The following is a 288,358-nucleotide window of genomic DNA, read 5'->3' as shown; positions in this document are numbered from 1 at the left end:
ATGTTACTACTTACATATATACTTAGCATGTGTATAAAACCTAAATAGTTGTGTTTTACAGCGCGTTTAGGCAGAATAGAGCAATTTAATTGTTAGCTGTCTCTTGCTAACATTTATTTACGATTCAAAATGCATAAAAAAAATAAAAAAGATGTGTTTTTGTCTCACATAAGGACTGTGAATGATCGACAACATTCTCAAAAAAGATGCACTTCCCCTTTCAGAGCCAGTACGATAAATTAGTCATCTTGTACCCTGCATAAACATCACTAATGATTGGTAAATGTCCACGTTTCAGGAAAACGTGCCATCTTTCGAGCCATCGTTGTGGGCAATCCAATGCCCACCGTAACTTGGACCAGGGCAAACGGGGAAATGGTTTTCAACCCGGCCACCTGCAAGCAAAATTACAACGAATCGTCACATGAGCACACCCTGGAGGTACACCAACGTTCTAAATGTATGAATGGTGGCAGATCATGTGACCACTCTAAATGCTCTACGGGGGGCAGGCTTTGCGCGACATCGATGACATACGACAAAAAAAGACAGATCTTTTGAAACTACTTTAAATAACGCATGTTGACGACACGTTCTCGCTGTGTCTGCAAATTTGACAGCAAATGTAGCATTCTATGAATGCAAGTACCGTTATCAGAGGACGAGGAATAGCTAAACATGTTACGCTCTTGGTGGATTGATTGACACTACACACGGTAGGGGGGCGTGCTAATGGACAGTATGACGGGCGAAATAAGAAAGTTTTAACGCAGTATTATCGCAAATGCGGAGGTCGCCAAAACCGCCATCTAAACTGGCAATGTGAGAGCTAAAGTAAACAAAGGTAGGCGGATTGATACAAATATCGACAGTAACGATACCAGATGTAGTATCAGTGTATAGATTGATATGATCAAAAAGTATATTTAGTTCATGTTATTGTTTACAGCCTCAGGAAAAACGTCTTTAGGGGCAAAAACCAAAGGATTTGAATCAGAATTAATAATTGTTTTGATGAAATATGCTGAAGCACAGTACGTCTGACTATGGTAGCCGTAATGCTCCGATAATCCATCAAGCGGTGCGGCTTCATAGTTTACCAAAGTGTGTGGGGGGGGGGGGGGGCGTGGCCTGCGGACCTGCAGCAAAGCCGGGTGTGCCAGGACCGGCTTTGAGATCAGCGACAGGTGCATAGATGGCCCGCCTGGGCCTGCTTACCTAATCACCTGTCGCTCAGTTAAAAAGGCAGCAGCCGGGAAGTAGAGAGGGGTGTGGTATAGCACGGGCGAGAGCGAGACAGACGACACACTGGAGCGAAACCATTCACGTGCTCAATTTGTAGAAAAGACAACTGCTGGAAAGCACCCAAAAGACTGCACGTTTTATGGAAAAATAAAACATTATTATAACCCTGGAAGAGCCTGGCATGTCGGTGATTGGTGGTCCGAAGAACCCGGAATCGCAAGTCTTCCACACCTACTAAAACATGTTGACAGATTTTTGAGCGCCGTGTGTAATGTTCCATATTCTCAATGGAACTTTGAAGTTGTATTGTTGCTTGCAAGCGTCATTTATTGAACAGGCATCAACCTGCAGTCCACATGTATCTCTACTGTGTGACTGCCATCTACTGGTCACACTTATCATTGCACCATGTACCAAATACAATTGATTCACTACACACCGTAGGAGGGTAAAATAGCTCACCGCTAACAAAAGCTAGAACCCCTGAATAAAAACAAAACCACTGTAATGATACCAAGTACAAGAGCGTATCTAGTCGATACTACTATGATTACATTGATATTTTTTAGCATCACAAAATCTTTTTCGTTTAAAAAAAAAATCATATGATGTTTATAAAGTCAGTAAATATGTCCCTGGACACATGAGGACTTTGAATATGACCAATGTATGATCCTGTAACTGTTAAGTTCCACTCTTTTCCTCCAGAAAGGACCCACGGACAACTCACGATTTCCAATTGATCAACTTTTATTTTTTCCAACTTGAAGAATTGTTGGTTTCTTTTCAGTTGATCTTCAAAATCGTCAGTAGGTTGTAAACCTTTAAACCACACAAACAAAGATGTTAATGTGATTACACAGGTATTTTCAAACAACTTTTTACAACTGTTTTTAAGCTTCTGAATAATGTTTTAAACTTTCTATATAATGTTTTAACTTTCAGCAAAACATGACTTTATCCTTTACTTTGCATTAATATGTTGTACTTTTAATCTTTAAACATTTGCCATTTTAGCTTAAGCTTTAAACTTTTACATGTGCTTTAAACAATTTGCTTTTAACTGGTCAAACACAGTATGAAATCAAAGCTGAAAAGGTAAATGCAGTGGTACAATTTGAAGCCAGCAGTTCAAACAAACAAATGAAGAGAGTTCAGTAAGCTAATTAACAAACTTGCAGGTATAAATTAAGCTTAACAAACAAAGCATTTCGATAATCATTAAATGAAAAAGCATATTCACCGACCATTGGTGTGTTTGGAAACTTGAGTGGATCTTGCGGTTGTGGCTGCTTGCCGCTGTTCTTTCCATGGAGGTTGTTTGGCGCATGAGTGACTGAACCTCCTTCCTTTTCAGGTGCCTTCAATTAGTAATTTGGCGGCCATTTTACCTTGGCATTCTGGGAATTGTAGTCTGAACTGATGTTGACCATGATTACTGACACTTCTGAGTTTTTAACTCAACAGTAACTACTTGGTATCGGATCCATACCTAAATGTGTGGTATCATCCAAAACTAATGTAAAGTATGAAAGAAGAGAAGAATAAGTGATTATTACATTTGAACAGAAGTGTAGATAGAACATGTTAAAACAGAAAATAAGCAGATATTAACAGTAAATGAACAAGTAGATGAATAATACATTTTTTACAGTTTGTCCCTCATAATGTGTACAAAATAATAGGTGTATAAATGACACAATATGTTACTGCATACGTCAGCAGACTAATTAGGAGTCTTTGTTTGCAAGTTGTCTAGTATGTTCACTATTTTATTTAAAGGCCTACTGAAATGAAATGTTCTTATTCAAACGGGGATAGCAGATCCATTCTATGTGTCATACTTTATCATTTCGCGATATTGCCATATTTTTGCTGAAAGGATTTAGTAGAGAACATCGACGATAAAGTTCGCAACTTTTGGTCGCTGATAAAAAAAAGCCTTGCCTGTACCGGAAGTAGCGTGACGTCACAAGTTGAAAGGCTCCTCACATTTCCCCATTGTTTACACCAGCAGCGAGAGCGATTCGGACCGAGAAAGCGACGATTACCCCATTAATTTGAGCCAGGATGAAAGATTTGTGGATGAGGAACGTGAGAGTGAAGGACTAGAGTGCAGTGCAGGACGTATCTTTTTTCGCTCTGACCGTAACTTAGGTACAAGCTGGCTCATTGGACTCCACACTTTCTCCTTTTTCTATTGTGGATCACGGATTTGTATTTTAAACCACCTCGGATACTATATCCTCTTGAAAATGAGAGTCGAGAACGCGAAATGGACATTCACCGTGACTTTTATCTCCACGACAATACATCGGCGAAGCACTTTAGCTACGGAGATAACGTGATAGCATTGTGCTTAAATGCAGATAGAAACAAAAGAAATAAGCCCCTGACTGGAAGGATAGACAGAAGATCAACAATACTACCAAACTCTGGACCTGTAACCACACGGTTAATGCTGTACCACCTGGCGAAGCCTATCAATGCTGTTGCAAACAACGCCATTGAAGCTAACATAGCTACGGGACCTCGACAGAGCTATGCTAAAAACATTAGCTCTCCACCTACGCCAGCCCTCATCTGCTCATCAACACCCGTACTCACCTGCGTTCCAGCGATCGACGACGCAACGAAGGACTTCACCCGATCATCGATGCGGTCGGCGGCTAGCCTCGGATAGCGCGTCTGCTATCCAACTCAAAGTCCTCCTGGTTGTGTTGCTGCAGCCATCCGCTAATACACCGATCCCACCGACAACTTTCTTCTTTGCAGTCTTCCTTGTTCATTAAACAAATTGCAAAAGATTCACCAACACAGATGTCCAGAATACTGTGGAATTTTGAGATGAAAACAGAGCTGTTTGTATTGTGATACAATGGTGTCCGAATACTTCCGTTTCAACGATTGACGTCACGCGCATACGTCATCATACATAGACGTTTTCAACCGGAAGTTTCCCGAGAAATTTTAAATTGCACTTTATAAGTTAACCCGGCCGTATTGGCATGTGTTGCAATGTTAAGATTTCATCATTGATATATAAACTATCAGACTGCGTGGTCGGTAGTAGTGGCTTTCAGTAGGCCTTTAAGGACTAAATTACAATAATAAACATATGTTTTATGTAAGATTTTTTGTTCCAATAAAGACCATAATGAATTTTTTTGTGGTCCCCGTTATTTAGAAAAGTATCAAAATATACATTTTGGTACCGGTACCAAAATGTCGGCATCGGGACAACCCTACAATGTGGTAATATTGATAAGAAGCGAATAACTCCGATGTTTGTAAACATCGGTACACCAGGTGTAGCCCACATTTTACTTTAAAATTAGCCTCTGCCATTCCGTGGAGGTAACAACAAAAACCTATAACAGCAGGTTGCCTACAGCCACAGCTGTATGATTTCTGACTGTTGACTAGGCGCTGAGTTAGACAATTAAGACAAGTAGACAATAGGAGACTGAATGGATGAATTGGAGCATTGTTGTTACTTCCAATGGTGACTAAAAGGTGTGATTCAGTTTCCCAAGGTGGCCCCCGAGGATACCGACACCTACAAGTGCTTTGCAACAAACGACTACGGCCGCGCTATCTGCACCGTCCTGCTCAACGTCATCGAAGGTACGTAAGTCCATCGATCACTCTTTGACTGCAGTGCACGACGCCGTCTGAAAGTCTTCATAACAATCCTCTGCTCACAGTTGGATTCTCCAAGACCAAGGAACTGCAGAAGACATACGGGGACGGTGAGACTTCATTTCTTCACTGGCAGTACAAAAAAATGACCGGAAAGTTCTTCCTCTTTAAGACAAATGTGGCAGAAGTGCAAAGATAATTATGTCCGTCTTGCAGACTTCTAAATAAGACCAGGTTTTAGGAGCAGTGATCCACAGCCTTGAAAGTTGTCCAACATGAGACTTTTGATGATATTTTCATACCCGCTTGACTTAAAGGCCTACTGAAATGAATTTTTTTAATTTAAACGGGGATAGCAGATCCATTCTATGTGTCATACTTGATAATTTCACGATATTGCCATATTTTTGCTGAAAGGATTTAGTAGAGAAAATCGACGATAAAGTTCGCAACTTTTGCTCGCTGATAAAAAAAACCTTGCCCCTACAGGAAGTAGCGTGACGTCACAAGCAGTAGTGCTGCTCACAATTCCCCGTTGTTTACAATGGAGCGAGAGATATTAGGAGCGAGAAAGTGACGATTACCCCATTAATTTGAGCGAGGATGAAAGATTTGTGGATGAGGAACTAGAATGCAGTTCAAGAGATATCTTTTTTCGCTCTGACCGTAACTTAGGTACAAGCTGCCTCATTGGATTCCACACTCTCTCCTTTTTTTGTTGTGGATCACGGATTTGTATTTTAAACCACCTCGGATACTATATCCTCTTGAAAATGAGAGTCGAGAAGGCGAAATGGACATTCACAGTGACTTTTATCTCCACGACAATACATCGACGAAGCTCTTTAGCATGAGCTAACGTGATAACATCTGTCTCAAATGCAGATAGAAACAAAATAAATAAATCCCCGACTGGAAGGGTAGACAGAAGATCAACAATACTACTATCAGGAGTAGGGTTGGGTATCGTTTGAATTCGAACGATTCCGATTCCGATTCCGATTCTTTGTATCGATTCCAATTCCTGACGATTCTCGATTCCGATTATTTTAAGAGGCAGGGTCAAAAAATGTTTTTTGGATATTTTAAATGAGCTAGCTAACCTACATACAGTCTTTCTGAATGAAATAGTCTGACATTCTCCATCAATTTTAATTCTATTAACTTTTTATGAACTTTAATATAAATTCCTCACAGGGCTGTTTTCAACTACAATATAAATATCAAATCTATGAACTTGAATATAAATATTATAAATACATTTTCACAGGGGTACACTTTCCTCAAGAGAGCTTTATTTTTGAAAACCTCATGAAAACACATTTACACACACAAGTGTATGATGCTGCAGGTACTTAAAAATGTTACCGTGCTCCCACTGATGGGCTAACCTGGTGCAGAAAAGCAAATAAACAATAAGAAACAACTTGCAAAACCCAGTCCAGATTAGCAGCAGGTACAGTATAAAATCAGAGACAGTTCTTGTTTAGGAAAATGACCATATCCGCCTTCTCAGGCAGGATGCGTGAGCGTTCTGGACAGATAGTGTCTCCTGCTGTGGAAAATACACGTTCGCTGGGTGTGGAAGAAGCTTGAACGCATAAATAGGAGAAAGCGAGATCTGACAGCAGGAGGAGGACGGCCGGCGCAGCGCGTCGAAGACGGGACATGCATATATTTGTACTTCATGAACTCGGAGGGGCTTCATCATGTTCAACGTGCACCCTCCTAAGCACGAAACAGTCCTGTCGCACGTGTTATATTTCGCCGATATTTAATTTTTTTTAGTAAAATAAAGCCACACTTTCGACCGCCGACGCCCGCTATCCATGCTTGACTGACTCGCTCGGCTACATAGGCTCGGCTATGCTAACACTTCCGGCGGTGGGCGCTTCTTCGTTGGTGTTGAGCGGCTTCTTCTTCCGGTCGGCGGACTGGGTATCGAAACTAGGAATCGAAATTTTAACTTTTGAACGATTCCGGGAGAATCGGAAAGTTAGTCCCGGTTCCAATCGATACTCGATACCCAACCCTAATCAGGAGACACCGAACCAAACACCGGACATGTAAATACACGGTTAATGTGTTTTCGACGCCTGTCGAAGCCTAGCAACGCTGTTGCTAACGACGCTAACTTAACAACGGGACCTCGTCAGAGCTATGATAAAAACATTAGCGCTCCACCTACGCCAGCCAGCCCTCCTCTGCTCATCAACACCCGTGCTCACCTGCGTTCCAGCGATCGACGATGCGGTCGGCGGCCCGGAGACGTAGGAAGTCAAGGTGAGTTCGCCGCTAGCGCGTCTTCTATCCAACAAAGTCCTCCTTGTTGTGTTGCTACAGCCAGCCGCATACACCGATCCCACCTACAACGTTCTTCTTTGCAGCCTCCATTGTTCATTAAACAAATTGCAAAAGATTCACCAACACAGATGTCCAGAATACTGTGGAATTTTGTCGAAGAAAACTGAGCTCTGTGTATTGTGTCCAATATGGCCCAAACACTTCCGTGGACCTCGCGACGTCACGCGCATACGTCATCCTCCAAAGGCGTTTTGAACGGGAAGTTCCCCGGGAAATTTAAAATTGCACTTTATAAGTTAACCCGGCCGTATTGGCATGTGTTGCAATGTTAAGATTTCATCATTGATATATAAACTATCAGACTGCGTGGTCGCTAGTAGTGGCTTTCAGTAGGCATTTAAGAAAACTAAAACATGACGCATGAAAGTACCCGGAGAGAGAAATGGCGTAGGACAGAAGAGTCGAGCAGGATGAGAATTAACTTGTAAAATAAACCAAGAAAGTTCCTTTGAAAGCCAACTCTGACTAACTCAGGGGTCGGCAACCCGCGGCTCTAGAGCCGCATGCGGCTCTTTAGCGCCGCCCTAGTGGCTCTCTGGAGATTTTTCAAAAATGTATGAAGAATGGAAAAAGATGAGGGGGAAAAAAATCTATTTTTTTGTTTTAGTATGGTTTCTGTAGGAGGAAAAACGTGACACAAACCTCCCTAATTGTTATAAATCACACTGTTTATATTAAACATGCTTCACTGATTCGAGTATTTGGCGAGCGCCGTTTTGTCCTACTAATTTTGGCGGTCCTTGAACTCACCGTATAGTTTGTTTACATGCAGAACTTTCTCCGACTTGCTAGGACGTGTTTTATGCCACTTCTTTTTCTGTGTCATTTTGTCCACCACACTTTTAACGTTGTGCATGAATGCACAAAGGTGAGTTTTGTTGATGTTATTGACTTGTGTGGAGTGCTAATCAGACATATTTGGTCACTGCATGACTGCAAGCTAATCGATGCTAACATGCTATTTAGGCTAGCGATATGTACAATAATATTGCATCATTATGCCTCATTTGTAGCTATATTTGAGGTCATTTAGTTTCCTTTAAGTCCTCTTAATTCAATTTATATCTCATGACACATGTAATATGGCTTTTAATTTTTTGCGGCTCCAGGCAGATTTGTTTTTGTATTTTTGGTCCAATATGGCTCTTTCAACATTTTGGGTTGCCGACCCCTGGACTAACTCATAACTTTGTCCTCACGCAGAAGTCCCAGACTTTTTAAAGAAGAAACTTAGAAAACGGTGAGTAAACTTTGCCATTGCATTGACTGTGGGGGTGTGACGCTATGTGCCATATTTTTCAATTCAATTCAATGTTTTTTATGGGTTTTAAAAACTGTAAGCCATAACCGTCAAAATGATAGCAACAAATAGAGTGTTGACATATCTCACTTTGCATGTAATAAGGTAATAGTTTCACTTTGGAAGTTAATTTCCTGGCAGGGATGTTTTTTTTTTTGGTTTCACCTGTTTAATGAAATGTGGTTGAAGGAAAGCATGCAACTTTTCTCTGACTAAAATTGAACATTCACCTACCGAAAATCAGGAGCACTATGCAAACTTTTGACCACAAACTTAGTCACTGTCTCTCTTCATCTTTATTTTTAAATGAGAAGACATTCATTTCAACGTAACAAATAATGTTGCTAACATAATAGGTGGTGTTAGTTAGCACCTGTTGTATTTACAGCAGATTTAGTAACATGTGATATTAACTCATTACATGCAAAGTGAGATATTATTTATCTATTATGTGTTTGATGATTATGGCTTACAGCTTATTAAAACTTATGGAAATTGAAAATCTCAGAAAATGTTGGGTTTTAAAAAGTGTAAGCCATACCCGTCAAAATGATAGCAAAAAATAAATTCTTGACATATCTCACTTTGCATGTAATGAGTTAATATCACATGATAGTTTCACTTTTGATGTTAAATTTCTGACGGTTTTTTAAAGGAGATACTATTGTTTTTGTTCCACCTGTTTAAGGTAATGTGGTTGAAGGAAAACATGCACCTTTTCTTTGACTATAATTGAACATTCGCCTACCAAAAATCAGGAGCACTCTGGCAATTTAAAATTTAAAATCTCAGAAAATGTGGAGTTTTAAAAAGTGTCAAAATATTAGCAAAAAAGAAAGTCTCGACATATCTCACTTTGCATGTAACGAGTTATTATCACATGTTAGTTTCACTTTTGATGTTAAATTCCTGACAGGAATGGATTTTTAAACAAGATTCTATTTTTTTGTTCCACCTGTACAATGGTAATGACTGAGTGAAAATGTGGTTGAAGGAAAACATGCAACTTTTCACTGACGGCGATTGAACATTCACCTACCGAAAATCAGGAGCACTGACAGATGGGTGCAAACTTTTAACCACAAACTTAGTCACTATCTCTGGTCATAGTCATCTTTAAATGAGAAGACATGTAACAAATAATGTTGCTAACATGCTAGGTGGTGTTAGTTAGCAATTGTTGTATTCACACCAGATTTAGTAACATGTGATATTAACTCATGACATGCAAAGTGAGACACTTGTATTTATTATGTTTTTGATGAGTATGGCCTACAACTTATTGAAACCTATCAAAATCTCAGAAAATAAGGGATTTTAAAAAGTGTACGCCATAACCCTCAAAATGATAACAAAAAAGAAAGTCTTGACATATCTCACTTTGCATGTCATGAGTTAATAGTTTCACTTTTGAAATTAAATTCCTGACAGGAATGGATTTTTAAATGAGATTCTATTTATTTTGTTCCTCCTGTTTAATGAAATGTGGTTGAAGGAAAACATGCAACTTTTCTCTGACTACAATTGAACGTTCGCCTACCGAAAATCAGGAGCACTGTGGGAAATGAGTGAAAGCTTTTGTCCACAAACCTAGCCACTGTCTCTGCTCATGAACCGTTACACCCCCTACCACCCAACGTGGCAACATGTGGAAAGTCAGCCTAAAAAAATATTCCTGCTTTCCTTGTTGTGAAGTCCTACTGAGGAGGCACGGGAGAACAAGGCAATGACCCCAGAGGAGAAGGTCTGGGAGATCCTCCTCAAGGCAGACAAGAAGGACTACGAGCGCATATGTGCGGAATACGGCTTCACCAACTTCCGCGGCATGCTGAAGAAACTGAAAACCATGAAGAAGGAGCAAAACGATGATATTGCAGAAGGAGTGGACTTTCATGAAGATATTGTCGAGGTGAGTGGACCTTCATGAAGACATCGTGTTATTAAAGTGGTCTCTTCTCCTCTGCCCTGCAGTTCTTCACACCCAGCAACGCTCTGAAGCACCTTGACTCAGACGACGACGACGACGTACCCTTGGACTTGGAGCTGGAACTCAGGGAGAGTAAAGTGTCCCTCTGCAAGGTGAGAATCCCACATCTTTAAAAAATAAGATCTCATGTTGTGACAGTTCTCAGTGGGATGATTGGTGCACAACTTGCAGGACAGTCCCATGGTCGCCTTTGCAAAAGAAGAATGCGATGAACTGACACACTCGCTGAAGCAAGTTGCCAAGGAAAAAACGTTCTCAATGTCGAGTCAAGACACTGACGTGGAGGGCATCGGTTTGTTGGCTACAGACTTTAAAGGTATTTTGTTCATGGTGGCATGTACTCTGTCAGGGCTACTCAGCCAAATTGTTTGAGGGGAAAATGTGACGGTGCAGCGGGAGAAGAAGACGGCATTGAGACAGTGATGTCTTTAGCTGTCAGTGTCTTTATGGACAGCAAGTTATGTGTGTGAGGTGTGTGTGTAATCCAAAGATATGTAGTGTGACTATGTGTGGTAATTATCTGAGCGTGGTTACTAGAGGGTGTTGAGGGTGCGTGTAGGGATCGAGGCGGAAGTCCAAAGAGGGCAAAGCAGGCTCGGAAGTCAGAAGACCGGCGGATGGTCAAGGACAGGAGCGAGGCGTCGTGGTCAGTGGGTAGGCGTAAGGTCGAAGTCGATCTGTTCGATGACGTTGAGTTTAGCGGTGGTAAGGCCTTCAACGTTGAGCTGCAGTAACACTAAACCAACTAGGCTTTTTGCGGTCTGCTGCACCACTGCATCGACGACCCCACAGACGTCTCCGGCCAGGAACTGCCCCGGAAGCAGTGGACAACCCTCAACCGCTTGAGGACCGGCGTCGGACGCTACGGAGCAGCGATGAAGAGGTGGGGACTTGCAGAAGATGCCTCTTGCAAGTGTGGGGACCCAGTCCAGACAGTAGAGCATATAGTAACTAGTTGCCCCAAACACCGGCCACCAAATGGCGAACAAGGTCTGATTGACCCGGACGATGACACGTTGACCTGGCTCGCCTCAACAGAGCTGAAAATCTAGACACACGACAGAAGAAGAAGAAGGTCGAAGTCCAGAGAGGCAAGAGGAAGTCCAAAGGGGGCCAGGAAAACGAGACACACAGCTCGACAACGAGGAAGGGCGACGGGAAGCTGGAGCACAACACGAGAGAGAGTGGACACGACGGGGAGGTAACACAGAGAGAGGAATGGCACATGCGAGAAGGCTGGAGACGTATTGGCTTACTGTACAGGTACGAGAAGCTACGTGGCACTGGATCTCAAGACGTGCTGGCTTAAGAAGGCTGTTTGCTCATCACGGGCAGGTGTATTGATTGCTGATTGCTTGCAGCCGCGCGGAGGCGCACCCGCAGCTGAGAGGGAACGCCCGTGGGCGTGGCCCGCGGTGCTCTCAGCAGAGTTTACAGCAGGAAGAAAGGCAGCAGGAGTGTGACCCATAACAAACCCCCTCGTCCCCTATGCAAGCTTCGGGGTGCCTCAGGGTGAACCTTGTGGAAGTCCTCGATAAGGTAGGGGTCGGCGATGTAAGAGGCCGGCACCCAGGATCTATCTTCTGGTCCATAGCCCTCCCAGTCCACAAGGTAGACCTATCCTCTCCCCTGTCGCCGGACCCTGAGAATCTCTTTGACAGTCCAGACTCGGTCACCACGGTGCGGGGGAAAACCCAGACTGGTCCGCCAAGTGGGCCCCTTTTACCCGACCTCTAGAAGCAGTTGGGGCGTAAGAAGTGGTCCGAGTCTTCCAGGCCGACGGTCTGGTCCTCTGGCGAACTGCTTGTCTTCGTTCCGCTGCCCTCTCCTTGAGTCTCTGGTTCATGAGCAAGACCAGCTTTATGAGGTCGTGGTAGGTGGCAGGACGATCTCGCAATAGTCCGTCCTTGATCTCCGACGGTAGGCTCTCAGCAAGGCCTTGTCCTCCCATCCACTGTCGGCGGCCAGTGTGCGGAACTCGAGGGTGTAGTCGGCGACAGAGCGAGAGCCTTGCTGGATGGAGTGAAGACGTGAGGCGGCGTCTCCTCCATCGGCGGGGTGGTCAAACACCCCCCGATACCCCGAGCGAAAAGAGGCGAAGTCCGTGTCAAGACCATGGTTGCAGTGTGTGTGTGTGTGTGTGTGTGTGTATGCAGACACACCTATACACATATACACACATTTATAAAGTATGTATGTATACACTTTTATTTGTATATATATATATATATATATAAATACACTACCGTTCAAAAGTTTGGGGTCACATTGAAATGTCCTTATTTTTGAAGGAAAAGCACTGTACTTTTCAATGAAGATAACTTTAAACTAGTCTTAACTTTAAAGAAATACACTCTATACATTGCTAATGTGGTAAATGACTATTCTAGCTGCAAATGTCTGGTTTTTGGTGCAATATCTACATAGGTGTATAGAGGCCCATTTCCAGCAACTATCACTCCAGTGTTCTAATGGTACAATGTGTTTGCTCGTTGGCTCAGAAGGCTAATTGATGATTAGAAAACCTTGTGCAATCATGTTCACACATCTGAAAACAGTTTAGCTCGTTACAGAAGCTACAAAACTGACCTTCCTTTGAGCAGATTGAGTTTCTGGAGCATCACATTTGTGGGGTCAATTAAACGCTCAAAATGGCCAGAAAAAGAGAACTTTCATCTGAATCTCGACAGTCTATTCTTGTTCTTAGAAATGAAGGCTATTCCACAAAATTGTTTGGGTGACCCCAAACTTTTGAACGGTAGTGTATATACTTACACACACATTTATATACACTTTTTTCACACATATGTATATATACACAAATATACATATACACACACACATATGTATATATATACATATATAAACACATACACACACATTTACATGTACACATATTATATATACAGAGGTATATATATATATATATATATATATATATATATATATATATATATATATATATGTCTTAATTAGATTATCCAAAAAATAGTGCTCGATACCGTGGTAGAGCGTAATATGTATGTGTGGGAAAAAATCACAAGACTATTTCATCTCTACAGGCCTGTTTCATGAGGGATTTCCTCAATCCTCAGGAGATTTTGTAGAGATGAAATAGTCTTGTGATTTTTTCCCACACATACATATATATATATATATATATATATATATATATATATATATATATAAGTGCTGGGGTGGTATATAATAAAAAAAATGTATTTCAGGTACAGGTTGCATCTTTTAGATGCACTGTTGTATGGTGAGCTAGATGCGTTACTTGTGGCAGCTGACAAACAACCAACTTTTACAACATACAACAACCTACTTGAACAGAACATTACCAAATCTTACAGAAAAGCACTACCCAGCACTATACAAGCAATAAACAACGAGAACAAGAACATTGCCACGAAGCTGAGCATCGCCAACAAAGTGGACACTACGGCCAGCAGAGAGGCGTTCATCACACTGAAAGTGTTGTGTACCGGGCAAAGGGAAGGAGGCGACGCCAAGGCAGAACTGCGGTTTACCAGGTTTATTGAACACCTTGATGAGTGTGTGGGGTGTGTATGCTACCACAAGTGAATGAGTGCAGACGATGTGTAGGATTAACAATGTAAGTTTTACCAGGGGTTGTTGTCGGTGCGTGTTGTGTGAATCTTTCGTCAAATCCAAGGGGCAAGGTGAAGAGGCATTCAGCAGGGAGGCAAGCAGTCGGGGGTTGGAGAGAGGCAACGATGTCCGAGTCCAAGCAGAGGTCAAGGGTCGAGGGAGGCAAGCAGAGATCCAGGTGGAGGTTGTGAGGCAGGACACGATCACAGGCAACAGGGAAGACACTGTGGAAGACACAAGGGACATCAAACACGGGAACGAGGAAGAGCACAAAGAAGGCGAGCAAGGAACGAGGGAGTGGTGCCAGACGTGATGCTTACTCAGGGAGATTGGCTACGTTTTGGCGAAGGTCTCTTGGGTCCGCTGGCTTTTATGCCGCTCCCTCTCATCAGGCCCATGTGTGCTGATGCGCAATTGCCTGCAGCCTTGTCGCTGCGTGGGCGTGCTGTGCCCAGCGTGAGCAGGGGCGTGTCCAAGTGTGCTGCCAGCAGAGGTCCCGGCAGCTCCAACTGCCGAGGAAAAGCGGGTTCGAATCCGCGCCGTGACAGAAAGACCACAAACACAATTTTGCAAACAGACCAACATGTCGGTTCATTAACCAAACCAAATCAGAAATCGGTAAAATAAGCAAAAAAAATCCTTAGCAGAATTAACAACAACATCACCAACACTTCACAGCTCAACCAATGGAAAAACACGACGGCCGTAATAAACTGGTTCAAGAACATAAGTGACAAGGAGCAACACGGATTCATTTGCTTCGACATAGAGGAATTGTACCCCTCAATCAGCAGGGAACTACTGAACCAAGCACTGGACTTTGGCTCAAAAAACGACAACATCACCATGGACGAAAGGAATATCATAAACCATGCAAAGAACTCAATAATCACGCGCCAAAACGGTCCAGTGGTCTTTTGCCAAGGTTGCTTCTGATTCTGATTCTGATTCGAAAGCAACCTTGGCAAAAAACCACTGGGACCATTCGAAGTAACAACGGGAAGTTATGACGAGGCCGACACATGCAAACTAGTAGGAAGCTTCCTACTCTCGCAACTCACAAAATTAGGAGTAAACATTGGACTATACAGAGACTACAGACTGGCTATTTCTAATGCCAGACCGAGAGCTTTGGAAAACATCAAAAAATAAATATGCAGCATTTTCAAAAACAACGGACTAAGGATCCCAATTGAGGCAAACAAACACACTGTAAACTTCCTGGATGTAACACTCAACCTGGACAACAACACATACCAGCCATGTACAAAGCCCGACACCACATTACAATATGTACCCCGCGATAGCAACCACCCGCCTGTCACAACAAGGAACATCCCAGCCGGCATCAACAGGAGACTGTCAGCCCTGTCATTAGACAGGGAATCATTCAACCAAGCAACATCTCCGTACCAGAAAGCACTCAACGAAGTGGATGCCAATTCACCCTCCGATACGACCCACCAGCAACTAAAACAAGAAAAACCAGGAAACGGGACAACATACTTTGGTACAACCCCCCCATTCAGCAAAAACGTCAGCACGAACATCGGACAAAAATTCCTTGCACTCATTGACAGGCACTTCCTCAAAAAACATGTAATATTGAACAGGAACACCTTGAAACTTAGCTACAGCTGTATGATGAATATCAAACAAACCATTGACTCACACAACAAAAAGATCCTGAGCACTCACAGACAAGCAACCGCTGACGACTCTAACTCCACAGATAGCTGCAATTGCAGACAAAGGATTACATGCCCACTCAACGGAAACTGCTTAAAAACATCAGTTGTTTACCAAGCCAGCGTCACCCGCAAGAACAACTCAAACACAGAGACATATATTGGACTCACAAAAAAAACAACAACCTTTAAAACCCGTTTTAACAATCACACAGCCTCATTCCGTAGGTCCCAACTCAAGAACTCTACAGAGCTGAGTAAATACATATGGACTCTTAAAGACAATAAAATTGGGGTCACGCCAATACATGGCAAATTGTCACATCTAGCTCACCATACAACAGTGCAGCTAAAAGATGTAACCCGTGCCTGAAATAAAAAAAAAGTTTTATTATATACCACCCCAGCATGTCCACTTTAAACAAACGCAACCAACTGGTCTCATCATGCCGGCACAGAAGCAAGGCACTACTGGGTAACAATGGCCACACCCCCATGTAACGTACTCAATATATACATGTAACAACCACAGACACTTCAATAAAATCCCCTGAAGAGCAGGGAAACCTGCTAAACTGTCTTGTATGGATGATATAGCCTCTGTGTTTTTTCCTGACCTAATATATACTGTATATATATATATATATATATATATATATATATATATATATATATATATATATATATATATATATATATATATATATATATATATATATATCTTAATTAGATTATCCAAAAAATAGTGCTCGATACCGTGGTAGAGCGTAATATGTATGTGTGGGAAAAAAATCACAAGACTATTTCATCTCTACAGGCCTGTTTCATGAGGGATTTCCTCAATCCTCAGGAGATTTTTAAAATCTCCTGAGGATTGAGGAAATCCCTCATGAAACAGGCCTGTAGAGATGAAATAGTCTTGTGATTTTTTTCCCACACATACATATATATATATATATATATATATATACTACTCAGTGGCCTAGTGGTTAGAGTGTTTGCCCTGAGATCGGTAGGTTGTGAGTTCGAATCACGGCCGAGTCATACCAAAGACTATAAAAATGGAAGCCATTACCTCCCTGCTTGGCACTCAGCATCAAGGGTTGGAATTGGGGGTTAAATCACCAAAAATGATTACCGGGCGCGGCCACCGCTGCTGCTCACTGCTCCCCTCACCTCCCAGGGGGGTGATCAAAGGGTGATGGGTTAAATGCAGGGAATCATTTCGCCACACCTAGTGTGTGTGAGACAATCATTGGTACTTTTTAACTTGATATATATATATATATATATATATATATATATATATATATATATATATATATATATATATATATATATATATATATATATATATATATATATATATACATCCAGGTTGGGGAGGAGATCTTGCCCCAAGTGGAGGAGTTCAAGTACCTGGGAGTCTTGTTCACGAGTGAGGGAAGAGTGGATGGTGAGATCGACAGGCGGATCGGTGCGGCGTCTTCAGTAATGCGGACGCTGTATCGATCCGTTGTGGTGAAGAAGGAGCTGAGCCGGAAGGCAAAGCTCTCAATTTACCAGCCGATCTACGTTCCCATCCTCACCTATGGTCATGAGCTTTGGGTTATGACCGAAAGGACAAAAAGATGACGGGTACAAGCGGCCAAAATGAGTTTCCTCCGCCGGGTGGGGGGTCTCTCCCTCAGAGATAGGGTGAGAAGCTCTGTCATCCGGGAGGAACTCAGGGTAAAGCCGCTGCTCCTCCACATGGAGAGGAGCCAGATGAGGTGGTTCGGGCATCTGCTCAGGATGCCACCCGAATGCCTCCCTAGGTAGGTGTTTGGGGAACGTCCGACCGGCAGAAGGCCAAGGGGAAGACCCAGGACACGTTGGGAAGACTATGTCTCCCGGCTGGAGAGGGAAGTCTGAGCTTATATATACTGAATATCATATATCATGCATATATTATGTTATCTTAAGCACACACAAACATGGTGCCTGTTTCCAGTGGTAAAGCAATGTAATAATTGATGAGTAATAACATCTTCTGTGCGATCCCTCAGCACCCGACGTGGACTTCGAAGTTAAAATCCAGGAGATCAAGGCAGAAGAGCGCCAGGATGCCCTCTTTACTTGTGTTCTAAGCGCACCTCTGCAAGAGATCAGGTGGTTTGGTAAAAACGCTCCGTTGACAAACGGTGAAAAGTTTGATATCAGTGTTTCCGAAGACAAGCTCATCCACAAGTTGATCGTGCGTGACTGCTTGCCTCTGGACGCCGGGATCTACACCGCCGTGGCCGGGATCGAGTCGTGCAACGCCTGGCTGGTGGTTGAAGGTGAGACGTCATGGGGTCAGCTGAGACGATTGAGACTTGAGATCTGTTCTTTCTGCAGCCGATAAAGACGGCAGTAGCAAAGGGAAGAAAGTGGCTCGTAAGAACACGCCAGATGACGAAGACCTGCTGAGAATAGCCAGAGAGCAGCAAGAGAGGTATGAGAAGGAACTGGAGGAGACGGCCAAGAAGAACCAAGCGGAGCGGGACGCCGCGGAGGAAGCTGCCCGGCTGGAGGCGCAGGCGGCCAGGAACGCCAAGGCTGAAAAGAAAAAGGCAGAATCCAAGAAGAGGTCCAGTGCGGGTGCAAGGAAGGCTTCTGTTGCGGCAGCTGTGGAAGATCTGAGTGAAGACAACCAAGAAGTTGGGGAAAAACCCTTATTTGTGGAATGTGTCGAGGTAGAGGTGAAGGAAACTGAGACAGTGGAAGGTAAGTAGTACCTTTTTTAAATGGAATATACAGAAGTGGTTTCTCTTTCTGTTGTCCACCCTTATCGCTTAACACGGTTTGCTTTTTCATGGATGTTTACTTTCCTCTTCAATCCATGACCTAAATATATACACTAGTTATATATTTAACCCCGGAGAACATATCAATCAACTGAATCTAAAACTGATTGGTTGTTTTCCAAAGAAATGCAATGCGATAAAAAAAAGTAACACTGACTTATAAGGTAAGTACTTCCTGTGATGTCAGAGTGCCTTAATAAGAGATATAAGGTAAGTACTTCCTGTGATGTCAGAGTGCATTAATAAGAGATATGAGAGCGACTATGAAGCCGTGCATAATGTGTTGGATGAAGGATGTGTGATATCACCAATAGGACGAGGTCATGCTGAGGAGCCCGCAGAGCACACAGACTCTGGAAATAAAGACAAACATCTCAAAGTGAAAGTGAAAGATGCTTCTGTTGGTAAGGAACATCTGAGGTTGCAGTTTATAGCTTATTTAAACATCTGATGACCATGTTATGATACAGGACACTGTGGTTGTTAGAGGTCCTTGTTCGTTTTTTCAACAACTCTAAATATGAGTCAAAGCCCCCACAATAGTGCATCAGCAGTCTGTTGGCCGAGATCTAGCTCTGGTACTGGAATTTAAACATTTTAAATTTTTGAATTTTATGATACGTAGCGAAGCCTGTTTTTTTTTTTACAAAAGTTGTGGGTAATTATTATGGTAATTAATAATGTAATTAATTATGGTAATTATTGTATAAGAATCAATCAATCAATCAATCAATGTTTATTTATATAGCCCTAAATCAGAATACAAATAAAAGTGCATTTGATTATATGTAATAAAAATGTATTTTATTGTCATTTTTAATAATATTTTTTAATAATAATTTAATAATAATAATTAAATTGTAATTTATTGTAATTTAATTGTGATAAAAAAAAAAATATATATATATATATATATATATATATATATATATATATATATATATATATATATATATATATATATATAATAATTTATAATGTAATATATAATTTTTATTTTATTTATTTTTTCAAAAATCTGTTTGAAATAAATAAAACATATTTTACATATATATATATATATATATATATATATATATATATATATATATATATATATATATATATATATATATATATATATATATATATATATCAATTTTTTTAAATCGATTTTTTAAAATTTAAATTAAAATGTAAAATTAATTTGCTTTAGTATCGGCATGAATAAAAATCGCGATTTGGATTTTAATCGATTTTTGGGGGGCATCCATAAACAATACACTCGGCTTCTGTAAAATAAATTAAACAAAAACAATAACAAAAATAACAGGCTTCGATACACATCCTAAAATTTGGCTGGTCAGTCAGCTACAAATGTAATGTAGAAGCTGCAAATGTTGTCATTTTGCTTTCCTTCATGTGCATAATATATATATATATATATATATATATATATATATATATATATATATATATATATATATATATATATATATATATATATATATATATATATATATATATATATATATATATATATATATATATATATATATATATATACATATATATATATATATATTAGGGGTGTGGGAAAAAATCAATTCGAATTCGAATCGCGATCTCACGTTGTGCGATTCAGAATCGATTGTCATTTAAAAAAAATCTATTTTTTTTATTTATTTTTTTTAAAAGTTGTTTTAATTTTATTTTTTTTAATTAATCAATCCAACAAAACAAGACACAGCAATACCATAACAATGCAATCCAATTCCAAAAGCAAACCCGACCCAGCAACACTCAGAACTGCAATAAACAGAGCAATTGAGAGGAGACACAAACACGACACAGAGCAAACCAAAAGTAGTGAAACAAAAATGAATATTATCAACAACAGTATCAATATTAGTTACAATTTCAACAGAGCAGTGATTAAAAAAACCCTCATTGACATTATCATTAGACATTTATAAAAAATTTAAAAAAAGAACAATAGTGTCACAGTGGCTTACACTTGCATCGCATCTCATAAGCTTGACAACACACTGTGTCCAATATTTTCACAAAGATAAAATAAGTCATGTTTTTGGTTCATTTAATAGTTAAAACAAATGTACATTATTGCAATCAGTATATAAAAGCTTTTTACAAAAATCTACTACTCTGCTTGCATGTCAGCAGACTGGGGTAGATCCTGCTGAAATCTATGTATTGAATGAATAGACAATCCTTTTCAATCGGGAAAATATCGTTTTTGAATCGAGAATCGTGTTGAATTGAAAAAAAATCGATTTTGAATTGAATCAAGACCCCAAGAATCGATATTGAATCGAATCGTGGGACATATATATATATATATATATATATATATATATATATATATATATATATATATATATATATATATATATATATATATATATATATATATATATATATATGTATGTCACGGTTGTAGTTTAGTTGATTAACATCTTAAATACATACAGTAACAACATTATGACCACAGTCAAAGTGCATCTTAATATGAGAGCATCATTTTGTGGATGAACTGTTGCCACCAATAGGAAGTGACCCCAGTCAGGGAGTGCAACATCACCAAAGTGAGGAAAGACCTGGCAGAAGACACAGACCTGCCAAAGAGTCACTAGCAGACCGTGGACACGCTGGAGTTGGTAAGAACTTCCTAACAACACTGAAATTAGACTTTCCTGGCTCACAAAACATGCAACACAGATACTTTTTAAGGGTTGCAGACATTATTTAATCAAATCGATTCCATTAAAAAATCAGCTTTAATTGATATTCTGTTGCTTTGATTAGTCGTTAAAGACTATAAGCAGATACATGTAGATGGAGTTTGCACACGGCCCTGCAGTGGAGCACACATGAGAGCGGTGGTGCTTGTGGGTACCTTGATATGCGGAGCGTTTTTTAAATATATTATTATTATTATTATTATGATTTTTAATGCACGCATGCATTTCAGTGTAGGTAATGTACATTTATTTTAATAAAGAATGAATATTATGTTTTGTTATTGCTATTTCCCCTAAACTATATAGTGTGTTTTATGCGATTATTTGATGAACTGAATAAACTAATCGACAGATTGCTCGATAACTGCGATGGTCAGTGACCCCGCAGAGATGTCGGATATTTTTTCCAACAATCTTTTTTCAAACTTTAGACACGTGCTTGTCAGTCCGCTGAAGAGGCGTGCCAAGTTGTTTCTTAGCAAACATAAGAAGGGACCGAACACAAACTGAATACATTTACAAAAAGCCAAAAGCAGTGAAGTTGTCAGGTTGTGTAAATGGTAAATAAAAAGAGAATGCAACAAATCCTTTTCAACTTATATTCAATTGAATAGACTGCAAAGGCAAGATATTTCATGTTCACACTGAGAAACTTTGTTATTTTTTGCAAATAATCATGAACTTAGAATTTAATGGCAGCAACACATTGCAAAAAAGGCATTTTTACCAGTGTGTTACATGGCCTTTCCTTTTAACAACACTCAGTAAAGGTTTGGGAACTGAGGAGACACATTTTTGAAGTGGAATTCTTTCCTATTCTTGCTTGATGTACAGCTTAAGTTGTTCAACAGTCTCCCTTCTCATATTTTAGCCTTCACACATTTTCAATGTCTGGACTACAGGCAGGCCAGTCTAGTACCCACACTCTTTTACTATGAAGCCACGCTGTTGTAACACCTGGCTTGGCATCATCCTGCTGCAATAAGCAGGGGCGTCCATGATAACAACATATGTTGTTCCAAAAGCTGTATGTACCTTTCAGCATTAATGGTGCCTTCACAGATGTGTAAGTTACCCATGTCTTGGGCACTAATACACCCCCATACCATCACACATGCTGCCTTTTACACTTTCACCCTAGAACAGTCCGGATGGTTCTTTTTGGTCCACAGTTTTCAAAAACAATGTGAAATGTGGACTCGTCAGACCACAGAACACTTTTCCACTTTGCATCAGTCCGTCTTAGATGAGCTCGGGCCCAGCGAAGCCGGCGGCGTTTCTGGGTGTTGTTGATAAATGGCATTGCCTTTGCGTAGTAGAGTTTTAACTTGCACTTAAAGATGTAGCGACCAACTGTAGTTACTGACAGTGGTTTTCTGAAGTGTTCCTGAGCCCATGTGGTGATATCCTTTACACACCGATGTGGCTTTTTGATGCAGTACCGCCTGAGGGATCCAAGGTGTGTAATATCATGGCTTACGTGCAGTGATTTCTCCAGATTCTCTGAACCTTTTGATGATATTACGGAGCGTAGATGGTGAAATCCCTAAATTCCTTGCAATAGCTGGTTGAGAAATGTTGTTCTTAAACAATTTGCTCAGGCATTTGTTGACAAAGTGGTGATCCTCGCCCCGTCCTTGTTTGTGAATGACTGAGCATTTCATGGAAGCTGCTTATATACCCAATCATGGCACCCACCTGTTCCCAATTTGCCTGTTCACCTGTGGGATGTTACAAATAAGTGTTTGACGAGCACTCCTCGACTTTCTCAGTCTTTTTTGCCACTTGTGCTAGCTTTTCTTGAAACATGTTGCAGGCATCAAATCCCAAATGAGCTAATATTTGCAAACAATAACAAAGTTTCTCAGTGTGAACATGAAATATCTTGTCTTTGCAGTCTATTCAATTGAATATAAGTTGAAAAGGATTTGTTGTATTCTCTTTTTTTTTACCATTTACACAACGTGACAACTTCAATGCTTCTGGGGTTTCGTACTATCATTGCGTTTTTCAGTCCTTCCATGTCTTGTTTTCAATACACGACTGCAACTTTTGCTCCGAGTGAGAAGGCGAGCAGAGTTCAAGGCCGAGTGCATCTTGATTATAAATCCCGCACCAGAACGTAAACCTGCTCTTCATTATCACCAATAGGACGTGACGTCAGGGAGGAAACGTGTGCCAAGTCTGGGCCGACTAAAAACGCTCCAAGTGAGAAAATTGTGTCCAGCAAAGATAAAGAAGATGAGGAAGAAATGTCTGACGGCCATGATGGTGATGATGATGGTGGTGATGATGATGATGTTGGTAAGGAACATCTGTTTTGGTATGCGTTGTGGAGAAACTTGCCATGGTCAGTTCAAAATATCAATCAATCAATGTATTAATCACAAGTGCCTCAAAGGGCTTGGCAACCCTATCTGAGCGCACATCTGGGAAAGGAAAAACTCCAACAGCCCGAGTTGGGGAGAAGAATGAAGCACAAAGGCCTCATATCATGTTTGTTTGTGTCCTAATGTGTTGACTAGGGTCCTGCATGGTGTCCACGCACGGAAGGAAGTAGAGTTTCACAATAAAAGTTTTCTTGCACTGCATGGCTTGCGAGCGTCACGGTGACCGCTGATGTAGTGTTTGACGGTCGGTGACAAACCACCGGGCGGTTGAGGGTGGTCACCATGACGACGACTTGGCTCAAAGTGATGGAAATGTAAAGTGTGTGGTGTCGGCACAGCACCAGCAGGGGGTGAGGACGTGTCGGAAAGTGACGAGGACGTGGAGGAGGAGCCAGCGGGGGAGAGGCGTGTCAGAGTGAGGCAGGGGCCCCTGATCCAGGAGACCCTTATTGGTGAGTCTTGTTTGTTCTGAAGATGACTTTCAACTTCTTTTCAGACTCCACATCCACACTGACATGTTTACACTGACACATCCACACTGACACATCCACACTGACACATCCACACTGACATGTTTACACTGACACATCCACACTGACATGTTTACACTGACACATCCACACTGACACATCCACACTGACACATCCACACTGACATGTTTACACTGACACATCCACACTGACACATCCACACTGACACATCCACACTGACATGTTTACACTGACACATCCACACTGACACATCCACACTGACACATCCACACTGACATGTTTACACTGACACATCCACACTGACACATCCACACTGACACATCCACACTGACACATCCACACTGACATGTTTACACTGACACATCCACACTGACACATCCACACTGACACATCCACACTGACATGTTTACACTGACACATCCACACTGACACATCCACACTGACACATCCACACTGACATGTTTACACTGACACATCCACACTGACATGTTTACACTGACACATCCACACTGACACATCCACACTGACATGTTTACACTGACACATCCACACTGACATGTTTACACTGACACATCCACACTGACACATCCACACTGACATGTTTACACTGACACATCCACACTGACATGTTTACACTGACACATCCACACTGACACATCCACACTGACATGTTTACACTGACACATCCACACTGACACATCCACACTGACATGTTTACACTGACACATCCACACTGACATGTTTACACTGACACATCCACACTGAAACATCCACACTGACATGTTTACACTGACACATCCACACTGACATGTTTACACTGACACATCCACACTGACATGTTTACACTGACACATCCACACTGACACATCCACACTGACACATCCACACTGACATGTTTACACTGACACATCCACACTGACATGTTCACACTGACACATCCACACTGACATGTTTACACTGACACATCCACACTGACATGTTTACACTGACACATCCACACTGACACATCCACACTGACATGTTTACACTGACACATCCACACTGACATGTTCACACTGACACATCCACACTGACACATCCACACTGACACATCCACACTGACATGTTTACACTGACACATCCACACTGACATGTTTACACTGACACATCCACACTGACACATCCATACTGACACATCCACACTGACACATCCACACTGACACATCCACACTGAAATTTTTACACTGACACATCCACACTGACATGTTTACACTGACACATCCACACTGACACATCCACACTGACATGTTTACACTGACACATCCACACTGACACATCCACACTGACACATCCACACTGACACATCCACACTGACACATCCACACTGACATGTTTACACTGACACATCCACACTGACACATCCACACTGACACATCCACACTGACATGTTTACACTGACACATCCACACTGACACATCCACACTGACACATCCACACTGACATGTTTACACTGACACATCCACACTGACACATCCACACTGACACATCCACACTGACATGTTTACACTGACACATCCACACTGACATGTTTACACTGACACATCCACACTGACACATCCACACTGACATGTTTACACTGACACATCCACACTGACATGTTTACACTGACACATCCACACTGACACATCCACACTGACATGTTTACACTGACACATCCACACTGACATGTTTACACTGACACATCCACACGGACACATCCACACTGACATGTTTACACTGACACATCCACACTGACACATCCACACTGACATGTTTACACTGACACATCCACACTGACATGTTTACACTGACACATCCACACTGAAACATCCACACTGACATGTTTACACTGACACATCCACACTGACATGTTTACACTGACACATCCACACTGATATGTTTACACTGACACATCCACACTGACACATCCACACTGACACATCCACACTGACATGTTTACACTGACACATCCACACTGACATGTTCACACTGACACATCCACACTGACATGTTTACACTGACACATCCACACTGACATGTTTACACTGACACATCCACACTGACACATCCACACTGACATGTTTACACTGACACATCCACACTGACATGTTCACACTGACACATCCACACTGACACATCCACACTGACACATCCACACTGACATGTTTACACTGACACATCCACACTGACATGTTTACACTGACACATCCACACTGACACATCCATACTGACACATCCACACTGACACATCCACACTGACACATCCACACTGAAATTTTTACACTGACACATCCACACTGACATGTTTACACTGACACATCCACACTGACACATCCATACTGACACATCCACACTGACACATCCACACTGACATGTTTACACTGACACATCCACACTGACATGTTCACATTGACACATCCACACTGACACATCCACACTGACACGTTTACACTGACACATCCACACTGACACGTTTACACTGACACATCCACACTGACACATCCACACTGACACGTCCACACTGACATGTTTACACTGACACATCCACACTGACACATCCACACTGACATGTTTACACTGACACATCCACACTGACATGCTTACACTGACACATCCATACTGACACATCCACACTGACATGTTTACACTGACACATCCACACTGACACATCCACACTGACATGTTTACACTGACACATCCACACTGACACATCCACACTGACATGTTTACACTGACACATCCACACTGACACATCCACACTGACATGTTTACACTGACACATCCACACTGACATGTTTACACTGACACATCCACACTGACATGTTTACACTGACACATCCACACTGACACATCCACACTGACACATCCACACTGACACATCCACACTGACATGTTTACACTGACACATCCACACTGACATGTTTACACTGACACATCCACACTGAAACATCCACACTGACATGTTTACACTGACACATCCACACTGACATGTTTACACTGACACATCCACACTGACATGTTTACACTGACACATCCACACTGACACATCCACACTGACACATCCACACTGACATGTTTACACTGACACATCCACACTGACATGTTCACACTGACACATCCACACTGACATGTTTACACTGACACATCCACACTGACATGTTTACACTGACACATCCACACTGACACATCCACACTGACATGTTTACACTGACACATCCACACTGACATGTTCACACTGACACATCCACACTGACACATCCACACTGACACATCCACACTGACATGTTTACACTGACACATCCACACTGACATGTTTACACTGACACATCCACACTGACACATCCATACTGACACATCCACACTGACACATCCACACTGACACATCCACACTGAAATTTTTACACTGACACATCCACACTGACATGTTTACACTGACACATCCACACTGACACATCCATACTGACACATCCACACTGACACATCCACACTGACATGTTTACACTGACACATCCACACTGACATGTTCACATTGACACATCCACACTGACACATCCACACTGACACGTTTACACTGACACATCCACACTGACACGTTTACACTGACACATCCACACTGACACATCCACACTGACACGTCCACACTGACATGTTTACACTGACACATCCACACTGACACATCCACACTGACACATCCACACTGACATGTTTACACTGACACATCCACACTGACATGCTTACACTGACACATCCATACTGACACATCCACACTGACATGTTTACACTGACACATCCACACTGACACATCCACACTGACATGTTTACACTGACACATCCACACTGACACATCCACACTGACATGTTTACACTGACACATCCACACTGACACATCCACACTGACATGTTTACACTGACACATCCACACTGACATGTTTACACTGACACATCCACACTGACATGTTTACACTGACACATCCACACTGACACATCCACACTGACACATCCACACTGACACATCCACACTGACATGTTTACACTGACACATCCACACTGACACATTCACACTGACATGTTTACACTGACACATCCACACTGACATGTTTACACTGACACATCCACACTGACACATCCACACTGACACATCCACACTGACACATCCACACTGACACATCCACACTGACATGTTTACACTGACACATCCACACTGACACATCCACACTGACACATCCACACTGACATGTTTACACTGACACATCCACACTGACATGTTTACACTGACACATCCACACTGACACATCCACACTGACATGTTTACACTGACACATCCACACTGACATGTTTACACTGACATGTTTACGCTGACAAATCCACACTGACACATCCACACTGACATGTTTACACTGACACATCCACACTGACACATCCACACTGACACATCCACACTGACACATCCACACTGACACATCCACACTGACACATACACACTGACATGTTTACACTGACACATCCACACTGACAAATCCACACTGACATGTTTACACTGACACATCCACACTGACACATCCACACTGACATGTTTACACTGACACATCCACACTGACACATCCACACTGACACATCCACACTGACATGTTTACACTGACACATCCACACTGACACATCCACACTGACATGTTTACACTGACACATCCACACTGACATGTTTACACTGACACATCCACACTGACATGTTTACACTGACACATCCACACTGACATGTTTACACTGACACATCCACACTGACATGTTTACACTGACATGTTTACACTGACACATCCACACTGACACATCCACACTGACATGTTTACACTGACACATCCACACTGACATGTTTACACTGACACATCCACACTGAAACATCCACACTGACATGTTTACACTGACACATCCACACTGACATGTTTACACTGACACATCCACACTGACATGTTTACACTGACACATCCACACTGACACATCCACACTGACACATCCACACTGACATGTTTACACTGACACATCCACACTGACATGTTTACACTGACACATCCACACTGACATGTTCACACTGACACATCCACACTGACATGTTTACACTGACACATCCACACTGACATGTTTACACTGACACATCCACACTGACACATCCACACTGACATGTTTACACTGACACATCCACACTGACATGTTCACACTGACACATCCACACTGACACATCCACACTGACATGTTTACACTGACACATCCACACTGACATGTTTACACTGACACATCCACACTGACACATCCATACTGACACATCCACACTGACACATCCACACTGACACATCCACACTGACACATCCACACTGAAATTTTTACACTGACACATCCACACTGACATGTTTACACTGACACATCCACATTGACACATCCATACTGACACATCCACACGGACACATCCACACTGACATGTTTACACTGACACATCCACACTGACACATCCACACTGACATGTTTACACTGACACATCCACACTGACATGTTTACACTGACACATCCACACTGACACATCCACACTGACATGTTTACACTGACACATCCACACTGACACATCCACACTGACATGTTTACACTGACACATCCACACTGACACATCCACACGGACACATCCACACTGACATGTTTACACTGACACATCCACACTGACATGTTCACACTGACACATCCACACTGACACATCCACACTGACACGTTTACACTGACACATCCACACTGACACGTTTACACTGACATATCCACACTGACACATCCACACTGACACGTCCACACTGACATGTTTACACTGACACATCCACACTGACACATCCACACTGACACATCCACACTGACACATCCACACTGACATGTTTACACTGACACATCCACACTGACATGCTTACACTGACACATCCATACTGACACATCCACACTGACACATCCACACTGACATGTTTACACTGACACATCCACACTGACTCATCCACACTGACACATCCACACTGACACATCCACACTGACATGTTTACACTGACACATCCATACTGACACATCCACACTGACACATCCACACTGACATGTTTACACTGACACATCCACACTGACACATCCACACTGACACGTTTACACTGACACATCCACACTGACACGTTTACACTGACACATCCACACTGACACATCCACACTGACACGTTTACACTGACACATCCACACTGACACGTTTACACTGACACATCCACACTGACACATCCACACTGACACGTTTACACTGACACATCCACACTGACACGTTTACACTGACACATCCACACTGACACATCCACACTGACACGTTTACACTGACACGTTTACACTGACACATCCACACTGACACTTTTACACTGACACATCCACACTGACACGTTTACACTGACACATCCACACTGACACATCCACACTGACACGTTTACACTGACACATCCACACTGACACATCCACACTGACACGTTTACACTGACACGTTTACACTGACACATCCACACTGACACATCCACACTGACACGTTTACACTGACACATCCACATTGACACGTTTACACTGAGACATCCACACTGACACGTTTACACTGACACGTTTACACTGACACATCCACACTAACACGTTTACACTGACACATCCACACTGACACATCCACACTAACACGTTTACACTGACACGTTTACACTGACACATCCACACTGACATGTTTACACTGACACATCCACACTGACACGTTTACATTGACACATCCACACTGACACGTTTACACTGACACATCCACACTGACATGTTTACACTGACACGTTTACACTGACACATCCACACTGACACGTTTACACTGACACATCCACACTGACATGTTTACACTGACATGTTTACACTGACATGCCTCCATTCAACTATATTTTCTTTTCAGCTGACTCTTTAAAATGCAATAATCCTTATCAGACTGCAAACATGCACAGGCCACAATGTGGCCCTGATGTGCTCCTAACATGGCCCCAGTGGAGACCCAACATTGTCCCAATGTGGCCCCAGTGTAGACAAAACATTGTCCCAATGTGGCCCCAGTGTAGACCCAACATTGTCCCAATGTGGCCTCAGTGTAGACCAAACATTGTCCCAATGTGGCCCCATTGTAGACCAAACATTGTCCCAATGTGGCCCCAGTGCAGACCCGACATTTTCCCAATGTGGCCCCAGTGTAGACCCAACATTGTCCCGATGTGGCCCCAGTGTAGACCCAACATTGTCCCAATGTGGATCCAATGTGGCCCCAGTGTAGACCCAACATTGTTCCAATGTGGATCCAATGTGGCCCCAGTGTAGACCCAACATTGTCCCAATGTGGCCGCAATGTAGACCCAACATTGTCCCAATGTGGAACCAATGTGGCCCCAGTGTAGACCCAACATTGTCCCAATGTGGCCCCAGTGTAGACCCAACATTTTCCCAATGTGGATCCAATGTGGCCAGAGTGTAGGACCAACATTGTCCCAATGTGGATCCAATGTGGCCAGAGTGTAGACCCAACATTGTCCCAATGTGGCCCCAGTGTAGACCCAACATTGTCCCAATGTGGCCCCAGTGTAGACCCAACATTGTCCCAATGTGGATGCAATGTGGCCCCAGTGTAGCCCCAACATTGTCCCAATGTGGCTCCAGTGTAGACCCAACATTGTCTCAATGTGGATCCAATGTGGCCCCAGTGTAGACCCAACATTGTCCCAATGTGGATGCAATGTGGCCCCAGTGTAGACCCAACATTGTCCCAATGTGGATCCAATGTGGCCCCAGTGTAGACCCAACATTGTCCCAATGTGGCCCCAGTGTAGACCCAACATTGTCTCTATGTGGATCCAATGTGGCCCCAGTGTAGACCCAACATTGTCCCAATGTGGCCCCAGTGTAGACCCAACATTGTCCCAATGTGGATCCAATGTGGCCCCAGTGTAGACCCAACATTGTCCTAATGTGGATCCAATGTGGCCCCAGTGTAAACCCAACATTGTCTCAATGTGGACCCAATATTTTCCCAAAGATATTTTTTGCCCAAAGGTGACCCTGATGTGTTCCCAAAGTGCCCCTAAACTCACCCTAATGTGTCCCCAATGTGGCTCCAACATGACCCCAAGGTGGCCCCGATGTGTCCCCGTTGTGCCCCTAAACTGGCCTCAATGTGGCGCCAACGTGGCCCGAGCGTTGTCCCAAAGTGGACCCAATGTTCTCCCAACGTGGACCCAATGTTCTCCCAACGTGGCCCCCAATGTTGGCCCCAACGTGTCCCCAATGCGATCCTAATGTGGACCCAATTATGGCCCCCAAAGTTGGACCCAATGTGGATTCAATGTGGCCCCCAATGTTGGCCCCGAATGGGGCCTCCACATCATTTGCTTGCACAAGTGAAAACAAATTGATTTGACCAGATTCCATAAACAAACAAGGAAGTCGCTACTACTACTACTACTACCACTACTACTACTACTAGTACTACTTCTACTACAAAATAAAATAAAAGCCGTCACACCCTTAAATTTTTTTCGGTGAAAATAAAGTAAAGTATTATAAAGTATGAATGGATGTATATAGTGTAATATATTTAATATATATATAGTGTAATATAGTTTATATATATATATACATAGTGTAATATATTTAATATATATAGTATCATATATTTAATATATATATACATAGTGGTATATATTTAATATATATAGTGTAATATATTTAATATATATAGTGTAATATATTTAATATATATATAGTGTAATATATTCAATATATATAGTGTAATATATTTAATATGTATATATCGTGTAATATATTCAATATATATAGTGTAATATATTTAATATATATATAGTGTAATATATTTATATATATATATATATATATATATATATATATATATATATATATATATATATATATATATATATATATATATATATATATATATATATATATATATATATATTCAATATATATAGTGTAATATATTTAATATATATATAGTGTAATATATTTAATATATATATATATAGTGTAATATATTTAATATATATATAGTGTAATATATTCAATATATATAGTGTAATATATTTAATATATATAGTGTAATACATTTGTGTGCTGAGGTCACCAGTTGACTCGCCAGTTGCTTGATTCCCAGACCCAGGTGTCCACTTCCTCATCGGGCTCTCCGACTGCAAGGCCATCATCGGGGAAGAGGCCGAGCTGATGTGCAAACTCAGCAGCGAGGACTGTGAGGGCGTCTGGTACAAAGACGGCGAAGAGGTAGGCATCACACGCCGAGGACGTCTGCGTTGTTTCCCCGACAAGGTTTGACGTGTTCCTACAGATGGTGTGTACAGAGAGTGTGACTTTTACCAAAGAAGGAAGTTTCCATAAACTGACGATTCACAAAGTCACGGATGATGACGCCGGGAAGTACAAGTTTGAAGCAGATGGACGCAAGACTGAGGCCTTGATTGTCGTGGAAGGTAAGAAAAGAGCTGATTTTCTTTCCGATCCGATACCAAGTAAAGTTCAGGCCGGTATAAGAGATACCAGGATGCTTTATTATTGTCCATTCTTTAACATGTACAAGACACATAAGAACTGAAATTACATTTTCGGCACAGTCCCACTAAGAGCAGACATACGTTACAGGGAGACAAGAACAGGACCGCCAACAGATCAGCCACTTACGGCGCTCCTTAAAAAAGGTGGGAAAAAGGTGATTTTGGGAAAGGGGGGACGAGTAAAAAATATCAGTCAAAGGCTGGACCCTCGGCAAGGGGTCCAGACTGAGTCCAAAGGAAAAAACCTCATTTGCCATAGCACACATAAACAAGTTACATATAATCACAACAACTCGCAACAGAGGGGTTGGGGGTGGGGGGATTTGGGGCACTGGAGGCCGGCCTGCTGCTATAAAGCGCTACTCAGCCGTCCATCACCCCGAAGGGGAATAAAGCGGTGGTGAAGGCGTTGGGTGGGGGTGGGGTGTGTGTTTGTGTATATGCCCATTGTCTCTGGGTGTAGTGGTGTTGTGTCCATAGGCCCAGGTCTGTTCTGCATGCAATGCAAGCAAAGTTTGACTTCCAGGTGTCGTTGAGGAGGGAGGGAGGTCAAAAGGTCCATCTTTGAGAGTCCTCTGGGATGTTTTCAGAATAGATTGCTCCTGTTGTTGCAGCGTCAACGCCATTCAAGGGAGTCAAATCGTAGATTAGAGTTTTTGTTTTTCTGCGAGCAGACATTACAATGGCTTGTCTGTTCTATTCGTCCATGTTGGCTCTCATATCCAATTTTGGAAGCAGGTCGGCATGTTTCAACATGCTAAAATATATCTTTGTGTCAATCTTCTATTTTAGATCCACCAAGATTTGACCCAGAGGAGCTAAAAACCTTTATCGAGCCGGTAAGAGTGAAGAAGGGGCACAAAGCCATCTACAAATTACCCTTCCTGGGCCGGGAGCCTATCAAAGTTCAATGGTACCTGGAGGGGGAAGAGCTTTCAGATGAAGCCAACATCAAGATCGAGACCTCGGATGGTTACACCCGCCTGCTGCTCATCAAGCTGCAGCGTAAAGACAGCGGCGAAGTCAAGCTAAAGCTAAAAAATGAGTTTGGCACAGTTGAGGCCTTCAGTGAACTAACGGTTATGGGTATGTATTGCCCAAACGCATGATGGATGTGTATGTGGAGCTTCTAATGAACTGTTCCCGAGCAGATAAACCCACTCCTCCGATGGGACCTTTGGAGATCGTTGAAGCCTCCTCCTCCGCCATCGAGATCAAGTGGAGACCCCCGAAAGATAGCGGCGGCTGCAAGATTGGGAACTACCTCCTGGAACGGCAACAAGTGGGCCGCAACACCTGGAAGAAGGTCGGGCCCATCGGTCCGGAAGCCAAATACAGGGACCTCGACATAGACCACGGCCGCAGGTACTGCTACCGCATCAGAGTGGAGACAGAAATGGGCACCAGTGAGCTGATGGAAACAGAGGATATTCAAGCTGGGACAAAAGGTACCCCGATATTCTTGATGGATCCATGGAGTCAACATTCTTAGTTCTGACAAAAGATAGTTTAAGGGCCAGGTGTGTCCACTGAGGGTCACATACAGAAAGATTTTAGTACTTTGATGTATTTCGTACTGAAGTTGCAGGATGTAAACCGTAAATGAAAGAATTCAATGTGGCCTACAATAGAACGTTTTCACATGTTGTTACGTTACAGCCTGATTCCAAAATGGAATATACTCATTTTGTCCTTATAATACCCCATAATGAGATTTAGAGTTTTTTGTCATTCAGATTATTTCTTCTGTGGAAAGTGGAAGGTGTGTTTGAGGTTAAGCTTGAGAACTTGTGAAGATGCGTTTGCATCACAGTCATTGTATTACTGGCTGGGCTGTATTATATACACACACATGTGTGTATGCACCTATTCAGTCCCCTGGCACACCTATTCCAAAAATTAATGCTTTATTAGTAATCTTAGTCTTGATTTTAATTGTATTCAAAAATTATATCCAACAAGGAATTATGCCACGTCGTCCTAAGTTTTCGTTCGTTTGCGTACACAGCATACCCTGGACCGCCATCACCACCAAAGGTTGTCAGCGCCTTCAAGGACTGTATCAACTTGTCCTGGTCGCCTCCTGCCAACACCGGAGGAACTAGTATCCTCGGATACAACCTTGAGAAACGCAAGCAGGGCAGCAATCTGTGGGGTCAGGTCAACCCGCCAGAGGAGATGATCAGAGGTTACATTACACATCCTTCCATCGAGTTGTCTTGGTAATAATTAAAAGTATGATTCCCACTCTGACAGGTAAAGCATTTGCTGTGAAAGATGTGGTTGAAGGAATGGAATACGAGTTCCGTTTGTCAGCGACCAACAACTCCGGAGCAGGTGAATTCAGTACACCTTCGGACTTTGTATTCGCCAGAGACCCCAAAAGTAGGTGGACATTCATTTTACTCAACACAAAACTAAAAACCGCCTCATTAATTCGAGATGACAATTTTCTTTTAGAGCCTCCTGGAAAGGTCCTTGATTTGAAAGTGACGGATTCTAACTACACAACTTTATCACTGTCTTGGACCAAGCCCAAGGACATTGAGGGGGTACAGGACGAGGCCAAGGGTTACTTTGTGGAGATCCGTCCCGCGGAGAACACAGACTGGAATCGCTGCAGTTCTACCGTGTTGACCACCAATTACTACACGGTGAAAGGCATGAAGTCCATGGCCATGTACTGGGTGAGAGTCATCGCTGTAAACAACGGAGGGGAGGGAGAGCCAAAAGAACTGGACAACTACGTTCTTGCTATGCCTCCTCCTGGTGAGAATGGGAATAATATTTTAATATATTAACTCCTGAATATAAGACAAGGCTGTATTTAAAAGACCAGTTTTAGACATGGATGTTATTCATCAGATATTCACAGTGGAGGGCTGTGCGTTTCCCACCTAGGCCTGATGACCTACTTAGTCCGACTTTAATAAATACCCCTCAAAGTACCATAATTTATGTCACTACATGACCATGGCTGGAGAAATGCTATACAGACACACAGTTGTGCACAAAACAGGCTATATTTCGACACATTTAAAAATTAATGAACCTGCATCATCATTTAAAACATACCTTACGTGGTACTGTCAACATTTAAATAATTGTAAAGAACATATTAAAGGCCTACTGAAATGACTTTTTTTTAGTTAAACGGGGATAGCAGATCCATTCTATGTGTCATACTTGATCATTTCGCGATATTGCCATATTTTTGCTGAAAGGATTTAGTAGAGAACATCAACGATAAAGTTTGCAACTTTTGGTCGCTGTTAAAAAAAAGCCTTGCCTGTACCGGAAGTAGCGTGACGTCACAAGTTGAAAGGCTCCTCACATTTCCCCATTGTTTACACCAGCAGCGAGAGCGATTCGGACCGAGAAAGCGACGATTACCCCATTAATTTGAGCCAGGATGAAAGATTCGTGGACGAGTAACGTGAGAGTGAAGGACTAGAGTGCAGTGCAGGACGCATCTTTTTTCGCTCTGACCGTAACTTAGGTACAAGCTGGCTCATTGGATTCCACACTCTCTCCTTTTTCTATTGTGGATCACGGATTTGTATTTTAAACCACCTCGGATACTATATCCTCTTGAAAATGAGAGTCGAGAACGCGAAATGGACATTCACAGTGACTTTTATCTCCACGATAATACATCGGCGAAGCACTTTAGCTACGGAGCTAACGTGATAGCATCGTGCTTAAATGCAGATAGAAACAAAAGAAATAAGCCCCTGACTTGAAGGATAGACAGAAAATCAACAATACTATTAAACCATGGACATGTAAATACACGGTTAATGCTTTCCAGCCTGGCGAAGCTTAACAATGCTGTTGCTAACGACGCCATTGAAGCTAACTTAGCTTCGGGACCTCACAGAGCTATGATAAAAACATTAGCGCTCCACCTACGCCAGCCAGCCCTCATCTGCTCATCAACACCCGTGCTCACCTGCATTCCAGCGATCGACGGAAGGACGAAGGACTTCACCCGATCATCCGTGCGGTCGGCGGCTAGCGTCGGATAGCGCGTCTGCTATCCAAGTAAGTCCTCCTGTTGTGTTGCTACAGCCAGCCGCTAATACACCGATCCCACCTACAGCTTTCTTCTTTGCAGTCTTCATTGTTCATTAAACAAATTGCAAAAGATTCACCAACACAGATGTCCAGAATACTGTGGAATTTTGAGATGAAAACAGAGCTTTTTTGTATTGGATTCAATGGTGTCCGAATACTTCCGTTTAACTATTGACGTCACGCGCATACGTCATCATCCATAGACGTTTTCAACCGGAAGTTTAGCGGGAAATTTAAAATTGCACTTTATAGGTTAACCCGGCCGTATTGGCATGTGTTGCAATGTTAAGATTTCATCATTGATATATAAACTATCAGACTGCGTGGTCGGTAGAAGTGGCTTTCAGTAGGCCTTTAAATGTGGAAAAATAAATAGATACAATAATTGAACTTTGTCTTTGAGAGTTCAAAAAGTGAGAACCGATGATTTCTCTGTTGGCTCCGGTGCCCCTCCCTGCTTTTTGCAAATTACAACTTGTGATTGGATTCTCACTTGGGAGTGACAAGTGAAAATCCAATCACAGTCACGGTTAGCGTAAGGCTACCTGGATGGGATACTGTCAACAACTCTTGATCGGATTGGCTATCGCAACTGTCTATCGACTGTCTATCCGGCAGAATTCATACAGCGCTGGCAACAAGCTAGCTGAAATATGATTGGATAAAACCTCTAACGTAAAAACAGGCAACACTGGAGTCTAATAAGACATGAAGAGAATATGATGAATACTTTAAGGGAAAGTAGATTAAAATGACCTTTTATTAATCTATGATCATGATTTATGTTAGGCCAGCAGAGAACCTTGCTGGCACACCACTGGATATTCAATATCAGTATTTTATTCATCATATTGCTGCTCAACACTACTCATTGATCACAATGGTCTTAAATGTGTATGGTAACTCCTCTTCTGTTTGCTAAAAGGTGTGTTTACGCTGGTGTAAGCTCTGCATTGGTTAAGACAAACTCTGGTGCATGTGCTCTGCTCGTAGGGTTTGCTTGGGCAAATGCAATTTGTGGAACCTTGGCGTGCGAATAACCAAAGGACTGAAACACATCTCTCAGTCGGGTTGTTTGGTGCGGACGAGGGTTTGGTGGATTGTGTTGCAAATGAACTCTGAATACCAGACGGGCTGTCTCTGTTTTTGTAGGCGAAAATACTGTGTCACCGTATGTCCGGGTCAGATAAAGTAATTGCGATTGTGACTATGGTGTGGAAAAGATTTGTTCACCTCTAAGAAGGCACTTCTATCAAAGTCTTAATGTGGTACAACCAAGTGTTTACTCTACACATTATTTTCCTAGTGAGACCACGCTTCACAGATGCCAAGATCAAGAGCTTCATGGTGGTCAGAGCAGGAAACTCAGCCCGATTTACTATGAACTTTGAAGTGAGTTGTCCGACTCATCAGTGCTTGAGTAGAAATGATTCTTCATATTCTTGGTAATTCACTTCTGCATGTGCTCCACAGGCCTCTCCTTGGCCTGAGGTCACCTGGTTAAAGGACGGTGTGCCGGTCACAAAAAAAGTGACAATAAGTAACGCGGAAGGAACGTCGCAGCTTCTGATTCCTTCTGCCGAGCGCTCTGACTCTGGAATCTACACCGTGATTGTCAAGAACATCGTCGGCCAGGAATCCTTTAGTATTGAAATTAGAGTAACGGGTAAGTATTAATAGTGGAGTTAATATCCCGATTACTAAATGCTGCACTGCTATGTACTTTACAGAGTAGAATGTGAAATAAATATGTCGTAATTCAAACTTTAGACGAGCCAAAACCACCGGGTCCAGTGGAGAATGAAGAAAACGTGTTGGGCACAGTGACCGTTTCATGGACGGCGTCTCCAGACGAGAAACGAGATGATAGGCTGCACTACATGGTGACTAAGCGGGACTCCAGCAAACGGACTTGGCACACCGTGGCAGATCACATCTTCAACAACAAATTCACAGCCTGCAACATAATGCCGGGAAGAGAGTACCAGTTCCGAGTCTATGCTAAGAATGACATGGGCTGCTCCAAACCCTCCGAATCACCAAAGTGGCTGATTGCCACCAAAAAAGGTAAATAAAGTGTCCTTAAAAGGTCCCACAATAGTGCATTGGAAATGTGTTGATGCTGGAATGTAGAGGGTTTAAGAGCACTTTTAGTACGGGAACATGGCCTTTTGTGCATTTGTACTAGGGAAGTACGATATATTGGTATATAGTACCGTGATACTAGTGAATCATATTCGGTACTATACCGCCTCTAAAAAGTAACTGAAAAAAGACAGAGGCTATTTCATCCCTACAAGCCTGTTTCACAGGTTTCCTTGTTCTTCTGAAGGGATGTATATATATATATATATATATATATATATATATATATATATATATATATATATATATGGTAACACTTTAGTATGGGGAACATATTCACCATTAATTAGTTGCTTATTAACATGCAAATTAGTAACATATTCTCTCTTAATTAGTCATTATTAAGTACTTATTAATGTCTTATTAGATTATACAACCAGTAAGCCATTAACTAAGAGTCTTTCCTCAATAACCTCAGAATCATCACTTATTAGTAACCCTAACCCTAAGCCTAAACCCAACCCTAACCCTAACCCTTATATGTTCCCCTAGTGTCCAAATAACTCTAAATTAAGTCTTTGTCACTTTAACAAGCAACTAATTAATGTTCCCCATACTAAAGTGTTACCATTATATATATATATATATATATATATATATATATATATATATATATATATATATATATATATATATATATATATATATATATATATATATATATATATATATATATATATATATATATATATGCATCCCTTCAGAAGAGCAAGGAAACCTGTGAAACAGGCTTGTAGGGATGAAATAGCCTATGTCTTTTTTCAGTTACTTTTTAGAGGCGGTATAGTACCGAATATGATTCACTAGTAGCACGGTACTATATACCAATATATAAATATATAAAATATATAAATAAATTAATATATATATATATATATATATATATATATATATATATATATATATATATATATATATATATATATATATATATATATATATATATATATATATTTGTTTTTGTTTTTTTTTGTTTTTTTCCGTTTTTTTATATGTATTTCCGTTCATTATATATTTTTGTCGTTACCACCATATGTTTTTTCATTTACAGGTTGTTTTTTAAATGTATTATATATATATTTTTGTTTACAGTACTGTAAAGTGTATGTTTTTTCCTTTCTTATATATGTTTAAAGTCTCTAAAACCCCTAACTACACACTTTATAAACTTTTCTCAGACAGGCAATAACATTTTCTCACATTTCTCTTGTTTAAACACTCTCAAAGTTCAAATCTTCTTGGAATTAAAAAAAAAAATTACAGTACATTACTATATTAAGAAATGAAACGAAAGATCAAAACCTGTTTTTTAGGGCTCTAGGATCCTTTACCTATAAATAAAGAGGGTTTTATCATAATTTCCACACACAACCAGAGTTACACCATCTTTTTGGGCCTTAAATCCTGCACTTTTGGCTTGGCCCTGCATTATAAAGGTGCATTCGTTTCCAAAATAAGTCTTGTCTCATCCATATAAAAAACTAGTTCAAGATTATTTCCCCCACCACAGTATACATTCTGCCCTGTACAGGACACATGGCATGAAGAAGATTGATTGACAATGGTAAACAGTCCCTTAGCCAATCAGGACACAGAAACCAATGCACATTCATACGCTGTAAAAAAAAAAAAAAGCATGCAACACTGTAACAAATTACACCCACAATAAAGATCTGTGTAACAGTGAGGCCATGTAAAGTAGCGAGGGAACACTGTATATATATATATATATATATATATATATATATATATATATATATATATATATATATATATATATATATATATATATATATATATTTGGTTGTTATCTTGTCCTCTCTTTCTTCCCGTTTTCCTTATTTTCCACCCACTAAATATTATTTGTATTATTATTATTATTATTATTATATGGGACGTCCCGCAGGCTGGCGGGCCGCATCTGACCTGCGGGACAGAGATTGGTTACGCCTGGTATAATAGGAGGCCCTTAAATCAGCTCTCTGTGTTCATTACAACTAATGTTGTCCCGATACCAATATTTTGGTACCAAAAATGTATTTCGGTACTTTTCTAAATAAAGGGGACCACAAAAAATGTCATTATTGTCTTTATTGTAACAACAAATGTTAGAGTACATGAAACATATGTTTATTATTGTCATTTAGTCCTTAAATAAAATAGTGAACATACTAGACAACTTGTCTTTTAGTCGTAAGTAAACAAACAAAGACTCCTAATTAGTCTGCTGTCGTATGCAGTAACATATTGTGTCATTTATACACCTATTATTTTGTCCACATTATGAGAGACATACTGTAAAAAAATATTATTAATCTACTTGTTCATTTACTGTCAATATCTGCTTATTTTCTGTTTTAACATGTTCTATCTACACTTCTGTTAAAATGTAATAATCACTTATTCTTCTCTTCTTTGATACCTGACATTAGTTTTGGATGATACCACACATTTAGGTATCGATGCGATACCAAGTAGTTACAGGATCATACATTGGTCATATTCAAAGTCCTCATGTGTCCGGGGACATATTTACTGACTTTATAAACATAAAATGAATTATAATATGACTCATTAGTATCGTGGTACTATAGTAGTACCGGTATACCGTACAACCCTAATGACAACACATTGCAATACCAATACTGCAGAAAGATGAGATAATGCATACTGTATCTACACTCTTCCCCAGAGAGGTTCACTGTGAACATCGCGGAATCCAAGGCCTGCAACCTGGAATGTCCCCCAAAGTTCCTGGTCCCGCTGAAAATGCACTCCGCACCGCAAGGCTACGAGTGCTACATGAGCTGCGCTCTGAAGGGCGACCCCACGCCTCACGTCACCTGGCTGCGCGACAACGTCAGTCTGAACACCAACACCAACTACTACATCTCCAACACCTGCGGGGTCTGCTCTCTGCTCATACTGAGGGTCGGGCCCAAAGACACCGGGGAGTACAAGGTCGTCGCGGAGAATCCCATCGGGAGAGCCGAGTGCGCCACCAAATTGACAGTGAAGGGTATGTCTCCGTTGTGAATGTGCGACGCGCTTACCATGGTTGACATTTTTAACAAATCCCTTCCTCTTTGTTTCAGAGTGAGCCCGTGTGATGACGATGAAGGACATGTTGGATGTATGGTGTTTAATTATGATGAACTATTTACCATGTCTTATAGGACGTCATGTGATGTCTCCAATATACATTTTTGAACACTTGTAGTATCCATGTACACACGAATATATAGAGCATACATTAAAACTGCAGCTGCAATCTATTTGTGTATTTATTCATAAGTAAATTAATCCTAAATGTGCTCTAAAGTGAAGTGTATTTCTGGTCTTGTCACCATCTCCCGGGCAGAAGGACGACACGGCAGTGCGGCTGGATCAAAAGAGACGTAAAAGTTGCTTTATTACAAGCGAGTGTCATTATACAGGACTGCAGTACCTGGAGGAGGTCAAGTTTTTTTATTTTATTTTTTTTCATTTATTCATTTATTTCAGGCAATGACATTAAAAAAACAAAAAAGTAAAAGGTAGGCAATACATAATATAAATTAATATAATGCAAAAGGTAATGTATAGTATGTAAGTATAAAAAAAATGAGGCACTCCTAAGTTGGAGAAGCCAAACCATCAGTTTTATATTACTCCTCCCTGTCTGTTTGTCTGTGTGTGTGTGTATGTATGTGTGTGTGTGTGTGTGTGTGTGTGTGTGCTAAGTCAGGACAGCACATCCCACAGTAGTAAATTAATCTTAAATGTGCTTTAAAGTGAAGTGTATTTCTGGTCTTGTCACCCTCTCCCGGGCAGGAGGGCAACACGGCAGTGCAGCCGGATCAAAAGAAACGTAAAAGTTGCTTTATTACAAGCGAGTGTCATTATACAGGACTGCAGTTCCTGGAGGAGGTCAAGTTTTTTTCCCCCGTTTTTTTTTCATTTATTCATTTATTTCAGGCAATGACATTTTAAAAAAAAAGTACAAGGTAGACAATACATAATAATATAAATTAATATAATGCAAAAAGGTAATGTACAGTGTGTAAGTAAAAAAAAAAGATGCACTCCTAACTTGGAGAAGCCAAATCATCAGTTTTATATTCCTCCTTCCTGTATGTCTCTGTGTGTGTGTGTGTGTGTGTGTGTGTGTGTGTGTGTGTGTGTGTGTGTGTGTGTGTGTGTGTGTGTGTGTGTGTGTGTGTGTGTGTGTGTGTGTGTGTGTGTGTGTGTGTGTGTGTGTGTGCTAAGTCAGGACAGCACATCCCACAGTAGTAAATTCATCTTAAATGTGCTTTAAAGTGAAGCTTATTTCTAGTCTTGTCACCCTCTCCCGGGCAGGAGGGCGACACGGCAGTGCGGCTGGATCAAAAGAGACGTCTGAGACGCTTTACTGAACTAAAAGTTGCTTTATTACAAGCGAGTGTCATTATACAGGACTGCAGTACCTGGAGGAGGTCAAGTCAGAAAAAATGATGCACTCCTAACTTGGAGAAGCCAAACCATCAGTTGTATATTCCTCCTTCGTGTGTGTGTGTGTGTGTGTGTGTGTGTGTGTGTGTGTGTGTGTGTGTGTGTGTGTGTGTGTGTGTGTGTGTGTGTGTGTGTGTGTGTGTGTGTGTGTGTGTGTGTGTGTGTGTGTGTGCTAAGTCAGGACCATAAAAGGAGATGTTTGTGTGTAGGTGTCTGGAAAACAACTGCTTTAAGCCATAACTTAAATGCTGGCATTGAGCTGAACATGTCATCTCTTCTCAAGGATAGGGCTAACACTTTTGCATTCCAAATTCTCAATCAGGGCCTCTTTTCCTATGAGAAATGATCCAATCCACCTGCGAATGTCAAACTAAGGGGTCTTATCATATTATGTGCTCAAACTGAAATACCGCTATTTAATTAAACTTGATGGTTGGCTTTCTCCAAGGTGAATACAAACATTCACTATATGTAAAACATAATATGAGTTAATTATTTCACTTTAAAAGCAAGTCAAACATGTGAAGACAGACACTACTTAAAAAAATTGAATTGTTTAGGGGTTCCATGTAAATAAACTTTCGACTGGCATTAAAGTGTGTATTTTATTCAGGCCAATGGCAGTACACCGTAGTAACAGTACTGTGTGTTTCCTCATATGGTGGAAAAAGTCTCTGTTAAAAGGTGCCATATGTAATAATCTGGCCAGAAATGGTACTGCAATCACGGTCACAATTCTGTAGTCCCCCTCACCCTCTCCCTGACTGAGGTTGCCAGATACGCAGCCGAATCCAGCTGGATGGACTGGACTACTCAAAGGACCTTCAAACTTCTACTGCCTCTTACTAGGGGTTGAGGTGCTGGGACCATAAACGCTGAATAGACTGTAATAATCTCTAACCAACACATTTTACACAGGAATGAGGCTATTTTCAGGAAGAAGTAGGTCATGCCTGCATACAATACCACCACAGTCGTATGGTTATTGTCAGTACTATCATAAAACAAAGACTAAAACCAACTACAACCAACGCTAGCAATGGTTATACTGGTGAAAATATGCTTAGCAGCCTAATGTAGGCCCAAAACTAAGGTATGCTTATAGGCTACTGTTTCAACCCTTTCAGATTGCCATATAACTTGGTACATGTAGTCCACAATATGCGAACACCAATGAGGAATTATTTTATCATGTGATTTGGCTCTCCATACGTTTCACATTGCCATGATGACTAATGTTGGAAGCCATTTCCTCAGCATATCAGCATATTGAGAAGGAAATATGCAATGACACTACCCATATCCACATAGCTTTTATTTGTACTAAATATATGTTGTCCTGTCAGTTGGACGACACATGGACATACAGGCTAACTAGCATTTATTTCCCCCTTTAGCCTGTATGTCCGTGTGTCATCGATCGGGCTAGCATGCTAACATTCAATCAATCAATCAATGTTTACTTATATAGCCCTAAATCACGAGTGTCTCAAAGGGCTGCACAAGCCACAACGACATCCTTGGTTCAGATCCCACATCAGGGCAAGGGAAAACTCAACCCATTGGGATGACAATGAGAAACCTTGGGGAGGACCGCAGATGTGGGTGACCGCCCCCCACCCCCCTCCCTCTAGGGCGACCGGTGCAATGGACGTTGAGTGGATCTAGCATAATATTGTAAAGTCCAGTCCATAGTGGATCTAATATAATAGTGAGAGTCCAGTCCATAGTGCATCTAACATAATAGTGTGAGAGTCCAGTCCATAGTGGATCTAACATAATAGTGTGTGAGCCCAGTCCACAGTGGATCTAACATAATAGTGAGAGTCCAGTCCATAGTGGATCTAATATAATAGTGAGAGTCCAGTCCATAGTGGATCTAACATAATAGTGAGAGTCCAGTCCATAGTGGATCTAACATAATAGTGTGAGAGTCCAGTCCATAGTGGATCTAACATAATAGTGTGAGAGTCCAGTGCATAGTGGATCTAACATAATATTGTGAGAGTCCAGTGCATAGTGTATCTAACATAATAGTGTTGAGAGTCCAGTCCATAGTGGATCTAACATAATAGTGCGAGAGTCCAGTCCATAGTGGATCTAACATAATAGTGTGTGAGTCCAGTCCATAGTGGATCGAACATAATAGTGTGAGAGTCCAGTCCATAGTGGATCTAATATAATAGTGAGAGTCCAGTCCATAGTGGATCCAACATAATAGTGAGAGTCCAGTCCATAGTGGATCTAACATAATAGTGTGAGAGTCCAGTCCATAGTGGATCTAACATAATAGTGTGTGAGTCCAGTCCATAGTGGATCGAACATAATTTTGTGAGAGTCCAGTCCATAGTGGATCTAACATAATAGCGAGAGTCCAGTCCATAGTGGATCTAACATAATAGTGTGAGAGTCCAGTGCATAGTGGATCTAACATAATATTGTGAGAGTCCAGTGCATAGTGGATCTAACATAATAGTGTGAGAGTCCAGTCCATAGTGGATCTAACATAATAGTGTGAGAGTCCAGTCCATAGTGGATCTAACATAATAGTGTGAGAGTCCAGTCCATAGTGGATTTAACATAATAGTGTGTGAGTCCAGTCCATAGTGGATCGAACATAATAGTGTGAGAGTCCAGTCCATAGTGGATCTAACATAATATTGTGAGAGTCCAGTCCATAGTGGATCTAACATAATAGTGAGAGTCCAGTCCATAGTGGATCTAACATAATAGTGTGAGAGTCCAGTCCATAGTGGATCTAACATAATTGTGTGAGAGTCCAGTCCATAGTGGATCTAACATAATAATGTGAGAGTCCAGTCCATAGTAGATCTAACATAATAGTGTGCGAGTCCAGTCCATAGTGGATCTAACATAATAGTGAGAGTCCAGTCCATAGTGGATATAACATAATAGTGAGAGTCCAGTCCATAGTGGATCTAACATAATAGTGTGAGAGTCCAGTCCATAGTTGATCTAACATAATAGTGTGTGAGTCCAGTCCATAGTGGATCGAACATAATAGTGTGAGAGTCCAGTCCATAGTGGATCTAACATAATATTGTGAGAGTCCAGTCCATAGTGGATCTAACATAATAGTGAGAGTCCAGTCCATAGTGGATCTAACATAATAGTGTGAGAGTCCAGTCCATAGTGGATCTAACATAATTGTGTGAGAGTCCAGTCCATAGTGGATCTAACATAATAATGTGAGAGTCCAGTCCATAGTAGATCTAACATAATAGTGTGAGAGTCCAGTCCATAGTGGATCTAACATAATAGTGAGAGTCCAGTCCATAGTGGATATAACATAATAGTGAGAGTCCAGTCCATAGTGGATATAACATAATAGTGTGAGAGTCTAGTCCATAGTGGATCTAACATAATAGTGTGAGAATCCAGTCCATACTGGATCTAACATAATAGTGAGAGTCCAGTCCATAGTGGATATAACATAATAGTGTGAGAGTCCAGTCCATAGTGGATCTAACATAATAGTGAGAGTCCAGTCCATAGTGGATCTAACTAATAGTGTGAGAGTCCAGCCCATAGTGTATCTAACATAATAGTGAGAGTCCAGTCCATAGTGGGGCCAGCAGGGGACCATCCCGAGCGGAGACAGGTCAGCAGCGCAGGGATTTCCCAACCGATGCACAGGAGAGCAGTCCACCCCTGGTCCCGAGTCTGGACAGCCAGCACTTCATCCGTGGCCACCGAACCTGTGCCCCCCCTCCACAACATTGGTTGCAGGAACATACTATCTTGGTTAAACAAGATCATAGACTGAATTGGACAATATAGTTTACATACCAAATGTCCATTTATTACAAGTAATAAAAAAAGGTAAATGCCTGACTTACCTATCAATGAGGAAATTAGTAAGTTTGGCGTTGGATGACAAAATCTTCAATGGTCTCCATCTTCCAAAGGCATCCCTGATACAAATCCTGGTTTTGTTCCTGGCTTTGTCATGAATAAGTTGAGAATGGTAACTTTTAGATGGATTAAAGTCTGACATGTTTAGTAACTTTACCAGCTGCAGTAGCTAAACCAAGATGGGAACCTGGGTGTGACACACTCACTGACTTTCTAATTGGTCAAACGGTGGAGGGCGGGGCATCGGAATGAAAACAATAACACGACTTTGGGGCTGTAAATCTAATTTTGAAATGAGCATATCCGGGCTAAACTACTGATATCAGTTATAGAGGTATTGGAAAAGAACATGATTTATTGATGCCTTTTGACATCATTTAATGATTACTTGACATGACATTATTACATATGGCTCCTTTAAGAAGTAAAATAAGTGATTTATCAAGAAGACATGCACATAAACTGCAAAAGTCTTGGAATGCGTCAGACCGGATATAGCATGGACACACACAAGGTTGTGGAGTCACCACCTGTCAAAGTTCTGAAAGACAACACCGTGAAACGTAAGATCATCTTCAATGTTTTACAACACGCGGTGTAAGAGCACTCACTTCATGTCATTTGAGGGATTGTTTACATGCGCTACTGCATCAATGGCGTTTAACAAGCCCGGCAGTTAACACTTCAATGTCGTCTATTTGAGGGAGGCTTTTATTTGTCTGCGGTGGATAACACACACACACACCTAATTGGGGCAAGGTGTCTCTTAGATGGATGGCCACTATTTGAAGAACTGTGGTATATCCAGGTTGGATAGAATACCGTATTTTTCGGACTATAAGGCGCACTTAAAATCCTTTTTTTCCCTCAAAACTCCACAGCGTGCCTTATAACCCGGTGGGCCTAATGTACAGAATAATTCTGGTTGTGCTTACCGACCTTCAAGCTATTTTATTTGGTACATGGTGAAATGATAAGTGTGACCAGTAGATGGCAGTCACACATAAGAGATACGTGTAGACTTCAATATGACTCAAGTAAACAACACCAACATTTGATATGTTCCATTGAAAATATAGAACATTACACAGCGCTGAAAAATCTATCAAAATGTTTTTAGTTGGACTTTGGTAAGCTATGAAGCCACACCGCTTGATGGATTGTACTGTGCTTCAACAAAGGGGTATTATTATGGTGTGTGTATAAGGTAAGACATATTATCTGGCAGGCTGCGGCTTGCAGACGCTCTTGGGAGTGTAGAGCGATTTGGCAAAAATACCCGTCAATTCTGTCTATTTCATGGCTGGCTCAAAGCGTGGACACTCTGTGATCACATACGACCGACAGACAATTTTGGATGTGGATAGATCGGGTCGTTATAGACTGAAAGATGCATGTACGGTGGACCTCCTCGCTAGCTTGGGAATACTTCGCGGGCTACATCGAGCGGCCTTTGAATCAGCGGAGTCAAGTACTAGCGGGGACCGTCAATGGAGGAGACGTAAGCGGTGTGAGCGGAAGCAGAAGCGGGGATGCCGAGCGGGGCTAACAACAAAGCGAAAGGCTAATCCTCAAAGAAGCGTGGAGTGTCCGGGTAAGAAGTCATTTAAACTAGAAGTAGCCGGCGCCAGGCTGGATAATCCCTGCACACATAGCAATTCTCTTAGAATAAAACACAACTCAAATAATGTTTTTTCTTTTGTGACTGTGTCAGAGGCAGACATACAATCTACTGAGGTGGCTAACTATGATACGTTCAGTTTATCGCAGCACCAAGCAAGCAATCTGACAATTCCCGTCGTAGCAATTCCTAGATATGGTCGAAACTATTTAAAGTGCACTACGCATAATAAATGCAACATTATTAATATTGCTACTTCGGATAATTTCAACAAACAATCCTCAAAACAGCCCACTACCTATAATATGGGCTTTTTAAACATAAGATCATTATCTTACAAAACATTATTAGTTAATGAGGTCATTAGAGACAACAAACTTGACGTCATTGGTCTCGCCGAGACCTGGCTCAAACCAGACGATTTTTTTGCGCTAAATGAGGCATCTCCTCCTAACTATACAAATGCACATGTTGCCCGTCCTCTTAAACGGGGAGGGGGTGTCACACTAATATACAATGAAAACTTTAATCTTACACCTATCGTAAATAATAAATATAACTCATTTGAGGTGCTCACTATGAGGTTTGTCACACCGCTGCCTCTCCACCTGGCTGTTATCTACCGCCCCCCTGGGCCCTATTCGGACTTTATTAGTGAATTCTCAGAGTTTGTTGCTGATCTAGTGACGCACGCCGACAATATAATCATAATGGGGGACTTTAATATCCATATGAATACCCCATCGGACCCTCCGTGCGTGGCGCTCCAGACTATAATTGATAGCTGTGGTCTTACACAAATAATAAATGAACCCACGCATCGCAACGGTAATACGATAAATCTAGTGCTTGTCAGGGGTGTCACCACCTCTAAAGTTACGATACTCACGTACACTAAAGTAATGTCCGATCATTACCTTATAAAATTCGAAGTTCTGACTCATTGTCAACAAACTAATAATAATAATAATAACTACTATAGCAGCCGCAACATTAATGCTGCCACAACGACGACTCTTACTGACCTACTGCCTTCGGTAATGGCACCATTCCCAAATTATGTGGGCTCTATTGATAACCTCACTAACAACTTTAACGACGCCCTGCGCGACACCATTGATAGTGTAGCACCGCTAAAGCTAAAGAGGGCCCCTAAAAGGCGTACCCCATGGTTTACAGAAGAAACTAAAGCCCGTAAATTATCATGTAGAAAGCTGGAACGCAAATGGCGTGCGACTAAACTTGAGGTTTTCCATCAAGCATGGAGTGATAGTTTAATAACTTATAAACGCATGCTTACCTCAGCTAAAGCTAAATATTACTCAAATCTCATCCACCTCAACAAAAATGATCCTAAATTTTTGTTTAGTACAGTAGCATCGCTAACCCAACAAGGGACTCCTCCCAGTAGCTCCACCCACTCAGCAGATTACTTTATGAATTTCTTTAATAAGAAAATTGAACTCACTAGAAAAGAGATTAAAGACAACGCATCTCAGCTACAACTGGGTTCTATTAACACAAATACGACTGTATATACGACAGACACTGCCCTCCAAAATAGTTTCTCTCTCTTTGATGAAATAACATTGGAGGAATTGTTAAAATGTGTAAATGGGACAAAACAAACAACATGTTTACTTGACCCAATTCCTGGGATACTTATTAAGGAGCTTTTGGTATTATTAGGTCCATCAGTGTTAAATATTATAAACGTATCACTTTCCTCTGGCACTGTTCCCCTAGCATTCAAAAAAGCGGTTATTCATCCTCTACTCAAAAGACCTAACCTCGATCCCGATCTCTTGGTAAACTACCGGCCGGTGTCCCACCTTCCGTTTATCTCGAAAATCCTCAAAAAAATTGTTGCACAGCAGCTAAATGAACACTTAGCGTCTAACAATCTCTGTGAACCTTTTCAATCAGGTTTCAGGGCAAATCACTCTACGGAGACAGCCCTTGCAAAAATGACTAATGATCTATTGCTAACGATGGATTCTGATGCCTCATCTATGTTGCTGCTTCTTGATCTTAGCGCCGCTTTCGATACTGTTGATCATAATATTTTATTAGAGCGTATCAAAACGCGTATTGGTATGTCAGACTTAGCCTTGTCTTGGTTTAACTCTTATCTTACTGACAGGATGCAGTGTGTCTCCCATAACAATGTGACCTCGGACTATGTTAAGGTAACGTGCGGAGTTCCCCAGGGTTCGGTTCTTGGCCCTGCACTCTTTAGTATTTACATGCTGCCGCTAGGTGACATCATACGTGTTAGCTTTCACTGTTATGCTGATGACACCCAACTCAGAGTGTCTGCCCTGAGATCGGTAGGTTGGAGTTCAAATCCCAACCGAGTCATACCAAAGACTATAAAAATGGGACCCATTACCTCCCTGCTTGGCACTCAGCATCAAGGGTTGGAATTGGGGGTTAAATCACCAAAATGATTCCCGGGCGCGGCGCCGCTGCTGCCCACTGCTCCCCAAGGGGATGGGTCAAATGCAGAGGACACATTTCACCACACCTAGTGTGTGTGTGACAATCATTGGTACTTTAACTTTAACTTTAACTTAACTGCATGTCCCTAAAGCTGACCAACACGCCGGATTGTAGTCAGCTGGAGGCGTGTCTTAATGAAATTAAACAATGGATGTCCGCTAACTTTTTGCAACTCAACGCTAAGAAAACGGAAATGCTGATTATCGGTCCTGCTCAAAACCGACATCCATTTAATAATACCACCTTAACATTTGACAACCAAACAATTAAACAAGGCGACTCGGTAAAGAATCTGGGTATTATCTTCCACCCAACTCTCTTGTTTGAGTCACACATTAAGAGTGTTACTAAAACGGCCTTCTTTCATCTCCGTAATATCGCTAAAATTCGTTCCATTTTGTCCACAAGCGACGCTGAGATCATTATCCATGCGTTCGTTACATCTCGTCTCGATTACTGTAATGTTTTATTTTCGGGCCTCCCTATGTCTAGCATTAAAAGATTACAGTTGGTACAAAATGCGGCTGCTAGACTTTTGACAAAAACAAGAAAGTTTGATCATATTACGCCTATACTGGCTCACTTGCACTGGCTTCCTGTGCACTTAAGATGCGACTTTAAGGTTTTACTACTTACGTATAAAATACTACACGGTCAAGCTCCTGCCTATCTTGCTGATTGTATTGTACCATATGTCCCGACAAGAAATCTGCGTTCAAAGAACTGCGGCTTATTAGTGATTCCCAGAGCCCAAAAAAAGTCTGCGGGCTATAGAGCGTTTTCTATTCGGGCTCCAATACTCTGGAATGCCCTCCCGGTAAAAGTTAGAGATGCTACCTCAGTAGAAGCATTTAAGTCCCATCTTAAAACTCATTTGTATACTCTAGCCTTTAAATAGACTCCCTTTTTAGACCAGTTGATCTGCCGTTTCTTTTATTTTCTTTTCTCCTCTGCTTCCCTCTCCCTTATGGAGGGAGAGTTGCACAGGTCCGATGGCCACGGATGAAGTGCTGGTTGTCCAGAGTCGGGACCCGGGGTGGACCGCTAGCCTGTGCATCGGTTGGGGACATCTCTATGCTGCTGACCCGTCTCCGCTTGGGATGGTTCCTGCTGGGCCCACTATGGACTGGACTTTCGCTGATGTGTTGGATCCACTGTGGACTGGACTTTCACACTATTATGTTAGACCCACTCGACATCCATTGCTTTCGGTCTCCCCTAGAGGAGGGGGGGGGGGGGGGGGTTACCCACATATGCGGTCCTCTCCAAGGTTTCTCATAGTCATTCACATTGACGTCCCACTGGGGTGAGTTTTCCTTGCCTGTATGTGGGCTCTGTACCGAGGATGTCGTTGTGCCTTGTACAGCCCTTTGAGACACTTGTGATTTAGGGCTATATAAATAAACATTGATTGATTGATTGAAAAGCAACTTTTCTTACCTTCTGGTACCTGCTGATCTGTATTTGGGATCTGCATAAGTCCTGAAATTGTGCGCGCATCCACCTTTGTAGTCGGTGACGACACCGTAGTCGATAATCTTCTTCTTTTTCTCTATCTTCTTGTTATGTGACTTTCATCCTCCACTGTTGCCATTTCTAAAATAAAGTTCTTACTTATATCTGTCAGTAAACTCACCATGAAAGCACTAAAACATACTGGTATAGTGAGTTTACATTATTCACCCAAGGAACTTTAGTCATTAGAGAGTTCCGGTCGGAGGGTTTTTCACGGGACACATTTCAGGCGTTGTTGTTGCACTAGTGAGCCACGGATGAGGAGATGCTGCTCCGTTATTGATTTAATTAAAGTGTGAATGTCATTAAAACAGTTAGCGCCATCTTTTGACACTTCTTCCACTCCCGTCCTTGCACGCTACACCGCTACAACAAAGATGACGGGGAGAATACGCTGTCGAAGGTGAGCCACGTAAATAAGATCGCCCACAAAATGGCGCATCCTGAAGCGACTGTCAGAAAGTGGCTTGAAGATGATCTGTAAAACCTCATCTAGGCAACATTTTGACCAAAGTACCACCATTACATTTTATGTAGACCACAAGGAAGTCTTTTACATTTAGAAAATCGTCGTCGGCAATCACTCGAAAGGAGTATGATTGTCCTCCTGTTGGTGGGATTGCCTTCAGGAGAACGCCTGTGCGTGGAATCTTTTAAAGTGGGGAGACTGGTGCACAGACAGCCACCACACTGTCCTTGGCAAAGAGAAGGCCAGGGTCCAATGGCATGGAGACCAAGACAATTGGGGGCCCATCTTTGCTGCAGCCTTCTTCCGCCTTTGTGACCGTTGTGGAGCTTCTACGCAACCATCATCCGCCCACTACGCCGTTGAGGTCTTTTTCGACGAGGGAGACGCGCAGACTCGAACGTCACTTCTTTGCTGTGGGGAGCTGTATCCGGTGGCAAGGGAAACCCAGGACGACCGGCACCTCCTCACAGCTGCAGGAGGACCGCCTATGGTGCGCCTACCAGCACTTGCTTTTCTCTCAGGGTGTGCTCTCTTAACCTTTTGTCTTCCCAGACTAACCCACAAGGCAGTGGGGCAGTGGTTGGGTGATGCCAGGGTATGTCCACAAAGTGGGCCTGTGCATCACGCCTCTGAGGACCACTGCAGCTTCGAGATCCCCTGCCATGTTTGCCTTGGGCCGCGGGGCCCTAGTTACCGTGTGTGGCCACGTGGAGGCCTGAGAGGAGTCTTGGTGGAGGAGAGGCTGTGTACTGGCAGGAGAAGACTGACGCACAATGCTGCTTCTCCGTTCACCACAAGGGCTAGCCAGTGGCAGTGTCTGTAAGCGAGAGGTTAGCAAGCAGGTGGAAAGTAGACATGCAACCTTCCCTCTAACTACTGCACTAGACGCATCACAACACCCTGTAGGCTGGGCCCACCCACACACATTTAGGAAATTGACCTGAATAGACCCGCTCATCTACAGTGCACCTTATAATCCGGTGCACCCTATGGTCCGGAAAATATGGTAGTAGTAGTATTACTGCAAAATACTTGTATGTCTCACTATTATATTCAAAACAATAAACTATCATACTTTTACCCAAACTACTGAAAATAAACAGTTAAAAAAGGTAGCATTGGAAAAAAATGATTAGTCCGGCAAGATTTCAGAAATTGTACACTTGTAAACATCTTTGTTTATTACTGTTTATTACACTTTGCCTTGAAGGGGTCAAATTATGACTTTTTTTTCTAAATTTAAAACACTTGAGCTGAGGTAACTCACCATAGTCTTGATCATCTCCTGAAGACCACCCAAGACAGCAGCAAGCTTGGGTGCTTGACCCCTAAATCGAGATCTCCCGGAGTCGTAACTCTGACTGGACAGGTTTCCCCCAATCCTGGAGCTGCAAAGAAGTCTGCAATAAAGTCTGTCTCCTCATTCACTGGAGGTTTGTGGGAAACACACAAAAGCAGCGGTGCCCAAGGCCCGGAAGCATCTGAACGGTTCTACGGACTGTGATGTCTGTGTTAGGACCCGTGAAGGTTGGCTTGCCTGGTTCTGTTTATTTTGGCACAGGTTCACGCCTGGAAATAGCCATACAGTATGAAGCTTTACGACACTTTGGGGAAGGTTTACCTTTTTAATTTATGCCCAAGTCTTCTTGGATTACCTCCCAGGATGTATTTTTTGAGTTGGGGGTTAGACATTGGTCCAAGTATAGTGACACTGAAGAAGAGAGGGTCAAGTCTCGCCCTCAGCGGGATGCCACTTCTCCGGTGGCAAGTGAAGGATGTATGGAATACTTTATGATTATTATAAGAACAATATACAAAAGCCAAAAGCAGTGAAGTTGTCACGTTGTGTAAATGGTAAATAAAAAGAGAATACAATGATTTGCAAATCCTTTTCAACCTATTGTTTGCAAAAATTATCTCATTTGGAATTTGATGCCTGCAACATGTTTCAATAAAGCTGGCACAAGTTGAGGAGTGCTCATCAAAGACTTATTTGGAACATCCCACAGGTGAACAGGCTAATTGGGAACAGGTGGGTGCCATGATTGGGTATAAAAGCAGCTTCCATGAAATGCTCAGTCATTCACAAACAAGGACGGGGCGAGGGTCACCACTTTGTCAACAAATGCCTGAGCAAATTGTTTAAGAACAACATTTCTCAAGCAGCTATTGCAAGGAATTTAGGGATTTCACCATCTACGCTCCGTAATATCATCAAAAGGTTCAGAGAATCTGGAGAAATCACTGCACGTAAGCCATGATATTACGCACCTTGGATCCCTCAGGCGGTACTACATCAAAAAAGCCACATCAGTGTGTAAAGGATATCACCACATGGGCTCAGGAACACTTCAGAAAACCACTGTCAGTAACTACAGTTGGTCGCTACATCTGTAAGTGCAAGTTAAAACTCTACTATGCAAGGCGAAAACCGTTTATCAACAACACCCAGAAATGCCGTCGGCTTCGCTGGGCCCGAGCTCATCTAAGATGGACTGATGCAAAGTGGAAAAGTGTTCTGTGGTCTGACGAGTCCACATTTCAAATTGTTTTTGGAAACTCTGGACGTCGTGTCCTCCGGACCAAAGAGGAAAAGAACCATCCGGAGTGTTCTAGGGTCAAAGTGTAAAAGGCAGCATGTGTGATGGTATGGGGGTGTATTAGTGCCCAAGACATGGGTAACTTACACATCTGTGAAGGCACCATTAATCCTGAAAAGTACATACAGCTTTTGGAGCAACATATGTTGCCATCCAAGCAACGTTACCATGGACGCCCCTGCTTATTTCAGCAAGACAATGCCAAACCAGGTGTTACTACAGCGTAGTAAAAGAGTGTGGGTACTAGACTGGCCTGCCTGTAGTCCAGACATTGAAAATGTGTGAGGGCTAAAATATGAGAAGGGAGACTGTTGAACAACTTAAGCTGTACATCAAGCAAGAATGGGAAAGAATTCCACTTCAAAAATGTGTCTCCTCTTTACTGAGTGTTGTTAAAAGGAAAGGCCATGTAACACACTGGTAAAAAATGCCTTTTTTGCAATGTGTTGCTGCCATTAAATTCTACGTTCATGATTATTTGCAAAAAAAATAAAGTTTCTCAGTGTGAACATGAAATATATTGTCTTTGCAGTCTATTCAATTGAATATAAGTTGAAAAAGGATTTGTTGTATTCTCTTTTTATTTACCATTTACACAACGTGACAACTTCACTGCTTTTGGGGTGTGTAGTACACATGTTCTTTGATACGTCCAACACAGCCTTGAGTTGAACTCCCGAATTGCATTCCTTGAATTCCCTGGAGTTGAAGCTGAGGTAAATTCTCACAGGACGTTTCCAGCGATTAAAGACGAATGATTTATTATTGCTCGTGTTTGTTTCCAGTAAACATGAGGCAAATACCCAGGTAATGTTTGAACATTGAACACAAAATACAGCCAAGACTGTCCAATCCATCAATACAACTACCAATTCCAAACAAACTTCTGATCTCAGAGTACGTTTAGAAGTAACCAAAGCTGGCATGTAGTTTTGGGGTAGAGTCTAGGATGCTTCATAGCCTCCCTTTTCAAGAACTCCTGGCTTGTTTAGGGTCAAAGATCATGCGAGTAAACTTATCCGCACAGGGGGAAAAAGTACAGGCTTAGGTTCCACTCGAGTGTCTCCGAAAGTCTTTATTGCTTCTCCAAAAAAGCTTGACTCCCATTCGCAGAGTCGGGCTGTGACCTGGCTGGACCACCACAAGTCTTCTTAGAAATAAGTAAGTATATTCACAAGATTCTTACGTTTGATGTGGTTTTGTACAGTTTCCTAACTTGAACTGCACTTTTAAAAACTGCCATGTCAGGGTTAGACAAACATTACTGTACCTACCATGAATTGATTAACGTGGACCCCGACTTAAACAACTTATTGGGGTGTTACCATTTAGTGGTCAATTGTACGGAATATGTACTGTACTGTGCAATCTACTAATAAAAGTGTCAATCAATCAATCCACTTCAGAGTGTGTACTCTAAGCTAATGACACAACAATGTGTAACGATTAATACACAACTAGTGTCCTGACGACACACATTTACACTGAATGTTTCGCTCCATGATCACTAATGTTTACCATTGTGTTTCACTAAATGTACTTTTGTCAGAATCTGTCCACGCAGCAGTTCTTCTAAGTGATACTTTAACATTTCTTAAACAAAATAAGTCCATAAACCCATTATTCATAAATTGCAAGAGCTACTTTGTGACCTGGTCAGGTTAATCACCACACTTGTGCACCAAAATGTACAAAACTTCACCATCAAGTTCATTAAATTATGTCAACAAAAAAGTAAATAAAAAGTCATAATAATGTATAATGTAAGTAATGTATCCAAAAATCACAATTACAGTCATGATACAAGTCAAGTTCATTAAAGTATATTAACAACATTTTTTAAAAAACAATCGTAATATGTGTAACATAAGTAATGTATGTAAACATCTCAATTATAATTATTATACAAGGTAAGGTCATTAAATTATCTTAACAAAAACACATTTTTAAATCTAAATTTGTATCACATAAATAATGTATCTAAAAATCTAAATTGTATTCATGATACAAGGCAAGTTAATGAAATTATATTAACAACAAAAAAATAATAAATACAATCATAATATTGTATAACATAATTGTAGTATCCAAAAATGTCAATTATATTCATGATACGAGGTAAGCTCATTAAATTTCATTAACAAAAAAAATGTATTAAAAAATATCATAATATTGTGTAACGTATGTAATGTATACAAAAAATAAAATAATATTTGTGATACAAAGTAAGCTCAATGAATTATATTAACAAAAAAATAATGAATATAATCATGTTATTGTGTAAATTAAGTAATGTATACAAAAAGTGTAATTATATTCATGATACAAGTCAAGTTCATTAAATTATATTAACACACAAATTAATAAAAACAATCATAATATTGTGTAATGTAAGTAATGTATCCAAAATATCAAATAATATTTGTGATACAAAGGAAGCTCATTGAATTATATTAACAACAAATTTATGAATATAATCATATTATTGTGTAACTTAAGTAATGTATCCAAAAATTGTAATTATATTCATGATACGAGGAAAGCTCATTGAAATACATTAACAAAAATACATTAACAATTACTAATGTATAGTATAAATAATTTATCAAAAAAATCAAAGTAACATTCATGATACAAGGCAAGTTCATTAAATTATTTTAACACAAAAATTAATTAAAAAAACAATCATAGTATTGTGTAACGTAAGTAATGTATCCAAAAATGTAAATAATATTTTTGATAGAAAGGAAGCTCATTAAATTATATTAACACAAATTAATTAATAAAATCATTATATAGTGTAACTTAACTAATGTATCCAAAAATTGTAATTATAGTCATAATACGAGGAAAGCTCATTGAATTATATGAACACAAATACATTAAAAAAGAAAATGTATAATGTAAGTAGTGTAAATAATGTATCAAAAAAATCTATTAAAATGTTGTTGTTTTTTAAATCATAATATTGTGTAACGTAAGTAATGTATCCAAAAAATATAATCATATTTTTGATAAAAAGGAAGCAAATTAAATTATAATAACAAAAAATACATTAAAAAATAATAATGTATAACGTAAGTAATGCATCAAAAATTTGAAGTTACATTCATGATACAAGGCAAGTTCATTAAATTATTATTTACACAAAAATGTATAAAAACAATCATAATATTGTGTAACTTAAGTAATGTATCCAAAACTTAAAATAATATTTGTGATACAAAGGAAGCTCATTGAATTATATTAACAACAAATGAATGAATATAATCATATTATTGTGTAACTTAAGTAATACTTCCAAAAATTGTAATTATATTCATGATAAGAGGAAAGCTCATTGAATTATATTAACAAAAATACATTAAAAAAAAAAAAAAAATGTAAGTAATGTATCAAAAAAAATCTAAATTTCATTCATGATACAAGTCAAGTTCATTAAATTATATTAACAAAAAAATGTATAAAAACAATCATAATATTGTGTAACTTAAGTAATGTATCCAAAATTTCAAATAATATTTGTGATACAAAGGAAGCTCATTGAATTATATTAACAACAACAAAAAGTATCATAGTGTGAATAACATAAGTAATACATCTAAAAATCACAATCAAATCCATTTAATTAAAACAGTGCATCAAAAATAGTAACCCTAAAATGGAATAAAATTAAAATGTACACTTTTTTTTCTTATTTATTCCAGCCATCAATTTCCTACCGCTTGTCCCTATTAATAAAGCCAAATCCTTGGCCAAATACAGCATGGACAAATGAGTCAAAGCCACGAGCTCGATGGTTTTATGAGTTATGTGAGCAACTGGCTGCAAAAAGTGATACTTGCAGGAATGTGCAGAGGGCACGTCGACTATGTGATGACCACGGGACTTTTTTTACACTTCCCGATGGCGCTACTCACACCATTTGAATACAATGTTGTCATTCTAAAACACTGCCAGAGAGTGGCAGGAGTCAGCATCCAATGAATGTTGCACGGTCCACTTTGGTGGGAAGTCCAACAAGAGAAAATATGAAACTGAATATTAAGTCTTAATATGCATGCACTGATGTTGACTACTGTACTTGTAACTGTACGTCTTTGTTTACACGGCAGCTGCTCCAGCTGGGCATCTGAGTCAAAATGTTCAAGATACGCAGAGTTAAAAATGTGGAGCCCACTGCTCCAGGCCAGGGTAAGCATTTGTTTGTTCTTTTTAAAGACGTGATCATTTATTCATTTAAGGGCCTGATTTACCACAGCTTGGTGGCGCGTGCTAAAACATGTGCAAACTTGACAGCACGGGCAAAGTTGAACGTTGAACATAGCCATAGCACACATAAACAAGTTACATAGAATCAACAAAACTTGCAACAGAGGGAAGGGAGTGGGAGGTACGGGGGCCGGCTGCAGCTGAATAAGCGCTAGACAGTCATCCATCGCCTCTAAGGGATTCAAGCGGTAATTGATGTTTTTTGTAAATTATGTTCTGGCGTTTTTAATGTTCGTCGTTCTTTCATTTCTAATTCATATTATTAACATATCTGAACGTGTGCAAAGTGGATTCCGTCCGTTAAGTGAGCGGAATAATCTGTCCTCGTGAAAATGCAAAACATATGCTGATCACCACCTACTCAGTGGCCTCGTGGTTAGAGTGTCCGCCCTGAGATGGGTAGGTTGTGAGTTTTAAACCCCGGCCGAGTCATACCAAAGACTATAAAAATGGGAGCCATTACCTCCCTGCTTGGCACTCAGCATCAAGGGTTGGAATTGGGGGTTAAATCACCAAAAAATGATTCCCGGGCGCGGCCACCGCTACTGCTCACTGCTCCCCTCACCTCCCAGGGGGTGAACAAAGGGGATGGGTCAAATGCAGAGGATAAATTTCACATGTGACAATCATTGGTACTTTAACTTTAATCAAAATTAATATATATCAAACTCACGCAAGGTGATTTATCAAAACTCATCACCGTTTTGCGAGCGATATTTTCCATTTTATTTAGCATGACGAGTACGTGCAAACTGAGTTACACACACGGCTGCGGGCGATTGACAGAGAACCCTCCGCCATACGTGTGTGTGTCAACATATTTGCAACATATTAGACATAATGTCTATTCAGCAACATCCTTTTATAATGTTATAACTGCATGCTGTGTGACTGAAAATGTCAATGTAATTCAGATTCAGATTCAGATTCAGAAGTACTTTATTCATCCCCGAGGGGAAATTAGGTTTTCAGCACAATCCCATTCAAAGATCAAACAAACATTACAGGGAGACAGGAAAAGGATCGCTGACGGGTGGCCCTTACAAAACAAAGGTGAGAAACAGGTAAACGTTGGGAGGGGGGGAATAGAGTAAAAAACATATCCAGTCAAAGACTGGACTCCAAAGAGGGGGTCCAGACTGAGACCAAGGGGAAAAAAAACTTATAGCCATAGTACACATAAACAAGTTATATAGAATCAACAAAACTTGCAACAGACGGAAGGGAGTGGGTGCTACGGGGGCCGGCTGCAGCTGAATAAGCGCTAGACAGTCATCCATCGCCCCTAAGGGATTCAAGTGGTAATTGATGTGTTTTGTAAATGATGTTCTGGCGTTTTTAATGTTCTTCGTTCTTTCATTTATAATTCATATTATTAACATATCTGAACGTGTGCAAAGTGGATTCCGTCTGTTAAGTGAGCGGAATAAGGCGTGCAATCTGTCCTCGTGAAAATGCAAAATATATGCTGATCACCACTTACTCAGTGGCCTAGTGGTTAGAGTGTCCGCCCTGAGATGGGTAGTTCGTGAGTTCAAACCCCGGCCGAGTCATACCAAAGACTATAAAAATGGGAGCCATTACCTCCCTGCTTGGCACTCAGCATCAAGGGTTGGAATCCGGGGTTAAATCACCTAAAAATGATTCCCGGGCGCGGCCACCGCTGCTGCTCACTGCTCCCCTCACCTCCCAGGGGGTGAACCAGGGGGATGGGTCAAATGCAGGGGACAAATTTCACCACACCTAGTATGTGTGTGACTATCATTGGTACTTTAACTTTAATCAAAATTAATATATATTAAACTCACGCAAGGTGATTTATCAAAACTCATCACCGTTTTGCGAGCGCTATTTCACATTTTATTTAGCACGTCTGAAGAGTACGCGCAAACTGAGTTACACACACGGCTGCGGGCGATTGACAGAGAACCTTCCATCATACGTGTGTGTGTCAACATATTTGCAACATATTACACATAATGTCTATTCAGCAACATCCTTTTATAATGTTATAGCTGCATGCCGGGTGACTGAAAATGTCAATGTAATTCAGATTCAGATTCAGATTCAGAAGTACTTTATTCATCCCCGAGGGGAAATTAGGTTTTCAGCACAATCCCATTCAAAGATCAAACAAACATTACAGGGAGACAGGAAAAGGATCGCTGACGGGTGGCCCTTACAAAACAAAGGTGAGAAACAGGTAAACGTTGGGAGGGGGGGAATAGAGTAAAAAAAATATCCAGTCAAAGGCTGGACTCCAAGGAGGGGGTCCAGACTGAGACCAAGGGGGAAAAAAACTTATAGCCATAGTACACATAAACAAGTTATATAGAATCAACAAAACTTGCAACAGAGGGAAGGGAGTGGGTGCTACGGAGGCCGGCTGCAGCTGTATAAGCGCGAGTCAGTCATTCATCACCCCTAAGGGATTCAAGCGGTAATTGATGTGTTTTGTAAATGATGATTTAGTGTCTTCTGGCATTTTCAATGTCCTTCGTTCTTTCATCAATAATTCATATTATTAACATATCTCCTGTACGAAAAAAAAATGCAGCTTTCTGCATCTTGAGTACTGTAAGTAGAGCCTCTCTGCCATGAGAGTCACCTTAAGCGACTTAAAAAGAAAGGGAAAAAAGCGGGTTTGGTTGACGATGCACTTTGGACCGCTTCTAAAAAATGCCCATAAAAAGTGGTAGAGGTCTCCTGCTTCTTTGAAAACAGCAAAAGAATGAGAGTAAATGATGGAGTGTCTCCAGGGTGATGTCCCGTATAGTACATGCACATTGTCACTTAAGAAGGCGGTCTGCACCATTTTTAAATTGTGCACGCAGTCTTACTAGATCACATGCCCACTAATAGTACACACTAGGGTTATACTGTATAGTACCGCGATACTAATGAATCATATTCAGTACTATACCGCCTCTAAAAAGTACCCTTATTTTGTAACAGGCATGACAGCGCGTCGTCACGTGGTGACATTGCTGGTTTTAGGAGCAGAGGAGCATGTTGGGCAGCGCACACACACAGAGTATTTACAAGCAGACACAGTGTGTAGACAGAAAAGGGAGAACAGACGCATTTTGGTGTAAAAAGTCAAGATAAAGGTGAAGTTATAACACTGAAACACCCTCAGGAAGAGCTGCTTTAACACATGGCTGGCTAGCTAGCGGCTAACGTCCATCCGCAGGGTTTTAGCTACTTCTAAATCACTAATCCTGGCCTCCATGGCGACAAATAAAGTGAGTTTCTTACAAGTAGCATTATCACTGGAGGACGAGGAATATCCAAACATGCTTCAGCGTAGGAGGATACAATAGCTCACCGGCGTCACAATGTAAACAAACGCCATGGGTGGATCTACACCTGACATCCACTGTAATGATACCAAGTACAACAGTGTATCTAGTCAATACTACTATGATTACATCAATATTTTTTAGCATCATATTAATTCATATTACGTTTATAAAGTCAGTAAATACGTCCCTGGACACATGAGGATTTTGAATATGACCAATGTATGATCCTGTAACTACTTGGTATCGGATCGATACCTAAATGTGTGGTATCATACAAAACGAATGTAAAGTATCAAAGAAGAGAAGAATAAGTGATTATTACATTTTAATAGAAGTGTAGATAGAACATGTTAAAACAGAAAGTAAGCAGATATTAACAGTAAATGAACCAGTGGATGAATAATCAATTTTTACAGTTTGTCCCTCATAATGTGTACAAAATAATAGGTGTATAAATGACACAATATGTTACTGCATACGTCAGCAGACTAAGTAGGAGTCTTTGTTTGTTTACTTACTACTAAAAGACAAGTTGTCTAGTATGTTCACTATTTTATTTAAGGACTAAACGACAATAATAAACATATGTTTCATGTACACTAACATTTGTCGTTACAATAAAGCCAATAATGCAATTTTTTGTGGTGCCCTTTATTTAGAAAAGTATCAAAAAACATTTTGGTATTGGTGCAAAAATATTGGTATCAGGACAGCACTAAGACACACAATTGTATAGATTGCACATGCTGTTTAGCACGGGGTATTTGGATCTAAGTTAATCAGGCCCTAAGTATTTAAGCCAACATATTACAGAACAAACCCCAAGTAGAAATAGTATTACATTACCTCATGAGGTAATGATAATAATAAACTAAAAAGGCAAATATTCTGTTTTGTGATGCTAGTTAATTTGTTGACATTGCAATACAATGATCAGTTGTGATGTCGTGGAAGAACACGACTTGTACTCGCAATGTTTCCAGTCACTTTCGAACTATCTTGAATGTCAAAGGTGTGTTGGAACCGTTCTGAACTGTACAACTTCTGGAGTTCCACTTCAACAAATACTCATATTTAACCATTTGTTCCTGACATTTGATAAATGCAATGGAAGTCAACATCAAGAAAAGGTCGAGGGTCCCCGGAGTGATGATCACTCAGTTTGTGGAGGAAGTTCCTGCCGGCATGAGCACCCCAGATTTCACCAGGAAACCCATCGCTCTGACCATTCAAGAAGGTACGGCCATGTTACACCTCAAGACGGTGATGCAGTGCAACAGAAACATGTTTGCCATGTGGTCATTGACGCCGCACCTTTGCAGGAAAGCTGGGCATTTTCAAAGCGGTTGTTACTGGAATACCCGAACCGACGGTGACCTGGGTGAGGAACAGTGGGGAACTGGATGAGGACAATTATAGAGTGGTCCGTGACGCCAGTTCTGGGGAGTACCAACTCCAGGTAAGATCATAACAACAACCGTATCTTCTGGACCATAGGGCGCACCGGTTTATAAGGCACATTAAAGGGGTCATATGTAAAAGACTTCCTTGTGGTCTACATAACTTGTAATGGTGGTTCTTTGGTCAAAATGTTGTATAGATGATGTTTTACACATCATCTGAGTCTCTTCAGGATGCAACATTTTGTGGGCGGTCTTAATTACATGCCTCCACTTCGACAGTGTCTTCTCTTTGTTGTAGCGGTGTAGCGTGCAAGGACGGGAGTGGAAGAAGTGTCAAAAGATGGCGCTAACTGTTTTGATGACATTCAGACTTTACTTCAATCAATAACGGAGCAGCATCTCCTCATCCGTGGCTCACTTGTGCAACATCAAAGCCCGAAATGTGTCCCGTGAAAAAACGTCCGACCGGAACTCTCTAATAACTAAAGTTCCTTGGGTGAATAATGTCAACTCACTACACCGGTATGTTTTAGTGCTTTCATGGCGAGTTTACTGACATTTATAAGTAAGAACTTTACACTACTTTATATTAGAAATGGCAACAGCGGAAGATGAATGCCACATAAGAAGGTAGAGAAAAAGAACAGTGGCGGACAATCGCAAATTTTCAGGACTTATGCAGATCCCAAATACACATCAGCAGGTACCAGAAGGTAAGAAAAGTTGTTTTTGCATAATATTGTGAAACAAAACGCCAGATATTATGTCTGCTAATGGGTGCCATTTTGCGGTCCTTATACACACACCATAGTAATACTTGTATCTCTGAATATGGTAGCCGTAATGGGCAAACCATCCATCAGGCGGTGCATGGAACATTTAAAGTTTTGGTGTTGTTTACTGGTGTCATATCGCAGTCTACATGTATCTCTTACGTGTGACTGCCATCATATTGCATCCATCCATCTTCTTCAGCTTATTCGAGGTCGGGTAGCGGGGGCAGCAGCCTAAGCAGGGAAGCCCAGACTTCCCTCTCCCTAGCCTCTTTGTCCAGCTATTCCCGGGGGATCCAGAGGCGTTCCCAGGCCAGCCGGGAGACATAGTCTTCCCAACGTGTCCTGGGTCTTCCCCGTGGCCTACTACCGGTCCAGAGGGAGGCGTTCGGGTGGCATCCTGACCAGATGCCCGAACCACCTCATCTGACTCCTCTCGATGTAGAGGAGTTGCGGCTTTACTTTGAGTTCCTCCCGGATGGCAGATGTTCTCACCCTATCTCTGAGGGAGAGCCCCGCCACCCGGCGGAGGAAACTCATTTGGGCCGCTTGTACCCGTGATTCTGTCCTTTCAGTCATAACCCAAAGCTCATGACCATAGGTGAGGATGGGAACGTAGATCGACCGGTAAATTGAGAGCTTTGCCTTCCGACTCAGCTCCTTCTTCACCACAACGGATCGATACAGCGTCCGCATTACTGTAGACGCCGCACCGATCCGCCTGTCGATGTCACGAAGCACTCTTCCCTCACTCGTGAACAAGGTACTTGAACTCCTCCACTTGGGGCAGGGTCTCCTCCCCAACCCGGATATGGCACTCCACCCTTTTCCGGGATCATATTGCAGTCTACACGTATCGCTTATGTTTGACTGCCATTTACTGGTCACACTTATCATTACACCATGCACCAAATAAAATTGCTTCGAGGTCGGTAAGCAAAACCAGAATTATTCTATACATTAGGTTATAAGGCGCACTGTCGAGTTTTGAGGAAACAAAAAATATTTTAAATGCGCCTTATAGCCTGGAAAATACGGTACTCTGACTCCATTTTTTGTGTTGCCAAGTTGACAAAGTGGATAACTGTAGTCTCATATTGACTACGTATCATTACAGATTCCAGATATATCAGTGGATCATGCTGACACCTACAAGTGTTTCGCTACCAACGTGTATGGAAAAGCCATTGTCACTGCTGCTCTAAATGTCATTGAGGGTGAGTCGGTAAATAGACCAATCAAAGTCGATCACTACATTCTACTCTTATTGTCTTCCTCTGTAGTTGGGTACAAAAAGAGCCGAGCCCTGCAGCAATCAAGAACAGGTACACTGTACATACCGTGTGACTTGAAAAGACAAAAGTAGGATCAGGACTGTTCTAGGTGCAAAAGTCACGTACTAACCGATGTTACACTCCCTTTGCAATGGTAGCTATACGGGAAACACCTGAAGATTTGAGAAAAGCCTTAAACAAGTAGGAGGGCAGAATATCAATGGGCAAAGGTAAAGTTGATGGCATTCAGGTTGACGTATGAACTCCTTCCTGTAGGGTTGACAATGAACCAAAAGCAGAAGTCAAACGAGTTGTCGATGACAGATTTTGGGAACTTTTGATGAGTGCTGATAAAAATTGCTACGAAAACATCTGCCGGGAGTACGGGGTTACGGATTTCCGCTGGATGCTGAAGAAACTGAACGAGAAGAAGCTGGAAAGGGAACATGAGCAAGAAAAGGTGAGTTTTTATGCAGCTTTGACTGGTGAGCAGAGCGCCAATAAGAAAATGTTTCATACAAGAGCATGTTTGTGTCCTGTTTGTGATTCAACAAACAGGTTGTTGAGAGATTGTGTAACCTGAAGCCCATTGAGATGAAAGCCAACGGTGAAGCAGAGTTTGAACTTGAAATGTCACTCAGGGACGCTGCAAGCAGAATCTTCTTGTTTAAGGTCAGATGCTTTATGCTACGTTTTCTAAAGAAAAAATGAGAAAGTGTGGCAAAACACATGTTTTCGTACAGGACGGTGTAATGGTTCCTTTTGACGACGAAACAGAGGACAAGCACGCCTTGAGGCAAGTGGGGAAGAGGTTTGTGTTTAGCATCAATGGCGTTAGCCCAGAAGACGCCGGATTGTACCAAGTGGAGGTTGACGGAGTTAAGATCTTCTCGACTGACTTGAAAGGTGAGATGCTGTCTCAATTAAATCTAGTATTCCAGTTTGAATAATTACCTGTGATGCTCAAACAAGCTGCCATCTTGATTTAGTTCCCAGTGTAGACTTTCTGGTGAAGATTCAGGACGTCAAAGCAGAAGAAAGGGAAGATGCCGTGTTTCAGTGTGTCGTTTCGCAACCCATAAAAAAAATGAACTGGAAGGGAAAGAATATTTCACTGGAGCAAGGAGACAAATATGATATCATTGTGTCAGAGGATATGCTGATTCATACCCTGGTGGTGAAGGACTGCCTGGTATTCGATAAAGGAATTTATGCAGCTGATATTGGACTTAAATCCTGCAGCGCCTGGCTCATAGTGGAAGGTAAATGAAAGAAATATATTCAAAATGCTGGAGGAAGCAGAGCTAACGTCTCTTTTGTGTATCAGCTGACAATGATCCAAACTCTCGCGGAAAGAAGAAAGCACGCAAAACAACGCGAGCAGGCGGTGGTGGAGAAGAGCTGTTGAAGATCGCAGAGGAGCAACAGGCCAAGTTACAAAAGGAGAGAGGCGAGTTGATTGCCAAGGCAAAGGCGGAGGCGGAAGCAGCCGCGGCAGCTGCAACTGAAAGAGCTGAGGCTAAAGCTGAAGGTAAAGCTGTAGCACAGGCTAACTCTAAAGCTAAAACAGAGATTAAAGCTACGGCCCAACAAAAGGCAAGCTCGAAAGCTGAAACAGAGGCTAAAGCCAAAACAAAGACCAAAGCCAAGAAAAAACTAAAGGAGAAAGCAAAGGTAAAGAAGGTGGAAAAAGCTGAGACAAAAGAAAAAGATGAGACAACGGCCACCACAGAATCAGGTGTGATGAAAAATGAACAAGTTGGAGAAGAGAAAGTCGAACTGAAGGAGGAGGCAAAAGTGGAAGAAGACGAGGAGAAGGAGGAGGAAGAAGATGAGGAGGAGGAGGAGGAAGAAGAGGAAGATGACGAGGAGGAGGAGGAAGAAGAGAAGGAGGAGGAGGAGGAGGAGGAAGAAGAGGAGGAGGAAGAAGAGGATTTTAAAGAGGAAGAGGAACAGGAAAACGGTGAGCCTACACAAGTAGCAGCCAAGAAGAAGGTACAAGTAGAGGACCCTGAGACTGCAATTCAAGTCTCTGATGCAGAAGAAGAGGAGATGTTTCAAAAGAAGAAGAAGAGAGTGCGAGCAGGCCCGCTTGTTCCTGATACTGTTATCGGTAAGAAAGAAAAATTACATTTGCTTCATATGTTACTACTTCTTTCTGACGATCTAACAAACTCCTTCAGACCCGGGGGTTTACTTCACCAGTGGTCTCTCAGACATCAGTGCAATTATTGGTACTGAGGCGGAGCTGGTCTGCAGACTGAGCAGCGAAGACTGTGAAGGGGTCTGGTACAAAGATGGAAGACAGGTGAGGAGCACACAAGCTTTGACGGGAACAGAAGAAACTGTTGATGGCTTCAATGTGAGTCTGCTGTATGTTTGTCAGGTGACAGCCACTGAAGAGATGTGCTTTGTTAACGATGGGACTTATCGCAAGCTAGTGTTCAAAAACTGCAAGGAAGAGGACGCTGGGAAATATCGATATGAAGCTGATGGCCGTAAAACAGAAGCAATGCTGGTTGTAGAAGGTACTGACGGATGATTGAAATCAATTGACAGACAGAGTGATGAAAACAGTGTCTCTTCACCAGATCCTCCAAGACTCAACCAGGATGATCTGGCCCACTTCATCAAACCGGTTGTCGTAAAAACTGGTAAAGACGCAGCCTTCAAGCTGACCTTTGTGGGCCGCGAACCCTTGAAGATCCAGTGGTACAACGAAGGCGAAGAGCTGCTGGAGGACCCCCACCTCAGAATTGAAAAGTCTGGCTCGCACAGTCGCCTGCTGCTTCTGAAGTGCAACCGCAAGACCAGGGGAGAAATAAAGATGAAGATTAAGAATGAATTTGGAACAGCAGAGGCAATTACCCAGCTCATTGTATTAGGTTTGTATGAACAATATTCTATGGACAACACTTGACATCTACAACATTTCATGTTCTTTTATTTGTTTACAGACAGGCCAACACCACCCCTGGGCCCTGTAGACATAATTGAAAGCTCGGCATCCTGCATCGATTTCAAATGGAGGCCTCCCAAAGACAATGGAGGCTCCCCGATTACCAACTACATCCTGGAACGCCAGCAAATTGGTCGGAACAGTTGGAAGAAATTGGGAAAAATGGGACCCGAAGCAAAATACAGGGACACAGATGTGGATCACGGGCGAAAGTACTGCTATCACATCAGGGCTGAAAATGATCAAGGCATTAGTGAAATGATGGAAACTGATGATATTCAGGCAGGGACCAAAGGTACATTATTTCATGTTAAATATTGACTTAAACAAGGTATGTTATTTTAAAAAGATAACATGTTTGTAGCATACCCTGGACCACCCACTGGCCTGAAAGTTATAAGTGCTTTCAAAGACTGCATCAACCTTGCATGGTCTGCGCCTTCAAATACCGGTCGAACCAACATTTTGGGATACAATGTGGAGAAACGAAAGAACGGCAGCAATCTTTGGGGCCTTGTCAACCCACCAGAGGAACCCATTAAAGGTAACATCCTAGAATGATTAACATAGACATTCATAATTTGCTAGTTTTGATAGATGCCTAACACCAACAGAGAAAAAGTATGCTGTTAAAGACGTTGTTGAGGGCATCGAGTACGAGTTCCGCGTTTCAGCTATCAACATTTCTGGTGTTGGCGAGCCAAGTGCACCTTCCGAGTTTGTTGTTGCACGAGATCCAAAGAGTGAGAAGTATTTCAAAATTAATTAGAATGAGAAAGATGACTGCACCATTCTCCGATTAACTATTTGATGATGCCATTTAGAGCCCCCGGGAAAAGTCACAGACTTGAAGGTGACCGATTCGACATACACCACCTTATCTTTAAGCTGGACCAAACCTAAGGAAAAAGAAGGGGTCCAGGATGAGGCCAAAGGGTATTTTGTGGAGCTCAGGACAGTGGACAACCCAGAATGGGGTCGCTGTAACTCCAGTGCAATAATCGTGAACTCTTTCACCATCATGGGCCTCAAGTCTATGGCCATGTACTGGGTGAGAGTTGTCGCCACCAACGAAGGTGGTGACAGTGAACCTCAAGAGTTGGACAACCACATAATTGCAATGCCTCCCCCAGGTGAGTGCGTGAAATTTAACAAGATTTTTTTGTAACCCGGACTTATGTTGTCTGAAACTTCTCAAACAGTGAGACCTCATTTTACTGACAAAAAAATTAAGAACTTTGTTGTTACAAGAACTGGGAACTCCGTAAGGCTCAACTACAACTTTAAGGTTCAGTATGCGTCCCCAATGAATAAATGAAGTCACAAACTATCATTTTAAGTAAAACATGTCTCGGTGTTCTCAGGGCTCTCCAAAACCGACCGTTACATGGCTGAAGGACGGTCTTCCTGTTCCCAAGCATGTGACAGTGAGCAATTCAGACACATCATCACAGTTAATGATCGCTTCGTCCGAGCGTCAAGACACCGGAATCTACACCCTTATCTTGAAGAATATGGTTGGACAGGTGACCTCCAGTGTTGAGATAAGAGTGACAGGTACGCTGATTGGTAAGAGGACTACCAACATTTATAGCCATGGCTACCTAAACCGCAAAGAGGACGTGGTAATCATATAACAAATTGTTTGATTTTAAAAATGAATTGCATGAGAAAGTGGAAAAGAAAACAAGCTCTCTCTGACCACCTGGCCATGGTTTAACAAGTATGTTGCAGCATGGAACCAATGAGGCACAAGCTGCTGAGTCAGCATTCATACCGCAGATGTGCTCTTTGTAAACAAGTGTAACATGCATGAGTTTTGACACCATGACCTCAAAAGCACAAGCAACATCTTAAAGCACATGCAGATGTACGAGATGGAACCGTAGGATGCTGGCCACTCATGATATTTCAATTGCAGTAAGCGCCGTCTTGTGGAGTTAATGCATATTACACCAGGAGGTTACCAAGAGCCACAACGGTTAAAGCCACTCTTTTTGACCGGGCACTATTCCGAGAACTACAAACCCCAAAAGCTGTGAAGTTGTCACATTGTGTAAATGGTAAATAAAAACAGAATACAATGATTTGCAAATCATTTTCAACCTAAATTCAGTTGAATAGACTGCAAAGATAACATACGTAACGTTCAAACTGGAAAATGTTGTTATTTTTTGCAAATATTAGCTAACTTGGAATTTGATGCCTGCAACATGTTTCAAAAAGCTGGCACAAGAGGCAAAAAATAGTGGGAAAGTTGAGGAATGCTCATCAAAGACTTATTTGGAACATCCCACAGGTGAACAGGCTAATTGGGAACAGGTGGGTGCCATGATTGGGTATAAAAGCAGCTTCCATGAAATGCTCAGTCATTCACAAACAAGGACGGGGCGAGGGTCACCACTCAGTCAACAAATGCCTGAGCAAATTGTTCAAGAACAACATTTCTCAAGCAGCTATTGCAAGGAATTTAGGGATTTCACCATCTACGCTCCGTAATATCATTAAAAGGTTCAGAGAATCTGGAGAAATCACTGCACGTAAGCCATGATATTATGCACCTTGGATCCCTCAGGTGGTACTGCATCGAAAAGTGACATCAGTGTGTAAAGGATATCACCACATGGGCTTGGGAACACTTCAGAAACCCACTGTCAGTAACTACAGTTGGTCGCTACATCTGTTAGTGCAAGTTAAAACCCTGCTATGCAAAGCCAAAGCCATTTATCAACAACACCCAGAAAAGCCACCGGCTTCGCTGGGCCCGAGCTCATCTAAGATGGACTGATGCAAAGTGGAAAAGTGTTCTGTGGTCTGACGAGTTAACATTACAAATTGGTTTTGGAAACTGTGGACATTGTCTCCTCCGGACCAAAGAGGATGAGAACCATCCGGACTGTTCTAGGTGCAAAGTGTAAAAGGCAGCATGTGTGATGGTATGGGGGTGTATTAGTACCGAAGACATGGGTAACTTACACATTTGTGATGGCACCATTAATGCTGAAAGGTACATACAGCTTTTGGAGCAACATATGTTGCCATCCATGCAATGTTATCATGGACGCCCCTGCTTATTTCAGCAAGACAATGCCAAGCCAGGTGTTACAACAGCGTGGCTTCATAGTAAAAGAGTGTGGGTACTAGACTGGCCTGCCTGTAGTCCAGACATTGAAAATGTGTGAAGGCTAAAATATGAGAAGGGAGACTGTTGAACAACTTAAGCTGTACATCAAGCAAGAATGGGAAATAATTCCGCTTCAAAAATGTGTCTCCTCAGTTCCCAAACCTTTACTGAGTGACGTTAAAAGGAAAGGCCATGTAACACACTGGTAAAAATGCCTTTTTTGCAATGTGTTGTTGTCATTCAATTCTAAGTTCATGATTATTTGCAAAAAATAACAGTTTCTCAGTGTGAACATGAAATATCTTGTCTTTGCAGTCTATTCAATTGAATATAAGTTGAAAAGGATTTGTTGTATTCTCTTTTTATTTACCATTTACACAACCTGACAACTTCACTGCTTTTGGCTTTTGTATTTGCTTCTAACTTTGTTCATTGAATAGGACATAATTAGAGCATTTACATTGATTTCGTATGTATAAAAACAATTATTATTCCCTGGTGTATTTGTACTGCAGATGACCCCAAGCCTCCAGGCCCGGTGGAGTTGGAAGAGAACGTGTCTGGCACCATCACAATCGCGTGGACGGCCTCTCCGGACGAGAAGAAAGATGACAGGCTCCACTACACCATCAGCAAGCGTGACTCTGTCAAGCGGACATGGCAAACCGTCGCTGACCATCTCTTCAACAACAAGTTCACTGCGGTCAACATCATGTCTGGAAGGCAGTACAAGTTCCGGGTCTACGCTAAGAACGACATGGGCACTTCCCAGCCCTCGGAGTCGCCCACCTGGGAGGTGAAGAGAGAGAAAGGTGGGAATGTTTGATTGGCGTTTTGTTACAGTATTGCAGCGGTAGTCAACTACATTTACAGAAACTTAAGGACCAGGGGGCCAGACCTCTACCTTCATTATTAGTCTTATTTTGATGTTTGTCTATTCATTTCTTTAAAGGTACGGAATTCAGAGAAAAATAGCCTTCCGACAGGAGTACTCTGCCTGTTAAAGATTGTCCATATGTGTGATCAGGGTCAGAGCCTGGTCCACATTGCCGGCAGTAAGTCAGACCCGTTTCCTGCCCTTAGTCACTGATTCTGTTCATAACTTTTATGGACAGAATTTCTAGGCGTTGAAGTGATCCGGTTTGGTGGCTGCAGGATTAGGTCTCTGCTTTTTGCAGATGATGTGGTCCTGATGGCTTCATCTGGCCAGGATCTTCAGCTCTCACTGGATCGGTTCACAGCCGAGTGTGAAGCGACTGGGATGGGAATCAGCACCTCCAAGTCCGAGTCCATGGTTCTCGCCCGGAAAAGAAGAGATCTTACCCCAAGTGGAGGAGTTCAAGTACCTAGAAGTATTGTTCACGAGTGAGGGAAGAGTGGATGGTGAGATCGACAGGCGGATCGGTGCGGCGTCTTCAGTAATGCGGGCGCTGTATCGATCCGTTGTGGTGAAGAAGGAGCTGAGCCGGAAGGCAAAGCTCTCAATTTACCGGTCGATCTACGTTCCCATCCTCACCTATGGTCATGAGCTTTGGGTTATGACCGAAAGGACAAGCGGCCCAAATGAGTTTCCTCCGCCGGGTGGCGGGTCTCTCCCTTAGAGATAGGGTGAGAAGCTCTGTCATCCGGGAGGAGCGCAAAGTAAAGCCGCTGCTCCTCCACATGTAGAGGAGCCAGATGAGGTGGTTCGGGCATCTGGTCAGGATGCCACCCGAACGCCTCAAAAGGGAGGTGTTTAGGGCACGTCCGACCGGTAGGAGGCCACGGGGAAGACCCAGGACATGTTGGGAAACCTGGGAAAGCCTCGGGATCCCCCGGGAGGAGCTGGACGAAGTGGCTGGGGAGAGGGAAGTCTGGGCTTCTCTTTTTATGCTCCTGCACCCGCGACCCCACTTCAGATAAGCAGAATAAGATGGATGGATGGATGGATGGTATATGACTACTTTAGAGTTTTCAGGAATCTGCTACAAAACTGTTGGGTCTCTTTCAATATTTTTTAAACTGAACCCCAGGATTTGGCCCATGTGCCACTAGTTAAATACCCCTACTCACCAGAAAACTTTGTAAATAGTATCTCGCAAAAGTGAGTACAATTCTCACGTTTTAGCAACCATTTTTATTACAGTTTATATTCTGTAGAAGCAGTACTTTTCAAAGCAAACATAAATGATAAATGGGTTATACTTGTATAGCGCTTTTCTACCTTCAAGGTACTCAAAGCGCTTTGACAGTATTTCCACATTCACCCATTCACACACACATTCACACACTGATGGCGGGAGCTGCCATGCAAGGCGCTAACCAGCAGCCATCAGGAGCAAGGATGAAGTGTCTTGCCCAAGGACACAACAGACGTGACTAGGATGGTAGAAGGTAGGGATTGAACCCCAGTAACCAGCAACACTCCGATTGTTGACACGGCCACTCTACCAACTTCGCCACACTATACACATTTTTTATATGGGCCTGCTGCATTGCAAAAGCTAAGCAGCAGTGGATGGGCACTTGCAATGCAGCAGGCCCATATTATTATTCCTCATACTTCAACTTGTATTATTATAGTTCCGCACGTTTCTCTTGCAACATTTGTTTTGCTAGCGTCTCTTATATTAGCATGCTAGCGTTTTATGCTAGCTTTTTTGCTACTTTCTATGTCTACACCAACAAATACTGCACTTTGGTATTTCTTCTTACCCAGTCATGTGCTAGCTTCTTAAAATTAGCATGCTAATATGCTAATATTAGCATGGTATCTTTTCCAGCTAATATTTCTCTTTTTTTCGCTAATTCCGCAGCCATACACCTTAGAGTCATATAACTTTGAATGTGACACTTGTAAAATGTTAGCGTGCTAACGTTAACATGCTAGCACGCTAACATTAAGGTGTTTTCAAAAATTGTACACTTTTTTTCCTGTAATTCTGCTGCCATACACCTCAAGGTCATATAACTTGTATGTGGAACATGCTAACAGTTAGCATGTTTATGTTAGCATGCTAACAGTAAATTGCTAGGTTTTTGAGCTATTTTTGCTGCTGTTTACCCTAGAGTCATACAACTTGGTATGTGACACTTGTTAACTGCTAGCATGCTAGTGTTAGCATGCTAGCGTACTTACATTAACATGCTAACTTTTTAGCTAGCTTTACATGTTTTTCTCTAATTTCACAGCCATACACCTTACAGTCATATATCTTGGTATGTGACACATGCTAACTGATAGCATGCTAACGTTAGCTTGCTAGCGTGCTAACATAAGCATGATATTTTTTTTAGCTAAATTTGCATCCGTTTACCCCAGAGTCAAATAACTAGGTACGTGACACCTGTTAAATGTTAGCAGGCTAGCAAGCTAATATTAGCATGCTAACTTTTTTTTGCTGTTTTTTTCACTTTTTTCTCCACTTCCGCAGCCATACACCTTACAGCCGTGTTACTTGATAGGTGAGACATGCTAACTGTTAGCATGCTGTCGTTAGTACACATGCTAAGTGTTAGAAATGTAATGTGCGCATGCTAACGTTTTAGGCTTGCTCTGTAGGTTATTTTGTACAGTTACACCTAAAACTCACGGATTTGGACACTCAGCACATCTTACAAGAACGGTGGCTTCTGAGGAACCCGGCCAAAGGTCCATGGCACAGATAGCTTGCCCATCAAAATTTCCAAAATTTTCTAGTTTTTAATTATTGTTTTATTATATTAGACTGTCAAAATTAACTGTACTTGTATTACTGTAATTGTATCCATTTTGAACAACTCTCACCCAACATGCATTCCAGAGTCATTTTCTTTGAACCTTCCGGACTCCAAGGACTGCCGCTTTGATGCACCACCCGCCTTCTCCGTCCCACTTAAAATGCATAACGCTCCTGAGAGCTACGAGTGCTACATGAGCTGCGCTGTGACGGGAAACCCCAAACCTTACATCACTTGGTACAGAAACAACGTCAGCCTCAACACCAATGCCAACTACTACATCACCAACACGTGCGGGGTGTGCTCCATGGCCATACTCAAGGTGGGGCCCAGGGACCGCGGGGACTACACGGTTGTTGCAGAGAACTCACTGGGAAGAGTGGAGTGTTCAACCAAACTCGTTGTCAAAGGTGAATATACATAAAACCTACATTTGCTTTGACATATTTGAACCCTTTTTTGGTTTTCTTTGCCATTTTCAGAGTCGGTGGCGGGCTCGTGAACAACCGACGACTCCTGCTGCTTTAAGAACGACGACAAACAATAAATTAAGTGACAAAGTTTTGCCGTGCTTTTTGCTCATTGAAATTATTTTTAATGAGTAAATAATTACAGTACCCAAAAGCAGTGACGTTGTCAGGTTGTGTAAATGGTAAATAAAAAGAGAATACAACAAATCCTTTTCAACTTATATTCAATTGAATAGACTGCAAAGACAAGATATTTCATGTTCACACTGAGAAACTTAGAATTTACTGGAAACACATTGCAAAAACGTTGTCAGAGGGGCATTTTTACCAGTGTGTTCCATGGCCTTTCCTTTTAACAACACTCAGTAAAGGTTTGGGAACTGAGGAGACACATTTTTGAAGTGGAATTCGTTCCCATTCTTGTTTGATGTACAGCTTAAGTTGTTCAACAGTCTCCCTTCTCAAATTTTAGCCTTCACACATTTTCAATGTTTGGACTACAGTCTAGTACCCGCACTCTTTTATTATGAAGCCCAGTGTTGTAACACCTGGCTTGGCATCATCTTGCTGAAATAAGCAGGGGCGTCCATGATAACGTTGCTCGGATGGCAACATATGTTGCTCCAAAACCTGTATGTACCTTTCAGCATTAATGGTGCCTTCACAGATGTGTAAGTTACCCATGTCTTGGGCACTAATACACCCCCATACCATTACACATGCTGCCTTTTACACTTTCCCCAGAGAACAATCCGGATGGTTCTTTTCCTCTTCGTCCGCAGTTTCCAAAAACAATTTGAAATGTGGACTCGTCAGACCACAGAACACTTTTCCACTTTGCATCAGTCCATCTTAGATGAGCTCGGGCCCAGCGAAGCGTTTCTGGGTGTTGTTGATAAATGGCTTTGGCTTTGCAGAGGTGATTGTTTTAACTTCCATTTACAGATGTGGTTACTGACAGTGGTTTCCTGAAGTGTTCCTGAACCCATGTGGTGATATCCTTTACACACCAATGTGGCTTTTTGATGCAGTAGCGCCTGAGGGAACCAAGGTGCGTAATATCATGGCTTACGTGCAGTGATATGTCCAGATTCTCTGAACCTTTTGATGATATTACGGAGCGTAGATGGTGAAATCCCTAAATTCCTTGCAATAGCTGCTTGAGAAATGTTGTTCTTAAACAATTTGCTCAGGCATTTGTTGACAAAGTGGTGACCCTTGCCCCGTCCTTGTTTGTGAATGACTGAGCATTTCATGGAAGCTACTTTTATACCCAATCATGGCACCCACCTGTTCCCAATTAGCCTGTTCACCTGTGGGATGTTCCAAATAAGTATTTGACGAGCATTCCTCAACTTTCCCACTCTTTTTTGCCACTTGTGCCAGCTTTTTTGAAACATGTTGCAGGCATCAAATTCCAAATGAGCTAATATTTGCAAAATAACAACAGAGTTTCTCAGTGTGAACATGAAATATCTTGTCTTTGCAGTCTATTCAATTGAATATAAGTTGAAAAGGATTTGTTGTATTCTCTTTTTATTTATTATTTACACAACGTGACAACTTCACTGCTTTTGTATAATTGAAGATTTCCACTTAATGTATCCATGTTACATCTACTTGTATTTGGGTAATAACAAACATGTCAGAATAGTTCTTAACATATACAGTATGTGTATTGCAATGACGCGGTTTCACAATATGTATTCTAGTTGGGTGAAGTGTGTATGAGGAAATGTAAATACATTATTTGTTTTTATTGAGCTATCTTTACATTTATTCTGAACCTTATATGTAACTGCCATGCTAACACCGCAACACTATGGGCTGGATGCTAATTCAAAAAATGAATGTTTATTTGAACTGTGTGATTACCAGCATTGTAGAGTAAAAACACACAATAAAATAAAACAAGTCATACATACATATTTTACATTTTCAAATGTTATCACAAATATATACCAAATAATATTTATTTAACACACAAATTTATGCCAATTTATGGATATTTCACTGAAAAGGTGTGTGATTGTTTATGCTATGGCGTCATCTTTTGGACGAGTTTGCTCACTGCGTGTGAACGTCTACAGTGTATCTTTCTATGTTGTGCTTTCAACCGGAAGTACAAGTGCCGTTCCATCTTCCAGTCGTCCATAGCGTTACTACTCGTATGGATTCTTCATTCATCACTCCAAGCCACGTTTGTAAGTTTTACAATATAACTAAAACTATTCTTACTTACTAAAGCGTCACATGTACTTCCTGTTTTAATGCCTTCAACTGAAAAGTATAACCGTCCATAGCGTTTCTACTTGTATGTATTCTTTATTCATCACTCCAAGCCACATTTGTAAGTTTTACAATATAACTAAAACTGTTTATACTTACTAAAGTGTCCCATGTACTTCCTGTTTTAATGCCTTGTACTGAAAAGTATAACCGTCCATAGCGTTTCTACTTATATGTATTCTTAATTCATCACTTCAAGCCACGTTTGTAAGTTTTACAATATAACTAAAACTATTCTTACTTACTAAAGTGTCCCATGTGTGATGTCTGTAGGAGTGTTTTCATGTATATTTGTACCTGCTCTCATTATGCAATCAAGCTAGCGTTGTTAGCATTAGCTAGTATGCTAACACGTTTACAAGTGTCTGTGTTAGTATTATTAACTTACATTATTTTTGTATTGTTTCACTTTCACAAATTCCTCAGTAAATTCGCCAAAAAGTCACCGTGGAGTTATTGAGTCTGTTTAGCTGATCAGAGAGCTAGCTAGCACAGCTTGTGGGTCCATGACCATGACTTCTGTTTTGTTTGATCATCCGTTTTACTGCCCTGTTACAGACACTATTTGGAAACAATTAAGGTATGTAAATAAACATTTACAGAATATATATGTGTAAATAACTAATTTCACAACGTATATATCTGAGGCTTATATATGGATACTATTTGTTTTTATTTTTAAATGTAGTGGGTGTGGCTTATATACAAGTGCGCTCTATAGTCCGGAAAATACAGTAAATTGTTCTTGGGGCCACAATTCTAGGGATCTAGAAAGCTATTGAGCTTGGACTTCTTCGCTCATTATTATTTTAAATTTGAGAACCACAATTCTCTGTCGTACATTTACTGACACATTTCAGAATAAAACAGCCCTGTTATACAAATTGATGTGGTCTCTGCAGTAGACGTTGGCCATAGGAGGTTCAAGGATCGGCCAATTATTTTAAAACATTAAATTTGCTGCTAAAATGTTAGTCTCCCCAAAGTCTTGAACTGAACTAGGAGGCCGGTCTGGTGTCACTCCCGGGTCAGATTTGACCCCCGGGCCACCAGTTGAAAAGTCCTGAGCACAACGACCTGTGAAGTCACTTCTAAGTCACCAATCTTCTCCTCCGTGGTGGCAAATAAAGTGTAAGTGAACTATGAACTATGAACAAAGCTGGGCGGATCGATACGTATATCGACAGTATCGACACCGGGTAAATCATCATTATATGTTTGATATCAATCAATGTTTATTTATATAGCCCTAAATCACAAGTGTCTCAAAGGGCTGTACAAGCCACAACGACATCCTCGGTACAGAGCCCACTTACTAATGATACTACATTGGTTAGAACGATTTATTTTATTATCAACAAAATATTTTTGATGTTTTTGTTATTGTTCACAAACTTGGGAAATAAGTCCCTAGGCACATGAGGACTGTAATTAAAGAACTAATTGATACTGTTACACTGCCAAAATTTAATCTTTGAAGGATTTAAAAAAAATGTAAGTAAAATACCTGTTATTGGTATAATACCTGTACTTTTTACAATACCTGTACAGTAACTACTTGATATTTGATCGATAACCACACATTTTAGTATCGCCTAAAACTAACAAAAAGGTACCCAAACAACAGAAAATAAGTTTTAATTACATTTTAAAGGGGACTTACTATGGAAGAGAGACATTTCTTACCTATTGGTACCTGTTTTTACTTATTTGGGATCTGAAAATCCATCCATCCATCCATCCATCTTCTTCCGCTTATCCGAGGTCAGGTCGCGGGTGCAGCAGCCTAAGCAGAGATGCCCAGACTTTCCTCTCCCCAGTCACTTCGTCCAGCTCCTCCCGGGGGATCCCGAGGCATTCCCAGGCCAGCCGGGAGACAAAGTCTACCCAACGTGTCCTGGGTCTTCCCCGTGGCCTCCTACCGGTCGGACGTGCCCTAAACACCTCCCTTGGGAGGCGTTCGGGTGGCATCCTGACCAGATGCCCGAACCACCTCATCTGGTTCCTCTCCATGTGGAGGAGCAGCGGCTTTACCCTGAGTTCCTTCCGGATGACAGAGCTTCTCACCCTATCTCTAAAGGGAGAGCCCCGCCACCCGGCGGAGGAAACTCATTTGGGCCGCTTGTACCCGTGATCTTGTCCTTTCAGTCATAACCCAAAGCTCATGACCATAGGTGAGGATGGGAACGTAGATCGACCGGTAAATTTTGGATGGTAAGAGGCGGGGAGCTAACCGGCAACCCTCAGGTTTCTGGCACGGTTGCTCTACCCACTACGCCATGCCGCCCCAATGCCCTATGCACCCTATCTGAAAATGTGAACTAAAACCATGGAGGAATATGGAGACATCTATTTAACAATCGTGTCTTTATTCCTTCTACACACAAGCTGTTTGGAGTTTGCCCAATTTGTGACGTCAGCGGAAAATATCCATATATGGTCGAGATTCACCCAAAGAGCTTTGTGCGAGTCTGCCATTTTAGTCAACAAAAGCCTCCTTTTTCTCTGTCCTCTTGTTGCGAGGCTGCCTGGCTCGTACATGCACGTGCATCCTCCGCTTATTGTCAGTCGACTCGCTATGGGAGAAGACGCTGTCTGAGTGGAGGCACGTTAATAAAACCGCTCACAAAACGGCGCAACCTGAAGAAAGTGACTTGAAGATGATGTGTAAAACATCATCTATGCAACATTTTGAGCAAACAACCACCATTACATGTTATGTAGACCACAAGGAAGTCTTTTACATTTGGAAATATAATCATAATATGACCCCTTCAACAGAACTGTAGGTAGAAGCATTTGACAGCAGAAAATAACCAACTATTAAAGGCCTACTGAAATGAATTGTTTTTTTTCAAACGGGGATAGCAGATCCATTCTATGTGTCATACTTGATCATTTTGCGATATTGCCATATTTTTGCTGAAAGGATTTAGTAGAGAACATCGATGATAAAGTTTGCAACTTTGGGTCGCTGATAAATTAAGCCTTGCCTGTACCGGAAGTAGCGTGACGTCGCAGGTTGAAAGGCTCCTCACATTTCCCCATTGTTTACACCAGCAGCGAGAGAGATTCGGACGGAGAAAGCGACGATTACCCCATTAATTTGAGCCAGGATGAAAGATTCGTGGATGAGGAACCTGAGAGTGAAGGACTAGAGTGCAGTGCAGGACGCATCTTTTTTCGCTCTGACCGTAACTTAGGTACAAGCTGGTTCATTGGATTCCACACTTTCTCCTTTTTCTATTGTGGATCACAGATTTGTATTTTAAACCACCTCGGATACTATATCCTCACACTTTAGCACTTTAGCTACTGAGCTAACGTGATAGCATCGGGCTTGAATGCAGATAGAAACAAAAGAAATAAACCCTTGACTGGAAGGATGGACAGAAGATCAACAATACTATTAAACCATGGACCTGTAACTACACGGTTAATGCTTTCCAGCCAGGCGAAGGTTAACAATGCTGTTACTAACGACGCCATTGAAGCTAACTTAGCAACGTGACCTCACAGAGCTATGCTAAAAATATTAGCTATCCACCTACGCCAGCCAGCCCTCATCTGCTCATCAACACCCGTGCTCACCTGCGTTCCAGCGATCGATGGCGCGGCGAAGGACTTCACCCGATCATCCGTGCGGTCGACGGCTAGCATCGGATAGCGCGTCTGCTATCCAAGTCAAAGTCCTCCTGGTTGTGTTGCTGTAGTCCTCCGCTAATACACCGATCCCACCTACAACTTTCTTCTTTGCAGTCTTCATTGTTCATTAAACAAATTGCAAAAGATTCACCAACACAGATGTCCAGAATACTGTGGAATTTTGAGATGAAAACAGAGCTTTTTGTATTGGATTCAATGGTATACCAATACTTCCGTTTCAACCATCGACGTCACGCGCATACGTCATCATACATAGACGTTTTCAACCGGAAGTTTAGCGGGAAATTTAAAATTGCACTTTATAAGTTAACCCGGCCGTATTGGCATGTGTTGCAATGTTAAGATTTCATCATTGATGTATAAACTATCAGACTGCGTGGTCGGTAGTAGTGGCTTTCAGTAGGCCTTTAACAGGAAATTAGCAAGGAGATTAATAATATTTTAGACAAAATAATACAACTGGAAATGACACAATACTTACTGCATAGCCAACAGCTAAATTAGGAGCCTTTGTATACCATCTTGAAAAGTATGTATTATCATTTATATGCCAAATAATATATAATTTTGGTAATTGCCAGTATATATCACGCTATATATCTTCGGCCGTATCGCCCATCTCTACTATCAATGTGTTAAAGGCAGCTATCAGCAAATCTACAAAAGCCAAAAGCAGTAAAGTTGTCACGTTGTGTAAATGGTAAATACAAAGACAATACAATGATTTGCAAATCCTTTTCAACTTATATTCAATTGAATAGACTGCAAAGAGGTGGAATGTCCGAATCTTAAACAGCAACAAAAGTGAATTTAGTACAAAAGTTTTATTTACCCATAATCAAATGGTACAAGGTTGGATTGAATTGCCATGCAAACAGACAACGTCTCCAGAGACGTTGGATGAATCGAGAATCAATGGAATCGCACTTAGACTTGGTCTACTTGGCCATTTATTTGTTTCCCTCGTGTGTCAAAGTCCAGTTGTTTTGAACCTGTTTATTCTGCAACCTCCTTAAATCCCTTAGCCATAACAAACAATCAAAACATTTTGTAAAATGGTCAGGCCGACCATACGTTCAACTCTAACCCACATATGCTCTTCCAATGGTACAGAATAGAAAAAAAAGAAACGACTGTCATGTCCTGCTTAATGCTTTTCGACCTCGCTCTCTTTCTGGACTTTGACAGAAACAAAATATGGTATAAAGGTCAGAAATTCCACCACACCTTCACAGATGTGTAAGTTACCCATGCCTTGGGCACTAATACACCCCCCATACCATCACAAATGTTGGATTTTGAACTTTGGGTCCAGCGAAGCCAACTGCGTTTCTGGGTGTTGTTGATAAATGGCTTTGGCTTTGCATAGTAGAGTTTTAACTTGCACTTACAGATGTAGCGACCAACTGTAGTTACTGACAGTGGGTTTCTGAAGTTTTCCTGAGCCCATGTGGTGATATCCCTTACACACTGATGTGGCTTTTTGATGCAGTACCGCTTGAGGGATCCAAGGTGCGTAATATCATGGCTTGCGTGCAGTGATTTCCAGAGGTGTGGACTCGAGTCACATGACTTGGACTCGAGTCAGACTCGAGTCATGAATTTGATGACTTTGGACTCGACTTGACAAAATGTAAAGAGACTTGCAACTCGACTTAGACTTTAACATCAATGACTTGTGACTTCACTTGGACTTGAGCCTTTTGACTTGACATGACTTGCTACTTTCCCCAAAACCCAAAGATTAAAAAGTTATTTGGGAGCGCGCCGCTCCGTATTTTTCATTTTCTTCGTCTGTGTCTATCAGCGTGTTGTTCCTGTCAGCTGGTGTGCTCTCAGTACAACAGCCAATCAAATTAGATCTACGTTGTTTTCATCACACAGCATTCATCCAATCAAATTGCAGGACAACCACCGAACAAGAGTTGTCAAACAATGCGGCAGTGAGAAACAATTATGCCAAAGTTAATTTCGTTCGGGTATTAAAACTACGACTTGGTCAACAAAAAACGAATTGCCGTATGCAAATCACGCAGTTCGAATATTACAGACGGAGACGCAACAACTTCCAACTTCGTTCGACATTTGAAGTTGCACAAAGGGTAAGTTTTGAATGTAAGATAACGTTTATTGGCTAAGTAACGTAACTTTTATTTGCTGTGTAGTTAAATCAGTGAGGCTGTAAACTCACTGCTAACAATATAACCATAGACATCTTATAAGGGTACGCAGCATCGAGCGCTACTGCCTACAGGCGCAGACGAGACGCGGGGCCACCATCTTGGAGTGGTGATCCGCTCCACTCAGCGCAATTCATTTGGCAGGAGCAATGAACTGTCAGCGCATTTAATTCATCTTACCTCACTGAATACCACTGATTTTCACGCGCTTTTTTGTCATACGTGTAGCTATGATAAAGGAAACATGTTTTGGCGTGTTTTATTATTCATAGTTTGCTTAACAGTAATATAATATTCTTATACGCTATAAGTGACCAGACGTCCGAGATCAAAACTGGGAATATAATCCCAGAGAAAGGGGAAAAAACGGTCAGCTATTTTTAAATTGAAGAAACAATATGATTAGGTTATGTATACATGCGTATATCCTACATAAACAATGTATGAATACATTATATATATATATATATATATATATATATATATATATATATATATATATATATATATATATATATATATATATATATATATATATATATATATCTTATAGACCGTATCTCTGTTGCTGCAGCAGCAGAGAGTCTGTCTTGGCACTTTGTATTGATATTTTGTATTACATTCTTCCCTTAAATGATCATGTTTACAGTCATTGTTTTATATGTATTTTTTTATGTATGTCGCTTTGGATAAAAGCGTCTGCCAAAGACTTCAACATAAACATATATAAACACCTGAAAGTCTTTATCAGCTAAAACCACCAATCTGTTTCACTGGATTCAGAATAAAACCAAATTCTGTCTTACCCAACAATGTTAGTATTTGAATATTGTTACTTGAAGACATATTCCTGGTTACAATTATACTGTTAAGAAAGTATTGTCTTATATTTTGCCTAAAATGAGAATGCATCATAATCAGTGGCGGCTGGTGAATTTTGTTTTAGGTGGGGCTGAAAGTTTGTAAACCAAACCCCTGTAGGGCAGTCATCCTCCCCCAGAAGATTTCTTTGTGATTTTCACATACAAATATTGAAGATATTTGCTCCTTCTCAACTCTGTGGTAATATTATTTTCATAAAATACAACCAATAGTACATTAATGTTAAATCTTACTTGTGAAAAGTAATCCCCCGATTCCTATTTTCAACAGTCCGCTCATTTGAGTAGGAAAACGCTGAACACCGTCTTTATTTTCTACCTGTCAACTGTCACTACTTCAAGATGGCGGCCAAATGGCTCGCGTCACAGCAACCAATGCTGCTTCTACTTATAAGATGTCTATGGTTATAACGTCATTGCAAACACGGCAATCTGTTGCGTCCACTGCAGTTCGCTACCTGATTCATACTTTTTGCCAAGTGATTTTTTTAAGCAGGGTTGCATGAGGTACCTAGACAAAACGTTACGTTAGTCAATGTATCACACACAGTAACGTAACGTTAAAATGTATACTATATTAACAATATGTGTACATATTGCATAGGGCCCTGACATCTAAAAAGTACAACTCGGTTCATTGTTTTGTTCATGTTTTTGTTATGTTTTTCATATGTACGCACACATAAACACACAGACAGTACGAGATGAGATCAATGAGATAAGGTAAGAACAGGATAGAAACTGCTGTGGAACTAGTTACAATGCAATATGCCATGGAAATACAATGTTAACACTTTTGTACAAATAAGTACAGTTGCACTTGTTTTTTCAAATGGGTTTATTCTGTAAAGGAATGAGTTAAATGTTTAAAATAACTGGTTAATAGTGCTATTATGAAGTGCAATGTCAGCACTATTTTTTTTCCTGCAATTTCAAATGCACTTGTTTTAATAAATAAATACAGCGTTTTAAAAGCATACACAATCTGTGTAAAAATATTAGTCTGTGGTCAAAAGGACTTGAAAGGACTCGAAATTCAAAATGCAGGACTTGGGACTTGACTTGAGACTTTCCAGTCTTGACTTTGGACTTGACTCGGGACTTGCCTGTCTTGACTCGGGACTTGACTCGAGACTTGAGGGCAAAGACTTGAGACTTACTTGTGACTTGCAAAGCAATGACTTGGTCCCACCTCTGGTGATTTCTCCAGATTCTCTGAACCTTTTGATGATATTACTGAGCGTAGATGGTGAAATCCCTCAATTCCTTGCAATAGCTGCTTGAGAAATGTTGTCCTTAAACAATTTGCTCAGGCATTTGTTGACAAAGTGGTGACCCTCGCCCCGTCCTTGTTTGTGAACGACTGAGCATTTCATGGAAGCTGCTTTTATACCCAATCATGGCACCCACCTGTTCCCAATTAGCCTGTCCACCTGTGGGATGTTCCAAATAAGTCTTTGGCGAGCATTCCTCATCTTTCTCAGTCTTTTTTGCCACTTGTGCCAGCTTTTTTGAAACCTGTTGCAGGCATCAAATTCCAAATGAGCTAACATTTGCAAAAAATAACAACGTTTACCAGTTCAACCATTAAGTATCTCGTCTTTGCAGTCTATTCAATTGAATATTAGTTGAAAAGGATTTGTTGTATTCTCTTTTTATTTACCATTTACACAACGTGACAACTTCACTGCTTTTGGGGTTCGTATTTAATTTCTGTATTTTAAATGTATTCATCCTTCATCTGTGTTTTGTCCCAGTGAGATCTCTAGCAAAGGGGACAAGACTGCCGGGGGTAGGGACGCTAACATACCAATGTTGACATGTTTAATGACAATAAAAAAGGCTCTCATACAAACAGTGCCATGGTTTTCTAGGCCACACTGCGTTGGGTTACACAACATGTCGTCATAGATCCCAAGTACCAGACTCCCGTGAACCCTCGGTCACAATGGATGCCTTCTATGACCCGGCCTCTTGGATGGGGTACTCGTGCCTGACAACAGTCACGTCTTCTGTTCACGGCTTTTATTACACGGCTTGAAATACACCAGTGTGCTCACAGTGGGCGTAGCTGCCACCACAATAACCAGGTTTTGGCTCGGCCTCCGTGAGGAACGGGAGTGCGACTCGTGACTGTGAGAAAATACCCCCAGCAGACACATCATCGTGGGAAGGTGTCGCACTTGTTTACTTTCTCTCCGGTGCGAGCTATGATCAGTCACGTTGGACAAACACACCTGTTCCACTCTCAAGTCTCTGGCAGGACGTGTCATTGTGGAGATATTTACGAGCCGGTGAAGAGTCATACCCAGGAGTCGGTCATGTGCAAAACAGTCCTTACTTTCCTCTTCGGTCATCTTCTTGTTGCTCCCGCCCATGAAGGGCCTAGAGCATTTGACCTAATTAGGCCGTGCTTCCTACTTTAGCATAATCTTTCTTAACCAGTCACCACAAGTATATGCTGTGGTCCGTATGGGCCAGGGGTCGGCAACCCCAAATGTCGAAAGAGCCATATTGGACCAAAAATACAAAAAACAAATCTGACTGGAGCCGCAAAAAACAAAAAGCCATATATAAATGTTATATTGAAGGCAACACATGATGTAAGTGTCTATATTAGCCTACTATCAAAATGACTTTATAAGTCTTATATAAGTGTTATAATGAAGGCAACACATGATGTAAGTGTCTATATTAGCCTACTATCAAAATTACTTTATAAGTCTTATATAAGTGTTGTATTGAAGGCAACACATGATGTAAGTGTCTATATTAGCCACTATCAAAATTACGTTAAAAGTCTTATATGTTTTATGTCGCACGATTGCACCAAGAAAAATTCCTAGTTTGTGAACCCGTTCTCAAACAATGGCAATAAAACTATTCTGATGCTGATTCTGATATAAGTGTTATATTGAAGGCAACACATGATGTAAGTGTCTATATTAGCCTACTATCAAAATGACTTTAAAAGTCTTATATAAGTGTTATAATGAAGGCAACACATGATGTAAGTGTTTATATTAGCCTACTATCAAAATGACTTTAAAAGTCTTATATAAGTGTTATAATGAAGGCAACACATGATGTAAGTGTCTATATTAGTTATATTAGCCTACAATCAAAATGACGTTAAAAGTCTTATATAAGTGTTATAATGAAGGCAACACATGATGTAAGTGTCTTAGCCTACTATCAAAATGACTTTAAAAGTCGTATATAAGTGTTATAATGAAGGCAACACATTATGGAAGTGTCTGTATTAGCCTACTATCAAAATGACTGTAAAAGTCTTATGTACGTGTTACAATGAGCCATATTGGACCAAAAATACAAAAAACAAATCTGACTGGAGCCGCAAAAAACAAAAAGCCATATATAAGTGTTATATTGAAGGCAACACATGATGTAAGTGTCTATATTAGCCTACTATCAAAATGACTTTAAAAGTCTTATATAAGTGTTATAATGAAGGCAACACATGATGTAAGTGTCTATATTAGCCTACTATCAAAATGACTGTAAAAGTCTTATATAAGTGTTATAATGAAGGCAACACATGATGTAAGTGTCTATATTAGCCTACTATCAAAATGACTGTAAAAGTCTTATATACGTGTTACAATGAAGGCAACACATGATGTAAGGGTCTATATTAGCTATATTAGCCTACTATCAAAATGACTTTTAAAGTCTTATATAAGTGTTATAATATAAAGGCAACACATGATGTAAGTGTCTATATTAGTTATATTAGCCTACTATCAAAATTACGTTAAAAGTCTTATATAAGTGTTATAATGAAGGCAACACATGATGTAAGTGTCTATATTAGCCTACTATCAAAATGACTTTAAAAGTCTTATATACGTGTTATAATGAAGGCAACACATGATGTAAGTGTCTATATTAGCCTACTATCAAAATGTATTTAAAAGTCTTATATATGTGTTATAATGAAGGCAACACATGATGTAAGTGTCTATATTAGCCTACTATCAAAATGACTTTAAAAGTCTTATAAACGTGTTATAATGAAGACAACACATGATGTAAGTGTCTATATTAGCTATATTAGCCTACTATCAAAATGACTTTAAAAGTCTTATATAAGTGTTATAATGTCTGTGTGATCATGTTTTGTTTTGTTTATGTTCGGTTTGGTTTTTGGACTCTTTGTACACTCTTGTTTGTTTTGTTTCCATGACAACCCATTAGTTTTCACCTGTCCTCATATCACGCACCTGTCTCACGTTTTGCACTGGCGCACCTGTTACTAATCATGTCGGTATTATTTAAGCTTTGAGTTGCCAGGCAGTCTGTCTGGCGACATTGACTTCTATGACTTCTGCTACCCATGTTACCCATGCTACCATAGTTCCATGCCAAGTGACTTTTGTCTATTTTCATGTTCCAAGTAAGTTTTTGTTTCTTGTCTATAGCAGGGGTGCGTGCTCATTACGTCGATCGCGATCTACCGGTCGATCACAGAGGGTGTGTCAGTCGTTCGCCAGCCAGGCATTAAAAATATAGTCCTAAAAATGAGCGATCATAAATCTTCACTATGACGTCACTTTCGTCACTTGATTGACTTTCACGGCACCCGAGGGTCTTGTGAGATGACGCTGGCTGCTGCCAGCTCATTATTAAGATAAAATTACAGACAGGAAGGCGAGAAACACTTTTTATTTCAACAGACTCTGGCGCCGTACCTGTCGTCAAAACTCCGAAGACCGACTGCACAGTTCCTGCCTTCACAATAAAAGCTCTGCTTCATCCTGCCTGCGCTAAGAGTCTCAGAAAGCTGGCGTGCACAAGCTAGCAAGCCATGGAGTTTGCCGCCAATGTATTTCTTGTAAAGTGTATACAAAGGAGTACGGAAGCTGGACAAATAAGATGACAAAAACCAACCACATTCATGTGGTATTGGACAGAAAGGAGGACTTTTTTTCTCCTCCATTTGAAAATGTGGACGTTATCAGCACCACTGTCTGATTCCTATCAAAGCAAGTCCTCAGAATCAGGTAATACACCAACGTATATTCTTGTCTTCATGAAAGAAAGGAATCTATATGTGTTAAACATGCTTGTATTATCATTAAACACCTTTAACTTGTTAACAATATTAACTATGTGTTAAACATGCTTGTATTATCATTAAACACCTTTAACTTGTTAATAATATTAACTAGATGTGTTATACATGCTTGTAATATCATTAAACACCTTTAACTTGTTAACAATATTAACTATATGTGTTAAACATGCTTGTATTATCATTAAACACCTTTAACTTGTTAATATTAACTATATGTGTTAAACATGCTTGTATTATCATTAAACACCTTTAACTTGTTAACAATATTAACTATATGTGTTAAACATGCTTGTATTATCATTAAACACCTTTAACTTGTTAACAATATTAACTATATGTGATAAACATGCTTGTATTATCATTAAACACCTTTAACTTGTTAACAATATTAACTATATGTGTTAAACATGCTTGTATTATCATTAAACACCTTTAACTTGTTAACAATATTAACTATATGTGTTAAACATGCTTGTATTATCATTAAACACCTTTAACTTGTTAATAATATTAACTATATGTGTTAAACATGCTTGTATTATCATTAAACACCTTTAACTTGTTAACAATATTAACTATATGTGTTAAATATGCTTGTATTATCATTAAACACCTTTAACTTGTTAACAATATTAACTATATGTGATAAACATGCTTGTATTATCATTAAACACCTTTAACTTGTTAACAATATTAACTATATGTGTTAAACATGCTTGTATTATCATTAAACACCTTTAACTTGTTAACAATATTAACTATATGTGTTAAACATGCTTGCACTATCATTAAACACCTTTAACTTGTTAACAATATTAACTATGTGTTAAACATGCTTGTACTATCATTAAACACCTTTAACTTGTTAACAATATTAACTATGTGTTAAACATGCTTGTATTATCATTAAACACCTTTAACTTGTTAACAATATTAACTATATGTGATAAACATGCTTGTATTATCTTTAAACACCTTTAACTTGTTAACAATATTAACTATATGTGTTAAACATGCTTGTATTATCATAAAGCACCTTTAACTTGTTAACAATATTAATTATATGTGTTAAACATGCTTGCATTATCTTTAAACACCTTTAACATGTTAACTATATTAACTATATGTATTAAACATTCTTGTATTATCATTAAACACCTTTAATTTATTAACAATATTAACTATATGTGTTAAACATGCTTGCATTATCATTAAACACCTTTAACTTGTTAACAAAACATATATTTCATAAATAAGTAAATATAAATTATGTATATGAATGAGGTAGATCCCCACGACTTGATCAATTGAAAAGTAGCTCGCCTGCAGAAAAAGTGTGAGCACCCCTGGTCCATAGTTTTGCCTTTGTGGTAGTTTTTGTTTATCTCCGCCTTGAGCGCGCCTTTTGTTTGTACCCTTTTTGTAGTTAGTGTTCAAATAAAATGATGTCCTTTCCTTCACGCCATGTCCACTTCTATTCTTGCATCTCGGGAAAACAAACACCCCATAGTCCACGTCTTGACATAATGAAGGCGACACATGATGTAAGTGTCTATATTAGCCTACTATCAAAATGACTTTAAAAGTCTTATAAAAGTGTTATAATGAAGACAACACATGATGTAAGTGTCCATATTAGCTAAATTAGCCTACTATCAAAATGACTTTAAAAGTTTTATATAAGTGTTATGAATGTTATCAAAATGACTGTGTCGCAGGCTGAAGCAAATCTTCGTTTACAGAAATGTTGAAATGTAATATTTATTCTACACATTTTTACAACATTGTAAAACATTAGTAAACCAGAGGTTACTCACAGGATGAGATAACTCCTGGAAAAGACAGTCGTCGAATGGCCAAATGGTATAAATGTGTGTGTCCAAGTCAAAGGAAACGGCAGGCTATTCTTTTAATATGTTTATTACAATCTTTGGCAAGCTGGGTAACGTTTGCTGTGGTCTGGAACAACATGGCACACTAACAACAATGAGAAATGCAGCCAACATTACAAACCCCAAAAAGCAGTGAAGTTGTCAGGTTGTGTAAATGATAAATAAAAAGAGAATACAACAAATCCTTTTCAACTTATATTCAATTGAATAGACTGCAAAGACAAGATATTTCATGTTCACACTAAAAAACTTTGTTGTTTTTGGCAAATATTAGCTCATTTGGAATTTGATGCCTGCAACATGTTTCAAAAAAGCTGGCACGAGTGGCAAAAAAGACTGAGAAAGTTGAGGAATGCTCGTCAAAGACTTATTTAGTGATTCCCAGAGCCAAAAAAAAGTCTGCGGGCTATAGAGCGTTTTCTATTCGGGCTCCAGTACTCTGGAATGCCCTCCCGGTAACAGTTAGAGATGCTACCTCAGTAGAAGCATTTAAGTCCCATCTTAAAACTCATTTGTATAATCTAGCCTTTAAATAGACCCCCCTTTTTTAGACCAGTTGATCTGCCGTTTCTTTTCTTCTCTCCTCTTCTCCCCTGTCCCTTGCGAGGGGGAGTTGCATAGGTCCGGTGGCCATGGATGAAGTGCTGGCTGTCCAGAGCCGGGACCCCGGGTGGACCACTAGCCTGTGCATCGGCTGGGGACATCTCTGCGCTGCTGACCCGTCTCCGCTCGGGATGGTTTCCTGTTGGCCCCGCTGTGGACTGGACTCCCGCTGATGTGTTGGATCCACTGTGGACTGGACTTTCACAATGTTATGTCAGACCCACTCGACATCCGTTGCTTTCGGTCTCCCCTAGAGGGGGGGGTTACCCACATATGCGGTCCTCTCCAAGGTTTCTCATAGTCATTCACCGACGTCCCACTGGGGTGAGTTTTTCCTTGCCCGTATGTGGGCTCTGTACCGAGGATGTCGTTGTGGCTTGTACAGCCCTTTGAGACACTTGTGATTTAGGGCTATATAAATAAACATTGATTGATTGATTGATTGATATTTGGAACATCCCACAGGTGAACAGGCAAATTGGGAACAGGTGGGTGCCATGATTGGGTATATAAGCAGCTTCCATGAAATGCTCAGTCATTCACAAACAAGGACGGGGCGAGGGTCACCACTTTGTCAACAAATGCCTGAGCCAATTGTTTAAGAACAACATTTCTCAACCAGCTATTGCAAGGAATTTAGGGATTTCACCATCTACCCTCTGTAATATCATCAAAAGGTTCAGAAAATCTGGAGAAATCGCTGTACGTAAGCCATGATATTACGCACCTTGGATCCCTCAGGCGGTACTGCATCAAAAAGCCACATCAGTGTGTAAAGGATATCACTACATTGGCTCAGAAACACTTCAGAAAACCACTGTCAGTAACTACAGTTGGTCGCTACATCTGTAAGTGCAAGTTAAAAGTCTACTATGCAAAGCCAAAGCTATTTATCAACAACACCCAGAAACACCGCCGGCTTCCCTGGGCCAGAGCTCATCTAAGATAGACTGATGCAAAGTGGAAAAGTGTTCTGTGGTCTGACGAGTCCACATTTCAAATTGTTTTTGGAAACTGTGGACGTCGTGTCCTCTGGACCAAAGAGAAAAAAAAAGGACCATCCGGACTGTTCTAGGGTCAAAGTGTAAAAGGCAGCATGTGTGATGGTATAGGGGTGTATTAGTGGCCAAGACATGGGTAACTTACACATCTGTGAAGGCACCATTAAGGCTGAAAGGTACATACAGCTTTTGGAGCAACATATGTCGTTATCATGGACGCCCCTGCTTATTTCAGCAAGACAATGCCAAGCCACGTGTTACAACAGCGTATCCAATAACTTCACCTTTATCTTTACTTTTTACACCAAAATGCGTCCATTCTCCCTTTTCTGTCTACACACTGTGTCTGCTTGTAAGTACTCTGTGTGTGTGCGCTGCCCAACATGCTCCTCTGCTCCTAAAAACAAGCAATGTCACGAGGCGAGGCGGTTTAGTACCGAATGTGATTCATTAGCATAGCGGTACTTTACTGGTATACCGTACAACCCTAGTTGGGAGCGTGTCAGCCACAAGTCTTGCTCTCCGCCCACCGAAACAAAGATTGTGAATGACTGAAAAGAGGGCTCACTGCGTTCAGTGAATTTTACTGCTAAATAAAAGGTGCTGAGACCTTTCTCCCTGTTTAAAATTATTGATGCCGGCAAAGTATTGCAACTTTAATTGATCATTTTTAGTTATTGACTACCGGCCCAGGCCTCGTTGCCATCAAAACCTGTTCCAAGGTCCAAGAGTATTGTTTGTTTTGTTGCATTGTTGTTTCTTTCAAGACTTTTGATTTGAGGAAAAAAAAAACTTGCCTGGTGTAGTTTGGTGATCGCACAAATTAAAACTTCAATGTCGATGAATCGAACCGAATTTAAAACCTTGACCGTCCTCAGGCGCAAAACACTACCATGTTGGACCATACCTCCTCACAGACACGTCAGGTGACCGACTCGGTCTTGGTCACCGCGGCCTTCTCTCCTCCCCCTTTTGGCCAGAGGTGGCGATTTAGGTCCAAAAAGCGAGGGCCTTTCTTGGCAGCGAGGGTGTGAGAAAAGGTGGGCGCTTACCGCAGAGTCGTTACAGGCTTATAGGGGAGGGAGGCAAAGACTCGGACCGAGGAGCACACAGGAGGACCACCACAGACCTGAGGTAAGATCAGTCATTCTCATCCTCATACGGGAATATGGTATTTATCAACATCAACCCGATGCATCTTTTCTAGGAAAGAAGTCGTTGCAAAGTTGTCATCCTGTTCTGCACCGCTAGATGCCGTTAAGTGCATGGTCATTATTTATGAATACCTTCATTATGTGTTGGAAAAGTGCCTTAGTTTTGTTATCTTTTTATTCCAACACTAGCTTTAATGACAAATGTCAAAGTTTGCCAAGAATGTAAAAGATGCATCATAAACCCCCTGCAGCATCTCCACAATAAACCAAAATAATCTACAGTGCCAGCTGGTGCGTCCACATGGCCACGTGCTTTTTAAACATGACCTTAACAAAGTCTTTTTAAGCACTTTTACGACACGCTCGGACCCTCTCTGTCTACGCGCGCAGGTGGCGTTAACTGCGGTGTGCGCCCGCGTGGAGCGCGGCAGGAATGTGCTTGGTTTTTGTGGCCCAAAAACACCTACATGCAAGTAGTGAAGTATGAGAACTTTCAAAGTAAATGTCGGAAAAAAAACTAATCTATTCATTTGATGTTGTTCATGTCATTTCACTGAAAAATAACCATTTTAGAAATAGTCTAACAAATGTCTTTTTAATTGCAAGTTCAATTTAACACAAACATATAGTTTTCCATTAAAAACATTTTTTTTACAGGAAAATTAAATTTGGTTTAAATTTAGTCAAACATAATAATAATAATAATAATAATAATAGATTTTATTTGTAAAAAGCAATTTACATTGAGCAAACAACCTCAAAGTGCTACAGTGTATTAAAAAAAAATTAAAAGATAATACAATAAATAAATATAAATAAAATCTAGAACAGCCTAATAGCCAGAACTAGCCCGCATACAAATCTAAAAATATGGGAAGGGAAGGGTTGGTGTCATTTTTTAATTTGTTTATTTCTTTTTTATTTTACGGCGACTTTACAAATCTGTTCGAATGCTGGCAATGTGAGAAGTTTTATTTTGACATGTGACCGACCATGTGACCGTCAGTTATATCACTTTTAAAACACACATTTCCTTAGTAAATATTTATTTCAACAGTTTTGTATGGTTAACAGCCCACTGGTTTTGTGTCAGGTTTGTTTGGAGACGGTAACTAAAAAAAAAAAAAGATTCCGCAATGCAGTCTGCTGAAAATGATGGAAAGTGCCATTCTACATAGCAACTGACGCTGTGGTCAAAGTTGGAATTGCTACAAAACACATTTTAAAAGATACTCAACACTCTACTGCCATCCGGCTGAAGTATGGTGCATCCCCCCTAATTTGTCACGTTTCATGTGTCTGGTAAACCACGACGAATTAATCCCCTTCCTACGTAGTAAGAAAAGATCAAGTACTTTACTGGCGCATATTTTCTCCAGGTGTTCGCGGGGCCCTCTAGTTCAATACATGTGACCTACCCAGGGTCTGGATTTGACTGATATAGCACAAATCTGTAAAGGTGTTAATATTTGAGTGGGTCCCGGGCCCCTCTGTAGTGGAAAAGGTGGGTGAAAAAGGTGAAGAAGCCCTGTATTTAACCATTACAATGAACGGATTCATGTCCAGTGTGTAGGAGTTATTTGTGTCTAACTAATTATGTAAGTAATTATATAACCATAGGGCCGGGGGCCCATTGTTGGGCTGCCAAAAAATATATTTCTCAACTATGGTCCGTATGGGCCACAGCGGTACTCAGTTGTAATGCACTTCTCCACCACTTGTGGCAGTAACGACAACACCAAACAACCAGAAGAAGTCTGGTGCTCAATCATTTTCTTAAGTGCAAAAATTATGACTAAACTGGTGAAGCTGTATTTTTATTTGCACGTTAATTTTATTTAAAACACTTATATATTATTATTCATTATTAATTTGAATACACATGTATTCATTTCAGCATTGGTAATATAATGTAAATGTATTTATTGTCAGTTGTTATGAGTCACTTCCTTTGCAGGATATTTCATTAGTATTGATTGAGACTTGTATTAGTAGGTTGCACAGTGAAGTACATATTCCGTACAATTGACCACTAAATGGTAACACCCGAATAAGTTTTTCAACTTGTTTAAGTCGGGGTCCACTTAAATTGATTCATGATACAGATATATACTATCATATATACTATCATCATAATACAGTCATCACACAAGTTAATCACATTGAATTATTTACAATCAAGGGTGTGGAGGGGGTGGGGGGTAGGATATGGACAGCAAGTAGTGGACATATAGAGAGAGAGAGAGAGAAAGAGAGCGAGAGAGAGAGAGAGAGAGAGAGAGAGAGAGAGAGAGAGAGAGAGAGAGAGAGAGAGAGAGAGAGAGAGAGAGATCAGAAGGCATAAGAAAAAGTATCTGCATTTGATTGTTTACATTTGATTATTAGCAATCCGGGGAGGGTGTTAGTTTAGGGTTGTAGCTGCCTGGAGGTGAACTTTTAGTGCGGTTTTGAAGGAGGATAGAGATGCCCTTTCTTTTATACCTGTTGGGAGCGCATTCCACATTGATGTGGCATAGAAAGAGAATGAGTTAAGACCTTTGTTAGTTCGGAATCTGGGTTTAACGTGGTTAGTGGAGCTCCCCCTGGTGTTGTGGTTATGGCGGTCATTTACGTTAAGGAAGTAGTTTGACATGTACTTCGGTATCAGGGAGGTGTAGCGGATTTTATAGACTAGGCTCAGTGCAAGTTGTTTAACTCTGTCCTCCACCTTGAGCCAGCCCACTTTGGAGAAGTGGGTAGGAGTGAGGTGGGGGATCTTGGGTGGAGGTCTAGAAGTAACCTGACTAGCTTGTTCTGAGATGTTTGGAGTTTAGATTTGAGGGTTCTTTTTAGGTTTTAGATTTTAAGTGTATCATTTTCTTTCTTTCTTTCTTTAGTTTATTTGGAACATGAACACACTTACAGCATAATACATCACACAATTTCATATCATTTCACTTTACATCATGTCCGAAAAGGAGTAGGAAGAAGCAAATATTTTAAACCGTAAGTAGGTTAGATATAATTATTAAATACAATTCGGTGTTAATATTTGAGTGGGCCCCCGGCCCCTCTGTAGTGCAAAAGGTGGGTGGAAAAGGGGAAGAAGCCCTGTATTTAACCATTAAAATGAACTGATTCATGTCCAGTGTGTAGGAGTTATTTGTGTCTGACTCATTATGTCACTAATTATATAACCATAGGGCCGGGAGCCCCATTGTTGGGCTGCCAATACACTTTTCCACCACTTGTGGCAGTAACAACAACACCAAACAAACAGAAGAAGTCTGGTGCTCAATCATTTTCTTAAGCGCCAAAAATAGGACTAAAGTGGTGAAGCTGTAATTTCGTTTGCATGTTAATTTTATTCAAGAAACTTATATATTATTATTCATTATTGATTTAGATCAAATGTATTCATTTTAGCAATGGTAATAGTATGTACATTTATTTTTTGTCAGTTTTTATGAGTCACTTCTTTTGCAGGATATTTGATTAGTAATTTTTTTTTAGGTTTTAGATTTATCCTTTTAAACCGTAAGTAGGTTAGATATAAATATTGACTACAATTCGGTGTTAATATTTGAGTGGGCCCCGGGCCCCTCTGTAGTGGAAGAGGTGGGTGAAAAAGGTGAAGAAGTCTAGAGCTCAAGTCATTTTCTTAAGCGCAAAAAAATATGACTAAAGTGGCGAAGCTGTATTTTCGTTTGCATGTTAATTTTATTTAAGAAACTTATATACTATTATTCATTATTGATTTAGATAAAATGTATTCATTTTAGCAATGTTAATCGTATGTAAATTAATTTTTTGTCAGTTTTTATGAATCACTTCTTTTGCAGTATATTTCATTAGTATTTATTTTTAGGTTTTAGATTTTTAGTCTTTAGGTTTATCCTTTTAAACTGTAAGTAGGTTAGATATCATTGTTGAATACAATTCAGTGTTAATATTTGAGTGGGCCCCGGGCCACTCTGTAGTGGAAAAAGTGTGCAAAAAGGTGAAAAAGTCTGGAGCTCAAGTCATTTTCATCAGCGCAAAAATTATGACTAAAGTGGTGAAGCTGTATTTTCATTTGCATGTTAATTTTATTTAAGACACTTATATATTATTATTCATTATTGATTTAGATCAAATGTTAGCAATGTTAATCGTATGTAAACTTATTTTTTGTCAGTTTATATGAGTCACTTATTTTGCAATATTTTTAATTACTAATTATTTTTAGGTTTGAGGTTTATCCTTTTAAACCGTAAGTAGGTTAGATATAAATATTGACTACAATTCGGTGTTAATATTTGAGTGGGCCCCGGGCCCCTCTGTAGTGGAAAAGGTGGGTGAAAAAGGTGAAGAAGTCTGGAGCTCAAGTCATTTTCTTAAGCGCAAAAAAATATGACTAAAGTGGCGAAGCTGTATTTTCGTTTGCATGTTAATTTTATTTAAGAAACTTATATACTATTATTCATTATTGATTTAGAGAAAATGTATTCATTTTAGCAATGTTAATCGTATGTAAATTAATTTTTTGTCAGTTTTTATGAATCACTTCTTTTGCAGTATATTTCATTAGTATTTATTTTTAGGTTTTAGATTTTTAGTCTTTAGGTTTATCCTTTTAAACTGTAAGTAGGTTAGATATCATTGTTGAATACAATTCAGTGTTAATATTTGAGTGGGCCCCGGGCCACTCTGTAGTGGAAAAAGTGTGCAAAAAGGTGAAAAAGTCTGGAGCTCAAGTCATTTTCTTAAGCGCAAAAATTATGACTAAAGTGGTGAAGCTGTATTTTCATTTGCATGTTAATTTTATTTAAGACACTTATATATTATTATTCATTATTGATTTAGATCAAATGTTAGCAATGTTAATCGTATGTAAACTTATTTTTTGTCAGTTTTTATGAGTCACTTATTTTGCAATATTTTTAATTAGTAATTATTTTTAGGTTTGAGGTTTATCCTTTTAAACCGTAAGTAGGTTAGATATAAATATTGACTACAATTCGGTGTTAATATTTGAGTGGGCCCCGGGCCCCTCTGTAGTGGAAAAGGTGGGTGAAAAAGGTGAAGAAGTCTGGAGCTCAAGTCATTTTCTTAAGCGCAAAAAAATATGACTAAAGTGGCGAAGCTGTATTTTTGTTTGCATGTTAATTTTATTTAAGAATCTTATATACTATTCTTCATTATTGATTTAGATCAAATGTATTCATTTTAGCAATGTTAATCATATGTAAATTAATTTTGTGTCAGTTTTTATGAATCACTTCTTTTGCAGTATATTTCATTAGTATTTATTTTTAGGTTTTAGATTTTTAGTCTTTAGGTTTATCCTTTTAAACTGTAAGTAGGTTAGATATCATTGTTGAATACAATTCAGTGTTAATATTTGATTGGGCCCCGGGCCACTCTGTAGTGGAAAAAGTGCGCAAAAAGGTGAGAAAGTCTGGAGCTCAAGTCATTTTCTTAAGCGCAAAAATTATGACTAAAGTGGTGAAGCTGTATTTTCATTTGCATGTTAATTTGATTTAAGACACTTATATATTATTATTCATTATTGATTTAGATCAAATGTTAGCAATGTTAATCGTATGTAAACTTCTTTTTTGTCAGTTTTCATGAGTCACTTATTTTGCAATATTTTAATTAGTAATTATTTTTAGGTTTGAGGTTTATCCTTTTAAACTAAGTAGGTTAGATATAACTGTTGAATACAATTCAGTGTTAATATTTGAGTGGGCCCCGGGCCCCTCTGTAGTGGAAAAAGTGGGCCCGAAGTCAAAAAGGTGAAGAAGTCTGGAGCTCAAGTCATTTTCTTAAGCGCAAAAAAATATGACTAAAGTGGCGAAGCTGTATTTTTGTTTGCATGTTAATTTTATTTAAGAATCTTCTATATACTATTCTTCATTATTGATTTAGATAAAATGTATTCATTTTAGCAACGTTAATCATATGTAAATTAATTTTGTGTCAGTTTTTATGAATCACTTCTTTTGCAGTATATTTGATCTGTATTTATTTTTAGTTTTTAGATTTGTAGACTTTAGGTTTATCCTTTTAAACTGTAAGTAGGTTAGATATCATTGTTGAATACAATTCAGTGTTAATATTTGATTGGGCCCCAGGCCACTCTGTAGTGGAAAAAGTGCGCAAAAAGGTGAGAAAGTCTGGAGCTCAAGTCATTTTCTTAAGCGCAAAAATTATGACTAAAGTGGTGAAGCTGTATTTTCATTTGCATGTTAATTTTATTTAAGACACTTATATATTATTATTCATTATTTATTTAGATCAAATGTTAGCAATGTTAATCGTATGTAAACTTCTTTTTTGTCAGTTTTTATGAGTCTCTTATTTTGCAATATTTTAATTAGTAATTATTTTTAGGTTTGAAGTTTATCCTTTTAAACTAAGTAGGTTAGATATAACTGTTGAATACAATTCAGTGTTAATATTTGAGTGGGCCCCGGGCTCCTCTGTAGTGGAAAAAGTGGGCCCGAAGTCAAAAAGGTGAAGAAGTCTGGAGCTCAAGTCATTTTCTTAAGCGCAAAAAAATATGACTAAAGTGGCGAAGCTGTATTTTTGTTTGCATGTTAATTTTATTTAAGAATCTTATATACTATTCTTCATTATTGATTTAGATAAAATGTATTCATTTTAGCAACGTTAATCATATGTAAATTAATTTTGTGTCAGTTTTTATGAATCACTTCTTTTGCAGTATATTTGATCTGTATTTATTTTTAGTTTTTAGATTTGTAGACTTTAGGTTTATCCTTTTAAACTGTAAGTAGGTTAGATATCATTGTTGAATACAATTCAGTGTTAATATTTGATTGGGCCCCAGGCCACTCTGTAGTGGAAAAAGTGCGCAAAAAGGTGAGAAAGTCTGGAGCTCAAGTCATTTTCTTAAGCGCAAAAATTATGACTAAAGTGGTGAAGCTGTATTTTCATTTGCATGTTAATTTTATTTAAGACACTTATGTATTATTATTCATTATTGATTTAGATCAAATGTATTCATTTTAGCAATGTTAATCGTATGTAAACTTCTTTTTTGTCAGTTTTTATGAGTCACTTATTTTGCAATATTTTAATTAGTAAATATTTTTAGGTTTGAGGTTTATCCTTTTAAACTAAGTAGGTTAGATATAACTGTTGAATACAATTCAGTGTTAATATTTGAGTGGGCCCCGGGCCCCTCTGTAGTGGAAAAAGTGGGCCCGAAGTCAAAAAGGTGAAGAAGTCTGGAGCTCAAGTCATTTTCTTAAGCGCAAAAAAATATGACTAAAGTGGCGAAGCTGTATTTTTGTTTGCATGTTAATTTTATTTAAGAATCTTATATACTATTCTTCATTATTGATTTAGATAAAATGTATTCATTTTAGCAACGTTAATCATATGTAAATTAATTTTGTGTCAGTTTTTATGAATCACTTATTTTGCAGTATATTTGATCTGTATTTATTTTTAGTTTTTACATTTGTAGACTTTAGGTTTATCCTTTTAAACTGTAAGTAGGTTAGATATCATTGTTGAATACAATTCAGTGTTAATATTTGATTGGGCCCCAGGCCACTCTGTAGTGGAAAAAGTGCGCAAAAAGGTGAGAAAGTCTGGAGCTCAAGTCATTTTCTTAAGCGCAAAAATTATGACTAAAGTGGTGAAGCTGTATTTTCATTTGCATGTTAATTTTATTTAAGACACTTATATATTATTATTCATTATTGATTTAGATCAAATGTTAGCAATGTTAATCGTATGTAAACTTCTTTTTTGTCAGTTTTTATGAGTCACTTATTTTGCAATATTTTAATTAGTAATTATTTTTAGGTTTGAGGTTTATCCTTTTAAACTAAGTAGGTTAGATATAACTGTTGAATACAATTCAGTGTTAATATTTGAGTGGGCCCCGGGCTCCTCTGTAGTGGAAAAAGTGGGCCCGAAGTCAAAAAGGTGAAGAAGTCTGGAGCTCAAGTCATTTTCTTAAGCGCAAAAAAATATGACTAAAGTGGCGAAGCTGTATTTTTGTTTGCATGTTAATTTTATTCAAGAATCTTATATACTATTCTTCATTATTGATTTAGATAAAATGTATTCATTTTAGCAATGTTAATCATATGTAAATTAATTTTTTGTCAGTTTTTATTAATCACTTCTTTTGCAGTATATTTCATTAGTATTTATTTTTAGTTTTTAGATTTGTAGACTTTAGGTTTATCCTTGTAAACTGTAAGTAGGTTAGATATCATTGTTGAATACAATTCAGTGTTAATATTTGAGTGGGCCCCGGGCCCCTCTGTAGTGGAAAAGGTGGGTGAAAACGGTGAAGAAGCCCTGTATTTAACCATTAAAATGAACTGATTGATGTCCAGTGTGTAGGAGTTATTTGTGTCCGACTCATTATGTCAGAAGGGTGTTTTGATGCACATCATATGTCACTGAGTTAATAATAGCGGCTGATAGTTTATGGTTGTTCTAAAGATGGACCAAGCTGTGAGTCAGCGTGCCAAACTGACCTTTCACCTTCAACGCCAAGGGAAAGCCTCCAACGCGGTGTAACCGCACTGTAACGTTCGTGATGACACGCCGGCCGGACTCGAACACGCGGATGGAATGGAGAGGTCGGCCGAGGTCGGTCACACTCGCGGTGCTTCTCCTGACAAGTGACATTTCTGCAAACATGCCCCGTGGGCGCCCTCAATCCTTGACATAAAAAACAAACCTCCATCCGGTTATTCCTGTCAACTGACATTTGTCCTTCTCGCTGAAGCCATCATCGGTGTAATTAAATATTATTGTATGGACCGCTGCCGCAAATGGCGCAAACAGATCATAAAAACAACGCTGGCTGGCCGAGTTGACTGCTGTATCAAAGTCAGTTTAAAAAACAACACGTGTCATGTGTTGCAAAGCCAGCTGAAATTGATATGAACTGAAAAAAGGATTTGAATCACCATGAAAAGGTGACGTAAAAGTCTTTCTTCAGCCATGCTTTTATTTTGGGTGCGAGAAACTGCAAGTCACTGCATAGCACGCAGCCATAACTCCTCATCATCACACTTTGTTTTTGCTCTACTCTAATAGCCTGTTGATACCCTATTTTTTGGACTATGAGGCGCACATAAAATCCTTTAATTTTCTCCTAAAATCGACAGTGCGCCTTATAACCCGTAATGTACGGAATAATTCTGGTTGTGCTTACCGACCTTAAAGCAATTTCATTTTTACATGGTGAAATGATAAGTGTGACCGGTAGATGGCAGTCACACATAAGAGATACGTGCAGACTGCAATACGATGGCCGTAAACAACACCGAAACTTTAAATGTACCTTTGAGAATGTAGAACATTACACACGGCGCTCAAAAATCTGTCGAAATGTTTTTAGTAGGACTTTGGTAAGCTATGAAGCCACACCGCTTGATTGTTGGCGCATTAAACACACAAGATTTATCATTGTGTGTGTATATATATATATATATATATATATATATATATATATATATATATATACATATATATATATATATATATATATATATATATATATATATATATATATATATATATATATATATATATATATATATATATATATATACATATATAAAGATTATTTGAATTTGGGACCGATACAGAAACATAGATATCTGAAACAGTTATCCAATGTATAAATCATAGTGTTTGTAGCCAAAGCTAATTTACAACACTTGTCCCCAACAACAACAACAACAACACAGATCTAACATCATTAAAAATAGGAAAATAAAAAGAATAAGACAAAGAGGAGTTGATGATAATGATAATAGTATAAGGACTGCAAAATTGGCACCTATTAGCAGACATTATCTGGCGTTTTATTTCACAATATTATGCAAAAACAACTTTGCTTACCTTTTGGTACCTGCTGATCTGTATTTGGGATCTGCATAAGTCCTGAAAGTGTGCGCGCGACCGCCTTTGTATTCCATGCCGACGCAGTAATCATAAGCTTATTTTTCTCTACCTTCTTATGTGCCAATTATCTATCGCTGTTGCCATTTCTAATATAAAGTAAAGTTCTTACTTATATCTGTCAGTAAACTCGCCATGAAAGTACTAAAACATACGATAGTGAGTTTTCATTATTCACCCAAGGTACAATCCCCGTTTCCATATAAGTTGGGAAATTGTGTTAGATGTAAATATAAACTGAATACAATGATTTGCAAATCCTTTCAACCCATATTCAGTTTAATATGCTACAAAGACAACATATTTGATGTTCAAACTGATAAACTTTTTTTTTTTGCAAATAATCATTAACTTTAGAATTTGATGCCAGCAACACGTGACAAAGAAGTTGGGAAAGGTGGCAATAAATACTGATAAAGTTGAGGAATGCTCATCAAACTCTTATTTGGAACATCCCACAGGTGAACAGGCAAATTGGGAACAGGTGGGTGCCATGATTGGGTATAAAAGTAGATTCCATGAAATGCTCAGTCATTCACAAACAAGGATGGGGCGAGGGTCACCACTTTGTCAACAAATGCCTGAGCAAATTGTTGAACAGTTTAAGAAAAACCTTTCTCGACCAGCTATTGCAAGGAATTTAGGGATTTCACCATCTACGCTCCGTAATATCATCAAAGGGTTCAGAGAATCTGGAGAAATCACTGCACGTAAGCAGCTAAGCCCGTGACCTTCAATCCCTCAGGCTGTACTGCATCAACAAGCGACATCAGTGTGTAAAGGATATCACCACATGGGCTCAGGAACACTTCAGAAACCCACTGTCAGTAACTACAGTTGGTCGCTACATCTGTAAGTGCAAGTTAAAACTCTCCTATGCAAGGCGAAAACCGTTTATCAACAACACCCATAAACGGCGTCGGCTTCGCTGGGCCTGAGATCATCTAAGATGGACCGATACAAAGTGGAAAAGTGTTCTGTGGTCTGACGAGTCCACATTTCAAATTGTTTTTGGAAACTGTGGACGTCGTGTCCTCCGGACCAAAGAGGAAAAGAACCATCCGGATTGTTATAGGCGCAAAGTGTAAAAGGCAGCATGTGTGATGGTATGGGGGTGTATTAGTGCCCAAGACATGGGTAACTTACGCATCTGTGAAGGCACCATTAATGCTGAAAGGTACATACAGCTTTTGGAACAACATATGTTGCCATCCAAGCAACGTTACCATGGACGCCCCTGCTTATTTCAGCAAGACAATGCCAAGCCACGTGTTACATCAACATGGCTTCTTAGTAAAAGAGTCCGGGTACTAGACTGGCCTGCCTGTAGTCCAGACCTGTCTCCCATTGAAAATGTGTGGTGCATTATGAAGCCTAAAATAGCACAACGGAGACCCCGGACTGTTGAACAACTTAAGCTGTACATCAAGCAAGAATGGGAAAGAATTCCACCTGAGAAGCTTCAAAAATGTGTCTCCTCAGTTCCCAAACGTTTATTGAGTGTTGTTAAAAGGAAAGGCCATGTAACACAGTGGTGAACATGCCTTTTCCCAAATACTTTGGCACATGTTGCAGCCATGAAATTCTAAATTAATTATTATTTACAAAAAAAAAATAATGTTTATGAGTTTGAACATCAAATATCTTGTCTTTGTAGTGCATTCAACTGAATATGGGTTGAAAATGATTTGCAAATCCTTGTATTCCGTTTATATTTACATCTAACACTCTCCCAATTCATATGGAAACGGGATTTGTACTTTAGTTATTATAACAACCATTGTTGTTAAAAGTTAAGTACCAATGATTGTCTCACACACACACTAGGTGTAGTGGGGATTATCCTCTGCATTCGACCTATCACCCTCACCCCCTGGGAGGTGAGGGGAGCAGTGAGCAGCAGCGGTGGCTGCGCCCGGGAATCATTTTTGGTGATCCAACCCCCAATTCCAACCCTTGATGCTGAGTGCTAAGCAGGGAGGTAACGGCTCCCATTTTTTATAGTCTTTGGTGTGACTCGGACAGGGGTTTGAACTCACGACCTACCCATCTCAGGCCACTGAGCAGGTTGCACTAGTGAGCCACGGATGAGGAGATGCTGCTCCGGCATTGATTGACAAAACGGCGCATCCTGAAGAGACTGTCAGAAAGTGGCTTGAAGATGATGTGTAAAACATCATCTATGCAACATTTTGAGCAAAGAACCACCATTACATGTTACGTAGACCAGTGGTCCTCAACCTTTTTGTAACTGCGGACCGGTCAACGCTTGAAAATTTGTCCCACGGGGGGGGGGGGGGGGGGGGGTTATATATATATATATTTTTTTTCCATAAAAAAAAACAATCATGTGTGCTTACGGACTGTATCCCTGCAGACTGTATTAATCTATATTGATATATAATGTAGGAACCAGAAATATTAATAACAGAAAGAAACAACCCTTTTGTGTGAATGAGTGTAAATGGGGGAGGGAGGTTTTTTGGGTTGGTGCACTAATTGTAAGTGTATCTTGTGTTTTTTATGTTGATTTAATTTTAAAAAAAAATATATAAATAAATAAAAAAAATCGGTCCACGGACCGGTGGTTGGGGACCACTGCACAAGGAAGTCTTTTACATAAGACCCCTTTAATGCGCCTTGTAATCCGGTGCGCCTTTTGTATGAAAAAAGACCTGAATAGACCCGCTCATCGGCAGTGCGCCTTATAATTCGGTGCGCCCTATGGTCCAGAAAATACGGACTATACATTTGAGACCTTTTTTAAATAATTCTGCAGATTACGACTCAATTAATGACTTATTCAACTAACTCATAGACACTGTTAATTCCGTTGACCAAAAATGTTTGTTTTAGTTACCGTCAACGACCCATTCTCCATCCATCCATTTTCTACCGCTTGTCCCTTTCGGGGTCGCGGGGGGTTGCTGGAGCCTAACTCAGCTGCATTCGGGCGGACGGCGGGGTACACCCTGGACAAGCCCACCCATTCTCCCGGGGCGGTATAGCTCGGTTGGTAGAGTGGTCGTGCCAGCAACTTCAGGGTTCCAGGTTTGATCTAAGGCTGAAACGACGCGTCGACGTAGTCGACGTCATCGGTTACGTAAATACGTCGACGCCGTTTTTGTGCGTCGACGCGTCGCATAATGACGTCACACTACCGTCATGGCGAAGCGCAAAGCAGACGATCAAAGAAGACGATGCGAGCGGTGCGAGCGAGGGGGGGAAAGCATGCCAATAGTGTGGGAGTATTTCAATAAACGGCCTAATAATGTTGTTGTATGCACACTGTGTCGAGCGGAAATGGCCTATCATAGCAGCACAACGGCTATAAACGAACATTTGAAAAGAAAACCATCAACTAGTCAATCGTCCGCGCGAGCATACGTTGTCATCATTACACAAAAACATGAATGTGTCATTTGTATCTGCTAGGGGTGTAACCGTACGTGTTTTGTATTGAACCGTTTCGGTGCGGGGCTTTCGGTTCGGTACGGGGGTGTACCGAACGAGTTTCTAAGCTAAAGTCTTAACAAGCTGCTTTGCTCCGTCTGCCTCTGTCTCAGCACGCAGCATTGTCCCACCCACACAACCATCTGATTGGTACACACGCAGCATTGTCCCACCCACACAACCATCTGATTGGTACACACGCAGCATTGTCCCACCCACACAACCATCTGATTGGTACACACGCAGCATTACCAGCCAATCAGCAGTGCGTATTCAGAGCGCATGTAGTCATCGCTTCAGCGTGGAGCAGATAGGTGTTTAGCAGGTGAGCATCAGGCAGCAGACTCTCCCCAAATGATAATAAACACCTCCCAGTCAACTACTAGTAACATCACTATGAGCCCGTTGACCTTCTAGAAACTTAAACTGCAGCTCAGCTCGCTCGCAATCCTGGCTTGAGGTGAAGGCTAATTAGCTCTCAGTTCCAGCCACATCGACCCCTTCTGAGCGCCTATTTTCAGCTGCTGGGAATATTGTAAACAAGAAAAGAACCAAAGCATGTAGACATGCTAACCTTTCTTCATTACAACTGTTAGACACTCACTGGAATGAGTAGAATTGGTTATTGTGTACTGTGTTGGACTGGATGTTTATTTTGCACATTTTAAAAGCAATACTTAATGTTTACAGTGCTCCAGAATATTTAGATTGGCACTTTTTTGTATTGGATGTTTATCTTTATTTTTGCACATTTTAGCAAATAAGCAATACTTTCACTTTTGTTGAAATGTTTACACTGTTGTTACAGAATATTTCGTTTTGCACTTTTTTGTATTGGATGTTTATCTTTATTTTTGTACATTTTAAAGCAAAAAAAGCAATACTTTTACTTTTGAAATGCTTATACTATTGCAGAATATTAAGATTTGCACTGGATGTTGACTTTTATATTTGCACATTAAAAAGCAAATAAGCTACTTTTAATTTTGTTAAATGTTAAAAGTTTTAAATGTTTACATTGTTACAGAATATTTAGTCATGTTGTTGTCAATGTTGACTGAGTGGCCATACTTCTTTTTTTTTTGTAAATAAAAGCCATGCCTTTTGAAAAAACGGGCCTACATTTATTTTTTCATCTTCATTTTGAATAAAAAAATAATCGGCAAAAGGAAAAAATAATCTATAGATTAATCGAAAAAATAATCTATAGATTAACCGATTAATCGAAAAAAATAATCTATAGATTAATCGATAGAAAAATAATCGTTAGCTGCAGCCTTAGTTTGATCCCCGCTTCCGCCATCCTAGTCACTGCCGTTGTGTCTTTGGGCAACACACTTTACCCACCTGCTCCCAGTGCCACCCACACTGGTTTAAATGTAACTTAGATATTGGGTTTCACTATGTAAAGCGCTTTGAGTCACTAGAGAAAAGTGCTATATAAATATAATTCACTTCACTTCACTTCACTCCCCTGACTAAAACCAAAACATTTTTTTGAATTTTATAAACCTTTATTTATAAAATGCAACATGTACAAACAATCAAGAAATAATAATCAAAATAAGTACAAAAACAGTACAAAACAGCGCCAGGGGGTTGTAAACTCAATAAAGCAACTAAAATAGAATATTTATATTTTTTGCAATATATATATATATATATATATATATATATATATATATATATATATATATATATTAATGTTAATTAATAATTAATAATGTTAATAATAATAATAATTATTATTAACATTCAAACACTGTCTTAGTAGTCGTTAGTTCTGATTGGCTCCCAAGCGTGATGTACAACCCGCCCCCCCTGCTGTGATTGGATAGATTCCTAACTGGTCCCACCCACCTAAAGACGAACATTAAATATGATTGGATTTCGTTTCTGTCAATTATTTGTCAATTCATTTCGTCATTGTTTTCATCGACGTGCATTTGTTTTGGTTTTAGTCATAAATGTAAGTTTCTCAATACCCGACCTGTTAATATTACATTATGGTATTATGTTAATAATATTAATAATGCTAATAACAAAGTGCAAAGTCATGGGCTCACACAAGTTCAGTAAATAATTTAAATTTGGAACACAGCGTCATCGTTTTCACAGCTTTGTGGTCGTTAGAGGTAGAGAGTGTTTTAAAGTAGAGTTCTAATTCTTTTTTTAAAGGCACAAAAAAACAGGTCGGGCATTGAGAAACTTCCATTTATGACTAAAACCAAAACAAATGCACGTCGATGAAAAACAATGACGAAATGAATTGACAAATAATTGACAGAAACGAAATCCAATCATAATTAAGGTTCGTCTTTAGGTGGGTGGGACCAGTTAAGAATCTATCCAATCAAAGCAGCATGCGAGGGAGGGGGCGGGTTGTACTTCACGCTGGGGAGCCAATCAGAACTAACAACACTGTTTGAATGTTTTCACCGGGAAACAAGACCGCATCGCTGGTCACGATTAACGATATTAAAGATGACCGCGACTAAACTCCTGACGGTTAGTATTACCCTTGAGAATGAAAATGATCTAAAACAGACATTGATAACTGTACGTTGATAAACTCACGGACTGACTGGTGCCGAAGCGCTAGCTTAAATGCTAACATGACAACCAGAGACATTTCCCCGTTAAAAACACAAAGTACTCAAATCAAAACTTCTACAAACACATTACTATCTCACCAACTAAGCTATTCAGTTGTGCACATTGAAGCCACAAGCTGTGTTTTCTGAGAATATAATTATGACGACGATCTTACCTCAGAGGAGAAGGCACGGAGGTGTGTCATGGTGCGTTCAAGTACCGCTGAACAGAGTAGGACAACCCATATCAGAAGTAATTCATAATTATAATATACTTTATTTATCACGCCCTTTTCATTTAAATAACTTTTAAAGTGCTTCAGCACAACAATAAACGTTAATCTATAAAACACTAAGACTAAAACACCTCAGTGAAACAAGATTCAAGATGCTTTATTATTGTCCATTCTTTAACATGTACAAGACACATAAGAACTGAAATTTCATTTTAGGCACAGTCCCACTAAGAGCAGACATACGTTACAGGGAGACAAGACCGGACCGCCAACGGATCAGCCACTTATGGCGCTCCTTAAAAAAGGTGATATTGGGAGAGGGGGGGGAGAGTAAAAAATATCCGTCTAAGGCTGGACCCTCGGGAGGGGTCCAGACTGAGTCCAAGGGAAAAAAACTCATTTAGCATAGCACACATAAACATGTTACATATAATCACAACAACTCGCAACAGAGGGGGGGGTTTGGGGCCATGGAGGCCGGCCTGCTGCTATAAAGCGCTACTAGTCAAGTCAAGTCAACTTTATTTATATAGCACGTTTTCAACAACTTTTAAATTGAACCAAAGTGCTTTACAGGTTAAAAAAAAGCATAGAGCAAAAAAACTAAGCAAAACAAAAAACAAACAAAGAACATAAACAATGAATGTGCTAAACAAGATAGTGCAAATGCAATACGGTAAAAGGGGTCGAATAAAAAGTAAAAAATATTTGCAGAATACAAATAATAATAATAAAAGTGCGACAAATTGAAAAATACAACTAAAACGAAGGGGTGGGATGGGGGGGGACTAGAAATGGTGGCCTAGTGGGCAGACTCAGCTCGGGTCAAAGGCCAGCGAGAAGAGGTAGGTCTTAAGGAGGGTTTTGAAGACCCCCAGGCTCTGGGCTGACCTAATGTGGAGGGGAAGGCTGTTCCAGAGCTTAGGGGCGGCAACGGAAAAGGCTCTGTCCCCTCTGGTCTTTAGCCTGGATCTGGGGACCGCCAAAAGCATTTGGTCAGCTGACCTTAAGGCTCTAGACGAGGTATGGTGATGCAGCAGCTCGGTCAGGTATTGTGGGGCCAAACCATTTAAGGATTTACAAACAATTAAAAGTAATTTAAAATCAATGCGGTGACGGACAGGGAGCCAGTGGAGTGAGGCCAGGACTGGGGTGATGTGCTCGCGTTTTTTGGTACTGGTGAGGAGACGGGCAGCCGCGTTTTGCACAAGCTGCAAACGGCGGAGTGATGCCTGATCAATGCCAGCGTGCAGTGAGTTATTGTTGTCTAGCCGGTGTGTGATGAAGGCGTGGATAGCAGTCTCCAGGTCGCTCTGGGAGAGATAGGCCTTGGTCTTTGCTAGGGTTCTGAGATGGTAAAAGCTGGTACTAACCACTGAGCTGACCTGTTTGGTGAATTTGAAGGCACTATCAAAGATCACACCGAGATTTCTCATGGAGGACCGGATGTTTACACCCAGAGGACCTAGAGCACTGACAAACGAGACTGGAGATGTTTCGCCGAAGATGATGATTTTGGTCTTGCTCTCATTAAGGTTGAGGAAGTTAGCACTCATCCATGCTTTAATGTCAGTCAGACAGTCAAGCAGTGGTTGAAGTGTGACCTGTCCTATGGCCTTAAGAGGTAATTAGATCTGAACATCATCGGCATAACAGTGGAATGGGACATTGTGCTTGACCAGGATTTCACCTAAAGGTAGTATGTACAGTAGGAAGAGTATGGGACCCAGGATTGACCCTTGAGGAACACCACAGGTAAGGGGGTCCACCGAGGAGAGAAAGTCTCCTAGCTGCACAGAGAAACTCCGGTCAGTTAGGTAGGACTGAAACCAGCTTAGGGCTACACCTGAGATGCCCACGTACTGCTTCAGTCGTGACAGTAGAATCCTGTGATCCACTGTGTCGAAGGCAGCTGTGAGGTCCAGAAGCATCAGGATCACAGGACTACCAGAGTCAGCGGCCAGAAGCAGATCGTTTTGCACTCTCAGGAGTGCCGTTTCAGTGCTGTGAGATGTTTTGAAACCAGATTGGAATTTCTCGTGGATGTTATTTATAGCTAGAAAAGATTGTAACTGGACATACACTACTCTCTCAAGGATTTTGGACAGAAAGGGTAACTGAGAGATAGGCCTGAAGTTAGAAAGAACAGAGGTGTCGAGATTTTTCTTTTTAATTAAAGGCTGCACCACAGCATGCTTAAAAGCAGCCGGGACATATCCGGAGGAGAGGCAGGTGTTAATCAACCATAAAATAGTAGGGCCAACTGAATCAAGGACTTCTTTGAGAAGGCGAGAGGGAAGGCTATCTGATGGGCAATATGTGGGCCGCAGGTGTTTGACTGCGTCCGAGAGGGAGAAGAGGGAGATCGGCTCAAACTGCTCGAAAACAGCAAGCGGGGGAGGGGGAGGGAGAGGAGGAGCAGAGGTGTCAGATGGTCTGAGTGCAGAGATTTTGTCAATGAAGAAGTTTAAAAAACTTTCACAGAGGACAGGTGAGGGGACAACAGGTGACACATCACGGGGGTTGATGAGAGAATTTAAAACTTTAAAAAGAACTTGGGGTTTATGAATATTACTGGAGATCAAGGTAGAAATATACTTTGTTTTCGATGCTTTTACGGCTCGCTGGTATTTAGACACGGAGTCCCGCAGGATTTGGAGGGAGACATGAAGCCTATCCTTCACCCACTTTCGCTCCGCGCGCCTGCAAGCGCGTCTGAGAGCGTGCGTAGAGTTATTTAGCCATGGTGTTAGAAAAGCTTTGCTACGTTTGGATCTAAGGGGCGCAACAGAGTCTAAAATATCAGTGCAAGCCGAGGTAAACATAGAAAAAATCTCGTCAGCAGTAAAATCACAGTTTACACCCAGTGCACAGATTGAATGTCTATTGAAGGCAACTGAAAACATGGCAGCAGTTGAAGGGTTGATCATGCGTGATCGTACTAGCCGTGCATAACCCCGAAGAGGAATTAAGCAGTGGTGGTGAGGGGTGTTGGATGGGGATGGGGAGTGTGTTTGTATATATGCCCATTGTCTTTGGGTAAAGTATAAATGTTCATAAGCCCAGAGTCGTTCTGCATGCAATGCAAGCAAAGTTCGATTCCCAGGTGTCGTTGAGGAGGGGAGGAGGGAGGGATGTCAAAAAGCGTCCACCTTTGAAATTCCTCAGGGGATGATTGCAGAACAGCCTGTTCTTGTCTCAAGGCCATTCTGTGGAGTCAAATCGTAGATAAGGATTTTTGTTTTTTCTCGAACAGGCATTAACAATGACTTGTCTGTTCTATTCGTCCATGCTGGCTCTCATATCCAAACCTTCCTTTATAGCAAGCTTTTCCATGATGTGATCCATTTTGCGATTCAGTTCAGAAATCGCCACAGACTGTGATCCCACAGCCCGGCCCAATCCGTCCATTGCGACGAACAGCCGTTGGGCTCCTTGAGTGGCTGCCATCGTCTTACGAATTTTACGATACACCAGAGCAATGCCCAGCCCAATCAGCAGGTGCCCCACGATCATGGTTCCAAATAGGTAGATGCCTTACACGTCCTCGATGGAAAGGACTGAGAGGCACATGATTCTCCATTTGTCCCAGGAATCTCTCACGTAGCCCGCAGCAATGGTTCTATCAGGGCAGCCAGGCTCCCCAGAACCTCTTTTCCTCGTCGAAAAGATTGTGTCAATAGAGTCGAGAGTCCAGCTAATCAATTCCATGTCTGATGATTAGATTTGGAGGACAGCGCAAAGAATGAGGCTTCCAATAAAAAAAGGTTTAGACAAGACAAGACAAAAAAGATAGAGCAAGCCAGGAAAAGATGGGAGGAGGAAAAAATGTGAAAGCCCCTCACCAGAGGCAAGACAGATATAAAACATAAGAAAAGCAAGTTTATTGTGCACACTCACTGTAGTTATACAAAAATATAGAGAACTAGTTTCTTCATGTGATCATTTTAGTCATATATTATTCAACCTTTGAAAACAATACTACTGAATTTCAGCTAAAATTATAACACACAGTAAAGGTAGTATACAATGTACTTCATGAGTGCAGGCTATATAAGTAAACTTTGATTGATTGATGGAGAATACAGTTTTTGAGATGTTCTGCAGCAACCCTAATAAAAGACTTAGTGACTTACACCTCCTTTTATTGCCATTCAAATTTGAACTTAAACGAAATTTTGTTGCATTAGCTCATTGTAGTGCAGGATAAAAGAGCAATAAGGCGCAGATATAAATACATAAATAGATTACTGTACATATAAATATATTGCACTTTAGCATATGCATCCAGGTTTATGGATGTATGTTATATTGTCTTTATATTCCAGCCGGTTAATCTGTTTTTGGGGACATTTGAGGGGATATTTTGATGCGTTCAAGAGTCTGATCTGTTACAGAACCTGTAGGTTCTGCTACGAAGGCTGCAGAACCTCTTTCTAGAGCCTAGTAGTGAAAACAGTCCTTGTTGGGAGTGGGAGGAGTCTCTACAGATTTTCTTAGCCTTGGTCAGGCAGCGGCTTTTTTGCGATTTGCCGGATAGGAGGAAGAGGAGTCCTGGTGATCTTTTCCGCCGTCCTCACCACTCTCTGCAGAGACTTCCAGTCTGAGGCCCTGCAGGCTCCAGTCCAGAAAGAGATGCAGTTGGTCAAAATTTACTGTATTTTTTGTTGACTAAAATGTTGAGGAATTTAGTCGACTAAAACTACGTTAATTTAGATGACTAAAACTAAAATACACTTTCCTCAAAAGGCTATGACTAAAACTAAATTAGAATCTGCTGTCCAAAATAACACTGCTCCCATGTTAAGACGACATAATACACACTGACAGACCGGTTGACAATGGTCTATATTTTTCACAATTACAAAGTTTATGAAATGAAAATGTTCACCAGCCCGAATAAAATTATTGGTGTTAACGACGGTCAGTCACCCGGTCTCGCCAACACGTACAAAAGCAGTCCAAGACTGGCAACAAACACTTTGCAGTCTTGTTGTTATGATAGAATATACTGTACATTCACTGACAGCTAAGGTTAGCAATGCAAATTGCTATTATTAGCTAACAACATGTAAGGCTAATGCACGTAATTACGTCATTACGTACGAGAGTCCATCAGATATACTTTTACCTTGTTTCTGCTTGTTTGCTGGTCTGAACCCACAAGGAATCATTCAATGTTATGAACGTTATAGGTCCGAGGACCCGAAAGGGTTTCAGTCATTAAAGTCATATTTTTATTTGGTTTACTTTCAATGCTTAGATCTCTAGATCAACTTCAGATCTATCCGCTGATATAAAGTTTCCGTGTTTTTATTTGATGTTTTATGCCTTTTTGTCAAAGAAAACACATTTTGTTGCAATGGCAAAACCCACATTATGCAATATTTGATGTGAAGTAGTTGGAGCCTTGAATAGGTCAATACTTCACAACAACATTGATTTGTATTCATTATTATTGTTTGAGGATTGACCGTTTTTAATACATTTTAAAAAATGACATTAGAAGACCCTCAGACCCTTGGGGTCCCAATCATAAAAGTGTTAAAAGTAATTAATTATTATCTATTTATTTGTTTCAATGCTTAAATCTCTATATCAACTTCAGATCTATTCATTGATATTACATTTGTGTTATTTTTTTTAAATGTTTTTGTATATTTTATACACTTTTCGTCAAACGTAATCATCAGAAGTCAAATATTTGATGTGAAGTAATCGGAGCCTTGAATAGGTCAATAATTCACAACAACTTTGATTTTGATTCATTATTATTGTTTGAGGATTGATCGTTTAAAAAAAAACGACATTAGAAGACCCATCATAAAAGTGTTAAAAGTATGTCACACATTATTTTTGTAATTTATTTGTATTATTTTTATTTCAATGCTTAAACAGTATATCAACTTCAGATCTATCAATTCATATTACACTGTTGTTGTTGTTTTATGTTTTTGTATATTGTATACACTTTTGGTCAAACAAAGCCCTCAGAATTAAAATTTTTGATGTGAAGTACTTGGAACTTCACAACAACATTGGTTTTGATTCATTATTATTGTTTTAGGATTGACTGTTTTAAATAATCATTTTAAAAAAACGACATTAGAAGCCCCTTTGACCCTTTAGGGTCCCAATCATAAAAGTGTTAAAAGTAAGTCATACATGGTGTTATTATTTTTTAATTCCATTGCTTGTATCTGTATATCGACTTCAGATCCACACATTAATATTGCAGTTGTGTTTTTATTTTTTATTTTTTTGTGTATGTTATATACTTTTGGTCAAACAAAATCCTCATAAGTCAAATACATGATGTGAAGTAGTTGGAGCCTTTAATAGGTCAATACTTCACAACAACATTGATTTTGATTCATTATTATTGTTTGAGGATTGACCGTTTAAAAACAAAAACAAAACGACATTAGAAGACCCTTGGACCCTTGAGGGTCCCAATCATAAAAGTGTTAAAAGTAAGTCATACATTATTATTATTATTATTATTATTTATTGTGTTTTTTTTCTATTTCAATGCTTAAATCTGTATATCAACTTCAGATCTATACATTGATATTACATTAGTGTTGTTGTTTTTTTATGAATAGGTCATTACTTCACAACAACATTGATTTTGATTCATTAATATTGTTTGAGGATTGATCGTTTGAAAAAAAACGACATTAGAAGACCCATCATAAAATCATAAAACTGTTAAAAGTATGGCACACATTATTTTATTTATGTGTTTTTTAGTTTTTTTTATTCCAATGCTTAAATCTGTATATCAACTTCAGATCTATCCATTGATATTACATTAGTGTGTTTTTTTTAATGTTTTTGTATATTTGATACACTTTTGGCCAAAAAAATCCTCATGAGTCAAATATTTGATGTGAAGTAGTTGGAGCCTCGAATAGGTCAATAATTCACAACAACATTAATTTTGATTCATTATTACTGTTTGAGGAATGACTGTTTAAAAAAAACAACAACATTCGAAGACCCTTGGACCCTTGAGGGTCCCAATCATAAAAGTGTTAAAAGTACGTCACACATTATTTTTGTAATGTATTTGTATTATTTTTATTTCAATGCTTAAATCTGTATATCAACTTCAGATATATCAATTGATATTACATTGTTGTTGTTTTTTTATGTTTTTGTATATTTTATACACTTTTGGTAAAAAAAACCCTCAGAATTCAAATTTTTGATGTGAAGTGCTTGGAACTTCACAACAACATTGGTTTTGATTCATTATTATTTTTTTAGGATTGACTGTTTTAAATAATAATTCAAAAAACGACATTAGAAGACCCTTGGACCTTTAGGGTCCCAATCATAAAAGTGTTAAAAGTAAGTCATACATGGTGTTATTATTTTTTAATTCCATTGCTTGTATCTGTATATCGACTTCAGATCCACACATTAATATTACAGTTGTGTTTTTATTTTTTATTTTTTTGTGTATGTTATATACTTTTGGTCAAACAAAATCCTCATAAGTCAAATACATGATGTGAAGTAGTTGGAGCCTTGAATAGGTCAATACTTCACAACAACATTGATTTTGATTCATTATTATTGTTTGAGGATTGACCGTTTAAAAACAAAAACAAAACGACATTAGAAGACCATTGGACCCTTTAGGGTCCCAATCCTAAAAGTGTTAAAAGTAAGTCATACATTATTATTATTATTTATTGGGTTTTTTTCTATTTCAATGCTTAAATCTGTATATCACCTTCAGATCTATAAATTGATATTATATTTGTGTTGTTGTTTTTTTATTTTTTTGTGTATTTGATACACTTTTGGTCTAACAAATTCCTCAGAAGTTGAAATTTGATGTGAAATAATCAGAGCCTTGAATAGGTCAATACTTCACAACAACATTGATTTTGATTCATTATTATTGTTTGAAAATTGACTGTTTTAAATAAAAATTAAAAAAAACATTAGAAGACCCTCGGTCCCTTGAGGGTCCCAATCATAAAAGTGTTGAAAGTACGTCATACTTTATTATTTATATATTTTTTATTTATTTCAATGCTTAAATCTGTATATCAACTTCAGATCTGTCCGGTGATATTACATTTGTGTTGTTGTTTTTTTTATGTTTTTGTATATGTTATACACTTTTGGTCAAACAAAACCCTCAGAATTCAAATATTTGATGTGAAGTAGTTGGAACTTCACAACAACATTGGTTTTGATGAATTATTATTGTTTTAGGATTGATGGTTTTAAATAAAAAAAAACGACATTAGAAGACCCTTGGACCCTTCAGGGTCCCAATCATAAAAGTGTTAAAAGTATGTCATACATGATTATTGTTATTATTCTTTAATTCCATTGCTTAAATATGTATATCAACTTCAGATATATCCATTGATATTACATTTTTGTATTTATTTTTTTATGTTTTTGTGTTTTTACTGCCCCCGTGACACGATCTCGGATAAGCGGAAGAAGATGGATGGATGGATGTTTTTGTGTATTTTATACACTTTTGGTCAAACAAAATCCTCAGAAGTCAAATATTTGATGTGAAGTAGTTGGAGCCTTGAATAGGTCAATACTTCACAACAACATTGATTTTGATTCATTATTATTGTTTGAGGATTCACTGTTTAAAAAAAAAAAGACATTAGAAGACCCTCGGACCCTTGAGGGTCCCAATCATAAAAGTGTTGAAAGTACGTCATACATTATTATTTATATATATATATTTTGTAATTTTATTTCAATGCTTAAATCTGTATATCAACTTCAGACCTATACATTGATATTACATTTTTTATGTTTTTGTATATTGTATACCCTTTTGGTCATACAAAATCCTCAGAAGTCAAATATTTGATGTGAAATAGTTGTAGCCTTCAATATGCAGGATGTTTTCTCACAATGTGCTGCATCACCGATGTAGTGCTATTGTCAAATCCCAACTCCGTTTGCCAGTTCAAACATTTCACCACCATGTCTGTCTTTATCGGTATAAATGATTGTAAAACCTTTGACAATTGTTTCTCGTATTCTTTGGGCCCTTTGCTCTCTTTCTCCCTGTTCTTTAATCCATCTGTCTCGGTACTAACCCTAGCCGTTTGCTGAGGTCGACTTTTCGAGGGATGCTAATAATGCATTGACGTTCTAAACGTACAAGAGCATAGCTTTTTAACATAATAATGCCACATGAATCCTAACGACAATAATTCCGCACAAACAGCAGATGGGACTCTGGGCTTTGTCGGCTTTCTCTGAAACAACCACAACAATTCTAACCTTCACGTTGTGGTATTTTCTTCTTTTTCAAGAATGATACAAGGAGCCGGGATGTTCAGAAGATCCAAAGTGACAGATGGGACGGGCGCTGGCCAAGGTAAGCAGAGTTGTTTTCAGCAGACACCAAAGGCTGTCAAAAAACAGATGCAGTAATCGGCTTTCCCTTATTAGTTTTTCATCGTGGTCTCTACAAAGTACCCACACATTGTTCATATAGAAAGTGACTCTCAAATACTGTAAGAAAATATTGTTAGAAAAAGGCAAAATATGATTTTTATCATCAATGCAACCATCCTGACATGTTCTGTATGTCCGTGCCTTATCAGCGCCCGCTGCAGAGAACGAAGGTAGGAACCTTCAGAGAACTCACCACCATTCAACGTTTACTTTTTCCCCTCACTCCCGCTCACAAAGGCATGAAGCAATGCTATGCTAGAAATCACAGAATACCTTTTATCTGTAGATATGTAGCTGCCACACCACATTGGTGGCATGCAGGCAAGATAAATGTAGCGTGTGGTTTAAGGCCATACCCCAACGCAGACTGTATGTATTGAATTTAACTTGACATTCTAATATTTTTTGAATATTAGAATGTGTTACGGCATGCTTTAAAAAAGGGTGGCGAGTTGTTGGACGTAACAGTTTCCCCGTACCATGTTTATCTGGAATTGACTGATATTTGATGCCACGTTGGTTTCTCAGTGGGCTTCAGGATAAAATCGCGGGTGCCTGGAGTGATGATCACACAGTTTGTAGAGACACTGCCCGAGGGGAAGAGCCACCCGGACTTTACCCGCAAGCCCATTGCTTTGACTATCCAGGAGGGTAAAAACATTACAAATACTGCAATTCACCCAGCGTTTGTACGGTAAAATATGAATTGTCTTATTTCTTTTTCTACAGGAAAATTTGCCTTTTTCAAGGCCATTGTCACCGGCGACCCCAACCCCACTGTGACCTGGAGCAGGAATAACGGCGATGTCTCTGATACCTCAAAATATCAAAGCAAATATGACCCCAACTCCAATGAGCACACGTTTGAGGCAAGTGGAAACATTTTCTTAGGTGTAAACCAGTGGTTGTCAACCTTTTTTCACCAAGTACCAACATAATGACGGACAGTCAAATACAGTAGTGCAGTAGACCTAAGTATTCACCAAGTACCACCATCATGACCAACTTTAAAATACTAATTAACCATTAAAAACAAGGCAGATGTCTTATTTAACAGGTATATTCAAAATGTTTGGCCACTGCAACATTACACTCAATTTGAACAGTAACACTGCATGTGAATATTTCATGAAGAGATTCTTTGGCGCACCCAGTGGTGTGCCGTCAAGGCGAGCAAGGCCTTCTCTGCTGGCCTAACATAACCAGAAATCATGATCATAATTAAATATGAAAGTAATGTTTAATTGACTTTCCCTAAATACCTAAAATTATTCATATTCTCTTCATGTCATATTATTGGAGTTTTTATCCAATCAGAATTCAGCTGGCTTATGGTGCCATGCTGTACCAAATCTGCCTTCAGAATCAACAATGTGTGTGCACTGTAAGTGAACGGGCACATACAGTTGATAGACAATTGCCATAGCCAATCAGATCACGAGTTGTTGTCAGTAAGGCCTTTCTAGCTGGCCTCACCTTGAACGTAACATTTACGCCTCCTGGGATTGGATACTTATCGGGACTGCTAGCGGATGAATTTGAGAACACATACAGTTGATAGATAATTGCCATAGCCAATCAGATCACGAGTTGTTGTCAGTATGGCCTTCTAGCTGGCCCTGACATTTACGCCTCCTGGGATTGGATACTCACTCGGGAGTCCCAAGTGAGTATCCAATCACAAGTTGCGTAAACAGGAAGTGGCACCGGAGCCATAGAAAGCCACAAGAAACTCCCCGGTACTCACAAAGAAGGAGAGCAACACATTGATTAGGTGGCAGATATATACTTGCAAGGCCATTTTCAAGAATCAGAATCAGAAATACTTTATTAATCCCCGAGGGGAAATTTAAGTTTTCAGCACAATCCCATTCAAGATCAGACAAACATTACAGGGAGACAGAACAGGATCAAACATTACAGGGAGACAGAACAGGATCGCTGAAGGGTCTGCCAACTTCTGGCGCCCCTTACAAAAAAGGTGAGATACAGGTAAACAATTAAATCAGTCTAAGCCTTGGCCTCTGGAGAGGGGGTCCAGACTGAGGCCAAGGGAAAAAACAACTCATAGCCATAGCACACATCCTTCTTACATGTGTGTAAGAGGGAAACATCCAACATCAAAGAACACAAAGGACATTAAAAGAGTAGAGCTGATGCAACCAGCCACTTCTACATACAGCTATGAATAAAAAGTCAAAGAAACATATACACTGTGGTGGCTTCTGCGGTGTTCTACGCCATCGTCTGCTGGGGTGGAGGGAGACTGGCCATAGACAGGAGCAGACCCAACAAAGCAACAAGAGAGCTGACTCCACTCTCGGCCGCCCACTAATTCGACCAGTGTCCAGTCCGCATGGATGACAGAGGATGCGTCTAAGGAGACTGAAGTGTCCGATACCTGCTCTTTCAGCCAAGACACTTGTTCGTCCCGGCACTCAGCGCTAGCTGCGCAGCCCTGTCTCTTCATCCACATTTCCTCCAGTCTCTCCAAACTCTGCAGCCCTGTCTCTTCATCCGCATCTCCTCCAGTCTCTCCAAACTCTGCAGCCCTGTCTCTTCATCTGCATCTCCTCCAGTCGCTCCAAACTCTGCAGCCCTGTCTCTTCATCTGCATCTCCTCCAGTCTCTCCAAACTCTGCAGTCCTGTCTCTTCATCTGCAACTCCTCCAGTCTCTCCAAACTCTGCAGTCCTGTCTCTTCATCTGCATCTCCTCCAGTCTCTCCAAACTCTGCAGCCCTGTCTCTTCATCTGCATCTCCTCCAGTCTCTCCAAACTCTGCAGCCCTGTCTCTTCATCTGCATCTCCTCCAGTCTCTCCAAACTCTGCAGCCCTGTCTCTTCATCTGCATCTCCTCCAGTCTCTCCAAACTCTGCAGCCCTGTCTCTTCATCTGCATCTCCTCCAGTCTCTCCAAACTCCGCAGCCCTGTCTCTTCATCTGCATCTCCTCCAGTCTCTACAAACGGACTCTGGTGTGGCAGAGACCCAGCAGCTGGTCTACATGGCCAAGAGGCTCCCGGGAGGCAGATCCAGAGTCCACAAAAAAGCACCGCAGAAGTCACAAAAGTGCCCCCCCTTTTCACACAGTCGCAAAGAATGATGCTTAAGAGAAACTACATCCTGTGAGACCATGTTGGCCGACACCGGAAGCTGTCCCGGCGGTGAAATGATTTGCCCGCCACTTTCACACGAATCAAGCGACTACGACCAACTACCAACTACGAGCGGTACCACTGGCTTATACGCCGTCGAATGGGTTCTACAAATTGTCAGTTCAAATATTTTAGTTCTTAATTTTTCATGTTTCATTTGTTTTATACAATTATTCTAAAGTTGACAGTAGCACGTAAGATATATTTTAATTGCTGAAGCGGGTTTATTGAATGTTAAATGCGCAGAGAAATAGACCCCTGTGTACGCTGTTGTGGGGGTTCAATGCTCAGGAGTGTGAAATTGGGTTTCTGTATAGTATCTCCAGCCGTGTCCATGAGGTGACATCAATTTTGGTATTTTGAGAGGTGAAGTCAGACTAAGTAGGACATCACCGAAGGCCTAGGTGAGAAACACTGGGCGTACCACAGTTTGAGAACCTGTTTCAAATGTGTTTCCATTGGGAACTAGAGACGATACCACGCTGGGTGACTTATTGTATGTTCTGACTCTTCCAGATGGCCAATGTCAAAGCGGACCAAGCCGATACATACAAGTGTTTTGCCAAGAACGAGTTTGGACAAGCCTTTGTGACGGTTGTTCTGAATGTTATTGAAGGTAAAGACAACACAAAGACTACCAAAGTTTACTTTTTACCTGACTCTCTTTATTTGAAAAACTGCACATTTTACTCTTGGAGTCAATGATCATTACTCACAAATAAATGACTATATCAGGTGTGTTAAAGTGTGAGGACGTTTGAAAAGGGGAGGGAGTGGAAAGTAGTGATGGGTGATACCACTGATTTTTGATACTGAATATAATTTAGGCTGGAATCAAGGACACCGGTACTTTATGCAAATACACCATGTGTCTGTTCAAATTGAAAAAGTAGTGTATATCAAGTGTTGCTGCATTCGGGGAATAATCTTCAAACCATCACAGGGCGAAACAAATGATTGTGTCATTCTGCACTGAATGTGTTATCTTAAATGTTTTTATATTCAACTCTCTGTGTAGTGTCTTCAAATTGCCTACCATAAGAGTTATGTTTAATGTTTTATAATACTGAGGGTCTCATTTTAATTACCAGTAATTAGTTTAGTCTTTTTTTGAAGGGACAATGCACAGAGACATTAAACTCAAAGACAGATATGTTCTGCACCAGATTATAGCTAAATAGCTCATTTCCATCTGCAGTCCCTGGTTACCTAAATTAAAGATAGACAAATACATGCAATAGGATTATACTATAGCATGTAATGCAATTAAGAAAAATCTTTGAATGCTTTTTCATTGACACATACTTATACATTACAACCACCCCTCCTTTACATCATAACACACAGACAATACATGCTCTTGTTCACATCTGTCATCATTTGTAAAAACAACCAGGATTTTAACGGACACACCTCACAGCTTACAACAATATGTTCTCATGCATAAATATAATACACATAAGTTGACATGTCAAACATAGTGCCCACCTTAGTGACCGTGTGAGCAGCGTTGATTGCTCCAAAGCCACTTTTTTAACTTCAATTGTGAATGAAGAGTAATCTGTTAGACTTCTCAAGTTCGTTGTGATGTCGTTCCATTCCTTTAGTGCTTTATATGAAAAGGCTGATTGTGCAAAAGAGGTTTTACATCTGGGTTCGCTACGCTGCCCCCTGGTGGAGGCTCATGTGTTCTTAGGTGTCACAGCAGAAGTAAAGTGGACAAAGTGCTTAAGTGGCGCGGGTGCAGGGTTATTGTCTTAAATAACAAACGACAGACTGAATGACGGCGCGCAGCACAGTGTGCCGCTGCACTCGTCCATTACTCATCCAGGCGGAAGAAAAAGTAGTTCCCCCCCAATCATTTAGACAAGATCTCAGTGATTTAGTTACTTGACACTTTGTTCTTGTTAATGATATGTATGACACCAAATAAGTCAAGTACTAAAAGCATCGATATTTTGATTTGAGAATCGATATTAGAGCATAAAGATCTGTTATCGGTGGTATCGATATTTAATTATCCGGCTGTGCCTCACTAGTGGAAAGCTAGCAGTCTTTGAAAACTGTAGTTATGCCTGAAGCCCACCACATGGGCCTGAAGACCGGACGATGACCCACAGCTGGGGTGTAGTTTTCTGGGTTGCCATACCATGTAGATTGATGTTGAAAATCCCTGGGCTTATATTATTAAGACTGGCGCCTCCATCTCTCTCCAGTTGGCTTCAAAAAGAACAAAGCAGAGCAGCAAACTGCGCCAGAGACCATTAATGGGGATTTTAAGACAGTCCTAAGAAAAAGGTCGGTAGTGCGTTGATAGTTTTTTTTGTCTTATCAAGCGAACCCAACGAATCAGTGCCTCTGCTACTTTCTAGTAAAGTGCGTCCCAAAGCAGCGCAAAAGGATGGCGAGATAAATCCAAAGTTTTGGGAGCTCCTCCTGAGCGCTGACAAAAAAGACTATGAGAGAATATGTGCAGAGTACGGAGTGACGGACTTTCGCTGGATGCTGAAGAAACTCAATGAAATGAAGAAGGAACGAGAAGAAGAACAAGCTCAGGTTCAGTTCAAGTTTCATGTTGTTTTTCCCGACTATTTTAAGAGTGGATCAATGCGGATATTTAGGCTTAATTACTTGTGATGGTGTATTCTCTTGTTGACGCAGTTTGTCAAGAGCATATCAAACCTGCGGCCGATCCAGGTCAACGCAGATGGTACCGCATCCTTTGAGATTGACATGGACCTCATTGAACAGAGCAGGTCCATATACTTGTATAAGGTCAGTGCGAAAAAAAGGCTTCTTGTTATGTACAACTCTACGAACGTCATGAAGCAACCCAGATGAATACATCTAGTTGTATTGTAATCACTCACCCACTTTGTTATGGTATAAGCCAAGGGTCGGCAACCCAAAATGTTGAAAGAGCCATATTGGACCACAAATACAAAAAAGTAATCGGTCTGGAGCCGCAAATAATTAAAAGACTTCTAAAAGTGTTTCAAAATGGCGGCGCGTGTACATGCAGCGACCACTCTCTCTCCTGATAATGCGGTGTTTTCTTGTTTTACGTGTGTTTTTTCGTCTCGTGTGTGTAAGTGTTCGTCGCGTTTATCTGCCCCACGGCAAACATACAGCCGTGAGGGACTGCTCACCATAGGCAGCACCGGAGTTAAGGACTTAAACCCGGCGGACGTCGAGGTGCTACGAAGCCTCGGATTACTCCGGCGGCCCACCACAACACCGACCCCCACAGCTGCTCCGTGCCCGCAGAGGAGGCGCCGCAAGCGGTGTGCGAGAAGGCGGAAGCGCGGCAAGCGCGGAGGTATCCGAGCCAGGCTAGCGGCTAGCCCAAACAAGCCGGCTATTCCATCCATCCTCCTAGCCAACGTACGCTCCCTGGACAACAAACGGGACCACATACAGCTCATCCGATCCACACAGAAGACGGTGAGAGAGTGTTGTGCTTTTGTGTTCACCGAAACGTGGCTCCACGACGGCATCCCGGACTCCGCCATCCAGCTCGACCAGCTAACATGCTATCGGGCAGACAGGGCCCTCACTGCAGGAGGTAAGACCCGCGGTGGCGGGGTCTGTGTTTACATCAGTGATGCATGGTGTAAGGACACTGTTGTTACACAGAAGCACTGCTCAGCCCTGGTGGAGTTCATGTTTTTAAAGTGTCGGCCTTTCCACCTACCGAGGGAGTTTGCAGCCATTCTACTAGCTGCTGTTTATATTCCCCCCTGCTCTAACAACAAGGACAGAGACAGGGCACTATCTGAACTGAACTGTGCCATCACCGAACACCAGACAGCCCATCCAGACGGCTTCCTCATCGTGGCTGGTGATTTCAACCAGGCTAACCTCAAGTCAGTGTGTCCACAGCTACATCAACACATTGACTTTCCTACAAGAGGTAAAAACACACTGGACATGGTCTTCACCACTCAGAGAGGAGCTTACAAGGCGTCACCCCTCCCCCACCTGGGTGCTTCTGACCACCTCACTGTCATGCTAATGCCAGCATACAGGCCGAGGGCTAAAGTCACCAGACCAGTTCAGAAGCAAGTGAGGGTGTGGCCAGTGGATGCCTCCTCTGCTCTGCAGGACTGTTTTGACACCACAGACTGGGTCATTTTTAAGCAGGCAGCCACCTACAACCACCACATCGACATACAGGAATATACAGAGACTGTCACTGCATACATCACTAAATGCATCGATGATGTCACAGAGACCAGGACCATCACGGTACGGGAAAATCAGAAACCATGGCTGACGGGGGAAGTCCATAGGTTGCTGAGAGCCCGGAACACTGCCTTCAGAGCAGGAGATGAGGCTGGCCTGAGAACAGCCAGGGCCAACCTGAACCGTGGCATCAGAGATGCTAAGAGGCAGTACGGCAGCAGGATAGCCCACCGCTTCAGTGACAGCAGAGACACCAGGAGCCTGTGGCGGGGGATCCAGACCATCACGGACTGTAAACCCCGACCACAGACCTGTGACAGTGACACCGCTCTGCTGAACAGCCTGAACGAGTTCTTTGGACGCTTTGAGGCACAAAACAGCACGCCTGCACGGAAGACTCCACCCCCTCCGGATGACCAGGTGCTGTCCCTGTCTTCGGCCAGCGTGAGGCGTTCCCTCTCCAGAGTCAACGCACGCAAAGCTGGAGGCCCGGACAACATACCTGGTCGTGTGCTGAGAGACTGTGCAGCGGAGCTCACAGATGTCTTCACGGACATCTTCAACACCTCCCTGAGCCAAGCTGCTGTTCCCACGTGCCTCAAAGCCTCCACCATCATCCCGGTTCCCAAGAAGGCTTCCCCATCCAGCTACAACGATTACCGTCCCGTTGCACTGACGCCCATCATCACGAAGTGCTTCGAACGGCTAGTCTTGCAGCACATCAAGTCCATCCTCCCCCCCACCCTGGACCCCTACCAGTTTGCATATCGGGCCAACAGATCGACCGATGATGCAATCTCCACAGCCCTCCACTCAGCTCTCACCCACCTGGACACTAAAGACTCCTACGCCAGGATGCTGTTCATAGACTTCAGTTCAGCATTTAACACCATCATCCCACAGCAGCTGATTCACAAACTGGACCGGCTGGGGCTGAACACGTCGCTGTGCAACTGGCTGCTGGACTTCCTGACTGGGAGACCACAGGCAGTCCGGGTCGGCAGGTACACATCCAGCACCATCATCATGAACACAGGGGCCCCTCAAGGATGTGTGCTGAGCCCCCTTCTCTTCACCCTGCTGACCCACGACTGCACGCCGAAGCACAGCACCAACCTCTTCGTCAAGTTTGCGGACGACACAACTGTGGTAGGTCTCATCCACAATAACGATGAGACCAGCTACAGAGACGAGGTGAGCCGACTGGCCACATGGTGCGGTGACAACAATCTCTCTCTCAATGTAGAGAAAACAAGGGAGATTGTTGTGGACTTCAGGAGAGCGCACACCCAGCACCCTCCTCTGACCATCAACGGTGCGGTGGTGGAGAGAGTGAGCAGCACCAAATTCCTGGGTGTGCACATCACAGATGACCTCTCCTGGAAAACCAACACTGCATCACTGGCCAAGAGGGCTCAACAGCGCCTCTACTTCCTCCGCAAACTGCGAAGAGCAAAAGCCTCAGCCTCCATCATGCACTCCTTCTACCGGGGCGTCATCGAGAGCATCCTGACCAGCTGCATAACTGTGTGGTACGGAGGCTGCACGGCGTCCTGCCGCAGGACGCTGCAGCGCACAGTTAGGGCAGCTGAGAAGATCGTCGGTGTCCCCCTCCCCTCCCTCCAGGACATTTACAACACACGCCTGTCACGCAAAGCACTCCGCGTGGCAGGCGACATCACACACCCCTCACACGGCTTCTTCAGACTGCTGCCATCCGGCAGACGACTGAGAAGCCTCCGAGCTCGAAGCTGTAGGCTGAGAGACAGCTTCATCCATCAGGCTGTCAGGAAGCTGAACTCTCTCCCGCCCCCCCCCCCCCCCCCCCTTCTCACTCTGCCCTGCAATCTGATCTGAACTGAACTGTGAACTGAGACACTACACCCCACCCCCCCCCCCACTCACCCACACACACACACACACACACACACACACACACACACACACACACACACCATCTATCACTTAGCCACTTTACTCCGGACTCAAAATGCTGCTAACTGTTTTAACTGTTTACACTGTTTACATTGCACTTTGCACTCCCATCTGAATACTTAGATAGATATTATAGATATTCTGGTAATATCTTCTTCCCCTGTATATTTTTCCCCCCCCTCATGCGACTGTTTAAATTGTTGTCTTTTTTATTTTTCTTTTACACTTTATATTTATAGACACCGTGGATGTGAGAGGAACGCAATTTCGTCCACCTGTATGTCCTGTACAAACAGTTGTTTGACAATAAAGCTGACTTTGACTTTGACTTTGACTTTGACTTATAATGATGGCAACACATGATGTAAGTGGGTAATTAGCTATATTAGCCTACTATCAAAATGACTATGTGTCGGAGGCTGACGCAAATCTTTGTTGACAGAAATTTTTAAATGTAATATTTATTCTACACATTTTTACAACATTGGAAAACACTAGTAAAACTTCTTAGAGGGTGAATATAACTCTTGAAAATGACTGTCTTAGAGTGGCCAAAGGTATAGATGTGTGTGTCCAAGTGTGTACAATATTTGGCAAGCTAGGTAATGTTTGCTGTGGTCTGGAACAACATGGCACACAAACAACTATCTGAAATGCAGCCAATATTACATACAGATAACGTGTCATGAGACATGCAAATATAAACTAAAAACACAGAGGACATAAGTAAAGGAAATTGAATGAGCTCAAATATAGCTACAAACAAGGCATAATGTTGCAATATGTACATACAGCTAGCCTAAATAGCATGTTAGCATGGACTAGCTTGCAGTCATGCAGTCACATGCCTGATTAGCACTGCACACAAGTCAGTAACATCAACAAAGATCACCTTTGTGCATTCACACACAGTATAAAACGTTTGGTGGACAAAATGAGACAAAGAAGGATTGGCATAAAACGTGTCTTTCGGTGGCAGCGTCGGAGAAAGTTGTAGATGCAAACAAACTGTGGAATCTCAGTCCACGCAACGGTGAGTTCAAGCGCCGCTGAAATTAGTAGGACAAAACGGCGCTCACCAAATACAGTCATCAGCGAAGCATAAACACAAACATTAAACAGTGGGCTTTCTACAATTAGGAAGGTTTGTGTCGTGTTTGTCTTCCTACACAAACCAAATGACCACAATAAAACATATTTTCCAAATTCCCATACATTTTTTAAAAAGCTCCACGGAGCCACCAAGGCGCCGCTAAACAGCCGCAGGTGGCTCTAGAGCCGGGGTTGCTGACCCCCGGCTAAGCAATGTGACATTTTGTTGTATCATTTCTTCCCAGGATGGTGAAATGATTCCATACACAAAGGAACTGGGAGACACGATGAAGCACAGCCTCAGGAAAGTAGGGAGAAAGTATATTTTCAGTATAAGGGATCTCAACCCGGAAGACGGTGGATTCTACCAGTTGGATGTGGAAAATGTGAATATGTTTTCCACCGATTTTAAAAGTAGGTCAACAGGGCACATATCTAGTCTTAATTATTAACCCTTGTGTGGTGTTCGGCTCTGTGGGACCTGTTTTCCTTTTTTATTAAAAAAAAATTATACAATTAATTAATTTTTCAAACTGAGACTCCCTGACTTTGGCTCATTTTCTGTGAAGAACATATATCAGAATACATATTTAATGATCACACACCATACACCCCCCTACGCATTTCTATTACATATACGATGTCCGGGTCCACTGGACCCGGGGCTAATAGAAGTGTGGAAATTGATGTTTTGTGTACCACACACACACACACAGCAGGCCTAGACAGGAGGAGGACAGAGTGTAGGTACACAGAACATCAGAGGGTCAAATGTGCGAGAAAATGAGAGCAGACAGTGTTGACAAACAATGTTGCAACCTTGTGTGGGAACCGCAGGTGCAGAAACACAAAAGAAGAATCCCTGTGGGATACAGAAACTGGCAGAGAAATTTACCTTATCCCAATAAACAACTGTTCAGTATTTTAACATACAAGTGTTTGATTGTGAGGCATTAAAAGCCACAAAATGCAACGGGTCCATCAGACCCACAAATGCTGGCTGAGTAACAACAATATGAACGTTGCACAGAAAATTTCTCTGCCAGTTTCTGTATCCCACAGGGATTCTTCTTTTGTGTTTCTGCCCCTGCGGTTCCCACACAAGGTTGCAACATTGTTTGTCAACACTGTCTGCTCTCATTTTCTCGCACATTTGACCTTCTGATGTTCTGTGTACCTACACTCTGTCCTCCTCCTGTCTAGGCCTGCTGTGTGTGTTTGTGTTTGTGTGTGTGTGTGTGTGGTACACAAAACATCAATTTCCACACTTCTATTAGCCCCGGGTCCAGTGGACCCGGACATCGTATAATCAAAATCAAACACTTTTATGTTAAAATACTGAACAGATGTTTACCTTATCCCAATAAACATCTGTTCAGTATTTTAACATAAAAGTGTTTGATTGTGAGGCATTAAAAGCCACAAAATGCAACGGGTCCATCAGACCCACAAACGCTGGCTGAGTAACAACAATATGAACACACACAGTATAAAACGTTTGGTGGACAAAATGAGACAAAGAAGGATTGGCATAAAACGCGTATTTCGGTGGCAGCGTCGGAGAAAGTTGTAGATGTAAACAAACTGTGGAGTCACAGTCCACGTAACGCTGAACAGATGTTTATTGGGATAAGGTAAACATCTGTTCAATATTTTAACATAAAAATGTTTGATTGTGAGGCATTAAAAGCCACAAAATGCAACGGGTCCATCAGACCCACAAACGCTGGCTGAGTAACAACAATATGAACATTACACAAGGGTTAAAAAAGACACTTTTTATGAGACTATGCAACAGTTTTTGTCTTGACACTTTCTCTGGTATTTTATTCTGGTTTAGTTCCCATGGTGGATTTCCTAGTGAAAATTCAGGAAGTGAAGGCAATGGAGAGAGAGGACGCCGTTTTTGAGTGTGTCCTGTCTAAACCTCTTGCCAAGATTTCATGGCTTGGCAAGAATCTGCCCTTGGAGCAAGGAGATAAGTATGATATCGAGGTTTCTGAAGACAAGCTTATCCACAGGCTGGTGGTCAAAGACTGCATGGTGGTTGACAAAGGAATTTTTTCCGCATGTGCCGGAATAAAATCCTGCAATGCCTGGCTCGTTGTTGAAGGTAAGGGAATTTTGACTCAACAGGTGCTCTAATTCTTCCACCAACCTCCGGCAAAAAAATCCAAACTAAAGAACATGTTCTCTCTCTGTAGCTGATAAAGGTGCAGATCAGGGCAAGAAGTCTGTGAGGAAAACAACAAAGGCCGGAGGGTCTGGCATGGACCTCCAGAAGGTAGCCCAAGAGCAAAATGCAAAGTTGGAGAAACAGAAAGAGGAAGTGAAAGTTGCAAAAGAAGCGACACCGCCACCTGAACCCCCCAAAGTTGTGGCACCAGAACCAGGTAAGCAAAAGTTACATTTTAAAACTCTATATTGACAAAAACAAGGCTGCATTTCCAGGAAGTCAGTATATTTCCAAGAACATCTGACACTTAAACAAGTCGCTGCACCATTTTTAACCATTTTCTAAGACTACCGTATTTTTCGGACTATAAGGCGCACTTAAAATCCTTTCATTTTCTCAAAACTCGACAGTGCGCCTTAAAACCCGGTGCGCCTAATGTACGGGATAATTCTGGTTTTGCTTACCGACCTTGAAGCTATTTCATTTGGTACATGGTGAAATGATAAGTTTGACCAGTAGATGGCAGTCACACATAAGAGATACGTGTAGACTGCCATATGACTCGAGTAAACAACACCAACATTGTATATGTTCCATTGAAAATATGGAACATATCTATCGAAATGTTTTAGTAGGACTTTGGTAAACTATGAAGCCACACCGCTTGATGGATTGTACTGTGTTTCAACATAGGAGTATTATTATGGTGCGTGTATAAGGTAAGACATTATCTGGCGTTTTGTTTCACAATATTATGCAAAAGCAACTTTTCTTACCTTCTGGTACCTGCTGATCTGTATTTGGGATCTGTATAAGTCCTGAAAAACTGAGCGCGTCCGCCCTTGTAGTTAGTGCCGATGCCATAGTCGATAATCTTCTTCTTTTCTGTACATTCATCTTCCGCTGTTGCCATTTCTAATATAAAGTAGTGTAAAGTTCTTACTTATATCTGTCAGTAAACTCGCCATGAAAGCACTAAAACATACCGGTGTAGTGAGTTTACATTATTCACCCGAAGGAACTTTAGTTATTAGAGAGTTCCGGTCGGACGGTTTTTCACGGGACACATTTCCGGCAAAGGAGGAGATGCTGCTCTGTAATAATGGAGTAGCATCTCCTCATTCGATTGAAGTAAAGTCTGAATGTCATTAAAACAGTTAGCTCCATCTTTTGACACCTTGCACGCTACACCGCTACAACAAAAATGACGCTGTCAAAGTGGAGGCACGTAAATAAGACCGCCCACAAAACGGCGCATCCTGAAGCGACTGTCAGAAAGTGACTTGAAGATGATCTGTAAAACATCATCTATGCAACATTTTGAGCAAAGAACCACCATTACATGTTATGTAGACCACAAGGAAGTATTTTACATTTAGAAAATAGACCTGAATAGACCCGCTCATCTACAGTGCACCTTATAATCTGGTGCACCCTATAGTCCATAAAATACGGTGGTAGTAGTATTACTGCAAAATACTTTTATGTCTCACTATTATATTCAAAACAATAAACTATCACACTTTTACCCAAACAACTGTAAATAAAAAGTTCAGAAAAGTTAGCATTGGAAAAAAATGATTAGTCCGGCAAGAATTCAGAAATTGTACACTTGTAAACATCTTTGTTTATTACTGTTTATTACACTTTGCCTTGAAGGGGTCAAATTATGACTTGTTTTCTACATTTAAAACAGAGTATTATTATGGTGTGTGTATAAGGTAAGACATATTATCTGCCGTTTTGTTTCGCAATATTATGCAAAATCAACTTTTCTTACCTTCTGGTACTTGCTGACCTGTATTTGGGATCTGCATAAGTCCTGAAAAAACTGAGCGTGTCCGCCCTTGTAGTTTGTGCCGATGCCGTAGTCATAAGCTTCTTATCTGTACCTTCTTATGTGACATTCATCCTCCACTGTTGCCATTTCTAATATAAAGTAGTGTAAAGTTCTTACTTATATCTGTCAGTAAACTCACCATGAAAGCGCTAAAACATACCGGTGTAGTGAGTTTACATTATTCACCCAAGGAACTTTAGTTATAAGAGAGTTCCGGTCGGACGGTTTTTCACGGGACACATTTCGGGCGTTGTTGTTGCACTAGTGAGCCACGGATGAGGAGATGCTGTTCCGTTATTGATTGAAGTAAAGTCTGAATGTCATTAAAACAGTTAGCGCCATCTTTTGACACTTCTTCCACTCCCGTCCTTGCACGCTACACCGCTACAACAAAGAGGACGCTGTCAAAGTGAAGGCACGTAAATAAGACCGCCCACAAAACGCAGCATCCTGAAGCGACTGTCAGAAAGTGACTTAAAGATGATGTGTAAAACATCATCTATGCAACATTTTGACGAAAGAACCACCATTACAAGTTATGTAGACCAGTGTTTTTCAACCACTGTGTACAGTCTGGTGTGCCGTGGGAGATTATCTAATTTCACCTATCTGGGTTAAAAATATTTTTTGCAAAGCAGGAATAATAGTCTGCAAATGATGTGTTGTTGTTGAGTGCCGGTGTTGTCTAGAGCTTGGCAGAGTAACCGTGTAATACTCTTCCATATCAGTAGGTGGCAGCAGGTAGATGTCGGAAACAGCGGGAGGCAGTGTGCAGGTAAAAAAGGTGTCTAATGCTTAAACCAAAAATAAACAAAAGGTGAGTGCCCCTAAGAAAAGGCATTGAAGCTTAGGGAAGGCTATGCAGAACGAAACTAAAACTGAACTGGCTACAAAGTAAACAAAAACAGAACGCTGGACGACAGCAAAGACTTACTGTGGAGCAAAGACAATGTAGATCCGAACATGACATGACAATCAACAATGTCCCCACAAAAAAGGATAAAAACAACTGAAATATTCTTGATTGCTAAAACAAAGTAGCGGGAAGTATTGCTCAAAGGAAGACATGAAACTGCTACAGGAAAATACCAAAAAGACAAGAACTAAAACACTACACACAGGAAAACAGCAAAAAAGTCCAAATAAGTCAGGGTGTGATGTGACAGGTGGTGACAGTACACCTACTTTGAGACAAGAGCTATAGTGACGCATGCTTGGTTATGGTTTAAAGTCATATCCAACAATTGCGACAAAGGCTTTTTACTGTCAACTGAGTTTCGTTTTTTAATTATTTCTGCTGGTGGTGTGCCTCCGCATTTTTTCAACGCAAAACATGTGCCTTGGCTCAAAAAAGGTTGAAAAACACTGATGTAGACCACAAGAAAGTCTTTTGCATTTAGGGGAAAAAAATCATAATAATATAACTCCTTTAATGCGCCTTATAATCGATATGAAATATATGTAATATATGAAACAAGATTGAAAATAGACCATTCATTGGCAGTGCGCCCTATGGTCCGGAAAATATGGTATATATCACTGTGTAGGTGTGGTTTTTAAGGTATGCATCAAGATCAAAGCTCTTCTAGGGTGTAGTTGTGAAGAAGTTGATCAACCCAGTGGTGTTATGAAATTGTGTTGCTTTGTCTGTGTCACGCTGTTCATCAGCTTGCATTATGCCTGCAATGTGAAGTTGTTGACACAGCAGCTACTAACACTGGCGTTAAACAGGAAGTGATAAACCGGCAGACGTGGCCCCAGTTAGACCAGTTACGAAGGCACTAGGCGGCGGTAAGAAGTTCCTGTTGTCAGCGAGGCCAGGAGTGAATGAGTGAATTAATGTCATCATGTCATAGGAATTTTACAAGGTAAATATAAAATATAAATATATACAAGGTTGATAATGTACTAAGCATTTGCTATATTTTCAATTAAATGTATAACTATGATTTGGATCAGATTTTTGTTCTATTTTTGGGGTGATGTGTTTAACTTGTTGAACACATCAACAAGTTAATTGATGTGTTCAACATCAATTAACGACGTCTACATATGGTTTTTATCAAGAATCTTTTTTCAACGCTGTTCATCAAGTTGTGTTGTGTCTGCATTGATAAGTTGTTACTAACAATGATGTTTAACAGGAAGTGATAAACCGTCAGATGTGGCCCCAGCTAGACCAGTTGTGAAGGTGGAAAGCAAAGGTAAGAATAGGTTGTGGTGACGTCTACACGGTTTTATCTAGTTTATGAGTGATAGATTGTAGTCATTTATACCTTTTAGGGTTGTCCCAATTCCAATACTTCAGTATTGGTACCAAAATGTATTTCGCTACTTTTCTAAATAAAGGCGACCGAAAAATTTCATTATTGTCTTTATTGTAACACAAAATGTTAGTGTACATGAAACATATGTTTATTATTGTAATTAGTCCTTAAATTAAATAGTGAACATACTAGACAACTTGTCTTTTAGTAGTAAGTAAACAAACAAAGACTACTAATTAGTCTGCTGACGTATGCAGTAACATATTGTGTCATTTATACACCTATTATTTTGTACACATTACGAGGGACAAACTGTAAAAATTGATTATTCATCTACTTGTTCATTTACTGTTAATATCTGCTTATTTTCTGTTTCAACATGTTCTATCTACACTTCTGTTAAAATGTAATAATCACTTATTCTTCTCTTCTGTGGTACTTGACATTAGTTTTGGATGATACCACACATTTAGGTATCGATCCGATACCAAGTAGTTACAGGATCATACAATAAAATATAATACCTAATAAACCAATACTGATGAAGAAATACTGATGTAAAGGGCAGGTGTCGCGCTGTTTTCTGTTTTAACATGTTCTATCTACACTTCTGTTAAAATGTAATAATCGATTATTCTTCTCTTCTTTGATACTTTACATTAGTTTTGGATGATACCACACATTTAGGTATCGATCCGATACCAAGTAGTTACAGGATCATACATTGGTCATATTCAAAGTCCTCATGTGTCCAGGGACGTATTTACTGACTTCATAAACATAATATAAATTTACAAAAAGGAAAAAAAGATTTTGTGATGATAAAAAATATCGATGTAATCATAGTAGTATCAACTAGATACGCTCTTGTACTTGGTATCATTACAGTGGCTAGCTAGCCATGTCTTAAAGCAGCTCTTCCTGAGGGCGTTTCAGTGTTATAACTTCACCTTTATCTTTACTTTTTACACCAAAATGTGTCCATTCTCCCTTTTCGGTCTGCTTGTAAGTACTCTGTGTGTGTGCACTGCCGAACATGCTACTCTGCTCGTAAAACCAACAATGTCATGATGTGACGACGCGCCGTCATGCCTGAAAAAAAAAAACCCAGCTACTTTTCAAACAGAGTATAGTACCGTTTTTGATTCATTAGTACCGGTATACTATATTAGTACCGGTATACTGTACAACCCTACTACCTCTTATGCTGTTCATCAATTTTCAGTATGCCCGCATTGATAAATTGTTGACACAGCAGCTACTTACATAAATGTTTAACAGGAATTGATCAACCAGCGGACAATATCTATGAATACTTTTAAAAACTACTTTTTACTTCTAGTATTGATTGATTGATTGAGACTTTTATTAGTAGGTTGCACAGTGAAGTACATATTCCGTACAATTGACCACTAAATGGTAACACCCGAATAAGTTTTTCAACTTGTTTAAGTCGGGGTCCACTTAAATTGATTCATGATACAGATATATACTATCAGATATATACTATCATCATAATACAGTCATCACACAAGATAATCACATTGAATTATTTACATTATTTACAATCAGGGGTGTGGAGGGGGGGGGGGGGGGGGTAGGATATGGACAGCAAGTAGTGGACAGAGAGAGAGAGAGAGAGATAGAGAGAGAGAGAGAGAGAGAGATCAGAAGGCATAAGAAAAAGTATCTGCATTTGATTGTTTACATTTGATTATTAGCAATCCGGGGAGGGTGTTAGTTAAGGGTTGTAGCTGCCTGGAGGTGAACTTTTATTGCGGTTTTGAAGGAGGATAGAGATGCCCTTTCTTTTATACCTGTTGGGAGCGCATTCCACATTGATGTGGCATAGAAAGAGAATGAGTTAAGACCTTTGTTAGTTCGGAATCTGGGTTTAACGTGGTTAGTGGAGCTCCCCCTGGTGTTGTGGTTATGGCGGTCATTTACTTTAAGGAAGTAGTTTGACATGTACTTCGGTATCAGGGAGGTGTAGCGGATTTTATAGACTAGGCTCAGTGCAAGTTGTTTAACCCTGTCCTCCACCTTGAGCCAGCCCACTTTGGAGAAGTGGGTAGGAGTGAGGTGGGATCGGGGGTGGAGGTCTAGAAGTAATCTGACTAGCTTGTTCTGAGATGTTTGGAGTTTAGATTTGAGGGTTTTGGAGGTGCTAGGGTACCAGGAGGTGCATGCGTAATCGAAAAAGGGTTGAACGAGAGTTCCCGCTAGAATCCTCATGGTGCTTTTGTTGACCAGAGAGGAGATTCTGTAGAGAAATCTCGTTCGTTGGTTAGTACAAAGTAAGCATAATACTTCTGTCATCAGCTTAGTCATGTGGCAAGCGTCCACTTTAGACATCGTTCTGGGAATTTTCAATGACTGCATTAAAGAAAAAGAAAGTGAAGACCAAAACAAACAAACAGTGCTGTGGCATACATATTGAAGGATGAATTTCATTATTTATTCCTGTTTGCCTCCTCAGTTCAAGAGACAAAACCTGAACCACCAGCTGCAGCTCCAGTTAGTGGTAAGATACACAAGTATTATTATAGTTCAACAAGATATATTGATCATATCATGAACAAAAACATGGCTGAAAGCATCTTTTTCTTTAATGTTCCCAGAGCCTGTGATAATGTCTGGACTTGCTAATATGTTATGTCTGCGTGGGAAACCGGCGGAGTTAAAAGTCACCATGAACATGGACTGCGAAGGCTCCTGGTTTAAAGATGGAGAGCCGGTAACAAGCTCACTGATGATACATGTCTCCATTTGTCATTGCAGCTGGAAATGAAACCGTTTTTTAGGGGTTTTCAAAGGCAGGCCAGAAGGAGGCGTAGCAACTTGAGAAAAATAAAAAAAAAGATCTATTTAAAATGGTATTAATCTTTAATTCCTACAGAGGGCAAGTAAACAGAGTCTGAGGGGTGCAGAAACTCCACAAAATATGTTCCAGAATATACATAAGCCAAAAGCAGTGAAGTTGTCACATTGTGTAAATGGTAAATAAAAACAGAATACAATGATTTGCAAATCCTTTTCAACTTATATTCAATTGAATAGACTGCAAAGACAAGATATTTCATGTTCACACTGAGAAACGTTGTTATTGTTTGCAAATAATCATGAACTTAGAATACAATGGCAGCAACACATTGCAAAAAAGTTGTCAGAGGGGCATTTTTACCAGTGTGTTACATGGCCTTTCCTTTTAACAACACTCAGTAAAGGTTTGGGAACTGAGGAGACACCTTTTTGAAGTGGAATTCTTTCCCATTCTTGCTTGATGTACAGCTTAAGTTGTTCAACAGTCTCCCTTCTCATATTTTAGCCTCCACACATTTTCAATGTCTGGACTACAGGCAGGCCAGTCTAGTACCTGCACTCTTTTACTATGAAGCCACGCTGTTGGAACACCTGGCTTGGCATTGTCTTGCTGAAATAAGCAGGGGCGTCCATGGTAACGTTGCTTGGATGGCAACATATGTTGCTTCAAAAGCTGTATGTACCTTTCAGCATTAATGGTGCCTTCACAGATGTGTAAGTTACCCATGTCTTGGCCACTGATACACCCCCATACCATCACACATGCTGCCTTTTTACACTTTCACCCTAGAACAGTCCGAATGGTTCTTTTCCTCTTTAGTCCACAGTATACAAAAACAATTTGAAATGTGGACTCGTCAGACCACAGAATACTTTTCCACTTTGCATCAGTGCATCTTAGATGAGCTCGGGCCCAGCGAAGCATTTCTGAGCGTTGTTGATAAATGGCTTTGGCAGGTCTGGACTACAGGCAGGCCAGTAGACTAGTGTCTAGTGTCATTGGAGCCAATGTTTACAACTATGTTCACGTAGCTAGTGGTGCGATTAGCCTGTCGTATGTGTTTAGAAGGCCTGTTGCGAGTTAGCTCCCTACGATTAGCTTCAATGTCAGGTGCTCTGGCCCCGGGAATACACTTAATTGTGGCTGGTTTGCTAAGCTTTATGTTTCGGGTGATGGAGTCCCCTATGACTAAAGTGTGGTGCCCGGTAGACTGGGGTGTAGGACTGGCTAAAAGGCTAAATCTATTATGTGTCTCAACCGGGTCACCGTTGCTTATAGGCCGCTTAGGACTGCTATAAGCTGGGCTAGTTAGCACGCTACAGCTAACGCTAGCAGATGTGTCCGCAACGTCTAAAGTTAGGAGATTACGCTGCTCTAACTGGCGGACACGGCCCTCTAGCAGAGCCAGCCTATCCATGAGAACGGTGGACAAAGAGCAGGGAGCCATACTCACGGTATTTCTTTCACCGACTCAAGTTCTTGCTGCCTTCAGGGAAGTGGTTGCGACGTGTTGGAGCAGATTCCTTCAGACCGACACCGCCTTTCTCCGCGCTAGCTTCGTTAGCTCAGCAGCTAGCTGAGAGAGGGGTGGTGAGACAGAGATCGGGTGATTTGCAAGTTAAATAAGACTACTAAGTATGTTTGGGAAGTAGTAAAGAAAGCTGTAAAACAATTAGAAGCACACAGATAGAACGATACTTAACTTTTTCGCAACAGCGAGCAGTCACTCACGGAAAACCAGAACCGGAAGTGAATACACCCCCATACCATCACAGATGCTGGCTTTTCAACTTTGCAACTACACCAGTCCGGATGGTTATTTTCCTCTTTGGTCCGGAGGACACGACGTCCACAGTTTCCAAAAACAATTTTAAATGTGAACTAGTCAGACCACAGAACACTTTTCCACTTTGCATCAGTCCATCTTAGATGAGCTCGGGGCCAGCGAAGCGTTTCTGGGTGTTGTTGATAAATGGCTTTGGCTTTGCTTAGTAGAGTTTTAACTTGCACTTACAGATGTAGCGACCAACTGTAGTTACTGACAGTGGTTTTTTGAAGTGTTCCTGAGCCCATGTGGTGATATCCTTTACACCATGTTGTGGCTTTTTGATGCAGTACCGCCTGAGGGATCCAAGGTGCGTAATATCATGGCTTGCGTGCAGTGATTTCTCCAGTTTTTCTGAACCTTTTGATGATATTACGGAGCGTAGATGGTGAAATCCCTAAATTCCTTGCAATAGCTGCTTGAGAAATGTTGTTCTTAAACAATTTGCTCAGGCATTTGTTGACAAAGTGGTGACCCTCGCCCCGTTCTTGTTTGTGAATGACTGAGCATTTCATGGAAGCTGCTTTTATACCCAATCATGGCACCCACCTGTTCCCAATTAGCCTGTTCACCTGTGGGATGTTCCAAATAAGTCTTTGATGAGCATTCCTCAACTTTCTCACTCTTTTTTGCCACTTGTGCCAGCTTATTTCAAAACATGTTGCAGGCATCAAATTCCAAATGAGCTAATATTTGCAAAAAATAACAAAGTTTTCCAGTTCTAACGTTAAATATCTTGTCTTTGCAGTCTATTCAATTGAATATAAGTTTAAAAGGATTTGCAAATCATTGTATTCTCTTTTTATTTACCATTTACACAACGTGACAACTTCACTGCTTTTGGGGTTTGTATATTTTCAAGGAGTGGAGGAGCCTGCAACCATGTTATGTTCTGAGAGGGAGGCTCATGGTGCCACACTTTGATGCATCAATACGCTCTATGTTTGGTTGTTTTCATACCCTTTATATTTTATTAATACAAATTGCTTTTCCTTGTATCTATGATATTCCAGGTGAATGCAGGCGCTGGGATCAGCATAAGCAAAAAATCCACATTTCACACGCTGACTTTTCAAAACTGCAGAGATGACGACTCCGGTGTTTATGGCTTTGTGTGCAAAGACCAGAGTACCCAGGGAAAGGTCACAGTCGGAGGTATGATTGACGTAACTCTACTACCTAAGCTGGTCCATTCCGGTGCATCATGCTTAATTACACCTTGTGCTTCGTAGATGTACCTGAATTTGACCCCGACGACCTTCACAAGTTCTCCAAGCCCTTAACAGTAAGAGTGGGCCAGAACGCCACCTTCAAGATGCCCTTTGCGGCCCAGGAGTCTCTGACTGTTAACTGGTGTAAGAATGGCACTGAGGTCAAAGACGGAGGAGGAGTCAAGATAGTGAGGGAGCCCAATCACAGCCGACTGCTCGTCAAAGACTGCCTACAGACAGACGCAGGGACAATTAAAATCCAGCTCAAAAATGCGTTTGGAGCCGCCGAGGCCACATCTCAGCTTTTTGTGCTCGGTAGTAAACTCACAAGTAATCAATCCAATGAGAAATGTCACTACAAACCACTATGTTTGTCCACACAGATCGTCCCGGTCCACCAGAGGGTCCCGTTGAGATTCTAGAAACAACCTCGTCTCTGATCGAGATCAAATGGAACCCTCCCAAAGACGACGGTGGTTCGGCTGTCACCGGCTACATCGTGGAGCGGCAGCCGGAAGGCCACAGTCTGTGGACCAAGATTGGGGATGTCTCTGGTGACAAGACCTCACTCAGAGATAGGAATGTGACTCACGGGAAGAAGTACAGCTACCGCATCTACGCAGAGAACACTGAGGGCATGAGTGACTCGCTGCAGACCACTGACAGTATCATGGCTGGCATAATGAGTGAGCAGAACTCAAAGACCTTTCAAACATTGTGTTCTGGTTGCCAACATTGTTACTTGTTCCACAGTACTTTCCGGGCCACCTGGTGCTCCCAAAGTGGTTAGTACCTCAAAGACCTGTATTACGTTGATGTGGACCCCTCCTGAGGATGACAGAGGGGTGCCCGTCATTGGTTACCAACTGGAGAAACGCAAAAAAGACACAAATCTGTGGATTCCTCTCAATGCAGTCAATGAACCCATTGAAGGTTTGTCAGAAAAACACCAACGTATCCTGCGGTTACCACTAAAGATTCACGATTCATCGTGTTCTTTCTCTACAGATGTGAACTACGCCGTTAAAGATGTCACTGAGGGTTCAGAATATGAGTTCAGAGTTCTGGCAATTAATGAGTCAGGAGCAGGGGAGCCGAGCCCTCCCTCTGCAATGGTGTGTGCAAAGAATCCCAACAGTAAGTGCCTACTCTAAATATCTAAGATTCCACTCTACAGTTCAGAGGATGTATCTAAAATGTATGTGGTTTCCGTTCAGCGAGGCCTCATTTCAAAAACCCAGAGGACTTCATTGTCGTCAGAGCAGGCAATTCTGCACGTGTGAGAATTTGCTATGAGGTATGACTTTAGAAGCTGAACTATTTGATTCCTCAAAAGTTAGTCTTTAGTTAGCACTTTGCTGCTGTTTGACATGTATTTAAATGTCTCCAGGCTGAACCTCCACCTGAGATCACATGGCTCAAGGATGATGAACCATTACCCCCATGGATTCAAATCATCCACACCGAGGGAATGTCCCAGCTTGTCATTCCCTCATCCAAACGCTCAGACTCTGCCATCTACACCATTGTCGCCAAAAACTCTGTCGGGCAGGCCTGCTTTGACGTTGAGGTTAGAGTTACAGGTGAGAAGGATGGCGCCAACTGCTACAGTCTCATGTGTGAAATGCAGAAATTGTACCACACCTTTCAGAAACAAACACCAGTTATATTCTTGATCTGAAGTCCAAGCTCATTGGTCTGGAATGAAAGAGTAGTAGCTTCACAGAAGATATGCGTTCCATATTGAGGGACATATTTGTTTTTGACGCATACTTCTGCTGATAAAATATGAGACAATTTAGTTTGTATTTCCAATGGATGGTTGGCAAACCTGCATGTTGCACGTTCCTACACTCCGTCCCGACCCATCACCAAACTTCTTACATAATAAAATGGATTTTTCAAGATTGAGTTTAGGGCTCCCACTGCAATTTCACAATTTAACAGGTGGTTACTAACAACATTCTGTATTACCTTCTAGAAATGTATGAGTTCCCAGGGCATCATAAAGGTTTAAGAACCATCTGACCATTTTTCATTGCTTTTCCATTTCTAACGCCAAGTTTGCAGTTGCTGACCACTGATTAAAATATATATATATATTAAATATGGACAGTACAGAGTAGTGTACCAACTCGATACCAATATTTTGGTACTGGTACCGATACCAAAATGTATTTTGATACTTTTCTAAATAAAGGGCACCACAAAAAATTGCATTATTGGCTTTATTTTAACCAAAAAATTTACGGTACATGAAACATATGTTTCTTATTGCAAGTTTGTCCTTAAATAAAATAGTGAACGTACTAGACAACTTGTCTTTTAGTAGTAAGTAAACAAACACAGACTCCTAATTAGTCTGCTGATGTATGCAGTAACATATTGTGTCATTTATACACCTATTATTTTGTCTATATTATGAGGGACAAACTGTAAAAATGGATAATTAATCTACTTGTTCATTTACTGTTAATATCTGCTTATTTTCTGTTTTAACATGTTCTATCTACACTTCTGTTAAAATGTAATAATCACTTATTCTTCTCTTCTTTGATACTTGACATTAGTTTTGGATGATACCACAAATGTTGGTCATATGGATGGTCATATGCAAAGTCCTCATGTGTTCAGGGACATATTTCCTGAAAAACGAAAGGAGATGTGATGCCAAAAAATATCGATGTAATCATAGTAGTATCGACGAGATACGCTCCTGTACTTGGTATCATTACAGTGGATGTCAGGTGTAGATCCACCCATGGCATTTGTTTACATTGTGACGCCGGTGAGCTATTGTATCCTCCTACGGTGTGTAGTGAAGCATGTTTAGCTATTTCTCGTCCTGCAGTGATAATGCTACTTGTAAGAAACTTACTTTATTTGTCGCCATGGAGGCCAGGACTAGTGAATCAGAAGTAGCTACAACACTGCAGACTGCGGATGGATGTTAGCTGCTAGCTAAACCATTCTGTTATTTACATATGCGGTCCTCTCCAAGGTTTCTCATAGTCATTCACATTGACGTCCCACTGGGGTGAGTTTTTCCTTGCCCGTATGTGGGCTCTGTACCGAGGATGTCGTTGTGGCTTGTGCAGCCCTTTGAGACACTTGTGATTTAGGGCTATATAAATAAACATTGATTGATTGATTGATTGATTGATTGATTGATTGATTTAGACTATATCATCTTTGAACTGTATCGTAACTCATCAATGTATGGAGATGTGTAACAACTAGGGATGTCCGATAATGGCTTTTTGCCGATATCCGATATTCCGATATTGTCCAACTCTTAATTACCGATACCGATATCAACCGATACCGATATATACAGTCGTGGAATTAACACATTATTATGCCTAATTTGGACAACCAGGTATGGTGAAGTTAAGTTCCTTTTTAAAAAAAATTAATAAAATAAGATAAATAGGGTTTCCCTGCTTAGGCTGCTGCCCCCGCGACCCGACCTCAGATAAGCGGAAGAAGATGGATGGATGGATGGATGGAAGATAAATAAATTAAAAACATTTTCTTGACTAAAAAAGAAAGTAAAACAATATAAAAACAGTTACATAGAAACTAATAATTAATGAAAATGAGTAAAATTAACTGTTAAAGGTTAGTACTATTAGTGGACCAGCAGCACGCACAATCATGTGTGCTTACGGACTGTATGCCTTGCAGACTGTATTGATATACACTACTGTTCAAAAGTTTGGGGTCACCCAAACAATTTTGTGGAATAGCCTTAATTTCTAAGAACAAGAATAGACTGTCGAGTTTCAGATGAAAGTTCTCTTTTTCTGGCCATTTTGAGCGTTTAATTGACCCCACAAATGTGATGCTCCAGAAACTCAATCTGCTCAAAGGAAGTTCAGTTTTGTAGCTTTTGTAACGAGCTAAACTGTTTTCAGATGTGTGAACATGATTGCACAAGGGTTTTCTAATCATCAATTAGCCTTCTGAGCCAATGAGCAAACACATTGTACCATTAGAACACTGGAGTGATAGTTGCTGGAAATGGGCCTCTATACACCTATGTAGATATTGCACCAAAAACCGGACATTTGCAGCTAGAATAGTCATTTACCACATTAGCAATGTATAGAGTGTATTTCTTTAAAGTTAAGACTAGTTTAAAGTTATCTTCATTGAAAAGTACAGTGCTTTTCCTTCAAAAATAAGGACATTTCAATGTGACCCCAAACTTTTGAACGGTAGTGTATATTGATATATAATGTAGGAACCAGAATATTAATAACAGAAAGAAACAACTCTTTTGTGTGAATGAGTGTAAATGGGGGAGGGAGGTTTTTTGGGTTGGTGCACTAATTGTAAGTGTATCTTGTGTTTTTTATGTTGATTTAATATAAAAAAAACAACAACAAAAAAACGATACCGATAATTTCCGATATTATATTTTAAAGCATTTATCGGCCGAGAATATCAACAACATGTCCGTGACAGAGATGTACAACCCGAATTACCAGCGAGGCCAAACATCAATTAAAAGTTACATCATCAGTTAACCTCCTGATACAAAATTGTCCATTACAGAGGACGATGCTTCTTATGACGTTAAAAAAACACTAAAAATAAACATTATTGTTTTACACTTACTAAACCGGATGTCAGTTTAGAGACACTCAACTATAAGTGCTGGAAGCATTTTATGTTCCAGCACTGTTGTTTGTGCCTAAAATACACGTTTTTAGTGATCGATATGATTAGAACATTTGAAGATTTAAAGTTCAATTACAGTAAGTGTGTTTATCCATTATTTTATATACTGTAGTGTTTTTAACGTACTACCCTATTACCTTGACAATTTTGTACTGTGAGGCATTTGAGTTTTCCGTCTATAGTCGTAAATCCGTCTTTTTTATCCCTGTAAAAATGTAAACAATATTTTCAGTTGTGTGTTAAAATCTTGATCCGTCTCTTTGCCATACCTGCCAATAACTACGGTTTTCCCGTAATGAATACTGTTTTTGATCATCCAGTGGTAAAAACTACGGTTTTCTATTAAAAATGATGAATTTAAAAATGGAAGCTATGTAGCGAAGCAACTCCAGGGGCAGGGCACAAACTATACATCAATGATGATTGGTTGGTTTACGTATAAGAACATCCATGATTGGTTGGTTGTTTACTATGATGAGTCAAGATTGGTTAATATTAGGGCAGAACTTTACAAACAGGCCAATCAGAGGCAAGATAGGGCGGGTCATGGAACCAGGAAGTGAAATCACAACAGACATCCCAAATGACGAGGAGAGAGTTGGAGAAGAGAAGAGGGAATATTCAAGATTTATATATTAAAAATACTAATATCCAGAAGAAGATCCAGGAAACCCACAATACGTCCACTTGGCCCCCTTGTCCCCCCACCAGGGCACCGCCCTGGACCTGGCTGGGGACCTGCAGCCCACAGATCCCCGGCTTATTTTCAGTCTTTTTCATTAAGTTCAAATCACATGCCTGGTACATGTTTAGTTCTAACTGTAGATATAGTCCAAATTACAATCATATTTACCATTTTGTGTGGTCACAAATGTAATTCCCTCTGAACCAGGCTTTGAAACGGCATATAAATGTTTCAAAGCTTGAGAATTCCTCTTCTCTGGGTAGTAAACCTTTCCACGGTAAGCATCCATTGTAAGACAAAACATTTTGACTAGAGGAGGAATTAAAACAAGAAGCTGAGAGAGAGCTGAGCCAGAAGGCAAAGCTCTCGATCTACCGAGCTATCTACATTCCTACTCTCACCTATGGTCATGAAGTGTGGGTCATGACCGAAAGAATAAGATTGTGGATACAAGTGGCCGAAATGAGTTTCCTCAAAAGGGTGGCTGGCATCTCCCTTAGAAATAGGGTGAGAAGTTCAGTCACCCGAGAGAGACTCGGAGTAGAGCCGCTGCTCCTTCGCTTGGAAAGGAACCAGCTTAGGTGGTTCGGGCATCTCGTGCGAATGCCTCACGAGCATCTCCCTAGGGAGGTCCTCGTTGCACGTCCCACTGGGAGGAAACCCCGCGGCAGGCCAAGGACCAAATGGGGGGATAACATCTCCTCTCTGGCCTGGGAACGCCTCGGGATTCCCCAGGAGGAAGTTGCTAATGTTGCTCTGGAGAGGGAAGTCTGGGGGTCTCTGCTAGAGCTGTTGTCCCCATGACCCGATTCCGGATAAGCGGTTGAAGATGGATGGATGGATGAAGCTGAGAGAGGGGTATGAAGTCAATATGTTTCTTCCTCACAACCAGATGAACCCAAAAGCCCAGGGCCAGTAGAGCTGGAACAGACCGTCCAGGGCAAAGTGGTGATATCGTGGGCTCCCTCCCCAGACCAGGAACTGGATGACAGAATTTACTACGTGGTAGCTCAACGCGACTCCAACACCAGGATATGGAAGACTGTGTCAGACCGCCTCTTTACTAACACGTACACTGCCAACAACATTCTTCCTGGGATCGAATACCATTTCAGGGTCTACGCCAAGAATGACATGGGCCTCTCAGATCCATCTCAGTCACCGACGTGGGGAGCCAATAGTAACAGAGGTATGCGACTATTTCCCGCTGAACATAACACTCCACATTTGACAGAATCCTAAATGTCAACACATTCTCATCTTTTTCTTTCCGGCGTCGTCATTTAGTCCCGTTTTTCGCAAACGCAATCAACTCGTCGCATGTTAGCTTCGAGAGGCCCCCGTCCATCTTGGTGCCCCTGAAGGTCCATGCTCCGCCAAGAGGCTACCAGGTCTACATGACGTGCGCCGTGCGAGGATTCCCGACTCCCACCGTGTCCTGGTTCCTCAACGAGCAGTGCATCAACTCGGACAGCAACTACTACATCACCAACTCCTTTGGCGTCTGCTCCATGTATATTCTCAGAGTGCGCCCCAAGGACAGTGGGGAGTACAAAGTCATGGCAGTCAACTCCTTTGGCAAGGCCGAGTGTTCCACCAAACTCATTGTTCGAGGTAAGACCCATCCTCAGGATTAATGAGAACTCTGATGTTCATTTCACTTGTTTCTCCTCAGAATGAAAGAGCCCAGGCCTCGTGTGACCGCACTTTTAGATCTGCAAGGTATAAAATATGAACGTATTTCTTTCAACTTCTACTAATGGATTTTAGAACTATAGGATCCAGCAAACCCCCGCCACCCGGACGGGACAAGTGGTAGAAAATGGATGGATTTCAGAACTCATTACCCTGCATCTACAATAAATCACCAAACTGTCAGGTGTGTGTGTTTTATTCTGCTTTTATACATTTATTTACTTTTTCAATGCAATAGAACCCCGGGAATCAAACAATCCACAGAAGATGCTGAGGATTTGTTCAGATGTAAAACAAATACTCTCAAAAAAAATACTGTAGAATACTTTGGTCACACATTGTCTATAGGGGACCTTTGATTATTCTAGTGTACATTTCCTTGAGGTCTAGATCCTATTAATTGAATATGCTTTGGTGTAAATTTTGTTCCACAGTCAGATATATATTATGTGTATGTCTACAAACGGTTCATGTAGAAGAGTTTTCTTTAGAATAGAATAGAAAGTACTTTATTGATCCCAGGGGGAAATTCAGCACCACAGTTCGCTTACAATAGACAATAAATACTATACAGCATTATTCACATGTGAATAATATAAATATATTATACATATACTCTACATTTAAGTACAAGTACTTTAGCTTGCAAATGAAGCCCCACCCTCCAAATTTTTCCTAGGAAATTGTTCATTGTTAAATCAAATGCATGAACCTTAATATATATATATATATATATATATATATATATATATATCTATATCTATATATATATATATATATATATATATATATATATGTATATATATATATAGATATAGATATATATATATATATATATATATATATATATATATATATATATATATATATATATATATATATATATATATATATATATATATTTTGAGTTTTCCTTTGCGGGTTTAGGTCAAGGGATGCCGTGAGTTTGTGAAGCCCTTTGAGAGACTTGTGATGGAGAGCAATATAAACAAATTTTGATTGATTGATTGATCTTTGCTAAAGCTACATGGTCAACTTCTGAGAACTGAGCAAAAGGAGGACAACATTTGCAGTACTACAGGGAGTGCAGGCAGATCGATTACCTAAAAAGAAATATGAGCTTTCATGGTCGTATTTAAGGATTTTTACGAGAGTTGGATGGACTTCAAGGCGTTTTAAGGCCTTACAGTTATTTCGAATGATTGGATTTTAGACTTTTTAAGACCCGGCGGATACTCTTGTTTATGGACTTTTACATATTTCCTGATCTTTTCTGCTCTGTCATCAATAAGAGAATAAAATAGCCCAATTCATCAATTCTTCTGGCAATCTCGATGGTGTAACAGTACACACTTGCACTTGTTGTGATAGAAGGGGTGTGTTTGATCCCCGGCCAATGTTGCGTCAGGAGGGCTAACCAGTGTAAACATTATCATGCAGTTCTCTCGCTATGTCAGACTTGGGCAATTATTTTGACTTGAGGGCCACATTGATAGAAACAAATGTTTGGCGGGGGCCGGTGTGTGTTGTTGCGCGACCAGTCTTTCTCTCAGGGAATAAATAAATGATAAATGGGTTATACTTGTTGAGCGCTTTTCTACCTTCAAGGTACTCAAAGCGCTTTGACAGCATTTCCACATTCACCCATTCACACACACATTCACACACTGATGGCGAGAGCTGCCATGCAAGGCGCTAACCAGCAGCAATCAGGAGCAAGGGTGAAGTGTCTTGCCCAAGGACACAACGGACATGACTAGGATGGTAGAAGGTGGGGATTGAACCCCAGTAACCAGCAACCCTCCGATTGCTGGCACGGCCACTCTACCAACTTCGCCACGCCGTCCCTAATAAAACACACTGGTCAATCCCAAGTCCTTTTGGATGACATATATGTTGAGTAAAAGAGACGACCAGAACAGAATAGTACTTGGCCAAGTTTTACTAAAGCTTTAAGAGACCAGCTCCTACAACGCAACCATGGTATCGCCAAGAGAGGTCTGGAAGTAAGACAAAAGGAATTAACTCTTATAGTGAGAAGGCAGCCCCCTCCCTCCCTTACAGAGAGAGATGCACCTGCTGATAAGAAGAGGGACCGTGTCCTTCACGGAACAGAACTGGCTCAAAACTCTCTTTTGAGGAGAGATTCATCATGTTTGTGCAAGACACTGGGCGCTCGAGGACCAAATATGGAAATCAACAACAGATAATAAGGCAACAGAAGTATATCGGCCGCACGAACATCTTCAGATTGGAAAAGTACCAGTAGCATGATCACACAATACAATGTTATACTAAAGCATCAAAGTATATATATATACATATACACACACACACATATATATATATATATATATATATATATATATATATATATATATATATATATATATACACACACACACACATGTGCACACCGTGGAAATTGCATATATATTTGATATACTTTGATGCTTTAGTATAACATTGTATTGTGTGATCATGCTACTGGTACTTTTCCACTCTGGAGATGTTCGTGCGGCCGATATACTTCTGTTGCTTTATTATCTGATGTTGATTTCCATATTTGGTCCTCAAGTGCCCAGTGTCTTGCACAAACATGATGAATCTCTCCTCAAAAGGGAGTTTTGAGCCAGTTCTGTTCCGTGAAGGACATGGTCTCTCTTCTTATCAGCAGGTGCATCTCTCTCTGTAAGGCGGGGGCTGCCTTCTCACTATAAGAGTTAATTCCTTTTGTCTTACTTCCAGACCTTTCTTGGTGATGCCATGGTTGCGTTGTAGGAGCTGGTCTCCTAAAGCTTTAGTAAAACTTGGCCAAGTACTGTTCTGTCTCTGTGTTCTCTTTTACTCAACGTATATGTCATCCAAAAGAACTTGGGATTGACCAGTGTGTTTTATTCCCTGAGAGAAATACTGGTCGCGCAACAACACACACCGGCCCCCCAGACATTTGTTTCCATCAATGTGGCCCAAGTCTGACATAGCGAGAGAACTGCATGATAATGTTTACAGCCTTCCTGACGCAACATTGGCCGGGGATAAAACACACCCCTTCTATCACAACAAGTGCAAGTGTGTACTTTTACACCATCAGAGATCACCAGAAGAATTGATGAATTGGGCTAATTTGTTCTCTTATTGGCGACAGAGCAGAAAAGATCAGGAAACATGTAAAAGTCCATAAACAGAGTATCCGCCGGGTCTTAAAAAGTCTAAAATCCAATAATTTGAATTTACTGTAAGGCCTTAAAACACCTTGAAGTCCATCCAACTCTCGTAAAAATCCTTAAATAGGACCGTGAAAGCTCATATTTCTTTTTAGGTAATCGATCCGCCTGCACTCCCTGTAGTACTGCAAATGTTGTCCTCCTTTTGCTCAGTTCTCAGAAGTTGACCATGTAGCTTTAGCAAAGATCAATCAATCAATCAAAATGTGTTTATATTGCACTTCATCACAAGTGTCTCAAAGGGCTTCACAAACTCACGACATCCCCTGACCTAAACCCACATCCGGGCAAAGGATAACTCAAAAGACCCCAGTTGGGGAAGAGAAGAGGCCACAGATGTTGAGTGAGTATAAATAAATGAATAGATAGTGTGGGAGTACTATCCACCGGGAAGTCATGGGAGGTAGAGATGCTAACAGTCACTTTCACATAGTCCACTTTATCATTTATATATTTACAATTCTCTCCGGGCCTCTGATTTTTCTTCATGTCTTTGTACTTTTTTGACAGTATTGATGTGAAATGGTCCTAATAGTATTCATTGTGGTCTTAAAAAAGTCTTGAAAAGACTTCAACTTGACGGAGACCCTAATAAAGCACTCTGTCATTCACTAATTCCATTGACATTTTTTAACATTATTGTTGTTTCTCACTGTAATATTGGACATAATGTATTTGTCCATACGGAACACATACTTTTGTTTATAAAATATGGGACCATTAAAAAATATATATTTAAAGGCCTACTGAAACCCACTACTACCGACCACGCAGTCTGATAGTTTATATATCAATGAGGAAATCTTAACATTGCAACACATGCCAATACGGCCGGGTTAGCTTACTAAACTGCAATTTTAAATTTTGCGCCGAAATATCCTGCTGAAAACGTTTCGGTATGATGACACCTGCGCGTGACGTCACGGATTGTAGAGGACATTTTGGGACAGCATGGTGGCCAGCTATTGAGTCGTCTGTTTTCATCGCAAAATTCCACAGTATTCTGGACATCTGTGTTGGTGAATCTTTTGCAATTTGTTCAATGAACAATGGAGACAGCAAAGAAGAAAGCTGTAGGTGGGAAGCGGTGTATTGCGGCCAGCTGCAGCAACACAAACACAGCCGGTGTTTCATTGTTTACATTCCCAAAAGATGACAGTCAAGCTTTACTATGGAACAGAGAGGTCAAGCGAACACAGTTGGATTGGACCACACACACAAAGTACAGTGTATTATGCAGCGATCATTTCGAAAGATCGTGTTTCGAAGAGGGTCCCTTGCGAAGGGCAGAGATGGGCATCGCCACCACCCGTCGACTGGTGCTGAAGAAAGGTGCGGGGCCAACTATTTTGAATTATTAAAGCAATAATTAACTCAAGGTTTTTCCACCCGTTTTTTTTTTATTTTAGCCACGTTACACAATGGCGACCCTCTTCAAGGATTTATGCAGGCACTAATTACCAAGCCATGCCCTTATGAAAAAGCATCTTCCCTATCTGAATTGCTCCCACTGCCCTCTAGTCCTTCACTCTCACTTTCCTCATCCACAAATCTTTCATCCTCGCTCAAAATAATGGGGAAATTGTCGCTTTCTCGGTCCGAATCGCTCTCGCTGCTGGTGGCCATGATTGTAAACAATGTGCAGATGTGAGGAGCTCCACAACCGGTGACGTCACGTGCATATTGTCTGCTACTTTCGGTACAGGCAAGGGTTTTTTATCAGCGACCAAAAGTTGCGAACTTTATCGTCGATATTCTCTACTAAATCCTTTCAGCAAAAATATGGCAATATCGCGAAATGATCAAGTACGACACATAGAATGGACCTGCTATCCCCGATTAAATAAGAAAATCGCATTTCAGTAGGTCTTTAAGGGACAGTTGGCAAACCTTCATGTCTCATTGTTCTACACTTAGTCCCAGTTCCAAATAAGCTGCTTTGACAAAACATTCTAAAGCTACCTTGTCCAAAAATGGTACCTTAAGTTACACTGATTTTGATATCAAATAACGAGGAGAAGGTGGTCAGCAGACCACAGTGACCTGACAGGACGGTGAAAGGACAACAGGTCTACCAAGCAGGCATGTGATTTCAACTTAATGAAAAAGACTGAAAATAAACCGAGGGTCTGGGGGCCGCAGGTCCAGGGTGGGGCCCTGGTGGGGAAATTAAATTTCTGTCTCTTCGACTCCCTCTCCACATCTAACCACAAGGCCACCGAGCAGGTCTAAAGCCACTGAGCAGGTGTAGAAGAAGACCTGAAGAGTGGTACTTTTTAACTTTTAACTGTTCCAAATGCAAAAATCATAAAGAGTACAAACAATGGTCATTATATTAGCGAACTTCCTTCATCTGAATAGCCATTTGTGATTTATAGCATGAAGTAACACATATCTTGTTGTTTATGTTTCAAAATGATTCAACTATTCAATGTCAAAATATAAACAGTAGAAATAATGAACAAAATGTCAGCTACTGTCTTGTTGTAAAACAGCAATGAAAATGAAAGTTAGCATTTCGACAGTAGCAAACATGTCTGCCACAATCATGTGTTCTTAAATGTGTATTCCACCTCTTCCAGTTTGGATTTAGGCTTACATGGTAAACAAGTCAAATGAATGTTTTATGCAGACGCATGCAATTGTCCAAATGTGGCCAAATAGACACATTGTGGATTTCCTACATCACTAAAAGAAACATCTAAGGAAGAGAATCCCTCTGCCATCTTCCACTAGTTTGTTTAATGTATAAATCTAGAATATTCCCTCTTCTCTTCTCAGACTCTCTCGTCGTCATTTAGGATGTCTGTTGTGATTTCCCTTCCTGGTTCCATGACCCGCCCTATCTTGCCTCTGATTGGCCTGTTAATGTTTTGCCCTAATCTTAACCAATGGTGACTCATCATAGTAAACCAGCCAACCAATCATGGATGTTCTTACACGTAAACCAACCAATCATCATTGATGTTTCCCGTATAGTTTGTGGAGTTGCTTCGCTACGTAGCTTCCATTTTTAACTTCGTCATTTTTAATGGAAAACCGTAGTTTTTACCACTGAATGATCAAAAACTGTACTCATTATGGGAAAACCGTAGCTGTTGGCAAAGAGACGGATCGAGATTTTCACACACATTGTAGGTCGGAAAAAACGAAGAAAAGTGGGGGGAAAAAAAAGTTATATTTTTACAGAGATAAAAAATACGGATTTCCGACTATAGACAGAAAAATCACATGCCTGACTAAGTAAGTAAGCAGGCCATTCAGCACCTGGTAAGTAATACATAATATTGTGTATTGCATCCTGAAATTAGTAAAGCACGGTGGAACAGGGGTTAGTGCATGTGCCTCACAATATGAAGGTCCTGAGTAGTCCTGGGTTCAATCCCGGGCTCGGGATCTTTCTGTGTGAAGTTTGCATGTTCTCCCCGTGACTGCGGGGGTTCCCTCCGGGTACCCTGGCTTCCTCCCACCTCCAAAGACATGCACCTGGGGATAGGTTGATTGGCAACACTAAATGGTCCCTAGTGTGTGAATGTGAGTGTGAATGTTGTCTGTCTATCTGTGTTGGCCCTGCGATGAGGAGGCGACTTGTCCAGGGTGTAGAACGCCTTCCACCCGAATGCAGCTGAGATAGGCTCCAGCACCGCCCGCGACCCCAAAAGGGACAAGCGGTAGAAAATGGATGGATGGATGTTATCCAGAAATCAACAGGTAGCCAGTGCAAGGACGCCAAAACGGGAGTAATATGACTCAATTCATGACACCTCGACAAGAGCCGAGTGGCAGATTGCAGGCGATCCATAGATATGTTGTTGAGACAGGTGAAGAGCGAGTTCCAATCGTCCATACGTGAAGAAACAAGAACACGAATGATAATGTCTAGTTCAGAATAAGATACTGTGGACCTGAGTTAGGAAACTTTGCTGTGGTGGAAAAAGCAGGAGCGGATTATATTTGATGTGCTCATCAAGAAGCATGGAGTGGTTAAATGTGACCGCAAGATGTCTCCGACTGGGCACCGAGGGACCCTAAGCAGCTTTTGAAGTGTCAGGGGCAATAATTAACACTTCTGTCTTGGCACCATTCAGCTGAAGAGCATTACTGGTATTATATCCAGCCTTTAACTTCAGGCAGACAATCATTTAGCGTGTTCATTTAATGTGTCCTCTCAGGGTTAACAGAAAAATATAACTAAAGGTAATCGGTGTGCATATGGCATGACATACCATCGACATTCCTATTGACATCCCTGAGTAGAAGGCTAGAGAGGAGAGACCCCAAAGCTGAAATGCACAAGGGGGGGCAGATTCAGACTTATGATGGCCAGCAGTCACAGAGAAGGATCTACCTGCCAAGTCTGCTTTAAACCATTGGGGGGGCTGTCCCTAAAAAACCCACCCCAGCCGGTCTACAAGGGTTTGATGATCCACATTGTCAGTTTGCCCATTTACCAGCATCAGAAGCCATCATGTCATCGGAAACCCTGAGAAGAGCGGGTTCTGTGGAATGCAACTGACGTTAATCTGACTGAAATCTGGGATAGGCCGCATTCCTATTGACATCCCTGAGTAGAAGGCTAGAGAGGATAGACCCCAAAGCTGAAACGCAGACAGACTCAGATTTATGATGGCCAGCAGCCACAGAGAAGGATCTACCTGCCAAATTTGATTTAAACCATTGGGGGGGGGGCTGTCCCTGAAAAACCCACCCAGTCCCCCAGCCGATCTACAAGGGTTTGATGATCCACATTGTCAAAGGCTGCGCTGAGATCCAGCAGAACCAGTTCGCACTTTTACCAGCATCAGAAGCCATCATGTCATCTGAGACCCTGAAAAGAGCGGATTCTGTGGAATGCAACTGACGATAATCTGACTGAAATCTGGGATAGGCTCCGGGCCCCCTGCGACTCCGAGAGGAAGAAGCGGTCAAATGGATGAATGGGTATTGTGTTTGTTTAAAGCGGAGACTAAGTGGTTTGCCACATTTTTTTCTCCAATTTTGGACACAAAGGGCATCTTGGAGAAGGGCCGATAGTTGCTAAGAACGGAGGAATCTAGGAAGAGACTGAACAACTGCCGCCTTGAAGTGGGACGGGATCCAACCGGAAAGCAGTGAGCGATTAATTACGGGGCGCAGTGATGGACTAATAGTTCTTAAAAAAACATTTTTAACAAAGATGTGGGCAATATGTCGAATGGACTAAAAAAGATCTTCATTGTACGCACAAGATTTGCTAAGTCCTGTAAGGAAACAGGTGAGAGATGATCCGAAAAGGTCTGTTAGGGAAGAGCAGGATGGGAAAAGATGGACGGTGGTATAATATTGGCCTCAACACAACTTTATTTACAGGAAACATCAAAACGTTTCTGCAGTCCTGAGCAGAAGACATGGGTTGAACCAGTAATGTAGTTTGTGGTGTCGAAAATACCATCCATCCATCCATTTTCTACCGCTTGGCCCTTACGGGGTCCTTAAATGTATTTTATTGGAGGTGACAAATGTTTGCAAAATAATCTCAACAATAGAATTGAATTCAAAGAACCATTCTTTTGGATGGAGACCATGGACAAGAAGTTCCGTTGACTCCCACAAGCGCTCAGCGTTCTGACATTTGTAAGGAATATCATCGTTTAATTCGGGAGTGGGGTTCACGGCTTTAGTGGAGCAATCTTATCAAGAATGTTTTGAACGATCGAAAATGCCCAAATTAAAAACCATGCACTTACGATCATTGATGGGCAGATCCTCCTAAGCAAAACAATCAACAGCCAATCCAGGTTTAAAACCAGGTCCGGTGTATTTGTCCTAGTGTGTGTTGGGCCATTGACAAATTAAAACAATTATCTGTGAGATTAAAAAAATTGTCATTTACAGACTCTATAAAATCAGCCAACATTAACATTCGCTCACATTTGGTGATTGAAACTAGCTAAGAAGTCACGAGAATCTGCCACAAAAGCTCATTTTAACGGGTAGCTCTTTGCCTTTGTCTATAAAAAACTCCAGAATGCCATCTATTAAGTTTTCACTTGAATTTATTCAGGACAAGATGTATTTTGTTGATGTGAATGTAGTTATCAAGTCAATGTAGTTTTAACGGAGAATGGCGCGGTTGGGAGAGTGGCCGTGCCAGCAACCTGAGTGGTTCCTGGTTCGATCCCCACCTTCTACCAACCTCGTCACGTCTGTCCTGTCCTCGAGCAAGACACTTCACCCTTGCTCTCGATGGGTGGTGGTTAGCGCCTTGCATGGCAGCTCCCGCCATCAGTGTGTGAATGGGTGAATGTGGAAATAGTGTCGAAGCGCATTGAGTACCTTGAAGGTAGAATAACCCATTACCATTACATTAAAATTGAACACGTTTTTTAGACTATTGCAGTTTTCAGTCACCTGCTCTGAGGAAAGGTCTCACACTATTATGTTAGATCCACTATGGACTAGACCAGGGGTCGGCAACCCGCGGCTCCGGAGCCGCATGCGGCTCCTTGACCACTCTGATGCGGCTCAGCTACATACATGCCGACACCCCCGATTTTCCCAGGAGATTTATGGATCTCAGTGTCCCTTATAGATTACTCCCAGGGAAAGAATAATACTTTTTACACTCTAATTATTAAATTAAAGGCATGCCCTAATTGCACTGCAGTAATTGCCCTCTATAGCACTTACATACAGCGTGCCAGTCCAGCCACATGTTGCATGTTGTTATTACTTGCACACACAGGAGACAGCAAAGCATACTTACTCATCAGCCACACAGCTTACACTGACGGTAGCCGTATCAAACAACTTTAACATTGTTACGTTACAAATATGCGCCACACTGTGAACCTACACCAAAAAAGAATGAAAAACACATTTCTGGAGAACATCCCACCGTAACACAACATAAACACAACACAACCATTACCCAGAATCCCATGCAACCCTAACTCTTCCGGTCTACATTATACACCCCCGCTACCACCAAATCCCCCCACACATCAACCCCCCCCCCCCCCCCCCTCTCTCCGTGCGTTGGTTGAGCGGAAGAGTTAGGGCTGCATGGGATTCTGGGTATTGGTACCGTCAGTGTAAGATGTGTGCCTGCTGAGTTAGTACGCCTTGCTGTCACTCATGTGATTAAGCTGAAATTACTTTCTACGTGTGGTCGAGCAGGTACACTGTTAGGGCAGACTGTAGAGGGCGCCAGATGCAGTGTCATCACGCCCTGATATTCGGGAGTCTCCCGGGAAAAATGAGAGGGTTGGCAAGTATGACGCTATCAAGCGCCATTCATTCAAAACTCGCGGGCTGCACTAACATATAATTTCCACATTAAAGTGCGTGCCGGTGCCGGTAACATAGCACAAAGCGTTTAAGCTTTGTATGCGGTGTTTTTCATTTTAAATTAATTTTTTTTTTTTGTGGCTCCCATTACTTTCTTTAATTTGTGAAACTTGCCAAAATGGCTCTTTGAGTGGTAAAGGTTGCCGACCCCTGGACTAGACTCTCACTATTATGTTATATCCACTATGGGCTGGACTATCACACTATTATGTTAGATCCACTATGGACTGGACTCTCACACTATTATGTTAGATCCACTATGGACTGGACTCTCACACTATTATGTTATATCCACTATGGACTGGACTATCACACTATTATGTTAGATCCACTATGGACTGGACTCTCACACTATTATGTTAGATCCACTATGGACTAGACTCTCACTATTATGTTAGATCCACTATGGACTGGACTTTCACACTATTATGTTAGATCCACTACGGACTAGACTCTCACAATACTATGCTAGATCCACTATGGACTGGACTCTCACACTATTATGTTAGATCCACTATGGACTGGACTCTCACACTATTATGTTAGATCCACTATGGACTGGACTCTCACACTATTATGTTAGATCCACCATGGACTGGACTCTCACAATATTATGTTAGATCCACTATGGACTGGACTCTCACACTATTATGTTAGATCCACTATGGACTGGACTCTCACACTATTATGTTAGATCCACTATGGACTGGACTCTCACACTATTATGTTAGATCCACTATGGACTGGACTCTCACATTATTATGTTAGATCCACTATGGACTAGACTCTCACCATATTATGCTAAATCCACTATGGACTGGACTCTCACACTATTATGTTAGATCCACTATGGACTGGACTCTCACACTATTATGTTAGATCCACTATGGACTGGACTCTCACACTATTATGTTAGATCCACTATGGACTGGACTCTCACACTATTATGTTAGATCCACTATGGACTGGACTCTCACACTATTATGTTAGATCCACTATGGACTGGACTCTCACACTATTATGTTAGATCCACTATGGACTGGACTCTCACACTATTATGTTAGATCCACTATGGAACTGGACTCTCACACTATTATGTTAGATCCACTATGGACTGGACTCTCACAATATTATGCTAGATCCACTCGACGTCCATTGCACCGGTTGCCCAGGGACGTGGTCCCCACATCTGCGGTCCCCTCCAAGATTTCTCATTGTTCCCATTGGGTTGAGTTTTTTCTTGCCCTGATGTGGGATCTGAGCCAAGGATGTCGTTGTGGCTTGTGCAGCCCTTTGAGACACTCGTGATTTAGGGCTATATAAGTAAACATTGATTGATTGATTGATGATTGATAGAGTGAATGATTGGGAGTCTGGAGGATCTGTAACACTCACATTGCTTTTGAGGAACAAGCTGGGGAACTTTGGAATGGCGAAAGGATTTGATAGAAAAAGTCTTGATCAATATTTGATCAAGGTGAAGAATATTGATAGGGAGTCTTTATTAAAATGGAGTGTTTGTTCTTCCAAGTCCCCAGGGCTTAGTGTGTGCTACTACCTTTTCTAATATTCCTGGGGATCTAAAGGATTGCGTTAAGAGACACTGGTACGTTTTTTAAGAGCCATCCTAACATAGGTCAAGTATTTCTGGAGTTCCTACGTTCATGAACGTGCTCCTAATTTAAGAGACTGATTAGTCAGAGCAGATTGTCTTAACATCAACTCTCACCAATGGTCATGTCTCGTGTCATACCTGTGTTCAATGTATAATCATACATTATACAGGTGAATCATACATTGAAAGGTGAATATTTCTCCCGTCCTCATACAGGTGGTAAATTCCCTATAAAAAGCAGAATTTCCCGTAGAACTAAATGTGTTGTGTATCTTCTCAAGTGTCCATGTGGCCTTTGTGGTGTTGGAAAGACTAAGAGAGAGCTCAAAATATGACTATATCAGAATGAACAAGTAGCATTAGGACTCCTCTGTAGAAGACACTTTCACAAGTTTTACTGCAACGTGAAGTATTTTGGATACAAAGTGAGTACCCTGAAGGGCTGAACCAGGAGTTGCTTTTGGGATGTTTTCTAAAATGGTTTTCCATGAAGTTTTGTATATGCATATCATGTGTTTCATGTAGATTTGATAGGCTTGATGTAATGCTTCATTTTGGTACTTTATTAGTATTATGTTATATATAGAGTAGGGTTGTAGTATAGTACCGCGATAATAATGAATCATATTCGGTACTACACCGCCTCTAAAAAGTACTGGTTCCCCGTCATGTGGTGACATTGCTGGTTTTAGGAGCAGAGGAGCATGTTGGGCAGCGCACACACACAGAGTACTTACAAGCAGACACAGTGTGTAGACAGAAAAGGGAGAATGGACGCATTATGGTGTAAAAAGTAAAGATAAAGGTGAAGTTATAACACTGAAACACCCTCAGGAAGAGGTGCTTTAAGACATGGCTAGCCAGCTAGCAGCTAACGTCCATCCACAGTGTTTTAGCTACTTCTAAATCACTAATCCTGGCCTCCAAATAAAGTGAGTTTCTTACGAGGAATAGCTAAACATGCTTCACTACACACCGTAGGAGGATACAATAGCTCACCGCCGTCACAATGTAAACAAATGCCATGGGTGGATCTACACCTGACATCTACTGTAATGATACCAAGTACAGGAGCGCATCTAGTCGATACTACTATGATTACATCAATATTTCATTTAGCATTTTAACAGAAGTGTAGATAGAACATGTTAAAAGAGAAAATAAGCAGATATTAACAGTAAACAAACAAGTGGATTTATAATCAATTTTTACAGTTTGTCCCTCATGCGTTTCCCGCAGCACCCAGTAATTTCAAACCGCTTGTGACACCTGACATCCACTGTAATGATACCAAGTACAAGAGTGTATCTAGTCGATACTACTATGATTACATCAATATTCTTTATCGTCACAAAATATTTTTCCCTTTTTTTAAAATGTATACTATGTATATAAAGTCACTAAATATGTCCCTGGACACATGAGTACTTTGAATATGACCAATGTATGATCCTGTAACTACTTGGTATCAGATTGATACCTAAATATGTGGTATCATCCAAAACTAATGTCAAGTATCAAAGAAGAGAAGAATAAGTGATTATTACATTTTAACAGAAGTGTAGATAGAACATGTTAAAACAGAAAACAGGGTGACACCTACCCTTTACATCAGTATTTCTTAACCATATTATTATTGGTTTATTAGGTATTATATTTTCTTGTATGATCCTGTAACTACTTGGTATCGGATCGATACCTAAATGTGTGGTATCATCCAAAACTAATGTCAAGTACCACAGAAGAGAAGAATAAGTGATTATTACATTTTAACAGAAATGTAGATAGAACATGTTAAAACAGAAAATAAACAGATATTAACAGTAAATGAACAAGTAGGTGAATAATCAATTTTTACAGTTTGTCCCTCATAATGTGTACAAAATAATAGGTGTATAAATGACACAATATGTTACAGCATACATCAGCAGACTAATTAGGAGTCTTTGTTTGTTTACTTACTACTAAAAGACAAGTTGTCTAGTATGTTCACTTTTTTATTTAAGGACTAAATGACAATAATAAACATATGTTTCATGTAAGATTTGTTGTTACAATAAAGACAATAATTACATTTTTTGTGGTCTCCTTTTTGTTTTAAATTATCGAAATGCATTTTGGTACCGGTACCAAAATATAACACTAATATAGAGGGTGCTATAGCTATTCTAGCGCTATATTTATTTGTTTCACTGTGCTGATGAGCTGTGTCTCCTTTTATTATAATGGTTGTCCACACGTTTGTTTATTTCTTTTCCTCTGATACTGTACTGAGTCTTTATTTATTTTGCACAATTTTACATTTTGTCTATTATTTGTGCTTTTTCATTGTTGATTGATCATTATATCAATGGATTGACCACAGCTCGGACTATTTAAGGGCATCACTTCCTGTTGAAAATTGCACACTGATTTGGTAGTTTGTAATAATCTATTAGAAGGACACAGGTGTTGACAGAACACGTCCTACAATACCAACATCATTTTGTCCAATATTGGAATTTGAGGGTTCTTCCGTGTTTTTCCCCATGAAACAGGTGCTTAGTGGTATGGTCACATGACACCGTGTATCTCCCAGGTCATCAAGGCTTAAGGACCAGTTTTCATTGCCTCTCCATATTTACCGCCAGTAAAGTGACCACTGGACCGTCTTTGGTTACAACCTCTGAATGTTTGTCAAACACCATCTTCCATAAAACCCTTAAAAGTAGACATTCTAGGCAACACTTTCATTCCAACACCGGGTAAGAATGCAGAACTGATATTAAAAACCGTTGTTGGTCCTCCAGTCCCATTAGTAATCTCATTTGCTGACCATTCAGACTCCGTTGACCTCTGACAGTATGAACGCTCCAAGGCGGACATGATTAGCCGCTATCTTTTTATAACCGCCATGAGATTTTCCAGTTTCCAAGGCTCCTGTGTTTAAAGTTGACCAACTGGTGGAGTGTTTAGAGGAATGATCCTATTTCAAAGATGCTGCCAGTCAGGACAGTGTAGACCTTTTAGAACTGACATCAGAGAATAATCCGTCTGTAATGCACCAATGCTGCATTGCCATGGACCATCAATCTCTGGACTAAATCACGGACTCTGTGTCATCGGCGGTCTCATATTGTCATCGGTACTGGTCTACATGGTTGGTTTGGACCCGTCTGATAGCAGTTGAAGTGTTGCCCAGTCCAACTGTAAGGCTATCACTTTCAGGAGGATTTTGGAAAAGAAGCTACCGTCGTCCCGTGGCTTTCTACCAAACACACTGTCGCCATGTAAGGCCACTACATTCTACGGCCCAACAAAAAGGGGCGCCATCAGCCGCCGCCATGTTAGACTTTAGCCATATCCAGAGACCAGTCCACCGGCTGAGGACGCGCGACTGACCAACGACCAGCCAAAGGCGTTGAAAGTAAGTCTATTCTTTCTTAGCATGCTGTAATGAACGGATCAGTTCTTAACTGTGGAGGTTTGTCTTTTACATGAACTATGGCAGACCGGGCTTTCTGCTCCGCCGCTCCCAGTCTGTGGAACTCTCTCCCTGACCACATGAGGGTACCACAGACTGTGGATTACTTTAAAAAAGGCTTGAAAACCCTTCTTTTTTTGTGCTAGTTCTAGCTATTAGGCTGTTCTAGTTTTTATTGTGTTAACTATTTATTTTAGTTGTTGGGGGCAACTATTTGTGGTTTTAGCGTTGTTGTTTTGTTTTTGTGGTTTTTTTAAATGCACTGTAGCACTGACTGATTGACAGCTTTTTGTGAATGTTGGGTTGTAGTCAAAGCGTTGCTTTCTTCTTACGAGGCCAGTAAATGAAATGTAGAATGCCACTGGGGTGCAATTATGATAGGTACTTAGTAGGGTTGTACGGTATACCGGTACTAGTGTAGTATTGCTCTACTAATTCATCAAAAACGGTGTTATAGACTGTTTGAAAAGTATTGATTCCCCATGTTTTTAAAACAATTTTTTTTTACGGGCGTCACGTGGATGACATTGCTGGTTTTAGGAGCAGAGGAGCATGTTGGGCAGCGCACACACACAGAGTACTTACAAGCAGACACAGTGTGTAAACAGAAAAGGGAGAATGGACACATTTTGGTGTACAAAGTAAAGATAAAGGTGAAGTTATAACACTGAAACACCCTCCGCTTTAAGACATGGCTAGCTAGCTAGCGGCTAACGTCCATCCGCAGTGTTTTAGCTACTTCTAAATCACTAATCTTACAACTAACATTATCACTGGAGGACGAGGAATAGCTAAACATGCTTCACGACACACCGTAGGAGGATACAATAGCTCACCGCCGTCACAATGTAAACAAATGCCATGGGTGGATCTACACCTGACATCTACTGTAATGATACCAAGTACAACAGTGTATCGAATCGATACTACTATGATTACATCGATATTTTTATCGTCACAAAATATTTTTTCCTTTTTTAAAATTCATATTATGTTTACAAAGTCAGTAAATACGTCCCTGGACACATGAGGACTTTGAATATGACCAATGTATGATCCTGTAACTACTTGGTATCGGATCGATACCTAAATGTGTGGTATCATCCAAAACTAATGTCAAGTATCAAAGAAGAGAAGAATAAGTGATTATTACATTTGAACAGAAGGGTAGATAGAACATTTTAAAACAGAAAACAGAGTGACACCTACCCTTTACATCAGTATTTCTTCATCAGTATTGGTTTATTAGGTATTATATTTTATTGTAGGATCCTGTAACTACTTGGTATCGGATCCACACCTAAATGTGTGGTATCATCCAAAACTAATGTCAAGTATCAAAGAAGAGAAGAATAAGTGATTATTACATTTTAACAGAAGTGTAGATAGAACATGTTAAAACATGAAATAAGCAGATATTAACAGTAAATGAACAAGTAGATGAATAATCCATTTTTTTACAGTTTGTCCCTCATAATGTGTACAAAATAATAGGTGTATAAATGACACAATATGTTACTGCATACGTCAGCAGACTAATTAGGAGTCTTTGTTTGTTTACTTACTACTAAAAGACAAGTTGTTTAGTATGTTGATTATTTTATTTAAGGACTAAATTAGTTTGAACAAGTTTCTAATAAAAAGTCATTACTAACGTCTAAAATGACTCAAATGTCTGACTGGTGCGACCATGAGAGAAATTAAGCTATGTTTGGCTTGCCAGTCGCCACTGGACTCCACATGCGAGGTGGGGTTTCACATTCCTCCTTTACGGCGTGCCAGCGTGAGTCCAGCACGCAGGGTTGCAGGCATCCCCACTCCGACACGATGACGTCATGCTGACACGCCAGGAGAGAAACTGAGAGGCTCACAACCTTGTGTGGCCCTCTACCCCGTGGTTAGGTCTCACCAACGTTCCCTCTAAGGTGTGCGTAACACTTTCCAGCGTAACTGACAACCACAACTGAGAAAACAGTTTTCGTCATGACTGACTTCTGTCCAGACGCTTTAAGGAGGACATGAATTCCATCCATCACTTTATTGAGCAAAACTCTTTATGAACACATGACCAAAACATTGGTAAACTATTTCTATCTGGCAAAACTGCTCATTATCTGCCGTACAAACCAGACCAAAGCCAACTTTGTCATCTGTCGTATCAACAGCACCCGCTCGCTCTTTCTCACTTGAATACAACATACTTAGCCAGTGATGCGTTTACAGACACACAAAAAGTGGGACAACTCCAACATCACACATAAAGTGTAATTCCAGGTGGTTACACTATGATTTACCAATCAAATTTATTATATTATTATATTATTTTATTAATAATGTTAATTTATAAATATTAATCATGAAATACTGTTAATACATTAAAGAAATGCTAATAAAAATATATATTTTACAAACAAAAAATTACAGGATTGTACACATGATCCCATGTTTACATCTCATTGTGCAACATGTGAATGTTTTAACGTGAACTAAATGCGATATCTGAAATGTGTACAGATTATTTCCAAAGCTGGTTGTTGTATTTGTACTATGTTGCATTTGTACTATGTTGCATTTGTACTATGTTGCACTTGTACTATGTTGTATTTGTACTATGTTGTATTTGTACTATGTTGCATTTCTACTATGTTGCATTTGTACTATGTTGCATTTGTACTATGTTGTATTTGTACTATGTTGCATTTGTACTATGTTGTATTTGTACTATGTTACATTTGTACTGTGTTGTATTTGTACTATGTTGCATTTGTACTATGATGCATTTGTACTATGTTGTATTTGTACTATGTTGCATTTGTACTATGTTGTATTTGTACTATGTTGCATTTGTACTATGTTGCATTTGTACTATGTTGTATTTGTACTATGTTGCATTTGTACTATGTTGCATTTGCCGCTCACTTTTTCTCACCTGCGCCAACACATACGGCACTTAGCCAGTGATGCGTTTACAGACACACAAAAAGTGGGACAACTCCAACACCGCACATGAAATGTAATTCCAGGTGGTTACACTATGATTTACCAATCAAATGTGTGTCATTTATTAAGAAGGTTAATTCATAAAAATTAATCATGAAATGCTGTTAATATATTAAATAAATGCTAATAAAAATAAATATTTTACAAACAGAAAGTTACAGGAATGTACACATGATCCCATGTTTACATCTCATTGTGCAACATGTGAATGTTTTAACGTGAACTAAATGCAATATTTGAAATTTGTACAAATTATTTCCAAAGCTGGTTGTTGCATTTGTACTATGTTGTATTTGTACTATGTTGCATTTGTACTATGTTGTATTTGTACTATGTCACATTTGTACTATGTTGTATTTGTACTATGTTGCATTTGTACTATGTTGCATTTGTACTATGTTGTATTTGTACTATGTTGCATTTGTACTATGTTGTGTTTGTATTATGTTGCATTTGCCGCCTGCTCTTTCTCACTTGCACCAACACATATGCCACTTAGCCAGTGTTGCGTTTACAGCCACACAAATAGTCGGACAACTCCAACACCACACACAATGTGTCATTCCAGGTGGTTACACGATGATTTACCAATCAAATATGTGCTTATTTTAATGTAATCTATCAATAATGTTAATCTATAAATATTAATCATGAAATCCTGTTATTAAATTAAAGAAATACTAGTAAAAATATAGATTTTACAAACAGAAAGTTACAGGAATGTACACATGATCCCATGTTTACATCTCATTGTGCAACATGTGAATGTTTTATCCATCCATCCATTCATTTTCTACCACTGTTTTTAATGGGAACTAAATTTGATGACTGAAAGGGGTACAAATTATTTCCAAAGCCGGACCCCCACCCAGACATAAAATACTAGTCTACACTATGATGTACTAATCAAATGTGTGCTTATTCCACTGTCATTTATTAGGAATGGTAATTTATAAATATTAATCGCGAAATGCTGTTTTTATCTTAAAGAAATGCTAATAAAAATATATATTTTATAAACAGAATTGTACACATGATCCCATGTTTACATCTCATTGTGCAAAATGTGAACGTTTAAATGAGAACTAAATGTGATCTCTGAAAGGGGAACACATTATTTCCAAAGTAGGACCCCCACCCAGACACACAATACTAGTCCACAGATCATGAAAAACTATATTTTTTTGTTATTGTCATTACATTTTTTATCTCATCAATACATCTTGACGTTTGTAAATGTAGCTGGTTAGATGGAGCTTCAAATATCACAGCTTCATTACATTGCCCATTTTGAAAAAACTTTAAAAAAAACCAAAAAACGATCGTAGCGGTGACTGTTAGCCAACACGCCGGCTGTTTCAGCACATGAAAATTTCTAACTTAGAATAATTGCCCAATGTATTTCCATGTCATAGCCGTGTTTTAGTGGCCGGGTGACTTTCATCTCCAGTAGAAGGCACTCAAGGCTACTATGTTGGGTGAAACAAGGACATAGATGGCTGTTATTTCACATTTAGAGGGATCTAATCATTTAAAAAAAACATATTTTGTAATATTTTTTTAATGTATTGACTATGCAAATATGCGATGTATTATTTATAATCCTACTTTGCTGGAAATTAAATGAGATGAACGAGGGACGACTGCAATTAAAATATGAATATATGTGTTACAAATTGATGCAATTTAGTTACTAAAATGTTGAAATACGACCTGAAACAATTGAAAGTATTTTTCAAATAATGTCCAGATCGAGTTATGGGTACTTCTTTCTTGGTGTTGACATTTATTTAACATAATATTTGTTTAAAGAATGTCAGGTTCAAACACCGATGACATCTATTAGACAAGACAAGAAGCAAAGGAAATCAAACAGAGACAGGATTCAATTGAGCTCATGAGGAGAGCGCCTGTGTGCCTGCACCCTCGCACAGCGTCACCACACCGCTCTGACGAGGGAGTTTCACGCATCCTCTTTTATTTGAGCCTTTTCTGATTACATAGCTACATTACATTACATTACGCAGCTGCTCCTAAGGGGAGGTGGTCATAAACAGCTGTTGCACTCGGTCATAAACAGTTCAAAGAAAAGGCTGTCAATAGATCTAAGAAACCAACACCTCCATGTCGCATCCCATGGCACACAGTGGAGTTTTACAAGCCGTTTGCTTGATAAGATGAAAGACAGCCTGTGTCTTCTCACAGGGGACCTGAACTCAATGGAACACAAAGTTGTGTGATAACTTAGATGTTAATAATGATGTCATCAAGAGGTTAATAATGATGTCATCAAGATGTGATAATTTGCTGAGTTCTTCTCTGAAAATGTATTCTATTGTTCTCTTTCAGAGCAGCCATGAGTTTAAAAGGCAACGAGCAGCCGAAAGGTAAGATTGTGTGACAGTGTTGGATACTGTTTGTCTTTTTTATGCTCATTTACCAATTCAATGTTGGGATTTATGTGACCACTTAAATAATGTTGTTGTCAATAAAATAACTAGTAGAACTTCTAAGCCCAACATCAGAATGACCGAGTGACATAAACAAGAGACGACTGAAATACGCTGATTTTCAAGGCAAAAGTTTGATTTCCAAGGTAAAGGCTGATTTTCAAAGTAAAAGCTGATTTTCAAGTCAAAAGCTGATTTTCTAGACAAAAGCTGATTTTCAAGATAAAAGTTGGTTTTCAAGGCAATAGCTGATTTTCAAGGCAAAAGCTAATTTTTATGGCAAAAAAATAATTTTCAAGGCAAAAGCTGGTTTTCAAGATAAAAGCTGATTTTCAAGACAAAAGCTAATTTTTAAGGCAAAAAAATAATTTTCAAGGTAATAGCTGTTTTTCAAGATAAAAGCTGATTTTCAAAGTCAAAGCTGATTTTCAAGGTAAAAGCTGATTTTCAAAGCAAAAGATGATTTTCAAGGTAAAAGCTGATTTTTAAGGCAAAAACTAATTTTCAAGACAAACGTTGATTTTCAAGATAAAAGCTGTTTTTCAAGGCAAAAGTAGATTTTCAAGGTAAAAGCTGATTTTCAAGACAAAAGCTGTTTATCAAGGCAAAAGCTGATTTTCAAGGCAAAAGCTGTTTTTCAAGGTAAAAGCTGATTTTCAAGGTAAAAGCTGATTTTCAAGACAAAAGCTGTTTTTCAAGGCAAAAGCTGATTTTCAAGGCAAAAGCTGTTTTTCAAGGTAAAAGCTGATTTTCAAGGTAAAAGCTGATTTTCAAGACAAAAGCTGTTTTTCAAGGCAAAAGCTGATTTTCAAGGCAAAAGCTGTTTTTCAAGGTAAAAGCTGATTTTCAAGGCAAAAGCTATTTTTCAAGATAAAAGCTGATTTTCAAAGTCAAAGCTGATTTTCAAGGTAAAAGCTGATTTTCAAGGCAAAAGATGATTTTCAAGGTAAAAGCTGATTTTTAAGGCAAAAACTAATTTTCAAGACAAACGTTGATTTTCAAGATAAAAGCTGTTTTTCAAGGCAAAAGTAGATTTTCAAGGTAAAAGCTGATTTTCAAGACAAAAGCTGTTTTTCAAGGCAAAAGCTGATTTTCAAGGCAAAAGCTGTTTTTCAAGGTTAAGGCTGATTTTCAAGGCAAAAGCTGATTTTGAAGGTAAAAGCTGATTTTCTTTTTGGCGACCCAAACCGACGTCGAGTTAACTTTTTTCTCTACAACAGCCTCGTCTTCGTCAGTTTACTCCAATTCACATCTGACCTTCAACTCTCTGCCTTCATCTGCGAGCTAAGCTCCGAGGTCGCTTTACTTCTGCGGCATCTTAAAACAGGAAGTGCAGCGGGACAAGGTCAACTCTGATTGGCTGTTGTCATGGACATTTCTGCCATGCTTGCACGAGTTACTATGCTAACCGCTAATTAATACATAAAACACTGTATTTGTCTGGACTATAGAGTGCACCAGTGTACGGTATAAGCCACACCCACTAAATTGTAGAGTTTCATATGCCGGACTAAACAATATAGTTTGGCTGAAAAGCTGGACAAGACTTTTTGGTTTTCCTCTTTGACTTGTGACGTCCTACAGGCCAGATTGTGGACTCTGGCGGGACACATCCGGCCCACGGGCCAAAGTTAGGGGCCCCCAGGTAGATCTGGTAGGACTTCAGCCAAATGAAGACAGCTTTCAAGCTCCAGAGCCTTTCCGAACTAAATTGCACCCCCCAAACTTCCGCTAATCATCTCCGTGTTGCCCTTCCCGCTGGAGGAAAATGAGCATCCATTTGAAAACTCAACCTGGAGACGGAGAAGCAAGGACTCTGGATGCCCGCATGACCAGGCTATCAGCCCGATACAGCCGTCAAGTTCTCACACGGCTCCCCGAGAAGTCTGCTGGAAGTCCAAATGAAAGAATAACGATTGGTATGCAGAACTAAAGGAGCCGCTGCTGTCCTTGCAGACGTGGATTAGCGTGAATCATCGCTGGAGGAACTGGTGAGCACAAGTCCTGCCTGCATGCGGGTGATATAAGAGCAACCCCCAGGAACCATGAATATTCAAGAACCTCTGACGGGCTTCCCAAAAACTGATGATGGTCTTGCAGCGCCTCCCACTCGTGACGCTGAAAGAAAAGACAAGCTTGCCATGTGGGCGCAAAGAAAGGAAGAAGAGGCTCCGGTTCACTTTGATGTTGGCTTTGTCGTCTTCTTCTTCACCTTGTCAAAGCAATTTCTCACGTTTGACAAAGGGATGTTTTTTCTCCTCGCTCTCATGTCCACCTTGAACTTCAGCATCCTTCCTGCTAACCTTGGACAACTGAATGGGCTCCATCCATTTTCTACTGCTTGGCCCTATCTGGAGCCTATCCCAGCTGCATTCGGGCGGAAAGCGGGGTACACCCTAGACAAGGAAGGAGGGGCACCCTGGACAAGAAAGGACGGGGTTCACCCTGAACAAGGAAGGCGGGGTACACCCTGGACAAGGAATCCTGGGTACATCCTGGACAAGGAAGGGCGGGGTACACCCTGAACAAGGAAGGGTGGGGTTCACCCCGGACAAGGAAGGGCGGGGTTCACCCTGGACAAGGAAGGGGGGTACACCTTCGACAAGGAAGGCGGAGTACACCCTCGACAAGGAAGGCGGTGTACACCCTCGACAAGGAAGGCGGAGTACATCCTGGACAAGGAAGGCAGGGTATACCCTGAACAAGGAAGGCGGTGTACACCCTGGACAAGGAAGGGAGGGGTACACCCTGAACAAGGAAGGGCGGGGTTCACCCCGGACAAGAAAGGGCGGAGTTGACCCTGGACAAGGACGGCAGGGTACACCCTCGACAAGGAAGGCGGGGTACACCCTTGACAAGGAAGGCGGAGTACATCCTGGACAAGGAAAGCAGTGTATACCCTGGACAAGGAAGAGCGGGGTGCACCCTGGACAAGGAAGGAGGGGTTCACCCTGGACAAGGAAAGGCGGGGTACACCCTGAACAAGTAGGAAGGATGGGTTCACCCTGGACAAGGAAGGGCGGGGTACACCCTGAACAAGAAAGATGGGGTACACCCTGTACAAGGAAGGGCACGGTTCACCCTGGACAAGGAAGGCGGGGTACACCCTTGACAACTAAGAGTGGGGTACACCCTGGATAAGGAAGGGTGGGGTACACCCTGGACAAGAAAGGGCGGGGTACACCCTGGACAAGGAAGGCAGGGTATACCCTGTACAAGGAAGAGCGGGGTACACCCTTGACAACTAAGAGTGGGGTACACCCTGGATAAGGAAGGGCGGGGTACACCCTGGACAAGAAAGGGCGGGGTACAACCTGGACAAGGAAGGCAGGGTATACCCTGTACAAGGAAGAGCGGGGTACACCCTGGACAAGGAAGGCGGGGTACAACCTCAACAAGGAAGGAGGGGTACACCCTGGACAAGGAAGGAGGGGTACACCCTGGACAAGGAAGGATAGGTACACCCTGGTAAAGGAAGAGCAAGGTACACCCGGGACAAGGAAGGCGGGGTACAGCCTGGACAAGGAAGGATAGGTACACCCTGGACAAGGAAGGAGAGGTACACCCTGGACAAGGAAGGATAGGTACACCCTGGACAAGGAAGACGGGGTAGACCCTTGACAAGTGGCCACCTCATGGCAGGGCCCCCACACACAACATCCACACACTAGGGACCATTTCGTGTTGCCAATCAACCTATCAGGTGCATGTCTTTGGAGGTGGGAGGGGCCTATCCCCAGGTGCATGTGCTGATGAGCTGAAAGTAGAACAGGGGCCAGCATATCACGGGAGACTTCAGCTCAGTGAGTGTCCTAAGGAAGGACTTCACTAACAAACTTGTTATCTGCGATGTTTTCTGGCTGTGTCACTGCAGAATGGTTACAACCTTAACCCTAATGAATACAGGGTCCTCGCTAGCAGGCTAATGGCTAATAAGGGTTTTGACAAAATAATTGGACAATAAATGACACAATGTGGAAAATTAGGAGGAGCCTTTATAATCCGTTTCCAAATGGTTCTATCATCCTATGCCAGATAACATAGTGTGAAAGAGAGTGATCTCTGTCCTGGCTGCTCGGTATTAAAGATGCATTATATATATTTTTGACTATTTTGAACACAAAAAAAAGACTGCAAAGTCTGTGATGTGTTGAATATGTATGCTGTGTATAGATATGAGCATCACCAAGCCACTGGCAGTGAATGGAAGCAGCTATGAGTCACCATTATGAACTATGACGCGTTTACTAAAACAACAACAGATGGCGAGTTGGAGGTAGCAACTTCCACACCTGCTGCATGAAGAAGCTGCTGTTGTCATCGTCATGGTTCCCCTTTCACTCCTCTCATCTCCAACGACGGAAAAACGTCATGTTTCTGTCAGTCATTCTGGAAAGAAACAATAATGTCATGTCAAATTCACACATGGATTCTGTTTTACTTGGTTACACCTCAAATAGGAAAGTCATTTGCAGTATTCCATTAAAGGCATCCAGTCCCTGCCATGCTGTTCCTGCTGTACTCTACAAGAAAGAGAGGGGGAGGAGTGCCCTCAAGTGGCATTCTGGTAGAACTGCAGGCAGTGTTCTAATATCTGCTCTGAGGCGGATTGTCAAGACTCAACTACAAAGTCACCATTTAGTCCTACACAAAATATTAGGACTATTAAGGCAAAAGTGACACTGGCAGATTGTAACCAGACAGAAAGTCGCACATTATAATAAACTAGATGAGGCAATTCCTGAAGGAATTGTGTGTGAACGCTCCAATGCCGAAGTTGAACTGAAATCCTGGAATTTTTTTTTAGTTGTTGAAGAAGAGCACACAATTCCCAAACAGGCTGAATATTTTGAAGTTTAAACAGTTTGAATCAGATGAAAAATGTGGAACTTTGAAGAATGTCCCATTGATTTCAATGGGAATTCCGGGAAAAGCAGTGGGGGTTTTTTTAATGGTTAAAAAAAAAAGGCTTGAATGGTCTGAATGAGTTGAAATGGTTGGTGTTGGAATTTTTCAAATCGGTCGAGAAATGTTGAAGTAGTAACAAGTTGAATTGAGAAATGGTATTACGGAATTTCGGGAAAACCGGGAATTTTTCCAGTTCAAAAAAGCAACTTTGTTTTTTTGTCCAGATTAAGAGGAATGATTTGACGGTAGAACGGTAGACGTGGGTTGAAAAATGTGGGAGGTGTAGTCGCCCGAATAAAGGGTGGAAATAGGGCTTTGGAAAACAAAGAATTCTTGGAAAAAAGGTAATTTGAATTGCCAGGATGGTGGAATGTGTTGAAGGTGAAATGGTTTGAATCGGTTGAAAAATGTGGAAATGGTGAAAGATTGAAAAATGGCTCATTAATTTTAAGTGGAAAAAAATGTCCCGGAAAACCTGGAATTCTAGGAAATCTGGAAAATTTTGGGAATTTTTCAAGGGAAAGCCCGCGATTCCCGAATAGCCTGAACAGTTTGAAGTTGGAACGCTTTCAATCGGATGAAAAATGTGGAAGGTAGAGCGCGCCAAAATCTGGAGAAGAAGAAGAAGTTTAATAAATAGATTAATTTTGGTGTAGAAAACCATATGTGTGAATGTTTGGAGCATTCACACAATAATATGCTACTTATTTAATAAATACATAATAAATAAATAATAAATACAAAGAGACACAAAATAGAAAGTCTGAGTTTTGGACAACTGCCTTTAAACTGATGGACAGTTTAAGTCCATAGGCCTAAAAAGTCACAATCTGCAGGATAATGTTCACAAAAATCTGTTATTTTCTCTCAGACTTCAAAGTTTATAGCTGCAGTACATGAATCTTGTGGCAGAATTTCAAACTTTAAGTCCCGCCCCCCACTCTGCACACCTGGCTGATGGCCATTGTTGTATACTTGATGGTGGTGTCACTCTCCCAGGACAGAGTGACTGTGTGATGCGGGATGAGCCAAGGAGACGCCAACGAAGAATCGTCGAACAAAAAGCTTTATTTGTTTCAGCGAGCCTCAGACCTGAACTGCAGCTTCCAGGAGAAAGAGTGGGCTGGATTACTCTTATGCTGTCTTCTCGGACCACTGTCCTTAAATACCTTTTACACGAAGACCCTTACTCTTTGAAGTTCTAGCCTTGGAGCCGGTCAATCTGGCCACTCAATCTGACATTATTCCTCTGATCAGTTTGAGTAGGGTGACCTCCGACCCCTATCCTCTACTCCTACCTATGGGGGCTTCCTACCAGACGTTGCTGTTTTTATTATACTCTAAAATCCACCTGCTGCTCTCCTTTAAGTTCCTCAATGTCCTGGGGGCAAAAGCCACCACTCTCTGGAGTGCTTGTGATGGACATGTGCACTTTTGACCTTAGTAGAAAAATTCTCTAAAGGATTCTGTGACCAAATACAAACACATGCTACTTCACAACCATATAAGGAAATTGTATATGGTATAATTTACCACACCAGTATACACTGTAACAGCAAGTGCAGGTAGTGCCATCTTTCCAGGTGGGTGTTCTGCAGCCAAGCTTTACTGAAAACTGCTTCGCACCGTGCACGCCTGTCAGCCAATGAGGAGGCTCATTCGTGGACTCTGCTCGCCCCTCCTTTCTCTAAATCCTGTGGTTGGATCTGGAAGGGTTGACTGCCAGGAAGAAAAGTGATGTTGTCTTCTTGGGTTTTATTTACTAAAATACTTCATTATAAGGCACAGACAGCACGCAGATGTGCGATTTTTTCAGAAATGATAACTGTTACGATAAACTATATGATGCTAATATGATCTTTTTTTTTTAGTTACAGAACATAACTTAGGTACCGCAGCTTTAAGAAATGTAAAAATCACTGTCTTAATGTGTCCCAATCTCAGCAGTAATGGTGAGTCCTTACTTGTGTCATGTTCCAAGACAGCAAAAGCTGGTGTTCATGGCAAAAGCTGATTTTCAAGGTCAAAGCGAATTTTCAAGGTCGAAGCAGATTTTCAAGGTAAAAGCTGATTTTTAAGGCAAAAGCTGATTTTCAAGGTCAAACCGAATTTTCAAGGTTGAAGCAGATTTAAAAGTTAAAAGTTGATTTTCTAGACAAAAGCTGATTTTCAAGGCTAAAGCAGATTTTTTAGGCAAAAGCTGATTTTCAAGGTAAAAGCTGATTGTCAAGGTCAAAGCAGATTTCCATGGCAATAGCTGTCTTTTAAGGCAAAAGCTTATTTTCAAGGTCATAGCAGATTTTCAAGGCAAAAGCTGATTTTCATGGTTAAAGCAGATTTTCAAGGCAATAGCTGATTTTCAAGGTGAAAGCTGACTGTCAAGGTCAAATCAGATTTCCATGGCAATAGCTGATTTTCAGGGCCAAAGCTGATTTTCAAGGTCAAAGCTGATTTTCAAGGCTAAAGCTGATTTTCAAGGCTAAAGCTGATTTTCAAGGCTAAAGCTGATTTTCAAGGCTAAAGCTGATTTTCAAGTCAAAAGCTGATTTTCAAGGTAAACGCTGATTTTCAAGGGTAAAGCTGATTTTCAAGGTTAAAGCAGATTTTCAAGGCAATAGCTGACTTTCAAGGTGAAAGCTGATTGTCAAGGTCAAAGCAGATTTCCATGGCAATAGCTTATTTTCAAGGCCAAAGCTAATTTTCAAGGTCAAAGCTGGTTTTCAAGGCTAAAGCTGATTTTCAAGGCTAAAGCTGATTTTCAAGGTCAAAGCTGATTTTCAAGGCTAAAGCTGATTTTCAAGGCAAAAGATGATTTTCAAGGTAAAAGCTGAGTTTCAAGGTTAAAGCTGATTTTCAAGACAAAAGCTGATTTTCAAGGTAAAAGCTGATTTTCAAGGTAAAAGCTGATTTTCAAAGCAAAAGCTGATTTTCAAGGTAAAAGCTGATTTTCAAGGTCTAAGTTGGTTTTCAAGATAAAAGCTGATTTTCAAGGTCAAAGATGATTTGATGTGAATGTCAAAGAGACAGATCTTACTGCAGAATGACTTGTTATGTCTGAGCTGCAGTCTTGATCGGTTGATTGACAGCGTGTTTTGAATTTAAATGTGTCAGAATCCATCAAAGGTGCACCCTACAATCCACCACTGCAACTTTGAAGAAAACCTCCTTCTAAACCAAAGTCTACTTCCCTCTGCTCACCAGTGGCCATCCAGAGGAGGTCCAAAGTCCATGGCGTGGTGGTCACTCAGCATGTCGAGAAAGTTCCGCAGGGAAAATCCACGCCCGACTTCGTCCGGAAGCCGATGGCCATGACTGTTCATGAAGGTAACACACCTGACTGTTCATGAAGGTAACACACCTGACTGTTCATGAAGGTAACACACCTGACTGTTCATGAAGGTAACACACCTGACTGTTCATGAAGGTAGTAACACACCTGACTGTTCATGAAGGTAACATACCTGATTTTTCATGAAGTTAACACACCTGACTGTTCATGACGGTAACACACCTGACTGTTCATGAAGGTAACACACCTGACTGTTCATGAAGGTAGTAACACACCTGACTGTTCATGAAGGTAGTAACACACCTGACTGTTCATGAAGGTAACACACCTGACTGTTCATGAAGGTAGTAACACACCTGACTGTTCATGAAGGTAGTAACACACCTGACTGTTCATGAAGGTAACACACCTGACTGTTCATGAAGGTAACACACCTGACTGTTCATGAAGGTAACACACCTGATTTTTCATGAAGTTAACACACCTGACTGTTCATGACGGTAACACACCTGACTGTTCATGAAGGTAACACACCTGACTGTTCATGAAGGTAGTAACACACCTGACTGTTCATGAAGGTAGTAACACACCTGACTGTTCATGAAAGTAACACACCTGACTGTTCATGAAGTTAACACACCTGACTGTTCATGACGGTAACACACCTGACTGTTCATGAAGGTAACACACCTGACTGTTCATGAAGGTAGTAACACAACTGACTGTTCATGATGGTAACACACTTGACTGTTCATGAAGGTAACAAACCTGACTGTTCATGATGGTAACACACCTGACGTCCTGTAACCACCTCTCAATTTCACATTTCTCTTGACGTCTCTCTCCAGGGAAAAGAGCCTTTTTCAAAGCCGTCGTGGAGGGCGACCCTCAGCCCACGGTCACTTGGGGGCGGGGCAAGGATGAACTTGTCAACTCGGACGAGTTCCACATCAAATTTAACGAAAAATCCAGAGAATGCATCCTTGAGGTGAGAAAATAAACCTGCTTTTTTCTACATTTGAGCAAAAAACGCCTTCTTCTTAATAAGTGCAGACATACAAACTAACCATGTCCATTTCTTCTGGAAGATACCGAAGGTGAAGGCAGAATATGCTGAGGTCTACAAGTGCATTGTCACCAATGAATATGGACAAGCTGTTTGCAACGCCACCCTCAAGGTCATTAAAGGTCAGACATGTTTGCTACCGAATATTGTCATTCATCAGTTTTGCTAAATCACCAAGTAACACCTCAGAAAACACTCGTCTCTGCAGTAGTGTAGTAGACCTAAGTATTCATTAAGTACCACCATAATGACAACATTAAATACAGTAGTGTAGTAGACCTAAGTATTCATTAAGTACCACCATAATGACAACATTAAATACAGTAGTGTAGTAGACCTAAGTATTCATTAAGTACCACCATAATGACAACATTAAATACAGTAGCGTAGTAGACCTAAGTATTCATTAAGTACCACCATAATGACAACATTAAATACAGTAGTGTAGTAGACCTAAATATTCATTAAGTACCACCATAATGAAAACATTAAATACAGTAGTGTAGTAGACCTAAGTATTCATTAAGTACCACCATAATGACAACATTAAATACAGTAGTGTAGTAGACCTAAGTATTCATTAAGTACCACCATAATGACAACATTAAATACAGTAGTGTAGTAGACCTAAGTATTCATTAAGTACCACCATAATGACAACATTAAATACAGTAGTGTAGTAGACCTAAGTATTCATTAAGTACCACCATAATGACAACATAAAATACAGTAGTGTAGTAGACCTAAGTATTCATTAAGTACCACCATAATGACAACATTAAATACAGTAGTGTAGTAGACCTAAGTATTCATTAAGTACCACCATAATGACAACATTAAATACAGTAGTGTAGTAGACCTAAGTATTCATTAAGTACCACCATAATGACAACATTAAATACAGTAGTGTAGTAGACCTAAGTATTCATTAAGTACCACCATAATGACAACATTAAATACAGTAGTGTAGTAGACCTAAGTATTCATTAAGTACCACCATAATGACAACATTAAATACAGTAGTGTAGTAGACCTAAATATTCATTAAGTACCACCATAATGAAAACATTAAATACAGTAGTGTAGTAGACCTAAGTATTCATTAAGTACCACCATAATGACAACATTAAATACAGTAGTGTAGTAGACCTAAGTATTCATTAAGTACCACCATAATGACAACATTAAATACAGTAGTGTAGTAGACCTAAGTATTCATTAAGTACCACCATAATGACAACATTAAATACAGTAGTGTAGTAGACCTAAGTATTCATTAAGTACCACCATAATGACAACATAAAATACAGTAGTGTAGTAGACCTAAGTATTCATTAAGTACCACCATAATGACAACATTAAATACAGTAGTGTAGTAGACCTAAGTATTCATTAAGTACCACCATAATGACAACATTAAATACAGTAGTGTAGTAGACCTAAGTATTCATTAAGTACCACCATAATGACAACATAAAATACAGTAGTGTAGTAGACCTAAGTATTCATTAAGTACCACCATAATGACAACATTAAATACAGTAGTGTAGTAGACCTAAGTATTCATTAAGTACCACCATAATGACAACATTAAAATACGATAAAGTAGTAGGCCTAAGTATACATTAAGTACCACCATAATGACAACATTAAATACAGTAGTGTAGTAGACCTAAGTATACATTAAGTACCACCATAATGACAACATTAAAATACGATAAAGTAGTAGGCCTAAGTATACATTAAGTACCACCATAATGACAACATTAAATACAGTAGTGTAGTAGACCTAAGTATTCATTAAGTACCACCATAATGACAACATTAAATACAGTAGCGTAGTAGACCTAAGTATTCATTAAGTACCACCATAATGACAACATTAAATACAGTAGTGTAGTAGACCTAAGTATTCATTAAGTACCACCATAATGACAACATTAAATACAGTAGTGTAGTAGACCTAAGTATTCATTAAGTACCACCATAATGACAACATTAAATACAGTAGTGTAGTAGACCTAAGTATTCATTAAGTACCACCATAATGACAACATTAAATACAGTAGTGTAGTAGACCTAAGTATTCATTAAGTACCACCATAATGACAACATTAAATACAGTAGCGTAGTAGACCTAAGTATTCATTAAGTACCACCATAATGACAACATTAAATACAGTAGTGTAGTAGACCTAAATATTCATTAAGTACCACCATAATGACAACATTAAATACAGTAGTGTAGTAGACCTAAGTATTCATTAAGTACCACCATAATGACAACATTAAATACAGTAGTGTAGTAGACCTAAGTATTCATTAAGTACCACCATAATGACAACATTAAATACAGTAGTGTAGTAGACCTAAGTATTCATTAAGTACCACCATAATGACAACATTAAATACAGTAGTGTAGTAGACCTAAGTATTCATTAAGTACCACCATAATGACAACATAAAATACAGTAGTGTAGTAGACCTAAGTATTCATTAAGTACCACCATAATGACAACATTAAATACAGTAGTGTAGTAGACCTAAGTATTCATTAAGTACCACCATAATGACAACATTAAATACAGTAGTGTAGTAGACCTAAGTATTCATTAAGTACCACCATAATGACAACATAAAATACAGTAGTGTAGTAGACCTAAGTATTCATTAAGTACCACCATAATGACAACATTAAATACAGTAGTGTAGTAGACCTAAGTATTCATTAAGTACCACCATAATGACAACATTAAAATACGATAAAGTAGTAGGCCTAAGTATACATTAAGTACCACCATAATGACAACATTAAATACAGTAGTGTAGTAGACCTAAGTATTCATTAAGTACCACCATAATGACAACATTAAATACAGTAGCGTAGTAGACCTAAGTATTCATTAAGTACCACCATAATGACAACATTAAATACAGTAGTGTAGTAGACCTAAGTATTCATTAAGTACCACCATAATGACAACATTAAATACAGTAGTGTAGTAGACCTAAGTATTCATTAAGTACCACCATAATGACAACATAAAATACAGTAGTGTAGTAGACCTAAGTATTCATTAAGTACCACCATAATGACAACATTAAATACAGTAGTGTAGTAGACCTAAGTATTCATTAAGTACCACCATAATGACAACATTAAATACAGTAGTGTAGTAGACCTAAGTATTCATTAAGTACCACCATAATGACAACATAAAATACAGTAGTGTAGTAGACCTAAGTATTCATTAAGTACCACCATAATGACAACATTAAATACAGTAGTGTAGTAGACCTAAGTATTCATTAAGTACCACCATAATGACAACATTAAAATACGATAAAGTAGTAGGCCTAAGTATACATTAAGTACCACCATAATGACAACATTAAATACAGTAGTGTAGTAGACCTAAGTATACATTAAGTACCACCATAATGACAACATTAAAATACGATAAAGTAGTAGGCCTAAGTATACATTAAGTACCACCATAATGACAACATTAAATACAGTAGTGTAGTAGACCTAAGTATTCATTAAGTACCACCATAATGACAACATTAAATACAGTAGTGTAGTAGACCTAAATATTCATTAAGTACCACCATAATGAAAACATTAAATACAGTAGTGTAGTAGACCTAAGTATTCATTAAGTACCACCATAATGACAACATTAAATACAGTAGTGTAGTAGACCTAAGTATTCATTAAGTACCACCATAATGACAACATTAAATACAGTAGTGTAGTAGACCTAAGTATTCATTAAGTACCACCATAATGACAACATTAAATACAGTAGTGTAGTAGACCTAAGTATTCATTAAGTACCACCATAATGACAACATAAAATACAGTAGTGTAGTAGACCTAAGTATTCATTAAGTACCACCATAATGACAACATAAAATACAGTAGTGTAGTAGACCTAAGTATTCATTAAGTACCACCATAATGACAACATTAAATACAGTAGTGTAGTAGACCTAAGTATTCATTAAGTACCACCATAATGACAACATTAAAATACGATAAAGTAGTAGGCCTAAGTATTCATTAAGTACCACCATAATGACAACATTAAAACCCAGTAGTGTAGTAAACCTAAGTATACATTAAGTACCATCATAATGACAACATTAAAATACGATAAAGTAGTGGGCCTAAGTATACATTAAGTACCACCATAATGACAACATTAAATACAGTAGTGTAGTAGACCTAAGTATTCATTAAGTACCACCATAATGACAACATTAAAATACGATAAAGTAGTAGGCCTAAGTATTCATTAAGTACCACCATAATGACAACATTAAAACCCAGTAGTGTAGTAAACCTAAGTATTCATTAAGTACCACCATAATGACAACATTAAAATACAGTAGTGTAGTAGACCTAAGTATTCATTAAGTACCACCATAATGACAACATTAAATACGGTAGTGTAGTAGACCTAAGTATTCATTAAGTACCACCATAATGACCACATTAAATACAGTAGTGTAGTAGACCTAAGTATTCATTAAGTACCACCATAATGACAACATTAAAACACAGTAGTGTAGTAGACCTAAGTATTCATTAAGTACCACCATAATGACAACATAAAATACAGTAGTGTAGTAGACCTAAGTATTCATTAAGTACCACCATAATGACAACATTAAATACAGTAGTGTAGTACACCTAAGTATTCATTAAGTACCACCATAATGACAACATAAAATACAGTAGTGTAGTAGACATAAGTATTCATTAAGTACCACCATAATGACAACATTAAATACAGTAGCGTAGTAGACCTAAGTATTCATTAAGTACCACCATAATGACAACATTAAATACAGTAGTGCAGTAGACCTAAGTATACATTAAGTACCACCATAATGACAACATTAAAATACGATAAAGTAGTAGGCCTAAGTATTCATTAAGTACCACCATAATAACAACATTAAAACAAAGTAGTGTAGTAGACCTAAGTATTCATTAAGTACCACCATAATGACAACATTAAATACAGTAGTGTAGTAGACCTAAGTATTCATTAAGTACCACCATAATGACAACAATAAAAACAGTAGTGTAGTAGACCTAAGTATTCATTAAGTACCAACATAATGGCAACATTAAATACAGTAGTGTAGTACACCTAAGTATTCATTAAGTACCACCATAATGGCAACATTAAATACAGTAGTGTAGTAGACCTAAGTATTCATTAAGTACCACCATAATGACAACATTAAAACACAGTAGTGTAGTAGACCTAAGTATTCATTAAGTACCACCATAATGGCAACATTAAATACAGTAGTGTAGTAGACCTAAGTATTCATTAAGTACCACCATAATGACAACATTAAATACAGTAGTGTAGTAGACCTAAGTATTCATTAAGTACCACCATAATGACAACATTAAATACAGTAGTGTAGTAGACCTAAGTATTCATTAAGTACCACCATAATGACAACATTAAATACAGTAGTGTAGTAGACCTAAGTATTCATTAAGTACCACCATAATGACAACATTAAAATACGATAAAGTAGTAGGCCTAAGTATTCATTAAGTACCACCATAATGACAACATTAAAACCCAGTAGTGTAGTAAACCTAAGTATACATTAAGTACCATCATAATGACAACATTAAAATACGATAAAGTAGTGGGCCTAAGTATACATTAAGTACCACCATAATGACAACATTAAATACAGTAGTGTAGTAGACCTAAGTATTCATTAAGTACCACCATAATGACAACATTAAAATACGATAAAGTAGTAGGCCTAAGTATTCATTAAGTACCACCATAATGACAACATTAAAACCCAGTAGTGTAGTAAACCTAAGTATTCATTAAGTACCACCATAATGACAACATTAAATACGGTAGTGTAGTAGACCTAAGTATTCATTAAGTACCACCATAATGACCACATTAAATACAGTAGTGTAGTAGACCTAAGTATTCATTAAGTACCACCATAATGACAACATTAAAACACAGTAGTGTAGTAGACCTAAGTATTCATTAAGTACCACCATAATGACAACATTAAATACAGTAGTGTAGTAGACCTAAGTATTCATTAAGTACCACCATAATGACAACATAAAATACAGTAGTGTAGTAGACATAAGTATTCATTAAGTACCACCATAATGACAACATTAAATACAGTAGCGTAGTAGACCTAAGTATTCATTAAGTACCACCATAATGACAACATTAAATACAGTAGTGCAGTAGACCTAAGTATACATTAAGTACCACCATAATGACAACATTAAAATACGATAAAGTAGTAGGCCTAAGTATTCATTAAGTACCACCATAATAACAACATTAAAACAAAGTAGTGTAGTAGACCTAAGTATTCATTAAGTACCACCATAATGACAACATTAAATACAGTAGTGTAGTAGACCTAAGTATTCATTAAGTACCACCATAATGACAACAATAAAAACAGTAGTGTAGTAGACCTAAGTATTCATTAAGTACCAACATAATGGCAACATTAAATACAGTAGTGTAGTACACCTAAGTATTCATTAAGTACCACCATAATGGCAACATTAAATACAGTAGTGTAGTAGACCTAAGTATTCATTAAGTACCACCATAATGACAACATTAAAACACAGTAGTGTAGTAGACCTAAGTATTCATTAAGTACCACCATAATGGCAACATTAAATACAGTAGTGTAGTAGACCTAAGTATTCATTAAGTACCACCATAATGACAACATTAAATACAGTAGTGTAGTACACCTAAGTATTCATTAAGTACCACCATCATGACAAAATAAAATACAGTAGTGTAGTAGACCTAAGTATTCATTAAGTACCACCATAATGACAACATTAAATACAGTAGTGTAGTAGACCTAAGTATTCATTAAGTACCACCATAATGACAACATTAAATACAGTAGTGTAGTAGACCTAAGTATTCATTAAGTACCACCATAATGACAACATTAAATACAGTAGTGTAGTAGACCTAAGTATACATTAAGTACCATCATAATGACAACATTAAAATACGATAAAGTAGTGGGCCTAAGTATACATTAAGTACCACCATAATGACAACATTAAATACAGTAGTGTAGTAGACCTAAGTATTCATTAAGTACCACCATAATGACAACATTAAAATACGATAAAGTAGTAGGCCTAAGTATTCATTAAGTACCACCATAATGACAACATTAAAACCCAGTAGTGTAGTAAACCTAAGTATTCATTAAGTACCACCATAATGACAACATTAAATACGGTAGTGTAGTAGACCTAAGTATTCATTAAGTACCACCATAATGACATCATTAAATACAGTAGTGTAGTAGACCTAAGTATTCATTAAGTACCACCATAATGACAACATTAAATACAGTAGTGTAGTAGACCTAAGTATTCATTAAGTACCACCATAATGACAACATTAAAACACAGTAGTGTAGTAGACCTAAGTATTCATTAAGTACCACCATAATGACAACATAAAATACAGTAGTGTAGTAGACCTAAGTATTCATTAAGTACCACCATAATGACAACATTAAATACAGTAGTGTAGTACACCTAAGTATTCATTAAGGACCACCATAATGACAACATTAAATACAGTAGCGTAGTAGACCTAAGTATTCATTAAGTACCACCATAATGACAACATTAAATACAGTAGTGCAGTAGACCTAAGTATACATTAAGTACCACCATAATGACAACATTAAAATATGATAAAGTAGTAGGCCTAAGTATTCATTAAGTACCACCATAATAACAACATTAAAACAAAGTAGTGTAGTAGACCTAAGTATTCATTAAGTACCACCATAATGACAACATTAAATACAGTAGTGTAGTAGACCTAAGTATTCATTAAGTACCACCATAATGACAACAATAAAAACAGTAGTGTAGTAGACCTAAGTATTCATTAAGTACCAACATAATGGCAACATTAAATACAGTAGTGTAGTAGACCTAAGTATTCATTAAGTACCACCATAATGACAACATTAAAACACAGTAGTGTAGTAGACCTAAGTATTCATTAAGTACCACCATAATGACAACATTAAATACAGTAGTGTAGTACACCTAAGTATTCATTAAGTACCACCATCATGATATCATAAAATACAGTAGTGTAGTAGACCTAAGTATTCATTAAGTACCACCATAATGACAACATTAAATACAGTAGTGTAGTAGACCTAAGTATTCATTAAGTACCACCATAATGACAACATTAAATACAGTAGTGTAGTAGACCTAAGTATTCATTAAGTACCACCATAATGACAACATTAAATACAGTAGTGTAGTAGACCTAAGTATTCATTAAGTACCACCATAATGACAACATTAAATACAGTAGTGTAGTAGACCTAAGTATACATTAAGTACCACCATAATGACAACATTAAAATACGATAAAGTAGTAGGCCTAAGTATTCATTAAGTACCACCATAATGACAACATTAAAACACAGTAGTGTAGTAAACCTAAGTATTCATTAAGTACCACCATAATGACAACATTAAATACAGTAGTGTAGTAGACCTAAGTATTCATTAAGTACCACCATAATGACAACATTAAAACACAGTAGTGTAGTAGACCAAAGTATTCATTAAGTACCACCATAATGACAACATTAAATACAGTAGTGTAGTAGACCTAAGTATTCATTAAGTACCACCATAATGACAACATTAAAACACAGTAGTGTAGTAGACCTAAGTATTCATTAAGTACCACCATAATGACAACATTAAATACTGTAGTGTAGTAGACCTAAGTATCCATTAAGTACCACCATAATGACAACATTAAATACAGTAGTGTAGTAGACCTAAGTATTCATTAAGTACCACCATAATGACAACATAAAATACAGTAGTGTAGTAGACCTAAGTATTCATTAAGTACCACCATAATGACAACATTAAATACAGTAGTGTAGTAGACCTAAGTATTCATTAAGTACCACCATGATGACAACATAAAATACAGTAGTGTAGTAGACCTAAGTATTCATTAAGTACCACCATAATGACAACATTAAATACAGTAGCGTAGTAGACCTAAGTATTCATTAAGTACCACCATAATGACAACATAAAATACAGTAGTGTAGTAGACCTAAGTATTCATTAAGTACCACCATAATGACAACATTAAATACAGTAGTGTAGTAGACCTAAGTATTCATTAAGTACCACCATAATGACAACATAAAATACAGTAGTGTAGTAGACCTAAGTATTCATTAAGTACCACCATAATGACAACATTAAATACAGTAGTGTAGTAGACCTAAGTATTCATTAAGTACCACCATAATGACAACATTAAATACAGTAGCGTAGTAGACCTAAGTATTCATTAAGTACCACCATAATGAAAACATTAAATACAGTAGTGCAGTAGACCTAAGTATACATTAAGTACCACCATAATGACAACATTAAAATGCGATAAAGTAGTAGGCCTAAGTATTCATTAAGTACCACCATAATGACAACATTAAAACACAGTAGAGTAGTATACCTAAGTATTCATTAAGTACCACCATAATGACAACAATAAAAACAGTAGTGTAGTAGACCTAAGTATTCATTAAGTACCACCATAATGACAACATTAAATACAGTAGTGTAGTAGACCTAAGTATTCATTAAGTACCACCATAATGACAACAATAAAAACAGTAGTGTAGTAGACCTAAGTATTCATTAAGTACCACCATAATGACAACATTAAATACAGTAGTGTAGTACACCTAAGTATTCATTAAGTACCACCATAATGACAACATAAAATACAGTAGTGTAGTAGACCTAAGTATTCATTAAGTACCACCATAATGACAACATAAAATACAGTAGTGTAGTAGACCTAAGTATTCATTAAGTACCACCATAATGACAACATTAAATACAGTAGCGTAGTAGACCTAAGTATTCATTAAGTACCACCATAATGACAACATTAAATACAGTAGTGCAGTAGACCTAAGTATACATTAAGTACCACCATAATGACAACATTAAAATACGATAAAGTAGTAGGCCTAAGTATTCATTAAGTACCACCATAATGACAACATTAAAACACAGTAGAGTAGTAGACCTAAGTATTCATTAAGTACCACCATAATGACAACATTAAATACAGTAGTGTAGTAGACCTAAGTATTCATTAAGTACCACCATAATGACAACAATAAAAACAGTAGTGTAGTAGACCTAAGTATTCATTAAGTACCACCATAATGGCAACATAAAATACAGTAGTGTAGTACACCTAAGTATTCATTAAGTACCACCATAATGACAACATAAAATACAGTAGTGTAGTAGACCTAAGTATTCATTAAGTACCACCATAATGACAACATAAAATACAGTAGTGTAGTAGACCTAAGTATTCATTAAGTACCACCATAATGACAACATTAAATACAGTAGCGTAGTAGACCTAAGTATACATTAAGTACCACCATAATGACAACATTAAAATACGATAAAGTAGTAGGCCTAAGTATTCATTAAGTACCACCATAATGACAACATTAAAACACAGTAGAGTAGTAGACCTAAGTATTCATTAAGTACCACCATGATGACAACATTAAATACAGTAGTGTAGTAGACCTAAGTATTCATTAAGTACCACCATAATGACAACAATAAAAACAGTAGTGTAGTAGACATAAGTATTCATTAAGTACCACCATAATGGCAACATTAAATACAGTAGTGTAGTACACCTAAGTATTCATTAAGTACCACCATAATGACAACATAAAATACAGTAGTGTAGTAGACCTAAGTATTCATTAAGTACCACCATAATGACAACATAAAATACAGTAGTGTAGTAGACCTAAGTATTCATTAAGTACCACCATAATGACAACATAAAATACAGTAGCGTAGTAGACCTAAGTATTCATTAAGTACCACCATAATGACAACATTAAATACAGTAGTGTAGTAGACCTAAGTATACATTAAGTACCACCATAATGACAACATTAAAATACGATAAAGTAGTAGGCCTAAGTATTCATTAAGTACCACCATAATGACAACATTAAAACACAGTAGAGTAGTAGACCTATGTATTCATTAAGTACCACCATAATGACAACATTAAATACAGTAGTGTAGTAGACCTAAGTATTCATTAAGTACCACCATAATGACAACAATAAAAACAGTAGTGTAGTAGACCTAAGTATTCATTAAGTACCACCATAATGGCAACATTAAATACAGTAGTGTAGTACACCTAAGTATTCATTAAGTACCACCATAATGACAACATAAAATACAGTAGTGTAGTAGACCTAAGTATTCATTAAGTACCACCATAATGACAACATTAAATACAGTAGCGTAGTAGACCTAAGTATTCATTAAGTACCACCATAATGACAACATTAAAATACGATAAAGTAGTAGGCCTAAGTATTCATTAAGTACCACCATAATGACAACATTAAATACAGTAGTGTAGTAGACCTAAGTATTCATTAAGTACCACCATAATGACAACAATAAAAACAGTAGTGTAGTAGACCTATGTATTCATTAAGTACCACCATAATGACAACATTAAATACAGTAGTGTAGTAGACCTAAGTATTCATTAAGTACCACCATAATGACAACAATAAAAACAGTAGTGTAGTAGACCTAAGTATTCATTAAGTACCACCATAATGGCAACATTAAATACAGTAGTGTAGTACACCTAAGTATTCATTAAGTACCACCATAATGACAACATAAAATACAGTAGTGTAGTAGACCTAAGTATTCATTAAGTACCACCATAATGACAACATTAAATACAGTAGCGTAGTAGACCTAAGTATTCATTAAGTACCACCATAATGACAACATTAAATACAGTAGTGTAGTAGACCTAAGTATTCATTAAGTACCACCATAATGACAACATTAAATACAGTAGCGTAGTAGACCTAAGTATACATTAAGTACCACCATAATGACAACATTAAAATACGATAAAGTAGTAGGCCTAAGTATTCATTAAGTACCACCATAATGACAACATAAAATACAGTAGTGTAGTAGACCTAAGTATTCATTAAGTACCACCATAATGACAACATAAAATACAGTAGTGTAGTAGACCTAAGTATTCATTAAGTACCACCATAATGACAACATAAAATACAGTAGCGTAGTAGACCTAAGTATTCATTAAGTACCACCATAATGACAACATTAAATACAGTAGCGTAGTAGACCTAAGTATACATTAAGTACCACCATAATGACAACATTAAAATACGATAAAGTAGTAGGCCTAAGTATTCATTAAGTACCACCATAATGACAACATTAAAACACAGTAGAGTAGTAGACCTATGTATTCATTAAGTACCACCATAATGACAACATTAAATACAGTAGTGTAGTAGACCTAAGTATTCATTAAGTACCACCATAATGACAACAATAAAAACAGTAGTGTAGTAGACCTAAGTATTCATTACGTACCACCATAATGACAACATTAAATACAGTAGCGTAGTAGGCCTAAGTATTCATTAAGTACCACCATAATGACAACATTAAATACAGTAGTGTAGTAGACCTAAGTATTCATTAAGTACCACCATAATGACAACATTAAATACAGTAGTGTAGTAGACCTAAGTATTCATTAAGTACCACCATAATGACAACATTAAATACAGTAGTGTAGTACACCTAAGTATTCATTAAGTACCACCATAATGGCAACATTAAATACAGTAGTGTAGTAGACCTAAGTATTCATTAAGTACCACCATCATGACAACATAAAATACAGTAGTGTAGTAGACCTAAGTATTCATTAAGTACCACCATAATGACAACATTAAATACAGTAGCGTAGTAGACCTAAGTATTCATTAAGTACCACCATAATGACAACATTAAATACAGTAGTGCAGTAGACCTAAGTATACATTAAGTACCACCATAATGACAACATTAAAATACGATAAAGTAGTAGGCCTAAGTATTCATTAAGTACCACCATAATGACAACATTAAAACACATTAGTGTAGTAGACCTAAGTATTCATTAAGTACCACCATAATGACAACATTAAATACAGTAGTGTAGTAGACCTAAGTATTCATTAAGTACCACCATAATGACAACATTAAATACATGTGTGACTGCCATCATATTGCAGTCTACACGTATCTTTTATGTGTGACTGCCATCTACTGGTCACACATATCATTACACCATGTACCAAATAAAATAGCTTGGAGGTCGGTGAGCACAACCAGAATTGTATTATACATGAGGCACGCCGGGTTATAAGGTGCACTGTTGAGTTTTGAGGGGAAAACAATGATTTTAAGTGTGCCTTATAGTCGGGAAAATACGGTAGGACTACCAAGGAATGTTCTATGTTCTCCATCTGCTGATCATTAAGAGGCTGAAATTATTTGTGCGTTTTTGTTTTTTTCAACTATTGAACGTGTGCTCAATTTGGCAAAGTGATGCCGCTTCCATGTTGTTGTTGTTCTTCTTTCTTTCAGGAAAAGAGGATACGAGTCAGGACTTCCGATCAATGCTGAAGAAAACGTAAGTTTGATACCAACACCGCCTCGCTCACTCAGACCAGATCTTTTCAAAAATACCAACGTTGTTGATGGTTTCCATTATTTGGCAGTTGGACAATACACTTACACAACATTTCTGAAAAGGAGAATATTTTGAAGTTGAAACAGCTTTAATCAGATGAAAAATGTGGGAATTGTTGAATTTTAAAGAATGTTCCATTCATTTCAATGGGAATTTCAGAAAAAATTGGGAATTTTGAGGAAAATTAGATTTTTTTTGAAAATGGTAAAAAAAAACTTGAATGGTCTGAATGAGTTAAAATGGTTAGTGTTGAAATGTTTCAAATCGGTCGAGAAATGTTGAAGTTAGTAACATGTGGAATGGAGAAATGGTATTACGGAATTCCTGGAATTTCGGGAAAACCAGGAATTTTTTCAGTTCTAAAAACAACTGCATTTTTTTGTCCTGATTAAGAGGAATGTTTTGACGGTGGAACGGTTTAAATGCTTTGAAAAATGTGGAAGGAGTGGTCGCCAGAAAAAAAGGGTGGGAATATGGCTTTGTAAAACCAGGAATTCTGGAAAATCCTGGATTTTTTTTTAACTTGGAAAAAGACCAATTTCAATTTCCAGACTGATGGAATATGTTGAAGGTGGAATGGTTTGAATGCGTTGAAGAATGTGGGAATTTTGGAAGTTTGAAAAGTGGCCAATTCATTTTGATTGGGAAAAATGTCCCGGAAAACCGGGAATTCTGGGAAATCTGGGAATTATTGGAATTTGTCAAGGGAAAGCCCGCGATTCCCGAATAGCCTGAACAGTTTGAAGTTGGAACAGTTTGAATCAGGTGAAAAATGCGCGCCAAAATCTGGAGAAGAAGAAGAAGAAGAAGAAATAGATGAATTTTGGTGTAGAAAAGCATGTGTGAATGTTTGGAGCATTCACACAATAAATGAATCAATTCAGGATAAATGTCATCAGACATGGTGGTACTCAATAATCTGATGTCCCACCCATTTGGTGCCCAACTAGTGTGTCCAAATATGCTATAAATAAGTTGTTCACTTTATACATTGAGTTGACTTTCACCTATTCTGTTTTTTAAAATAATAACCATAACCTTTTTTCCTTCTGCTTTAGTACGTTTGTCACCAGAAAGAAAAAGCTGGCGGAAGATGGAGAGATCGATCCTAAACTCTGGGAACTCCTTCTCAGCGCTCGAAAGAAAGATTACCAAAAAATATGTTTGGAATTTGGGATTACCGATTTCCGCTTTTTGCTGACCAAACTGAACCAGAAGAAAAAGCAGAGGGAAGACGAGCAGGCAAAGGTGCGAGACTGGAATGGAACTTGCCACTCAAGAAGTACAACACAACAAGTCTTCAGTGCAGCTCTTTAAACATCTTCTTTCTCTCCCAAGGTTGTCGAGAATCTGAGAAATTTAAAAAAATTCGAAATGACACCCCTCAAACGGGCAGCATTTAGCCTGGAAATGACCGTACGGAGTCCTAACAGCAAAATTTATCTATACAAGGTGAGTCTAAGAAATAGCGTATTTTCCGGACTATAATGCGCACTTAAAACCCTTTCATTTTCTCAAAACTCGACAGTGCGCCTCATAACCCGGTGCGCCTAATGTACGGAATAATTATGGTTGTGCTTACCGACCTCCATTTTTTTCGGTACATGGTGTAATGATAAGTGTGACCAGTAGATGGCAGTCACACATAAATGTACGTGTAGACTGCAATATGACTCAAGTAAACAACACCAACATTTTAAATGTTCCATAGAAAATATAGAACAATACACACGGCGCTCAAAAATCTATCAAAATGTTTTTAGTAGGACTTTGGTAAGCTATGAAGCCACACCGCTTAATGGATTGTACTGTGCTTCAACATAGGAGTGTTATTATGGTGTGTGTATAAGGTAAGACATATTATCGGGCGTTTTGTTTCACAATATTATGCAACTTTTATTACCTTCTGGTACCTGCTGACCTGTATTTGGGATCTGCATAAATCCTGAAAAATTGTGCGCACGTCCGCCCTTGTAGTCCGTGCCGACTCCGTAGTCGATAATCTTCTTCTTTTTCTCTATTTTCTTGTTATGGGACATTCATCCTCCACTGTTGCCATTTCTAATATAAAGTAGTGTAAAGTTCTTACTTATATCTGTCAGTAAACTCGTCATGAAAGCGCTAAAACATACCGGTGTAGTGAGTTTACGTAATTCACCCAAGGAACTTTAGTTATTAGAGTGTTCCGGTCGGACGGTTTTTCACGGGACACATTTCGGGTGTTGTTGTTGTTGCACTAGTGAGCCACGGATGAGGAGATGCTGCTCCGTTATTGATTGAAGTAAAGTCTGAATGTCATTAAAACAGTTAGCGCCATCTTTTGACACTTCTTCCACTCCCGTCCTTGCACGCTACACCGCTACAACAAAGATGACGTGGAGAAGACGCTGTCGAAGTGGAGGCACGTAAATAAGACTGCCCACAAAACGGCGCATCCTGAAGAGACTGTCAGAAAGTGACTTGAAGATGATCTGTAAAACATCATCTATGCAACATTTTGACAAAAGAACCACCATTTGTCACGGTTGGTAAAACTGGTGGACCCAAATGCAGAAAAGACAAGCAGAATTAAAGTTCGAGGGTTATAATTAATAAAACCAGAGGGAAAGGAGGGAGCTCGTAGTCCTTGGCTTGGCAGTCCAGGAGAGCACACTGAGGTTAGCAGGCTGTGGCAAGCAGGCTGAGGCTAGCAGGCTGAGGCTAGCAGGCTGAGGCTAGCAGGCTGAGGCTAGCAGGCTGAGCAGGCACACACGGCAGGTAGGGAACTGAAGGCAGAGGGAAAAAACAGGGGTAGAATGAGGAGCCAAAAAACACAAAAATGGCAGATTCGCAAGATATCCAAAAGTGCTAGAATTCAAGAACAAACGGGCGAGAAGCGTTACCACATGTAGAAAGGTGAACAATCTGGCGAGTTGATGGCAGGCAGGTGAGTGATTAGGTTGCTGGGATCAGCTGTGCCAGGCTGAGAGCTAGAGCCACGCCTACGCCCAAAACACACCCACTCTCCCAAAGACAAACACAGAGACAAGCAGACACAGACAGAGACTGTGACACCATTACATGTTATGTAGACCACAAAGAAGTCTTTTACATTTAGAAAATAATAATAATATTATCATCCATCCATTCATCCATCTTATTCCGCTTATCCGAGGTCGGGTTGCGAGAGCAGTAGCCTAAGCAGAGAAGCCCAGACTTCCCTCTCCCCAGCCACTTCGTCCAGCTCTTCCAGAGGGATCCCGAGGCGTTCCCAGGCCAGCCGGGAGACTTAGTCTTCCCAACGTGTCCTGGGTCTTCCCCGTGGCCTCCTGCCGGTCGGACGTGCCCTAAACACCTCCCTAGGGAGGCGTTCGGGTGGCATCCTGACCAGATGCCCGAACCACCTCATCTGGCTCCTCTCCATGTGGAGGAGAAGTGGCTTTACTTTGAGCTCCTCCCGGATGACAGAGCTTCTCACCCTATCTCTAAGGGAGAGCCCCGCCACGGAGGAAACTCATTTGGGCCGCTTGTACCCATGATCTTGTCCTTTCGGTCATAACCCAAAGCTCATGACCATAGGTGAGGATGGGAACCTAGATCGACCGGTAAACTGAGAGCTTTGCCTTCCGGCTCAGCTCCTTCTTCCCCACAATGGATCGATACAGCGTCCACATTACTGAAGACACCTGTCGATCTCACGATCCACTCTTCCCTCACTCGTGAACAAGACTTGAACTCCTCCACATGGGGCAGGGTCTCCTCCCCAATCCGGAGATGGCACTCCACCCTTTAATGCGCCTTATAATCCGGTGAGCCTTATATATGAAAATAACCTGAATAGCCCCGCTCATCGGCAGTGTGCCTTATAATCCGGTGCGCCCTATGGTCCGGAAAATACGTTGGCTCAATTCTTAGCAATCGGTAATTCCCTGACACAGGACTTCTTTTCCCGACAAGGACGGTAACATGGTCCAGTTCGGTAGCGATGACAAGTCCAAGTATCGCCTGCTGAAACGTGGAGACAAGTACTGCTTCAGCATCAAAGATCCTAAGCCAGAAGACGCCGGCTTCTACCAGGTGGATGTTGATGATACAACAGTTTTTTCCACTCACTTCCGAGGTATGTGATCCCAGTTTGTTGATTTGCAGTCCAAACAATGTAGTTCGAATTTCATTTCTATGATGCTTTCATTCCCAAAGTTCCTGAAGTGGGCTTCGTAGACATGATCAAGGACGCCAAAGCCGTGGAAGGCAAAGATGCGACTTTTCAGTGCGTCCTGTCAGCGCCCCTTGACGAGGTCACGTGGTCAACGCCCGACTCGTCGCTTGAGCACAGCGACAAATACGAGATGACCGTCTCAGAGGACAAACTCGTTCACACGCTGACAATTAAGAACTGTGACAAGGCAGACCATGGACAGTACTTCGCCTTCGCTGGCACCGCCTCCTCCAGTGCCATGCTCAGGGTGGAAGGTGGGAAATCTCACCTGAGCTCATTGTCCCAAAAAAATGTTTTGGTCCTATAAATGTATGTCTGATCAAGTCAAACATCTTTGTTTCCACTTAAGCGGATCTGGACGCTCTTAAAATTCCGAAAGTCAAGAAAACCGAAGCTCCGAAGCCCGTGGTTGAAACCGTTATGGAGGAAAAAAGGCCGAAAGAAGACGTGCAAAAGGAAGTCGTGCAGGAAGATTCTAGCAAAGAGATTACTGAAAGTGCAGAGGAGCCCAAGAAAACTGACGAAGGTGAGGGTGATGGAAAAGACAAGAACAACGACCTGTTAGTACAGACCTGGGCAAATTAAGACCCGGGGGGCACATAAGACCTGGGAGCCACATGCGGCCCCTTGAGCTTTTCAATCTGACCCCCCAGACATTCCCAAATATTATTTTATATGTTTAAGATGTAAAGTGTAGCTGCCATTATGATGTGCACTCATCTTCTCTAATCACCTTCAACTATACTAACTCTTTCTATGCTTGGAACCTGCATCATATACTAGTTACTATGCTCATCTAATTAGTTACTATGCTCATCTAATTAGTTACTATGCTCATCTAATTAGTTACTATGATAATCAAATTAGTTACTATGGTCATCTAATTAGTTACTATGCTCATCTAATTAGTTACTATGATAATCAAATTAGTCACTATGGTCATCTAATTAGTTACTATGCTCATCTAATTAGTAATTATGCTCATCTAATTAGTTACTATGATAATCAAATTAGTTACTATGGTCATCTAATTAGTTACTAAGCTCATCTAATTAGTTACTATGATAATCGAATTAGTTACTATGGTCATCTAATTAGTTACTATGCTCGTCTAATTAATTACAATGGTTGTCTAATTAGTTGCTATGGTCGTCTAATTAGTTACTATGGTAATCTAATTAGTTACTATGCTCATCTAATTAGTTACTATGATACTCAAATTAGTTACTATGGTCATCTAATTAGTTACTATGCTCATCTAATTAATTACAATGGTTGTCTAATTAGTTGCTATGGTTGTCTAATTAGTTACTATGATAATCTAGTTAGTTACTATGGTAATCTAATGGGTTACTATGGTCATCTAATTAGTTACTATGGTCGTCTAATTAGCTACTATGGTAATTTAATTATTGAATGTGATAATCTAATTAGTTACTATGGTAATCTTATGTTACCCTGGTCATCTAATTAGTTACTATGGTCGTCTAATTAGTTACAATGGTCATCTAATTAGTTAATGTGGTAATTTAATGAGGTACTTTAATAATCTAATTAGTTACTATGGTCATATAATGAGATACTATGGTCATCTAATTAGTTACTATGATAATCGAATTAGTTACTATGGTCATCTAATTAGTTACTATGCGCATCTAATTAATTACAATGGTTGTCTAATTAGTTGCTATGGTCGTCTAATTAGTTACTATGGTAATCTAATTAGTTACTATGCTCATCTAATTAGTTACTATGATACTCGAATTAGTTAATATGGTCATATAATTAGTTACTATGCTCATCTAATTAATTACAATGGTTGTCTAATTAGTTGCTATGGTCGTCTAATTAGTTACTATGGTAATCTAGTTAGTTACTATGGTAATCTAATGGGTTACTATGGTCATCTAATTAGTTACTATGGTCGTCTAATTAGTTACTACGGTAATGTAATTATTTAATGTGATAATCAAATTAGTTACTATGGTAATCTTATGTTAGTCATGTAATTAGTTACTATGGTAATCTAAGTGAGGAGGCACCAAGCAGTGTTTCCACAGAGTGAAATGTGAGTGTCAGGGACAGACGCGGAAGGAGATTTTTACAACAAAGTTCTAAAGCTCAGTGATTAGATATATCAGATTGTAGGTGGGGTTTTTTACCCTTCGCGTTCATATTTAGCTGTGTTTGTTGCATTTTTGTTGATTTTAAAATATGTGGATGGAGAGGGGGTGTGACGTTCATATGTTGTCAATATTCAGTGTTTTATCCTTCATAGTTAATATTGTAACATGCTTTATTTCCATCTACATTCTGGGGGTCTCATTCAGTAAAAATAAATTAAAATTCCATTCTGTTTTTTAAGGCGGTCTGTCATAACGTTTTTAGCATTCAATCAGACATTATTGAGAGGTTTTGTATTAGTGTTCCTAAAAATCAGATATACCGGCCCCCGGACACATTTTTTTTCTCTAAACGTGGCCCCCCAAGTCAAAATAATTGCCCAGGCCTGTCTTAGTAGATCGAGACAGGCTTGTCATCCCATTGGGTTGAGTTTTTTCTTGCCCGAGGATGTCGTTGTGGCTTGTGCAGCCCTTTGAGACACTCGTGATTTAGGGCTATGTAAGTAAACATTGATTGATTGATTGATGGATTGAGAGGATGAGAGCATTTTTTTTTCCCAATGTCATCGAGTGATTAGCAGGGCTAGCAAGTACAGTTTGTTTCACTTGCAATTGATGTATTAGCCAACTAAAACCATGTTTTTGTAGGATTCTATTTCTTCTGGTTCTTACGTTTGCAGGCGTTCAGTTTGTCAGCGGACTGTCAGACACCTCAGCAGATATTGGCGAACGGGCAGAGCTATGTTGTACATTAAGCACCGAGGACTCTCAGGGAAAATGGTACAAAAATGGGAAACTGGTGAGGAAAATGACTTTGATGAGGCTATAGAACTGCTTGGCATGAATGAATGGCGGTGACGACATCTGTATCTGAATAGCTTACCGGTGGAGACGGGCTCAAGATAACCCAAGACGGAGCAAATCACAGACTGATCATTGACTCCTGTCAAAAAGATGACGTAGGTGCGTATGCCTTTGAAGCGGACGGACGTAAATCGGAAGCAACGCTGACTATTCGAGGTGAGAATCAAAAGAAGCATGACTAATTCATTTTTAGCATTCAATCAGACATTATTGTGAGGTTTTGTATTAGTGTTCCTAAAAATGAGATATACCGGCCCCCAGACATATTTTTTTCCCCTAAATTTGGCTCCTTGAGTCAAAACAATTGCCCAGGCCTGTCTTAGTAGATCGAGACAGGCTTGTCATCCCATTGGGATGTCGTTGTGGCTTGTGCAGCCCTTTGAGACACTCCTGATTTAGGGCTATGTAAGTAAACATTGATTGATTGATTGATGGATTGATGGATTGAGAGGATGAGAGCATTTTTTTCCCCAATGTCATAGAGCAGGGGTCTCAAACACGCGGCCCACGGGCCAATTGCGGCCCGCGAGACGTTATTTTGCGGCCCCCACCTTAATATGAAAGTTTAATGTTAGTGCGGCCCGCGAGTTTTAAATGAATGGCGCTTGACAGCGTTGTGTGCGGAGCGTGCGGAGCTGAAGGAATCTACCAATCCCACTGCCTTTAGTGTCCTCAAGAAAATGTAATTGCATCATCTTTTTCTCCATACTAACAGTGTGCCGGCCCAGACACATGTTGTATGAGGCTTCTGCAGACACACGCAAGTTATTGCAAGACTTACTTGAGGAACAGCCATACGGGTGGTCATATTTTATTTTATTCATTTTTTAACACTGTTACAAATATGTGCCACACTGTGAACCCACACCAAACAAGAATGACAAACACATTCCGAGAGAACATCCGCACGTAAACACAACATAAACACAACAGAACAAATACCCAGAATCCTTTGCAGCCCTAACTCTTCCTGGCTACAAAAACACCCCCGCTACCCTCAACCCCGCCTCCTCCCAACCAACCCCGCTCACCTCAACCCCCACACACACACCTCAACCCCCCCTCCCCCCTACCCCCCCCCCCCCCCCCCCATCTCCCGAATTCGGAGGTCTCAAGGTTGGCAAGTATGCATTGACGTCACTTGCGTGATGCAAGCAGAGAAACATTTTGCCACTTTTCACGACACCCGCACACGCTCTTCTTCCCTTCTTCCCTGCCTCCCTCGCTCGCCCGCCTGCTCGCTCCCGCCCCCGTTGTAAACAGTCCAGGCGGGGAAGACGAGCAGTCCGGTAGCTTCCAAAGCACTCCGCGTTAGTGGTGATGTTAGCCCGTTCGGGGCTAATTGTGCTATCATAACTGTAAACTCCACGGCGAGCCCCCCTCCCCCTCCCTTTGGCTCCAGACAGATACGATTTTTGATGCAATATTTCTTTGTTGAGCACAGGGGCACCCCGACGTGTCTTATTTCATTTCATTTTTATTTATCTCCTTCATTGATGTGCATCTTTGATCGATACACAATTATACCTCAATTATTCAATTATACATTTACACACCAATGCCTGAGAAGGAGCAGGATGAAGAAAAATCTTATATTTTTCTGCCCCCTTCAACATAATACGTAGTCTTTTAATGATACCATTCAAACCAAACAAATACATCCAAATATAATGAAAACAAACAAAAAACACAAAAAAACACAAGAAGTGCAAAACTTCATGAAGTACAAACCGAACAAAAGAAGTAATATACACCTCACGGGATGATACAAAACAAATACAAAACCAGGCAAAAAATAAGTAAAATAATAAATTTAAAGCAAAATGTAAACACTTATGGCTGTCCATATGATTTTATTGTTCTGTCTTTATATATTTTTTCAATTGGAATATATTTTTACAATCTTTTATCTCATTGTAAAGAGAATTCCATAGTTTAACCCCCACCACTGATATGCACATTTGTTTTAAAGTTGTCCTAGAATACTGATGTTGGAAATAACCTTTTTTTCTATGCTCTTCATTCTCACAAGTGATGACAAACATTTTTTGTAAATTTGCTGGTAATTTTTTACTTTTAGCCTTAAACATGACAATCATTTTAAAACCAGTCTACTGAGGCAACAAGATTTCATCAAGAAAGCAAACGAAAAGAGCGAAAAAGCCATTCAAAGAAGGTGAATTCATTAAAAAGTGCATGTTAAATTTTTTTTAAGAAATCTTTTTTTGCGGCCCAGCCTCACCCAGTTTCTGCATCCAGTGGCCCCCAGGTAAATTGAGTTTGAGACCCCTGTCATAGAGTGATTAGCAGGGCTAGCAAGTACAGTTTGTTTCACTTGCAAGTTATGTATTAGCCAAAAAAAAACATGTTTTTGTAGGATTCTATTTCTTCTGGTTCTTACGTCTGCAGGTGTTCAGTTTGTCAGCGGACTGTCAGACACCTCAGCAGGTATTGGCGAACGGGCAGAGCTATGTTGTACATTAAGCACTGAGAGCTCTCAGGGAAAATGGTACAAAAATGGGAAACTGGTGAGGAAAATGACTTTGATGAGGCTATAGAACTGCTTGGCATGAATGAATGGCGGTGACGACATCTGTATCTGAATAGCTTACCGGTGGAGACGGGCTCAAGATAACCCAAGACGGAGCAAATCACAGACTGATCATTGACTCCTGTCAAAAAGATGACGTAGGTGAGTATGCCTTTGAAGCGGACGGACGTAAATCGGAAGCAACGCTGACTATTCGAGGTGAGAATCAAAAGGAGCATGACTTATTAATTATTTTGAGCTTTTTGTTTTGTATGAAATACCCTTCTTTCTCCTCCCCAAAGACCCACCGAAGATTGACAGTAATTCTCTTGGAGAGTTTTCAAAGCCAGTGACTATAAAAGCGGGCGAAAGTGCAAATTGGAAGCTTCTTTTCTCCGGCGGGAAACCGCTGAACATTAAGTGGTACAAGGACGACAACGAACTTGCGCCTGCTCCCAATGTGAAGATTGACAAATCATCTACCAGCAGCAAGCTTTGCCTGACAAAATGTCAAAGGAAAGACAGTGGCGAGGTCAAATTGAGAATAAAAAATGAATTTGGTACGACAGAAGCTGTTTCCAGACTGATAGTACTAGGTGAGTCCGAGGGACACGTTGTGCTCGAGGGTGAAACAGCCGTTAACGTGATTCCATCCACAGACAAACCGGCGCCGCCGCAAGGACCCGTGGACGTTGTCGAGAGTGGCGTGACATCTATCGAGTTCAAATGGAATCCGCCAAAAGACGACGGCGGATGTCCGGTCACAAACTACATCATAGAACGCCAGCAGATCGGACGCAACAAGTGGACCCCTCTGGGGGAGATAGGCGGCAGTAGAACGGAGTACAGAGACTCCAACGTGGACCCTGGGAAAAGATACTGTTATCGAATCAGAGCCAAGAACTCAGAAGGCATCAGTGACTTCCTGCAGACTGAAGACATATCAGCTGGTGCTTTGCGTGAGTTCTTCATTTCTATCCATCCATCCATTTTCTACCACTTATCCCTTTCGGGGTCACGGGGGGTGCTGGAGCCTATCTCAGCTACAATCGGGCGGAAGGCGGGGTACACCCTGGACAAGTCGCCACCTCATCACAGGGCCAACACAGATAGACAACATTCACACTCACATTCACACACTAGTTGCCAATCATTTTTCACCATACTAACTCTGAACTATGTCAGCTCTGTCTTCATTTGGACAGCAATAGCAAGATGCATTTGTAATTCTGAGCCAATGAGAAAAGATCACAACCTTTAACTACAAAACTAGAAAGCAGTGAAGTTGTCACGTTGTGTAAATGGTAAATAAAAAGAGAATGCAATTATTTGCAAATCCTTTTCAACTTATATTCAATTGAATAGACTGCAAAGACAAGAAATGTCATGTTCACACTGAGAAACGTTGTTATTTTTTAGCAAATATTGGCTCATTTGGAATTTGATGCCTGCAACATGTTTCAAAAAAGCTAGCACAAATCTGTGGGATGTTCCAAAGACTTATTTGGAACATCCCACAGGTGAACAGACTAATTGGGAACAGGTGGGTGCCATGATTGGGCATAAAAGCAGCTTCCATGAAATGCTCAGTCATTCACAAACAAGGACGGGGCGAGGGTCACCACTTTGTCAACAAATGCCTGAGCAAATTGTTTAAGAACAACATTTCTCAACCAGCTGTTGCAAGGAATTTAGGGATTTCACCATCTACGCTCAGTAATATCATCAAAAGGTTCAGAGAATCTGGAGAGATCACTGCACGTAAGCCATGATATTACGCACCTTGGATACCTCAGGCGCTACTGCATCAAAAAGCCACATCAGTGTGTAAAGGATATCACCAAATGGGCTCAGGAACACTTCAGAAAACCACTGTCAGTAACTACAGTTGGTCGCTACATCTGTAAGTGCAAGTTAAAACTCTACTATGCAAAGCCAAAGCCATTTATCAACAACACCCAGAAACGCCGCCGGCTTCGCTGAGGCCAAACTTATCTAAGATGGACTGATGCAAAGTGGAAAAGTGTTCTGTGGTCTGAAGAGTCCACATTTCAAATTGTTTTGGGAAACTGTGGACATCGTGTCCTCCGGACCAAAGAGGATAAGAACCATCCGGACTGTTCTAGGGTGAAAGTGTAAAAGTCAGCATGTGTGATGGTATGGGGGTGTATTAGTGCCCAAAGCATGGGTAACTTACACATCTGTGAAGGCACCATTAATGCTGAAAGGTACATACAGCTTTTGGAGCAACATATGTTGTTATCATGGACGCCCCTGCTTATTTCAGCAAGACAATGCCAAGCCAGGTGTTACAACAGCGTGGCTTCATAGTGAAAGAGTGCAGGTACTAGACTGGCCTGCCTGTAGTACAGACATTGAAAATGTGTGAAGGCTAAAATATGAGAAGGGAGACTGTTGAACAACTTAAGCTGTACATCAAGCAAGAATGGGAAAGAATTCCACTTCAAAAATGTGTCTCCTCAGTTCCCAAACCTTTACTGAGTGTTGTTAAAAGGAAAGGCCATGTAACACATTGGTAAAAATACCTTTTTTGCAATGTGTTGCTGCCATTCAATTCTAAGTTCATGATTATTTGCAAAAAATAACACATTTCTCAGTTTGAACATGAAATATCTTGTCTTTGCAGTCTATTCAATTGAATATAAGTTGAAAAGGATTTGTTGTATTCTCTTTTTATTTACCATTTACACAACCTGACAACTTCACTGCTTTTGGCTACTTTGCAAACAGGCTCATCTCAACAATCATACGACTCTTCTGGCACTTTATTTGGCCTTAAAACCTGACACAGAGCTTCCATTACAGGTTATCCCGGAGCCCCTTCGGCACCTAAAGTGGTCTCCGCCTTCAAAGACTGCATTAGTCTAAAATGGTCGGTCCCATCTGACACCGGCGGGATCCCGGTTGTTGGATACAATTTGGAAAGGAGGAAGAAAGGCAGTAGTTACTGGAGCCTAGTAAACCAAGGAGGACCAATAAAGGGTATGATGCATCGCTCTAAGTAGAAAGCACTAATCTGACTAATAATAGTTGTTTTCCTCTAGAATCAAAGTATGAGGTGAAAGATGTCATTGAGGGGACAACATATGAATTCAGAGTGGCAGCCGTCAATCTATGCGGTCATGGGGATCCAAGCCTGCCGTCCGATGCCGTGACCGCAAGAGATCCAATGAGTACGCAGGAGATATCTTCAATCATTTGAATCTGCATGTTGTTGAACTTTATGCTCGATGGCAGGGGTCACCAACCTTTTTGAAACCAAGAGCTACTTCTTGGGTACTGATTAATGCGAAGGGCTACCAGTTTGATACACACTTAAATACATTGCCAGAAATAGCCAATTTGCTCAATTTACCTTTAACTCTATGTTATTATTAATAATTAATGATATTTACACTTAATTGAACGGTTTAAAAGAGGAGAAAACACGAAAAAAATGACAACTACATTTTGAAACATAGTTTATCTTCAATTTCGACTCTTTCAAATTCTAAATTCAACCGAAAAAAAGAAGACAAAAACTTAAACAAATAATTTCTGGAACATCATTAGTAATTTTTCCTGATTAAGATTAATTTTAGAATTTTGATGACATGTTTTAAATAGGTTAAAATCCAATCTGCACTTTGTTAGAATATATAACAAATTGGACCAAGCTATATTTCTAACAAAGACAAATCATTATTTCTTCTAGATTTTCCAGAACAAAATTTTTAAAAGAAATTCAAAAGACTTTGAAATAAGATTCAAAATTGATTCTACAGATTTTCTAGATTTGCCGGAATAATTTTTTTGAATTTTAATCAAAATAAGTTTGAAGAAATATTTCACAAATATTCTTCGTCGAAAAAACAGAAGCTAAAATGAAGAATTAAATTACAATTTATTTATTATTCTTTACAATAAAAAAAAATACATTTACTGAACATTGATTTAAATTGTCAGGAAAGAAGAGGAAGGAATTTAAAAGGTAAAAAGGTAGACGTGTTTAAAAATCCTAAAATCATTTTTAAGGTTGTATTTTTTCTCTAAATTTGTCTTTCTGGAAGTTATAAGAAGCAAAGTAAAAAAATTAATGAATTTATTTAAACAAGTGAAGACCAAGTCTTTAATATATTTTCTTGGATTTTCAAATTCTATTTGAGTTTTGTCTCTCAGAATTAAAAATGTCGGGCAAAGCGAGACCAGATTGCTAGTAAATAAATTAAATTTTAAAAATAGAGGCAGCTCACTGGTAAGTGCTGCTATTTGAGCTATTTTTAGAACAGGCCAGCGGGCTACTCATCTGGTCCTTACGGGCTACCTGGTGCCCGCGGGCACCGCGTTGGTGACCCCTGCTCTATGGTATGTCGACGACTAAACAACAATCAAGTTCTCTCATTCCAGAAGTTCCAGGCAAAGTCACAGGCCTGAAAGTGGCATCCAGCGATTACACAACCTTGTCGCTGGCCTGGACTAAACCCAAGCACGAGACCGGGTCGCATGGTGAACCCCAAGGCTACTACGTGGAGATCAGACCCGTAGCCAGTTACGAATGGGTCCGTTGCAACGCCCTCCCAGTCACGCCCACTACTTACACCGTGCACGGGTTGATTCCCATGGCCACGTACTTTGTGAGGATAATCGCTACCAATTATGGGGGTGACGGAGAACCTCAGGGCTTTGACAAACCCATCATCGCCATGCCTCCTCCTGGTAAGACGGGTTTTGACCGACCACATTCAGATCACAATATGCTGGAAAATGATTCTAAATATAATTGTCCGATCTATGTCTGCTGCGTTTAGAATGTAAAAGTATAATAAAGTTGCACCAATATAGTCAGAAATATTAATAACATTTTTGATTATGGAATCAATGCAATCTTGACCAAGATGTTAGTTTTGGGTGTAGAGGTCCAAGCTCGTATTTACAATTTGGTCATGCTTGTAGAAACCATGACACTAGGCATGGGCTGGTTACCGGTTTTAATGTATACCATGGTATGTCGGTTTTAAAAACATTAAAATTCTGCTTATCATAAGCAACTTTGGGCTTACCGTATTTTCCGGACTGTAAGGTAAGGCTTACTTAAAATCTTTTTTTTCCCTCAAAACTCGACAGTGCGTCTTATATCCCGGTGCGCCTAATGTATGGAGTAATTCTGGCTTTGCTTACTTTTATTTGGTACATTGTGAAATGATAAGTGCGACCAGTAGATGGCAGTCAAACACAAGAGATACGTGTAGACTGTAATATGACTGAAGTAAACAACACAAAAATGTTATATGTTCCATTGATAATATACAAAAATCTATCATTTTAGTAGGACTTTGGTAAGCTATGAAACCACACCACTTGAAGGATTGTACTGTGCTTCAACATAGGAGTATTATTATGGTGTGTGTATAAGGTACGATATATTATCTGGTGTTTTTGTTTGACAATATTATGCAAAACCAACTTTCATTACCTTCTGATCTGTATTTCGGATCTGCATAAGTCCTGAAAATTTGCGCGCACGTCCGCCTTTGAAGTCCGTGTCGACACCGTAGTCGATAAGCTTCTTCTTTTCCTCTATCTTCTTGTTATAATGATAAATGATAAATGGGTTATACTTGTATAGCGCTTTTCTACCTTCAAGGTACTCAAAGCGCTTTGACAGTATTTCCACATTCACCCATTCACACACACATTCACACACTGATGGCGGGAGCTGCCATGCAAGGCGCTAACCAGCAGCCATCAGGAGCAAGGGTGAAGTGTCTTGCCCAAGGACACAACGGACGTGACTAGGATGGTAGAAGGTGGGGATTGAACCCCAGTAACCAGCAACCCTCCGATTGCTGGCACGGCCACTCTACCAACTTCGCCACGCCGTTATGTGACATTCATCCCCCACTGTTGCCATTTCTAATATAAAGTAGTGTAAAGTTCTTACTTATATCTGTCAGTAAACTCGCCATGAAAGCACTAAAACATACCGGTTTAGTGAGTTTACATTATCCACCCAAGGAACTTTAGTTATTAGAGAGTTCCGGTCGGACGGTTTTTCACGGGACACATTTCGGGCGTTGTTGTTGCACTAGTGAGCCACGGATGAGGAAACGCTTCTCCGTTATTGATTGAAGTCAAGTCTGAATGTCATTAAAACAGTTAGTGCCATCTTTTGACACTTCTTCCACTCCCGTCCTTGCACGCTACACCGCTACAACAAAGATGACGGGGAGAAGACGCTGTCGCAGTGGAGGCACGTAAATAAGACCGCCCACAAAACGGCGCATCCTGAAGAGACTGTCTAGAAAACGGCTTGAAGATGATGTGTAAAACATCATCTATGCAACATTTTGACCAAATAACCACCGTCACATGTTATGTAGACCACAAGGAAGTGGTCCGGTGCGCCCTATGGTCCGGAAAATACGATAATTTGCACATTTTTTGGTGCGTTTTTTCGGGCTTGTTTTTCAACCTGCAAGAGTTCATTAGGGCTTGATTTTCTTGATTTTTCATTGAAATGCATTTATATGACGTAACACAATGATAAAGCAAACATACAAACTTTCTGTATTTCCAGCTGAATGTTGATATCAATAGAATATCAATATAGGCCTACACTGTCTTGCTACATAATGTTGAGTATCCCTTATTTGGCAGTGAGAAGTTGAGTTGCCATTAAGCAACAGTAGACTGCATTAAGAACAGCTTTGTACTGTATTTATTATCATCTATTTAATAAGCACCTCCAAGTCCGAGTCCATGGTTCTCGCCCGGGAAAGGGTGGAGTGCCATCTCCAGGTTGGGTAGGAGACCCTGCCCCAAGTGGAGGAGTTCAAGTACCTCGGACTCTTGTTCACGAGTGAGGGAAGAGTGGATGGTGAGATCGACAGGCGGATCGGTGCGGCATCTTCAGGAATGCGGACGCTGTATCGATCCGTTGTGGTGAAGAAGGAGCTGAGCCGGAAGGCAAAGCTCTCAATTTACCGGTCGATCTACGTTCCCATCCTCATCTATGGTCATGAGCTTTGGGTTATGACCGAAAGGACAAGATCACGGGTACAAGCGGCCGAAATGAGTTTCCTCCGCCGGGTGGCGGGTCTCTCCCTTAGAGATAGGCTGAGAAGCTCTGCCATCCGGGAGGAACTCAGATTAAGGCCGCTGCTCCTCCACATGGAGAGGAGCCAGATGAGGTGGTTCGGGCATCTGGTCAGGATGCCACCCGAATGCCTCCCTAGGGAGGTGTTTAGGGCACGTCCGACCGGCAGGAGGCCCCGGGGAAGACCCAGGACACGTTGGGAAGACTATGTCTCCCGGCTGGCCTGGGAACGCCTCGGGATCCCCCGGGAGGAGCTGGACGAAGTGGCTGGGGAGAGGGAAGTCTGGGCTTCCCTGTTTGGGCTGTTGCCCCCGCGACCCGATCTCGGATAAGCGGAAGAAAATGGATGGATGGATAAAAACAAGTTATTTTTTGTTATTTATTCTAGAAACATAAGTTCCGCTTCCATTGTGTTTTGTTTAAAAATGTCTGTTCAACGGAAATGTAAGTTTTTGTCATGGTCCGTGGTCCGGATCATGTTTTGTGTTTTCTGTTAGTTTTGGACTCTTATAGTTCCTGTTTGTGCACCTCTGAATTTGTTTAGTTACCATGGCTACTTATTATTTTCACCTGCCTCTGGTGTTCGGGACGCTCACCTGTTTCTCATCAGAGGCATTATTCAAGCCTGCCTTTGCCAGTCACTCGTCCTGGCTTCTTTGTTTGCTTCATGCTCTCGTCACGTAAGTTTGGCTTGTCTCCTAGCCTATGCTAAGTTAGCTTGATTCGTGTTTTCTTTCGACTTGTTTTCTGTTCTTGGTAGTGCTTTGGTTTTTGTCAAGATTAAATCATGTTCTTACCTGCAAGTCCTGTCCGGAGTGTTCCGTTTGCATCCCGGGAGAACGAACCTCGCAGTAAGTTGCGACCCACACGTGACAGTTTTGTCTTCTTTCCAATAAGGACATTTCAAAATAACACAACTTAGGGCATTAATTATAATACCGCAAAGTGAAAGTGTGATGTTTTTGTCCAAGGTCATCATCCCTTCAGAATGTTATTCCGGCCCATGCCTACATCAAACAGTAAATAGTAGCACATGATATAGTTAAAAACCAAATATTTGATGCCGTGCCGACCCATCCGGAAGAGTTTTAAATGATCGTTCAAGAACCAGATATGAATGAAAGGTGATTAAAGTTTAAATAACAAAAAATGGTTTAACAGTGTTTTTGTTCCAACCCCTAAAGTAAGGCCACAGTTCAAAGATCGCAAAATAAAGAGCTTTGTGGTGGTGAAATCAGGAAATACCCTCTGTCTCAACATCCCCTTCGAGGTATTGTACTAGGTCGGAACATGATTGTGGTATGTGAGAAATATTTTAACCGTACTTGGCTTTTATTACCAGGCCTCACCCCTCCCAGAGGTCTTTTGGTTGAAGGACGGTGGTGCAGTGGGCAAACATGTCACAATTACCAACTTTGATAAAGGTTCTCAGATGTTGATCCCAATGTCTCAGCGGTCTGACTCTGGGGTCTACACCATCATGGTCAAGAACCTTGTTGGCCAAGAGAGTATAAATGTTGAAATTAGAGTAACAGGTAAATGTCAGGGGGCGGGGTTTCCTATTTGTTTGAAGTCAAGTCTAACCTGTTAATGTCATTCCAGATGACCCTAAGCCTCCGGGTCCACTGGAGCTGGAGCAGATAGTCCCGGGAACAGTGACTTTGTCCTGGGCGCCCTCTCCAGACGAGAAGAAGGATGACAGGTTGCACTACAGTGTATCCAAAAGGGATTCCTTTAAACGCACTTGGAAGACGGTGGCGAATGGCCTCTACAACAACAAGTTCACGGTCATTGACATTGTGCCCGGGCGAGAGTATCACTTTAGGGTGTTTGCTCAGAACGACATGGGCCCTTCAGTGCCAGCTGTGTCACCACCCTTTGAAATCCAGAAGGAACGAGGTGAGTGCTTCTAATGTCTGACGAAATTAGTACCCAGATTGAGAACTCAGAACACTGTTCTGATATTTTTCCAAACAAGGAAGATCATCGATATTGAAAGGAACGCATTGCTGATTTTAAGGACCTTGTGCAAGAACCCGAGTCAAAAATCCTCTATTTAACAAAGTTGTGTGGTTGTTAGGAAGCTTCTGCTAAAATGTGAAAGCTGCTCTATGTCACGGTCAGGTAGAGGCTTAGAGGGCGCTCTCGTTCAATTATTGTGACAAAGTGTATTTCTGGTCTTTTCATCCTCGCCCGGACAGAAGGACGGAACGGCAGTGCGGCTGGATCAAAAGAGACGTCGCTTTGCTGAACTAAAAGTTGCTTTATTACAAGCGAGTGTCATTATACAGGACTGCAGTACCTGGAGGATACTACTGAATCATATTTGGTTCTATACCGCCTATGTGCGTTTTATTCCATTTAACAAATTAAATTACTCAACTACTAAAATAATTTATAGCTGCAGCTAGGGTTGGACAGTACCGTATTTTTCGGAGTATAAGTTGCTCCGGAGTATAAGTCGCACCGGACGAAAATGCATAATAAAGAAGGAAAAAAACATATATAAGTCGCACTGGAGTATAAGTCGCATTTTTGGGGGAAATTTATTTGATAAAAGCCAACACCAAGAATAGACATTTGAAAGGCAATTTAAAATAAATAAAGAATAGTGAACAACAGGCTGAATAAGTGTACGTTATATGAGGCATAAATAACCAACTGAGAACGTGCCTGGTATGTTAACGTAACATATTATGGTAAGAGTCATTCAAATAACTATAACATATAGAACATGCTATACGATTACCAAACAATCTGTCACTCCTAATCGCTAAATCCCATGAAATCTTATACGTCTATTCTCTTACGTGAATGAGCTAATTAATATTATTTGATATTTTACGCTAATGTGTTAATAATTTCACACATAAGTCACTCCTGAGTATAAGTCGCACCCTCGGCCAAACTATGAAAAAAACTGCGACATATAGTCCGAAAAATACGGTATACCGGTACTAGTATAGTACTGCGATACTAATGAATCATATTCGGTACTATACCGCCTCTAAAAAGTACAGATTTTTTTTTTTAACAGGCATGACGGCGCATCATCACGTCGTGAAATTGCTAGTTTTACGAGCAGAGGAGCATGTTGGGCAGCGCGCACACACAGAGTACTTACAAGCAGACACAGTGTGTAGACAGAAAAGGGAGAATGGACGCATTTTGGTGTAAAAAGTAAAGATAAAGGTGAAGTTATAACACTGAAACACCCTCAGGAAGAGCTGCTTTAGCGGTGGTGTATATTGTAACCCGGAAGAGTTAGGGCTGCATGGGATTCTGGGTATTTGTTCTGTTCTGTTTATGTTGTGTTACGGTGCGGACGTTCTCTCAAAATGTGTTTGTCATTCATTCTTGTTTGGTGTGGGTTCACAGTGTGGCGCATATTTGTAACAGTGTTAAACTTGTCTATACGGCCACCCTCAGAGTGACCTGTGTGGCTGTTGATCAAGTATGTCTTGCAGTCACTTACGTGTGTGTTCAGAAGCCAAATACGACATGTGACTAGGCTGGCATGCAGTTTGTACAGGTTGTAGAGGGTGCTAAAGGCAGTGCCATCACGGCACGCCCTTAATATTGTTGTTTTGGTTGAAAATCGGCAGACATTCGAGAGAATAGTTGCCCTGAAATTCGTGAGTCTCCCGGAAAAGTCGGGAGGGTTGGTAAGTATGACGCTGTCAAGCGCCATTCATATAGAACTCGCGGGCCTCACTAACATTAAATGTTCATATTAAGGTGCGGGCCGCAAAATAATGTCTTGTGTGCCGCAATTGGCTCGCGGGCGGCGTGTCTGAGACCCCTGCTTAACATGGACTATGGTATGGAACAAACAAGACTTACTGTGGCATGAAACAACTAAGACTTACGTGGACACGGCATGAATCGAACAACTAGCATAAACTTGGAATTGGACATGAAAACGAGCAGCATGAACTATGGTATCGCATGAAACAAGCAATGGCGCCAGGACGACTGACTGGCAAAGACAGGCTTAAATAATGGTCTCTTGATTAGAGCAGGTGCGTGTCCCGAACACCAGAGGCAGGTGAAACTAATAAGTCGCCATGGTAACTAAAACAAACAAGGGTTCACAAAAACAGGAACTATATGGAGTCTAAAACTAACAGAACATAACAAAAACATGATCCGGACCACAGATCATGACTCAATTCTGACAGAACGTACATCTATTTTTTAGTAAGAAAGCCATGCGACTGTAGTTACAAGAGGCCCTGGCACTGTCCAGATTATTATTATTAGTGTATTTCAAAATGTCAAATGATTTTCCCAAGATAAATGAGGAGCAGGTTGATTATTTTCAGGCAAAGACAGAACAGCCAAACAAGATGACATTAAAGTCGGACAAATCCCCTTCATTGTGCTACAGAAAAGTTCAAAGTGAACATGCCGCGGACGAAGCCTTTGGACTTGTCGTCACCGGCTGCGTTCATCAAACGGCTGAGGCGACGCACGCCTCCGGAAGGTTACGAGTGCCACATGAGCTGCGCGGTCAAGGGCGACCCCACTCCGCGGGTGACGTGGTACCGCAACAACATCAACGTGAACACGGACGCCAACTACTTCATCAGCAACGTCTGCGGAGTCTGCTCCTTGCTCATTCTGAGGGTGGGGCCCAAGGACGGCGGGGAGTACAAAGTGGTGGTCGACAACGGTCGAGGATTAGCCGAGAGCTCGATGATTCTGTTCGTCAGAGGTGAATACTTACACTTTGGAACTCAAACTCACCCTCCTGTGTATACCAACCAATAACATATTTGTCATTTTGCAGAGTGAAGCAGCATCAGCAGCTTAGGGCGTACTCACACTACGCCAAGCACAAGTCCACCTTTTCCAATCGTACCAAAGGATGGGAAGCGTAACAAACCTGAGCACAGATCATACCTGGCAACATTTGCATTTCAACCGAAGTAAAACAGGGACTTTAACGACCAGAATTCTGGAATTTTACTTGGTGTTGGCTCGATTTGACTGTCGACTGATGCTCTAATGTAATCTCTTTACTATTTATGACAAAAAACTATTGAATTGAACGGAAGTCAATTGAATTCATTGCATTGAACTTAAGTTGAAGTGGGCCCAAGCACGGTACGATTGGTTTAGTGCATGACTACACCCTTAAACCCCTTCAACTCCAACATCTTCACTACAGTACATGACAAAAACCCACTACTGTCTACAGGTGTGATAAGCCAGTTCATGGAGAGCTATAAAAAAAACATTTAAATGGTCTTTCAATCAAGTGGTATTTGTGTTTTTCATTCAATACAAATTCCACGGAAAAGGGTGGAGTGCCATCTACGGGTTGGGGAGGAGATCTTGCCCCAAGTGGAGGAGTTCAAGTACCTCAGAGTCTTGTTCACGAGTGAGGGAAGAGTGCATCGTAACATCGACAGGCGGATCGGTGCGGCGTCTTCAGGAATGCGGACGCTGTATCGATCCGTTGTGGTGAAGAAGGAGCCGAGCCGGAAGGCAAAGCTCTCAATTTACCGGTCGATCTACGTTCCCATCCTCACCTATGGTCATGAGCTTTGGGTTATGACCGAAAGGACAAGATCACGGGTACAAGTGGCCCAAATGAGTGTCCTCCGCCGGGTGGTGGGTCTCTCCCTTAGGGATAGGGTGAGAAAATCTGTCATCCGGGAGGAACTCAGAGTAAAGCCGCTGCTCCTCCACATGGAGAGGAGCCAGATGAGGTGGTTCGGGCATCTGGTCAGAATCCCACCCGGACGCCTCCCTATGGAGGTGTTTAGGGCACGTCCGACCAGTCGGAGGCCACGGGGAAGACCCAGGACACGTTGGGAAGACTATGTCTCCCGGCTGGCCTGGGAACGCCTCGGGATTCCATGGGAGGAGCTGGATGAAGTGGCTGGGAACAGGGCCCCCACGACCCGACCTCGGATAAGCGGAGGACGTTGGATGGATGGATGGATGGAAGGATGAATGGATGGATGGATGGATGGAAACACCACGGCACACAGCTGCTTTGACGTCAATGGGATCCATTAAAATGCCAGAACTCACCTTTTTTTTCTGCAGAAGAAAACATTACACACTTTATTTCTTCTCTTTCTGCCATGACAAGTTTAACATCTTCAATAAACTAGATGAGGCAATTCCTGAAGAAACTGCGTGTGAATGCCCCAATGCTGAAGTTGAACTGAAATTCTGGAAAAAAAATTTGGAATTGTTGAAGTAGAGCACACAATTCCCCAACAGGCTGAATATTTTGAAGTCGGAACAGTTTGAATCAGATGAAAAATGTGGGTGTTGTGAAACTTTGAAGAATGTTCCATTCATTTTAATGGGTATTTCCAGAAAATTTGGGAATTTCGTGAAAAGTGGGAAGTTTTTTTTGAAAATGGTAAAAAAAAAAAAAAAAACTGGACTTGTCTGAATGAGTTGAAAAGGTCGGTGTTGGAATTTTTCAAATCGGTCAAGAAATGTTGAAGTAGTAACATGTTGAATGGACAAATGGTATTACGGAATTCCTGGAATTTCAGGAAAACCAGGAATTTTTTCAGTTCAAAAAACAACTTTGTTTTTTGTCCTGATTAAAAGGAATGTTTTGACGGTGGAACAGTTGAAATGCGTTGAAGAATGTGGGAGAAGTAGTCGCCAGAAAAAAGGGTGGAAATATGGCTTTGGAAAACCAGGAATTCTGGAAAATCCTGGATTTGTTTTTAACTTGGAAAAAGGGTAGTTTCAATTTCCAGGATGGTGGAATGTTTTGAAGGTGGAATGGTTTGAATGGGTAGAAGAATGTGGAAATGGTGAAAGTTTGAAAAATGGCCAATTCATTTTGAATGGGAAAAATGCACAAAAAAAGGAATTATGGGAAATCCGGGAATTTTTATTTAGAATTGTTGAAGCAGAGCACACAATTCCTGAACAGGCTGAAAATCTTGAAGTTGGAATGATTTGAATCAGATGAAAAATGTGGGAATTGTGGAATTTTAAAGAATGTTCCATTCATTTCAATGGGAATTTCAGAAAGAATTGGGAATTTTGGGGAAAACAGGATTTTTTTTTAAAATGGTAAAAAACTTGAATGGTCTGAATGAATTGGTGGTTGGTGTTGGTGAAATGGTTGGTGTTGGTGTTTAAATGTTTCAAATCGGTCGAGAAATGTTGAAGTAGTAACATGTTGAATTGAGAGATTGGGAAAACCGGGAATTTTTCTAGTTTAAAAAAAACGTTGTTTTTTGCCCTGATTAAGAGGAATGTTTTGACGGTGGACAGGTTGAAATGAGTTGAAAAATGTGGGAGGAGTCGTCGCCAGAAAAAAGTGTGGAAATATGGCTTTGGAAAACCTGGAATTCTGTAAAATCCTGGAATTTCTTTGAACTTGGACAAATGGTTGTTTGAATGTCACTAGTGCAACAACAACGCCGGAAATGTGTCCCGGGAAAAACCGTCCGACCGGAACTCTCTAATAACTAAAGTTCCTTCGGGTGGATAAAGTAAACTCACTACCACGGTATGTTTTAGTGCTTTCATGGCGAGTTTACTGACAGATATAAGTAAGAACTTTACACTACTTTACATTAGAAATGGCAACAGCGGAGGATGAATGTCACATAACAAGAAGAAGATTATCGACTACGGTCTGGCCACGGACGACAAAGGCGGACGTGTGCGCATTTTCAGGACTAATGCAGATCCCGAATACAGATCAGCAGGTACCAGAAGGTAAGAAAAGTTGCATAATATTGCGAAACAAAACAGATAAAATGTCTTACCTTATACACACACCATAACAATACTCCTATGTTGAAGCACAGTACAATCCATCAAGTGGTGTGGCTTCATAGCTTACCAAAGTCCTACTAAAAAAATTTTGACGGATTTTGAGCGCCGTGTGTAATGTTCTATAATTTCTATGGAACATATAAAATGTTGGTGTTGTTTACTTGAGTCATATTGCAGTCTACAAGTATCTCTTAGGTGTGACTGCCATCTACCGGTCACACTTATCATCACACCATGTACCAAATAAAATTGATTCGAGGTCGGTAAGCACAAGCAGAATTAGTCCGTGCATTAGGCGCACCGGGTTATAAGGCGCACTGTCGAGTTTTGAGGAAATGAAAGGATTTTAAGTGCGCCTTATGGTACGGAAAAGAACGGTATTTGCAAAAAAACGTACAAAACTTGTAACGAGACAGTTATAAATGAGTGTGTAAAATACATGGACACAGACAGTCATGTTACCTGGAGTCATGGAGTGTTCCAGATCTGTCAGGCATCAGACCCTCACCCAGGTTGGTCGGGCCCCAGCTTGTGTCCAGGCACCACACCCATGGATCGCTCCGCCTGATCCACGGCCACCTTGAAGCTACTTCTGCAGATCCTTGATGGCCCTCCGCTCCCTGACTCCTGTGATGCCCAGGATGTTGTAGGCCCTACAGAGGGACTGGCCTCAGAACCTTCCGCATCCGACCTTACTGGGCTCACATTTTACTTGCGAACCCGTTACTCCGACATTCTTCCACGAGCTTGACATCTTCTTCTCGGTGGCCTCCTCAATACGGCCCTCTAAGGAGATGGTTAATTCTAGGAGGACTAACTTCTACTAGCTTCTGAGATTAGCTCAAGTCCCCATACCAATATTTTAGTACCAGTACCTAAATGTATTTTGATACTTTTCGATACTTTTCTAAATAAACGGGAGCACAAAACATGTCATTTTTGTCTTTATTGTAACAACAAATGTTAGTGTACTTGAAACATATGTTTATTATTGTCATTTAGTCCTTAAATAAAATAGTCAACATACTAGACAACTTGTCTTTTAGTAGTAAGTAAACAAACAAAGACTCCTAATTAGTCTGCTGACGTATGCAGTAACATATTGTGTCATTTATACACCTATTATTTTGTACACATTATGAGGGACAAACTGTAAAAATGGATTATTCATCTACTTGTTCATGTACTGTTAATATCTGCTTATTTTCTGTTTTAACATGTTCTATCTACACTTCTGTTCAAATGTAATAATCACTTATTCTTCTCTTCTTTGATACTTTACATTAGTTTTGGATGATACCACACATTTAGGCATCGATTCGATACCAAGTAGTTACAGGATCTTACAATAAAATATAATACCTAATAAACCAATACTGATGAAGAAATACTGATGTAAAGGGTAGGTGTCACTCTGTTTTCTGTTTTAACATGTTCTATCTACCCTTCTGTTCAAATGTAATAATCACTTATTCTTCTCTTCTTTGATACTTGACATTAGTTTTGGATGATACCACACATTTAGGTATCGATCCGATACCAAGTAGTTACAGGATCATACATTGGTCATATTCAAAGTCCTCATGTGTCCAGGGACGTATTTACTGACTTTGTAAACATAATATGAATTTTAAAAAAGGAAAAAATATTTTGTGACGATAAAAATATCGATGTAATCATAGTAGTATCGACTCGATACACTGTTGTACTTGGTATCATTACAGTAGATGTCAGGTGTAGATCCACCCATGGCATTTGTTTACATTGAGGAGCGCTAGCTACATGTTTAGCTAATCCTCGTCCTGCAGTGATAATGCTACTTGTAAGAAACTTACTTTATTTGTCGCCATGGAGGCCAGGATTAGTGATTTAGAAGTAGCTAAAACACCGTGGATGGACGTTAGCCGCTAGCTAGCGAGCCATGTCTTAAAGCAGCTCTTCCTGAGGGCGTTTCAGACCAACCCACCCAAGTCGGCCGCCACTAGACCGCCCAGTACGGGGGCCACGGGAACCACCCACCCCACCCGCAGGGACCCCAACGATGGAGATGGAATAACCAGCAACCGCCCTGTCGAAGGGGAAAAAATAAAAAATTAAAAAATTAAAAAAATTATATATATAATTTTTTTATTTTTTTATTTTTTATCCTGCGGGTGGGGTTGGTGGTTCCCGTGTCCCCCTGTGATGGGTGGTCCTGCGGCAGTGTATATATATATATATATATATATATATATATATATATATATATATATATATATATATATATATATATATATATATATATATACATATATAAAGACAATTAAAAGAAGATCACAGACATCCTGACACACAGGGTCACTACCCCAGCAGCACCTCGGACTACTTTGCAGTGCACCAAGCTACCACAATAGACGCGGGGACTAGACCCAGCAGGGACTAGACCCAGCAGACCCGGAAGGGATGGACGTTGGGACCCAGGAGCTCCAGACACGGTAGCCTGGGGCGCCTGAGGTTCTTCAACATTTCTTGACCGATTAAAAATATTCCAACACCAACCATTTCAACTCATTCACAACATTCAAGTTTTTGGCCTGTTTCAAAAAAATTCCCACTTTTCCAGAAATTCCCAAAGTTTTTGGAAATTCCCATTGAAATAAATGGGACATTCTTCAAAGTTCCACAACTCCCACATTTTTCATCTGATTCAAATTAAATGATAAATGGGTTGTACTTGTATAGCGCTTTTCTACATTTAAGGTACTCAAAGCACTTTGACAGTATTTCCACATTCACCCATTCACACACACATTCACACACTGATGGCGGGAGCTGCCATGCAAGGCGCTAACCAGCAGCCATCAGGAGCAAGGGTGAAGTGTCTTGCCCAAGGACACAACGGACGTGAATAGGAAGGTAGAAGGTGGGGACACTCCGATTGCTGGCACAGCCACTCTACCAACTTCGCCACGCCGTCCCTGTTCCCAACTTCAAAATATTCAATCTGTTCAGGAATTGTGTGCTCTACTTCAACAATTATTTTTAAAAATTCCCGGATTTTCCAGAATTCGCAGTTTTTAGGCACATTTTCCCCATTCAAAATTAAATGCCCATTTTTTAACTTCCACAATTCTCACATTTTTAATCCGATTCAAACCGTTCCAACTCCAAAATATTCAGCCTGTTCAGGAATTGTGTGCTCTACTTCAACAATTATACAACAAATTCCCGGATTTCCAAGAATTTCCAGTGTTTAGGGACATTTTCTCCATTCAAAATGAATTACCCATTTTTCAGACTTCCACAATTCCCACATTTTTCAACCTGTTCAAACCATTCCACCTTCAACACATTCTACTAATCCTGGACATTCAAACAACCTTTTTTCCACCTTCAACACATTTCCAGGAATTCCTGTTTTTTCCCACCTTATTTCCAACCTTTTTTAGTGCGATGACTCCTTTCACATTTTTCAACCCACTTCAAGCGTTCCACTGTCAAAACATTCCTCTTAGTCAGGACAAAAAAAAAGTTGGTTTAAGAACTTGAAAAATTCCCGGTTTTCCCGAAATTGCATAATACCATTTTTCAATTAAAAAAAGTGTTACTACTTCAACATTTCTTGACCATTTTAAACAATTCCAACACCAACCAATTCAGCTCATTTAAAGACATTCATCCTCTTAAAAATGTAGCTTTTCCCCAAATTCCCGAATTTCCAGGAAGTTGAAATAAATGGGACATTTTTCCAAGTTGCACAATTCCCAATGTTTTCAACCTATTCAAACCATTCCAACATCAACACATTCCACTCATCCTGGACATTCAAACTAACACTTTCCCAAGTTCCAAACCAAATTCCAATTTTCGTGGAAATTCAAACTCTTCCACATTCAAACCATTCCAACATTCAAACTATTTAAGCATTTACATGATTTCAACAATAAAACCATTTCTACATTCATCCTACCAATTAAAAAAACATTCCCGGTTTTCCCGAAATCCCCAAATTTTCTGGAAGTTCCCATTGAAAAAATGCAAACATTTTTAACTTCCACAATTCCCACATTTTGTATCCGATTCAAACTGTTCCAACTCCAAAATATTCAGCCTGTTCAGGAATTGTGTGCTCTATACTTCAACAATTTAAACAAATTCACGGATTTCCTAATATTCCTAGTTTTTAGGGACATTTTCCCCATTCAAAATTAATTACCCATTTTTTAAACTTCCACAATTCCCACATTTTTCAACCGATTCAAACCATTCCACCTTCAACAAATTCCACTCATCCTGGAAATTCAAATAACCTTGTTTCCACGTTCAACACATTTCCAGGAATTCCAGTTTTTTATAACCTTATTTCCAACCTTTTTTAGTGTGATGACTCCTTTCACATTTTTCAACCCACTGTCAAAACATTCCTCTTAGTCAGGACAAAAAACAAGTTGGTTTAAAAACTTGAAAATTTCCCGGTTTTCCCGAAATTCCGTAATACCATTTTTCAACTGTTACTACTTTAACATTTCTTGACCGATTTAAACAATTCCAATACCAACCAATTCAGCTCATTCAGGACATTCATGCTCCTAATAATTTTCAAAAATATCCCACTTTTCCCAAAATTTCCAGGAAGTTCCCATTGAAATGAATGGGACATGTTTCCAAGTTCCACAATTCCCACATTTGTCAACCTATTCAAACCATTCCAACATCAACACATTCCACTCATCCTGGACATTCAAACTAACACTTTCCCAAGTTCCAAACCAAATTCCGGTTTCCCTGGAAATTCAAACTACTGTCAGCATTTGAGTTCTGCTTCAGCATTGGAGCGTTCACACGCAATTCCTTCAGGAATTGCCTTATCTAGTATAATAAAGTAATTGCAGAATCTTTTCATCCATGATGTCATCATTATACTTCTGCTCAATGCCACTATGACCCACAGTTAAAAATAATGATCACTGATTCATTAACACTATTCAATAAACATTATGGTACAATTGAAAAGATGTGATTATTAATAAAGATATATTAACACCACAAGTAATAGATTCATATAATAAAATGATTTCTAAGGTGTACCTCAAATATTACAAGTATATGATGACGTCTGACAAATGAATTCAATTATTTATAAGTGATATGGTAGAAAGGGTGAAGTACTCCTTTTGGCCACCAGAGGGCACCATTACTAGAGAACTAGTAAAGGAGCTAAACCATTCCAGTACTTATAAACATTCCAGTGGTTTAATTTTGAGTTTTAGGATTAAAACATACAGTAAAAGTACTAAAAATGACAGTTTAATGTTGTATTATAAATTAATCATGCAAGCACATGTCCAGTATTTAGCAATTCTGTTAAAGTCCCAGTGCCTCACCACGGTCCTCGCAAGCCCCGCCCACTGCTGTGTCCCACCACAGGACCCCCCTGGACCACCCAGACCTGATGCAGTCCGTCTCACTATCACTCCAGGACCTGATGGCCTCCACCAAGGACAACCTCACCTCAGACCTTTGTTCTTCAACATCTAGGAGGATTTTTCTTTCCTGAAGTACTACCAAGTCTGCTGGGACAAAAAGTGAGAGATGTCTCACACCCGGGACCGTCCACACGTCACAAAGTCCACCTTGGACTCGTCTTCGTCGTCCGCCACCAAGGACAGCCTTAGGGTAAGTTCCTATTCATGTCAAACATGAAGTGTTTATGAAATGATCTGCGTTCTGACCTCTGGGACGGTCAGCTCCTACAGGACTACACAAGAACTGTTCCTCAAAGGTTGTGGTTCTGGCTCTTATTGTCGGTTTTAAAAACCTCAATGCTTATTTACCTGCTCAAAAAGGTTCCTCATGTCTTCTTATTCATAGACTTTTTCGAATGGTCTTGTAATCAGACCATATTTGGACTGTCATCTGCAGTCTTCTTCAGAAGGGTCACCTGAATTCCTAGTTTGTGAACCCGTTCTCAAACAATGGCAATAAAAACGATTCTGATTCTGATTCTGATTCTGACCACTGTGACGTGTTGCCTAGCAGCTGTTCTTATGGGCGTGGCCAACCAGGCAGACCGGTCAAGTCTACCTGGTGGGCTTGGTGGTTAATGGAGGAGGGAGTCCCAGGTATGCTCCCTCATCCCCATTGATCCTTGGGCCGCTTCCTTAGTTCGACCGCCTCCTTAATCCATCGTTTGAATGTGTTACTTTCTGTGCCGATGATTTTGCCGCTGTCCCGGTCCATGATGTGGTTATTTATTGTGCACTGATTTTAAGATTCCCTGTTTTGTTTTAGGCTTCCCGTAAACCTTCCAGTTGTCTCTGTCTCACATTCTTTCTGATGTTCTCATCCTTCTGTTAAATGTCTTCCCTGTTTCTCTCAAGTAGGATTTTTTTGCACGATTTACACGGGATGTGGTAGATGACGTTGCATTTCTTGTCTTGTTCTATTTTGTCAATAATGACATTTTTTGTGGTGCCCTTTATTTGGAAAAGTACCGAAAAGTATCAAAATACATTTTGGTACCCTTGTCGCCAACAACAACAACAAACACACTTCTCATTCAACCACCGGGAAATAAGAAAACATATTTTATGTGTAAAATAAACCAAAACACAGCTTGTTACAATAAACAAAGTATGCACCAAACAGGAAAAAGCAATTCACTCGCTAAACCGAAAGATTTTCAAATTAAACTCAATGTGATTGCTGTAACCAGATCATTGAAAACCTGGAAAAAATGTGAGAAAAATCATTTTAAATCCCAAACATTCTTCATGTGGTCTTATCTCCACTCACATATGCTATGGAAGCGCTGACTTTCAATGGCAAGGACAGTTTTTTTGTTTTTATTTTGAAACCCAAATAGCTGTGTAGGATATGCCTGTAATATGATTCTCTGATTGTGGACGTCTAGAATCAGCGTGTCCTCATTCATTCATTCATTCATTGTGTCAACGGAATGAAACTATGTCTGAAAACCTTCGACAGGTCGACTTCATTTGTAAGACTGGATATCTGCTTTTTACTGGTTGTCCTTTTGTTATTTATGCATTTAATTTTCTCTTTGTTATTCTGTCCCTTCAAACTGTAATATGTTCATTCAACAAGTTTTTTGTTGGTCCATATCTAAAATATATATATATATATATATATATATATATATATATATATATATATATATATATATATATATATATATATATATATATATATATATATATATATATATATATATATATATATATATATATATATATATATATATTTGACATGTGATTCTGTTGTCATTTAACTTTATCTTACAAGATATTGTTAGCATGTCATTTTTTATAGAAAGTGTTTTATTTTTATTTTTAAGATGAATGAATTCAACCAATAAGTTGACTGAAGTTTGTCCTAAAACACGTTTGTCCTCACATTGGAGTAGTTTTTTATCACTTCATGCTCATAGACTGAGCTTGGACAAAACAGTTTTTGGTTTTTATTTTGAATGAATGAATGAATGAATAAATTCAACCAATCAGTTGACTGAAGTTTGTTTTAAAACATGTTTGTCCTCACATTGGAGTAGTTTTCATCACTTCATGCTCATAGACTAAGCTTGGAACAAACATTTTTTATTTTTTATTTTGAATGAATGAATGAATGAATGAATTAATTAATTAATTAATTCAATCAATCGTTTGACTGAAGTTTGTCCTAAAACACGTTTGTCCTCACGTTGGAGTAGTGTTCATCACTTGATGCTCATAGACTGAGCTTGGACAAAACAGGTTTTCGTTTTTATTTTGAATGGATGAATGAATAAATTAAACCAATCAGTTGACTAAAGTTCGTCCTAAAACACGTGTGTCCTTACATTTGAGTAGTTTTCATCACTTCATGCTCATAGACTGAGCTTGGACTAAACTGTTCTTCGTTTTTATTTTGAATGAATGAATGAATTAATTAATTAATTCAACCAATCAGTTGACTGAGGTTTTTCCTAAAACACGTTTGTCTTCACATTGGAGTAGTTTTCATCACTTCATGCTCATAGACTGAGCTTGGACAAAACGGTTTTTCATTTTTATTTTGAAGGAATAAATGAATTAATAAATTCAACCAATCAGTTGACTGAAGTTTGTCCTAAAACACGTTTATCCTCACGTTGGAGTCGTATTCATCACTTCATGCTCGTAGACTGAGCTTGGACGAAACTGTTCTTCGTTTTTATTTTGAATGAATGAATTAATTAATTCAACCAATCAGTTGACTGAGGTTTTTCCTAAAACACGTTTGTCCTCACATTGGAGTAGTTTTCATCACTTCATGCTCATAGACTGAACTTGGACGAAACAGTTTTTCGTTTTTATTTTGAATGAATGAATGAATTAATACATTCAACCAATCAGCTGACTGAAGTTTGTCCTAAAACACGTTTGTCCTCACATTGGAGTAGTTTTCATCGCTTCATGCTCTCATAGACTGAGCTTGGATGAAAAAGTTTTTCGTTTTTATTTGAATGAATGAATGAATTATTAATTCATAAATTCAAACAATCAGTTGACTGAAGTTTGTCCTTAAACACGTTTGTCCTGACATTGGAGTAGTTTTCATCACTTCATGCTGTCATAGACTGAGCTTGGATGAAACAGTTTTTTGTTTTTATTTTGAATGAATTAATTAATTAATTAATCATAAATTCAACCAATCATTTGACGAAACAGTTTTTCGTTTTTATTTTCAATAAATAAATGAATTAATTAATTAATTAATACATTCGACCAATCAGTTGACTGAAATTTGTCCTAAAACACGTTTGTCCTCACATTTGAGTAGTTTTCAGCACTTCATGCTCTTATAGACTGAGCTTGGACAAAACTGTTTTTCGTTTTTATTTTTAAATAAATGAATGAAATAATGAATTAATTCAACAAATCAGTTGACTGAAGTGTTTCCTAAAACACGTTTGTCCTCACGTTGGAGTAGTTTTCATCACTTCATGCTCATAGACTGAGCTTGGACGAAACAGTTTTTCGTTTTTATTTTGAATGAATGAATGAATTAATAAATTCAACCAATCAGTTGACTGAAGTTTGTCCTAAAACACGTTTATCCTCACGTTGGAGTCGTATTCATCACTTCATGCTCGTAGACTGAGCTTGGACGAAACTGTTCTTCGTTTTTATTTTGAATGAATGAATTAATTAATTCAACCAATCAGTTGACTGAGGTTTTTCCTAAAACATGTTTGTCCTCACATTGGAGTAGTTTTCATCACTTCATGCTGTCATAGACTGAGCTTGGATGAAACAGTTTTTTGTTTTTATTTTGAATGAATGAATTAATTAATTAATTATAAATTCAACCAATCATTTGACTGAAGTTTGTCCTAAAACACGTTTTTCCTCACATTGGAGTAGTTTTCATCACTTCATGCTCTCATAGACTGAGCTTGGACGAAACAGTTTTTCGTTTTTATCTTCAATAAATAAATGAATGAATGAATGAATTAATTAATACATGTAATGTATTAATTAATTAATTAATACATTCGACCAATCAGTTGACTGAAATTTGTCCTAAAACACGTTTGTCCTCACATTTGAGTATTTTTCAGCACTTCAAGCTCTCATAGACTGAGTTTGGACGAAACAGTTTTTCGTTTTTATTTGAATGAATGAATGAATTATTAATTAATAAATTCAACCAATCAGTTGACTGAAGTTTGTCCTAAAACACGTTTGTCCTCACATTGGAGTAGTTTTCATCACTTCATGCTCTCATAGACTGAGCTTGGATGAAACAGTTTTTTGTTTTTATTTTGAACGAATGAATGAATTAATTAATTATAAATTCAACCAATCAGTTGACTGAAGCTTGCCTTAAAACATGTTTGTCCTCACGTTGGAGTAGTCTTCATCACTTCATGCTTATAGGCTGAGTTTGGACGAAACAGTTTTTCATTTTTATATTGAATGAATGAATGAATAAATGAATAAATTCAACCAATCAGTTGACTGAAGTTTTTCCTCAAGTACGTTTGTCCTCACATTGGAGTAGTTTTCATCACTTCATGCTCATAGATTGAGTTTGGACAAAACGGTTTTTAATTTTTATTTTGAATGAATGAATGAATTCAACCAATCTGTTGACTGAAGTTTCTCCTAAAACACGTTTGTCCTCACATTGGAGTAGTTTTCATCACTTCATGCTCTCATAGACTGAGCTTGGATGAAACAGTTTTTTGTTTTTATTTTGAACGAATGAATGAATTAATTAATTATAAATTCAACCAATCCGTTGACTGAAGTTTGCCTTAAAACATGTTTGTCCTCACGTTGGAGTAGTCTTCATCACTTCATGCTTATAGGCTGAGTTTGGACGAAACAGTTTTTCATTTTTATATTGAATGAATGAATGAATAAATGAATACATTCAACCAATCAGTTGACTGAAGTTTTTCCTCAAGTACGTTTGTCCTCACATTGGAGTAGTTTTCATCACTTCATGCTCGTAGACTGAGCTTGGACGAAACTGTTCTTCGTTTTTATTTTGAATGAATTAATAATTAATTAATGAATTCAACCAATCAGTTGACTGAAGTTTGTCCTAAAACACGTTCGTCCTCACGTTGGAGTAGTTTTCATCACTTCATGCTCATAGACTGAGCTTGGACGAAACAGTTTTGAATTTTTATTTTGAATTAATTAATTAATTAATAAATTCAACCAATCAGTTGACTGAAGTTTGTCCTAAAACACGTTTGTCCTCACATTGGAGTAGTTTTCATCACTTCATGCTCTTATAGACTGAGCTTGGACGAAACAGTTTTTATTTTGAATGAATGAATTAATTAATAAATTCGACCAATCAGTTGACTGAAGTTTGTCCTAAAACACGTTTGTCCTCACATTGGAGTAGTTTTCATCACTTCATGCTCATAGACTGAGCTTGAACGAAAAAGTTTTTCATTTTTATTTTGAATGAATGAATTAATTAATAAATTTAACCAATCAGTGACTGAAGTTTGTCCTAAAACACGTTTGTCCTCACATTGGAGTAGTTTTCATCCCTTCATGCTCTCATAGACTGAGCTTGGACGAAACAGTTTTTCGTTTTTATTTTGAAAAAATGAATGAATTAATACATTCGACCAATCAGTTGACTGAAATTTGTCCTAAAACACGTTTGTCCTCACATTGGAGTAGTTTTCATCCCTTCATGCTCTCATAGACTGAGCTTGGACGAAACAGTTTTTCGTTTTTATTTTGAATAAATGAATGAATGAATGAATTAATAAATTTGACCAATCAGTTGACTGAAGTTTGTCCTAAAACACGTTTGTCCTCACATTGGAGTAGTTTTCATCACTTCATGCTCATAGACTGAGCTTGGACGAAACTGTTTTTTGTTTTTATTTTGAATGAATGAATGAATAAATTCAACCAATCAGTTGACTGAAGTTTGTCCTAAAACACGTTTGTCCTCACATTGGAGTAGTTTTTATCACTTCATGCTCTCATAGACTGAGCTTGGACAAAACAGTTTTTCGTTTTTATTTTGAATAAATGAATGAATGAATTAATTAATTAATTAATTAATACATTCGACCAATCAGTTGACTGAAATTTGTCCTAAAACACGTTTGTCCTCACATTTGAGTAGTTTTCAGCACTTCATGCTCTTATAGACTGAGCTTGGACAAAACTGTTTTTGGTTTTTATTTTTGAATGAATGAATTAATTAATGAATGAATTCAACAAATAAGTTGACTGAAGTGTTTCCTAAAACACGTTTGTCCTCACGTTGGCGTAGTTTTCATCACTTCATGCTGATAGACTGAGCTTGGACGAAACAGTTTTTTGTTTTTATTTTGAATGAATGAATGAATGAATACATTCAACCAATCAGTTGACTGAAGTTTGTCCTAAAACATGTTTGTCCTCACATTGGAGTAGTTTTCATCACATCATGCGCTCATAGACTGAGCTTGGACGAAGCAGTTTTTCATTTTTATGTTGAATGAATGAATGAATTATTAATTAATAAATTCAACCAATCAGTTGAGTGAAGTTTGTCCTAAAACACGTTTGTCCTCACATTGGAGTAGTTTTCATCAATTCATGCTCGTAGACTGAGCTTAGACCAAACTGTTTTTCGTTTTTATTTTGAATGAATGAATGAATAAATTTAAACAATCAGTTGACTGAAGTTTGTCCTAAAACACGTTTGTTCTCACATTGTTGGAGTAGTTTTCATCACTTCATGCTCATAGACTGAGCTTGGACAAAACCGTTTTTCGTTTTTATTTTGAATGAATGAATGAATTAATACATTCAACCAATCAGTTGACTGAAGTTTGTCCTAAAACATGTTTGTACTCACATTGGAGTAGCATCCATCACTTCATGCTCTCATAGACTGAGCTTGGACAAAACAGTTTTTATTTTTTATTTTGAATGAATGAATTAATTAATGAACGAATGAATGAATGAACAAATTCAACCAATCAGTTGACTGAAGTTTGTCCTCAAACATGTTTGTCCTCACATTGGAGTAGTTTTCATCACTTCATGCTCATAGACTGAGCTTGGACGAAACGGTTTTTCATTTTTATTTTGAATGAATGAATGAATGAATGAATGAATGAATGAATGAATGAATGAATGAATGAATAAATGAATAAATGAATGAATGAATGAATAAATTCAACCAATCAGTTGACTGAAGTTTGTCCTAAAACATGTTTGTCCTCGCAATGGAGTAGTTTTCATCACTTCATGCTCACAGACTGAGCTTGGACGAAACTGTTTTTCGTTTTTATTTTGAATGAATGAATTAATTAATTAAATCAACCAATCAGTTGACTGAAGTTTGTCTTAAAACACGTTTGTCCTCACAATGGAGTAGTTTTCATCACTTCATGCTCATAGACTGAGCTTGGACAGATCTAGTCTGAGTCCCAAAATGTCCATCAACAAATGTCAACCATAGAATGGAATCGTTCATACACGGTACCTAATTTTACCAAATGGTTCTGTTTTTAAAATATATCGTCGGAACACATGTATCTAGAATTAGGGCTTTCCCCATCTGATATTGATATCAACTATCGGTCTGATATGAAACTAGTATCGCATTAGATCAGCTTGCATCTACAATGTTTGACACAAGTGTGTTTACAGAATTGGACAGCCTCTAACAGCTAAATATCCTCAGTAACCACACAAGTTTTTTTTGTTTTATATTTTAGTGTAGTAATTAACAAAAGGCAAGCATTGTAGGAGCTGGCAGCTACACAACAGCTAAGCACACAATAGCACACATACATAATAGGTGAGTTCATTGAACAACATTGTGAATATAAACAAGTGTCAGATAATTATAATTATACATATACAAAGTCTCCGAGGCGGACATGTATTAGAAAATGTCTAGTAACAAACATGTCCGCATCATTCGAGTCATGTGCTTAAATGTATAACAAAAAACAATTACCACTCTACTTTAACATAAAGACAGCATAAGTCCATTCCAGATGGTTAATATTTGTCAATATAAACAAGTATCAGATAATTATACTTACACATACAAAGTCTCCAAGGCGGAAATGTATTAGAAAATGTCTAGTAACAAACATGTCTGCATCATTCGAGTCATGTGCTTAAATGTATAAAAAAAAACAATTACCACTCCACTTTAACATAAAGACAGCATAAGTCCATTCCAGATGGGGGCTTTTTCACACCTGGCATGGTTATCTGAGTAATTTCACTTGATCAAACCTTTTCTAACGTTCCACACTCCAAAAAGATAAAAGTATGGGCCAAAATGATAAACGTATGGGGCAATACTCAAGGCTTCAATATTGCTATCCAATCAGAGGTTCTGTTTTGAGGCGTGTTTTCCCCCAGTACAGAGCTCCACACTGTGCTACATGGGACCGTGTCATCCTCCAGAAATGTCACTTTAGAAAGGGACGAGGAGCTCTTGGATCTGCCGGTGGGAACCCACTGGCAGTGTTCATGCGTGTTTATCTCTGGGGGAAAGTCACTTTTTCCACTGAGGAAGAGTCGGGTCAGCGGTCACGTGGTCCCGGCGGGAGGGAGAGGACTAGCCTGGAGCTCAGTCAGGGTTTACAGACCTCCGCCGGTCTGCCCGGTCTCGTAAACGTCTTAGGGAGGATGGAGGAATCTTCACCAGCTGTTTACCTTTCTGTTTTTAGACTTCACAAAGTCAAACCGTTATCTCTTTGTGTTAGACGTCTTGAATGTTGACGTGTACATTTGGGGCATACACTTCCGGCTAAGTGTCATCAATCCTCTTGTATTGCCTTTTTTGGCGTTGTTTAGTCGACTCTCCCTCAGTTTATTTGGGGGACCGTTTCCTCCCACGTGGGCTGAGTAGCCTGGAACAACCTTTTCCTGCAGAAAAGACGTGCGTATGGATGTGGTCTGCAACCTTCCCTCTAGGGTGCGCACCCGCGCATTTACAAGATTCAAGATGCTTTATTATTGTCCATTCTTTAACATGTACAAGACACATAAGAACTGAAATTACATTTTTGGCACAGTCCCACTAAGAGCAGACATACGTTACAGGGAGACAACACAGGACCGCCAACAGATCAGCCACTTATGGCGCTCCTTAAAGGCCTACTGCATGGGTGTCAAACTCTGGCCCGCGGGCCAAATTTGGCCCGCCGTGTAATTTCACTTGGCCCGTGAGGTGATATCAAATTAACACTAGAGCTGGCCCGCCGATTATATACAGCCGCTGAGGTGATATCAAATTAACACTAGAGCTGGCCCGCCGATTTTAGCGCGGTGTCACGGTATACCGCTAATTCTCATACTTGTCAAATTTCCTGGGAGACTCCCAAATTTCGGTGACCCTCCCAAATTTCAGTACCCCTCCCGATAATTTCACATGTACTTTTCGTCGGTCCAATGATTGCCGTCCCAGTTACTTAATATGTGCGGCTTTGACAGCACACTGAAGTGAATGCAATGCATACTTGATCTTCAGCGATACAGGTTACACTGAGGGTAGCCATATAAAAAAAACTTTAACATTGCTAGAAATATACGCCACACTGTGAATCCACACCAAACAAGAATGACAAACACATTTCGGGAGAACATCCACACCGTAACACAACATAAACACAACAAAACAAATACCCAGAATCCCATGCAGCCCTAACTCTTCCGGGCTGCAATATACACCCCCGCCCCCCAACCCCACCCACCTCAACCGACGCACGGAGGGAGGGGGCCGGGGGGTTTGGTGGTAGAGGGGTGTATATGGCAGCCCGGAAGAGTTAGGGCTGCATGGGATTCTGGGTATTTGTTTTGTTGTGTTTATGTTGTGTTACGGTGCGGATGTTCTCCCAAAATGTGTTTGTCATTCTTGTTTGGTGTGGGTTCACAGTGTGGCGCATATTTGTAACAGTGTTAAAGATATTTATACGGGCACCGTCAGTGTAACCTGTGTCGCTGTTGGCCAAGTATGCTTTGCGTCCACGTGTGTATGGTGATCGGGCTGGCACGATATTGGAATAGATGAAAAGCAGTTGTGACAACAGCTGGTAGAGGACAACTTCGTTCGATAAAGAAGGTGGCCTCAGCTCAAAGCCTGAGCCCCGACATTAATGAAATAGCATCCAAGAAAAGATGGCAGGTATCTGGCTTGGGCACATCAGATTAGATCAGTATGTTGCAAACTGAGCAGTTTAAAGTCCTGAATGGGTGGTTTATTCATTGTTATTTACTTTTCAAATGTATTATTAGCCTGTGGAAAAAGTTAATGTTGATATTTACCTCAGAAGACTGCAAATAGAAAAGAGGCATTACATTTTTATTTAAATTGTATTTTATATGCCATTGATATTTTTGAATTATTATTATTATTTGAAACTCGACTTTGCATGTCACTATAAAGTTATATAAGCCTTGCTTGTTCAATATTCAATGCAAAACTTGTTTGGGTCCCTATTAAAAGGTTAAATTGTTCAACCTTGGCCCGCGGCTTTGTTCAGTTTTACATTTTGGCCCACTCTGTATTTGAGTTTGACACCCCTGGCCTACTGAAATGAATTTTTTTATTCAAACGGGGATAGCAGATCCATTCTATGTGTCATACTTGATCATTTCGCAATATTGCCATATTTTTGCTGAAAGGATTTAGTAGAGAACATCGACGATAAAGTTTGCAACTTTTGGTCGCTGATAAAAAAAGCCTTGCCTGTACCGGAAGTAGCGTGACGTCACAAGTTGAAAGGCTGCTCACATTTCCCCATTGTTTACACCAGCAGCGAGAGCGATTCGGACAGAGAAAGCGACGATTACCCCATTAATTTGAGCCAGGATGAAAGATTCGTAGATGAGGAACGTGAGAGTGAAAGACTAGAGTGCAATGCAGGACGTATCTTTTTTCGCTCTGACCGTAACTTAGGTACAAGCTGGCTCATTGGATTCCACACCCTCTCCTTTTTCTATTGTGGATCACGGATTTGTATTTTAAACCACCTCGGATACTATATCCTCTTGAAAATGAGAGTCGAGAACGCGAAATGGACATTCAGAGTGACTTTTATTTCCATGACAATACATCGGTGAAGCACTTTAGCTACGGAGCTAACGTGATAGCATCGTGCTTAAATGCAGATAGAAACTAAATAAATAAGCCCCTGACTGGAAGGATAGACAGAAAATCAACAATATTACTATCAGGAGACACCGAACCAAACACTGGACCTGTAACCACACGGTTAATGCTGTGCCGCCTGTCGAAGCCTAGCAATGCTGTTGCTAACGATGCCATTGAAGCTAACTTAGCTACGGGACCTCGTCAGAGCTATGATAAAAACATTAGCGCTCCACCTACTCCAGCCCTCATCTGCTCATCAACACCCGTGTTCACCTGCGTTCCAGCGATCGACGGAGCGACAAAGGACTTCACCCGATCACCGATGCGGTCGGCGGCTAGCGTTGGAGAGCGCGTCTGCTATCCAAGCCAAAGTCCTCCTGGTTGTGTTGCTGCAGCCAGCCGCTAATACACCGATCCCACCTACAGCTTTCTTCTTTGCAGTCTTCATTGTTCATTAAAGAAATTGCAAAAGATTCACCAACACAGATGTCCAGAATACTGTGGAATTTTGAAAACAGAGCTGTTTGTATTGTGATACAATGTGTCCGATAATACTTCCGTTTCAACCATTGACGTCACACGCATACGTCATCATACATAGACGTTTTCAACCGGAAGATTCCCGGGAAATTTAAAATTGCACTTTATAAGTTAACCCGGCCGTAATGGCATGTGTTGCAATGTTAAGATTTCATCATTGATATATAAACTATCAGACTGCGTGGTCGGTAGTAGTGGGTTTCAGTAGGCCTTTAAAAAAGATGGGGAAAAGGTGATATTGAGAAAGGGGGGAAGAGTAAAAAATATCGGTCTAAGGCTGGATCCTCGGGAGGGGGTCCAGACTGAGTCCAAGGGAAAAAACTCATTTAGCATAGCACACATAAACATGTTACATATAATCACAACAACTCGCAACCACGGGGGGGGAGGGGGGGAGGGGGGAGTTGGACCCTGGAGGTCGACTGCTGCTATAAAGCGCTACCAGCAGTCCATAACCCTGAAGAGGAATTAAGCAGTGGTGGTAAGGGCCGTTGGATGGGGATGGGGAGTGTGTTTGTATATATGCCCATTGTCTTTGGGTGAAGTGTAAATGTTCATAAGCCCAAAGTCGTTCTGCATGCAATTCAAGCAAAGTTCGATTCCCAGGTGTCGTTGAGGAGGGGAGGAGGGAGGGATGTCAAAAAGCGTCCATCTTTGAAATTCCTCAGGGAATGATTGCAGAACAGCCTGTTCTTTTCTCAAGGTCATTCGGGGGAGTCAAATCATAGATAAGGATTTTTGTTTTTTCTCGAACAGGCATTAACAATGACTTGTCTGTTCTATTCGTCCATGCTGGCTCTCATATCCAAACCTTCCTTTATAGCAAGCTTTTCCATGATGTGATCCATCTTGCGATTCAGTTCAGAAATCGCCACAGACTGTGATCCCACAGTCCTGCCCAATCCGTCCATTGCGACGAACAGCCTTTGGGCTCCTTGAGTGGCTGCCATCGTCTTACGAATTTTACGATACACCAGAGCAATGCTCAGCCCAATCAGCAGGTGCTCCACGATCATGGTTCCAAATAGGTAGATGTTTTCCACGTCCTCGATGGAAAGGACTGAGAGGCACATGATTCTCCATTTGTCCCAGGAATCTCTGACGTACCCCGCAGCAATGGTTCCATCAGGGCAGCCAGGCTCCCCAGAACCTCTTTTCCTCGTCGAAAAGATTTTGTCAATAGAGTCGAGAGTCCAGCTAATCAATTCCATGTCTGATGATTAGATTTGGAGGACAGCTCAAAGAAAGAGGCTTCCAAAAAAAGAGAGCAAGCCAGGAAAAGACGGGAGGAGAAAAAAAATGCGACCGCCCCTCACCAGAGGCAAGACAGAAAAAAACCTGCATGTTTTAGGAGCAGAGGAGCAAGTTGGGCAGCGCACACACACAGAGTACTTACAAGCAGACACAGTGTGTAGACAGAAAAGGGAGAATGGACACATTTTGGTGTAAAAAGTAAAGATAAAGATAAAGTTATAACACTGAAACACGCTCAGGAAGAGGTGCTTTAAGACATGGTTAGCTAGCTAGCAGCTAACGTCCATCCACAGTGTTTTAGCTACTTCTAAATCACTAATCCTGGCCTCCTTCCGTCATGATAGGAGTCGTGGCTTTTGAGCAAGATGGCTGCAACTGTTTCTCTCTGCTGAAAGGCCTAATGAAATCCACTAAAATCATCCAAAATGCACTGACATCCAACAAAAGTCAACAATGACTACCAACGCAAAGTTAGCAGCTGAAATGGCGGGAATTAAAGATTCCCTAAACTTTATGTCAAGGGAACTCAGTGAAGTGGTGGAACAACAGAGGAAACTGACAGGCCTCATGGAGGAGATCAGGCAGCTAAAGGCTATCATCCAACACAAGAATGAACGGATTGAGCTCCTAGAACAAAGGGTGGATGACTTGGAACAGTATTCCAGAGCTGAGGACCGTGTGGTCACCGGCCTGGAGACCACACATTGGAGTTATGCCCGGGTTGCTGGCCCACCTGATGACCAGCATGGTGAGGATGCACCATCTGAGGAGCTTGACACCCTGGAGCAACAAGTGGTACGCTACATGAAGAGTAAACATATTCCTCTGGAGAGTCAGCACATGTCACATTCTTCCAAGTAAGGACAACAAAACAAGCCTAAAGTCATCCGGAATTTGTTTGGACAGGCCGGATCCTCAAAAAGCAAAATAAAATCCAATCGACCTGGACCAGGAATGGAAAAGTTTTCATCCGGACAAACGGACCACCAGAACAAGCCAAAGTGATTGTGATGAGAACATTGAAAGACCTGGATCAGTACAAATGAAAATAGTGAGTGCATTTTTCTTTTTTACTTGATTATTGGATCTCCTGTAAGGAACTCATGACTCTTTCTTTCAAGACTGAAGCCCTTTCAAGTGTTGATTATACAGAAAGTGGCACATTTGATTTTGAGAATGAAGTGGATCCAGAGACTCATCCAGAATCATCCAGAGACTCATCCAGATACTCCAGAGGCACATTTGATTTTGAGAATGAAGTGGATTCAGAGACTCAACCAAACTCATCCAGAGACTCCAGAGGCACATTTGATTTTGAGAATGAAGTGGATCCAGAGACTCATCCAGAATCATCCAGAGAGTCATCCAGAGACTCCAGAGGCACATTTGATTTTGAGAATGACGTGGATCCAGAGACTCATCCAGAATCATCCAGAGAGTCATCCAGAGACTCCAGAGGCACATTTGATTTTGAGAATGAAGTGGATCCAGAGACTCAAACAGACTCATCCAGAGACTCATCCAGAGGCTCCAGAGGCACATTTGATTTTGAGAATGAAGTGGATCCAGAGACTCATCCAAAGACTCCAGAGGCACATTTGATTTTAAGACTGAAGTGGATCCATAGACTCAACCAGACTCATCCAGAGACTCATCCAGAGACTCTAGAGGCACATTTGATTTTGAGAATGAAGTGGATCCAGAGACTCAACCAGACTCATCCAGAGACTCATCCAGACGTGAGCGGCCACGGTCATTCACTGCATGACCGAAAAGGAGGACCCCCAGGCATTCATAGACATTTTTGTGGCCACGGTGGGGGCATGCGCCTGGCCGGAGGAGGAGTGGGGTGTACGGCTGCTGCCACTGCTGCCGGAAAAAGCGCAGCGGGCAGCGCTCAGCGCTCAGCGCTCAGCGCTCAGCCTACCGGCGGTATCCCGCGTGCGCTTCCCGGTGGTGCTGGACCGGATTGGCTGCACCAGCGAGGACTGGACGCTGCGTTTGGGCCCGGACGATCGGCCGTTCGCACCGGGGCAGCGGCTGCGGCAGCGGCTGCGGCAGCGGCTGCGGCAGCGGCTGCGGCAGCGGCGGAATGATGGCTGCAACCGGAAGAAGCCGACGGCCGAGTAATTGAACGGCTCGTCCTCGAGCAGTTCCTGGAGGCCCCTGGTCCCGCGGCGCCGCATGACTTGCTCTCTAGTGACTCTCTCTCGCTCCAACTCCAACACTCGTGTCTCGGACCGGCTTCTGCTAATAAGCATGGCAGGTGATTGGATGATCATTCCCAGCTGGGTAATCCAATCACCTGCTAGCTGTGCTTCGAGGCCGGTTCTTCCACACCCCGCTCCGCAGCAGGCCCGCAGACCACGCCCCCCTCCACAGTGAGGTTTCGACTGTCAGTGTGTACAATAGTCATGATGACGACTGTCAGTGTGTACATTTGTCACTTTTATTAGAAAAATATGTCATTTGATGATTAAAATAAAACTTCTTGTGTTTCAGCAGGAGCGAGTGTCCAGGTAAGATCTGTTCCTCTCCACCGACCATGTGACACAGTCCCAGTCTGAGGACTCTTCTTGTCCCCAGACCCGGGTCGTCTGGTCCGAGGGACGTCTCCAACGACAGCAGCAAGAACCACGCAGAGTCTTACTTCTCACGCAGGGAGGACAGACTTTCTGCACGCAAGAAGGCGGAGGAGGAGATGACTCGCACCGACTATAAGAAGGCAGGTGACCCCAAACCTTCCACTAATCATCGTCACACCTGTCATGAAGTCCACTAATCATCCTCACACCTGTCATGAAGTCAACTAATCATCCTCACACCTGTCATGAAGTCAACTAATCATCCTCACACCTGTCATGAAGTCCACTTTATATCATGTGACGCACCACATTATATACAAGGTGGGCCACTTTAAATTATATAGAAGTTCTGTTCTATTTAACATTTATGTTGTAGATGTTTGAAAAGGCTCTGACCACCAATAAGAGGCTGAAGTCCAGACTGGAAACCAGTAAGCAGGAACTGGTTGTGATCCAGGAGCAACTGCAGAGAGCTCAGGTACCAACTTTCTATATATTTATATTTATATATATATATATATATATATATATATATATATATATATATATATATATATATATATATATATATATTTATATAAATGAATACTTAGGTCTACTACACTACTGTATTTAATGTTGTCATTATGGTGGTACTTAATGAATACTTAGGTCTACTACACTACTGTATTTAATGTTGTCATTATGGTGGTACTTAATGAATACTTAGGTCTACTACACTACTGTATTTAATGTTGTCATTATGGTGGTACTTAATGAATACTTAGGTCTACTACACTACTGTATTTAATGTTGTTTAATCTTGTGTTGCAGCAAAAGGAGTTAAAGAGTGAACTTGGTTCCAACATGCTTGAAACAGAAAAAAAGGTACAAACTATCCTTCTTATTATTAAAAAGTAAGAATGTCAAGTCATCATTTTTGATCGGATTAATCACACTGTTGAATTGTGATTAATTATGATTAATCACAGGTTATTATTTGCTTGCATAAATAACATTTGCTTAAACAAATATTGCAATTAACTTAGCTGGTTTAAGTTAGCTTGCTAGCATGCTATGGTTTGCATGCTAACAGTTAACAAGTGTCACATACCAAGTTATATTACTCTAAGTTTAAACGGTTGCAAAACAGTGTAGTTTGTACTGTTATCATCATCACTCTACAGTGTAGTTTGTATTGTTATCATCATCACTCTACAGTGTAGTTTGTATTGTTATCACCACCCTACAGTGAAGTTTGTGTTTTTATCATCACCCTACAGTGTAGTTTGTGTTGATATCATCACCTTACAGTGTAGTTTTTATTGTTATCATCACCTTACAGTGTAGTTTGTATTGTTATCATCACCCTACAGTGTAGTTTGTGTTGTTATCATCACCATACAGTGTAGTGTGAGTTGTTATCATCGCTTTAGTTTGTATGGTTATCATCACCTTACAGTGTAGTTTGCATTGTTATCATCACCCTCTGCTGTAGGGTGATGATAGCAATACTTTACAGTGTAGTTTGTATTATAATTATCTTACAGTGTAGTTTGTGTTGTTATCATCCCCTTACAGTATAGTTTATATGTTATCATCGCCTTACAGTGTAGTTTGTATTATTACCCTACAGTGTAGTTTGTATTGTTATCATCACTCTACAGTGTAATTTGTGTTTTTATCATCACCTTACAGTGTAGTTTGTATTGTTATCATCACTCTACAGTTTACTTGTGTTGTTATCAGCACCTTACAGTGTATTTTGTGTTGTTATCATCACTCTACAGTGTAGTTTGTATTGTTGTCATTATCCTACTGTGTAGTATGTGTTGTTAAGATCACCTTACAGTGCAGTTTGTATTGTTATAATCACCCTACAGTGTAGTTTGTATTGTTATCATCACTCTTCAGTGTAGTTTGTATTGCTATCATTAACCTACTGTGTAGTTTGTGTTGTTATGATCACCTTACAGTGCAGTTTGTATTGTTATCATCACCATACAGTGTAGTTTGTATTGTTATCATCGCTGTACAGTGTAGTTTGTGTTGTTATCATCACCATACAGTGTAGTTTGTATTGTTATCATCACCATACTGTGTAGTTTTTGTTGTTATGATCACACTACAGTGTAGTTTGTATTGTTATCATCACCCTACAGTGTAGTGTGCATTATCATCATCCCTCTACAGTGTGCTGTATGTTGCTATTATCACCCTACAGTGTAGTTTGTATTGTTATCATCACTCTACAGTGTAGTTTGTATTGTTATCATTATCCTACTGTGTAGTTTGTGTTGTTATGATCACCTTACAGTGCAGTTTGTATTGTTATCATCACCCTACAGTGTAGTTTGTATTGTTATCATCGCTGTACAGTGTAGTTTGTGTTGTTATCATCACCATACAGTGTAGTTTGTATTGTTATCATCACCCTACAGTGTAGTTTGTATTGTTATCATCGCTGTACAGTGTAGTTTGTGTTGTTATCATCACCACACAGTGTAGTTTGTATTGTTATCATCACCATACTGTGTAGTTTGTGTTGCTATGATCACACTACAGTGTAGTTTGTATTATCATGACCTTACAGTGTAGTTTGTGTTGTTATCATCACCTTACAGTGTAGTTTTTATTGTTATCATCCCCCTACAGTGTAGTTTGTATTGTTATCATCACCCTACAGTGTAGTGTGCATTATCATCATCCCTCTACAGTGTGCTGTATGTTGTTATTATCACCCTACAGTGTAGTTTGTATTGTTATCATCACTCTACAGTGTAGTTTGTATTGTTATCATTATCCTACTGTGTAGTTTGTGTTGTTATGATCCCCTTACAGTGCAGTTTGTATTGTTATCATCACCCTACAGTGTAGTTTGTATTGTTATCATCGCTGTACAGTGTAGTTTGTGTTGTTATCATCACCATACAGTGTAGTTTGTATTGTTATCATCACCCTATGGTGTAGTTTGTATTGTTATCATCGCTGTACAGTGTAGTTTGTGTTGTTATCATCACCACACAGTGTAGTTTGTATTGTTATCATCACCATACTGTGTAGTTTGTGTTGCTATGATCACACTACAGTGTAGTTTGTATTATCATGACCTTACAGTGTAGTTTGTGTTGTTATCATCACCTTACAGTGTAGTTTTTATTGGTATCATCCCCCTACAGTGTAGTTTGTATTGTTATCATCACCCTACAATGTAGTTTGTATTGTTATCATCACCCTACAGTGTAGTGTGCAATGTTATCATCATCCCTCTACAGTGTAATGTGTGTTGTTATCATCACCCTACAGTGTGGTTTGTATTGTTATCATCACCTTACGACGCCAACACTAAATAGTTATGCTCTGTGATGATTGCATTGCCACTATTGTGCTGCCAACACTGCAGTGTTGGAAGTCACATTGATGCAATGTTGTGTTGTTGTTGGACAGGACAGCTGGAGTGTGAGGAAGAAGATCTCTGACATGGAGGAGCAGCTGAAGGTGAGCATCCGGACTTTCTGCTCTATGGTACTCTATGGTGCTCTATGGTGCTCTATGGTACTCTATGGTGCTCTATGGTGCACTATGGTGGTCATTGTGAGCGTGCTTGTCACTCTCGTGCTCTTTTCATGCCAACAACTCAGAATCAAGAGACAAAAGAACTTTAGTTCATCTGAGAATGAAACTCTCTAAATAGACAGAGAGACTCTGTTGCTTTTGTAGAAAAGGTTCATTCTTCACCCAGAGTCACAGTTCATGTGTTCATGTATATACAGTATAAATATATGTGTATATATATATATATATATATATATATATATATATATATATATATATATATATATATATATATATATATATATATATATATATATACATGACTTCATATATACATTGTGTTTTTCTTCCCAAAGGTGAAAGCAGAAGTTGAAACAGAGAATCAGAGACTGAAAGATGAAAATGGAGCTCTGATCCGCGTCATCACCAAATTGTCCAAGTGACTCACTGAGGAAGGAATAGGTGTGACGTCTCACCTGTGGTGTCTCTCCCCTGTGTTGTCTCTCACCTGTGATGTCTCTCACCTGTGTTGTCTCTCACCTGTGGTGTCTCTCACCTGTGGTGTCTCTCACCTGTGGTGTCTCTCCCCTGTGTTGTCTCTCACCTGTGATGTCTCTCACCTGTGTTGTCTCTCACCTGTGGTGTCTCTCACCTGTGGTGTCTCTCACCTGTGGTGTCTCTCACCTGTGGTGTCTCTCCCCTGTGTTGTCTCTCACCTGTGTTGTCTCTCACCTGTGATGTCTCTCACCTGTGTTGTCTCTCACCTGTGATGTCTCTCACCTGTGGTGTCTCTCACCTGTGTTGTCTCTCACCTGTGTTGTCTCTCACCTGTGGTGTCTCTCACCTGTGTTGTCTCTCACCTGTGATGTCTCTCACCTGTGGTGTCTCTCACCTTTGGTGTCTCTCACCTGTGATGTCTCTCACCTGTGAGGTGTCTCTCACCTGTGTGGTGTCTCTCATCTGTGGTGTCTCTCACCTGTGATGTCTCTCACCTGTGTGGTGTCTCTCACCTGTGGTGTCTCTCACCTGTGATGTTTCTCACCTGTGTGGTGTCTCTCACCTGTGGTGTCTCTCACCTGTGATGTCTCTCACCTGTGGTGTCTCTCACCTGTGGTGTCTCTCACCTGTGATTTCTCGCACCTGTGTTGTCTCTCACCTGTGATGTCTCTCACCTGTGGTGTCTCTCACCTGTGTTGTCTCTCACCTCTGGTGTCTCTCACCTGTGTTGTCTCTCACCTGTAGTGTCTCTCACCTGTGTTGTCTCTCATCTGTGGTGTCTCTCACCTGTGGTGTCTCTCACCTGTGTGGTGTCTCTCACCTGTGGTGTCTCTCACCTGTGATGTCTCTCACCTGTGTGGTGTCTCTCACCTGTGGTGTCTCTCACCTGTGGTGTCTCTCACCTGTGATGTTTCTCACCTGTGTGGTGTCTCTCACCTGTGGTGTCTCTCACCTGTGTTGTCTCTCACCTGTGGTGTTCTGAACTCAGGTGGTGGTTCTTCTAGAATTAGACTAAAAGTGGATTATTCTTCATTCCAGTATAAAAACGGCATGTATTTTCTCCAATAAAACAAACATTTTATTTTCCATGCTGAGTTTATTAATGTTGAAATTGAGAAAATAATAATTCAAATAAGATGTTTAGTTTTTTCCCAGCATAGAAAATTGTGTTTGACATTCCTCTAACATCCCAAGGATGCTTCATTTAAGAACTGTTTTCAAAATAAAATACATCTGTCCTAAAAGTCCTGTCAATGTCTGAATAAACACATTTTAATTGATGCTTTTTTGAGTGCAATTACAATTAGTTGCTAACTGCCAAGAATTCATATTTTCTTTCTAGAAATTTCCCCACTTTTAAGAGGTATTTACTTATTTTAGTCATTGACTAATCTTAATTTCCCCATGAATATTTATATTTTTTATATTCTACTTTTAAAATGGAGAAAACAATTATTCAAATAAGATGTTTTGGTTTTCCACACCTAGAAAATCTTGTTTAAATGTTCCATAACATCAAGGAAGTTCAAAAGTATTTGTTTTCAGAATAAAATACCTCAAATGATTTGCTACCTGCCAATTTTTTATTTTTTTTCTAGAAATGTCCCCAGTTTTACTTATTTTTAGTCATTGACTAATTTTAATTTTAGCATGACCAATAGTATTTTTCATATTCCAGTTTTAAAATGGAGAAAACAATTATTCAAATAAGATGTTTTGGTTTTCCACACCTAGAAAATCTTGTTTAAATGTTCCACAACATCAAGGACGTTGAATAGTACTAGTTTTCAAAATAACATACTTATTTCTAGATTAAAAATCCAGTTAATTTCCAGTTAAATACATTTGAATATTTTATCAAGTGCAAGTATTTTTCTAGTCCTGGTTTTAATTCCTCAAATCTCATATTTTGTCAGCTCTTTTTCTCAGTCTACACATAAAGTTGTATTTTATTGTATTGTTGTAATGTTTCCGTTCTAAAGTAAAAGTGCACTGTTAGGTCATCTGTGGGGTTATAGCACCCTCTGGTGGCCAATAGTGGAACATCACCTTCTTCATAGAACTCCATTACGCACCTGCAGCGTCACGTGCTTTAGATTTATTTTGAAAAATAGTTGAGTCTACAGGAAATACACTTGATTGATTCTAAAGATGACATTTTCTAATCAATCAATCAATCAATCAATGTTTATTTATATAGCCCTAAATCACAAGTGTCTCAAAGGGCTGTACAAGCCACAACGACATCCTCGGTGTCGAGTGGGTCTGACATAATATTGTGAAAGTCCAACACATCAGCGAAAGTCCAGTCCATGGTGGGGCCATCAGGAACCATCCCGAGCGGAGACGGGTCAGCAGCGTAGAGATGTCCCCATCTGATGGACAGGCAAGCGGTCCACCCCGGGTTGGGAGCAGAGTAGAAAAGAAAAGAAAAGAAACGGCAGATCAACTGGTCTAAAAAGGGAGTCTATTTAAAGGCTAGATTATACAAATGAGTTTTAAGATGGGACTTAAATGCTTCTACTGAGGTAGCATCTCTAACTTTTACCGGGAGGGCATTCCATAGTATTGGAGCCCGAATAGAAAACGCTCTATAGCCCGCAGACTTTTTTTGGGCTCTGGGAATCACTAATAAGCCGGAGTTCTTTGAACGCAGATTTCTTGCCGGGACATATGGTACAATACAATCGGCAAGATAGGCAGGAGCTTGACCGTGTAGTATTTTATACCTAAGTAGTAAAACCTTAAAGTCGCATCTTAGGTGCACAGGAAGCCAGTGCAGGTGAGCCAGTATAGGCGTAATATGATCAAACTTTCTTGTTTTTGTCAAAAGTCTAGCAGCCGCATTTTGTACCAACTGTAATCTTTTAATGCTAGACATAGGGAGGCCCGAAAATAAAACGTTACAGTAATTGAGACGAGATGTAACGAACCCATGGATAATGATCTCAGCATCGCTTGTGGACAAAATGGAATGAATTTTAGCAATATTACGGAGATGAAAGAAGGCCGTTTTAGTAACACTCTTAATGTGTGACTCAAACGAGAGAGTTGGGTGGAAGATAATACCCAGATTCTTTACCGAGTCGCCTTGTTTAATTGTTTGGTTGTCAAATGTTAAGGTGGTATTATTAAATAGATGTTGGTGTTGAGCAGGACCGATAATCAGCATTTCCGTTTTCTTAGCGTTGAGTTGCAAAAAGTTAGCGGACATCCATTGTTTAATTTCATTAAGACACGCCTCCAGCTGACTACAATCCGGCGTGTTGGTCAGCTTTAGGGGCATGTAGAGTTGGGTGTCATCAGCATAACAGTGAAAGCTAGCACCGTATTTGCGTATGATGTCACCTAGCGGCAGCATGTAAATACTAAAGAGTGCAGGGCCAAGAACCGAACCCTGGGGAACTCCGCACGTTACCTTAACATAGTCCGAGGTCACATTGTTATGGGAGACACACTGCATCCTGTCAGTAAGATAAGAGTTAAACCAAGACAAGGCTAAGTCTGACATCCCAATACGCGTTTTGATACGCTCTAATAAAATATTATGATCAACAGTATGGAAAGCGGCGCTAAGATCAAGAAGCAGCAACATAGATGACGCATCAGAATCCATCGTTAGCAATAGATCATTAGTCATTTTTGCGAGGGCTGTCTCCGTAGAGTGATTTGCCCTGAAACCGGATTGAAAAGGTTCACAGAGATTGTTAGTCACTAAGTGTTCATTTAGCTGCTGTGCGACAATTTTTTCGAGAATTTTCGAGATAAACGGTAGGTGGGACACCGGCCGGTAGTTTACCATGAGGTCAGGATCGAGGTTAGGTCTTTTGAGTAGAGGATGAATAACCGCTTTTTTGATAAATAATTATTATTATTTATTTATTATTATATTAATAAATATTTATCATGGTGTGACTTGTGACCCGGGGTCACCTTCATCACCCCATGGTGTGACTTGTGACCCGGGGTCACCTTCATCACCCCATGGTGTGACTTGTGACCCGGGGTCACCTTCATCACCCCCATGGTGTGACTTGTGACCCGGGGTCACCTTCATCACCCCATGGTGTGACTTGTGACCCGGGGTCACCTTCATCACCCCCATGGTGTGACTTGTGACCCGGGGTCACCTACATCGCCCCATGGTGTGACTTGTGACGTGGGGTCACCTTCATCACCCCATGGTGTGATTTGTGACCCGGGGTCAGTTTCATCACCCCCATGGTGTGACTTGTGACCCGGGGTCACCTTCATCACCCCCATGGTGTGACTTGTGACCCGGGGTCACCTTCATGACCCTATGGTGTGACTTGTGACCCGGGGTCACCTACATCTCCCCATGGTGTGACTTGTGACCTGGGGTCACCTTCATCACCCCATGGTGTGATTTGTGACCCGGGGTCAGCTTCATCACCCCATGGTGTGACTTGTGACCCGAGGTCACCTTCTTCCCCAAGGGGATGGGTCAAATGCAGAGGACAAAATTCACCACATCTAGTGTGTGTGTGACAATCATTGGTACTTTAATCTTAATCTTAATCACCCCCATGGTGTGACTTGTGACCCGGGGTCACCCTCATCACCCCATGGTGTGACTTGTGACCCGGGGTCACCTTCATCACCCCCATGGTGTGACTTGTGACCCGGGGTCACCTTCATCACCCCATGGTGTGACTTGTGACCCGGGGTCACCTTCATCACCCCCATGGTGTGACTTGTGACCCGGGGTCACCTACATTGCCCCATGGTGTGACTTGTGACCTGGGGTCACCTTCATCACCCCATGGTGTGATTTGTGACCCGGGGTCAGTTTCATCACCCCCATGGTGTGACTTGTGACCCGGGGTCACCTTCATCACCCCCATGGTGTGACTTGTGACCCGGGGTCACCTTCATGACCCTATGGTGTGACTTGTGACCCGGGGTCACCTACATCTCCCCATGGTGTGACTTGTGACCTGGGGTCACCTTCATCACCCCATGGTGTGATTTGTGACCCGGGGTCAGCTTCATCACCCCATGGTGTGACTTGTGACCCGAGGTCACCTTCTTCCCCAAGGGGATGGGTCAAATGCAGAGGACAAAATTCACCATATCTAGTGTGTGTGTGACAATCATTGGTACTTTAATCTTAATCTTAATCTTAATCACCCCCATGGTGTGACTTGTGACCCGGGGTCAGCTTCATCACCCCCATGGTGTGACTTGTGACCCGGGGTCAGCTTCATCACCCCCATGGTGTGACTTGTGACCCGGGGTCACCTTCATCACCCCATGGTGTGACTTGTGACCCGGGGTCACCTTCATCACCCCCATGGTGTGACTTGTGACCCGGGGTCACCTTCATCACCCCATGGTGTGACTTGTGACCCGGGGTCACCTACATCGCCCCATGGTGTGACTTGTGACCTGGGGTCACCTTCATCACCCCATGGTGTGATTTGTGACCCGGGGTCAGTTTCATCACCCCCATGGTGTGACTTGTGACCCGGGTCACCTTCATCACCCCCATGGTGTGACTTGTGACCCGGGGTCACCTTCATGACCCTATGGTGTGACTTGTGACCCGGGGTCACCTACATCTCCCCATGGTGTGATTTGTGACCCGGGGTCAGCTTCATCACCCCATGGTGTGACTTGTGACCCGAGGTCACCTTCATCCCCAAGGGGATGGGTCAAATGCAGAGGACAAAATTCACCACATCTAGTGTGTGTGTGACAATCATTGGTACTTTAATCTTAATCTTAATCTTAATCTTAATCACCCCCATGGTGTGACTTGTGACCCGGGGTCAGCTTCATCACCCCCATGGTGTGACTTGTGACCCGGGGTCAGCTTCATCACCCCATGGTGTGACTTGTGACCCGGGGTCACCTTCATCACCCCCATGGTGTGACTTGTGACCCGGGGTCACCTTCATCACCCCATGGTGTGATTTGTGACCCGGGGTCACCTACATCGCCCCATGGTGTGACTTGTGACCTGGGGTCACCTTCATCACCCCATGGTGTGATTTGTGACCCGGGGTCAGTTTCATCACCCCCATGGTGTGACTTGTGACCCGGGGTCACCTTCATCACCCCCATGGTGTGACTTGTGACCCGGGGTCACCTTCATCACCCCATGGTGTGACTTGTGACCCGGGGTCACCTACATCGCCCCATGGTGTGACTTGTGACCTGGGGTCACCTTCATCACCCCATGGTGCTATTTGTGACCCGGGGTCAGCTTCATCACCCCATGGTGTGACTTGTGACCCGGGGTCACCTTCATCACCCCATGGTGTGACTTGTGACCCGGGGTCACCTACATCGCCCCATGGTGTGACTTGTGACCCGGGGTCACCTTCATCACCCCATGGTGTGACTTGTGACCCGGGGTCACCTACATCGCTCCATGGTGTGACTTGTGACCTGGGGTCACCTTCATCACCCCATGGTGTGATTTGTGACCCGGGGTCAGCTTCATCACCCCCATGGTGTGACTTGTGACCTGGGGTCACCTTCATCACCCCATGGTGTGACTTGTGACCCGGGATCACCTTCATCACCTCCATGGTATTACTTGTGACCCGGGGTCACCTTCATCACCCCATGGTGTGACTTGTGACCCGGGGTCACCTTCATCACCCCCATGACTTGTGACCCGGGCTCATGTTCATCACCCCCCTTCTGTGACTTGTGACCCGGGGTCACCTTCATCACCCCCTTGTGTGACTTGTGACCCGGGGTTATGTTCATCACCCCCATGGTGTGACTTGTGACCCGGGGTCACCTTCATCACCCCCATGGTGTGACTTATGACCCGGCCTCATTTTCATCACTCACATGGTGTGACTTGTGACCCGGGGTCACCTTCATCCCCCCTTGTGTGACTTGTGACCCGGGGTCACCTTCATCGCCCCCTTGTGTGACTTGTGACCCGGGGTCATGTTCATCACCCCCATGGTGTGACTTGTGACCCGGGCTCATGTTCATCACCCCCATGGTGTGACTTGTGACCCGGGGTCACGTTCATCACCCCCATGGTGTGACTTGTGACCCGGGGTCACGTTCATCACCCACATAGTGTGACTTGTGACCGGGGTCATGTTCATCACCCCATGGTGTGACTTGTGACCCGGGTCACCTTCCCCCCCTTGTGTGACTTTTGACCCGGGGTCACCTTCATCACCCCCTTGTGTGACTTGTGACCCGGGGTCACCTTCATCACCCCCATTGTGTGACTTGTGACCCGGGCTCATGTTCTTCACCCCCATGGTGTGACTTGTGACCCGGGGTCACCTTCATCCCCCCCTTGTGTGACTTGTGACCCGGGGTCACGTTCATCACCCCCTTGTGTGACTTGTGATCCGGGGTCACGTTCATCACCCCCATGGTGTGACTTGTGACCCGGGCTCATGTTCATCACCCCCACGGTGTGACTTGTGACCCGGGGTCACGTTCATCACCCACATGGTGTGACTTGTGACCCGGGGTCACCTTCATCACCCCCTTGTGTGACTTGTGACCCGGGGTTATGTTCATCACCCCCATGGTGTGACTTGTGACCCGGGGTCACCTTCATCACCCCCATGGTGTGACTTATGACCCGGGCTCATTTTCATCACTCCCATGGTGTGACTTGTGACCCGGGGTCACCTTCATCCCCCCTTGTGTGACTTGTGATCAGGGGTCACCTTCATCGCCCCTTTGTGTGACTTGTGACCCGGGGTCATGTTCATCACCCTCATGGTGTGACTTGTGACCCGGGCTCATGTTCATCACCCCCATGGTGTGACTTGTGACCCGGGGTCACGTTCATCACCCACATAGTGTGACTTGTGACCGGGGTCATGTTCATCACCCCATGGTGTGACTTGTGACCCGGGTCACCTTCCCCCCCTTGTGTGACTTTTGACCCGGGGTCACCTTCATCACCCCCTTGTGTGACTTGTGACCCGGGGTCACCTTCATCACCCCCATTGTGTGACTTGTGACCCGGGCTCATGTTCTTCACCCCCATGGTGTGATTTGTGACCCGGGGTCACCTTCATCCCCCCCTTGTGTGACTTGTGACCCGGGGTCACGTTCATCACCCCCTTGTGTGACTTGTGATCCGGGGTCACGTTCATCACCCCCATGGTGTGACTTGTGACCCGGGCTCATGTTCATCACCCCCACGGTGTGACTTGTGACCCGGGGTCACGTTCATCACCCACATGGTGTGACTTGTGACCCAGGCTCAGGTTCTTCTCCCCCATGGTGTGACTTGTGACCCGGGGTCACCTTCATCCCCCCCCTTGTGTGACTTGTGACTCGGGGTCACCTTCATCACCCCCCTTGTGTGACTTGTCACCTGGGGTCACCTTCATCACCCCCTTGTGTGACTTGTGACCCAGGGTCACCTTCATCACCCCCATGGTGTGACTTGTGAACCGGGGTCACGTTAATCACCCCCTTGTGTGACTTGTGACCCGGGGTCACCTTCATCACCCCCTTGTGTGACTTGTGACCCGTGTCATCACAAACATGACATCACGGGTGTCATCATAAACATGACATCTCACGTGTCACCACAATCATGACATCCCAGGTGTCATCACGAACATGACATCACACGTGTCATCATAAACATGACATCACGGGTGTCATCACAAACATGACATCACAGGTGTCATCACAAACATGACATCACAGGTGTCATCACAAACATGACATCACGGGTGTCATCACGAACATGACATCACACGTGTCATCACGAACATGACATCACGGTGTCATCACAAACATGACATCACGGGTGTCATCACGAACATGACATCACACGTGTCATCACAAACATGACATCGCACATGTCATCACAAACATGACATCACACGTGTCATCACAAACATGACATCACACGTGTCATCACAAACATGACATCACAGGTGTCATCACAAACATGACATCACGGGTGTCATCACAAACATGACATCACGGGTGTCATCACAAACATGACATCACGGGTGTCATCACAAACATGACATCACACGTGTCATCACAAACATGACATCGCACGTGTCATCACAAACATGACATTGCACGTGTCATCACAAACATGACATCACAGGTGTCATCACAAACATGACATCACGGGTGTCATCACGAACATGACATCACACGTGTCATCACGAACATGACATCACGGTGTGATCACAAACATGACATCACACATGTCATCACAAACATGACATCACACGTGTCATCACAAACATGACATCACAGGTGTCATCACAAACATGACATCACGGGTGTCATCACAAACATGACATGACACGTGTCATCACAAACATGACATCACGGGTGTCATCACAAACATGACATCACGGGTGTCATCACAAACATGACATCACGGGTGTCATCACAAACATGACATCGCACGTGTCATCACAAACATGACATTGCACGTGTCATCACAAACATGACATCACAGGTGTCATCACAAACATGACATCACGGGTGTCATCACGAACATGACATCACACGTGTCATCACGAACATGACATCACGGTGTGATCACAAACATGACATCACACATGTCATCACAAACATGACATCACACGTGTCATCACAAACATGACATCACAGGTGTCATCACAAACATGACATCACTGGTGTCATCACAAACATGACATGACACGTGTCATCACAAACATGACATCACGGGTGTCATCACAAACATGACATCACGGGTGTCATCACAAACATGACATCACACGTGTCATCACAAACATGACATCGCACGTCATCACAAACATGACATTGCACGTGTCATCACAAACATGACATCGCACGTCATCACAAACATGACATTGCACGTGTCATCACAATCATGACATCGCACGTGTCATCACAAACATGACATCACAGGTGTCATCACAAACATGACATCACGGGTGTCATCACGAACATGACATCACACGTGTCATCACGAACATGACATCACGGTGTCATCACGAACATGACGTCACACATGTCATCACAAACATGACATCACACGTGTCATCACAAACATGACATCACATGTGTCATCACAAACATGACATCACAGGTGTCATCACAAACATGACATCACGGTGTCATCACAAACATGACATCACACATGTCATCACAAGCATGACATCACACATGTCATCACAAACATGACATCACACGTGTCATCACAAACATGACATCACAGGTGTCATCACAAACATGACATCACGGGTGTCATCACAAACATGACATGACACGTCACATCACAAACATGACATCACGGGTGTCATCACAAACATGACATCACGGGTGTCATCACAAACATGACATCACGGGTGTCATCACAAACATGACATCACGGGTGTCATCACAAACATGACATCACATGTGTCATCACAAACATGACATCGCACGTGTCATCACAAACATGACATCGCACGTGTCATCACAAACATGACATCGCACGTGTCATCACAAACATGACATCACAGCTGTCATCACAAACATGACATCACGGGTGTCATCACGAACATGACATCACACGTGTCATCATGAACATGACCTCACGGTGTCATCACAAACATGACATCACACGTGTCATCACAAACATGACATCACGGGTGTCATCACAAACATGACATCACTGGAGTCAAATTCAAGGCCCCGGGGACCAGATGTGGCCCACACTTGATTTGATGTGACCCCTCATTAAAGTACTTCTTATTTCTTACAAGATGTGTTTTTATTTACATTTTGACATAAAAAATATATATAAACAAACATATATAAACATATATATATACTATACATATAGATATTCCATAATTATCATCTCTTAAGACTGACAGAGTTCAATATTTATCACAATGCTTGTCTAACCTATTAAGTCATACACAGGCTGAATCTCAGGCTCTGTAGCTTGGTTCCTATCTACCATCCCCAGCATGACCACAACACTCACAACTTAGATCTGATATCAGGTAAACATGGTCTACTGGCTTGTACCGCTCCAAGTGTTGTATGCAGGGGACCAAAGATTTGGAACCGGCTTGATGAGAGCCTCAAGATGTTGTATCCATTCTCCAACTTCAAAAAGAAACTGAAAACTTACCTATTAACCACCTCTCTCTAATGCAGGGGTGGGCAATTAATTTTTTACCGGGGGCCGCATGAGCAACCCGAGCACTGCTGGGGGGCCACACCGACAATATTTCAATTAAATTTTGCTTAAATTATTTTTGATATACCGTAAGATAGATAATAATAATAATAATATTTTCATTTAACCTAACTTATCTTTATACAAAAGCAGATGGCTTTTGATGGTTTTATTTTTAACACTTTCTTACACAACACTTCCTGATGTATATTACAATACAAAAATTTCAATTTCTGTCACTTTATCCTGCATCCTCTTTGTTGTGAACGTAGCACGCCTGTAAGGTGATTGGCGAAGAAGGAGGAAGCGTTGCTGTTGCGGAAATGAGGAGTGAGGATAGACGTGCGTGTGGAACGAACGAGATAAGTTGAGCTGTGTTAGTATAGGTTGCTCAATAAAAGTTTAAAAAGAGCGTCAGACTTGGTGTGCACTTCTTCTGGACGCTACAATTGGTGGCAGAAGTGGGATGAAATGCCTCCCAGTTCGCCTTGCCATCAAACCTGGGAGTCTTCATTGAGGGCGGAATTCCCCCATGGCAAGCAACGTGCGCTGCACCTGTAGACACTGCCTCGCTCTCTCTTTCTCTCTCTCTCTGCGGCGAGCTCCTCACGTGGCACGTACCTCTCGATGACGTAGCCGGCTGAGCACACAAACAGTGCAGTATGCGCAAAGTTTTACTTCTGCCACCAATTGTAGCGTCCAGAAGAAGTGCACACCAAGTCTGACGCTCTTTTTAAACTTTTATTGAGCAAGCTATACTAACACAGCTCAACATATCTCGTTCCTTCCACACGCACGTCTCCTGTCTCCTCACTCCTCATTTACGCAACTCAAGAAGACAACATCTACTTCAGCAGGTCGTTACACTATATTCTTTAAACACAGCAACGTGTGTACCACAAATTAAGCACACGGCTTTACCTTTACTTGGCAGTCCATGTCTTGTTGAAAACACGCCATTCGTCATCAACTTTTTTTTTTTTAGCGTCTCGGGGATAACCGGGCATCACTTGTCGCTATGCGCCTTCACTCACAGGACACCCATAAATAACACTTTTCAGAATAAAAGCAACACAGTTGTATTGCACGCACGACATAGATGTTTTTTTTAATTTATTTTGTAATTTGTGATTGCTGCTGCGCGCACGAGCATACGTGCACACGGAAGTAATACAAATAACGCTTTTCAAAACAAAAGCAGCACCGTTGTATTGCACACTCGAAATAGATACTTTTTAAAATTTATTTTGTAATTTATGATTGGCCTCACGCGGGCCGGACAGGGACGTACAAAGGGCCGGATGCGGCCCGGGGCCGCAGAATGCCCAGGTCTGCTCTAATGCCTCATGTGGGGTAGACTACTGTTGGGTTTTGCATGGTCGAATGAATGTATGTATGTATGTGTATGCTTGCTTTAGTACAATTATCTTGTGTTTATCATATAGTGGTTTTTTTTGTGCTTGCCACCATGTTTCAGCATCCCATGTACATACTGTCCTCTGGACCCCCTGCCAAAAGCTTCTTCTAGCTTATTTGGGGGACCCTTTCACTTACCAACATCCATAAATGACATCCACTACTAAAAAAAAAATAAAAATAAAAAAATAAAATATATATACATACATATATATACATACATACATACATACATACATACATACATACATACATACATACATACATACATACATACATACATACATATATATATATATATATATATATATATATATATATATATATATATATATATATATATATATATATATATATATATATATATATATATACATACATATATATATATATGTATATACATACATATATATATATGTATATACATACATATACGTATACATACATACATACACATATATATATTCATATAAGTATATATATATGTATATTTATATATATATATATATATTTATGTAAATACATATATTTATATATATATGTATATACATATATTTGTATATATATGTATATACATATAAGTATATATATATATATATACACATACATATAAATACATATATATATATATATATATATATATATATATATATATATATATATATATATATATATATATATATATATATATATATATATATATATATATATATATATATATATATATATATATAAACAAACATACATGTTATATATATGCACAATAAGGAGGCACTTGAAGAAAAATGGGCTGCATACCCGAAGAAAGCCATTTCTGCGCAAACGTCACAAAGTATCCCGCTTACATTACGCCAAACAGCACAGAGACAAGCCTCAAAACTTCTGGAACAAAGTAATTTGGAGTGATGAGACCAAAATTGAACTTTTTGGCCACTTGACCATGCAGCCCATTTTTCTTCAAGTGCCTCCTTATTGTGCATCTTGAAACAGCCACACCACAATTTTTCAGAGAGTCCTGTATTTCAGCTGAAGTTATTTGTGAATTTTTCTTTGCACCTCAAACAATTTTCCTGGCAGTTGTGGCGGAAATCTTTGCTGGTCTACCTGAATCCCTCATTTTCCACTTCTTAATCAGCGTTTGAACACTGCTGATTGGCATTCTCAATTCCTTGGATATCTTTTTATACCCCTTTCCTGTTTTATGCAGTTCAATTACCTTTTCTCGCAGATCCTTTGACAATTCTTTTGCCTTCCCCATGACTCAGAATCCAGAAACCTCTGGGCAGCACTGGATGAAAGATGCAATGGTCTGTCAGAAGCCCAGAAACTCACTGACCTTTTATACACACACATTAATTACAAACAAACATGTCACAGGTGAGGATTGGAACCTTGATTAGCCATTCAAACCTGTTTGTGTCAACTTTTGTGCATGTTATCAGGTCAAAGTCACTGGGGTATGTAAACTTTTGATCAGGGTCATTTGGGTACTTTCTGTTTGCCAATAAATAGCTTCACACAACCATTAAAGACCTACTGAAAGCCACTACTAGCGACCACGCAGTCTGATAGTTTATATATCAATGATGAAATCTTAACATGCCAGAGGCTGTTCACCTTGGAGACCTGCTGCGGATATGGGTGCGGATATGGGTACGGCCTGGCGCGAGATTTACACCTTCTCCCTCGGATTTTCAAGGCCGGGTTAACTTATAAAGTGACATTTTAAATTTCCTGGGGAACTTCCGGTTCAAAACGCCTTTGGAGGATGACGTATGCGCGTGATGTCGCGAGGTCCACGGAAGTGTTTGGACCCTTTTGGACACAATACACAGAGCTCTGTTTTCTTCGACAAAATTCCACAGTATTCTGGACATCTGTGTTGGTGAATCTTTTGCAATTTGTTTAATGAACAATGGAGGCTGCAAAGAAGAACGTTGTAGGTGGGTAAGGTGTATGCGGCTGGCTGTAGCAACACAACAAGGAGGACTTTGTTGGATAGAAGACGCGCTAGCGGCGAACTCACCTTGACTTCCTACGTCTCCGGGCCGCCGACCGCATCGTCGATCGCTGGAACGCAGGTGAGCACGGGTGTTGATGAGCGGAGCAGGGCTGGCTGGCGTAAGTGGAGCGCTAATGTTTTTTATCATAGCTCTGACGAGGTCCCGTTGTTAAGTTAGCGTCGTTAGCAACAGCATTGCTAGGCTTCGACAGGCGTCGAATACACATTAACCGTGTATTTACATGTCCGGTGTTTGGTTCGGTGTCTCCTGATAGTAGTATTGTTGACCTTCTGTCTATCCTTCCAGTCAGGGATTTATTTATTTTGTTTCTATCTGCATTTGAGACAGATGCTATCACGTTAGCTCATGCTAAGAGCTTCGTCGATGGATTGTCGTGGAGATAAAAGTCACTGTGAATGTCCATTTCGCCTTCTCGACTCTCATTTTCAAGAGGATATAGTATCCGTGGTGGTTTAAAATACAAATCCGTGATCCACAATACAAAAAGGAGAGAGTGTGGAATCCAATGAGGCAGCTTGTACCTAAGTTACGGTCAGAGTGAAAAAAGATATCTCTTGAACTGCATTCTAGTCTGTCACTCTGACGTTCCTCATCCACGAATCTTTCATCCTCGCTCAAATTAATGGGGTAATCGTCACTTTCTCGCTCCTAATATCTCTCGCTCCATTGTAAACAACGGGGAATTGTGAGCAGCACTACCGCTTGTGACGTCACGCTACTTCCGGTAGGGGCAAGTTTTTTTTTTATCAGCGAGCAAAAGTTGCGAACTTTATCGTCGATTTTCTCTACTAAATCCTTTCAGCAAAAATATGGCAATATCGCGAAATGATCAAGTATGACACATAGAATGGATCTGCTATTCCCGTTTAAATAAAAAAAAGTCATTCCAGTAGGCCTTTAAGCATGAGTGGAAGAAAGGTTTTTGTGTTATCATTCATATTCTCTGAAGAATGGCCAAGAAATCATAAATTCTCCCAGGGTATGTAAACTTATGAGCACAACTGTATATATATATATATATATATATATATATATATATATATATATATATATATATATATATATATATATATATATATATATATATATATATATATATATACTGTATATATATATGTATGTATATATTTGAGGGATCCTACTGTAAGGTCCCCAACAAAGACAGACCCTCACAGTTCTTCTCCAGCTGTTTTATTATTCCAAAAAGACGAGAGGAGACAAAGACCGATACAGAAGAAGATAGCGTGCTGATATTTACATGATGGTGTACACACACATGCACTGGAATATTCACAAGTGAGTCTGACGTCCTGGAGTCCGGCGCCAACATGGCCGCCGTGAAAGAGAGGAAAAGGCTTTTGCTTCTTGATGAAGGTTAGCATCTAGTCTGCTCTTTGGCTTGGATGATGGGACAGCGTTTCCATGACGACGGGGAGAAGCTGCGAGGCATGCTACGTTCCACAGCTTGGTTAGTCCCTGGGTAGTTCTCATCTTCACCGCCTTTACCAAAGAGGATTTCATTTACCCCGATTGGTAAACGCTAAAATGAAAGCTCTTGTTTTGAACGTCTCCAGTTAGTGAACCTGACTCACTTTAAACTGGGCAACACTTTTATTTTGAAAGGCTTGCATCAGTGAGTTGTTGCTGTTCCACAAAGTCCTGAATGTGGTCACGTTGTGTGTTTCATAGAAGATTTGGCTACATGTCTGATGATTGCTGACAACTTAACACAAAGACCCAACTCAGCCCTTCGGCACTTGAAACCTGCACCAACCTTTGGCCAGTCACAGAGCCCACCCTCCCCAGGTCTCCTGGTTTACATACCCACCCTTCCCGGGTCTCCTGGTTTACGTACCCATACACCCCGGGTCTCCTGGTTTACATACCCACCCTTCCCGGGTCTCCTGGTTTACGTACCCACCCACCCCGGGTCTCCTGGTTTACATACCCACCCTCCCCGGTTCTCCTGGTTTACGTAACCACCCTCCCCGGGTCTCCTGGTTTACATACCTTCCCGGGTCTCCTGGTTTACATACACATCCTCCCCGGGTCTCCTGGTTTACGTACCCACCCTCCCCGTGTATCCTGGTTTACATACCCATCCTCCCCGGGTCTCCTGATTAACGTACCCATCCACCCCGGGTCTCCTGGTTTACGTACCCATCCTCCCCGGGTCTCCTGATTTACGTACCCGTCCACCCAGGGTCTACTGGTTTACGTACCCACCCTCCCTGGGTCTCCCAGTTTACATACCCACCCTCTCCGGGTCTCCTGGTTTACGTACCCAACCTCCCCGGGTCTCCTGGTTTATGTACCCAATTTCACCAGGTCTCCTGGTTTATGTATCCACCCTCTCCAGGTCTCCTGGCTTACATTACCACACTTTCTGGGTCTCCTGGTTTACGTACCCACCTTCCCTGGGTCTCCTGGTTTACGTACCCAACCTCACCGGGTCTCATGGTTTACACACCCACCCTCCCCGGGTCTCCTGGTTTACATACTCAAGTTTGTCGGCAAACTTACGTACAGTATTTTGTCCTCCTTTCCTAGCGCCATCCTATTCTAGCCCTTTGCACCCCTAGTGCTCAAAACAGGCGTTAAATGCGTTCTTAACCACAGGGCCAGGGCCCATGGTATGACAGCGCGCAAGCACTGAAGGGGCACCAAAAATCGGTTTCTTAGCTGGGGTCCCTATGGGTCGTATTGGTATACAGTTGTAATACACTTTTCCACCACTTGTGGGAGTAATGACAATATCAAACAGAAGACGTCTGGAGCTAAAGTCAAGGAGAAGTTTCTTAAGTGCAAAAATTGTGACTAAAGTGGTGAAGCTGTATTTTTATTTATGCTTGAAATGGAAATGTGTATTGGCTAGCTTTGACGCTGGAATTTCGAGAGTTTAAAGTCCTGCAAACACACCGTGTCGTGTGTGTCCGTAGCTTTAATGCTAACGAGCTGTGTTAGTCCACGCTCCAGACGATCTTTACCTGCTTTTTATGAATAAACGCTAACTTTGCACTTGTCCAACACAACAGATGTCGTTTGTCACATACAACGTGACTTTAGGGAGCGGGACAGGAGGACACAAAAGTTAGCAACAGTAGCATAGCTATGTTAGCTAAATGCTAACTTACATCCATTTTTTCCTGCTTATCCGAGTCACGGGGGCAGCAGCCTTAGCAGAAAAGCCCAGACTTCCCACTCCCCAGCCACTTCGTCCAGCTCCTGCCGGGGGATCCCGAGGTGTTCCCAGGCCAGCCGGGAGACATAGTCTTCCCAACGTGGAAATAAATGCTAACGTTACATTACACATCTTAAAAGTTAGCATTTACACTCACATTTTGAGAAATCACTGAAAAGATTCGACAACAGCCCACTTCTGCAGTTGACTGCTGGGTAGTTTTTAATCTTTTAAGATGTGTAGTGAAGCCTTAATTTTTAACAAAGCTGGTGGGGGTATACACAGGGTGGGCTCAACTAGCTAGTGGTTGGTTCCAAGGTGGGTTTGTGTCTCCATATTGGTGGATTTGCCAGAATTGAGGCATGAAAGGACCTTGGTTCACTCTAAGCACCGCCTTCTGGTGTCAACCTGGTATGAGCCTTCAATAACAAGACTTGGGTATGTTGAGTGATCAGGAACCAGTGTGTCCGACCACTTGAAGAGTGACTCGTCTCACTACTGGCTCAGTCTGGAGTGTGTGCCCAGTCTAGGGTGCGTAAGGTTCTACATCCATGCGGTCGTTGGCACAACAATCGTCCCTGCCTACGTCTTGCTTTGAAAACTAAAAAGTTCTCAGTCTCTACCTTGATCGAACTAAATGCGCAGACAGACAAACCTAAAAACAATCGGGATTTCTAAAGCTATTTGTTTTTGTTTAAAAGAAAAAGGACCAAAACAAATTGCTTTTTATTGCTGTTGTTTTAGCACATCTATTATGGGGGTAGTTAGTAGGCGGGGTGAACCATGCTCTTTTGACTAAACTAAAAGCTGAGCTCAGTCTGGAAAGAAAGACCACCATTCAGTCTGTCGGTAAGCATGTGTGTCCAACTGGATGATTTTCTATTGAGTCAGTTTTTTTGGCAAAGTGGTCTTGGGTTATGTCATGCAATGTTTTAGTAAGAAGGTGCGACCGGGTTACTTCTTGGCCGCCAAGGAGGCCAGCTGACCGTCGATGTCTTCCTCCGGCTGTAAAGCATGCCACTGGGCGATGGGGCGGCGCGGGTTGGTCAGCATGTCGGACCAGTGCTTGAGACCGAGGCCGTTTGCCTTGCTGCCCACAAAGATCTTGCCGATGGCGTCGTTCTTGCCGATCTTGTCATAGTCAAACACTGTGACTGCCACGAGGATTTTCTGCAAAGACGACCAGACACTTATCAGACACCTCTATCTAATATCAATCAATCAATCAATCAAAGTATAGTTATATAGCCCTTAATCACAAGTGTCTCAAAGTGCTGCACAAGTCACAAGGACATCCTCGGCTCAGATCCCACATCAGGGCAAGAAAAAACTCAACGCAATAGGCACAATGAGAAACCTCGGAGGGGACCGCAGATGTGGGGACGGGGGCGACTGGGTGCAATGGATGTGGAGTGGATCTAGTTAAAAGTGTGAGAGTCCAGTCCAGTCCTCTTGCATGGAGACAAGTCAGGGTGCCGAGACGTCACTAACTAGGGGCGGCGTGGCGAAGTTGGTAGAGTGCCCGTGCCAGCAATCGGAGGGTTGCTGGTTACTGGGGTTCAATCCCCACCTTCTACCATCCTAGTCATGTCCGTTGTGTCCTTGGGCAAGACACTTCACCCTTGCTGGGCAAGACACTTAACCCTTGCTCCTGATGGCTGCTGGTTAGCGCCTTGCATGGCAGCTCCCATCATCAGTGTGTGAATGTGTGTGTGAATGGGTGAATGTGGAAATACTGTCAAAGCGCTTTGAGTACCTTGAAGGTAGAAAAGCGCTATACAAGTATAACCTATTTATCATTTATTATAACTGATGCAAAGAGGAGTGGTCCTTCCCGGGTCCCGACTTGGAAAAGCTAGCGCGTCATCTGTGGTCATCCGTTAACCTCTCCGCGCAGGAGAGGGGGGCAGAGCAGAAAAGAGAGACGGCAGATCAACTGGTCTAAAGGGGGGGGGGTCTATTAGACCTCCTCTTGAGTCCTAGAACCTATTATTTTCATGTCTCCCTATGTCTAGCATTAAAAGATTGCAGTTGCTACAAAATGCGACTGCTGGACTCTTGACTAGTACCAAAAAGTTGGACTATATCACGCCTATACTGTATATACCTTTATATACATATACACCTATATAGTATATACCTTTATATACCTATATATACCAATACTTTATATACCTTTATATACCTATATACATATACACCTATATAGCATACACCTTTATATACCTATATATGTACCTATACTTTATATACCTTTATATACCTATAGACATACAGTATACACGTTTGTATATACTTATACTGTATATACCTTTATATACCTATATACATATATATAACTATACTGTATATACCTTTATATACCTATATATATATACCTATACTGCATATACCTTTATATACATATCAATGAATCAATCAATCAATCAATCAATGTTTATTTATATAGCCCTAAATCACAAGTGTCTGAAAGGGCTGTACAAGCCACAACGACATCCTCGGTACAGAGCCCACATACGGGCAAGGAAAAACTCACCCCAGCGGGACGTCGGTGAATGACTATGAGAAACCTTGGAGAGGACCCCATATGTGGGTAACCCCCCCCCTCTAGGGGAGACCGAAAGCAATGGATGTCGAGTGGGTCTGACATAACATTGTGAAAGTCCAGTCCACAGTGAATCCAACACATCAGCGAGAGTCCAGTCCACAGCGGGGCCAACAGGAAACCATCCCGAGCGGAGACGGGTCAGCAGCGCAGAGATGTCCCCAACCGATGCACAGGCTAGTGGTCCACCCGGGGTCCCGACTCTGGACAGCCAGCACTTCATCCATGGCCACCGGACCTATGCAACTCCCCCTCGCAAGGGACAGGGGAGAAGAGGAGAGAAGAAAAGAAACGGCAGATCAACTGGTCTAAAAAAGGGGGGTCTATTTAAAGGCTAGATTATACAAATGAGTTTTAAGATGGGACTTAAATGCTTCTACTGAGGTAGCATCTCTAACTGTTACCGGGAGGGCATTCCAGAGTACTGGAGCCCGGATAGAAAACGCTCTATAGCCCGCAGACTTTTTTTTTTTGGCTCTGGGAATCACTAATAAGCCGGAGTTCTTTGAACGCAGATTTCTTGTCGGGACATATGGTACAATACAATCGGCGAGATAGGCTGGAGCTAAACCGTGTAGTATTTTATACGTAAGTAGTAAAACCTTAAAGTCGCATCTTAAGTGCACAGGAAGCCAGTGCAGGTGAGCCAGTATAGGCGTAATATATATACAGGTATATACAGTATATATATAGGTATATATGTTTATAAAGGTATATACAGTATAGGCGTAATATGATCAAACTTTCTTGTTTTTGTCAAAAGCCTTGCAGCCGCATTTTGTACCAACTGTAATCTTTTAATGCTAGACATAGGGAGGCCCGAAAACAAAACGTTACAGTAATCGAGACGAGACGTAACGAACGCATGAATAATGATCTCAGCGTCGCTAGTGGACAAGATGGAACGAATTTTAGCGACATTACGGAGATGAAAGAAGGTCGTTTTAGTAACACTCTTAATGTGTGACTCAAACGAGAGAGTTGGGTGGAAGATAATACCCAGATTCTTTACCGAGTCGCCTTGTTTAATTGTTTGGTTGTCAAATGTTAAGGTGGTATTATTAAATAGATGTTGGTGTCTAGCAGGACCGATAATCAGCATTTCCGTTTTCTTAGCGTTGAGTTGCAAAAAGTTAGCGGACATCCATTGTTTAATTTAATTAAGACACGCCTCCAGCTGACTACAATCCAGCGTGTTGGTCAGCTTTAGGGGCATGTAGAGTTGGGTGTCATCAGCATAACAGTGAAAGCTAACACCGTACTTGCGTATGATGTCACCCAGCGGCAGCATGTAAATACTAAAGAGTGCAGGGCCAAGAACCGAACCCTGGGGAACTCCGCACGTTACCTTGACATAGTCCGAGGTCACATTGTTATGGGAGACACACTGCATCCTGTCAGTAAGATAAGAGTTAAACCAAGACAAGGCTAAGTCTGACATACCAATACGTGTTTCGATACGCTCTAATAAAATATTATGATCGACGGTATCGAAAGCGGCGCTAAGATCAAGAATCAGCAACATAGATGACGCATCAGAATCCATCGTTAGCAATAGATCATTAGTCATTTTTGCGAGGGCTGTACCTATACTGTATATACCTTTATATACCTATATACATATATACCTATGTATATATATACCCATACTGTATATACCTTTATCTACCTATATACATATACACCTATATATACCTATACTGTATATACCTTTATATACCTATACTGTATATACCTTTACATACCTATATACATATATATACATTAACTGTATATACCTTTATACACCTACAGTATATACATATATACAACTATACTGTATATACTTTTATATGCCTATATACATATACAGTATATATATATATATATATATATATATATATATATATATATATATATATATATATATATATATATATATATATATATATATGTATGTATATATATATATATATATATATATATATATATATATATATATATATATATATATATATATATATATATATATATATATATATATATATATATATATATATATATACATACACACCTATACTATATTCTATACCTATATACCTGTATATACCTATACCTTTATATACCTATATACATACATACCTCTGTATATATATATATATACCTATACTGTATATACCTTTATATACATATATACCTATGTATATATATACCTATACTGTATATACCTTTATATACCTATATACTTATATACATATATACAGTATATACTTATACTGGCTAACCTAAACAGGCTTCCGGTACACTTGAGATGTGACTTCAAGGTTTTATTACGTATAAAATATAAACTATCTTATCTTGCGGCTTATTGTGCCCCACGCTCCATCCAGAAATCTGCGTTCTAAGAACTCCGGCTTATTAGTGATTCCCAGAGCCCAACATAACTATACAGCCTCTAGAGCGTTTCCTATTCGGGGCTTCGGTACTGGAATGTTCTGCCGACAACAGTTAGAGATGTTACCTCAGTAGAAGCATTTAAGTCCCTTCTTAAAAGTCATTTATATTCTCTAGCTTTTAAATAGGCCCCTTCTTAGACCAGTTGACCTGCCGCTTTTCTTTTGTGCTCTGCCCCGGCTCTCCTGCACTGAGAGGTTACCAGGTGGCCACGGATAATCTCTGGACAGGTACCAGTCTTGAGGACGAGCTAGCTGTTCCAAGTGGTGACCTGGGGTGGACCAGTCTTTATGCATCAGTTGATGACGTCTCTGCGTTGTTGACATGCCTCCATGGAAGAAGACCTCCTAGGACCCTCTGTTGGCTTCCAGACTGGACTCTCAAACCATCAATGAATGCAATAATTTAATAACTTTACCCACTAGGGGGTCCCTACATCTGCAGCCCCTGACCAAGGGTTCTTCTTTTCCCCATTTGGGGCTTTTGGAAGTTTTTCATTGCTCGGAAGTGGGTTCAGATCAGGGGACGTCGTTGTCCTTTGTCAAGCCCTTTGAGGCACTTGTGATTAAGGACACTATAAATAAACTTTGATTAATGTTCACTTTAAGATGAAGCATGAAACGACTGTTAAGCAGCTAAGAAATATGATTCATTTTCTCATTGTTCCTAGATTTTGCAAAAAAAACAAAAAACAGAGTGCCCTTCTATCCAGTTCAACAGTCCAGTATTACCAAGTGTGTACTCATGCTAGGCCAGTTGTACCAAGTCCCGTTGCACTTGTACCATGATTGGAAGATGTAGTCAAGGGCCTAGTTCTATACTCACACACTTGAAAACACACAAACTTGCTGTGTCATAGAATGACTCATACAATTTGCCCCTTGCAGATTCTGAATGAGAACTGACACTTTTCATAATCTGAATAGAGCACAAAGAGTCAAGTCTAATCAACGTAATTGCTCCTCGAGCAAGAAATGATTGACAGCTGGAACATTCCACTATGGAAATAATTGAAACGACTGTAAAATACAACTAGACAAGTAAATGGTCTGTTACTTGAATGCTGGCTGGATGGCCTTGAGTGACTACGCCCTACTGTCAGTTTATTTGCATCCAAACAGTCTAAGTACTTAGTAGATAGCCAGACGTCCCTGTCTCCAGTGCCCACCCGTGAGACATACCGTGGTCTCAGCATGTCCTGGGACTTCCCAAGATCTACTCCCAGCTCGACATGCCCGTAACACCTCACCAAGGAGTCCTTCCTACCATTGATTCTCTCCCTTGTGACCTTTGCTCCAAGAATGACACTCAGCAAAAGTACCCATGAAGGGTCTTGGTATGTTTTTCTTTAAACTTGTAATTTGAAGACCAAATGATGATGACATGTATCGCATACCTGCATCTGTTCCAGTGGTATTTCAAAGCTAAAGGATTCATTGTAGTACGGATTGAGGGTGTTCTTCTTCACCGTGGTCTTCTTCTTCTTCAGACGTTTACCGCCCTGCAGCAGCTGGATCTTCACATAGGGATCTTGCAACAAAGAACACAGCTAGCAACCGTCCATGTTCCAATTATGCTAGCATTCGTAGCGGTAATGGTCTCAATGTGAGGTGTTCCCCCTACCGGACAATCCACAGGCATCCATCTTCTTCAGGTTCTTGGCCTCCAGGATGCAAACGGTGAGTTTACCAGCAGTGGGGACGTAGCGGAGGGAGATGCAGATGTCCCCGAGTTTCTCAGGCTGGAAAGACACAATGGTCACGGTTGAATGACGAATAACGCAGATTCCTAAGAACAGCAAAGCACTCCTTTCGTTTAGAGGATCTTTGAATAGCCAATTTGCAATGGGGCCTTAGAAACAGAACAGGTGAGGGTTCAGCACCTCCTCTTGGTCTGCGCTCTCCAGATCCCGCCACTCCTCAATGGGCCTCCCGAGGTCGATGGTGTTCATGGGGATCTTCACCTCTCCGATGACGTCATGTTTCGAAAAGCGATCGTAGTCATAAACGGACATCACCAAAGTTTTCCCGCCGAGCTCCTCATAGGGTACCTAGCGTGACATACAGAAAAAATATTTTTCTCAAACCAGGTGATCACAATGTAGCCTCTTGCTAAATGTATTGATCATTTTTGATTTGTTGATGGTGCCAAATTGGATCTAGCTAACACAACTGGGACAATGGACGTAGGAATAAGCCCCCTGCTTATTCCTACGTCCATTGCCCCAGTTTTGTATACGACTATTTCAGACCCACCTAGTCTGCTGCCTAAACAGGCTGTCATAGAAATCCAACACAAGAAGTTCAAGTTAGCTTGCCAATGCTGCTGCAACTCTTAATTGTAACAATGTAATGCCGTGCCAAATTAATTGATTGATCAAAAGTATTTGAGTGCTCGTCCCTCGGCTCTGGAACACAGAAATATTCGAAGTGAAGCCTATGGTGAGATGAAGAAATGAAGACATCTTCATCTCACAGAGGACAACCAGAGACGATACAGCTGCAGTAAATGTGCAGACAAGCAGAACTTCCATTCCGACCCGGAGACATTTGTCAAGTCCCCGCAGGCCTTATTAGCTGAGACAGGAAAGAGCCGAGTGCTCTGCAGCTTCAGGAACCTGACATAACACATCCTGGTTGGATCACCATCAGAATCCCCTTCCTCTTTTTCTCAGGCTCACCTTGAAGACAAACGTCTCGTTGAAGACCGGGTTGAGAGTTTTCTTGTGGACCTTGGTGTCATACTTCTTCTTCTTGTCAGGAAATAGCAGGACTTTCACGTACGGGTCAGAGGTTCCCCCCGAATCCATGGATATGAGGTCTGCAGCTTGGAGGATGCCGACGGTGAGCTGTGTGCAGAGAAAACGCAAGCGTTTGAAAACTTCAGATTCATGTCAGGGTTACTTCTCCGGACACAATCAATAAACACTTGTCTGGACTGACTGTCAATTTATTATATTATATTATATCCTTCAATGTCACAAAGACGGGGAACAACAGCTCCTTCATAAGGGTTGGGGATCAAAAACTGCTTCTTATTCAGAATTGGTTCCTGGTGAATAAATTCCTAGGAATCGCTTGCCATTTTTTTCAAAAGATTCCTTTTAGTGACATCAGACAGCAACATGTTTGGTTCTATTTGACAAGAAAAGATGTCTACTTGTAATCAGTGCAAGGTTGCTATTTCATCCAAAAGAGGACATAGGAGCAACATGCTGAAACATTGGAACACACACATGCAATAATTATACATGAATGTCTTTGAACCACTCCCATCTCATCCCATCATCTGCTGTGAATACAACAGGTGCTAACTAACACCACCTAGCATGTTAGCAACATTATTTGTGACATTGAAATGGATGTCTTCTCATTTAAAGACGAACATGAGCAGAGACAGTGACTACGTTTGTGGTCAAACGCTTGCAGTCATTTGCCACAGTGCTCCTGATTTTCGGTAGGTGAATGTTCAATTGTAATCAGAGAAAAGTTGCATGTGTTCCTTCAACCACATTTCATTAAACAGGTGGAACAAACAAAAATAGAATGTCCCCAAAAATCCGTTCATGTCCACAATATGCTGAAACATTTGAACACACACATGCAATAATTATACATGAATGTCATTGAACCACTCCCATCTCATCCCATCATTTGGTGTGAATACAACAGGTGCTAACTAACACCACCTAGCATGTTAGCAACATTATTTGTTACATTGAAATGAATGTCTTCTCATTTAAAGACGAGCATGAGCAGAGACAGTGACTACGTTTGTGGTCAAACGCTTGCAGTCATTTGCCACAGTGCTCCTGATTTTCGGTAGGGGAATGTTCAATTGTAATCAGAGAAAAGTTGCATGTGTTCCTTCAACCACATTTCATTAAACAGGTGGAACAAACAAAAATAGAATGTCCTCTAAAAATCCGTTCATGTCCACAATATGCTGAAACATTTGAACACACACATGCAATAATTATACATGAATGTCATTGAACCACTCCCATCTCATCCCATCATTTGGTGTGAATACAACAGGTGCTAACTAACACCACCTAGCATGTTAGCAACATTATTTGTTACATTGAAATGAATGTCTTCTCATTTAAAGATGAGCATGAGCAGAGACAGTGACTACGTTTGTGGTCAAACGCTTGCAGTCATTTGCCACAGTGCTCCTGATTTTCGGTAGGGGAATGTTCAATTGTAATCAGAGAAAAGTTGCATGTGTTCCTTCAACCACATTTCATTAAACAGGTGAAACAAACAAAAATAGAATGTCCTCTAAAAATCCGTTCATGTCAACAATTCAACTTCAAAAGTGAAAGTAACATGTAATATTAACTTGTTACATGCAAAGTGACATATGTCAAGACTCTCTTTTGCTATCATTTTGAGGGTTATGACTTACACTTTTTAAAAACCCCTCATTTTATGAGAGTTTTAACATCGATAGGGTTTAATAAGCTGTAAGCCATACTCATCAAACACATAATAGATACAAATATCTCATTTTGCATGTAATGAGTTAATATCACATGTTACTAAATCTGGTGTAAATACAACACCACCTATCATTATTTGTTACATTGTCTTCTCATTTAAAGATGAACATGACCAGAGACAGACTGACTGGCTCCGAGGCGGGCAGTAAGTACTCGGTCCAGGTCACGTCTGCTCCTAGACCAATGTCAGCCAGCAGTGACTAAGTTTGTGGTCAAAAGATTGCACCCATTTGCCACAGTGCTCCTGATTTTCGGTAGGTGAATGTTCAATTGCAGTCAGAGAAAAGTTGCGTGTTTTCCCTCAACCACATTTTCACTCAGTCATTTCCATTATACAGGTGGAACTCATCAAATTAGAATATGGTGTAAAAGTACAGTCATGTCAACAATTCAACTTCAAAAGTAAAACTAATATGTGATATTAACTCACAACATGCAAAGTGAAATATGTCAAGCATGTATGAATTATATTTTTGATGATCATAGCTTAGAGTTTTTATGAGCTTATTTCTTATATTAGTTTAACATTGTAAAGAAAATTTAAAAAATCAACTTTTTTGAGTTTCACCAGTATTTTTCCTGGCAAAGATTCCTAAAAGTTTTGAAAATGTTACTAAATGTTCTTGTGTCATTTTCCACGTGTGTTTTATTTTGTTCAATTCTACAGAAAAAAATGCATCTCTTGTATTTATTTTCAAAAAAAGTAAGTAAGTAAGTAAGTAAGGTATGTGCCTCTTAAGACCTCTCTGCTGGCTTTGTAAGGTCATGTTAGCTTCAACTAAACTCAAATGATGCTAATCCACCTCTTTGTCCTCTTTTTTTACAAACAAGAATCGATAAGAAAATTCATAAAGAACCGAAACAGAAGTGAAATTGGAAAAATCTAATCTATCCTTAGTATTGTCCCCATCAATCACATGTTTGGTGGTGAAAACAATTGCAACCTTCAGAATACTGAAAATACTTCAGAGGAGTCAGTGTACAGTCTGTATCGCTGTAGAGTTTATTACTCACCAAACATGACCTAACAATTATTCATGTCTAAATCAGTAGGTTGCCATCCCAAAGCAAGACCCGTTTTCACTGAATTGTGGATTTTAGCTTGGACAAAAAATTTAATGAAAATAATGTCTGGCTTTTACGAGGTATTCTGAAGGGGAATTCTGTTTATGTTGACTCCCTCAGGTAGCAACAGTGCTCCCTGATGCTAACTCCTTTCTTATCGAAGAAGACCCACAAAGGTATATAAACCAGGAGACCCGGTAAGGTTGGATATGTAAACCAGGAGACCTGGTGAGGTTGTGTATGTAAACCAGGAGACCTGGTGAGGTTGTGTATGTAGATCAGGAAACCAGGGAAGGGTGGGTATGTAAACCAGGAGACCCGGTATGGTTGGGTACGTAAACCAGGAGACCCGGGGAGGGTGGGTACGTAAACCAGGAGACCCGGTAAGGTTGGGTATGTAAACCAGGAGTCCCGGGGAGGTTGGGTATGTAAAGCAGGAGACCAGGGGAGGGTGGGTATGTAAACCAGGAGACCCGGTGAGGTTGGGTATGTAAACCAGGAGACCCGATGAGGTTGGGTATGTAAACCAGGAGACCCGGGGAGGGTGGGTATGTAAACCAGGAGACCCATTAAGGGAGGTTATGTAAACCAGGAGTCCCGGGGAGGTTGGTTATGTAAACCAGGAGCTCCGGGGAGGTTGGGTATGTAAACCAGGAGACCCGAGGAGGGTGGGTAGGTAAACCAGGAGTCCCGGGGAGGTTGGGTATGTAAACTAGGAGACCCGGGGAGGGTGGGTATGTAAACCAGGAGACCTGGTGAGGTTGTTTGTGATCCAAAAGCTTTTACTGAGTTGTGGATCTTAGCCTGGACAAAAAAATAAATGAAAATAATCTCTGTCTTTTAAGAAGTAATCTGAAGGGGACTTGTGTTTATGTGCTCTGTGGTGCTAACTCCTTTCTTATCGAAGAAGACCAACAAAGTTAGTTTGTGTACATAAAGCGCAGGTCGGACACTTCCTGTGTAATCTGCAGTGTAGAGATCTTCTGACTACCAGAACTAACGTGAGCAGAAACCCAGTGTGCGTGTCCAAGTACTCAACTTGGTTCAGATCTGGAAGGTGGAGGAGCCCAAGGACAATAAAGTTCCTTGAATCCATCAGCTCCACCACTGAGGTCTTCATTGAAGTGGAAGACGATCTGAGTAGCAACATGGTGCACTTCTGCTAAATTCCGTGTCCAAGGTGTTTAAGGGAGTGATAGATGACGATGGTGACAAGGACATGACCACTATTTGCACTACAATGTCTGTGTGGAATCATTTTAAAGTAGATGGTAAATATACAAGCTGTACACTGACTGCTCTGAAGTATACAGGTGAAACCCAACACACTATGATATGGTGCAGAGGTTCGTTTATTACATTTACAAAGTGAAACTATTATATGACATGGGCTCACAACATGCAACTTAAGATGTTTATTTTGATATTATTTGATGATTATGGCTTATAAAAACCTCATCTCAGGGCGGTAGGTTAGAGTTCAAATCTCAGCCGAGTCATACCAAAGACTATAAAAATGGGACCCATTACCTCCCTGCTTGGCACTCAGCATCAAGGGTTGGAGTTGGGGGTTAAATCACCAAAAATGATTCCCGGGCGCGGCGCGGCTGCTGCCCACTGCTCCCCAAGGGGATGGGTCAAATGCAGAGGACAAATTTCACCACATCTAGTGTGTGTGTGTGACAATCATTGGTACTTTAATCTTTAATCTTTAATATTGAAAATCTCAGAATTATTTGCTTTTAATTATGACAAATTGACATATTTCAGTTTGAATGTAATCAGTTGATATCACATATTAGTTTCACATTTGAAGTTGAATTGCTCGAATGCGTGGATTTTTACACCATATTCAATTTTTATGAGTTTCACCTGTATAATTTAATGACTGAGTTAAAACATGCAGCTTTTCTCTGACTGCAATTGAACATTCGCCTACCGAAAATCAGAAGCACTGTGGGAAATGACCGCAAGCTTTTGACCACAAACTTAGTCACTGTCTCAGCTCATGCTCATCTTTAAATGAGAAGACATCCATTTCAATGTAACAAATAATGTTGCTAACAAGCTAGGTGGTGTTAGTTAGCACCTGTTGTATTTACACCAGATTTAGTAACATGTGATATCAACTCATTACATGCAAAGTGAGATATTTTTATCTATTATGTGTTTGATGATTATGGCTTAAAGCTTATTAAAACCTATCGATGTTGAAAATCTCAGAAAATGTGGGTTTTTAAAAAGTGTAAGCCATAACTGTCAAAATGATATTATTGACATATCTCACTTTGCATGTAACAAGTCAATATCACATGTTAGTTTCACTTTTGAAGTTGAATTGTTGACATGAATGGATTTTTAAAGGAGATTCTATTTATGTTTGTTCCACCTGTTTAATGAAATGTGGTTGAAGGAAAACATGCAACTTTTCTCTGACTGCAATTGAACATTCACCTACCGAAAATCAGGAGCACTGTGACAAATGGGTGCAAGCTTTTAACCACAAACTCTGCTCATGTTAAAATGAGAAGGCATCCATTTCAATGTAACAAATAATGTTGCTAACATGCTAGGTGGTGTTAGTTAGCACCTGTTGTATTTACACCAGATTTAGTAACATGTGATATTAACTCATTACATGCAAAGTGAGATATGTTTATTTATTATGTGTTTGATGGCTATGGCTTACAGCTTATTAAAACCTATGGAAATCTCAGAAAATGTGGGGTTTTAAAAAGTGTAAGCCATAACCCTCAAAATGATAGCAAAAAAGAAAGTATTGACATATCTCATTTTGCATTTATTGAGTTAATATCACATGATAGTTTCACTTTTGAAGTTAAATTCCTGACAGGAACGGATTTTTAAACAAGATTCCATTTTTGTTTGTTCCACCTGTTTAATGAAATGTGGTTGAAGGAAAACATGCAACTTTTCTCTGACTACGATTGGACATTCGCCTACCGAAAATCAGCAGCACTGTGGCAAATTTAGCAACATGTGATATTAACTCATTACATGCAAAGTGAGATGTGTGTTATATGTACATATGTAAGCACAGTTGAAATATTAATAACAATATAATAATGACCTTAGTATTCTCAAAGTCGTAGTCGATGGAATATTGCAGCTTCCCCAGCTTCTCCTGCTCCTTCTCCTCTTCCTCCTTCTCCTCCTCCGTAAGTCCCGTCTCTCCCTCGTCATCGTCGTCATCCTGAGGTTTCTGTGGCCAGGGAACGAAAACAAGGAGACGTCAAAAACTCGAGTCCCAACGCCGAGGGCTTCCAGAAACTAGCTCGCATGCCACAGAGTCCAGTTTTTGGTGACTGCTTACCTGCTCAGTGACCCAGAACATGTTTGAATTCAACTATTCTACCACCCTGTCCTCCATCTTAGGTCTTCTAACATGCTGGTGCAGGACAGGGACAGTGAGGCTTTGCATGCTCCTTCCTCAGCATTCCAGCACTTTCCTGGTTGTCACCAGGCTCAGAGGGTCTTAAGTACGGAACTACATCTGTCATGATCAATGCTCGGGGGATGTTTTGTCGGGTCATCTCCATATTAGACCTCTTTTCCACCGCACAGAAGCAACTTGGCTCCACTTGACTCAGTTCAGGGAAGGTTTATGGCTCCTAAAGTACTGAAAGTTTTGTATGTTGAGGGACTGGACTGGACTGGAGCAAAACAAGATCTTTGACTCCAAACAGGGAAATGGTGTTGTGACATGTAACATTTTCCCTTTTTTGAGTTTAGGATAGGGTTGTCCCAATACCAATATTTTAGTACCGGTACCAAAATGTATTTCGCTAATTTTCTAAATAAAGGGGAGCACAAAAAATGTCATTATTGTCTTTATTGTAACAACAAATGTTAGTGTACATGAAACACATGTTTATTATTGTCATTTAGTCCTTAAATAAAATAGTCAACATACTACACAACTTGTCTTTTAGAAGTACGTAAACAAACAAAGACTCCTAATTAGTCTGCTGACGTATGCAGTAACATATTGTGTCATTTATACACCTATTATTTTGTACACATTATGAGGGACAAACTGTAAAAAAATGTATTATTAATCTACTTGTACATTTACTGTTAATGGCTGCTTATTTTCTGTTTTAACATGTTCTATCTACACTTCTGTTAAAATGTAATAATCACTTATTATTCTCTTCTTTGATACTTTACATTAGTTTTGGATGATACCACACATTTAGGAATCGATCAGATACCAAATCGTTACAGGATCATACATTGGTCATATTCAAAGTCCTTAAAGTGTCCAGGGACGTATATATACAGGTATATATATATATATATATATATATATATATATATATATATATATATATATATATATATATATATATATATATATATATATATATATATATATATATATATATATATATATATAAAATATATATATACATATACATACGTACGTACATACATATATATGTATATACTGTATATATATATATATATATATATATATATATATATATATATATATATATATATATATATATATATATATATATATATATATATATATACATATATATATATATATATATATATATATATATATATATATATATATATATATATATATATATATATATATATATATATATATATATATATATATATATAAATATATATATATATATATATATATATATATAATATAATATTAATTTCAAAAAAAGGAAAACAGATTTTGTGATGATAAAAAATATCAATGTAATCATAGTAGTATCGACTATATGCACTCTTGTACTTGGTATCATTACAGTGGATGTCAGGTGTAGATCCACCCATGGCGTTTGTTTACATTCAGGGGTGCTAGCTTGCTGTCAGCGGTGAGCTATTGTATCCTCCTACGGTGTGTAGTGAAGCATGTTTAGCTATTCCTCGTCCTCCAGTGATAATGATACATGTAAGAAACTTCCTTTATTTGTCGCCATGGAGGCCAGGATTAGTGATTTAGAAGTAGCTAAAACACTGGATGGATGTTAGCCGCTGGCTAGCTAGCCATGTCTTAAAGCAGCTCTTCCTGAGGGTGTTTAAGTGTTATAACTTCACCTTTATCTTTACTTTTTACACCAAAATGCGTCCATTCTACCTTTTCTGTATACACACTGTGTCTGCTTGTAAGTACTCTGTGTGTGTGCGCTGCCCAACCTGCTCGTAAAACCAGCAATGTCACCGCGTGACGACACGCCGTCATGCCCTGGAACTGGTACTTTTCAAACAGAGTATAGTACCGTTTTTGATGTATTAGTACCGCGATACTATACTAGTACCGGTATACTGTACAACCCTGGTTTAGTAGAATCTTAGCTCAGATTCTAGTGCAGGATGACAAAAAAAAAACGTCAAAACCCACAAATCTTACAGAAAATCTGGCAGTAGAAATGTTTATTTTATTTTCTTTTTCTGGGTATACAAGACGACTTAAAGGGGTCACATTATTGTTTTCTACATGTAAACACTCCTTTGTGGTCTACATAACATGTCATCGTGGTTCTTTGCTCATAACGTTTCATTTCATTCATCTTCCAAGACGCTTTCTGACCGACTTATTTACGTGCCTCCACTTCGACTGTCATCTTTGTTGTAGTTTTTAGCGCTTCCCTAGCGAGTCTACTGACAGATATAAGTTAGAACTAGGGTTTTCCTGATGCCAATAATTTATTACCGATACCAAAATGTACATTGATATTTTTCGTTACTTTTCCAAATAAAGGGAACTATGAAAAATGTAAATATTAGCATCATTTTAACAGAAAATCTTACACTACATTAAACACTCACGGCCAAAGAACAATTTTACAAGATTAAAATATAATTTAAAAGGCATTGAAATGGCATTGAACGTCTGCCCTGTGCTCCTCGACTACAGTCTGCACCGGACCGAACAGCAGGACAGGTGTAACAACTACATCATTACTCTTTTTAACGCCTTGTGCAGAGCTGAATGTTCATTATTTCAAAGTTTACCTAAGTATAAGCAAAGGTGCTAATACTAATCGCCACATTTGGCGGGGCGTGTTTTAAAGCAGCGTGTGTGTGTCTGTGCTCCTTTAAGAATAGCAGTATGTGGGGTGAGTGACGTGAGTGACTTGGGTAAGTGAGCCCAAAACAAGTCTGCAGGCTCCAGAGCTTTTTCAATTTGGGCTGCATTACTCTGGAACGCCCTACCGGCAACAGTTATAGATGCTACCTCGGTAGAAGCCCTTAAATCCCACCTTAAAACTCATCTGTATACTCTGGCTTTTAAATAGACTGTTATAGACCAGTTGACCTGCCGCTTCTCTCTGTTTTTGCACCCCTCTCCTGTAAAGAGAGATTACGGATAATCCCAGAAGAGATACCAATCTGGGAGAGGTGCTAACCGTTCTAGGTCTTAACCTATTGTGGACCACTCTTCTATGATCTGGATGGAAACCTCCTACAAACCCTCTGCTTGCCCCCAATGGACTAGACCAGGGGTCACCAACGCGGTGCCCGCGGGCACCAGGTAGCCCGTAAGGACCAGATGAGTAGCCCGCTGGCCTGTTCTAAAAATAGCTGAAATAGCAGCACTTACCAGTGAGCTGCCTCTATTTTTTAAATTGTATTTATTTACTAGCAAGCTGGTCTCGCTTTGCCCGACATTTTTAATTCTAAGAGAGACAAAACTCAAATAGAATTTGAAAATCCAAGAAAATATTTTAAAGACTTGGTCTTCACTTGTTTAAATAAATTAATTAATTGTTTTACTTTGCTTCTTATAACTTTGAGAAAGACAATTTTAGAGAAAAAATAAAACCTTAAAAATGATTTTAGGATTTTTAAACACATATACCTTTTTACCTTTTAAATTCCTTCCTCTTCTTTCCTGACAATTTAAATCAATGTTCAAGTATTTTTTTTATTTTATTGTAAAGAATAATAAATACATTTTAATTTAATTCTTCATTTTAGCTTCTGTTTTTTCAACGAAGAATATTTGTGAAATATTTCTTCAAACTTATTATGATTAAAATTCAAAAAAAATATTCTGGCAAATCTAGAAAATCTGTAGAATCAAATTTAAATCTTATTTCAAAGTCTTTTGAATTTCCTTTAAAATTTTTGTTCTGGAAAATCTAGAAGAAATAATGATTTGTCTTTGTTAGAAATATAGCTTGGTCCAATTTGTTATATATTCTAACAAAGTTTAGATTGGATTTTAACCTATTTAATCAAAATTCTAAAATTATCTTAATCAGGAAAAATTACTAATAATGTTCCATAAATTCTTTTTTTAAGTTTTTCTCTTCTTTTTTTCGGTTGAATTTTGAATTTTAAAGAGTCGAAATTGAAGATAAACTATGTTTCAAAATTTAATTGTCATTTTTTTTGTGTTTTCTCCTCTTTTAAACCGTTCAATTAAGTGTAAATATCATTAATTATTAATAATAACATAGAGTTAAAGGTAAATTGAGCAAATTGGCTATTTGTGGCAATTTATTTAAGTGTGTATCAAACTGGTAGCCCTTCGCATTAATCAGTACCCAAGAAGTAGCTCTTGGTTTCAAAAAGGTTGGTGACCCCTGGACTAGACTCTCACATTATCATGAATGATGTCGTTGTGGTTTGTGCAGCCCTTCAAGGCACCTGCGGTTAAGGCCTATGCAAAGAAACTTTGATTGACTGATTGATTGAAGAATTTTTTAATCCGAGTTGACATATTTAAGGCGATTCAAGGCAGTACTTCAGCAACAGGTTAAGCTAACGTTAGCATATGATTTTACAATATTCTGCTGTGACTATTCCATTTCTTGTTTAATGACTGAAACACATCATTAGCACGTATAAATGTCTTTTGAAATGAGTTGATACTGTGTAGTGGAAAAGGGGCAATAGAAGTCTCGCGAGGTTAGCATTAGTGTGGCACATGATTCAGGTTTAGAGGGAATAGCATTTATGAACGACGATCAAATAATGCCTTAAAACTAAATATTTGGCCTTTTGGAGTTGTTGTGTGTGGAACTGGAACTGTTCCTGAGGATCTAGGGAGTCATGCAGTTTTCTCATACTCCCATAAACCCATCAAAACATGCCCTTTAGCACATGCATGGATTAATCGTGTTAGACAATCTTCATGACCCAATCTGGTCCACATTGGTCCCATGAACAGTTGTGTGGTTAGACGGTTAGACTCTCCTCTCCGGAGGAGCACAACAACACGGCTTCCCAAAGGAATTAATTCAAGTTCAAGCCAAAAGGAGCTTCATTCCATTGCCAATCCACCTACCGTAGAGCGGGAGTCCACCACGGTCAAGAAACACAAGACAGACACAAAGCCAGAAAACAGGAAGGAGAGCAGAGTGAGGAAGAGATTCAACTCACGACACAGCAAACACAAAAGATGGGCAGTCGCCGCACACGCCATGGTGGTGAAGAATGACACATTTATCTGGTTTGCACTGTCGACGCTAATTCATCGCTTTAATCAAAGAGAGCCCACCAATCTGGGAGGGAGTCAGTCTTTAAGGTCTCAAGTTAACCAACTCATTTGTCAAATGAGTTGGTTAATTTAACCCTTTTTCGCCCGGGAAAAGGTTGGAGTGCCATCTCCAGGTTGGAGAAGAGATCTTGCCCCAAGTGGAGGAGTTCAAGTACCTCGGAGTCTTGTTCTCGGGTGAGGGAGGAGTGGAACGTGAGATCGACAGGCGGATCGGTGCAACGTCTTCAGTAATGCGGACGCTGTATCGATCCGTTGTGGTGAAGAAGGAGCTGAGCCAGAAGGCAAAGATCTCAATTTACCGGTCGATCTACGTTCCCATCCTCATTTATGGTCATGAGCTTTGGGTTATGGACAAGATCACGGGTACGAGCGGCCGTAATAAGTTTCCTCCACCGGGGTGCATGGATACCCTTAGAGATAGGGTAAGAAGCTCTGTCATCCGGGAGGAGCTCAATTTAAAACCACTGCTCCTCCACGTGGAGAGGAGCCAGATGAGGTGGTTTGGGCATCTGGTCAGGATGCCACCCGAACGCCTCCCTAGGGAGGTGTTTTTTAGGGCACGTCCGACCGGTAGGAGGCCACGGGGAAGACCCAGGACATGTTGGGAAAACTATGTCTCCCGGCTGGCCTGGGAACACCTCGGACAAAGTGGCTGGGGAGAGGGAAGTCTGGACTTCTCTGCTTAGGCTGCTGCCTCGCGACACGACCTTCAATAAGCGGAAGAAAATGGATGGATGGATGGATTTATCAAATGTACTTTTTGTCACCACGTATACAAAACACAACATAAGGTCAAAGGAAGAGGGCTGTCCTCATGTCCTAGAAGATAAAAAGTGGTTAACATCTATAGGTGGATTAGAAACAGCAATGTGGGGGCCTCAGGGACGACCGTACCTCACCGCCTTCCATGTTCTTCATGTTGAAACCATCCTTGCCTTTCTTGCCCTTCTTGTTTTTTTTCTTCTTGCAGCAGCACTTCTTGATGATGCAGAAGCAGCAGGTGAGGACCAGCAAAGCGGCCACCACGGCGATGGCGATCAGAGCCCACGGGGGCACTGGCGAGGAAGCAGAGTGTCAAATGAGTGCAAGTCTTAGCACCCCATAAGTCCAGGCGGCACTCACATGGAATTTTGTCAATTTCATTCAAAAACTTGCTCTTGATCTCCTCGAACATGTCGTTCTTGTTGATTTCCGTGTTGTTGTTGGAGCCTGAGTTTTCTGCCACGGTGGAGATGACAGCCAGAGTCGGGGCCATGGTGACGGTAGTGCCGCCGGTGGGCTCAGCGGGGGCCACGGCCTGTGGGCTTCTGAACAGGTTGAACTTCATGGCTAGAAGAGACGAGGCGTGGCGTCTCTGAAACATGAAGCGGACAGAGAGGTACAGGAGGTGAGATGAAGCAGCGGCAGTAAAATCTTTTTGAATCAAGGACACAAAAACAACAGCTGTCAACACAACTCAGAATGTTCTTGATTCCTAGGAAAACTTGCAAATTGCTGACTTTGGAGTTGTTGCAAAGCAGCTCATGGAGCCATTGGTATCATCATCATTGCCCGTTGCCCCCACATGGTCCCTCCATCTGTTTCTGTCCTGGGACAGTTTCTTCAGCTGCCCCATCGCCAGGTTTTTCTTGGTCGTCCCCTTTTACTCTTTCCCTTGGGGTTCCACCTGGGTGCCTGTCTTGTGCAGCTGGTGGCCGGCTTTGTCAGAGTAAACATATCGTAAATTCCGGACTATAAACCGCAACCTTTTTCCTATGCTTTGAACGGTGCGGCTAATTTATGGATTTTTCTTCACTGACGGACATAATGCAAATAGTTTTGAAAAAGCCAAGCACCCATCCATCCATTTTCTACCGCTTGTCCCTCTCGGGATCGCGGGGGTGCTGGAGCCTATCTCAGCTGCATTCGGGCGGAAGGCGGGGTACACCCTGGACAAATCGCCACCTCAACGCAGGGCCAACACAGATATACAACATTCACACTCACATTTACACACTAGGGACCATTTAGTGTTGCCAATCAACCTATCCCCAGGTGCATGTCTTTGGAGGTGGGAGGAAGCCGGAGTACCCAGAGGGAACCCACGCACTCACGGGGAGAACATGCAAACTCCACACAGAATGTAGTTCGAACCCAGTACCTTCGTATTGTGAGGCACATGCACTGACCCCTGACACTGAAATGGTGTGTTATTGTTTGTGCTATGGCTCCATCTTTTGGACGAGGTGCTGCATTGCCCTTCTGTTTAAACTGAGCTTTCAACTGGAAGTACAAGTGCCGTTCCGTCTTCACAACATATTTATCTGCAACTTATAGTCCAGTGCTGCTAATATCCATTCATCCATTTCCTACCGCTTATTCCCTTCTGGGTCGCGGGGGGTGCTGGAGCCTACACTACCGTTCAAAAGTTTGGGGTCACATTGAAATGTCCTTATTTTTGAAGGAAAAGCACTGTACTTTTCAATGAAGATAACTTTAAACTAGTCTTAACTTTAAAGAAATACACTCTATACATTGCTAATGTGGTAAATGACTATTTTAGCTGCAAATGTCTGGTTTTTGGTGCAATATCTACATAGGTGTATAGAGGCCCATTTCCAGCAACTATCACTCCAGTGTTCTAATGGGACAATGTGTTTGCTCATTGGCTCAGAAGGCTAATTGATGATTAGAAAACCTTTGTGCAATCACGTTCACACATCTGAAAACAGTTTAGCTCGTTACAGAAGCTACAAAACTGACCTTCCTTTGAGCAGATTGAGTTTCTGGAGCATCACATTTGTGGGGTCAATTAAACGCTCAAAATGGCCAGAAAAAGAGAACTTTCATCTGAAACTTGACAGTCTATTCTTGTTCTTAGAAATGAAGGCTATTCCACAAAATTGTTTGGGTGACCCCAAACTTTTGAACGGTAGTGTATGTCAGCTACAATCGGGCGGTAGGCGGGGTACACCCTGGACAAGTCGCCACCTCATCACAGGGCCAACATAGATAGACAGACAACATTCAAACTCACATTCACACACTAGGGCCAATTTAGTGTTGCCAATCAACCTATCCCCAGGTGCATGTCTTTGGAGGTGGGAGGAAGCCGGAGTACCCGGAGGGAACCCACGCACTCAAGGGGAGAACATGCAAACTCCACACAGAAAGTAGTTCGAACCCAGTACCTTCGTATTGTGAGGCACATGCACTGACCCCTGACACTGAAATGGTGTGTTATTGTTTGTGCTATGGCTCCATCTTTTGGACGAGGTGCTGCATTGCCCTTCTGTTGAAACTGAGCTTTCAACTGGAAGTACAAGTGCCGTTCCGTCTTCACAACATATTTATCTGCGACTTATAGTCCAGTGCTGTTAATATCCATCCATCCATTTCCTACCGCTTATTCCCTTCTGGGTCGCGGGGGGTGCTGGAGCCTACACTACCGTTCAAAAGTTTGGGGTCACATTGAAATGTCCTTATTTTTGAAGGAAAAGCACTGTACTTTTCAATGAAGATAACTTTAAACTAGTCTTAACTTTAAAGAAATACACTCTATACATTGCTAATGTGGTAAATGACTATTTTAGCTGCAAATGTCTGGTTTTTGTTGCAATATCTACATAGGTGTATAGAGGCCCATTTCCAGCAACTATCAGTCCAGTGTTCTAATGGTACAATGTGTTTGCTCATTGGCTCAGAAGGCTAATTGATGATTAGAAAACCTTTGTGCAATCACGTTCACACATCTGAAAACAGTTTAGCTCGTTACAGAAGCTACAAAACTGACCTTCCTTTGAGCAGATTGAGTTTCTGGAGCATCACATTTGTGGGGTCAATTAAACGCTCAAAATGGCCAGAAAAAGAGAACTTTCATCTGAAACTTGACAGTCTATTCTTGTTCTTAGAAATGAAGGCTATTCCACAAAATTGTTTGGGTGACCCCAAACTTTTGAACGGTAGTGTATGTCAGCTACAATCGGGCGGAAGGCGGGGTACACCCTGGACAAGTCGCCACCTCATCACAGGGCCAACATAGATAGACAGACAACATTCACACTCACATTCACACACTAGGGCCAATTTAGTGTTGCCAATCAACCTATCCCCAGGTGCATGTCTTTGGAGGTGGGAGGGGCCTATCCCCAGGTGCATGTCTTTGGAGGTGGGAGGAAGCCGGAGTACCCGGAGGGAACCCACGCAGTCACGGGGAGGACATGCAAACTCCACACAGAAAGATCCCGAGCGCAGGATCAAACCCATAATATGGGGGAAAAAATCCTTCTAAAATGTTGTGCGTTTTATTTACCAGTATGCTTTGTGGTCTGGAACATAGGGTAATCCTCCACCAAATGGGGGGGGGGGGGGGAACATGTTATTTTGTAGACTAACAGATACTACATTGCTTCATTTGGAAACCATTAAGGTCTGTAAATAAACATTTACTCAATATTTCTGTGTAAATTACTCATTTCACAACGTATATATCTGCGACTTATAATCCGGTGTGGCTAGTATATAGAAATATATGTAATTTTTTCTAAATTTCAGTGGGTGCAGCTTATATACCAGTGCGCTCTATAGTCCGTAAAATGCGGTAATTTGATTCCTGCCCCATGTAAACTCTCCCCAAGGGAGTAAAGCTACTTGTCAACAACATTTATTGCAAGATGGAGGTCTGGTGTAGAAGAGAAGGTTCAAAAGGTCTTCAGTGATGGATTAAAGGAATATACCATCTGTGCACGAGGACATATTCCCAAAGACGATAAACACAAACTCATTCATTAATGTGAGAACTTGGTGTCTGAGTGACAAATGGACAAAAGTCTCTGTCTCTCCGAGCATAACGATCCAGAGGAGATGGATGAGGCGGAGGGAAGACAAAATTAAAGAAAGAGGGGGAAACAGGAAGGGTGTGCTCTCCGTCATGACGAGTTGGCAGTGGCTAAGTTGGATAAAATGGCTGCTAGCGAGGAAATAAGAGACCTTGGCTGTGAATGCCAGCAGTGGTCTCAGGGGAGGCTGGGTTGAGGGTTGGCACAGGTCTATGTGTGTGTGGGGGTGCAGGAAAACTGTGAAGTCACCGGACCTTCTCGGCAGACAGGCATTCAATCACCATACTGTATTGTTGTCTTTAATGGAACTTCTAGTCAAGACACTGCATGGTATGCTGAAGAAGAAGAAAAAGACCTTCAACGCCGAATGTAGACAAATCAATAGACGTTAAAGCTCTGCTGTGTTCTACATCATTCTGACACAGATTGACTACGACTGCGAGGAAAAGCA

General features: G+C 40.5%; 6 protein-coding genes and 1 long non-coding RNA gene across 15 annotated transcripts in view; 5 read left to right on the top strand and 2 right to left on the bottom strand.

Moving 5' to 3' along the window:
* The window catches only part of igfn1.1 (immunoglobulin like and fibronectin type III domain containing 1, tandem duplicate 1), a 160,114-nt gene extending 116,701 nt beyond the window's left edge, over positions 1-43,413 (top strand). The window contains exons 4-28 of one of the 2 annotated variants that reach the window (XM_062037454.1): positions 299-441; positions 4,773-4,872; positions 4,953-4,997; positions 8,455-8,491; positions 10,247-10,460; positions 10,523-10,630; positions 10,710-10,854; positions 17,890-18,162; positions 18,221-18,589; positions 18,984-19,073; positions 21,219-21,326; positions 23,562-23,714; positions 24,139-24,252; positions 33,536-33,660; positions 33,725-33,866; positions 34,740-35,033; positions 35,099-35,395; positions 35,956-36,135; positions 36,204-36,332; positions 36,408-36,716; positions 39,331-39,416; positions 39,498-39,690; positions 39,795-40,091; positions 42,862-43,188; positions 43,265-43,413. In XM_062037454.1, coding sequence (XP_061893438.1) covers positions 299-441; positions 4,773-4,872; positions 4,953-4,997; positions 8,455-8,491; positions 10,247-10,460; positions 10,523-10,630; positions 10,710-10,854; positions 17,890-18,162; positions 18,221-18,589; positions 18,984-19,073; positions 21,219-21,326; positions 23,562-23,714; positions 24,139-24,252; positions 33,536-33,660; positions 33,725-33,866; positions 34,740-35,033; positions 35,099-35,395; positions 35,956-36,135; positions 36,204-36,332; positions 36,408-36,716; positions 39,331-39,416; positions 39,498-39,690; positions 39,795-40,091; positions 42,862-43,188; positions 43,265-43,269 — 4,283 coding nt within the window. In that variant the 3' untranslated portion in view covers positions 43,270-43,413. Of the gene's footprint in view, positions 1-298; positions 442-4,772; positions 4,873-4,952; positions 4,998-8,005; positions 8,120-8,454; positions 8,492-10,246; positions 10,461-10,522; positions 10,631-10,709; positions 10,855-17,889; positions 18,163-18,220; positions 18,590-18,983; positions 19,074-21,218; positions 21,327-23,561; positions 23,715-24,138; positions 24,253-33,535; positions 33,661-33,724; positions 33,867-34,739; positions 35,034-35,098; positions 35,396-35,955; positions 36,136-36,203; positions 36,333-36,407; positions 36,717-39,330; positions 39,417-39,497; positions 39,691-39,794; positions 40,092-42,861; positions 43,189-43,264 lie in introns of those variants that run through there. The other variant, XM_062037455.1, reaches the window with a different exon arrangement.
* On the bottom strand, positions 162-2,736 carry LOC133643049 (uncharacterized). Its single transcript, XR_009824644.1, has 3 exons — positions 2,493-2,736; positions 1,976-2,067; positions 162-395 (listed from the first exon to the last, which is right to left on the bottom strand). It is a non-coding gene; the product is annotated as an uncharacterized LOC133643049 (long non-coding RNA).
* Positions 43,414-65,906: 22,493 nt separating the features above from the next.
* Positions 65,907-78,644, top strand: LOC133643048 (immunoglobulin-like and fibronectin type III domain-containing protein 1). The gene is made up of 22 exons (XM_062037456.1): positions 65,907-66,036; positions 66,122-66,258; positions 68,093-68,192; positions 68,408-68,450; positions 68,526-68,709; positions 68,808-68,921; positions 68,993-69,155; positions 69,239-69,511; positions 69,649-69,780; positions 69,829-69,932; positions 70,038-70,171; positions 70,431-70,557; positions 70,636-70,777; positions 70,841-71,134; positions 71,573-71,752; positions 71,823-71,951; positions 72,033-72,341; positions 72,411-72,496; positions 72,573-72,765; positions 74,848-75,144; positions 78,115-78,441; positions 78,514-78,644. The coding sequence occupies exons 1-22, from the start codon at positions 65,907-65,909 to the stop codon at positions 78,531-78,533; spliced, it is 3,618 nt and encodes a 1,205-aa protein (XP_061893440.1). The 3' UTR covers positions 78,534-78,644.
* Positions 78,645-113,061: 34,417 nt separating this feature from the next.
* Positions 113,062-152,655, top strand: LOC133643204 (immunoglobulin-like and fibronectin type III domain-containing protein 1). 3 transcript variants are annotated; one of them, XM_062037632.1, is made up of 26 exons: positions 113,062-113,153; positions 122,790-122,854; positions 123,084-123,104; positions 123,463-123,585; positions 123,664-123,803; positions 126,605-126,704; positions 128,305-128,386; positions 128,461-128,644; positions 128,750-128,863; positions 133,546-133,714; positions 135,141-135,413; positions 135,505-135,693; positions 139,048-139,107; positions 139,461-139,520; positions 142,063-142,107; positions 142,205-142,320; positions 145,246-145,387; positions 145,465-145,758; positions 145,827-146,129; positions 146,197-146,376; positions 146,452-146,580; positions 146,661-146,740; positions 146,834-147,026; positions 151,707-152,003; positions 152,102-152,428; positions 152,490-152,655. In XM_062037632.1, exons 2-26 carry the CDS (start codon positions 122,791-122,793, stop codon positions 152,492-152,494), a joined length of 3,690 nt encoding a protein of 1,229 aa, XP_061893616.1. In that variant the 5' UTR covers positions 113,062-113,153; position 122,790; the 3' UTR covers positions 152,495-152,655. The 3 variants fall into 3 exon arrangements, with proteins under 3 accessions (XP_061893616.1, XP_061893617.1, XP_061893618.1); XM_062037633.1 differs by lacking the exon at positions 123,084-123,104; XM_062037634.1 differs by lacking the exon at positions 139,048-139,107.
* Positions 152,656-175,638: 22,983 nt separating this feature from the next.
* LOC133643109 (immunoglobulin-like and fibronectin type III domain-containing protein 1) lies at positions 175,639-218,623 on the top strand. The gene is made up of 22 exons (XM_062037523.1): positions 175,639-175,826; positions 181,659-181,825; positions 182,639-182,778; positions 182,879-182,978; positions 196,484-196,529; positions 197,648-197,837; positions 197,928-198,041; positions 200,526-200,688; positions 200,769-201,041; positions 201,137-201,313; positions 206,184-206,302; positions 206,382-206,523; positions 206,607-206,900; positions 206,964-207,263; positions 209,131-209,307; positions 209,370-209,498; positions 210,712-211,020; positions 214,585-214,670; positions 214,743-214,935; positions 215,003-215,299; positions 217,791-218,117; positions 218,193-218,623. Exons 1-22 carry the CDS (start codon positions 175,639-175,641, stop codon positions 218,195-218,197), a joined length of 3,936 nt encoding a protein of 1,311 aa, XP_061893507.1. The 3' UTR covers positions 218,198-218,623.
* A 7,977-nt stretch (positions 218,624-226,600) lies between these two features.
* LOC133643201 (protein phosphatase 1 regulatory subunit 12B-like) lies at positions 226,601-246,550 on the top strand. 2 transcript variants are annotated; one of them, XM_062037626.1, is made up of 7 exons: positions 226,601-226,828; positions 242,087-242,100; positions 242,168-242,306; positions 242,543-242,644; positions 242,980-243,033; positions 245,593-245,643; positions 246,057-246,550. In XM_062037626.1, exons 1-7 carry the CDS (start codon positions 226,745-226,747, stop codon positions 246,141-246,143), a joined length of 531 nt encoding a protein of 176 aa, XP_061893610.1. In that variant the 5' UTR covers positions 226,601-226,744; the 3' UTR covers positions 246,144-246,550. The 2 variants fall into 2 exon arrangements, with proteins under 2 accessions (XP_061893610.1, XP_061893609.1); XM_062037625.1 differs by having other exon boundaries at positions 242,084-242,100; positions 246,057-246,547.
* A 15,429-nt stretch (positions 246,551-261,979) lies between these two features.
* The window catches only part of LOC133643419 (synaptotagmin-2), a 76,851-nt gene continuing 50,472 nt past the window's right edge, over positions 261,980-288,358 (bottom strand). For 3 of the 5 annotated variants that reach the window (XM_062037982.1, XM_062037983.1, XM_062037981.1), the window contains exons 2-9: positions 284,213-284,444; positions 283,985-284,145; positions 277,676-277,807; positions 271,696-271,863; positions 270,898-271,065; positions 270,639-270,756; positions 270,412-270,545; positions 261,980-265,147 (exon numbers count right to left, since the gene is read on the bottom strand). In XM_062037982.1, the coding sequence (XP_061893966.1) occupies positions 264,932-265,147; positions 270,412-270,545; positions 270,639-270,756; positions 270,898-271,065; positions 271,696-271,863; positions 277,676-277,807; positions 283,985-284,145; positions 284,213-284,417 (1,302 nt within the window). In that variant the 5' untranslated portion in view covers positions 284,418-284,444 and the 3' untranslated portion in view covers positions 261,980-264,931. Of the gene's footprint in view, positions 265,148-270,411; positions 270,546-270,638; positions 270,757-270,897; positions 271,066-271,695; positions 271,864-277,675; positions 277,808-282,877; positions 283,647-283,984; positions 284,146-284,212; positions 284,445-288,358 lie in introns of those variants that run through there. The other 2 variants (XM_062037984.1, XM_062037985.1) reach the window with 2 other exon arrangements.

The sequence above is a fragment of the Entelurus aequoreus genome, linkage group LG26, assembly GCF_033978785.1.
Source record: "Entelurus aequoreus isolate RoL-2023_Sb linkage group LG26, RoL_Eaeq_v1.1, whole genome shotgun sequence".
NCBI lineage: Eukaryota > Metazoa > Chordata > Actinopteri > Syngnathiformes > Syngnathidae > Entelurus > Entelurus aequoreus.
Note: the sequence above shows the minus strand (reverse complement) of the source record. Positions and strands in the feature narration are given on the sequence as shown.

What these genes read in the sequence shown, in the direction of transcription:
- LOC133643201 (XM_062037625.1), top strand. Translation starts at nt 226,745, where the DNA reads ATGTCTCACACCCGGGACCGTCCACACGTCACAAAGTCCACCTTGGAC. An exon ending in AGCAACTGCAGAGAGCTCAG is followed by an intron (nt 242,645 to 242,979) that starts GTACCAACTTTC and finishes CTTGTGTTGCAG; the next exon opens with CAAAAGGAGTTAAAGAGTGA. An exon ending in ACATGGAGGAGCAGCTGAAG is followed by an intron (nt 245,644 to 246,056) that starts GTGAGCATCCGG and finishes TTCTTCCCAAAG; the next exon opens with GTGAAAGCAGAAGTTGAAAC.
- LOC133643048 (XM_062037456.1), top strand. Translation starts at nt 65,907, where the DNA reads ATGGAAGTCAACATCAAGAAAAGGTCGAGGGTCCCCGGAGTGATGATC. An exon ending in GGTACAAAGATGGAAGACAG is followed by an intron (nt 70,558 to 70,635) that starts GTGAGGAGCACA and finishes TATGTTTGTCAG; the next exon opens with GTGACAGCCACTGAAGAGAT. An exon ending in TGTTGCACGAGATCCAAAGA is followed by an intron (nt 71,952 to 72,032) that starts GTGAGAAGTATT and finishes GATGCCATTTAG; the next exon opens with AGCCCCCGGGAAAAGTCACA.
- LOC133643109 (XM_062037523.1), top strand. Translation starts at nt 175,639, where the DNA reads ATGAATATTCAAGAACCTCTGACGGGCTTCCCAAAAACTGATGATGGT. An exon ending in GCCCAAGAAAACTGACGAAG is followed by an intron (nt 201,314 to 206,183) that starts GTGAGGGTGATG and finishes TTACGTCTGCAG; the next exon opens with GTGTTCAGTTTGTCAGCGGA. An exon ending in TTCCAGACTGATAGTACTAG is followed by an intron (nt 206,901 to 206,963) that starts GTGAGTCCGAGG and finishes TTCCATCCACAG; the next exon opens with ACAAACCGGCGCCGCCGCAA.
- LOC133643204 (XM_062037632.1), top strand. Translation starts at nt 122,791, where the DNA reads ATGATACAAGGAGCCGGGATGTTCAGAAGATCCAAAGTGACAGATGGG. An exon ending in AAGACAGTCCTAAGAAAAAG is followed by an intron (nt 128,387 to 128,460) that starts GTCGGTAGTGCG and finishes GCTACTTTCTAG; the next exon opens with TAAAGTGCGTCCCAAAGCAG. An exon ending in GGGAAAGGTCACAGTCGGAG is followed by an intron (nt 145,388 to 145,464) that starts GTATGATTGACG and finishes TGTGCTTCGTAG; the next exon opens with ATGTACCTGAATTTGACCCC.